At 39.8% G+C, this 288,358-nt stretch overlaps 1 protein-coding gene and 1 long non-coding RNA gene across 8 annotated transcripts; one reads left to right on the top strand and one right to left on the bottom strand.

Annotated features, from left to right (window-relative positions):
* Nucleotides 1-77,059: 77,059 nt before the first annotated feature.
* On the bottom strand, nt 77,060-96,148 carry LOC138197264 (uncharacterized). The gene is made up of 3 exons (XR_011178193.1): nt 96,066-96,148; nt 95,750-95,909; nt 77,060-77,155 (listed from the first exon to the last, which is right to left on the bottom strand). It is a non-coding gene; the product is annotated as an uncharacterized lncRNA (long non-coding RNA).
* LOC138197262 (leucine-rich repeat and fibronectin type III domain-containing protein 1-like protein) lies at nt 95,986-270,991 on the top strand. Of its 7 annotated transcripts, none has more exons than XM_069147962.1 (12): nt 95,986-96,888; nt 169,948-170,054; nt 193,792-194,008; nt 195,455-195,606; nt 195,921-196,174; nt 196,345-196,588; nt 196,736-196,893; nt 198,090-198,470; nt 247,827-248,470; nt 253,366-253,463; nt 256,706-257,839; nt 270,099-270,991. In XM_069147962.1, the coding sequence occupies exons 3-10, from the start codon at nt 193,816-193,818 to the stop codon at nt 253,413-253,415; spliced, it is 2,076 nt and encodes a 691-aa protein (XP_069004063.1). In that variant the 5' UTR covers nt 95,986-96,888; nt 169,948-170,054; nt 193,792-193,815; the 3' UTR covers nt 253,416-253,463; nt 256,706-257,839; nt 270,099-270,991. The 7 variants fall into 7 exon arrangements, with proteins under 7 accessions (XP_069004063.1, XP_069004058.1, XP_069004059.1 ...); XM_069147957.1 differs by having other exon boundaries at nt 253,363-253,463; XM_069147958.1 differs by having other exon boundaries at nt 169,948-170,058; nt 253,363-253,463.
* The last annotated feature ends 17,367 nt before the right edge of the window (nt 270,992-288,358 follow it).

Here is a 288,358-nt window from a genome sequence, read left to right as displayed (position 1 = left end):
TGATCTTTGGGCTTCTGATATGAAATGTCATCATTTTATTTCATCTTATTTGTGTGAAATCATAATTAGTGTTATGGCCACACACATGTTTTGTGAGGTCACAGTGACCTTTGACCTTTGTGTGACATTGTGACTTGATGTAAGATTCAGAAGAATGGGACAGACAGAGGTGTAAAAATGGACATGAGCTCAGCTTTATCTTTTTATTTGTACTGTCATGATTTTAAGATAGATTTACCTGTAGCTGAGGTCCTTTTTTTAGTGACAAACTCAGTTATAAGTCTGACAAGTTACATACAGGTTTAGGCGTAATATTTTTACTAATTAAAAACATTTCAGGAAATGAAATATATTTAATTTGCTAATATGAAGAGAAAAAATTGTGAAAAACAGCGGACACCACGGACACACACACACACACACACACACACACACACACACACACACACACACACACACACACACACACACCATTTTCTCTTAAGCCTGAAACTTTCCGTTAACTAACCAAAAAGAAAAAAACACATAAAATTAGACCCAAGTTTCAAGGTCCTCCAGCTAATTATGTTTACGGATGGTTATTAGCACAAGTACAGGTCATCCTATTAATTTTTAGGAACTTGAATCACTTCTGCAGGTATTTTCTGTCACCAGCACAACTTTCTCAGTTAGCCATTACTGCAGATTCAGCACGGCTGTATCCATCTTTGCCCTCACTGACAGGAAACTGCCCTGCTGTCAGTATCTTGTAAAGTATTTCTTACATGCACACACAGGTGCACATCTAAACAGCCAGAGATAGAGGAAGACACAAACACATCCGTGCCATTTCAATACAGGCACTCTGATGAAGGTTGAAAGTCCAAAGGTATGGTTAGTTGGGCTCCTTTATGCTTGGAGGTCAGGTTTGCGTTCTGATTTTTTGACATGTCTTTCTGTGTACAAATTATGTATACATCTGGCCCATTGTCACAAAACTTTCCAGCGTACAACCTGAGTGCCAACAAATCATGTAAATGTGACAACTTTCTCACTGTGTCCAGGTTGTTTTGACATGGATAAGACGTACAGTCACTTAGCTGTTTTCCAAAGCTGGCTCATACAACTGACATCTGTGCAATGTTACTCTGAGAAACATTCACTCTTTTCTTATCAGTGACAGTTTCTGTGTCAGCTCTTGTAAGAGGCGTCTCAGCTTTTATGCTGCCTGGCAAAATTTGTAATTAACTAGCAGACAAACCAATAAGGCGTTAGTCTGACAATATACAGTAACAAGAAGTGATGACAGTGTGTTGCATTTAAAATGACTTGTTCCACTAAAACTACATGTTTCAAGTGGGTTGCAGCGTACAGTAACAAAACAGGGCAGACTATCGACATCCAGTTAGTATGACAAGGATGATGTGTTTTAATGGAATTAAAGATTCAAACAAATGTTTAAAATAATGAGCATTAACAGTAGTTGTTCTAAAATGTACAGCTGGTATAGTCTATGGTGTTTATCCAGCACCACCGCTGTTTACTTTGTTTTTTTTTACATGAGGAGAGGGCTCCATTTTTATCTCTTTAAAACCTAACGTTATTGTACTAAGAACTAGGGATGGGCATTTCAAGAAAAAAATACATAATTCATAAGCTAAACATTATTCAAATACAAAAAAAAAAAACATGTCATTCCTATGGCAGGAAGGTAGAGAACGAGCTAAAACTTCATCAAAACAAGTTGTCTTGTTCAGTGTCACTTCACGCATCAATGATCTCGGATGATTTTATCCCCAATAAAAATTCCTTTAATTATGCAATAGCACTTTTTTTTTTTTTTAAACTATGTTGAAATAAAACCAACAAGAGACCATTGAGATATGATGTGATTTTGGTGACACTACACTGTAAACTAAAGTTATTGAATATTTTTCCCAGACCCTTGACTTTTCTCCCAGCACCGCCCTCAGGTTAAAGTTTTCCCTCATCAAGTGAAATATCATGATGTGTACTCTGTGGATGAACACAGATTTGTACCATCATGGTCATTGGGGATGTATTCAAATTTACTAACAGGATTTGTTTGCCTCATAATTGCTAAACTTCACCCTGTTATCATTGTCATTGAGAGCATATTAGTATACTGACATTACTGTTTTGCTCTAAAATGGATCAAAGCACAAACTTCACAGAACTTCACCAAGAGTGCCAACTGGATACAGAGTTAAAAGGTGAGTGAATAGGAGATTTAAATTTGTCAGGTTACCTAAAATAGATCTCCAACCTAATGTTAACGTGGGAACATGCCCGCTGGATGTACAAATTGACATTTAATTGCTAAGAAACACCTAACAACTTAATAAAGGGGTGTCTGTGGCTCGGAGATAGAGCAGGTTGTGCACTAATCACTGCATGGGTGGTTTCCTCCTCTTGTCCACATGTCAGTTATAACATAAAAGTAATTTTCTGAACATGACAGCAAGATAGCATCTTGCATGGTAGCTCACTCACTTCAGTGTGTGAACATGTGTTTGGGAGACACAAATGTCAAAGCACTTAGGGATAAAAGCTCTATATACACTCACCGGCCACTTTATTAGGTACACCTGTTAACTGCTCATTAACGCAAATATCTAATCAGCCAATCACATGGCAGCAACTCAATGCACACAACATGAAAGCATGGATCCATCTTGCCTTGTATCAACGGTTCAGGCTGGTGGTGATGGTGTGGGGGATATTTTCTTGGCCCACTTTGAGCCCCTTAGTACCAATTGAGCATCGTTTTGCTGACCATGTCCATCCCTTTATGACCACAGTGTACCATCTTCTGGTGGCTACTTCCAGCAGGATAAAGCGCCATGTCACAAAGCTCAAATCATCTCAAACTGGTTTCTTGAACATGACAATGACTTCACTGGACTCCAATGGCCTCCACAGTCACCACATCTCAATCCAATAGAGCACCTTTGGGATGTGGTGGAACGGGAGATTCGCATCACGGATGCGCAGCCGACAAATCTGCAGCAACTGCTATCATGTCAATATGGACCAAAATCTCTGAGGAAAGTTTCCAGCACCTTGTTGAATCTACGCCACGAAGAATTAAGGCAGTTCTGAAGGCAAAAGGGGGTCCAACCCGGTCCTAGCAAGGTGTACCTAATAAAGAGGCAGGTGAGTGTATATGCAGTCCTTTTATGCCTTATATGACAATTGTGTCTGGTTAGTCAACTTGTTGTGGAATTGTTGTGTCCTTGCGTGTTCAAAATTCAAAACAGCTTTAAAAAACAGAGATAACAGGAAAAAATGAAAGTACAAATTAATAAAATGAAATATAACCGCTATCAGAAGACTCTGATAAAGGCTACAAGGTTGACATTTTCTGAAAAAAACAACAACCCTAAAAAAAATAATTGTAAAGCGATTCTCAAATATCATTAATTATCACTGTGCTTGTGTAAAAAAATAAAAGGTACAAATTTCCATAAAATATAGCATTTATATATTTAATACACTGGTATGCTAACTCAACTGCTTGTTTCATTTCATCATAGAACTGCTGTTCAGTAACGTTCTCGGTTCTGTGCAGGTGATGTCTTCAGAGATATCTTTGTAATGGAGGGATTTTGAAAAATAATTAACTGGACTGCAATAAGCATGAAGGAGACGATGAGGAAAAAAGGCGATCAAGAAAGATGTTGTTTTACATGATACCCACTTCTGTTCTCTCTGAGGTAAAGCAGAATGAATTAAGGAGGAGAAGGGGAGGAAGGGAGTGAAGGCAGCGAGGTAAGATTGACTGATAAAATGAGCAGGTTGGTGTGCAAGTGAGGAAAGTGAGAGGGAGAGGAGGAGGAGGAGGAGGAAGAGGAGGAGGATGCAGAAGGGTTCTTTGGGAGACGGTGAATGTATGGCAGAGCGAGAACAGTTGGGATGTTGGGGGCAATGATAGCTATTTGGATGATGAGGTGCTGGGAGGCGAGGTGCAGGACTACGTTTAACAACCACAGGTGCAAAGCAAGCCGAAGGAACGGTGACAGCGGGATGGAGGAGTGAAAGACAAGAAGCAGGAACCGCTGGAGACGAAGCAGAAATCAGAGTCAGCGCAGAGGAGAAACCAACTGACAGTTTACACCTGCTTTCTCCATCTCCATCTCCACTCCTCCGACACCTTTCATTTAAACTCTCTCTTGCGACTGCCGTTTGCTTTACCCTACCCTCAACCCCACCCTGCCGGACTCTCCCATGGTCTCCCCCTCACTCCAAGTTCTCCCCGTCTTCCCTCTTTCTCCCTCATCTCCGCCTTGTTCTTTCTTTCTGAGCTTGTTTGTTTGATAGACGAGGTAATTACTAGGAAGTGTATTAGGATCCCACCTGAGAGGCCAGTGCATGTGTGTGCGTGTGTGTCTGTGTGTGTGTGTGTCTCTGAGTGTGTGATCCAATGTAATTATAAGAGATTAGGATGTTTATCACACTGCTGTTGTAAATCTTGCACACAAGAGCACACACACACACACACATTCCCATAGTGATACACAGACTCTTCGGCAGATGCACGGCAGAGCTGGTTCTTGGATGGTATGGAAATTATGGAGAAGGATTTTGTTTATTTGCTTTAATTATGCGTCTAAAAAGAGAAATAGAGAACATACAACAGTTCTAATCCATAATACAAAACAAAACAAAGTGTTTCAAAAACAAGCTCAGATTTTTAAAAGAAAGCTACGTCTGCTATTCACCATAAATTATTTCAAATGTGTCTTTTGTTGATATCAAAACATTTTTCAAGTGCATGTAATTGTTTTCCCCAAAGCCCAGCTACAATTTAGTAAAGCTGCATTTAAGAGACAATCCAATGATTTTCTACACTTGTTTCAGCTAATGAGAAGTGCTCCTCAGCCTTTAAAGAAAGGTGTAAAACATCTTCGGTGGACATAAAATAAGAGGACATAAATCCTCTGCTTTAAAGCTTCTGCTTGAACTTTGGTGATTATAAGCTTCCTTGCTTCACATCCCTTACTTTATGGAAAAACAATGCGAACTTGCATGTTAAAATATTTTGGCACTTATGAGTTAAAAGAACTCCAAAAGCAAACCAAGCTATTATCACGTTATAAAGTCATCACTAATGTGCTAAACTATTGTCTTTACAGATTTACATTTCATATAAAATGATTAGGTGTTAAACTAAATGTCAAACATTTATCCTATATTAGCTCCAGTTTGGAACTGGATCTTTATCTGTGTCTGTCTTGTCAGACAATCATTTTTATTCATGAGCTACTAAAGTTACTAACTCCTCCGCTGGCAAAGTTGGTTCATGAGAATTTGTTAACTGCTGCTCCCGATACTGAACGATTCAGTAGATGTGGCATCAACCAAAACAATTAAGACCTACCTAAGTAGAACAGCAGAGTTGGATGATAAATCTCTTTGGGCTTCATAACAGCCCCTTTCACATTACACATAGTGGTTTGATTCAATGTAAATGTCAAGTAATATTGATTAATTCCAAATGTTATTTGTTGTCTCTTTGTGGGTTGGTCCACAGTGCTGCAAGATTCATTTGCCATTGTCATTAATATGCATTTACTCCTATCGTAAATTCTAACATGACCTATTTAAGAGTATCTTGGCTACAACATACAGTGAAGAAGCATCTAGTTGGTGGGACTGGATCTGGGGCAACAGCTTCCTCCTTATACAGAGTGAAAATTGTAGGCACTCAAGACCTTCCTGTTCCTGCCAATAGCAAAAAGGATGCTCAAGGGAGCTGCTTATATGCTTTTCATTAACACAGATTTTTATATTTAAAATTACATTAACTATACATTGTTTATAGACCCTTAAGCATTTATTCATGAAATAATTCATTTGTGCATACACATTTCCAACTGTGACATCAATAATCCCCGTCGTTATAACTGGAGTCAGTCTCTCCTACCCGTTGGATCTACTTCTCTCTTACATTGATCACAATCACTGTGGTTTGAAATGGTGGGGGTGAATCACACACTGAAATGTTGGAATGCACAGGCATGTGTGAGGACAGAAAAATGTTAAAAGAATACAAGCAAAAGAATGATAGAAAGCTGCATAGAACGAGCATTAGAAGAAAAGCCACAAATCCTTGGGAGGCACACTAAAGACATAACTGCTTTTTACACTGCAGCATTTGAAGGGTAAGAAAATCAAATAAAAAGTCTGAATGCCACAAAGTCCTTGCGGTATGAAAAGGTACTTTTTCATATTCATGTTTTTCATGTTACTTTCTCTCATTCACATTTTATTTTCCCTATAATAAAATACTTAATTTAGAGAACAAAAGGTTAGTGTGAGACACGACACACACAAAATGATATCAGTCATATGCAGTCAAACTGTTAAATAAATATTTTAGAAAAAGGACCCTGAGAAAATAGATAGATTACACAACTGTAAGCAATAATAACGCAATGTTGCAGTTTTTTTCATTAGCTAAACGACTGCAAGATACAAGAAACTGCAGCAATGTAGAAATTAAATCTAAATTTGCAATAGTAGAGTCTGCCCTTGTGCATTCACAGAAAAATACAGGCCAATATCATAAAAGAAGGTAGTTTCTAATATAATTGTATTGTAATTTTTGGCAAATTTTCCCACCATATCAGTAAAAATCTAATATCAAATTTACAGGAAACAAATATTAGTCTGCGTTGTTTCAGAATTGAACATTGGTCACTGTTTTGGTGTTGCAGGAGTATGGCAGTCAGCTCTGGTCAAATCCTGAACAGAAGAACAAAAGGGAGTCTTGTTAGACACGTGTGTCAGTGATGTTAACAAAACTACTACATGTAGGTATTGTTATATCGTCTGATGTGCTGCCAAGCATAAGTGATTTCATAACTACAGGGTTAACTGTGATTGATGAACTGCTGTCCTCACATAATGAAAACACCAAACACGCCGCTGTAATCACATCTATGAATACAAGCGAAAATCAATAATATTTTGGTCTCACCACCAGAACAATCAATGTCTACCTGACAGCTTTGCTATTTGTGCTATGAACGCAGCTCTGTTGCTGCAAGTGGGCAGGACAATAGGTGTGGGCCAATAAAATGACAAAACAATATTTGGCAGTGAAGCAGGTCAAATTGGACAGAAGATAAACTAGGAAAATAACAGGAGAGGACACACATAATAGAGGGACTAAAGCAGAAAGAAAGTACTGAGAGGGTGTTAATGCTGAGAACAGCGGTGGGACATCAACATCAAACCATAAAAGAGAAATTCAGTGGAGAGAGTTTGTAGAAAAGGCAAGCAGATGACAAAGACAACAAGCAGAGAAGTCGTACAGAATAAAGATCACACGTGCAAAGAGTGGAAGGATGTCACAATTAAAAAGAAACTGGCACAAAGCACTGTAGAAAGGTGTGAGGGCGATGTAATAACAGAGGTCAGGGTTTTTACTTTTGTGTTTTTTAAAGTATAGTACAACTTAAACAGGGACAGACCCACAACACAGTGATATCACTGTAAGTGTCATGGCTGATGTCCAGGAGTTAACATGCTCGGACTAAAACATAATAAATCAAACACTTCTTGAGGGAAACTATACTTTCTCAGGGAATGAGTTTCCCCAACACAAAGTGGGTCCCGATGTTTTTGGAAAAAAAGATGGGAATTGGTCACACAGTGAGCTAAACGCTCTTACACCACATCACCGTCTGGCAAGTTGGACATGATCACCAAATGTTGTCAGGCTATCACTGGCATGATGTCGTTGGTGTTTAATTAGTGGCTGCAACAAAACTCGAAATTTATACCCAGGCAGGGTTGACGAATTCAGTAATGAGACACCAGAGAGGATGTTGACATAAATCATTTCTCTGCAATGATTTTGTCATCACCACAAGCCGCAGGCAAAAAGAACAATAAACCCATACGTAGCTTCCGTAAATCTCTGAGGTCATGTCTGCATGTGTATGTGAACACGTGTCTTGTGACTGTGTTTTTGTGTGGGTGCCTGAACATTGTGTGTCAGTACATTCTTCGTTCACGGATAAACTGATCCTTGGGCTGTTACGCGACTTTCATAGAAGCACTATTCAGGAGATTATACCAAGTGTTCAAGGTCTTTAACAAGAAGTAATAAACACACCCGGACAATGACAAAAAAAATACTGGGAGTTACACACACACACACACACACACACACACACACACACACACACACACACACACACACACACACACACACACACACACACACGCACACTCCCGAAATTAGATTATCTCAGCCATAAAATACAAAAGGCATAAATTAATGGCAAAGAAATTACGCATAGAAACGTAACAATTTAAAAGTCTTTTCACCAACTCATCTGGTTTATTAATCTAGCCAGATGTGCAAGGCCACGGAGTGTGACACTGTCACGCACGGGTCCGTGCGCACGGCGATTTCACCATGCATCTTTTAAATCACTTTTTAAAGAAGTAGAGATTTATTTTTTAAGTATTTTATCAGATTTTTTTTTTTTTATCAGGTTTCACTTGCTTCGGTCCTGAAAGCCCAATAGGCTCCCATAATGCGATTTGTACAAAATAAATATGAAAGCTCACGTGGGGGAAATCTAGTTGCGGATGGTGGTGAACCAGCTGCACAAACAGAAAACAAAAATAATGTTGCTGTCTGTTTTTTAAAGCGATTATTAGTGAAATGTGTGTATTTTATAATGTATCTCTCCAACAGTGATGAATTCATGGCGAATTCTCTGCAGTTTCCCTCAACCCCGGACCAATAATACATATTGTGGCTCATTGTTTTCCATTTTTAGCCCACAACAGATTGATTTACTGTAACTCGTATGACGGTTCATGACTGTACCAGCGACAAGCCGACTGCACGACCTGCCGAGCACCAAACAGCACGCAGAGGTAATTATTGAGTAACGGACGTACATACACCAGGTGACATTACTCCAAATGGATGCCAATGTTGCTCTGTATCCGCTGGATGTGCAAATAGGTAGCTGTCGCCATATTAACTTGGTGATATACTTTGCACACCAAATGTATTCGTTGAAGTGATTGCTCTTGTTGGCAGAAAAATTGATAAAGAGATGACTATATAATTCTGTATGAGCTACAAAAGCAGAACTTCGCTTTTAAGTACAACTTTGGAAATAGCGATTTTGATATCTTTAACCACACACTTTTTATTCAAGCCATTTTGAGGTGTCACGTCAAGAAAACAGAGGATGAAAACAATGAAATGTGTGAACTTTGTGTAGCTGCTTCAGCTTCACGGTTCATGTGTTGTGCATGCTGGCTCCATGTCACACTTTCATGGCTAAATGGGAAACTTGAATAGAACTCAGCGATAATGTATGTAATGTATTTTAATTAGACAGAAATATTTAAGATAAGACACTTCAATTCAAATGAAATTTTTGTTTAACTCTTTTGTTACTCTAATTACTCAATACCCTTCCCGCGCTATTCCCCTCTGTGTGTGATTGGTTTTAGCGGCCATGTCAGAGTGATTTTCTTTCATGTTGTTGTTGATTTTTTTTTTTTTTTTTTTTTTGACAGCGACTGTGTGTCAGACTGTACCAAGGGACCTTGCTGTTTTGTAAATGGAGCCTGGCCCACTGCATGCGTTGGCATTGGCTACAGAGACAGAAAGAGATACACACTCTTTGGTGGGTGCAAGGACAAAATGACTGAGAAATGTAACTGGCATTAAGTGTGACACAGAAAGTGATACTGCAGTTGTGCCTTGATTTGAGTCAGGTAGTTTAACGTGTTTTTTCGGGGGGCCTTGGCAGGCTGGCACTGAGTAAAAGACTGGGAACAGATGGAGAAGGAAATGGAGCAGCGGGAACAAACTGAGGAAATAAAAAACAATGAGAATGAAAGGGAAATGGAGAGAATGGCTGGCATTGAGAAGTGGCATGCTATCACTGAAGCTGCAGGGAACAGTTTGTCCACTTGTCTTTTGACTGTCCAGTCTAAACAAACAAGCAGAAAGCCTCCAGGACCATTAGCACCCCCAGCCTTGCAACAGAGAGCCTTTGCTTCTCAAGCAGTGCATTTATTTGATGGCACAGAGGTTGTTTCAAGTGTCTGACCAACGCTGCCGTTGTTGTGGTTGGGATGTGGCAGCTGAGAGACTGACTGCTCTAAACTGCGAGCTTAAAATGAGCTCAAGCAGTGCAGAGTGACAGAATGAAGAATATTGAGTGTTAGAAGAAATTTCCCCTCGGGGATTAATAAAGTGAAATAAAAAAATAAATAAATGAGGACTGATGTAAAGTTAGTTTGTCTAACACTGATCATACAGTGATCAGCACTGTTAACTACTGGCTTATTACCAGTAGCCAGGTATCTACTGCTCGAGGGAAGTAGGAAGGAGGAGAGTGGCTGTAAATGGCACCTTGGATCAGGTGCAATGTCACAGATTTTGGACAAAATTGTTGGATTTTTACAGGAAAGAGGAGACAAACTTATCATGTATTAACCACTGTGGACCGGAGCAATTCTTAATTTGTAGAGTAATAAGTGACAAGAATAATGTAACTAAAACAAATGGATTTACTGTTGTGTTAAGTCACTCTTTAAAAAGATGAAGATGAAGTATCTAGTAAACAACAGATCTGTCCGTCCAGTGTTTTTTCCAGGCTGTCAAGAAACAGCATCAAAGGCCTCGTCCAGATGTTGCCCTGTCAAAAGCTACGTGGGTAGAGCCACAAAACTGAGGTGACGGCCACTGTTTACTGACTTCAACGTGGAGCATTGTGAGGGGGGTTGAGGGGCGGGGGGTAATAGGGCAACAGCTGAGATCTTAGCTATGCCGAGAGTTGGCAGGACTGTGACATCCAGTGCTCACCTTGCTGGCCGTGGGGCATTCTGGTCCGCTGCGGGCGCCACAGTCCGCAGCCACATTAGGATTCTCCCTCGGGCAGAACAATGGAAGAGATGCCACGAGGGCCTTCTGTGCTCCTGCTGGGTTCGATGCCAGAGGTGCATTTTGGGGATTTTACATTACCAGTGTAATATTCCTGACAAGCTTGTTTTCTGCAAGTTCCCTTCTGAAAAAAACAAAACGGGCCTGTATTCACTAGATGGCTTCTTCCTTTAAGGGTCCAGAGGAAATCCATTCATCCAGCATCTTGTGTCAGTCAAAACACAACACATAGTCTCAGGGGAGGTTGTAAATTGTACATTGGTCCCTTTTATAACGCAAAATAAATTATTCAATGCCATTATAGCAGGCGGAGCTGAACACGTGTTGCAACAAAACACCGTGCCAGGATGAGAAGCATCGATAAATACATCTTTGGCATTTCTGCTGGCAATCATCCCTCTGAGGGTGGTGCAGATTCAGACTCTGGTTGCCCCTAAGGTGAGAGGAGGGTGGTGCATCCTCCACAATGTCTGTGCAGCAGAAGGTAAAATCCTCGAGGTGGAGGAAGGCTCCAGCCAGGACGACAGAGACGACAATCCAGATGAAGATGATGCGGGTATGAGGTGGCTGCCAGGTGATGGTGACTGCACATATGTCCACTCCTGCAGAAGTGCTTGCATGTCTGAGTGAGCATGACTCTATCTAGGGGCAAATTCTCTCCAGATGTCCATCATCATTCTTCCACTAGCTCATGGTTACTGTCGACTAACTTTCAAGACTTAAATCTCTTGTACACAAAATACTGTAAATGACTATGAGAATGATAATGTAAACACATAACTAGAAAAGTGCTTAAAGAATTCTGCCTAGAGCTTCTCAGAGTTTGGGGTTGGCCCTGTTACATATGTTAATTCCCAACCTACACCCATAAGCATGGGATTACCAAGGTAATGGCAGCATTAATTACATAATAGGGAGCAAGGCCACACACTGGCTTCAGTTCAGCTTCACTTATGCGTGGATTGCTGTCATACAAGGCCTCATCTGTGTAGTGGAATAATCAATGTCCCTTGAAGAAGAAAAGCCTCCACTTCTTTGAAGAGGAAAAGGGAAGAAATCAGCTTTCCACTATGCTGTCCAGAACATCCCATTAAAATGTAACAGTGTTTCGCTGTGGTGATTTGAGAGGTCATGAACAAGTCGAACAAATAAAGTCGGTCCATTACAGCCTGCTCATTCAGATGCCATTTTAAGTTTTGTCAAGTGTGTTATTTTTCTTCTGCCTCAGCACGGTTGATCAACTCTTGAGAATAATAGTGAAATGCAGCTTTTTTACATCTTTCTTATTGTGTTTGATTGTGACTGAAGAATATATTTTTCAGGTTTTCTGTAATATTTTGAGGATTCAGCAACTTCTTTTATGTCTAAAATTGAACCAGGGAGGAAATCCCTTTGCATAATCATAATTACCAGCATATGCTGAGTGAAAGATTCTCTGTTAAGTGGATGCTCAGTCTTTACAGAGTCTATGATTAACTGACCGACTGAATGAAGATCTTTGAGGTAAATGTACACCATAAAAACCAGAACTATTCTGTCCTAAGCTTTGAGATGGTTTGAAGAAGGTGACACTCTCCATATTATGCTGTACAACATAATATAACCATTTGTCAGTTCGTGTTTTTCTTTTAAGTTTTAAGTGTAACATTTTTACTTTTTTCTCACAATACTAGAATTATACTGATATTGTGAAGTTTAAATTCAAAATTTGGTCCAGAACCTTTTTAACTTTATAAAGTCAACACACGCTCACATAAACTGCTCCTGAAATTTAACATCCAACTTTCTTTTTCAATTATATAGTTTGTTTTTAATGTTATTAAATAGTATCTATAGTTTTGCATCACCTTGTAAATTACATTCACTTTTAAATCTGCGAAACCATGTGTCACTATTTTGTTCCACAAGCCAAGGGAAATCTCCACGGCGTGTTCTACTGTAACCACAGTGTACTGTATCTTATGAAGTGTGCACATGTGTGTGTGCGTCTGTGATTCTATATGTGTGCGCTCCATCCAACAAAGGCAGTCATGTAAACACAATGTTTGGCTGGGCTTCACAGGCAAGAGGATTTTTGGCTGAAGAATAGAAACCCCTCTCTATCTTTGCTGTGCGTGCCTGTCTGTCTCTTTCTTTGTTTGTCCGTCATTTCCTTCATCACCACTCCTCTTTTTTTCCTGATTGACTAATCTCTTCTACTCAGTAACATCTGCTTTCTCTGAACTATGTTATCTTTCACTTACTGTCATCTGTCATCAATAATTAAGCTCTGTTCATTTAACACATGAATAATAAAAGAAAACACTGTTCTAGTGTATAACTTATGTTAACACTTTTTTTTCTTGACTTAAGTGAAAAGTTGCTGTTTTTCTCACAGCACTGACTGCTGCATTTTATTACAAAGTGCTCTTTGTTTTTCCTAAAAACAGTATCAAGAAGTGACTGCTTTTCTGAGATTTGTTTTCACTTCCATTCCCGTTGCAGTACGCAGGTACACACTAATTTCTCACACTCATGTATGATTACATGTCAGCGTGAGCATGTCTGCACTCTGAAAGGCAATCACATGTGTTATTAGTGAGGCAGTTTCATTAGGAGATCACCACACTGCGACAGCTCTGGTTGTCTATTTTTGTATCTTAGTATTTTCTTTTCCTTCAATCTCTCTTCCTTTCTTCTACTCAGACACTTGCTCCCTTGCTTCCTCCTGTCACTGTCAATCTCGCGTTTAGCTCTAAAAGGTTTCTCAAGTTTTGACCTGTATCATTTGCCATTTACTCGTTTCAAACCCACCTAACACTTTATAAAATAACACACTCTCTGAAAATGTGTTTTACTACATGTGCTATAAAGTAGTGCTTGTATGAATTTAAACAAATGATGTTACACTTTAGATCAGCATGTCTAAACTTAATTGTTTTGTAACCAGCATTTCTAGTGTGCAGTAAAAATCCAAAACAAGCAAGCAGACACAGCATATTATCGTACTTTCCTGCTTGTTCAGTCAGGGAGCAACATTATCATACAACTGTTTTTGATTCATGTTTATGACAAATACAAGTCAAATTTTCATCCTGTTTTTAGCTCTATGATACTATCTAGGTTGATTGTCAGGTTGCTTAATGTGTGACTCCTCGTTTAGGAGATGCCCTAATCCATCTACCATTTTGTACTGAGCAGGTGGTGTTGTCAGAGCTTGTTAAAGCAAATTGATTACTCCTGTTAGGAATAGGGCTCATTGAATCAAAACCAGTATCCTGAAAGAGGGGGCCAAACTTGTTGATATTTCTATCTGGGTTTATAAAAATACCAATAAAATATAAACAATGTAAAAAAAAAAAGTACAAAAGTATAAAGTATTTCCCTGTATCTTAAATATTAACTCAACCAGCAGCAACATGTAGGATGACTGAATATAACGCAAAACACATTGGTAAGGACTACAGATGCATGCTCTGATAGACAGTTTCCACTTGAGAGGAAGTTCAAACCAACAATGTAATTAAGCCCTGGTTGGTTCACAGCAACACATTTCAGTGATTGAAAAACGATAAAAGGAAAAATCGCATCATTCTCCAGCGTGTTACTGTACTAGCAGGAATGGAGTGGTTTGTATTTGACAATGGGTCTCAGTGATGCTGTGATTTAAACAAGTTTTACCTGTGCAATAGTCGTGTGAGTAACACATTTGTGTCTCAGAGATCTATGCAAACAGAACAGCCAAAAATGTGCAGCTGCTGTGTTCACTGCTGCTAGGTGCGATGAACACCGAGGGGTTCGGGGAGCATCAGCTTTGTTCCCAGGGGAATAGAAAAGCGACTTCATCCCAGATACAGAATTGCTAAATAAAGACCTGCTGATTCCAATCAGCGAAAAAAAAAAATACTGTCATATGAAAGGCTGTCTAGTAGCGGCCTTGGAGAACGAGCTGACCACTGTAACTCGATTGCCTTTCATAAGAAGGCTGTGAGAAGTGTTTTAAGTACAGACCTGTCTTTATCACAATTTGTGCTGTTTTAATTTTGACTGGAGAAAGGACCAACGGATTCCTCAGATATACATCATGTACAAAATGACACATAACTCCTACATCATGTAACTTTTATCATATGGGAACAGAAAATAATTTCTGGGTCATTTTACCCTCAGTGCAACTGCGCAAACAACTTTTCTAAACACCTGATATGGAGATTTAACTCTCGGACAACAACATCTAAATTCATTATTTGAAGTGAAAATAATAAGGATGAAAAATAAGAAATGAATTACAACAGCAGTGAAAAAGCATAATGTTTCCAAGTGAGTGATGAACCACAACCTCCAATAATCTTCAATCGCATTTCTCTAATGATTAGTCATGCTGCGTAGGAAATATTCCGTAAACGTATCACCCAATTCTAATTTACATTAAAAAGCACAACATCCACTGCGTGTTGTTGTAAATAAATGTAAATCCCAATCGAAGGGGAAAACATGATATCAACTGAGACGAATCTTATACTGAGTTATTTTTGTTAAAGTATATACTAGTAGGCATTTTTTGGGGAACACCTGTGTAATTGAAGATACAGAAAATTACCTGAGTCTCACACACACACACACACACTCACACACGCGCACACACGCGCACGCACGCGCACGCACGCGCACGCACACGCACACGCACGCACACACGCACACACTGCTAAACTGCATGAGTCCCTATAGACACATTGGTCACGCCGTTTCACCAACCATCACAACTGAATTCTCAACCTATGGGAAACATTGATTGCTTGGGCCTTTCTGTCCTGCCCTCCCCCCCATCCCCCCTGACCTGCACATGACCTGTGCAGCTTGAGATTCTTCGGCACGTCAGGTTCTCATGCTTTCATTCTCTGTAGCAAAATAACTGTCGAATTAGGAAGGATTTCTAATCTCATGATAGGGGAATCAAACTAATTACACTCCCTCTTTTCCTCTGGCCATATCTCTACGTGTTTTTGATTTTGTCTTTTGTCATGAGTGAAGATTTCTCTTACTGCAGCCATCTTTCTCTCTCCCTCTCACTGTGACAGCATGCCACAGACTGTGAAGTAAGACATTAAGCTATCTCATAGTTGTCAAGAAGTTTTCTTGTTTCTCTTTTCTTTTCTTTTTTAATCTCTTTTTACCCTTTATCTTCCCTGTTGTATTTATGGACTCTTCCCTGTCTTGGCAGGGGTCAACTATCAGGGGAGGATTGATGTTCAGCTTTCTGTGGCGATGTCTTTTCTGCTGTGTTTTTTCATCACAGCATGATCAACACGATATCTCGAATGTCTTTTTTGTGTTGGTTTTGGTTGGGGAGATTTTTCTTTTACATTTTGCCTTTATTAGATAGACGCTGTTGAGCCAGACAGATAATGTGGGGATGCATGACATGCAGTAAAGGTCCAGCCCTCATATGCACCCTAACCACTGCGCTATCTTGTTTAAAGTTTATTCACAAAGCTATCATAAAGCTTTGTGATGAAACTGCAATGTGAGGAACATCTACGAAAGCAACATCTAGAACATTCTGAGATTTCTCATCTCTTTAAGTATCAGCTTCACGGTAATTGAGGAGAAGCTGGTAAGCCTTTTTTTTTTTTTTTTTTTAAAGGATTTTAAATTGGTGTCATAGCTGGCAGGATCATTACACATGGTATGCTCACATTTTTCTGATGTTTCAAAGGTGTCACTGCCTTTTCTGTCACCCTATAATGTGAAGAGTGGCTGTCAGGCTGACAAATAAACAGCTGCTGCAGGAAAAGGTTGGGTTCTGTCTGTCACTATGAGACATCAGTTGAAGGCAGGAAATTAGAAAGTGGGTGCATGCACTGGATATGAACCTGCATATGTTCTATTGCTTAGTACACTGACACATGCACATTTGGAAACCAGCTAAAAAAATATATATTATTTTGCCAGTAGAGACCTGTGTTAATGGTATTTTCTTGCAATCTTTTCTTCAGGGCTGAGGAAACCAGAATTATTGTTTACAAACCTCATGTCTGAAAAAGTTAAAACATTTTGTAAAATGCAAAAAACAACAACAAAAAAACAACAACTAATTTGTGATTTGACATTTCTCTTGAACCTTTAATTAACTAACAAAATTATGACAGATTATTTTCATGGCCTCCACTTCATGAATATATAAAAAAATATGGAATTTGATAACTGCAACACACTAACACAAAGTTAGTACAGAGTCATGTTTACCGCTATGTTACATCATCTTTACATTTCCTTAATTGTTTGGGAAATGAGGAGACTTGCAGTTTTGCAAGTGGACTCTTTGCAGATTTTTGCGTGATACAAGGCTTCATCTGTTCAGTTTACGGTTACTGTTGTTGGATTCTCCTTTTTATAATTGTTGTATCTCAAATTGTTGTCCCCAATTGTTTTCCCCGAGTCCGTTGATAGAAGCAGTCTTTAGGCATTTACCGGTCTTAGTTGATTTTTATTAAGCGTAGTTTACAAGATATCTTGGAGAGCCCAACATCAACCTGAGGTCTCTTTGTTGGATTCTGACTTCCCCCTTTCCGGCACATACACTTATACTATAGGAAGAGGTGTTACCTACAGTGAGGCGGGAACATTTGCATAGTATGTTTGTCTCAGTACTTTTCCACTGTCCTCCGTTTGAACCACATCCCCCTTTTGATCTGATAGTGAGTTGCACCCCACTGTGACCCCAACGTGATAAGTTCCTGCATAAGCAATGTGTTCTACAATGCTTACAGTCAGTATGTATTTTGTGCTTCTGTGCTAGGATATGTTTACAACAATACAACACATATATATATATATATATCATATTACTTACATATAGGTCGTACCATCACTACCAATCTTAAGGTGTAGACAAAAGGCTGTATATGTAAATGTGAGTGATACTGCTTGGCCAAACCAAAAGGTCACAGTAGGAGGTCTGCAACCTATGGGGTCACATACAGTTGTTCTTTGAGGCATTATCAGATGGCTGTCTGGAGGATTCCAGGGGGTGAAGGAAGACAACCCCCACCTCCACCAACCAACAAAGAATACATCACTATACATGACTTTTAGGTGGAAGACAACCCAAATTATATTGTATTATCGTACAACACATGAGCCCTCATATGCACTAAGCAGATCTATATTCCACATAATGCACCAGACATATTCAACAGGAAACAGGTCTGAACTGCAAGCAGGCCAGTCAAACATAGATGTCTATGAAGCTACGCTGTTGTAGCACGTGCAGAACGAGGCCACACTGAAATAACCATGGACATCGCCTTGATGGCAGCATATGCATCTTTAAAATTGACGGAGCTGTACACCTACATTTCAATGCTATCTTCACACATACACATGTCACCCATGCCGTGGGCACTGAGGGGCACACACATTCAACAGTGCTTACCAGCCTTGCCGTGCTTGGACTGAGATTTCTCCAGATTCCCATAATCTTATGAAAATATTATCTAAGGTAGATGGTTAAAGATGTACATTTTGTACGTTGAGAAATGGTCTTTTTCAATCGTTTGACAATTCTCTCATGAAGTTGGACACAAAATGGTGAGCCACGACCAATCTTTGCTTACAAAGACTGAACCTTGCATGCTACTTTTATACCTGATCATGATAGCCTCATCTGGTACCAGCTCACCTGCCTTTTGGAGAAAGACGTATATATTCTCGTTAATATTCTTTAAACTTTTCACTCTTATTCAGCCCAAGTCCCAAATTTATTTTGAGTGTATTGTAGGCACAATTACAATTAAGCTCGTCATTGAAAACACTAGGAATATTTTTGTTAAATAAAAGTTCAAGAAAAATAACAAATCCAAACTTCTCCAGAAATGGAGGTTTCTACATGAGATTGAACCGTTTAACATTTCAGTAAAATTTGCCTAAAATACCAATTCAAGGTTTCCCCAAAGTAAATGAAAAGCTGTTTTTGAATCATTTTAGTACATGCAAGAGGTTTGTCTCTCTCATGGTCAAACAATTTGACATTGACTTCATTATTTTCAAATGCATGTAAGTCTGCTGACCATATATTCTTACTGAGGTTTGTTTTACCTGTGTTTAAATAAGAACCCTCGGTTTGCTCCCTGCTGCTGCACTATAGTTGTGAGTATCCATCACTGTCAACCCATCCTGTCTTCCACATGCTGGGGAAGGCCACTATGAGCCTGACAAAAAAATTAAGCCGGTAGAAACAGAATGAACTCAACCTTGAGGTCCTCCTTTGTTTGTATAACACACCTTTTAACAATGTACCCAAAAGCCCACGAGTCATTACAAGCTGAACACAGCATCTATCATTGTGGAAACAAAGTGTTGCATGTTGTGCACCCTGAGTATGATTTATATGGTTTTAATAGCTGCTTTTTCTGTGCAGCTCATGGTTGTGACTGTTTTCAAATGGTCTTGAAACAGATGTGGTTTGTCATATTTATATGGAAACAGCTTCATTTTAGTCTATTTTCTTTAAACCAAAATAACACCAAACAAAATCAAATGACAGTTCACTTAAAGGGTGACATGAAGCTGTGTGTTGTTTTTTTTTTCAATTTTGGTCTTAGGGTTTTATGGGAAGGCAAAAAACAGAAAATGAACTGGACAACATGAGAAACAAATGGATGCAGGTTGTCTGATTTTGTGTGTGTGTGTGTGTGTGTGTGGGTACATGTGTGAAAATACCATCCAAATGGAGGGGATGGAGAAAAACAGAGGTAATGAAATACTTAACACTACACACAACCGCTACAATTACAAGTACTCCTACAGCTAATAATAATAACAATATGAATATTAGTAAAACAATAACACAGCCAGGGAGAGTGGAGATTGAGGCACCATCAGGAAGATCCGGAGCTTGTCAGCTGTGTCTGACTTCCTGGGTCAACATTAGGATTATGATCTCTACACTGTTAAATTGTTTACTAGGATTTGTGTTTATTTCTGTTCACTGATAATGGTAGGCTAAATAACTGAGCTTTCCCTACACCAGATTCTGATAGGGGATTTTTGCTTACTGTGGATTGGCAGTCAAATTCATGACATGACGTGGTCTTGACTGAGTGGAAAGATGACCTAGTTTTCTCATCATGCCACCCGGTCCAGAGAGATCCGTCAAAGTGCCCCAAATCATTGACAGAAGTACTGCCTTGACACCTCTCCCATGTGCTTTTATAATGAGGGTGTAGCAGAGGAGAATTTCCCCGAAACTCAGAGTTTTGACCAGTAATGCATCCAGCATGTATTAAATATGTTTTTTTGTGTGTGCAATTTTCAAGTAGTTTACCTGCATTAACTTGTCAAATGGTTAACACAGGTTGCATGAAGTGTGAGGCCACCCTCCAACCACAGAGATGGAGGTAGGTCATACAGCAATAAAAGCTCAGATGCTTTCTGAGAGGCAACATTCAGCCAGTGACCTTTCACCCTCACCAGAGGGGAAAAGAGGGAATTTCACCATTTCTTAATCAGAAGTGTTGAAACAACACAAGCTGCTGTAAAAATAAGAGTGCCAGACTGTGACCTCTGGGATTACTCTCCTTATGCTTTAGGTTGTCGTAATGCCATGGTTCTGCCCCGTCTTTTTAGATACAAGCTACAAGCTGAATATACAGTATTTCTTGCAGATATCAGATTAGCTGTTATCACGATCCATGTTACAGAGAAAAATGATGTCTGATCTCTTAAGTACAAAATGATAGTGACATTTTCATGCTAAACTGGCTATTTTGCTTTGATCTAATTTGTGCTTTATACCCAAGTATATCCTTGCTAATGAAATAATTGTGGAATGATGTATACAGTCAAAGCAAACGGTAAATTACTGTGACACTGCTTACATAAAGATAGCGTTGAACCAGATCATCCCCATCTGGTTTAACCCATGGTTACAGCTCTTTAGTCTTTTCAAGGCTCTTGAAGATTAGAGTTGGATTAAAATTCATAGCCTGAGAAACTGAGTGGTTTCTGAATAGCCTGGATTGCTAAGTAACCCATTTCCTGTAAAGTCACTTCAATCACTAGGAATTTCTAAAAAAAATATTCCTTACTTCCCAGACTGTATTATTAGTTTTCTTTCACTGTAAAATAAGACCATTTTGTAAGAAAAGCTTTAGTGTGAAAAAAAGCATAATGTTTAAGTAATTATGCTGTATGTTTTTCTTGGTCAGAACTGAGGAGTTTGCTACTTTGTGCACATGATACAGGGATTATACCACATTATACCACTGCTCACATATTGTGCATTATGCTGGGTTCTCTCTCCCACTGTGTGTGCATGCATGTGTGTGTGGGTGTGTGTGTCCAAATCCAAATGCAGCTTTAAGACATCAAGGACAGAGTAAATAGTTGTGCATGAAAACATACTATACTTAAAGTTGTCTCTAGACAAAAAGCAAATAGAAAAAAAAAAGCTCATATATTCACTTTGAAGACCTGATCATTTCTCATATCTCATTTGCAGCATTGGCGCTGAAATTGTGCCAGACTGATCTTCAGAAACGTAGGGGAGAGATAAGTGTTCACTTGTGCTAAATTGTTGACAAAATCAAATAATTATTCAAAAAAACTTGAAATTTTTTTTTATAGAGTGATCAGCAAAAAAATAATTTATGCACATTTTTAACCTTTAGTATATCTCCAAAGAGACAAATGAGTTGGTAACTGTGTCGCATTTACCCCACAGCAATGAGGAATCAATTTAGTCCTGTTTCTGTTTTTTGTCATTTCTGTTAATTAGACTGAGCCTGTTGGCAAGGCCAAGTCCTCTGATCATTGACTGACAGAAAACATTTACCGTGACAGACCCTGCAGACTTGAGAGACGTACTAGCTGTCTGTGGCCCAGCCTGCCCTCATGTACACACACTGAAACTCACACAATAGAGATGCTCAAACACTGTCTACTTCATTGCGGTCCAATCATGTTTATTTTCATTAATTTCAACTGAGATGTTCAAAACAGACAAATAATGCCTTTGAGTTCTTTATTGAAGAGCATACACACACACACACACACACACACACACACACACACACACACACACACAACACCACCACCACCGCCACCAACAACAACAACAACAACACACACACACTTCCATTCACACACACCTCTCACAATACATGTCGCCACAGTGAGTGAAGGCTTATGGGTTTGAAATTGCAACCTCATCTACTCTGTAGTTCAAAGTTGTTGCTTTTCATGCAGACTCATCTAATTTGTATTTGACATCATAAGATAAATATGAGGCTAAAAAGCTATGGGATAGAGAGATGAACAGAGACATAGAGAGAGAGAGAGATAGAGATAGAGATAGAGCGATAGAGACAGAGACAGGTAGAGAGAGAGAGAGAGAGAGAGAGAGAAGGAGAGAGAGTGGGAGAGAGTGCGATGCATATTCACCCAAGCTCACCCATACTTCAGTCATATCCCCATAGTGCCTAATGCTTCCCTCTTCTCTGTTGCTCCACTTCCTTTTCTGCTGCATCATTTCTGTCAACCGGTCTTTCCTTTTTTTTTCATACCTCTTGGCCTCACCCCTCTTCTCCGGACAGGCCACCGAGAAAGCACTTTCTTTAGTAAATCTTTCAGCACAAAAGGTCATCTGAACGCTGTCTGCAGCCGGAAAAATACAGGCACACTTACAGCAGGATTAGACCACTTTACACATACAGTACAGTACACAGGCACATTTGGAAATAAAATAACCCGAAAAAGCATGAGGAGACTCCAAACTGTCAAACTCTACGTCCTTACTGGGTATGTGGGGTCAAACTCAAACTTGTTTATCAGAAAAGTCTCAAGCGTTACTAGTCGGATTCTGTAGGCAGCATAAAAACCTGAAAAACTTTCAGGACGTGCACATTTAACATCACCACAGAATATGCAAACTGTTGGTAACATGTTTTAGTTATTTTCCAGGCAGACATATTGTCATCTCACTATTTGCATTTTGAAAAGAAACACGTAGCGCATACTTTTCCAATAATTCTGTAAATTTAACTGCATTACTGAATAACCATAAGAGCACACATGTTCACTGTAATGGGTTATCATTCTCCAGGCATGCTACCCAACTTTTGTTACACTACGACTACTCTGCAAGTTAACTTTTATGTTGCACTGTAATGAACTGAAAGCTGTAGAAATAATGGGGAAAATGTATTTACTTCCATGTCTTGGAAAGACAAGAAACTGAAGCATCACCATGCATTATTTCTGGTAAAGGGGAATAATGTACTGTTACTGTACGTTCCAGCCATTCGATTAATGGATTGGTAAACAATGTTGTGCTCCAAGAGTAATTACTGGTGCTCATCTTTCTCTATCAGGGTGAGACATGCAGCTAAACAAGCTTGATCAATATCATGAACTCTTAAGTGATGCAATAATTAGAACAGAGCCCGGCCCTGCCTTCGAGCTGACAACTCCATCAAAGCAACATTTTCGACACTTTTTCCAAGCTCAACTACAGACAAGATGATCCTATTAAACTGAGTTCTCAAATAGACTTAAAAGGGATCTGGATACTCACTAACCACATATTGGCAGGGAAGAAGGGGGGATTTAATTTATTCATGCATGGGTTCCCTGTCAGCCTATTGACGAAGGAGTTTTCAAACTTTGTCTGCTTGTCAGAGAAACGGTGGCTGTGCTTTGTTTGTGGTTTTACCACTGTTGACAGTTTTGAGACACCAATAAAGTTACATTACGGATCCTCATGCATATAGTACATACGTCGTTTTAGAATGCATTTGAAATCCACTTACTGTGTCATTTCGGTGTGAGGTTTTGTTGCAAAGTTAAAAAAATATGTCAATAAATCGGCACGAAACTAATGCACACAAGAAATAAAAACAATTTAAAAAGAAAGTGAAAAAAAAGAATGAATAAATAGATAAAATGCATGAATGACAATAACAAATAATGAGAGGGAGCTCAAAACATCAACACAGTTAAATGATAAAATATATACAGGCCATACAACATTCAATAAAAATCCAAGCTAAAACCATTATTCTTAGGTTATCAGAGGTTCACAGGTCAATAGGGTAACTGGGGTATTGCAGCAGCTAAAGTATGAACACAACCTAAAGGCTCAACCAAATATGTATCAACTCCCGGCCGCAGTGGCCTACAGCTGGCATAATGCTTACGTAGTCTTGAAATTGATGGGACCCCATGTGGGGGATTTGCACCAGACACAATAACAAAGCTGCCAGAACCCTTCTCTCTATATCCTTTATATTTCCCCAGGTGTTCACACTAAGACTCATTACAAATAAGAATAAGTCTGAGGGAAAATGATCAAGGCAAAGCTGCCTGCATTGTGAGAAACATTGATTAATGGAGTGAAAAGCATAAACAACAGCACTGAAGGTGACCTCTTTGGAACAAATATATATATAAAAAAAGAAAGAAACAACGTGAAACAAAGGCATGCATGCCATTTGTGAAAGTGAGTGGTCCCTTTCATCAGAAATGTCATGGATGCATTTTGAACGATCAATCGTGATCATTTGATGTTAGGATGATAACCTTAAATATATCTCCAAAATGTCAGTGTCAAGGTAAAAATTCCTGCAGTAATGTTTTTCATAATTATGTAGGTATTACTGGTAAAGTTTGACAATGTTTTGTGTGTTTCTTGGCCTTTTCTAAACATGCAGACTAAGGTACACAAGAAATAAAGTCATCTTTTTGCAGACATATATGGACTCCTTACCGCTAATAGGGATCTACACTAATTCATCTTAATCTCAAAATCCTTTCCCAGAATGACATTTTTGCGTCAGTAAAATGGATTGATGTCATAATTTAGCCAAAACTCTCTCTAGTTTGTCAGTATTAAACACTGAACCTCTGCCTGAATATTGGCTGTAAAAAGCTTGTATTAAGATTTTAGAATGCCAGAAGAAACTTATCAACCCACTCTTGCAGAATTAATTACTATCACAGCAAATCAAACAGGTGCTCATACTGGGTTGTGCTAATTGATGGTTCTTTCCACCGTTTGGAGAAATAATTCACCTATTAGAGCAATGTAGGAGGGATTATAAATGTAGCTGCCATCTTCTTGCACCATGTATGCACAAAAGGCAACATGGCAACATGGATATAGATTTCCTGAAATGACAAGCCTTAAACTTAAGATATTCTTGTGAAAAATGATAAATTATCTGTCAACAAAAAAAAAGACTAATACCACAACTTTGCATTGTGTTGTAGACCACCACTGTGCCAGGAAGCCATCCAAGTATTGGGAGACATGAGGAGCTCTATCCTGATATTTAAATAAACATAAATTGTTTTCACTAAATCATAATATTTTTATTCATTCTTTAACTGACCATTCACTAAAAGCCTGGGGAAAACAGTGTTTGTCAAAATGTTATTACGGTGATACTATGCATTTTAAACGTTAAGGAAAAAAGGAGTTTGTCATTTTTTTCTAGCCTTTGTGAATCTAAAACTGCAAAATAAAGCAAAACTGCAAGGAATGGATTTAAGTGTTATATGTATCTGCCCTAATGTCAGCATGCCAAGCCAGCAGTTCCCCCCTCTTCATTTTTGATTTGAGAAATCACATGCTCACCAAATAGTCCTCAATTTTAAAAGCCTATTCTCTTGAAATATTTCAAATGAAAAGATAGTGGTTGAAAATACAATGAGCTAGCAATAAAACATGGTTATTTTGGGTTAAAAACAGTTTAATCTTATTTTTTTTGTTGTTTTTTTGCCTTAAGGCTTGTAAAATATTGAAGGATCAAATCTTAACGAATCCTAAATACGTGAAAGACCACAGACACAGATTTAAAGCAGAGAGAAGCAGCATCACACTCTTGGCATTTATACTAACAGACTTCAGAAGAGCAATTCCTGGCACTTGAGATCATACAGAAACTGTTTTAATCAAATATGGCTTCAAAAGCAATAAAAACATAGATGTGGGCAGTGGTTGTCAGCTGGTTGCCCTTGTGTGTGCTATGTTCTGCACCAAAAATAAAACGTTGTGGATGAAGTCGTGGCTGAGAAGACATATTTAGGATGGCTTATACATAGTGCAGCACAAGCTGACGATGAGATGTAAAGAAACGTTTTATTAATATTGTCAAACGAGGATAATGCAATCTACGACTACAAGCTAACATTATTTGTATTTGTACACAGGCATAGGGGTGAGTCATTCTCTGACCTTCCACTACCATTGAGATGCCACTCCATATTAATATTACTGTGCTCTAAGCGAGAATGGAGTTTGGAGATGCTGCCCAGTCGGCTCGCTCTCAGTGTTTCTGCTCAATATTTTGTCACTGCTTTCACACCACAGGATTTATACGGTTTCAAAATCAGGGAGACTCAGATCCAGTCGTTAACCAGCCTTGAATCCAAAATGTGCCTGCAATTTTTGCTTTATAACATGTTTTTTTTTTTTAACAAACTCAAAGTTAAATTGCTTCCGCCAGAAAACAGAATTCAAAATCTACTTGTGACAGTAATTTTAGTTGGAAAAAAAATATTGTTCACCCATCTACAAATGCAAAAGCTGCTTTGTCTGTTTAAAAACTTCAAATTATCTTTGTATGTGCCATGCCAGAGGGAAAAAAAAACAACCCTGACAGGTGTAGCAACCAGCTGTTGTGGTATGTCTCAGAACATGTCCAATTCAATTGGATAGCAACAATTACTTCGGTATTTCTGGACACACTGCTCCAAATAGTGAGTCTACATTCAGACACTGGGGCAAAATCCAACGTTACCAACTTGTTGGAGAAAGCTAAGACGAACACGACAAAGGCAAGACACAATGCATTAAATCTGACCGGGGAATGAATTATCATCACAAACCAGAAACCTATTTTATGAGATAAGGTGTTAATCCCTTATTGTACATACCTAAAGACATTATTACCACTTGAATGATTCATCTTGTTATATGTTTATCTATTTATTATCTAATTAGGATTACAGATGAAAAAAGCGGTGTTGCAGCTAGCTCAGTTGTCGTGTTTTGAGTTTGTGTGTGTGTTTTGGAAACCCCTCGGGTCATCATTAGGAGCAGTTTGTGTGAGCACATTGTCCACATCACTGTAAGTGTAACTTTGTGTCAGTTATGGCAGTGGGTATAATAATTACCCGTTCACCGCTATGTGCATCAGTGTGTGTGCTGAACGTTGCTATTGTGAGCATGTCTGTCCGTTTGTGTGTGCACTGCCCTTTGAGTGCGCATTTCTATGTGTATTCACATATGTGGGATTGTGGATGTGCAATTCAAATGACTAATTTGCCAGCTGGCTTCTTGGGTGTCTTAGCCAATTTCCCAGTGATGATTGACATTTATACCAGTGTGACTGCATGATTGGTCACTTCACAGCTTGGTGATTGGCCATTGTCCACATAAGACCAATGATAATAGGCATCGGTGCACATTCTCCAACACACACACACACGCACACACGCACACACACACACACACACACACACACACACACACACACACACACACACACACAGTGTATGGGTGTGATGGGTAACTTTTAACCACTGAGCGATGTATTCAAATTTATCTAGAGTGTGGAAAAATTGTATTCTTGTTATAACTAACCTGTAATCAGCATAAATAGATCAAGTGTTTGTGAGGTAGAAAAATAATTGTGGAGCACATTGCAAAGATTACAACCTACTGTGAACTTTTGTTACAAACACAATACATCGGCTGAACTTGATTATTCATAGTGAGCGGGATGTAAAATGGTGATGTAATCTCAAGCCTACAGCCACTTACTGGTGGTTCCAGACACACTGACCACCGGCCCACAAACAAAATAGCCCAAAAATATCTGGTCAAATGGACTTGTATGCACACATGTAGCATAACTGATTGAATTAAAAGTTATTATTACAAATTAAAAGCCCTTTACTGTTTCATACATGTACTCCCTGAGAAAAAGGGTTAGCGTAGAGAGTATTACACATTCCAAAACTTATGAGGAGTAACCCTTTTTTGCTGTTCTTAAGTTTGACTGGCTATATTTTTTCCACACCCTGCATCCTTTTCAATTCAAATCTCACTCCCTGGTGACGGCACCATTCCCGTATTTTATTGCCTGTAAGGTTATCCATTTATTATTTCTTCTCACCACAAAGGCATTCAACCTATTCAATCAGCATCCTTCAGGCAAATGTTGCTGCATTGTCACAATTTCTACATGCCCTGGCCACTTTTTGAAGCTTACAGCTGCTCATTTACTTTTCAATTTTCCAATATTGTTTGTCATTAATCTAGGACAGAAGGTTTGTTGGAAAGATAATATTAAAATGCCGTGGCACAAATCAACAAGTTCTGAGACAAATTTCTATGGGCTCCATTACTTCTGCAACATTTCATGTAAGCAAGCAATATACTGCAAAAATATTAAACATATTACAGTTAAACTTGGCTTCAAAATATGGATTAGGTTTTATGAATACATTCTTTCTCAATACTGTTTAGAAATAGATGAAGTTGAAACTGATAAATAACCTGAACGACTAAGAATGTCATTGATATTCAGGATATGAATAGCTTCTCAATATATTTTCATACTTCAGCCTCAGTATCAAATCAGTAGTACATTCGGAACAATATCATCGGGACTGGCTGTAAGTTACAACCAAATTTGACAAGTGTTTGAATGTTGTGATAAATTTAGCACTTATAATACATTTCATGCTGTTGCAAGGCAAAACAGGTCTCTGCCATGTTCAGTGCAATATATCTGTATCTGTGTGTGTGTGTGTGTGTGTGTGTAGGTTAGATTAATACAACAACATTTCAATTTAATTAAAAGGCACAGTCCACTCGTCTTTGTTTTAAACTGAGGCAATTGGAATGCAACAGAGTCGACAGCAGAGGCTGCCCTGAAGCGAATGTTGTGTTGGGATTCAATCTTAAAACAATTAGGGCAAGCAGGCAGTAAGCTTGACCACTTACACTGTTATGTCACATCTGAGAGTAGCATATTTTATCAGCAGTTTTCGCACCTTAACTGAGTTACTGTCAAACTCCAGGTATTGATTAGTAGAACGGTGCCGTGTCAGCTTCTCATAACCTCCTGTCCTGGCCGTCACAGTATTGGATGGCATGCAGCTTATTAATGCAGCTTGGTGAACGTTTCCCTTCCACTCCATCATGAAACCATCTGTGGAAGCCACTCCTCTGTAACTACCCACTAAAACCTTCTCATACTTTCACAATTATAATTGCATTCCCGCACCATTCCTGTCACAGCCATCATCAACTTAAAAATGCTGATTCTTATGAAATCAATATCAGCCGTGTCTTCTGAAAATTACAGTTTGACACTACTACAGACACACTACCCTATCTCCATATTTTGTTATCAAAATAATGAGGAAACACTGTCAAATAACGTACGTTTAACATATTTACATCTTTATCTGCTCTTACAGTACAGTGTCCTCTGGTGTACTAAGCCCAGCCAAAAAATAGTCCATCACATAACCCGCCTGTAAAACCACAATGTTTCATTTGTACACTTTGATTTTTAATTTGATAACACAAACAAAAAGTAATGACTGAATCTGTGAGCTTTAGAGGTGCTGGTAGGTGTAGATTTTGTTTCCTTTACACAAAGCATGGCTAGTCGTCTCCAGTTAACCATTTCCCCAGAATGCCAAACTATTATTAGATAAAGCTTGTTGTCTTGGTTTCATATTGAGAAGGTTAAAAATGCCATGAAGCATCAGACAGGCTGTCTTTAAGTTGCTAATATTTATACCCAAACCATTATCTTTCCTGAATTGTTGTGACTTTGTGTCGAAACAATTCAGCATGTGAAGCTCACATTCACCTTCTTCCAACTTCTATGTTACAGTTACAGTTACCTAAAAACAAATGTGGCAATAACAGAATATGAACATCATTTCAAGAAGGCAAATCTACAAATGTATGGTGCTATCCAAATGTTTTATTTAAAGTCCTGATGCTCTGAAAAACTCCATGACTAGTTTTTATTTTTCATTTAACTTAACAATAAAGTCAAATCAATCACTGGTGTGACTGCCCTTTGCTTTTAAAATGTATACTTCCACACACTAAAGAGAGCAGCTGCAGTTACTATAGAGTCTGCAGTGTGAGATAAGTAAGACTGTAGTGATCAGAGGAGGGGAATCTCACATGTTCCAGCTGTAGAAGGAACAGCTCCAAAACGTAGGAACAAATAAAGAGCCATTTTGAATAATATATCAATCTTAGAAAGTACTATGGAAATGTTTTCAGCACGGAAATAAAAGTTGCCATGCTTTAAAAAATAATTCCGAGTGGTTTTTCCACATAAATTGACTTAATTTGCATTTAAAATAGCACCAATTCTACCACCCATTTTTTTTCCAAGACACCGTACGTTTTTTCCAAATCGTGTTGTGAAAGTTCTTCTGTAGACTTAGGTTAGTTTCTGTCTCTTCCTGTAAACTCAGACTGAATCAATGATGCTGAGATCAGGGATTTGTTGGTGGGATTTGCTAAATGTCCAACATCTTTTACCCACCAAATAGCAACTCAAGGGTAGATTGCTATTTGTTCAGTGTAAACCACTCCTGTTTTATCACTGGGAACTGCATTTTAAGTTATTCAATTGCATACCTTCTGGCAAGATGAAAATGAGAATTTATCGCATCACTTCCTTAATATAACAAAACATAAATATCTGAAGTATCCTCCTAAAGATTCACAAGGGAGCTTCCTCGGTCACGTCATCCCACCATGTGGGACAAAACCATCACTACTCTCTAAACCACGGAGGATGTAATCCTCAATCAGGTGATGCCAACATCTGGGCACCACCTTCCACAGCATACCCAGAACTCCTTCAGTTTTTACAGCTGACAGATGAGGATAAAACACATAGGAAAATGACATTCATATTTAGCAAATAGAACTTTAAATGTGCTAACGATGAATGGCTCATGATTTTTGAATGTTCAAATAGTCGTTAAAATATATTTAAAAAAAAATCTATTTGTACATGCCACTATCGTTCTTCCTTATTTCCCCTGTACAACCGGCGCCTGGTTGTAATGCACTTCTCCCATCAGAAGGTGTCTGTAATGCACCTGCAAAGTGTATGCCGGCCGCCATTTAACAACTTAAGGAGAAGAAGAACACGTTGCTACCAGGCTCCACAGCTTTGCAGGCAAAATGTTTGTGTCGCTGTGAGAATAGATGCCGCGGTGCAAACAGGAGAAACATGCAAAGACAACTACAACCATCAGGAATTTCTGTGTTTAACTCCTTCAAAACATAAATGAAGATGAGGGGCAGTGGGAACTCTTCAGGTAGTGCTAGCATATAAATTGACCACAGCTAAGCACTGACATGAGAGTGAAGGACCCAGCAGACGGCCCATCCACCGATCGATAATCAATGGCCACACGAAGTGAATTTGATGTTGGACTTGCAGCACAAACAACAACCCTCATTTCTAAGGTGAGATTTAATCAGATTTGTCCAAGGTCACAGTTTGAGAAGTTGGATGGCATCTGTTGAGCCAGAGCTAACGGCGCAACTGAGTCTCGCTTTCTCTTTACGTGTGTGTACGTGTCTGTGCGCAGCCGGGTGAATTGTCGATTCATAGTCGAATAGTTCCGAGTGAAATTTGAATAGTATTTTTGCTTGAAAGGCCCGTCCCTGGTGGTTACTAGTCTCTGTTGTAATATTTTAAAATAAACTGTGATTATATTCCATCGACTCATCTCTTTCACCAGAGTTTTATTCCTCAGTCATTCCCTCTGGTTTGGTTGTCGAGGTATATCAAAAAAGACGTTGAGGAATACAGAAAATCTTTTGATTGATTTTCTCCCCCTTCCGTGCAGACAATCTGGTAATATTCATCCACCTATATTTATGTAATATATTCCCTCGTTCTCGGTCCCTCTCCCATCTGTGCATGAAGATACAAATCTGTTTACAGCCACTGTTTTTTTTCCCAGCCTTTCCTCTCCCTCTGCCTTCATCTCTCTTCCCATCATCCAATCTGTCCTGGCCTCTGAATTTGTTTACATTCTTCTGTCTGTTCATCTTTACTTTGATGGAAACATATCCAATGTTTTTTTCGTCCTTTTTATGTCTTTCTATCTGCTCCTAAAATAAAGAGAAAAGGCCGTGCCATGGTCATACCTGGTTTATGTCGAGGGGACACAGACACTCTCTCCCACCTTTTCTTTGTCACTCACGCACACGCGCACACACACACACACACACACACACACTCACACGCGCACGCACACACGCACACACACACACACACACACGCACACACACGCGCACGCGCACACACACGCGCACACACACACACACACACACACACACACACACACACACACACACACACAAATGTGAACTCAACATAGCGTGCAGGACATGCACACATACACATGCAGACAGAACAACATCAGACTGCTTGTGGACAAGTGGCTGAATCTTTCTGACAGGCCTGTCTCAGAGGGAAATAAAAGAGAGGGTGGGAGCAGAGATGTGATGGAGGCAATGAGAGAGAATAAGAGGGAAGTAGACATGATAGAGTGAAAGATGGCAGAAAAGAGAGGGGCCATGAGAGTGACAAGCAGAGGCAGAGGGGAAGAGAGTAAGAAAGGCAGCGACACTTGAGGGAAAGAGAGTTGCTGTTGGCAGACAGCAGCTGGAGGGATGATCAACTCAGCTGACACATCAGTTCATTTCACCACAGAGCGGCAGGACAGATGGAGGAAGGGTGGGACAGAGAGGGGAGGAAAAGGACATGTGGTAAAAACAAGTGTGAGAGGAACATAAGGGGACAGCAAGGTGGGAAGACAAGGACGAAGACAGGGAAAGACTTTTGGATCGAGGCAAAGGATGGAGGATCGTGTGGTGGAAGGACAGAGGCGGAAGAAGGGAGTTTAGTGTGAGTTGGTGAGAAGATAAGGGAGGAGAGGAGGAGACAGCAACATGCATGGAAAAAGAAGGTGATGAGAAAGGTGAAAATAGGGAAAACACAGATAGAGGAAAGAGAATTGTATATGTATGAGACAGCATGCGGTATATCGTTTCTTCACATGTCCTTTCCTTTGTATTCCTGCTTCTATATTCATGGGCCTCGTCCCTTTTATCCAAGACCATGCAATACCTGATCCTTTTACCAAAAATATGACATTATTAAATGGGTAAAACTCAGTATTATAAAGACAAAAGGCAGGGGAAGTTTCTGTGTTTTGTTTTCACAGTTTTATAGAAGGCTTCATATATCAAAACCATCTCACAACAATGGGGCAGAAAAGAGAAGGAACACTTAAATCATATAAGGTAGAACAAAAATATGTGTTGTTTGAGTGCAATAATAAACAGCAAATGGGTGTTTTAAAATATCAGACTGTACCATGGAGAAAATGTATTACAGAAAATAGTTTTTAAATTAGCTTCAAACTGACTATCGGGTCACATTAAGGATCACAGGGAAGCAAAAAATACTTTATGTAAGAAGTAGAGTTAAATTTAATGTTTAGGTTTTACTGCATTTTAATTACTCAAGATTTATGTTGTTTTATTTGTCACACCTGCATACAATATGTGCAGTGAAATGCACACAGTAGTCTTGCGGGTATATGCTAAATAGTAAAACTAAAAATTAGAAGAATAAAGTCATATAAACATAAAATGCCAAAGTACATGTGATTTATTCAAAATAAGAGCTTCTTTACATTACATTAAAGATTTTCTGCTGATTCATAATTTTTATAAATTACATTTTAGTTAGTCGCGTGACATAATCAATCTGATAATGAAAATGTGTAAAGTCATTTTACTGTTTTATGATTTATTTGTAATGTAGCCAAGGCATAATTAGTAAACACCCATCTAGTTTTGCTGATGCTAACTGCTGCAAAGGGAAAAAAAAAAAAAAAAAAAAAAAAAAAAAAAATCAAGATTTCTGCTTTTGTCTAAGCTTTTGGGAATTCTATGGCGAACTCTGAATTTGTTTTTGCTGCAGGCTACAGATATGAATCCCACCTATGCAGGTGTTCAAGCTGAGAAGCAAACATTACAAAGATAAAAGAGCTGTCTCCAAAGCTTAGGGAAGAAATTATTTGATTACACCAAAAAAAGGCAATGGTGTAAAAAGGGACTTTCAAGACATTTCAAGTCCCAAGAAGAGACAGTTGGCAGCACTATAAGCAACTTTAAAACTCATGGAACAGCAGCAAATCTTCCTGGACATGGAAGAAAGAGCAAGATTTCTCCAGGCGAATCGAATGTTTGAAAACTACAGCTAACACAAAGCCTGCATTACTGGCAAAGACATATGAGACCTGATGAAGGCAGGAATACAAGTTTCAGAAAAACTAAAATAATAAACAAGCAAGGTCTTAATGCCCATAAACTTTCTTTTTTTTCTTTTCTTTTTTTTTTTTTTTACCAAAGAGCACGTAAAAAACATTTTCTTGAATATGCAACAAAATGATGGCGAACAGAATTCTGTGAATCTGCTTTATGGAGTGATGAGACTGAACTTCAACTGTCTGGATGTAGTGATCAGCTGTGTGTCTCGGGGGTCAGCAGTCGAGGCGGCTCCGTCCTGTCGTGGCAGCATTTTAATGCTGCAGCAAATGGGACAATTGTGACAAGCCATATCTGAATTTTGATGGGGCATGTGAATCTTTGGTGGCATTTTTAGAAAGCAGCGGTAGCAGAGAAGCCAAAGAATGGATGTTTGCACCCGTGGAACCAAAGAAAAAAAAATTACACAAAAGAGGCATCAGAAGTTTGAAAGAAACTACAAAAATATTTTTGCTTGAGGTCATAAAGGTCAATATGTTATTATCAAATACTGACTTTGGGGGTAAATCAATCTGCTTATGGGCTTCTTGGGGCACTACTAGTAAGCTCAACGTTAGTTTTTCGGTAATCATTTAAATATGGATTTATAAACTTCCTCTGTTTACAAAGCTTCAGTCGATATATATATATATATATATATTTTATTCCTATCAATAGAATGCCTTGCAGGTTAAGGGTGTGGAAATTTTATATATATATATCTGCCGGATGTGTGGGCAGGTTGTGTAAGTGTTGAGTGCATAAAGACGAAAAATGTAAATAATCCATACAAAAATGCGTACGTACTACAATGCAAAAAATGCAAATGTGCGGCCGCTGCAAATTATTGGCAATATGGACAATGTGCTGCACATAGACCGCAGTCAGAGGTCACAGTTCACCATCCTAATGACCTAAAAGGAAAAAGTAGAAATGTAGTGTTTGTAGTTTCGGGCCATTTCTTGCCCCGTCTGACTTTTCTTCTTTCCAGAAGTCAGAAGTAGATTTTAGTACAGTGCTATCATAATTGACAAAAAAAAAAAAAAAAAAAAAAAAAAAAAAAAAAGACATACGCTGCAATGAATAAAATGTATCTTTAAAAAACTGTAGTTCTCACAAAATTCACAAAAAAAAAAAAAACTACACAGGACGAGTCTTACGTTTGCTGCACTTGGCTAAACAACTATAAATAGATATTTTTTAAAACGGATGTCGAAACAGCAGATGGTTTAAGGCGATTCACAGCAGAACATGCTACACCTTGTGCTGTAGATAACTACTCAGGTTCCTTATAAATTAATGAAATGCCACACAACAACAGTGAGTCAGAGCGCACACATTTCATCCCGAGGTCCGACCGGGCCCAGCACTCAGAACAAACACAGTGTTTTCAATTGAAGCCAATATTGTATTTTCATACTTTCTCTCTCTCTTCTTCATCATATACACATTACATGTAACACCAAAATTGCCTCGAGGGATAACAACACATTTGTTAATGCATTGCTGTGAACCTTTGCCCATTTTCAGGATATTAATGATGATGATGGTACAGCCAAACAGAATTTCAGATTGGCTGCATCAGATGTAACGACGTGAACAATCCTGAGTCAGTGTAAGAAAAATGTATATACTTGTTATAATTGTTTTAAGATGTTTAATACCATTGTGGCTTTTTTTTTATTTTCTGTGTGGGTTGTGACTGTCGGCGAACAATGCTGAGAGATTCTAAAATATTGGATTTGTGTTTTGGCTTGGTTCCAATTTATAACATTATAGCTATGTTCAGACTGCAGGCAAATCAGATTTGTTCCTCAAATCAGACCTTTAGGACAGACCGTCCGCACAGTGATTTGCAAGTGAGCTGATTGGATTTGGCGTGTCCGGCCATCACCCAGCTAACTGCATGGGTTGCTGTGGTAACAACGCACGCGCAGCTACGCTTGAGACACGGCTTTCCAACATGGAGGCTGCTGCCGCCAGAATCTCTGACAGCGCTCCTGTAGTGGTAGTATAGATTTTGCTCACTCCGTCACTCCGAAAATGATGTCATCATTGTGCGTCGCGTTGCCACAAATCCGATCTGAGCCAGCAGAGCATCCAGACTGAGACATAAGTGGAAATCAGATGGGAACTATTTTGCAAAAATGACCATTTCATGTGTTTTTTTGCTGTCCAGACATTCAAAATACAATCTGGATACAATCTGGATATGACAAAAAGCAGATTTGGGCTGGCAGTCTGAACAAGGCTTGTGTTAGTTGTCAGGCTCTGGCCTGACTAGACTAGGCCAAGTTGAGCTTGGGACTGATTTGTAGGTACATTTTACAAATCTATTTTTTTCATTCATGCTATTTATTCTAGTACCAGCCTCCAGCCTCATCTCTCCCCAGACTAATTTTATTCAACCAATCACTGTCTGGCTACAAACTGGCCCTTTTCCTTAGCATCTTCCCAGCTTCCACGGATGAATCAAACCTCTTCACTGAGGAAGGTTCAGACTCTCACCTGCAGATTGTTCAGTGAGGATCTGATTCGACTGTTGAGTCTGACTCTGTGCCAAAACCTCTCTCGATAAAATCATTTTACAAACTCATGGGTGGTAAAATGTCTTTGTGTCTGATCCTTGGCCTTGCAGTGAATCTCTCATGAAGCAACCCCACTCCTCGCCCAGATTGATCTTGCTCGTTTGGGGATTGCGTTGGGATAGCTTGTTATTTCACAGTTTGCTCTTTCATATAATCCGAGTCGCTGTGCCACAGAATGGGGAAGGGGGCATCTAACTAGCCCTACTTGTAAGAAGTTAGCTTTCAAAAAAGAATAACTCTGCAGTGCCAGGCAACAAGAGTGTAAAACATATATTCCCTTTGGTAATTTGCCCATGTAGTTTTAAGTAGAGATACACAGTCGAGATATTATCCAGAATACGTAATTCATATGTCTTGAGGTCAGCAGGGCGAGTCAACTGAGTGCCACGGGTTTGAGCCTGGATTCTTTCGACTGACGATTTGACTCAACAACTCTGACATAGCAGCTTTATTATTTTCACTGAACATTTTACTGATATGTCAACATCTCTGTATGTTTTTTTTTATGATTTGTTTTTTGATTTTGTAGCTCTGTTGATGTACAGTGTCTCTCTTAATGATGGTTGATGTGCCATAATGACCACACAACCAAGTGAACATCTGTTTAATACAATGAGTGAGACAGTGGTATGTGGTGTGACAAGTTTGAAGGAATTTGTCGATGCCTGTAAACACAATCACACACACACACACACACACACACACACACACACACACACACACACACACACACACACACACGCATTGTCTCTCCCTTTCTTCTCTGACCCCTTTTTTTCTTCTCCTCTCTCTCACACTCATAAAAACTGCTACTGCTGTATGCATGTTTTTTTTTTTTTGTTTGTTTGTTTTTTTGCACCCAGCATGTATATTTGTATTATTGTGAACATGTTTTCACTAAAAATGTTCCTCTAAATTGCAAGGTATTTTCTTAAAATGGCAAAGTTTCTTATTTTTGGGTTTGGACTGATTAAATATACTATATATTAAGGGCAGTGTGATGGAGCTTGACACTCTGAGACTTGGATTAAAACAAAATCATTTGAAGAAAACATGGTCACCACTCAGGAGCACATCTATCACATACAGTATATAAGGAGGAAAAAAAAAAATCTAAAGCTTGCTGAGGTGGTTAGCCAATATCTCTAAATAGAATCATGCAATTTTCCAACACCACTGACAATTGTGTTCTCATTTCTCTTGTGTACAGCTTGCATGAACAAATCCAGTTTTTTAGCATTGTGGGTTCTGTATGCTTTATAAGTATAGTTAAATGGAGGAATGTGGTTTTCAATTTGCATTTCATTTGTTTACAGCACTTTTTCTTGAGTGAGGAAATTTTCCGATGCAACAAAAAAAATAACCATCAGTATCTTTTAGTGAGTTTGACTTCATTTAATGTCAAAGGCTGAAATTAGCCTTTTTGAAAAAGCACAACGTAAGCAGGCAAGTTGAAAAGATGAGGCCATGAGTTAATGCTCTGAAATTGTTGCATCAGAGTTAGTTTGAGTCATAAGCACCAAAATAATAATAATAAAAAAAGATCAGAATAAAGTTGAAGAGGAAACTTATTCTTTATACTATAGAAACACTGTCCCATTGCTGCAGGATTGTAGCGAACGGAGATGTATGACAGAGCACGACATTAGAGGGATTTTGTATCCTGGATGTGTGATCTATTAGGATGAGTCCAGGTATCAAAACTTAAGGACATTCTGTTTCATCATAAAAAAAGAGAATAATGTCCTTTGTTTTACAGTTGGTTAAACTCTAACTATCAGAGTGCCCGGCCACCCTGAGGATAATAATACCACTCAAAACCAAATCCACTGCACTGTGACGACCTGTAACTTTCTATTAAAATCACCATATTTCAAAGGCATATTTAATTTGATCTATTATTAATTCGTGAGCAAATTAAATTACATCACTTTATTGGTACAGGGCTGCCATGAGTAGAATAATAAGTTGTGATTAAACATTGATGTTGAAGGCGAATCCTTACAAAAAAGTTCACATGGTCTGCATGTGTTAAATTCAAATGAAATTCCTAAGTCTGGTTCCTGATCCTTAAATAAAGCAGCAAATCTTTCACAGAAAAACAAAACAAATACATGAACAGGAAACACTGCAAAACAATCACTCTGAAGTCAAAACTTCCATGTAGATCATAAACATGTAATTTAAATTTAAACCTGCAAATGTCTGTGTGAGGAGGAATTATTCATTGATAATAAATCATCTTTCTTTCCTGCTGGACACCCACTTATTATTTAGCCAACTCTAAATGACTTATACTATGGCATATTTGTTGATCATGACTGAGGGCATGGGAGCTTATCATACAAATACTTATAAAATTATTACAACATCGATACACAGCATCAGCAAAATAGGGACAAAGGTCAGCTGAAAGACATGTAACACATTATTCGCTCCAAGATAAACACCTCAGTTACATCATGATAGCCCCGCTGAAAACCCACGTTTTCCTCAGTTAAAGACAACTGCACAGGGAGATAACCTGACTGTATTGAGAGGAGTGAAGAGGGTCATGATTCTGGGGTCTTGTCCTAAAAGGTGTCTGATACAGTGATAATGAACAACTAATTGAATAGGCTGGTTAAGGTACCTGTGGTCCACATGTAACCCAATTTACAAAGTTGTAGTCTACATTGTTAGGTCCTTGTTATTGTGTCTTGAGTGCCTTGGGATATGCTGCACACAGTTGAGGGTATTGGAGAATACAAGGGAAGTAACAGTGTTAACAGCTATTTAGAGTCACTGTGCGACTGCAGGAGGGGCCTCACAGCTGAGGGATAGAGACAACCTCTTTTGAACACAAAAAAATAAGTGCTCCCTTAATCAACCAATTCACAAATATACTATAAGATTCTGCCAATTGTTAGCTCCAGAAGGACTGAAAGTAGATTTTTATTTTATGCTTGCAGCTCTAGTGTAAAATGCAACATCATGCTAATGATTTGAATCCATCTTCACAGGCAACAATGCGCCATCCCTGACCTTTCTGTCTTGGGTGAAAAAGTGCCCTTTTCAAATGGAAATCAAAGCATTTTTTTCCCCCTCTCATGATACCTCTTTTTATCTTTTGCCTAAAGACAAACTTGTCTAAATGGTAGTCTTTAGCCTAAAAGACAGAAATACACACACAAAAAAAAAACACAAGTTTGTACAGTTTATGCCCTTTCCTTCAGTTCCCCATTAACCCTGACCCGTGGCCTGCTCTCTCTGCACCTTATCTATTATAAGACACGGACCTCATGGCCCAGGTTGTTTAGAGGGTTTCACCCTTGTCTCTGAGAATTCCTGTTTTACTGCAGCTTACCAACCAATTATGTGTAATATTGAATAATTAATAAGTTATTCGCTTTTGGTGTGTCGCTTGCAAAATGAAGCACCTGCAGTAAATGTTTATTGCTGCAACACACAATATTAAAATGTTGAAACATAGTCAGAAATCTTCTGGCTTATCAAATAGGAAATTAGGCCTAATACTTATGTTACTATAGAATCGTGGTTAAGGAAGTTTAGGAAAGTACATGCGATTCCCTCATCAATCATGCACTGAGGACCACTAAGTGAATGTATGTTGATCAGGAAATTCAAGAATATATTCATTTGTGGGGCTGTTGGTATCAAAAAAGATCCAATATCAAAGAAAATACTGCTTTGAATTAAACCTAAAACCCAGCTGATCGAAGACACCAATATGGTTCTGTGACATGCCAAACATACACACAAAAAAAGAGACAGAACATATTACAGCAGAGCACTGCACAGCAACAGTGCATATTACAGAAGTGCTTTGCATATAATAATAATGAATACATCTGACTAACTTTGCCGTGGTTATCAGCTCTGCAGGAGCTGTAGCTTTTCACCACAACCATGTCAATCACGTCGTCAGGCTCCAAACTCATCAGCATCTCTTTCTCCGCCGCCATCGGCCTGAGAACTTCCAAATCATTCTGACGTTCTGCTTCTGAAGCAGTGTTTGGTAAATTGAAGTGAGGAGAAACTTCTCCCACATGCCAGTCCTGTGCAAAAGAAGATTAAACATCCTGCTGCGCGATGCGCATAAGTGAGTTCAACTGCTGCTGCAGCAAGTAGCAGCACAGTTCTTTCACACGTGTTGCTGAATAGATGAGTTTCTTCTTGATCCATCTCTATCTGACTTCCGTCTCTCCCCAGATCCGGTCATCAGGCTTCTTGTTGTTATCTTGTTTGTCTCTGACTAACCTTAGCGCTGCTAGCTAGCTCCACTGACAGCCTGTTATTTCTGCACAATGTTCACTCGCAGCCAACAGACTTTACTTTGTGTTCTTTCGGTTTTTCCCATTTTGTCATTTACTGCCTCCCCAGTGACGTAATGTTGTGTTTTATATCCGCCCTCACCTGATCCTTACCACTATGCCCAGGAAACATGGGAGGGGAAAAAAAAAAAAAAGCGGTTTTATGTCATAATTATTATTAAAAAGTTTACACAATTGAGCTAGTGATTATGCTGCGACCACAACTTAACGGGGGGAATATTATAGAAATATATTAGGCGATAATTAGGAAATAGTGGTGTCATTGTGCTAAACGTGATTTGATATTAATGAATGCAGCTGAAGCCAGATGCTCAGGCTCTTGTATTCTGTTGACATACAGCAATACAAAATGTCTACAGGGTATTTTGCTCCTTTAACTTCTGACCTTGTTGTTCTTCCCCTTTGTTAAAATGTTGAACTTAAGATCCGCATGTCAACAATGCGTTTGTCTTTTTGACTTCTGTGTGACCAATTTGCCTCAAACCTCCTAATGATCAAAATCTGTGAGTTGCATAAGAAAAAAACAACCCTAAAAGAAAATGGAAATTTATCTTACTCTTACTTTCAATACATTTATTTCATTGCTTGGAATCTTTGGACATTTTATTAATCACAAAACCACAGAGAGCAGTTTTACTGAAAGTAAATTACAAAAATGTCTGACTCTTTGCCTTCATTATGTTTGAGCTTTCATTGTGTGTTGACAATGACTAATCTGCACTTTAGCAGCTCTGGCAAAGCAAATGGAGTGAATTGGTGCTTATTCCTCTCCTTGCATTAAATATTTGTTAAATGAGGCTTCAAATGATTATCTCTCTTCAATATCAATGTTTAGCTGTTTATCTATTGTTAATGGCATTATTATGCTGCTCTCATAATATGTTGTCAGCCAGACAAATAATTTATATTTTAATGTTACTAAAATTCCATTGACAGTGGGAATGTAATTTAATTAGTGTCTGAATGATGTTATTTGTAATGAAAGTTAGCATCACATCACAAAGCCTTAGTCATCTTGCCACACTGATTGGCCTGCTAATTATTTGGCCAACAGATTCATGAATTGACTGTAACTACTGATGACTATAAAGTTCATTCATTTACATAACTAGAGGGACACTCAGAGAGGGCAGACCTCTGCCATGTCCAATACTCCACTCTTCTGTGATATGCGAATCCGCAACCACAACCACTAAATATATTTGGATATATTTCTAAAACTATCAGAATGATGTCAAAATATGCTTAAGCCTAACTGAAGCCTCACATCTCAGCTATGCACTTATTTATCATTACAAACGTGGAGATGTTGCTATAGTAATGTTTCAAGGTAATGAGTGCTTGCTGTATTAAGTTTGATCAAGTCCATGTGTATCGCAGAGGATTGCTGCTTTCTATTTAAGTAGATTGTGAGTCATCATATTTCTAGAAATGCCTATGTTTTGTCACGACTGAACTTATAACCTCCTTGGTGGAGGTAACAATTAACCTCCAAGTTGAATGACTCACTGGAAAACTAAAATGTGAAAGCATTTTTTAATAATTATAGCAAATTTATTCCCAAAAAAAGAACTGAAATCTTTCTTGTACAAAAGTATTCAGGCCCTTAATTCAACATTTAGAAGCCCCTTTGGCAGGAGACCAAAACTTGAAGTCTTCTTAGGTGAATCACTTTTTTTTTTTTTTTTTACCCCCATTTTTCTTCTCAGGCTCCATCAGATACGATGGAGGCATGCAAGCAAACTGTGAACTGCCATCTTTAGGTTTTTCCGCAGATGTTCTGGATTTAAGTTTGGGCTTTGGCTGAGGCACTGGAGGCCAGTCAGTCAGTTAACTTGGCTGTATGCATTGTTCACTGTGGTGCTGATAGGTAAACCATCACCTCAGTCTAGGGTGGTGTGTACCCTGGAGCAGATTTAGTTAAGTGGAGTTTACTCCCAAGATTCTGGATGGGACAAAACTGTTTTAGACTGCAGCAGTGTGAACCGGCCCATCTCGGCGTGCCTCAAGCCAGCTGCTGGTGCCACTATGCCTCTGGGAATGCTAAAATCTATAGAAATGGTTGTACACCTATGCCCTGATCTGTGACTGAGTGACTCATGGAGTGATGATCTGACTAAATCAGTGATTTTTTTTTTAGAGTGGAGTCTATTCTTTATTCCTGTTGCTTCTCCTGCGCCCTTGTGTTGCAGTGAACCATATTCATTTATATTATCTTGTACAATCCCCTCGCTGTTGCTAGGAGATATCTGAGACATTTTCTGCTGGGTTGTTGTGGTCCTCAAGGTCTCTAGTGGGCAGGCAGGTCTCTCCTGCATGTGTGTGTGTGTGTAAGTGATTACAGTACAGTGTACAGTGGCAGTCGTGACTGTTATGGCAAAGAAAGGCAGAATTCAACATGAGCTGATCATTACTCCCAGAGCACATTTTAACATTTCCTTTTTATTTTCTCTGTTTATCTTCTTTCAACAACTCACAAATCCCTCTCTCCCCACCTCTTTCCAATATCTTTTCTCGAGAATCTTTTTTTATCTGACCTCTCACATCTGTTTTCTATTCCTCGCCCCTTGGTCCAGCCCATCGGTTTACTCACATTTAAAACTGCCTCTGCTTCAATCTCACCACAACCCCTTCCCTCTTCCTGTTCGTGTCACTTGGCAGATACTTCCTAGTTCCAAGTTAACACATTTAATTTTATAACCACAATATCTACTGATATTTCACAATGCAGTGCCCACATTCTTGTTTTGCATTGGCGGTATCACCTCTTCTGAAAACGTCCTTCCCTCTGTTTCCTTCATCATCTTGTCTCCATTACTCTGCACATCGCCCTTCTCTACTTTCTGTCCCTCCCTTTCAAAACACTTTTCAATGTTTTTACCTCTCTGTTCCCTCTTTCTGCTCCTTTTGTGTACCCTTGTCTTTATATTGAGTGTACTTAGTCATTAAGATAATGACAGGCTTAGTGGATAAACATGCTTATTATGTGTGCTCATAATTAAGATGTTTTGTGAGTGCTGTCAGTGAATATTAATAAAACGGCATGGTTTGAGTTTTTAATGGTCATCTGACATCATACGTGTGTTTTATATGATTTTGTATTTTGTTACAATCCAGTATTTTGGTGCAAAAATTATCCTCAAAGTAATTTTGAAAGGAAATGTTTTCTCCTGGATGCAGATTTAGATTGTAAAATGAAAACCGCATGTTAAAGATTGTCTCAATCTGTGCCGAGTACCAAACATGACTAAATGGACTTAATGACAAGAAACAATTTACCAAGATGGTCTGTTTCGCCCTCTATCTTCTTTGTCTTTGTGCATGAAATATACATAAATAGCATATCGTGAGGGAACAAGTTAAATTTCCCATTTAGATTGCAGATCTACTGATGTAGTAGTCATGTGTTTTGGCAGAAATGCTGAAATAGAATAAAGCAAAGAGAGAATACAAAGAAAAACAGGCATCAGCCTTCTAAAGAATTCTGCTTTTCCCCATAGGCTGACTTTTAGAGTAATAAAAAAGAAAATGCAGGACTATACAGGATGTGGCGGTAAGAAAAATGGGTTCCTTGAAACACTAAAAAGATCCACAAGCAGTCTGAAAACCTTCCCTTAATAAGTCTGGATGGAAATGGGAAAGATGATACGTCACATTTTTTCATGCGCTGCATAATCAAAATCTAGACATCCAAACCTCACATATAATGAAAAAGTAAAAAGAAAATGGAATATTTGAATTCTTTTTGAAAAGCAGGCCATGATCAATAATCGCACAAACATCATCAGGATTTCAGACAGGTTCTCTTTACTCAGACATTTGTCCGTTTGGTTCTGCTTCCTTTTCTGCTTCAGTATTTCGTACTCTGTTTCTCTGCGCTCTCATTTTGTCTCCCCTACTCTCACTGTCTCTTTCCATCTGTCCCTCCTGTGGAGACATAGCCTGCCTGCTTGATTGTGCTCTTCTGATTTCGTCTGCTTGGGTGGTGTTTGTCAGAGGTGGGGGTGGGCAATGTGGGAGTCAATACAAGCAAGCCTGTCTTTCAGTGAGTCTGACATATCACGGGTTCCCTGATTGTGTTTGTATGTGTGCCCGCTCGAAGATTCACACATGCTGTTTGTAGAAGTTTCTGAGTGTGAATTTTGGTACTTGTTGGTGCACTTAATCATCAGTGTGGTTTTCCAAACAACAAGTGGTTCCACTAAGCTATCCAAACAGGCCTATCTAAGGTTTAGTATGGTGTAAGGAACGAAGGAACATACACTTCCCAAAGACAGAGGCAGTATTTTCCGGCAACTAATAGAGTTAGTGTCAGCGTAATGTTAGTTAATATTGACTGAGAAAACCTGCCACTGAGAGTTGTTATTTCAGAGGGCTACATCAACAGTTGTCTAATTAAGAACTCCTTACCTCTGTCAGAAATCAAAAAGCCACATATGTTACAGAATACCAAGTGTGAAAGTAACCTTGCCTGGACCTGCCACTGGCGACTGTGACCAGCGTTTGTAGTCTCACACATATTTTGCTTTGGACAAAAGTGTTTGCCGTGTGAATAAATATGATACTAAAAGTACATTTAAGATGCCTAAAAAGCAGCCAATGCGAGCTATGTTCTAGAGAAAAAAAAAAAATCCCTATAAATTCATATTTTTGAAGTAGGAGGTTCATCACCAGGACATCCATCAGTTTGCCAGTTTAATTTAAATAAGCTTTCAAGTAATGTTCCTGTTCTTAATCTGTTTTTAGTCTTGGATCTGTTTATTGCTCATTTTAGCAGCCTTGGTTGTAAAGCTCCACTTTCCATGTTAGACATGGTATGTATAATGCATTACAACTAAACCTAAGCTTCTTATGTGACATGTTTGGATAGTACTTCCTGGCCAAGGAAGACACAAGGCTTCATCATCTCAGTAGGATTCTCCTCATTTGAATAATAATGTTATTGGGAGATGGCTGCCATGTTTATCATAATCAAACCAAATATTGAGTAGGATAGTTGGACAACCTGTTTTGTGCATGCGCACGCACGCAACAGCAACGGAAAATAATTGCATGTTAATTTAATATGACAATCTCGTTTAATGTATGTGCACATCACTGGCACACTACACAGTGATATATAGTTTCCAAGTCTGTTACCATAGATTCAGAGTTATGCCTCCAGTGATTGTGTCCTTCATTATTTTCAGTATTTAAGAAGTGAATGTTACCTCTGACAGTCTGAAAATAAGTGTCAGTTTAATATTTCAGACAGGCTTTGCCTGTTCTGTAGACTTCAAGAATTCACTTTTCAATCAAGTTACACATTTTTATTTCAGTAAGTGTGAGCATTATACCTTGAAACTTGAGGGACGTTGATTGTGTTAATGTTTTCCGCTCTCATAAGAGGAACACATAATGATGGCAATAGTACATCAACTGAAAAGAAAACGATCCTGTAGGACATGCAGAACTATTGTCAATCATCTGTTGCTTTTTAAAATTTCCCCAAGTAAGGAGATGACAGATACATTTTGCTGGATCACCCAACTTAAGTACACTGTGAGCCTGATTTACTAAGATCTCAAATAAAGGGTACTAAATTGCGTGCTTTTTCCAAAAGTTTGCACATTCATTCTGCACCTGTTTTGCGGGTGATTTACTAAGAGTAATTGCGTCACTGATATCAGCTGCAAATCGCTGTATTTAAATGAGGGGTTTGCCTGTGTTAAAGTGATTCCAGCTGTTCTAACAGAACAACTGCAAAAGGAAAAGGAAATCTGATCGCATTGAAATTAAGAAATATAAATATAACAAGAACAAAACGCTTTGTAGGAGATTATCAGCAAAGAAGTCAATACTGTGGGAAAAACAACTAGTCGCAAAAAAAGGCTTAATAATAAAACGCTGACAAATAAAACAGGAGGGACAGTAAGATCCTTCTACCAAACACCGAGCAGCAGGTCCAGATCTTTCTGTGATGAGCAGGTGAATTAGTCTTATTGAGTGGCTTGCGAGTGCTCGGGAGCCTCATGGAGCTCCCTGTGAATTCTGCGGGACTCATTCGGTACCTGTTACAGCACACCTGAATAACGGGACTGGGTGGGACGTCCAAGCAGCGATACGCTGGAACGACTCAGAGGCAGGAAAATGCTGAGTCGTAAGAACTTTTTTTAAGTGCTTGTATTACGTGGCTCCTCCTTGTTGTTGGCTGGAAATCACCATTCAGTTCAGAAATGTCATCGCTGGACAAAAGATATGTCTAATAATTTGTTTTGCCTCTGACATCCCATTCATGTTTAAACGGGTGTAAAACCACATTCTCTACATATTCTTTGCTTTCCTGCGTCTCCTTCTCACAACAATAAGAGCAGCCGTCTCTCCAGATTTGTGCAACTGATTAATACCTTCAGTCGTACTAAAATACACAACAATCACTTCTCCTGTTTCTACTTTCAGGTTTAGCAAATATGATTGCGGGTGCTAAATTGTTCTATGTGCATGTTCCCTCCCAGTATTTTGCACCTTCAAACAGAAACGCCCAATATTACATATGCATGCAGGCAAACACGCAAAATGGACAACGTGTGTTAAATCGCATATTTGAAAAATGCAATCCTCACTGGACGTCGTTAGTAGATCAGCTTGGACATTTTTTTTTTGCGGGTGGTGTGACGTTTGCACGTGATTTTACACACGCAAACCTTTAGTAAATCAGGCGCTGTATGTATTTTATTCAGCAGTGTTCTATTGATTTACGACTCTCTTTTCAATCCTCTACTTTGTGCCACTCTCCACTGTGAACTCCCTTATGAAAGGTAATCTGGAAAAACAGAAATGACACATGTACAGTGATGAGAGAGGATGAGATAGGTGGCAGGCAGTGAGGAGAGAGAGATGGAGGGAGTTGTGGTCTCATTATAAAGTAATCACCTAGAAGAAAGGTCAGGTGGCTGTTACAACAGCTATAAAAAACTGAGGAGACCGAGAAAGACAGGAAGTCAGAGAGAGAGAGACACACAGAGAGGGAGAGAGAAAAGAGACATATCCACTGTGAAATACTGCTGGAAAAGGAGACAGAGAGAGACAGACATTAAACCAGACAGGTGTAGGTGAGACCAACTTTCTTATACAACCATAAAACACTGCCAGAAGGTTACTGTCAGAGAGCAAGGGTTCTGTGGCACAGAGGGAGACGAGGGGCGGGAAGGAAATCACCCTGATGCGGTGGCATTATATCATGGTTCTTTGAAGCTGTTCAGGTAAAGCACCCATGTCTGGCATTTAATGCTAATAAATGTCTAATCTGCAGAATGTGTTGAAATTCCAAAACACCGGAGGAAAGATGAGTTTCTCAGTAATCTGTCAGGAATACTCACAATAATGTTAGGTATGTGTAATATAACAAAAAAAAATAAAACAAGCTAATTCTGTCAGATCCATGTGCACTCCTTTAAAGGCAGTCCAACCCAAAACCCCAATTTTTTACTTTGCTCACAGATTAGAGTGCTGCTCAACAGCACTGTATTGCAACACTCCCCTGCATCAGTATGCATCAGTATACGTCAGTGTGCAGCCTCTGATTTGAGGGTTGTGTTGTGCATCTCCAAAACATGGTGCAATTATGCATGCTTCAGTGTGGCTGCCTTAATTAAATCTTTCTGCATGGCATGGGTCTCCAGCAAAATAAGTACACAACCCTATTTTTCTGCACACCAGACTGGTAAATGATTTCCAACAGACCTCAGTGGAAATGATTTGAGAACAGGACGTGACCTCTGTGTGTGTCCTGGGCACCGTGTTAACACTCTGGTGACTGGTTTGCTCATTCCTACACACCCTCAACAGTTACACCCATTTTTTTGTATGTACTACCCTTTTTACTACATTTAGGTTTAAAATGCTGTACCAAGATTGACTCCATGTATATCCATTTACATTGTAGACCGAGCGACCCCGACCGACTGACAGACAGACAGACAGACCGACAGACAGACAGATAGACAGATAGAGGCACCAGGAATTTAACACAACCCTAATTTCTGCAGCAAACTAATTAATATATATATATAACAGAATAATCTAGGTACCTGAACATTATGTAGAAAGTAGAAATACTGTACACACCACACCTATGTTACATCTCTACAGTAGTTGGAGGCTCTTTCGGCTGAGTAACCTTTTCCTCAGTACTGTGTGGCCGGTACCTCGCATAATTCACAACCCAACTTCAACCTAAGCAGAAGTCTAATCAGTCAAAAGAACTGAAACCATCTGTAGCACTGTGCGGGGTCTGTACGGAAAAAATAATTCAACAAATGAATGTCATCAAAGTTTCAGCAAAATCTCTCTTAAAAATCAAACCGTTTCAATAATAGAAAATACTGTATTACAAAGAGAGTATTTTAATGAGCCTACAATGCCGTTTAGGTTTGGTGCTTGCAACTGCATTTGCTTCATCTGTCACCAAAGATTAGGCTTGCTTGCATTAGAGAGCCACAAATGTAAACAGCTCTCAGCAGCTTTCAACAGCCACCTTAAAAGATGAGATGGATTTGATGTTGCGCATCACCTTAATGATGGTGAAAATACTGTTTCACCAACACAGCTGGGAACACTTGACACTAATCACCACACTTACTGCACAGGTGGGAAGGGGGACTAAACCAAACAGGGTAACCGGAGAAGCAAAAATACAATAAAGCACTGTAACATTTACATTTCATGGCTATAAGGCATAAAGGCTGTTCAGTTATTTCAAATTGCCCAGCGATGAGCAGAAAATGCACAATGAGGGTCTCTTTCAACATGAGCTCAAACACCTGAAACACCACCAGGGTGCCCTCATTGCAATGGTTTTATGAGGATATGTCTAAATTATTCAGCTCAGGGAAATACAACTACAATCACATTAAAGGTGCAGATATTATTTGTATCATTCTGTGGGTGGCACTCTAAAGTCAGCACCTTTTCACAGCATTTAAATAGGTAAAGACAAAACTCCCAAACTGGGACATGCAAACCCTGCATTTACTCAGTCAAATCTTCTGTTCATACTCACATTTCCTCAGCGGCTTTTGTTGCGGGAGCATGTGTGTCTGACACTGAAATCACTAATTATGTGCACAATGATGAATGTGTCGGAAAAATAGGAGGACAGGAGCAGAATACAGACCACTGTGGACTGCTTTGTGCTGTACTGTTTGTGCTATGTCTGGATGTCATGTGTTGGTCTGTATCACCCTATAGCATCATTAGTTCGTTTTCTTATTGATGTACTGGAACTACGAATTGTTCAGGTATAATGCCAGATAAGTGCTATTATGATTATGCTCAACCGTATGTGCTACATAAATGTTCTAAGTTGTCACATCAGCTATCTGCAAGGACTACTTTCTAACCTTAAAGTGTGGCCTGTATCAAATACTTCACTGGGCAGAGCCTGTCTGTGAACCATGTAATTTATAGATTTGATCAACTGTGACTGAAACTGCAACAACAAAAGGTTCACAAAAGACAAATTAACCAAACAGAAAACATCATTTTAGTAATTGAAAAACGCAACACTTCAGTCCAACGCCATGCCATTTTTATCAACCAGACAGTGAACACATTTCTGGAAATGAACTGAGAAAGTTTCACTCCATAAATCAAAAACTTATGTAAACAGAACTAACAGAATATAACCGAGAAAAACAATAATAGTGCAGGTAAACAACATTTTTAGCTTCTTTTGTCCCACAATCTAAAATGGGTGGATTACACTTTTTGCTCTGACTTTAAATGTAATTTTATGTTTTTCTATCAGACATGCTTTTTGAGTGACAGAATGTATAAATGGTACCTCACAATTAGTTGGTAATCTGCTCTGCAGTCTAAGCCCCAGCTACCCCCTAGGTTACACTTAAAATATGTTCTTACTTCTAAAATGTACTATTGATTGTCTAGAACATCGCACTTTAGTAATCTGCCGACATAGAGGAGCACCACTTTCTTTGTCACCGCATTTCCTTCAATGTGAGTGCAAAGGGACAAAAAAAAGGGGTGATTCAGATTCAGGAAAATATATTTGATGAACAGTTATTTCTTTCTTTCTTTTTTTGTATAGGACAAATCTTTGTTAAGCTGTGTTCTCAATGTGAATTTTCATAATTTTGTCATCTGCTATTAGGCCTTTACCACAGCAGACCTTCAGGACTTATCAAGCAGGATATACACAGTTGTACAGTGGGTACGGAAAGTATTCAGACCCCTTTACATTTTTCACTCTTTGTTTCATTGCAGCCATTTTCTAAAATCAAAAAAGTTCATTTTATTTCTCATTAATGTACACTAAGCACCCCATGTTGACAGAAAAAAACAGAAATGTAGAAATTTGTGCAAATTTATTAAAAAAGAAAAACTGAAATATCACATGGTCATAAGTATTCAGACCCTTTGCTGTGACACTCATATTTAACTCACATGCTGTCCATTTCCTCTGATCCTCCTTGAGATGGTTCTCCTTCATTGGAGTCCAGCTGTGTTTAATTAAACTGATTGGACTTGATTAGGAAAGGCACACACCTGTCTATATAAGACCTTACAGCTCACAGTGCATGTCAGAGCAAATGAGAATCATGAGGTCGAAGGAACTGTCCAAGGAGCTCAGAGACAGAATTGTGGCAAGGCACAGATCTGGTCAAGCTTACAAAATCATTTCTGCAGCACTCAAGGTTCCTAAGAGCACAGTGGCCTCCATAATCCTTAAATGGAAGAAGTTTGGGACGACCAGAACTCTTCCTAGACCTGGCCGTCCAGCCAAACTGAGCAATCGTGGGAGAAGAGCCTTGGTGAGAGAGGTAAAGAAGAACCCAAAGATCACTGTGGCTGAGCTCCAGAGATGCAGTAGGGAGATGGGAGAAAGTTCCACAAAGTCAACTATCACTGCAGCCCTCCACCAGTCGGGGCTTTATGGCAGAGTGGCCCGACGGAAGCCTCTCCTCAGTGCAAGACATATGAAAGCCCGCATAGAGTTTGCCAAAAAAACACATGAAGGACTCCCAGACTATGAGAAATAAGATTCTCTGGTCTGATGAGACCAATATTGAACCTTTTGGCGTTAATTCTAAGCGGTATGTGTGGAGAAAACCAGGCACTGCTCATCACCTGCCCAATACAATCCCAACAGTGAAACATGGTAGTGGCAGCATCATGCTATGGGGGTGTTTTTCAGCTGCAGGGACAGGATGACTGGTTGCAATTGAAGGAAAGATGAATGCGGCCAAGTACAGAGATATCCTGGAAGAAAACCTCTTCCAGAGTGCTCTGGACCTCAGACTGGGCTGAAGGTTCACCTTCCAACAAGACAATGACCCTAAGCACACAGCTAAAATAACAAAGGAGTGGCTTCGGAACAACTCTGTGACCATTCTTGACTGGCCCAGCCAGAGCCCTGACCTAAACCCAATTGAGCATCTCTGGAGAGACCTGAAAATGGCTGTCCACCAACGTTCACCATCCAACCTGACGGAACTGGAGAGGATCTGCAAGGAAGAATGGCAGAGGATCCCCAAATCCAGGTGTGAAAAGCTTGTTGCATTATTCCCAAGAAGACTCATGGCTGTACTAGCTCAAAAGGGCGCTTCTACTCAATACTGAGCAAAGGGTCTGAATACTTATGACCATGTGATATTTCAGTTTTTCTTTTTTAATGAATTTGCACAAATTTCTACATTTCTGTATTTTTCTGTCAAGATGGGGTGCTGAGTGTACATTAATGAGAAATAAAATGAACTTTTTTGATTTTAGCAAATGGCTGCAATGAAACAAAGAGTGAAAAATGTAAAGGGGTCTGAATACTTTCCGTACCCACTGTATATATAGCACACTCCATAGGCCCTGGAACTGACACACAAAATGTATTTATGGCCATTGCTTATTTCACTACACTTTTTTTTAAAGGAAAAATAAATGCTATGAGATGGGGCTATTACCAAAGAACAGTAAATGCACGCATTGATTCTATTATTAGAATTCATTCATTTGGGAAAAGCTTGTCCAAAGTGACTCACAATAACTGCTTCGACCTCTGTGCAAGTGAGAGCTAGAAGTTAGCATATGTCTAAAAATGTCTTCATCGTTTTTTTTTCTATTTCTCTTATTTTCTCTTTCGTCTCTACTGTGCCCCTTCTGTGTCCTTTTTTTTTTTATCCTCTCCCATCTGTGTCACACTCCCCCTGCTTATTTTTATTTTTATTTTTATTTTTATTTTTATTTTTCTCTTTCTCTTTCTCTTTCTCTTTTTCCTTTTCCTTCTCTTTCTCTTTCTCCTTCTCTTTCTCTGTCTCTCTCAGGGTAATGAGATATAAATGTTTCAGGACTGTGATTGCCTTTGGCACTAAACCTGTCTGTCTCTTTCACACACAAACACGTGTACCCATGCGCACTCACACATGACCACACACCAAATGCAAAGAACGATACACTCTAAATAGAAAAATATAGGCACTGATGTACACGCAGAGCATTTCAGCAGTAGTGTTCCTTCTAAATCTCGTGGAACTAATTAGCAATTAAAGGACGGTGGGCTGTGGGCAGAATGACTGAGGAGTGTGTCGTTGTGTGAGCTATTGTTGAATAAGGGTACATTTGTGTGTTAGTGTGTGTAGGTGGTTGCAGGGCAAGTTGGAGGTTACACTGGGGTTGCTTCACCAAATATAAAATTGGTGTTTCTCGGCTAAGGTCGGCAGTCTCAGTTGATTCCTACTGCAACATTAACGCACGCACGCACACACACACATCTAATAAGAGAAGGTGTGGGACCATTGGATCATAAATAATATAGTACTCCTAACAATAGAATAGAAAATAAATAGTGAAAGAACGATAAAAAAAACTAAAATATGAGCAAATAAATAAAGACTACTCAAGTAGTAGTCAGAGTAAAACAGATTCATAAATTGGCAATGGTTTAGCCAAATTTATTTCCCCAAGCGGGTCATTCCAGGGCCTCGGGGGCCCTGCAGGCTCAAATTTAAACCCGAACTCTGGAAGGGAGTAAAACGACTCCTGCCTGAGGACCTTAACCTATGTATATGCAAAAGCTCATGTTGAGCAAAAAGGTAAAATGCAGTCAAGTCCCAGGCCGTGAAGGGCCTTCAAGGCAATCAGAACCATTTGAGATTTACTTAAAAGCCACACTGTACAGTCTTTTTCAGACAAGCGAAAGGGCTGTGGCAATAATTAAAACAAAAAGATTTGTGCCTTGCAATATTTCTGAGGGATTAAAAACATTACATTTGTCTCAAACTTGCTTTTTAGCTCGTCTTGGAGAAAACTAAAAAAAAAAAAAAAAAAAAAAAAAAAAAAAAAAGGGGGGGGGTGGGAAACATCAGCATAAAAGAAGAGAATGGGAGGAGAGGAGAGGAAGCACCGTACTTAAGACACAACAGTGGTTGCTAATGGAGACACTGAACCCCCCATTTAACAGAGAGGAGGGGAACACACTGGTTAATGCAGTGCCTCTAAGAACTCAGCTGTGTGAAAGGCTGCAGCACTCCCAGAATTGAGTCTGCATCAGCATCAAAAGATTGTTAGTAACGTAAGTGCAGTCTCAGTCAGCCGTGCTGAAACTTTTTCCAAGCCGCTGTTATTTTTCACAGCAGCCAGAAGCTTTCCCATGTTTTCTCAACTATTTTAAAAATAAAAGACAATTTAGAAGGTGCTTTGAATGTAGAGGCAGTCAGCTCATTAATGACAGACAGTGCACACAGAGCAGGGTAAACAGTACCAGTAGCTTCTAATTAGCAGTTAAAATGATGCATCGATATCACTGGGTGTTCCCACAGTATCGATTTTGGCAGCGCATATCTTGTTCAAAAGGTATAGACAGATTTCTGACAGTTGTTTTATGGGACAATAAATGACCACACAGAGCACCAATCAGCACCACTGACCTCTAATATGAGTGTTTCAAAAGACGGCAAAGGTCCTTCACTCCCTGCAGGTAGCATTACAGATGACAAAAAGAGGACTGTTATCTGTGTGCTATGCTTCCAAGTAGAGAAATCCCATGATCACCATGATTCCTTTCATGTGAGTCAATATAAAAAATGCTCCAAGACGATCATGTCATTGAAATTATTGAATGTTTTTTTCTAAACAGCAACAACAAAGCTGATCTTTTTCCCAGAGGTATAACCAGAATAAAGTTTGACGCTCCACAATAAATCTAAGTAGACTGTCCTTGTGTGAGTGACATGAGAGACATGTGCTTGCTCGTTAAAAGCAAGACAACAACATACCTGAGTGAAGCTTTGAAAAACTGACACAAGAGCAACCGCACTGCAACATATCAATAATTCATAGAATTATACATTGTTTCAAATTGTAGATCAGTGTAATTATCAGTGAGAGCAAATGAGAGTTTTCATGGGAATTAATGATTTAAATCAAGTTATTAAAATATGCTAATATACCAGTGGGTATTTTTAACAGATTCTATCTGGGGAAACACCGCTGCTCAGAACAGATCATGTCTTCACTTCTGTTGTCAGGGTTGAAATCCTACTAGGTGCAACTTGTTTAACAATGTCTTCAAGATTAATTCATTTCGACAGAATACGAATCATCTTAATCATGTTATTATAAACAGCTTGATTTCAGGGGAAGAGGGGCGCACAGTGCTGGAAAAAACAAAAACAAAGACATGCAGCATGAAATCATATGAATTTACATAGTCTACATGCAAACGGTCTGTTTCTGTGTCTCTCCTCTTTTTCTCCCCGATCTGCTCGGCTCACTCGAATTCAATATACCATTGTGTTGAGGCCAACGGTGACTAACAGCTATCTGATAACGTTTCAGGTAGGTGCAATCATTACAACATGGATTAAGATGTTAAGCAGACAAACAATACCTCGGAAACAATTCCAGTCCAGTCCTCTGCTTCCCCCCTCCTCATGTAGTCTTTCCATGTGCTCCTTTTGGCCTCTATCTTTCTCTCCATTCCCTGCTTCTCTACAATCTCTTCTCGCCTCCCCTTACCTTCCTCCGAGTCCACTTTCCTGTCTTCCACTTTGATGGCCATTGCAGCAGAATACAGACAAAGAGACGATACTTCAGTGTGGCTGAGTACATCCATTTCGATTTTATGTAACTCCGTCTCTTATCCTGCTCCTTTCAGAAAAAATATTTACCTCTTTCATGTGACTGTTGATACACTTTGTCTTAATGGTGTTCTGCGTTGTCTATGGCATCACATCAGTGAGGTCGTTGACAGTTGCATACTCCCATGAGGAGACTTTGACCAAACACACTTGACATGGACGCCGTCTAGTTGTTCTGATACCCTGAAATTAGCGCTACACGCTTCGACTTGGCTTCTCTCACTGTCTAATGTTCTGTTCTCTGAGGAATGAGCCAACATGCTGCAGAAATGGTTGCCAGGGTGGGAAAATTGTCTCTGACATGATGATGCATTGTATTTCAGCTGTAGCTTAGCATAATGTTTGACGTTCTCGTAGCATTTGGCTCTTCTGTTGTTATGTGCATCGTCCTGTTATAATGGGTGATGAAGGGGAGCATGAAGGAAGTCCAGCTTCTTGTTTTGGCTCTTTCCCACTTAAAATGCACCTTACTGTATCGAGGTTTTATAATGGGTTGTTCCCTGAGGCTCTCTTATGCTGTGCCCATGCTGGGCTGTTCTAACATGGTATAATAAGTAATCCTCCTGAGATAGACACAAGTAGTGATACATATGTATCCTATGTTTTTTAAAGTTATCTTCTAGTATATTCATGTGTGATGTATCAGCATTAGTTAGACGTTTCCATTTGAATTCTCCCTCTAAAGCTCATTCTGTGATGTTTTAGCATTCCACCTGTTGTGCCTCATATGTGATCCCATATGTTCCCATTAACTCTTTTGAATTATGTGATGTTGCATTAGTGTGTGACTCTATTTTGAATGCAAGTGCTCAATTTCTGTTTGTCCCTTTCTTTCTAATCTCTTGAGAACTGCTCATATCAGCCCTGTTCTGTGTGGATGTTCTGTGAGTCCTTGGCACTATTCTTCCTGAGTAATGTGACATTTACATTTGGCCAGTAATTTCTAATGCGCAATGTTTTGTTGGTATTTGGCAGGTTCTATATACGTAATATCTTCTTGACATTTGGCTTAGTAGTTTTATAATGAGTGGCAGTCACTTAGCAGTAGCCCATATTCCTCCTAATGGGCAGTGCTGTGCTGTGAGTATGGTATTAAACTATGTATTTACTATGAGCTGTTTGTGTGGGTTGATGTGTGACATGTCCCGTTGCCTTACCAATCTGATAATGGCAGTCATAATATTCTGAACTCCAGCAATGAGCAATTGTCAGGGAGGCTACACATGTCTTTAGAATCCCTTTAAAGGGGCTGAACAATGTAATTTTGTTTTCTCTCAGTGTCTCTCTCTCTCTCTCTCTCTCTCTCTCTCACACACACACACACACACACACACACACACACACACATACACACAAATATCTCAGTTACTGATTATAAAAGCTGCAACACACAATCAAAAGACGTGCAGGTGTTGGAGAGACAAACCAACACAGTCGGGGAATGTAGGGGAACACACTGGTCTCATATCTACTAAAAACATATGCGGGCAACATTTTGTTTTACATGCTTTTCATCAGATGAGAGCCATTATGAAAGGACACAAAATGTGTGAAAAAGCTGGGCTTTTTGCAATTGAGTTGTGATTGTTAAAAATGTCCTATTTTTGGGTTTAAAGAAAATAACAAAATTATTCATGAAGTTCAAGCAGAATAGCGTGCAACAAATCTGTACAGAAGTGGCTGGAGTGCTGAAACTGAATTGGGTTTAATCTGGGTTTGTCTGGGAAGATCTTACAAAGCGAGTATTTAAACAGCAGCAGGAGAGCAAAATAATGGCCCATTAATGACAAATTATCCAGGAAACCATCCGACTCACAGTAGTTCAAACTGTAAAATCCGTAACTGGGGGGACATTTTTCATTCTGGACTTGGGTTGCAGTAAGTACCATGACTGTAACTACCTAAATTGATATGATTTAAATGTTCGCTGTTTTAAATTACAGCCTGCTTTGGGGAAATGGCAATTGCAAAAAAATCTGCTTCTAAAGTAGTGTGGCTGAGATGTTAATTTTCTTAATAATTTGCATTCCACATTTGAGCGTAATCAGAAAAAGTGTTAAAGCCAGTCTTTCCTCCCTTGACTTGTGCCGCAGACTGTGCTTTATTCTGTGTTGGAGACAGAGCAGACACAGCCTTGACTGGCTGACAACATCCACTCATCTATTTCAAATGAAGTTAACTTGCTGAAAGATTCAGATATTGCAAATCTAATATTATGATATTAATGACTGAAAATGTGATATTGCTTATCATAATATAAATGCATTCATAGAGGATGACTCAAAAGCGTGCATCAAGCTAGATGTAGATGCGTGCTATAAGCTCTACGTGTGTGTGTGTGTGTGTGTGTGTGTGTGTGTGTGTGTGTGTGTGTGTGTGTGTGTGTGTGTGTGTGTGTGTGTGTGTGTGAATTAGTATGGACGAGACTGCAACACAACTCTGATGCTTATCTAAAATACAAAAAGACAGGAAAGTGAAAACCACTGCAACTGGAAAAACCCTCATGTAAGTAGGTAATCACAGAAGCCTAATGTCAGTGATGTGAAGCCAAAACAAGATAACTGACTCATGTAATCCATCTTGACCGACCCACGCTGAGGATTTTTATTCCACCTTTTATCCATGTAAAAGCTTCCTTGCCTCCACGTGATGTTAGGAAAAGTGAACTCAGAACATTTTAAACCAGTGTTTCATGTTCCATTTAAATGGGCACAGATACAGTAAGTGCACTGAACCGAAAGTGTTCACCCAAAAGGTCATAAATCCCCTTTTACGAACTGTAAAAAAAATACAGTCATGAAGAAGAGAAACCCTGTTATCACACCATCAGGGTTAGTACAATGAAATGTGAGTCTATCATCTTTGTGCATGTTGCTCCACCTACATTATATCCTTACTGATGCATAATGCATTTTTACTTCTTCTGTCAACTATATAAAGGAGTCAATATTTTAGGTAGTGTTTTCTAAACCAGGTTTTCTAAACCAGTCGTTGACTTCTTCTGTCAACTATATAAAGGAGTGAATATTTTAGGTAGTGTTTTCTAAACCAGCTGTATGCCATGCTTCAAGAAAATTGCAACATTTGTAGTAATAAATGGCTAAAAAAATGTCTGTACGTATGATCGGGCAAAAATAGCAGGCAGAATGCCTGAGCTGACAGTCATGAGGGAGGACTTTCCAAACTGGAGATTACACATATTGCCTTTATTTATAAATGTTGTTCCCATCTGAAAAACATTGCCCTCTCAAACAGCTAAAAGAATAGATCGAGATTCACTGATGCAGGACCTGAGGTCCCGCAGGATCTGGTGCTATCCAACGTGACACTAATCAAAACAACAGTGGAGGCGGATAGCCATACAGACCTGAGAGTATCGAGTGGCTGTTACCTGTATCTGTTTTGAATCTGAAGCCCACTGACACCACTTCCATATCCATCAATATTTCAAGTCATTACGGCAGTACAGATCAGTCTGATTTATGCAGGGCACTTGGCATTTGAACTGAAAACCCCTTAAAGGATAGTTCTTGCATACCCCTTGGACATCTCTTTTGATCAAACACTTTATTGGATTTGTTTTTGATGAAGGCACCTTTTTTCCTCTCATGGCTTTGGTCCAGCAAAGTTTAACACAAACCCAAAGCCCTTCACTGTTCTTGCCCTTTAGACTGACATGCCACTGTTTGAGGGTTTTCATGAATTTTGTAGATGTTCAGATTTCCATTTGACTATAGTGACTTTTGTCCACATTGGTGGAGCAGTTAAGGTTCAAAGTTGTGAAAAAAAAAATTCTATTGATGCAGATCATGTAATGTGATTTTTTTTTTTAAATGGTTACTATGAATTTATTTTGTTTATTTTTTTCCCTCAATTGTACTTACATCTAAGCATTAATTAATGAAATAAGCTGGGTTTTTTTTTTTAAATTGTTTTTTTTTAATACTTATTTATGGGTAATGTATAAAAGTAATACAAAAAAATTCCATTCCATGGCAAGTACTGCAATCAAACCTTTGCTGATGCTTTTTGTATTTCATTGTAATGAAATACCAATAAGAGTAACACAATCTCTGTTAATTGATTGGTGTCCATAGCAACAGGCATCACCAGGTACTCGGATGAAATAGGTGGCTGTGAACGGAGCCCAAGAATGCACATGTATGTATGAAATATCTATACTAATTTTGTTCTGCTTTGTGATTAGATTTATGTCCTAGCCACTCTTTTACTTTTATATCCAGTCACTCCTACAAATCAATGGGTTTTTACACGACGGCGCAAAACATCAGACAAAATGCATCCTTGCCATCAAGGATGTCTTTTCTGTCAGTGGGCTGGAAATGGTGGGACAGAGATGGATGGCAAGCGGCATTCAGCTCAGCTCCGTGTAAACACTCACTCTCGCCACCCTCTCTTTTTCTCTTCCAGTCCTTCCACCTCCTTCAAGTTTCTGTCTCTCTTTCTGTCTCTCACAAACTTTGTATTGTGGGTGCATGATCGGAGTGTGTGACTTAATGCCTGGTGGGACCTGCTCAGTAAATGAATGTGGGTTGACTGACGGGAAGTTGAAGGTAGAAATTCTAATAATGCTGCCTCTAAAATAAACAGCACAATTGTGTGTGTGTGTGTGTGTGTGTGCGTGTGCGTGTGCGTGTGTGTGTGTGTGTGTGTGTGTGTGTGTGTGTGTGTGTGTACATGTGTGTGTGTGGTTATTTGGAGTAACAAACAGCAGCTGCATATTTATATTATTTCATATTAGAATATTTGAATTATTTGGCATTTAATTTGAACACTGAATAAACAATGTGATAATTCCTAAATATTTTTAATGAAAATGGACGTTGCAACACTTTTTTTTTTCATTTTACAACTGTCTCTTGCTTCTTAAAATGGGGAGTACTACGCATGTCATTACAGTTAATGGAGCACAGCATTTATGCAGTTAGTTTAAGGCAGAGCACTGAAGTCATGTTTAAAGGATATTATTGCCATCGCCTGCTGCATTCATTTACTTGCTATTACTCCACTGATACTTGCACGTTAGTTGCTGCAGCAGCTCCATCACACAACTTCCTCTGAAGTAATGAATTATTCTTTTTGTCTATTTAACTAAATTATTATTAGAAGGGATTGATTCTTCAACCAGAGTCCTTGTGGCTGCCTGGATTTTTTTGTTAAGACCTATACACCATTAAAACAACACTGTGTTCAGGTGATCAGTTATTTTTTTGTAATTTTCCTGTCTTCGAGCAGGATTGTGTAACTACTATCTAATGGCTGGACAGATCTTTCAAAGTCTACCTTAGAATCAGTTTTTGAAGCCCACCAAGTGTAATTAGTGTGTAAATGTAAATATTAAGGCCTCCTCGAAGCTGAAAGCTCAAAAACAAAACAGAGACAGTGATCTTAGTCTTCAAGGTTCACTAAAGGGCAGTAAATGTACATTTTACTCACCAACGGTTCACCGGAAGTTGACCGTGTGGGATTACTTATTTGCATGATGAGTGTAATATTTGGTATTTCACCCCCACCTCAAATCTCAACTGCTTATTTCAGTTCTCATAATGAAAACACACGCACGCGCACAGACACACGCACAATCACCAAGGCCCATCAGTCATCTTTTTGACGGGAATGATCCCAGCTTGAAATAGGAGACGGGGACAAATAGTTTGATTGGCTGATTAGCACCAAATGAGAACCTGATTGATTTATTAGCATGTTGATCAGAGCTGAGGAGCCTCTCCTGCTGGGGAACAGAGCTCCAGATGAGCATTTTGGCTTGGCTTCGTCACAACATCCAAGACTGAATAAATGTGGTAAGTCTTTCTTGTCTTAATGGCGTTCTGATTGTGATTAAACACAGAATTCAAAGATATTCTATTAAATCTACATTATACAACAAACAAGAGAAATAAATGAGGAAACACTTGAAACATAAAAGAAATAAAGATTGTTAATGACCTTAACAAATCTGATGCTAAACTGAACAAACCATCAGTCATTTTGTGCTTATGTAGACCTCATTTGACAAATTAAGCAACTGAAAAATATTGCCACCAGTTTGTCAACAGAAACATCCTCTCACCTCAACAATCTTCCTTCACCTCGGAGACAACAACACATACTACCTACTGGCCACAGTCACTGATCCATATCAGTTTATCGTCAGCCATGAGCACAGTTCCCTTGGGACTGGAGACCCGCTGGAGTGTGCTGGCTGCCAGGCTTCGTCAGAGGCGAGACAACATTGATGGAAGTTCATCCAGACCTCCCTGGAGATTGAATGTGGTAGCAACTCTTGTACACAGGGCCTTGCTTGTTACAGCACTGTGCATCAATTTTAGGTACATAAGACTATGCAATTCTCTCGGGGAGGCACCTGATCGGTATAACCACACACATACAGCACAGCCAGATCTGTGAAGAACAAGCAGTTAGTCAGCAGCAGTTGGTATGGCCCCTGAAGCACACTTTCATTGATAAACAAAAGTACTAATCAATACATAATTTTTTCAAAGCATCCTCACTATAGGTTACTTTTAGTGTGTAAAATCGTTGCATTATACAAAACGCTTATTCTCTAAGGGGTAGAGAGAGTTTCTTCACCGTTTCTTGCTTGGAAGGAAGCCTTGGTCTGCTGCAGACCAGTCTAAAGAGAGCAGTTTATGAACACCTCATGGTGTCTTGTAATATAAAACAGGCCAATAGAGCTTTACAAACTACAGCCTTAGAAATTACCATAGAGCTGAGCAAACATCTCTCAGCCACAGTGTCAACAACAATTTTACATAATAAGCCTCACAAGGTATTTGTTTCAGGGTTGTTGTACTGGATGGCATTACATGAGATTAAACTGGTGTTCATGACACTGTGTCCACCCTTGTAGAAAAAATGATGTACTCCTTAAATAATCAATAATGGTTGTGTAGATTACCGTGTTCGAAATGAGAGGGATGAAAGTATGAATATTGTGAGGATTGACATTTCACCATCAGAGAAAAAGGATAGGAGAACTATAAAAAACAAAAAAACAAATCCCTTCCACCCTCGCCCTGTGCATCTGCCAGGAACATCAGAAAAGAAGGCAGGAAAGGGTATGAGGGCTGGGGTCACATCACACACTGAAAAACCAAAAACAGAAACATTGGCAAACCCATATCAAGTGGCAGAAACATGGACAAAATGGGCACGGACAAAATCAAGTCACAGTAGCATACAGGCAAAGCAAGGCAGGAGCTGGCAACCATTATCTGGCTCCACAGTCAAAGCTATCTCAAGCAACTGCAGTGCAATCAAGGCAGCTCAGTCCCAGTGCCTCCTCTGTGGTGGAAAAAAAACCTATACCTATCAAAAACATATATAGGATTTGTGTGGCAAGCATGTTTTTTTCAGATGAGTAGAAAACACATATTTTGCTTAAAGATGATGTCAATTTATGTTCTCTAAATGCCCTAGCATAATTTACCATGACACATCACTCATTTATGTCTCTTTATATCAGTGACGGTTTGTTAATATGGGGCGCTGAGCCGCCGCCCCCTCCAACATCGAGAGAAAAAAGATACGACTTTAACATGTGAAACATAAATTAATTATATAGTACTATTTTGTTTTGCGTTTCCTTCTCTGATGTGATTGGACAACTCTCGGCGGCGTCTTTCAGGTTCACCTCACATCCGCCCCATTATGTAATTACACAGTTACTCCTGCTTGTCTCTATCTGACCGGCAGTGGAACGACAACTTCGAGTGGAACTGCGAAAAATGTGATTATTTCCAGGCATGAGACGAGTGTCCGGTACGGATAATGTACTTGATGAGCACGAGTATCATCCAAGTAGATGTGTCAATATCTGTGTTGATGAAGGCTTCTAACGGACACTAACTGTGTGCACACATCGGGACCAGCTCCACACAGAGCCTCCTCGTTTACACAGACTGCTGCAGCTTCAGACTGCAGCCTATGCTTCAGACACATGCTCTGTCAGCGTCCAGCAGGAATTAACAACAATTTACGACTCTTCTGGTTAATTTTCATCCCTGAAAAGAATTTAAACTGTTCTCAGAAACACCATGACTGACACACACACACACACACACACACACACACACACACACACACACACACACACACACAGAAAAGTAGAAAACAGGTACCTCACCCCTTTCTGTATGCGCTGATGTGGCTACTATCTAGCTAATGAGAGTACAATGGCATCTGCGGGGCAGCCTGTACTCTAATCTACCCTATTAGAACTAACAGCACCCATCTCACTCACATAATTATTCCCGCCTGCACCACTGAACTTAGTCATCTTGGCTTCGAGCTCTTCACTGCATTCAGTTTGGGTTTGGCTTGTACTCTACTCTACCGCAAATATTTCAAATGAGAAATACAAGAGGTTTTTGGGTAAATCAGAGACACACTACTGTGCACGTCTGCAGTGAGTATATGCGACCCTGCAGAATGGTAAATCTAAAAAATGCAATGCTCCTCTGAGAGACCTTTGTCCTGTGGCAAAACACTGAGGACTAAAAACAGCGTATTGTCAAACCTCATGCACAGACCACTTTTGTTCCGGCAACATCATGCAGTCCTGCTCGCATTTACATTTTCTCAGTTTGTGCTTAAATGTGACTCTGCCAATGTGCTCTTTTTTCTAATTTTACATTGATGTGCCTGGGAGTTGTCTATAGATTGTATAGAACCAACTGAGACCTGATTCTTCTTCATCCTTCCATAGACTGATAAGTGCAGAGTAATTCTTGAATTCAAAACCACACTCCTCCGCAGCCCGAAGCAAAGCGGTCTATTTGAAACTCTATTCCATATCCCACTGACTGCTATCCTCACACATTAAAAACCATAATCCATCATTAGTGATTGAAGCTGTTCATTTTAAAGAGGTTCCTTATTCTTTCCGGGGAACAGCTTCGGCAACTGACGGCAAGCCCTCGGAAAATGATCATTTGAGCTGGAATTACCTGAGAGAAAGCTGGATTTGATAGCTGTGATGTGTTTCACATCAGGCAATGCATACTCTTCAGCAAATTAGCACATGCTGTCTTCTTTCCTCTGTAAAACACAAGGCCTGCTATTAAGAACTATTTAGTGCCTCGATCAAGTGTTTTTTACAGTGCCAAAAAAGGTTTTGGTAACCCTTAGACTTTTTAAAGTTATACACAGAGTACAGTTGGGGCTGATGGGTATGACATCAGTTTACCAGGTATTGGCTCATAAGCAAAAGTAGGGGACAAATTAAAAATCTGACTCGACGATGGCTGTCCATTATAGGTTTACGGATTGCCAAAGCTGTTGTGTTGTGCTGGTGTTGACTCATTTAATATCACAAGGCTAATATAACGCATATCGTTAGGTCCACTGACATAACCAAAAATGGATATGACAAATTTTAAAAAAGCGAATTAATTTAGCATAAAATTGAACAAATCATACAAACAAATGAGTCAGACACGTTGGTGTTGTCAGTAGTCAGTGGTTTAGTACATGCTGCAAGGGCTTTTTCAAAGACTTAACAGAAGCCACTGTCACAGGAAGAGGAGCCAACCCATTCTCATCCCAGGGCATCAGACACCGCCATTCAAAGCCTACTTGTCAAAGCCTGCAGGCGTCTCAAATATATGAACAAAGTGCCTTAGATTTGGCACCGAAACAATGTGGTTATAGTTTGGGTTCGGGTTAGGGTTAGAATTTCCACAAAGGCCTTGAAATATTTCTGTGGCAGCTATTTTCAGTGTGCCTGCCAAAGGACCATTGAAGCAGGAGGATTTTAATGGGAAGGCCCCTTCTACCTGTTCACATCCTTTGCCTTTAACTCTGTAGTAACGGCTGGCATGCAGCAGGCTGGTGAAGATGGATATAGATGGATCTTAAAGAAAGATGGATGGCTGCTGAGCATTCAGATTGTTCCTGAGATGTTTATGAGGATAATATCTTTCAGATGGAGGAAGATTTATTAGCTCTGTCTAATGAGCACAAACATGTCTAGCAACTTCTCCTTTAATTGCAGCTGCATTTTGCTTTGCTGTCTTCCTTCTTTGTCCTCTAATTTCCTGTCACTTCTCCCTCTGTCATGTTAATTTCATATTGAGGCGATGAATGCCATTCACGCAATTTAGGAACATATTCCTAATGTCTAACATAAAGGAAGGCCGACAGCTATGTATTACAGGCTTAGATCATGCCTCTTTCGCTGGAAGAAGGATGAGTATGTAAGTATGCTTGTCTTCAATACACATATACTGTAAGTACATTGGCCATTTTTGCCTTTATTAGATAGACAGTGGAGATAGAAATGTGGGGAAAAGAGCAGCGGAATGACATGCAGTAAGGGTCCAGAAATTTAACCATGGACTCAATCGTCGCCTACGTGGTATGTGCCTAACAGCTCAGTATCGGGGCTCATCCAACAGTCCACTAAAGGGCAGCGTGTCTGTGGGATGTTTGATGTCTCTGTGGCCTGGGAAGAAAACGCACTTCACCTGAGACAGGTCATACGACAGAGGTTATGACACGCAGAATTCCATGCAGAAGGCCAGGGTTGGATTCTCATAGTAGGCGCCCTCAATTCATTAAAGCAATGCAACTTTTTTTTATCTTCAAACTTTAACCCCACAATTGTTTTATCTAACCAAAACCCATGTGGTTTCACAAATATTTTTGTTGTCCTAAAACACGTTTTTTTTTTATGCCTCAGGAGGCAAAGCTGTGACACTGACACACTGCCCTCTAGTGGACAGGTGTATTACATGTATTGGCGCGAACCACTTTGCTATCAGGGCTCATGTACATAATCTTTGATTCATTTGTCAGTCAGTGGACACAAGCAGAGAGGCTTTTACATATTTTAAATTCAGCAAGGAATACCACTGCATCTATTAATAACATTTGCCAATGTAAATGCAAATAAGTAATATTTTTACATTCTTCTCCCTCCAGCAGGTCTCAGTGGGAGACTCAGAGTGAGTTTTGGACCACCTACACTGCACCCAGGCTGCCAAAAGTGGTGCATAAAGGTGTAATGATTTCACTTCTTAGTCATCACAGACAACATTTAGTTGTTAATTTTTGAATATTCCGAATACTGACCACTTCTGCAGATATTGGTCGTTTACTCAAAATCATTTCTGTGTATGTCTGTTTGTGTGCATGAGCTTTGTTTATCCTGATTAATTTAAGCTAACTAAATTGTGTGCTCTTTTTGAACGTATCTAAGGTATGAATTAACAAAATATTGAGCTGCCTTCAGGTTGATGTACTCCATTGTAATGAATAACTCGTTTTGAAAGGAGAAAAGCTTGTGATACTGTCATGGCATTATAACTTACTGTGACATACAGTAAGACATACAGTGTCAGAAGTATGTCATGGTTTCCAGCGTAAAATTACATTACAATTTATAAGAAAAGAAAAAAACAGCATACTATTCACTATATCTACTTCCAACACTATTTCTAATCAGGAAAAAAAAAATCTCCATATTTCCCTCCCAACATCACTGAAATTTACTTTATATGCATTCAAAATACATGTGTGCACACATAATCAAAATATAACTGTTGTTTATAGAATCGGCATAAATTCACAGATTTATTTTAAAATATCAGTTAATGCACACATAACCGTCTGGTCAGTTGCTTGACTGTGGCTGGTAAATTAACTCCATTCACAGAACAGTATTCCTTGTCAAAGATTCAGTCCAGTGTCTGGTGAAATTATTGTCTCATGAGAAAACCCAAGCTATGAGCTCTACTTGTAGCTTGGTCTGAAACGGTTCCTACTTTAGAATGCAGCTTTGGTGATGTCCAGAAACTGATGATGGAAGGAAGTGGCTGCGCTTCGTTGTTGGAGTTAATGAAGACTTGTCAGAACTATCAGACTCTGCTTTCCTGCAGTGCTGTCAAAGAGAACTGTAACAGAATGACAACATTGCATGTTGCTATTCACAGTCAAACGACAGTGTTACAGTGAAATCTGTCGTTGGGTTTAATGTCCTGCTCTTTGTCTAACATACTTTGTGGGGGTCAATCACTGTAAATCAGTTCTATACATTGTATTTCATTACACTTCTGTATGATATACATAACACAAACAAATGCCCTTTTTGTTGTCTCTCTCTTGTTGACTGTGCATGTTTACTCCTTTCACACTCCTTGCATGTTTACTCCTTTTACAAGTGATTCAAAGATCTTAAATATTTTGTCCTTAGTGAAGCGATCACACTCAGTGACCTTGGGCTGGTAAAAAAAAAGCGAAAAAATGTTTCCTGCTTTTGTCTGATTTGTTATTTGTGTGACATCCCTCGCTGTTGTCAACAGCTGATAGAGTCCAGCACTTGTGTCAACAGGTAAGCTACAGTCTCATAGTTTCTCTCAATGCTCTGGTAATATTTTTAGCATGGTTTGAAATTACAGGGGAGTTAAGGCGAGCTCAGCTTCCTAGAAACGGACATGAGACTCCTTTGAGACTTTTAGGTGGAGCTCTAAAAAATGCACCTTCGGGTTTTAGATTTGGATGTTCTGTAAAATAAGGTTCTTGCAAATATTAATTGGAAAAACATGCACTCAAATCACTAAGATTTTACAGTGCCACTTGAACTTCTATTCACCCGGCCAGCCAGCCAGCCAGACGGACAGACGGATAGATAGACAGCCAGCCAGACAGCCAGCCAGATGTCACTTAGCTCGGTTGCCTGCTTGCTTTTAGTGGTTGTAAAAAGAACCTTTGACACTAACTCCCTTTTCCCCCTGATGACGAAATCAGCGAGGGAGGGTGTTTTTCAGTCAATATTCAACTGACTGTGCTGCCACACATTAACATGCAAGTGCATGTGACATTTTTGGTTGCAGTGCGCACTGAAAAGCAAGGTCCCCCAATAGCCATTGTGTAATTCGAACCTTGATTATAAGTATATCTCTGTTCATGATATAGTTTTTCTTTAAAAAACATTATTGCTAAAACAGATACTACAGGTTTCAATGTCTGTTGGTTCTTTAGTTTTAGTGTAAAACATGCAGACGTAGCACTTATGACAGCACTCTATTACTAATCTTTGTATTCTCTGAAGTTCTGGCTGGATCACCCAATAATTCCTATGAATAAAGACAAATTCTTCCTCAGTAGATGTCAATATTTGACAATTTTTTCTTAGCAAGCCATCTTTCGATAGAGTCCTATAAGGCAACGTTTAGCAGTTGGGGACAATTTCTTTTAGCGCAGGTTTGCATTAAAGAAATGTATCCCCCCCCCTTTTTTTTTCATTATTAATAACTTATACTGCAAGTCCTGTGTCCTGTGGTGATTGCAATCTTCCCCTGCCACTCAACCTTTTCCTCTGGTGTGTCTTTTATGTGTGTGTGTGTGTGTGTGTGTGTGTGTGTGTGTGTGTGTGTGTGTGTGTGTGTGTGTGTGTGTGTGTGTGTGTGTGTGTGTGTGTGTGTGTGTGTGCTTGTGCAGTGAGTCAGACATTTTTCTTTAAACCTCCTGGGGGTCTGCTTAATCTGTCTGAAAAACCCACACAGAGCCCCTCGAAGCACCCTCTCCACCCAACACCCCCCTCACCCCTCCCCCTCAAGGGGGCTCAGGGGTTGGGGAGAAGCATGTCTTGGAGAGAAGGTTGAGAAGCCCGGACAGAGTCGAGAGTTGTAGAGTTTTGACCTCTGTTCCACTTTAGTGTGCTTGCTCAAAGTTATTGCTCATTACATTTTACAGTTTGTTGGGAAGAAAGCAAACCTCTTCTTTCCTCTTCTCCTCGCTCTGTATCATCCATGATTCCTCCCGACTTACTTCACTGGATGTGTGTTCTCTCATTACTCATGTTCTTCTCCACCATTTTTCTGACCTCCTATCTTCCCAATGACACCCCAAATACCTTGTGCTGCTGCAGGACGTATCTGATAAACAAATCACTCAGGGATAACGTTGTCGTGCACAGAGCTGGTTTAAACAGTCCCATTTAGTATGTCCCATCTCCTATATACATTTTAAAATTCAACCGAAGTTGGGTGGTGACAATTGGGTGAGGCTCTGTGCAAAATTTACTTCGTAGCACAAAATATCTGACTTCATCTGAAACTAACAGAGATAAACTGCAAGAGTGAATTTATACATTATTTGTTTTGCACAGGTTAACATTTCAGAAATTTTGAAAGCATAGTTGCTCAAGACCAAGAAAGCCATTCTTTATGGGTCAGGAGCTGAAGGGAAATGTGACCACAATGTATACACACATTTAATATAAAAAACACACACAAAAAAAAATGTTATTACACCGTTTGTATTCTCTGCATAATTTGTTCCCCCGAATAACCTGGTTAACATGTACACAAACTAATCAAGAGCTGCCTGGTATCAGACCAAAGCATGTAATACACACAGTATTCCACTAGAGGATATTGTGTCGGGGTCACGTTTTGCCCCACCCAGGTGTGAAAAGTACACACATGTACTGTATAACCAGGGTCTAAAAAAGGAGTTCAGGTGACAGAGGTCATGGGACGAAGTACAAAGAACTACAAAGAGTACAGTGTGAATGGGAAGGACGTCGGGGGTGGGTGGACGGGATACAGGACTTTTACAAAGATGACCCAGACTGTGAGAAAGCAAAAGTCAACATGGATTTATTTTAAGTAACGGAAGTTATGTGTATAACACAATTTATTTAAAGTGCGTATTCGTACATCAAGTCACTAATGAGTGTTTTACATGCTTTGGCATGATACTGGGTTGGTGTTCTCTGCATATTCTGGTTTCTCTGAATAGCCTGCTTTCTAAAATCCATATAAACATACTGACCGAGAGCCTCCTTCCAATAGTTGGTATCACAACACTCTGATGTCCACCCCAAAGTGATGCAATGTCTACTTTGTTTCTTTAATGACAAAAAAAAAAAAAAAACAGCTCAAAACAAATGAAATAGAAGCCTAAGAAACTCAAATGCCTGATAGACCTCTGTGGAAGCCCTGTCTGCAAAATCCCAAAGAATAAATCACATCATTGTTGTTGTTGTTGACTATTTTGTCAGATGATATCTCAGAGTATTCTTCCTCTATTCTGTGAATGTGCTGTTGTTTTGGACTTCATATCTCACGGCTGAGACCCTCTTTAACATGAAAAATGAGCAATATGAGAAGCCAGTGTGTGATTAGTCAATGTTTTTGAAACTGGGACAGAGCAGGCTTTGTATGCCACAGCTATATGCCATGATGATAAATTTACTGTAGGGCTCGCCATACATTTGTTTTTGTTGTGTGTAGTGGTGTGTGCATGTGTGTGTGTCAGCATGCTATGTTTACCTGTTCAGATAAGTGCATGTACATACTGTTTGTCCTTTTTTTCTACGTGTACAGGTTATTTATCAAACTGTACAAATTTTAAATGATGTAGAATGCGTGTGAAAAAAATAGCTGCAATAGCATATTGGTAGAGATCAATCCATTTTGTGTGTGAATGGTAAGAAGGAAGAGGTAGTAATTTAGCACCAGGTTTCCCTTGGAGAGAAAATTGTAACAGATTAAATTGCTGTGGAAGTGATAAGACATCTGTGTATCCTTTCTTGCTCTCTTTCAGTATTCACTGTCTCTCACGGCTTCTCTCTTGCTTTCTGAGACACATATACAGAGTTTAATGCTCATGGCATAAACCTCTGTCTGTCATTCAGTGTCATGTGTCACATCAATTTATGATGTATGAAACAAGACTACACACATCTAGTCTTGAAGGGTTTCCTTGTCATAAAAAAAACACATGTAACAATTTTAGTCAAACCCCAAAGCTCTCTGAGCACAAGGACACAGTATGCCATTCATTCGTAGTACTGTTTGCATAAATATTCATATTTCCACATGCAAATATCAACACATCCTCTGTACAAGCAAAATTGTTGATTTTCGTTTAAGATTTCTCCCTCAACAGAAACACATTCAAGACATCGTTTGCCTTTGAGCCTGGTGCCCGCATTCCTAGTTTGTTTGCGTGATGTGTTCATGCATAGTGGGAGACCACAGCTCCTTGAGTTCCTAATTTATGAATACAACAGAGATGGTTTCACTAAATGGCACCATGTCTAACACAGGTTGAGAACAATAGCAGAACATTCCCAGAGATGGTGAGAAAACAGTGTGATCGATACGCAGCAGCAGAACTGAGATTAAATTAACACTGTCAAAAGAAATCAGAAGAGAAATACAAAATTTAACGACAAAATATTGTTTTGACACTAAATAGTAAAATATTTGATATGTTCAACATAATCCAAGACCAGCATTACTTCAGACAAATAAGCGCATAGCGAGGAGTATATCAAACACAGTAAATTAAATTAGATCCCAAGTGTTTTATTCAAACTAGCAATTTAGCACAAACTCTGCAGCACAAAGTGTTTGCTTCCCTGTTGTATCGCACACATTCAATGTGACATGTGCGAGCAATCAATATTTGCACTTGGCAGTTTTATGTTTTTACCTAAATGTGGTGTGAAATTAATCGTGGTGTTTTCAGGATGGAATGGCCTTTGGAAACTGATTCAATAACTGTGGTCTGAGTGTTTGTATGTCTGGCTGGCTGTCCATCTTTCTGTCTGTCATCACTGCTGCCCAGATTCATCAACTGTAATTATCAGTTGACTTGTCTGTTAGCCTAATTATCTATTAATTTATTGACATGAAAAGTTGGAAGGATTATTTTTTAGAGTCAGCTATTATGAGCAGCCATGAAATGTGCTCTTACTTCCGGGGGGAACACATTTAGAACTGCAGGGTTACAAGACTTATGATTGCATCTGTAATATTAATGTGACTCCCAAATTCTGGTCATGATGTGGATATAAATAAATCATTCAGATTAAATTTTGTGAGTGTTTGTTTCTCACCGTTCAGCAGCCTTACTGTGGCTGATCTGTTGAATGTCATTAAAACAAAAGATGTGCTACAAATTCTAATCAGTCTGCCTGCCTGATTGTCTATCTCAAACAATTAGAACTATGATATGCAAAAAAAAGAAGAAGCTAGAATTAAATGTTTGCATCGGTAAAAACTATAAAATAGATCACATGACATCTAGTTTATGAAAGTGATCGCTCATAATCACAAACTCTTACAAACTCTTACTCTCACAAACTCTGCAGAGCTTCATAACGACAGTTAACTCATTGCTTTGGTTTTCTGACCTGTACTTATACTTTTTTGGTTGATTCTTACTGCCTGTCAGCCGGCCTGATATCACGCCAAAGCGTAATGCACCTGTCAGTCCATTAGAAGTTATTGTCTAAGTGGTATAATTTGTCTTATACGAGAAGTACATACACGTATGACCAGGGTCGGCAAAGTTGAATGGATCAAACTTACACCCGGGAAGGTTTGAGTTTGAGAGAAATTTCTGTGAAGAAATCTTTTCCTAACCCTATCCTATTATTTTATTTTTCTTAAACCTAACCCAATTATATTTTACATTACATTACATTTCATTTAGATGACGCTTTTATCCAAAGCGACTTACAATAAGTGCATTTCAACCATAAGGGTACAAAACCCAGAACAACAGGAATCAATATTTGGTGGTTAAACCTACGGCACCTTACTTTTCACACTGACACTGTGCTGGACTGACGGGTGTATTACAAGCTTGTGGCGTTATACCCAGTTATACCAGCATCAAAATCCCTTGTTGACCATTTGCCCTGCAGCAAATGATAACCACAGCGAAAGTTAGTGAAAATATTGGAGTATTTAGCAGCTCCAGAGAGAGATTTCTCACAGGAGTTGGCGGGTGTAAAAATAGACTTAACAAATGAGCAAGGCAGAATTTTCGTCATTGACTCATTTAATGTAGAAAAAAATCTGAGTCAGAATTTGATTGAATGCCCGGTTTCCCTTCTCTATCCATTTATATTCAGGGTATAACTGGGCCACAACCCATTCACATCAGACCCTGCCAGGCCTCAGCTCTGTCTTCTTCGGCACAACTTCGCCACTCTTGAAATCCACTTTAACGCTGTCTCACGCTGACAAAACAAATACAGAACCTCCTCTCCTTTCCTTTGACTTTATTTAACAGCTCTGGTCACTCGCAGCAGCGGGATCGATACATGTGTCTCCAACCCTAGAAGGGGGCTGTACAAAATTTACGCACCTTCATGAATTATTCAAATCGTATGGCGTGTTTTGATCTTACAGTTGTCTTATTAACATAAATGCTCCTCTGCACAGCAAACAGGGGGAATCACTCCCATTGAGAAATGATATCTGGCAAAGGTAAATGCCAATATCAACCATAAATGCAGACTCTACTGCCTGTAAGTGAGATAATATCAACATCAACTCAAGTTTGACAACGAATCCCTGTACTGTTTTTAAAACCCGGTTTAGTTGTGGGTCTCACAGACAATAAAGATACATTTATATGGGAAATCCACCTAAATTTAAGCTGTTTGACAACATGGCTACCTGTCCTCTAATTGTTGTCGCTATTTGTTGGCTGACAGATATTTAACACACTATTTAGATGTGACAAATGCACACTTTGTTCAGTGTTCTGAGCTCAGATGCAAGGAAATGCCTCTTTTCCTTTTTTATATTCTAACTAGTCCTTTGAACTCCCTTTATCTATATAGTTTTGGGGGCTTATTCTCCTCTGGATGAAAAAGAAAGTCATTTTTGTCCCCTCTCCCCTCCCTTATGGCCCTTCCTTCCCTCTTCTCTTTCCAGTCCTCCACTAATCCTATCTTCTCTCCCTCTCCTCTGAATTTTTCTCTTTTCCCTTTTTTTTTCTTTCTCTTCTCCATTACTGCCCCATCTCATCCTCTATTTTCTTCAGTCCACACCTCCCCCTTATCCCCTTTTCTCCTTGACTCCCTCCCCCCGCCCAATATCCTCCCTCTTCATCTCTTCCTCGCTGCTACCCTCTTCCATTTTTGCTTTGATCCCTCTGACAGTCTCTGCTATTATTTCCTCTCCAGCCTCCGCTCTTCCTTTCCTCCTCTCCCTAAACTCATCTTTCACTCCTCTTACAGCTCCTGTCCTGCTCTGCTGTACTCTGCTCTCTCCACTACTCCCGTTTGCCCTCCATTACTGTCGATAGTTTGCTTTTCACTCTCTTGTCTCTTTTCGCACCTCCTCTCCCTTCCCCCCCTTCCCCCCCTTCTTCCTCCCCTCATGACCTTTTACTTCTCAACTTCTCTCATCTGACTCACTTTCCCGTCCCAAAGCGACATGTCTTTAAACAGAGCAGTGGAGAAACAAAATCTTGACAACGCCTGGGGATCTGCCCTGCCAGTCCCTTCCGTGTGCTCATCTATTCATTTGTTTGTGTGCGCTTCCCCCTCCCTCCCTCTCTCTAACTTTAGTGTGTGTCTAACTGTCCCCCCCAGCATGCTCGCCAACACACGCACACACACACAAACACACATGCATACAGGCTCTGATTGCGACCTGACGGAGCGTTAAATTACAGCCTCACCAACACTGCTGTGAGGGAATCGCTGTGTGCTCTGCTTGCTGTCTCTTATCCTCTCGCCCACCCTCCTTTTTCCTCCTCCTCCCTTTCTCTATCTTCATGGATCTTCCTCTCCACTTGGAGTCCTTTCATCCTCTCAGCTGTTGTATTCCGCTTTACAAATGCTTTTTTTTTTTTTTTTTTTTTTTTTTTATCATCGCATGTTTTCTACTCTCTTCATCCAACCTGTTTGGTTCTCTTGGGTCACTTGGTCAATCTCACTTTTGATCTGTTTGTCTCTGCTCATCTTCCATCTTTTTGTTTTGTTTTTGTTTTTTATCTTTCCCTCTTCTGGTCTCCTTTGCTGACATCTTCTTTGTTAAGTTTGCAGCCAGTGCTGCTATAGGCGTTCCCAGCAGCTCGACAACTACATGCTCTGCAGCTCCTGTCTTCTTTTCTTTTTTAAAGTCCGTCTCCTCCATTTCTCCAATTCCCATATCGGTCTCTCTCTTACATTTCCCATCACCATTCTCTCCTCCCCCCCTCCCTCCCACCTCCCCATCTCTTTCCCTTCTCCCTCCCAGCCCTCATTACCATGTGTCTGTGTGTGTGTGTGTGTGTGTGTGTGTGTGTGTGTGTGTGTGTGTGTGTGTGTGTGTGTGTGTGTGTGTGTGTGTGTGTGTGTGTGTCAGGTTTCATCCTGTCAGTGAAAGGTCAGCAGCAGGGATTTCCCTGGGCATCACAGCTAGTAGCTTTAGCACTCTGCATCACCAGCCTTATGCTGCATATTAAAAGTAGTGCCAGCAGCTGTACCCCTTAATGCCACTAGCCTGCATATTAAACAGCTAACACGTGTAGCCCCGAGCTCAAGGAACTGTGTAGGTTATTTAGAAGACCAGCGGCTTTTGCACTTATTGTCACCAGCTAAGGGCTAAAGCCTAGCTTAACAGCAACAGCCTTTTGCTGCATAATTTAAAAGGCCAGCAGCTGTGGCAAGGGGGTTAAGCACCGAGCCACCATTGAGGTGGCGCTCAGAGGTCACAACGCATTTGGCTTAGCAACCATCGTGCAATGGATTTTCTGGATGTGAGATCTAACATATCACCATATGCTTAATATAGATTGTTTGAAATGTATCGTGGAGTCCATAACATTTGATGCCACGCAAACCACACTTTTCCACGACTGAAAGTCTTCCTATGTAATGCTCTTTAAGAACAAATAGAAAAATTCAGTGTAATCATGTTGTTTTTAATAGATGGCAATACATGTTTATTCAATAAGCAAATACTAACTAACTAGATGTGTCCACCTCCTGGTCTGCAGGCTCCTCGTACTCTTCGGAGTTTCTGTATGCAAGGAAAAGGAAGACGAGAAACATTACTCACAAAGACTGGGATTGAGAGAGAGTTAAAAACAGACCCAGTGAGCCGGAAGTCTTTAAAAGTGAGTGTACCACAGTAAAAGTGTAAGTGTTGGTGTTCAGTTAATGTCAGTGTGCAATGGTGGCACTATTCTAATAGAGGAGTAGCAAACTTACAAACCGGAGTTTGCTGGCTCAGCTCCCTGAAATAATTGGAAATATCCAGGTGTGACAGAGAAGAAGAAATTCTCTCCCCTGCTCAGAGCAACAATTGTCAAACTACCTTTGACAAACAGGTTGAATGCTCAGTGTCCCCAGTAAATAAAAACGATTAGAAACAAAATAGAAATTAGTTGCAGAATGCTGTTCTACGAATACGAATAAAATGGTGTAATATTTTTGTTATGATTATATTCTGATAATAATTTGTATCATCTCTTGCATAGTATCAGTTAATCCAATTCAAGACCCGTACTGTTATATGGTTCAGGCTAACATTACATTAAGCTCACATATTATTGGAACGACCCCAATGACAGATCTCTTGAGATGAAGTGTCTCAGGAGAGCAGACGAGTTAAGGGTTATATGGAAGAACTCTGCGCACCAAGGGAACACTCATTACTTTGATCTTCTCTTTCACTACATCGGTCTGGGATAAGAAGCTAATGTGTCCCCAACTGCCCTCTGTCTTGTGAGCTGAGATTTCATTTAGTGCTCCACACCCCGAGAGCCTCACATGGGCCAGGCGCAGCAGTAATATGTTACTGAGCAAATCAAAACAGGATTATGGCATGCACAGCAAAAGCTATCTTTGGAAATTGTAAAACAAAGTTTTTGTCATGTACAGTGGTGCATTGCATCATGGTATGTAGAAATGTGGGGATATAGCTTGTAAAATAGAGAATCAAAATGACATCTCACTTAAGAGCCGATATGTTGTCCTTTTGATGATATTGTAATGCACGTTTTAACTTTTTTTACCAGCATGACTAAATTCGACTAATTCCTGACATCTGCATGACCTGTACAAGTTTGGAAGGTAAAGCCTTTCATCCCCTGAAGGTACAGTTTTATTAATTCAGTGGGATGAGATCTTACAAATATTATATTTCAAGATTTATTGAGAGGTACTTCAAACTTCAATGTAGTGGTCTATTTATTCAAATGTTCCACCATATTTAATTTATGTCTGAGGTCAAGGTAAGCTGAAGTGGTGTGAGTGCTGCATATTCCGCTGCTAAAAGGGGCTGTCAGCCTCATCTCTTTGCTAGTCATCAGATTCTATCAGACAACGTTGTGTCGAAGGCTCCACATTTGCATGGTTTACCCCAGCGACACGCTTATTGTATTAAAAGGTGATGTGCTGTGTGGATACACTGTTATTCCAAAGAGAGAGGAGACAAATACAGCTACTCGTGCAAGAAAAATGTAAGCACACATTAGCATCACTCAAAAGATACTTAAATCCCCATTAGCAATTCAAAAATGGATACATAAGCATGAAGGCTACAGAACAGGAATGTGCTGTATACCTTGATTATTTTACTCGTCAACATTGGGGATGAAGAATAAAGCAGAGCGAGCAACTAACAAGAAATGCAAAGAGGCTATGTGCTGACAAAATGCCTTTCCTAACCTTTATAATTAGTTGGGAAATTATAAATTTGATCTGAGATCAGCCTCCTGGCATGTTGACATCATTGAAACAAAGACAGAACTATTCATCATAAAGTTAAAATTTAAGTTAAGGATAAAGGTAAAGGTGGCAGGGCTAAATACTAATAAGGGGTGGGAAGAAAAGTTATATCCATTTTATTAGGTCAGTAAGAAACTATTTGTGCCCCATTATTGAGGCTGAATAAATCAACCCAGTGTCATAAGGAGCATTGTTGTGCTACTTGAATGTTATCCTGGAATTGTCAAAGGGATGCAAACTGTAGTCAATTTTATGTTGTTGATTCTTCGTTTTGATTAAGATCTTGTTTATGAATGATTGATACATCTTTTGTGAAAAGACAAGAAAATATTATCCACCTACCTCTTTGTTGAAAGTTATATGCTGCCCCTAAGCAAATCTATCTTTTGATTTTTCATGCATGCTGCTGTGTTTTATTGATGAACTACAATGCACTTTTTGATAGACAGTGGTGAACTCAAATGAGTATCAATATCCTTAGAAATAACCCTGGTTCATGTTTGACAATTGACTAAATCAAATGTTAATGTGGTATCCAGTGACATCAGGCCAACATTGTAGCTCCAGGAAGCACTTGTTTACATATACACTGAGACTAAAGTGATATAAAACAGAAGAATAACCAGCCCAGTATCTCGGCAGAGCGCACGATATACTCGCCAGTCCACTAGAGCGCACGCTTGGTGTTGCCTTGGTGTGAGAAGAAAATGCGAGATAAGTCATGACTAAGCAGCAACCAATCAATGGTTTGGGAACTGCTGCTCTGAATTCGGCATTTCGGCCATTGCCATTTGTTATTTTGGAATCAGAAGTGACCTTATTTGGACAAGCTGAGGAAGAGCGAGCGGTGGATCTGACATGATTGGAATTAGAACCCAAAGACACTTTGCCGCGCCCACCTATAGCAAAAACCTGACTGCACCACAAGCCTGACGATCAAAAGGACACGCCCCCGAACACACCGCTCTTTGAGTCCCAATACCTATCTAATGATAGGATTTTTTTTTTCGGATGGACAGCCCGAAAACTAAGAAGAAGTGACTTCAGCGAATGACACCATTATGACTTCTGGAAATGTTTTTATTGACTTTGTGTTTAATGAGAAATACAAAGTCAACCCCGAGCGGCCCTTGGGGGTATTGCACTTTATTGCACTTTATGGCACTTCCGCACAGGCCTCATTTCTCAGATCTGGAAAGCTAAACCTACTTTTATATACAGTCTATGTTCATAACAAACATCATACAGTAGGGGTCATTACATGTTTGTTTTTTTTCGCTAACCCTAACCAAATAATTTTGTTTTCCTAAACAACATGTTTTTAGACATCTCGGAAGGTAAATCCATGATACTGATGCATAGCCATCTAGTGGACTGGTGTGTGTGTGCAACCCACATTGCTTTGAACATATATAACAACTTTCAAAAGAGTGGATTTAGCCTTTATATAATATATTATTGTCCACTTAGTTGAGATACTTTGATTAACCCAGATAATTGTTTATTTTGCCAACAGCTGGTTCTCTGAAGCTACTGGCGATTACCATATTTCCTGTTGGTTTTCAGCTTATTGTTCACCTCTTTCATTTAATTGTTCTAACAAGGATAACAGTCTCTTATTATGGGAATCCACATCCATAAACAAAGACACTCACAAAAGGCACACAAATACACACAGCAGAACTCACACAGACACACACAGTGTATGGATGCACACAAACGGCACATAAACGATCTTACAGAAAAGTATGCATGCACGAACACCCACCCCTGAAGAAGTCCCTGTTCTTTTATCATTTCTTATTCGATCTAAAAGCTAGCAAGCCTAGTGTAAAAATAATTAATTAATCACTTTACTAAATATAACTTGATTAACATGACTATTCCTTAACATTCATCATATTAAGTTTGTGCTCGCGTGGGCATACTAGTCTAAGAGTGTGTAGGAAGTGCGGAGGTGTGCATGAGAGGGTGGATATCTGAGAAAGCATAAAGGTCTGTGAATGCTTGCGTGCACTTGTGTGTGTATTAGCTCGGTGTCAGTGCTAAGCTGGGGAACTGATATTCACTGTTCATGAGGTAGACAGTAAAAGCAATCATTTATTGGTGGAGACGAACAAAGTAGAATGTCTCTTTTCTAAGTGTGCAAACCTGGACCTAAAAAACTTACATATTTGTGTAATTAGAAATCTGAAGTAAACCAAATATATATTCACATATTCGTTTGGGCCATGAGCATGTGAAGGTTCACCTTTCACCTCTTCCCTGTGGAAATGTGTTGCAGTTGGGGAGATACCAGCTGTATTTGTTATGGATGGGTGAGGATGCACATGGTATTTATGTAAATGTGGAAGGAAAGTAAAGTAAAGCATCTGATATATAAATGCTCATTTTAAAGGTGAACAGTTTCATGATTTGATTTCTAAACTAGTGGCACATCTTTAAGCTGAAAGCAGAGTTGAGGACGCACAGGAACTTTCATTTTCATTTGATGTGATATTAGATTCAGTATGCTTTATTCAGTATGCTTTATTCATCAGCTTTATTTGGCTCAGCGTTAAAACACAGCCATTACCGATGGTTCAGCTTCACTGCAAAATGTGGCAGTGTGATGGAATTAAACCTGTGATTTTGGACACAGACAGTTTCACCATAAGGAACTAAAAAACTATTTTCAGGATAAGACTTGAAACTGCACATGCAACTGCACACTGCTACCATCTCCACGTGACAGTTTCAATCTGATGTGGGAGACCTTTTGCATGTCATCCCTATCTCTATCCCATATTAAAAAAAATTCCCTTTGGGGATTAATAAAGTAACTATCTATTAATGTATCTATTTCCAATTAATTCAAATTTCCATTATTCTCCATTAACTATCCCATAAAAGCAGTTCAGTGTGCTAATGAATAAATGAGGCAGGAAGCTGACACCAAAAAGCACGGTTAGAGAGAGGAAACCAAAGTAGTAAGTTGCAGAAGAGATACCCTCACTCTTGCTTATGTCATATTTCATGGCCTGCCAACTTTTTGTAAATTCACCTAAAGCCTCAGCAACGGTGGATGAAAACATGACTAGGTTTGCCTGTGTAAATATGAACCTCTAACGGACCATCGCCCTATTTGGGATGTAAGTGTGTTGGATTGTCTCCCTTGATGCAATGAAGCAGTGAAGACAGATGGACAGAGGGATGAACATAGTAAAAAGAAGGCAGTGTAATGAGACAGAAAGTGTGTGTGTGTGTGTGTGTGTGTACATTTATGCCATAAGGATGTGCACAAATTAGAAAATCTAACTGAAGAGAGTTCAAGTGCCTGTTGACTTAACATGTTTGATGGTTCAGTTAGAAAGACATATTGTTTTTCACCTGAATGAGCAGATGTTCTAACAGCAGATTACACGTCTGCTATACAAAATTGATCTAATTGGTTATAGTTCCACAACTTATGTTGTGCTTATCAATCAATTATTTTCAATGGGTTTCTTCATGGTTCAAAGTTATTGTGCAAAAATGACAGACCTCCAAATGGAAATTAGCAAACTAATTAATAAACTAGACTATCGCCGTCCTTGCTCTTTTGCTTGCTGCTCAAAAATGTAACCGAATAGCTCCTACCACTGACTGTGAGCAGAGAATTTGACCAGATCTGATCGGTAACCCGAGGATACTGAGCCCCGCGCGCCTATAGCAGAAACCTGACTGCACCACCTAATATCTAATTAACAATGGAAATATTTTCAGATGAACAGCCAGAAAAATAATGAATGACTTTAGTAAATGATACCATTATGACTTGTGAAAAAATGTATGGACTTTGTATTTCATGAGAGAAGTTGAATGGGAGTCTATGAAGCCAGAAGCTTTTTGGAGTTTACCCCTAGTGACTCTCGGTGGTATTGCAGTTTGAGGCCCTTCAACATTGGCCTCACTTTTCAGATCCGTAGGCTACATCCACTTTTACATCCTATGGTAAAGTTGTTTCACAGTACCATTAGTTAATGTTGATTTTCAGTAACGTAGCTAACACTAGGTGCAGAAATAATGTTGCCAATGTTGGTGATGCAGCAGAAGTTAGATAACAGCAATTGTAGAAAAAGCATTAACGTACATTAGCTAACGGTATGGAAATGTAATGCTGCATGTAGTCATAGTGGCAGCAGTCCAAAAGTCATAATTGCTAACTCAACAATCCCACCAACCAAAACTTAATAAACAATGTTTCCAATGGCATTCATGTGTTTCAGACAGGATTATAGTCAAAGGTTTGGTACATAGGCCGGTCATGCTTGGCTACAGCACTGCGGATGTGTAATTTGTATAAATAAACAATTTACCCACCATACTTTAAGTTGCCTAAACCTAACTATTCCATGTGTATTTGCCGCAACCAAATTGTTTCCCTAACCCGAAAGCAGGTTTCATTGATTTTTTTTTTTTTGGGCCACTTGGGGCAGCATAAAAAGCTCTTAACACAACATTGCCTATTTACAGATGCAGCCGAGACAGACCCACATTAGCATTAATTAACATTAGGTCCAATTTACTCTCAGATATCACCTCCACCAATTCCTCCGAGAAATACCTGACATTTTAGCCGCTAAATGGTCCTCAATTTTCACTGTAGCTCACTATCGAACCTGCCCTGTTGTAAGAAAACCAAAACACTGAGCTGAGAAATATTAAAGTACTAAAGTATCAGACTGCAGAGGCAGATAAGTTACTGTGGGTTTATTGCTCCTTCCAAATTATACATTGTCATTAGACACATTGTTAATATAAAATTATCGATTGGTATAGCTTCAATTGAGTTGTTTTTGCCACCGTATTATTGACTCTCTTTTTGTCCCACTCTGTCTTTCCCTCTCCATCCTTTTTTCTTTCTCAGTTGCTGTGCTGCTCGAAAATATTGTCCTAAGGAAACCTGCAAAGGTCGCGATAAATATCCTGCCAGAAGGGTTCGGATAGCTATTTGGAGAGCCCATAAAAACAAACCCAGGGGCAGCAGTCAAGACACCCTTGTGTGACAGTGACTACACTGCTGCTCACCTTACTTAGGGCAAAGCATTAATAATAGATAAGATACAAAGCACTGATGTTCTCATGAAGAGTATTTTTTAATCTATACAACCATCTGCTCCTATCAATCTCCTTCTCTCGATAGTGATCATTTTAAGACAAAAAATACTTGCCATCGTCAGCAAGGGATCGTGTTTGTTTTTCTCTCCAGTGCATGACTGAGATTTCCACAATTATTACCCATAAGACTCTTACTTAATGTTTCTATCTTTTCGGTTTCTTACAATGTGGTGGTCTTAAGATGAGGAAAAACCCCTCAGGAGCAGCTGCAGCCTGTCATGGAGCTCATGTGAGAGAAAGGAGACACGAGAGCATCAGTGGATCAGAAGACAGTGTGTGAGAGCATATGGAGCCAGAGGGAAAGAAAGGAACTCAATTTAGGCACAAAAAAAAAAAAATCCCTGGAAAATCTATGTGCTTTTCAGCAACAGATGGTTGACAGTTAAACCCAGAGATGTGAACCAAATTAGTGATGTAGACATAGTTCCAAAAATCTGGGAAGTTTCCCTAATCTCATCTCGCCAAAACACATTGTTACTGTCTTATCCAGCAAAAATACACAGCAGATTGGAGTGAATGGTTGTGTAGTGAGCTGCTCTCTTCATTTTGCTTAATTTCTCATTTTCTCACTGTACCATCCAAGCCTCTCCACTCTCCTTTTTTTATACTTTTTTTTTTTTTTTTTTTTTTTTTTTTACTTCTCTTTCTCACCTCTCAGCTTGCTTTCATACTCTGTCCCTCTCCGTTGCTTATTTTATCCTCATACTTATTCATCCTCTCCCTCTCTCACACACTAGCAGACAGGGCAGTGTAGCAGATGCAGTTGACGTTCTGCACCAGCGAAGCATAACAGTATAGTTAGCCTGCTTGGCATGAAACAGAACGCCTCGGCACGGAACAGAACAGAGCACAGCGGGGCTGAGGGCTTCGCGGACCAGCCGGGGCATCTCACCACTTGTCATGTTGCGAGTTCAAGTCCAGAGTATCACATATTGCTGTGCGAGTACATTGTAACCTCTCTCGCTCTCTTGCTCGCTCTCACACACACACACACACACACACACTTGTTTTGGTTTCAGCCCTTACAGAAAACTATCCCACACCGCTGCAGCATACGAAAGAGGAAAAGGGAAGTAACAAGAAGAACCCACAAATATCTCAGCAACCGTTGGATGGCTTGCCTTGACATTCTGTACTGGCGTTCACCTTCCCGGCAGGAAGCCTGGGAACCTTGACGGTCCTCTGACTTTTTTCTCTTTGTGGTTTGAAATGTGTTGTTTTAACTGAAACATCTCAACAATTATTGGATGGATAATTTTTTTTTTAAATCTTGGTAAATTGTGGATGAGTTGAAGTCATTTTGGGGATTCCCTTATTTTCTAAATTCTGCTTTACTTCAGGCTAGTGTTAATTAGCAAATGTTAGCATGCTTACATCTGAGGTGAAGATAGTGAACATAATCAATATTACAGTAAACTTGCTATACATCAGCATGGGTTGGTGTTAGATTGGATGAGCTGGCCGGATGCACACCCTAAAACCTATGCTGCTGTGATAGGTTGTCTCCACCGGACCTTAATCTTAACTCTAACCCATAGACCTAAAAGGGGACGTAGCTTCCGGCTCTGAAAAATGAGGCCGATGCAGAAGTGCCTTAAACTGGCTCCAAAAACCCTCCGTCTCCATAGACTCCCATTCAATGTCTTTCATGAAATTCAAAGTCCATAGACTTTTTCTACAAGTTATTGTGGTTTTGCTAAAGTCACTTATTAGTTTTCTGGATGTCCATCTGAAAACAATCCCTCCTTCATTAGAAAATAAGGCTAAATAAAGCTGTGCTTTTGGGGGAGGGTCTGTTTGATTGACAGGTCTGTGGTGCAGTCACGTTATAGCCATCGGTGGGCGGGACATAGTATTGTTGGGTGTCCAATCACATTGAGTTAGATCCACCGCTCACTCCCTACCAGCTCATCCAAATATAGTCCATTCTGTCTCTAAACCGTTCCGAACTAGCAAAATGGCTCCGGCCAATATCCAAACGGCCGCTCACAAACCAATGGATGACGTCACTGATGGTTGCCGCTTGCTCTAACCTTAACAATGTGACAACCAATCACAGGCAGAAGTCCCTGATGCTGATCCAACCCAGCTCCAGCCCACCAGCATGTTAGTAAGCTGATGTTAGCTCTTGGCTCAAAGTGTCCCTGAGCCTAAGAAAAGCCTCGCAGAGCTGTAGACTCTACTTTTACTGCAAACCGGCTTTAACAGTGACTATTCAAATTGGTGTTAATAATTCATAGTTTCTGCTCATTTGTTCAGGGTCAATGGGGCAGCTGAGCTGGGGCAGAATGCACTGGGTGAGAAGTAAGGCATATCTTAAACAGTCTGGTTATGCCAGTCCGTCATAGGTCTGATTCGAATGCTTGACACCATCACAGTGAGTGACAGTTTCTGTTTTGCTTCACCTGCTTGGCTTTTGTACAAGAAACAGAAGATATGTGTGATGAAGTGCCTTGAAATGAGTGCGCCGTGCCAAGTTGTTACGTGCTACATGAGCCAGCGATCAACAGCAGATCGCCGCATTTTGTGCTGCCTTCATCTCGAGTCAAGCACACCGACATCCTCTGCTATGTCCTCCTGTTCTTTACCGAGCTGTGGTTTGTCATCCTGTGCTGTACAGTATTACATAACGCTGAGCTGAAAGGTGATTTTTTTTTTTTTTTTTTTTTAAGGAGTGCTACGCCATATTTTCGCTCTGTTGTGCCGTCCCATAGCCACACATATACAGAGGACCGTGGTGTTGCTGCAGTGCTCAGCTCTGCACGCTTCGCTGATTGTAACTATAATAGTCTTTCATGAGCAGTTTGGGGCAATGCCGTAACCATTTCAGAGTCCTGGAAACTGTTTACCAGCAGCTCTGATTCGGTGAACCTTCGACAGCATTGGGAACATACAGTCAGTGGCAAGGTAAAGGTAAGACTTATGTCATTTTCCCTGTTGAAAATATGCTACATTGGCAGTAATTACAGTTTTTGCTTTCCATTTCTGGTTTGAGTGCCGTATGTCAAGTAGTTCTAAATACATGTTGTTAAATTACCAGAGATTTCAGTTGTATTTGTATTTGATGGCTCGACCTCCATTACTGAAAAACCTAATGCAACTTTAGTTTGCCTCAACAACATTTCTCTGCTACATTTTGAACTTCCATATATTGATATTGTGTCCACCTCTATTAGCATCATACAATACACACAAAAAAATACATACCTCATCATACTTATATATCCTTTTTTATAGTAAACAATGTAAAAATAATAAAAAAAAGTTACATTTCTCTACGTCATTCAGTCTGGATATATTTCAAAAAATGAAAGGATTTTGTTTTACTCTTGTGTCCTCGTAATCTGAGATCTGAGGAGGACAGCAGAGTTCTGGTACACTTTCACAGAGTCATCACTTTCTAATTTGGGAAGCAACACATCTGCTACTAATTAACGGGACTGATTGAATCTGAGTTTTCACAGGCACACACGCACATGCACGGACAGACGCACAAACACATACACATTCACAAATGATGGTTTCCGACAGCAAATAGAAACTGTGGTTGGTGACGCGGAAGGTTTTCAGCGTCTATGTTTTTGATGGTGATTTATATCAATTACATGGCTGTTGCCTGTCTTTACTTCCTGGTGGTTTCATGTTTAAAATGAGAAGATATGTGCGACATGAAAAGACAATAATTTACCGAGCTGTAATGATAAATGGGATTAGGGATGAGATTTTCTTTTCAAATTAGCAGTGCTCGTCTTCATCACCTCAAAATCAGCTAAAAGCCAAATTGCTTTGAAGAAATTTGGAAATCTGCGTGGCATAACAGATTGAAGTCATTGAATTAATCACCAATTACAGTTGACCTTCAAGTATTTAACTCAGGCAGACATATTTCATTGTTACATCCTGAATGACTTGAAACTGTCTGATGAAGTGCTGCCACGGATCTTTCTCTGAGACACTGTGGATTTTACTGTTTGCCCTTTCACTCCCTTTAACTCACTATTCACTTAATAAAGTGAAACTTTCAGATTCAAGCAAATAGAGTCAGTTTACTGTCATCTTCATCTCTGGTGACTGGTGTTTGCTCATGTCCATGTTGGGCTGAATATGTTATTATCTGACAAACACACTGTCGCACAGTTTGTTTTCTAGCAGATAACTTAATCTTGACACAAGCACTGTGGAAATAACATCTTTATGCACACCTTGTTATCTGGCTTTAACAGCTTCGATAGACACTTGGTCTTCCACATTGTTAACATATACCTATTTCCTATATAAACATCGGCACACGGGTTACTGAGCTGCAGAGTTCTCACTAACAAACAAGGTGAAATCATACACACTCTTATACACTTACAAACACCAGGAAAATACCATAATACAACAGTGTGATAATATCCTTTTTATTTCTGCTCTTTCCTAGTTTGTCTTTAGTTTTTAGTTCTTTCTTCTTATTTTATCGACAGTGGCTCTGTACAGTACGCGAGACATATGCTGTGTGTTTTGCTGTGCTATTTAAACACCAGATTTACCTGAAATCAGAATGGCCATTGAGGTAAAATGTCAATCTGTAATTAAAGCAGACCGAAGGTGATTACACTTGGGGACACTGCAACCTGACACGTACACTTTTCTGGATTTAATTGGAGTATGCCATATTCTTCGATATTATGGTTTGTATTAAAGGCTATGATGCAGATTTGGAGCGTGCTACTGTTTACTCTATCAAGTGATCTATGCAAGATTTCTTGTAGGCAGATTTATTTTTTCTGCTATCTGTTTCTTTCTTCCTGTTATATTTTTCCTAACAATTTTTACTTTTAGAGGCTGATTAATTTATTTGTTATGTAAAAACAAACAAAAAAACAGCGCAGTTAACGTTTTCACACGTTCAGGACTTTGTCTTTTCAAAAGCATGTACACAGTAACCTGCATTAATTGAGAGATCATTGACCTGTGCTCAACAACCTCCACTGTTCAGAAAAAAAGTATCTTTGTGCCCCTCGTTGATAGCCTTTCTCCACCTGTCTCTCACTCATGCTGTCTTTATTGACCTTTCCTCTCTGCCTTATCTTCCTCCCATCACCTGCTCCCAGCCAAAGTCCTGGGAGAGACATTCACCAACTCTCCATCTTCTTTCCCCGCCTCCCTCGTCCTCCATTCTCCAATCTTCTTCAGTCGATCGCTACATCCAACTCCTACCCTACAGCATCTCTTCAACTTCCTGTTTCTTTTCACATTTAAATTCAACGTTGCCTCAGAACAATACTGGCGAAGCATGTTGTTCTTCACCCAATTATAATATATCAGTGTTCAAAATGATACATTTCTATTTCTTTATAATGTTAGATACACTTCACTGTCTTTCTGTCTGTCTCTGCTCCATCCTTCTCTCTACTTTCAGGAATAATGGATGACTATGTTGCGGTAGTGTCGGGGGCTCTACCTCTCACTCCCCCCTCTATTTCCCTGTCTGCATCAGTGTGGTGAGGGAAGGCCACGTATTGCAGATGTCTCTGTGTCTCTCAATCTGTCTCTCTGTCAGTCTATGATTCTCTGTCTGGTTCTGTCCTCATCCCTCTCGCTCTCTCTCTCTCTCTTTCAGTCACGGTGGGTTGGATGTGTCAGGAGAGGCATTCCTGTCGGCTCCATTAAACTGTAACCTTGCCACTCAGAAGGACAACGCCATAACGTCTCTGTCGCCGTTTCCTTCACTGTGATTCTCTCGTGGAAATAAACAGGCACCCTGAGAGCTTGTTTTATTTTCCTGCTGTCACATCATAGCATTTCTCAAATCTTCTCCGGTGACTTAAATCTTTTTATGAGTATAACTTAACTAAGGACCCAATGAAGGTTTACCAGGGGCTGACCAGTCAACCAAATAGATACAGATGAATAATACAACTTCTGACTTCGTAGTGTCACTACCTCCAGTTCATTCACCATGCGAAGACACTAAACAAGCAAACACCAAGGTTTGGTTGTACTTACGTAATTTACAAAAAACATTGCAGTTCCAATCCAAATTAATTTCTTTTCAGGTTTTAAGCAAAACATTTTCTACTGACTAAGATACCACTGAGTTGAGTTCAAACCTTTCCAAAACCCTTTGAGACCATATGTCTTTTTTAGTTTGCAGGTTTGAGGTATAGAGGCTCTCCTTTGGGTGGCTAGTATTCTCTTTTGACCAGAGACTCTTCCCGGATTTCATCTTGCTTTAGGTTAGCACAGTGATACTGTTAAACAGAGGGCTGAGTGAAAAGGTAAGTCGATCCAATGTATTTCTGTTTCTTCAGAGATCAAATTGGTGCTTCAAACGTGTGAGCTGATGGATGTTGTGTCACTCATCGGTTAGCTTTCCTTTGTTCTATGTTGTAGTGATATTGGACAAAGAGAATTACGTTCTATATTGGGCTCGATGGAGAAGGTAAGACTTGGCGAAAAACAATCATACACCATCCACAAGCTCCATTTCAAAACAGAAGATGTCAAAGAAAACTCCTCTCAATCAAAATGAATGTGAAATGGTATTTGTTTGTTGTTTTCTTTGTTGAAAATATAGTGTTCTGAGGAAAACGCATAGAAAAACTGAGAGCTGCACTAAGACTTGAGGTATTACAAGGGCCATTGATCTTCTCTAAATTGTTAGATTTGTCTGTATTCACATGAGTAACCTCAGTTTCAACACCACTCTACATTTATAAATGGGCTATGTTGTAATATGAATTTGTTAACACATATCCATACAAAATAGTAAAGATAGGTGCGTGCTTCACTAGAAAAGTCAATGAACTGGCTTCAGGTGCAATATTCACCCTTAATCGTCTATGTGAAACAGATATTTAGGTCCCTTAATCAAACCCTCACCTACAGTATTAAGTAATCAATAATAATCAATTACTTGATTGCACGATTGATCATCTCTCAGCCTGAGGCTCTGATCCAGTGAAAAGTTGATTGATTGTGTTATTTATTGATTAGTCCATCAATACTGAACTGAAGTAGACAGGGTGTGGATGTCTGATCCCTGTACAATAAGCTCCTTGTCTGTATAACTGTGATTATCAGAAAGTGACATGAGTCTTCCCTCTGATCAGCTTGTTCTAAAAGCTGGATATGGCAATAACAGAGACATGGGACCTGTCTGACAAAACAATAACAGCGCGGTCAAAAGGGTCAAATACTTTGTCATCATGTTCTTTGTCAAATCTATGTCTGTTTTCCTCACTCCAAATTCCCGTGTGAATTCTTCTCTGTACGCCTCTCTCACATCTGTCCTGCTTATAAGTCACTCCCCTGGTTCAGTGCGCAACGTCTTTATGAAACCTTTCTCTAATCATGCCTCTTCTTTAAATTTGGTGACGGGGGGGGGGGGATGTTATTAAACAAACAAACAAACAAAAAAAACACATCAACACCAAAAGGCTGACCAGATAGAGTAACATAAACACACACACACACACACACGCACACAAATGCTTTCCCTCAATGTCAACTATTTTCTACTTTCAAAGAGTGCACTCACGCCAAGAAACTATAAGAAACAAACTGGAGGGTTCAGGAGGGTGGCAGGGAGGGGAGAGACACTTATGAGATAAGTAATGGCGAGTGTATGTAAGTGTCAGTGTAGGAGAAAAAAAGGACAGAGCAAAAGCAATACATGGATGAGAGATAAGAGTGTGTGTGTGTGTGTGTGTGTGTGTGTGTGTGTGTGTGTGTGTGTGTGTGTGTGTGTGTGTGTGTGTGTGTGAGAGAGCTAGAGAGTTAGAGAGAGGGAGATCAGAGCATGTTAAGAAGAGCTTTTGGCTTTTCTCTCGGAGGATAAAGCTTGTTCCGGCCTTGTGCAGCTGAATCTCGCTGCAGCACTGTCCATGGTGCTGAATCGGCTGGAGGCTCTTCCGTCTCTCTTTATCTCCCTCACTCTCTCCCTTACTCTGTCTCCCTCTCACTGTGCTCTCCTCTTAACTTCACAGGCTTCATTGTTATGAAACACAGCATGTTGCCACAGCGATGTTAACACAGTAAACTTCACCACGAGGCAGCAACACATTGACATGGATTCAAAGTTAGACTGACCTCAGCAAAAAGCATCCCATTTGACAGGGATTTTTGATAACTAAACCAAAATCTGTTTTTTCAAACACAAATGAAGTAGTTTTTGTACCTCAAGCTCTTCCACCTCAGTGGTCCCAGTAGCTCAACCAGACCGTATCATGTCACAAAAACATAACCGGCACCATCTATCAAAGGTTGCCAAGCATGGCACATTCACGGAAGAGGCTGCCTTGTACTACGGTGACTAAAATGAATGCAGCATTTGTCTTGCTTTATTTCTGTTCTATTACTATTTGGTAGAGCTGCGTTTGAACATTTTCAGAACGGGTTAAATATGATCAGTTTTTACTGGCAATAATGCTGTTTTTTACTTTAACTTATTAAAAGATTTCACTAGGCTAAAGTAAAAAAAAAAAAAAGTGACGTTTGCTGGTGTTTTTTAAATCTCATTCTGGCCTGGTGAAAAGGATAAGGAGATGATTTGTTAAAATTCTCCTAAAATAAAATTTTTCATTTAGGCCTTACTGTATCGCAGATAAATTTGGGTATGCTATTTCAGAAATAGCCATGGGCTCAATGCATTTAACAAATTAATGATGAGTACATTATTTTGAGCAAAATAGATAATAAACTTTATTTCATCACTGTCATGAATCTGTTTCAGATAATATAATAATTTTGTCATTTAGTCTATAAAATATCAGATAATCATAAAGCATGCCCCCTACCATTTCCTAAACAAAAACCTTGGTGACATGTTTAAATTATAGGTTTCATACAATCATTTTAATAACCAAAAACAGGCAATTGAAAATAATACATTTTTGCATGATCATGATGTCTTAGATTCACCAATTATCAAAATGGTGTACTCAACTAGTGGCATGGGAGTCTTTTGAGTCCTTGAATGCATTTAAGTGCATAATCAATTAAAATAGAGAACGTAGTCTGCAGCTTTTGTACACCAAATGCCTCACAGGGAAAGTTCATCTTTACCTTCCCTTGGGAACAGTCTAATCTTAGCCTGTCCTCCTCTTGTGGATCATTGAGTCTGTACTTTTCCAACATTTTCCTTCCTCTGGGTTTATTAGTCACACTGGTAGTCTGGCGTCAAGTAGGCTAAGTCTCTATTTAAGGAGGAACATATTTCCACTTTGCATCAGGATTGTCTGACTTTGTTTTAACAGATGCTATTGAAAAGTTTGCCTTGAAAAAATGAAGCTATATAGGACCAGCTGGCTGATAAAGACTCTGCTTTGGCATCTCAGAGCACGGTGTCCACTAAAAGGTGTGCTTCCTGTATTTTTCAAAAATTAGATGAATCATTTTTATTAAAGGACTGTGACCAATTTATGCCCAGCACACAGAGTCCTGAGGGCTGTAAAGATTCACATGCTTATCTCTTACTACACTCTGTTTTGTCGTCTCTCTTACTCAGTGTCATGACTTAATTTGTAATTGAAAAAGTTGTTTGGTTAATTAGAGTTTATGCTAATATTCAAAAAGCTCAATCATACAACTTAAAGGGAACCTTCAGGTCAGTGAGAATTTTTAATTTGACTATCCCAAAATGAGCTAAGGTTATTTAGGCCCGTGGACACGCAGCCTTAATAAAATATTACCACTGTGGTTAGAAACCATCAGAAACATGACTCCATTAGTTAAAGAAATGCTGCTGCAGGCCTATTAAATTCTCATCGCATTACGCCTCCAAATGCCACCCGGAGTTACTTCTATACTTATTGTTACTTAAAAAGGGCCTCCAAAACCAGCCAACATCCCATTTATCTCTCACTCCCTCCCCATCCAATTCTGTTACACATATTTATTTTTTCATTAGACTGACCTTTAGCCTATATAGCCCAGAGCTGTTTCTATTTCAACTGAGGTTACAGAAGATGCAGCAAACCGTCAGTTTTCATTTTCCTGTCTGATCTCTGCCCATTCTCTGAATCTGTTTGTCTGTTAGCTTGCCTTCCTCTGTTATTCTCCATATCTCTTCATTATTCCCTACCCTACCGACGACTACCAACCTCAACCTTTAACTATTTGGTCTTCCGCCAGCAGTGCACCATATCATTTATCTGAATTCTTGCTAATCAGATAATTGTACAACATTCACACTTTATAATCCATGAAATCCTGCAGAAGGTATAAAGTGAGCACACTAATCTGACGCCTGTGTTGGCTATTTTACCCGTTTCTAATGGTAGAATTCATCACCGCAGCTACACTCTTCAGATTCTGTGCTTATCAGTGTCAAAGAAGAAGTTCGCAGATGTACCTCCGCATCTGCAGTGTCAATGACTCCTGAACAGAATAGCTCATGTTAAATGTGATTTCATCTTATTACGCAATACTGTGCAAATCACTTTCTGCTCCTCTTCACCCCTGAGTGTTAATTACAAGTATTATATTAACTGTTTTTCAGGGATGAATCTTATAGGATTACACATTATTAGAGTGACTCAAATGAGGGCATATGCTTTTAATTTGGTGACATGCTGCCAGGCCACAATACTAAAATGAAAATAGCTAGCTAGATAAAACTCACTCGAGCCAACAACGCTGCCTTTCAAGATATTTTGGGACATATGATTATTTGCTTTCTTCATGCCACTGTCATCTGTGTCTGTGACTGAAGGTTGCAGTACCTTTAGTACAGCTGGTCATTTAAGACTGGAAGTGTGAGACAAAGTTCTGCTCCTTCCAAAGGTAACAGAATCCACCAACACCTCCACAAATCTATCAAATGAATTTAGCTAATCTTAGCTTAATCTCAGCGAACAGAGTGTAGGAAAAACATGGTGCTTTTCAGAGGGGTTACGTGCTGTCTCTCTTGGACAGCTGGGGTCGGTCCCAGTGAGGTTGCCAGCTGCTAGCAGTGGCTTGTACAACACAGGAGAGAGGCATCTTCTCCGGTAACTCTAAACTATTGCTTTTAAAAGTAAGATGGGAACGAGCTGCCAATTTCGCCTCCGCTGGCAACCAAAAGTCCACCTGAGGAAAGCTTGACTATTTTCAAGATTTAGGAAAAAAAAAATGACACAGTTCAATAAAATTTATGAGCATATTTACACAGGACTAAAGTGGTATTATTATTATTTTGTTTAATCAAAATGGTTATGTTTTGAAATAACTAGAATCTCTGATTAACTTCAATAACAACAACCCCTCCTCAGACTAAGTAGTCATACATTGCATTTCAGCCCTGACAATAACTATTTGAATATCAGTTGATCACCTTTGTGTGTATCATTATCATCAAAACCAAAACAAAAATAAGGTAAATACTTTCTAAATCATAACAGTGAATGCGAGTATTTTTACGAATTGAGTACGTAACTGCATTCACACGGCCGTCTTGAGGTCCCCGCCCCGCACTTTGAAAACCTCTGATCGGTGTCAGTGTCTATTGTGTTTCTTTACAGACCCTAAACTATATCGGCTACTTCTCCCAGGCAACCGCCCCGGAGATGGCATCACCCACCGTCGTCATAACGCATCCATCTGCTATTAGCAGCTTGTAATCCCAGAGCAGTGACTTTTCAAACAGACAGAGCAGGACACCGGTACGGAGGGACGGAGACAGACAGGGTAGGGGCTGGTGGGCGTATCGCCTCCCGGGACAAACCGCCGCACACAGAGAGAGAGAGAGAGAAAGTAACTGCAGGAGGGAGACGCTCACCGTGGCGGAACAGAGCGCGTGTAACGACAGGATGAGGACACCGATGTTTCCCCGGTGAGATTCGTCCTTCTCTTTTCTGTCTGAAAGCCGGGCATCCCCCTCCGAGCTATAACGCCTCTATCTTGTTGGATGCCGTCCGTCCTTCAACGTTGTCCGGCGTCTTTCCTCGGAGAGAAGGGAGAGGTCAAGACAAAGTCACTACTGTAGCTGAAACAGGGGTGGGGGTGGGGGGTGGGTGGTGGGGGACGGCTGTTTACCAAGCTCCTGTGATTGTACACTTTCTTTAAAATTGCAAGCTTATTGTTCGATTTCTTACCTGTGGAAGACCCCGGGACGGATAAACACCTACCGACCATCAGTCAGCGAGGATTTTTTTTTTTATTTATTTTTTTTTTATTTTATTTTTTTATTCTAACAACCAAGTGCAAATGAAATGCGAAGAGCCGTGAACGAGAGAAACGTGGTGTTTGGGGCAGCAGTGACAGCTGCTTGAATGGGGAGGCAAAGAGCATCTATAGGGGAGCTTCCGCGGAGACCGGCTCAGTACTAGTCTCAAACCAACACGACCGGAGTCAGGAGTTGTTTCCTCACTCTCCCGTTACAGCCGCCTTCCCTCTGGTCTTTAGACTCTGGATCCCAGCAGTGTAAAAACCTCGGCACGTGTGTATTTCCCTTCAACCGACCGATGAACGGAGTCTCAACAGAAACGATGTCAGCTCAGACCAAATGAGCGCGCAACGCGGCCGTGCGCCGGTTTTGACGGCGTCTTTTCCACTCTCCCGGTCCTGTCCCAGCGGACTACCTGCGGACAGCGGGTTGCTGTAGGTTTTAGGTTTCCACCGGTCGTCTGCCCGCACCGCGGCTTTTTGGTGCAAACTCAACGGGAACTAAATCGAAACGCCCGGCTTGCCCCACTGCCTCCTCCAGGAGCCCCGCGGCGAGACCAGCCTTGCTCGGTGGAAAACAGAAAAAAAAAAAAAAAAGTGGATATGATCTCGTATTTGGTATGAAAATTTGTCTGACCAGGAAGGGGATTTTAAACATTTCTTTGCTGAGCGGAGTTATTCACCTGGCTTGACAAGGGAGGAGATAACCGGGGGAGAAACAGCCTCTACCTAACAGGAGAGGAGAACGCGCAGGTATGACAGTGTCTTTATCTACTTTTCTCCTCTATCCGATTATCCCCAATCCCCCCCCCCTCCCCCCCCCCCCCCCCCCCCCCCCCGTCACCTCCTGCTCTTTGTATGTTCTGGCTTTTTCGTGCCGCATCGGTTTGTTTGTTTTTCTTGAGGTTTGTAATTTTAGAAGAGCAGGGTTGAGTACACGGACAGGGAGGCAGAAGAGATGGCAGATGGGGAGATAATGGCGCTGGTGTTTTCTCTCCCGTACGATTTAGAGATGGTGATATCCTCTCTAGATTAAAGACAGGAGGAAAGGAGAGGAGAGGGGGGGGGGGGGGTGTGTGTGATGCTGCTGAGAGTGGGTGTAAAGCATGGGACGTGTGAAGACGAAGGTCTAAAACAGATGAGGAGATGGGATTGGGTAAGAGATGGACAGAGATGGGATGAAACAGGAGGCAGCTTAATGAAACAGCATGGCAGGAGAAGGAGTCTGAGAGTTTAGGGAGAGAATGGCCGGCACGGAAGAAAGGTATAGGTGAAGAAGCAGACCTCTGAGGGGGATATGACGTGGGGGGGAGGGGGGGGGGGCAAAGAAGTGAGACAGGAGGGGCTTAAAAGGAGTTGTCAGGGGAAGACGGCAGAGGGGAATGGTGCTGAGATGGAATACAGAGAAGCAGCAAGGGAATGGAGAGGGGCTGGATGAAAGGGGAAGGGGAGACGGGAGGGCATAACGGCAGGACAGAGGGCGGCTGGCTGGAAAGGTGTGGAGAAAATGTATGAGGATGTAATGGAATAAAATAGATTAGGAGGGCATGGTAGTGCAGGTGTGAAGTGAATGGGGGGCAGGGGGGGGGCAAGAAGATAGCACAGGAATGAGAAAAGATAGAGAGAGCACATGTTGAAGCTTGCATTGAAATGATTCCCTTAAAAAAGCCCATGATGCTGGAGGCCAAGTGGAGAATACGCTGTCAATCTGTCGATGCTATAGTATCCGATGGACTGCTGTGTAATGGTTGCTGCTGCACCATAGAGACGGAAAGAGAGACCGGGAGATGAGGGGAAATCACATAAAGCTCAAGCGAGAGCTGCACACTGCCAGCAATTTCGTTTGCTGTGTCAGCTCATCAGCTCCTCTTTACCTGCATGGTAAAATTTCTCGGCCCTTTAACGGTCTCATTTGCATTTTGATTGGGTTTTGTGATGGCTCTAAGCCCCCTTAAAACACATGTAAACACACATGCAGGATTAAATGAGCTTTGGAGGAAGTTGTCCACTGGTTTTCCTGTTTCTATCTCCAAATGTGTATATCTGTGGCTTAGCTCAAGCCTGGTTTCAATATTTCAATCGCTATTGCCTGTGTTGTGTCACTCTTTTTCTTTCTTGTGTTAACATATCATGTTTGAATGTGGCTTCAAACGGTGTCCAGGCTGAAGTTTAAAAGCATCTGTGAGCTTTTCATGCATTTAAAACTGCAATCCAAATGCATGCAATCACTGTATTAAGGCTGGAATGAAGGGGGAAACGTAGGAAGTCAATAACTGATCGTGACCATGAGTATACTGCTTAAAGCCGAAAGTATTCCGAAAGAAGATTGCAGGCTGATTTTGTCTCCAAACCAACGCAGAAATACATTTCAGTAATGCTTTTGTATAATTAAGAGGCCAGTAGATGTAGCCCAAAGTGTGCTGTAATTATCTCTGCCTTGATTCTCTAAATTCTTGGTAACCGTAACCTCTGTGACAGTGAGCACAACACGGGAGGGGTTATAGCTCCTATTTTGGTAAAGCTCTTATTTGAGATGCAGTGTCATAATGCATCTCCATATCCCCCACATGAATAAGCAAAATACTCTCACAATGCCATGGAAACAGTGGAGTTCACGCAGGCAGTTAAAACATAAGAATCAGATATAGGAAGTTATTTCCAGCTTTTGTATTTGAGTATACTTGAGTATCCTAAATAAATAACTGGGTATAACTGTGCTTGCAAATACACTAATTCAATATTTTTTAAAAGCAATGGCTTTGAGCATTTTGGGGATGTTGCTGTGGTGAGACAAATAAATTAGACTGTTTAATGATCATAAACAGACCAATTTGCACTGCTGAGTGAGAAACAATGACTCAGAATATTAATGCTATTCGTGTGAGAAAAGCTGTTTGTGTTCCTGAGTAAAAAAAAAAAATCACATGGAATGTTTTTAAAAATCAAAAAAGAAAAAAAAAAAAAAAATCAATCTTCTCGCATGTCTGAGAGTGATTGTCAAACATTTTTAATGCAGTTAAAAACCCTTGTTCTTCCAGAGTGTACTTCACTTAAGGCACAAACAATACAGCAATACAAAGGTGAATTGGATTTCATTTTGGTAAAGTTAATGTAATAATGTTTGTTTGCCATTATTGCACAGCATTGGAGCTGTGCTAAAACCTGACAACCCTCAGCATAAGCAAGCATAAAATCGTGCACGAGTCAAGAGCGGCCACAGTTTAAAAAGACACGCAAAGTACAATAACACCGCAAAGGTCAGCTGACTCAGTATTACCGTCCGTCTTTCCCGACCCAACGTCTCACTGATTCAGGGATGCTATGCTAACACTATCCGTGCTGGGCTCACACACCTGAGACACTACAAAAGCCTCAGCACCAAGGTGAGAGCGTGCATTACATCTCACCGGGGTTATCAAGTGGGCACCACCCCTTCACAGGTGTTTCGCCGAGTTCGGCGCGCGAGTCCTCGGGACGGCTCAACGGCAGTCCTGGCGTCCCAGAAGCACTCTCGTCAGTCCTCACACCCACCGACCCTGCCTTAACCTTTTTCACATCCTAACTAGAATGACTTCTGCCTCCGCACTTTGGCAACATTATCTTTGCTCAAAGCCGCAAGTTCATACCTGCTGCACATGACCACCAACACCATTTCTTTTCTGCCAAATCTAGAGATTATCCTGTTCAGCTGCTTCTTCCGTCTCCCTCACTCTGACTTCACATCGTACAAGTCTTAAAGAAACAATTCCAACATTCTGGGGAAAAACGCTTACTGATCAAAACTATTCTCATGTTTTTTTTAAAATATAAATCTACACAGCAGGGGGATAGCTGAACTTAAAGATTGGAATCAGGGGAAATCAGCTAGCATGGCTCTTGAGCAAAGGGTAACAAAACCTCCCTTCTAGCACCTGCACATATATATATATATATATATATATAAATTCAGTGTTGCGCTGTAGGCTTTCTGCAGGACAATTTCTCAACGAGGTATTTTAACTCCAGATATCTCGGCTGGTTGTCCGGCACCCTTATGGTGACAGCAGGACACCTCAATACAGCGTATCCGAAGTCAGGACTAAAGCTTGAGACACACCCTTGTGGTGCAGCACTCGCGGAACATCTTGATTTCAATTTCAGCGCCAATTTAATAACTCAGGGCAGCCATCCAGCCTCATGTCTGCGGTGTCTGATCCAGAGAATAGATGAAACACCTGTTTTTCATGTGTCATGCAAGCGGCTCCAAAACTAGACAGATGTGTGAAATCTGTGATGTCATCTGCCATGTGCAATATATATTCACAGCAGAAACCCAGTGTAGGCTCTAATTATGTTATGTCAGTAATTTGTGTGAAGGGCAATTATTTTCCAGTGCTCTGTCCGTCTTTCTATCTCTCTCTCTCGGTCTCGTCTCTGTGTGTCTTGCTCTGATCTAGCGATTTTGGCCTAGAGGCCAAACTGTGGTACTGCAACTTCCGCCTTTATCAACAGTCACACTGGCAGTCATTGGAGAAGAAGCGGCTGCAAAATAACTCTTAAATAACTCTTTTCAGTATCAGGTAATGTAACCCATTTTTTTTTTCTTTTTGAAAGTCTGGAAGAAGCACATATACCTTTGATTTTATCTCATTACGGTGTGCAGAGAGCCTTCAAGAAGTCTTGGCCTCACATGCTGTCTAAAGTCTTGACTGATTAGGACGCTGATGTGCATCCTTTATGGGCCCGAACTCGGCGAGTGAACTCTCAAGTCTAGACTGTCGGAAAAAAAACCATTTAAATTAAAAAAAAACTAAAATAAAACTTTCAGTTGAAAGGTAAAGCCAGTTTTTGTAATATATTTGTATAAAAAAAAGGGACAAAATTACATATAGGCCTCACTACCTCTCTTTATTTGTATATAGTATACTTAATGATATTCATTGAAAAGTGGTTCCACATAAGTCACCCAAAGGCCACAGAGGCATTGTTGTGCTGACAAATTATATTTTAAAGCTAACTTTAGCTGCAGATAAACTGGCTGCAATAAATATCATATTTCAAATTTGATCTTCCAACAGAAATGATAAGATATTACAATGGAACGGTTCCTTTCAGAGTACACTATTGGTTGTTTGGTAAAAGTGGTTATGTGTTACGATGTCTTAATAGCTCACAGAATCAATGATGCTATTATGTTATATATTATGTTGTCAGCCTAACCTATCATGTTCTGTAATGCATTTGCAAATGTTTGCTGTCTGTACTCAGTGTTGTATGGTTGTCTGTGCAGTCTAACACTGAGGCTTAAATAGCATTGAGCTTACTGAAGCATGTGCATGCATATATCATTGAACAGACTAATTGGAATTAAAATAAAAACACACTCTTGTTTAATGCTATTATATTTAGTTATTGTTTTTTTTCCGGACAGTATGCTTCGCTAATTAAGCTCCAACTCCGCTCCCAGTGTTGCAATTTTCTGCTGCTGCTGCTGCCTGGAAGTTAATCAGAGTTAGAATAGCATGGATCATAAACACCTGAAAAAACACATTTCCCTGTTTTTGTACGGTAACTAAACAAAACCAACAAACCAGATATAATGTGCTCATTTTAGAGGTGCTTGCAGGTGGACTTTTGTTGTATTTTGATACAGCAGACTGTTTGGCTATGTTTGAAATCAATGAGCTAAACTAAGAACACCAGCACTTGCTGTAGCTCCATATGTATGTATGTCATCTCATCTGTACCTCTGCAAGAAAACCAATAAGCATTTTGCTTAAACTGTGGGAGTGTGTCTTTAAACAGTAAACTTTAGAATGGATTAAGTTAGGATAGACAGGCATGGAAAGGCAGAAAGTTCCTGCAGAGAGGAAGGGCAGAGACTCTTTTGACCCTGTTTTCCCAATATGAAAATAGGCCATGAAAATGGCGCTTCATGATCCCTCTTGGCTTAATGAGCTTTATACAGAAGGTTTCAGAAAAAACAACAACACCAGAGGAGTAAGTGTGAGAAAAACTGCTGTCAAGCCTTGTTTTGAACACAGCAGTCATATGTGTACTGCTGTTCTGTAGTTCAGGTAGCTATGATTCAGTGGGTGCTCAGGGTGGGCTTCTTTTCTCCTTCCAAACTGAGACAGTCAATGGTGGGAGATTAATAAGAGATGGCACAATCAGGGACCAACCTTATTAATATAGTCATATAATGCATTACAACTATAATAAATGCTGACAGGCCTGGGTCCATGCTATTAGCCAATGCAATACGCAAGGTAGCAATCCAAACCCTTTTTGAACTAACTTTGAACTATGAATCCATCTAGTATTGGCATCATATTAAAATACCTCTCATTCTGTCAATGTCAGAGTGAATAATGAAGCTGAAGAGAAGTGTAGATTCTGAAGGAGTATAAGTCTAAATGATTGATGTGTCTGTCTGAGAAAGGCAGCAGACAAAAAAAAATGGAACACACAAAGAGAAACTTAATGAGTTTTAGAGAGAGAAGGAAAATAGTTTCATCACTGTGGGGGAGTAATGTATACATCTGTAAGTACAAGTGAGGCTCATGCAGTGTTTGTGACACTGTATAGACTGAATGTATGTTTACATTGGTGAATGGCAGTATTTACTTTATCTCCAAAAAGGAAGGATGCACAGCGATAGGATGATGTGGCTGCAGGAAGGGTCTACATGGCAAAAGTAAAAGCCAAGAAAGAGATGCAAAGAAAGACAGGCTAAAGAAAAGACAAATAAATGGAAGGGAAGATATACGGCTGAAAGTGTGGAGATAGTAAGAAGAAATCCAAACAGGAACATGGGTGGCTGTTGGGGGGGAAGTGACCTCTATTCAACAAGGCATGTTAATTAAGAGCGAATACTGTGTTTTGGGTGAAGTTAGTCTGACTCACTAAATGTAAAATGCTGATATAACCCTGCCATCGGCCGACTATTTCAGGCGACATTTTCTTCCTCTTCTGCTATCTGTGTGTTACAGTTTTTAAAATCCTTTGCAACAGTAAACAACAAACAACCTCTGAGCTAGCTACACGTTGACAACAGCAAATTCTGACAAAGATCTGAATCAGGCCGGTCTGTTTGCTTCTCTTTTCTGGGGGGAATTTAGCCATTCAGCTTGGTATCACACGTAATACACTCATCAGTCCAGCAGAGAATACTGTGTCAGTGTCCCGTTTGGCCTCACAAATACATGCATGTGTTTAATCTACAAAGCAAAAGTAAATCATGTGATATACGTAATGTTACTTACATAAAATATATTTACTTTGACCTAAACCATGACCTTTTCTTCACCCTAACCAAGTATTTATTTGTTTCCTAAACCTGGTTCTTGCTGGCTAAACCTTCGGCACCATACTTTTGACGCCTGGACAAAATGTGACACTGACACAGTGTCCTGCAGTGGACTGACGGGTACATTACACGCTTTTGCATTTGCAAAGGCACCATCGCTGCATCCTGAGGTCGTTGCCGCCCAAGACAATTATCACTGGTTTAAAGAAATACAAACAAGCCAGAGCGTCTTTTCCCCGCCTACACCGGAATGATTTATGGGTGCAGCCAGACCATTCACCGGCACTGGCGCAGTGCAGTGGTCATTGAAATGGCTAAGCAAGACAAGGGTGAAGATGACAAAGTGTGGAGGTTGAAGGTGTTGGTTGAGAGAAGATGGCTGGGAAGAGAAGAAGCAGAAAAAAAAAAAAAAAAAAAAAAAAGGGAAACTGAAGAGAAAAAGAGCTAGAGGAAATGACAAATGAGAGAAACAAGACGAGCATAAGGTGAGAATATTTTGTAATGAAGCGGGAGGTGTTAAGGCTGTGATATGGCAACACGCTGTTTTATAGTTTTAATGTCCAAAATTTGTCTTTGGGAGGCTTTGAACACAGAGACCTGCTGTCCACTACGGTAGGGGTTTAAATGTCTACAGTTTGTGTACGTGTGCATGTGCATGGCAACAGATGCTGGTTCAGTGGCGCAATCCCACCTCACCGGGGTAGAACGGCTGAGAGGCTCTGCTGAAAAAGAGAGAGAGAGGTGAAGGGAAGGAGGAGGAACAAGAGAGAGCAGGAGGGAGCAGTGTGCTGAATGCCAAGCAGCGTGGTGTTAGAGCGGTGCTGCGTTGAACAGGCAGGCAGGCAGAGGGATACAACATTGCTCAACTAAACCACAGCATCCCAAACTTTATCTGATTTTTTTTTTTTTTTTTTTTTTTTTTTTTAACTAATTATGTTGATCTTGGAATGATTTTTTAATACATTATTTTTTGTTTGTTTTTATCACAATCGAAAACCTATTTTGCAAATTTGTTGTGACTATGAAGTTCAATTAAAATGCTGCAGACTATAAAATGTTAACCCTCAGTAGGATCTTCAATGCGGTTTACTATATGGTACAGGGGCTTAAATAGGTTGTAGCAGTAGCGATGGATACCTCAATTTTGTCAAGAGTACTATGGGGATCTATTTTTAACATCCTTTGACCCACCTTTGGGATCTGACTTTGTCTCTGCAATATACAGTCGGCGGCAGCATATCTCAGGGTATGATTAGAATCGGGGGGCACGTTGACCTCTGCAAAGTTACACAAGACCTATCATGTGTATTTCTGCCTATTTTTCCTTTCAGAAGCTAAAGTGACATACAAAAGAAGCACAATCTCAGCCAAAGAAGATCAAATAAATAATTTGTCACAGCCGCAAACATATTTACACCTTTCACCTTAAATTATATTTTATTTCATCTTTATTAATACACATCAAATGTGATATCTCCCTTTTTTCTTTTTCTTTTTAAATGAGGTTCAGTCGTGTGTGTCAAGCTAAACTATGTTTTATTTGGATGAGTTTAATTTTCTTTTCACCTGACAACGAGATTACACAAGGGATTTCTGGTGTTTTGCGTTTCCAATCAGGGACGTGGGACAGATACATGTGCAGCTGCAGATGCCTCATCCAGTCAGGGTTTCTCACTCATGGACAGCTACAAATGAAAACTGGTTCAAAAGTGGGACGGTAAGAGTTGATTGGCCACAACTGGTGGAAACATTAGCCTGAAACCGGCCCCCATTTACAACTCTGCTGAAGCCACAGCAACATGTCTGGTCATATTTAGACACATGAATAAAGCAATGCATTATAATCATGATTAAAGTATTACATTACCATATCTTAGAGTGGGCCACTGGTAATTACCATTAATTATGTGCGTGTTTCAGGGTGTGTGCAGAAATGTCATTGGACAACGCATGGTTACGGTTACTTTATGGTGGATATTTATGGTTGCACTGAATTGAATTAAGCACCAAACTCTTCTAATTGGGAGGTTAGAATTAATCTACTGAAAAACAGAAAAAGCCGAAATGTAAAAAATTGTGGTTAACACCAGTTAAACACAAATACCATTCACTGAAGACTGCTGCTGCTTTATAATACAAACCTTAATCAATCAATTATTTTTACTGAAGGCTTTTACAGTGAGTGCAGCTTGGACACAAAAAGTTTTTACAATGTTAACTTATTAACAATTTATTTGAAAAAAAATGGCCTTTTGTTGAAATTCCTTTCAATATATGTATTTATAATTTGAGTCTGTATCATGTTGCTTACTGCATTATGTAGTAGTTTAAGTTTATGATCTCCTGTCATCAATGTGACAGCATTTGAGGTCACAACAGTGCTTTCTTTGCCTCACTGTTTTCCTCTCTGAAACTGCTGTACTGTGTTGAAGTGCATGCCAGTCTCTCTGTCTGGGTCCATGTGTTCGTATGTAACTGTGCCACTCTCGCCCCTCTCGCCCGTAATTGTCTTGGTCCGAGGTGACAGAGGAGACCTGACAAGCTAACCCAGATAGTGAGTGGAGATAGATTGAGGCAGTGTCAGCTCTCTCCTCTATCTCGCCACATCTATTACTCGTGCCTGACAGAAGCAGCATTGCATGATGGATGGATGCCCCACTCTAACTCTATCCACTCCTCACTTCGTTCACTCCGTTCCCATCTGACTCACTCATTTGTCACCACTTGCTCTCTCTTCATCGTCCCGTCACATGCTTCCTCCATTTGTTTGTAATTTGTCTCTCTCTGTGACAATATTTTTCTGTTTTTCTTTCTCTGTGATCTACTCTTTCTACTTTTGTTGACAGCATGTGAATGGTAGTTTGTGTGTGCGTATATGCAAGTGTTTAAATGATGGAGGAGAGATCTTCTCAAATCTAGAGTTTCAAAGGACCAGGACAAAGTGATATATCACCGTGTTTGTTATCTGTGTATCCGTGTATCTTTCTGCTGTGCCTTACAGCTATGAACGTCTGCTATCTGTGCTTAAATTCAGTTCTGTACTCTTCATGCTGCAGTCATAGTTGCTCGACTTTTCAATTAACAACAGAAACAAAATAAGCCAAAGTTAACCACAGGGATCATTTTCATATGGTGTCCCTGGCCAGAAGTTAATATGTATAATAGCCAATGACCGCAGAATATGCATCTGTATTTGATATGGCAGGAGCCGATAGGACTTGGATGGGATGATGAGTAACCTCTCTCAATTTCCCCAATACTAAAGTTCATATGCTGTTTCTACAAAATAGCAACAGTTTATACCAGCAAAATCTGTTAGAAATTAAATATCCTTAACCCAGTCGGACCGTAGTCACTTCAATCACCAATGCTGCCAGTGTGGATGCTTTTCATTAAAACTTCTGTGAGCTATTTATTTGTTGATCACATTCTGTGATTTATACATTTGCGACATTAAAGGGATAGTTCAGATTGTTTTTGGTGAAATTGTATGAGGAACAATTCAGCACTGGACAAGGGACACTTTGCATCATTATTAACACTTTGCATCGCGACCCTACAATGCAATCGGTAACAGAACGAAAATGACTTAGAAATGAATCAGGTTGTAAAACTGGTTCATACTGATTCATCAAGAAATTCCTTAATCAGTACCAATTCTGCAAACTGGCTCAGGACTTCCCATGTTGTTGCACACATTTGAACATGAACACTTGCAATCACAATGCAGAGACCTAGATGAGGCCAACAGAAACACTGATATTAATGTGGTAGGTGGAACAAATTCTGCAAAAAAGACAGACAAGGGGAAATTGCCCTTGGTCAAAACTTAATTATTCAAATTTGTGTGGTTTGCTGATGTTTTCTGATGAGCTTCTTTGTCTCTTTGTTCTTTGTTTGTTTATTTCAAGTTCTTAATTTCAGATGTACGTGAAGACACACTTGACTACAGCCTCATCTTTATTGAGGATACCGGCTGAACTATACTCGATAATAGTTTACTATCTGTGATCACATGTGCACTATAAAATCATAGCAGAAACCCAGCATAGGCATGGCAATAATTTAACAGGTGAAGGATAGCATTTTTCCAGCGCGTTCTCCTTCAATTTATCTCTTCTCTGGGTGTGTGTGTGTGTCTGTGTCTCTCGCTCTGCAGAGGTAAACAGAAATTATGTTCCTGCTTTTTGGTTACAACTCTTGACTTGTCAGACCTCAAATATTTAAATATTGATGGCCATTATCAAAGGGAAACTCAACGATTCAATGATAGGACAACCTGCAGCAGCGCTGCTGGAGACGTGCTGCCGGTGTGGACAAACACAAAATAATGTCATGGCATGAAACCATTGTGGCGTCACTGTAAAAATCACCTAAAAACAAATCACTGTTTACTTGGAACCCCGATGGGAGTCATTTCTAAAATACTGGCAGGTAGCAGGTACCAGATACCATCCACCGACAATGGAAAACCAATAAAAAGCAAGTTGAGCCCAGCTGAACCAGTACTGTCAGTGGAGATGGGGATTATGTCCACTGCGAGGCTTTCTGGAAGCACTACTGCGGGGCACAACCCTACCTCCGCTGCTACACAAAACGCTGGTTGACTGTCTATTAAACTAAAAAACGTACCGCATGTCCAAATTGCACTGAATTTGAAAATGCACATCCTCGGGGCCCCAGCAATACACTCAACACGTTTAAACCAGATGGAACAAACAGTTGTCGAGATATGTGAGGGACAAACATTCGTACATACAGTATGCACATTCAGACAGATTCCTTGCATTACATTATAGATCAGACAACCAATGAGAAGTAAATTGAATGATAATCTACTGTGGCATAGTTACCACACAATGGCCTAATGTGAATGTACAGGTTGACTGATGCTTGTCTGACTCCTATCATTATGATATATATGGCTTTGAGTTTCTTGAACAGTGTAAACTTGCTTCCTCTCATCAGAGCATACTGCAAGTATGCAAGTAGGGTTACAAGTGAAATCAAAATGAATCAACAAACACAGCCCAACTCTTAGTAAACACTTCCAGAGCACTTAAAAACCTTCAAATGCCTGTGTAACATCATGAGGATGTGATGGGTGTTTTTTAGAACAACATTCTATACTGAGGACAATAGGTAAGAGTGTGTTATTGTGAACTCAATTTTCAGAGAATTACAGGAAATAAATCCTTACCTTGTCATTTTGAAAACAGCAGCTATTAGAAAGTAGACCTCTCAGCTTTGATTCAGCCCTCTTAGCAGTTTACAAAATGTGTGTTGATGAGTGTTTATTAACACAGGTTAAAAGGACAGACCCCACTGGCTTGAAATGGTCTCTACTTGACACACCATGAGCCTGGTAGTCTGCAAGATAGTTGGAAAAATAATTAGACTTGAGAGGGCAATCTACTGTAGATAATGTCAGTCTTAAGGATCTAGCAGGTAGTTTATAAAGCTCAGCAATAGTAGCTTGTGCCGAGGCCAGTGGTGAACAAAGAAAAAAAAAAAAATCCTTGTTTATTAGTGTCTAGTTTAAATTTAATTATAATTTGGACCACCATATCACATGGCTTTAATCTATTTATCTATTGATCACAATGGCTTTGCCTTGTATTTGAAATGGTCTGTGCAACACTGAAGTTCGACATTGTGGTATTGACTGTGCAGTCATTGTATCGTTTGCGAAGCTCGTTGCAATTCCCTCAAGAGACATTGAGGAAATTATCTCTGTTGCTTTCTGGAAAGCTTAGCAGTGGTAATCAGAAATTGTATTTCTAGCGCTCTCTTAAAGGCAGGGCACTTTTTAAGTGCTCAGAGAATTTAAACAGCAACAATTCTTCTGACCAATTAAGGATTAATTAATTGTCTCAAGAAATTTGAGTGTGCATATAAAAGCTTTATTAGCACCATTTACTGTTTAAAATCAATATTTGGACCATATTTACTTCCAAACGTAGGCATCCCACAGCTGTGTTCAAAATATACGCGGACATCGTTTTCTCTTCTATTGCATTTCTTTTCTTTCTGAAGCAACTTTTTCTAATTTAACTTTAATTAACAAAAACACTGAGGCACAGCAATTGGAGCTTTTACAAAAGCAGAATGTGGGTTAGATTTCTTGTGAATATGTCTGAGGTTGGCAGGGACACAGTCTGGAAACGCTGTTGAGCACAGAGGTCATAGAACCTGTACATGAAGGTACAGTATGTATCACATAAAGGTATATATTCTGTGATATTCTCACAAACAGTTCAAGCACACATGCAATTTTCCACTGATACTCAAATCTGCAAGATCTTTTTAACACGGACATGCACCCCACCCCACACAAAAAAAAAAGGGAATTTATTTTTCGGATTCCAGAAACAATATCATATTTTCAAATCAGTGAATGTTATTGTACCAAAAATAAGATTTTGAAAAATACAGTGTTTCCTGGTGCAACTTACTCACTGCTGGGCTGCAATAGCTATTCACTGCTCTACTAGATATGTTAAGTTTTGGGGTTCCCAGGTAGCTTCTTCTATTGTTTGTTTTTTGAATTGCTAAAACATATTCAATGGCATATATTCCTAAATTTATAAATATACAAATACAAATAGTCAAATGGCAATGTGAAAACTACGTGGCAAACGGGTCCTCATCAGGATGAAGATAATTATCACCTTAATTCACATTTTCTCTGCTTTATGGGGTCCTCGAGGTGTTGACATTTGCTGCAGTAGGCAGTTTTCTTTATTTAAAAAACACTATTAAAAACAACTACCTGCTTTGCACCAAACAGCAAATAGACACAGTTTGCAACGAGCTGCTAAACATAATGGAGCTTTTAGCCATTTAAGACTCATATTGCCTTCTCGGGTTGGTAGAAAGAAACCAACAAAGCTAAAAAGAGGAAATACAGGACTTATATTCACCACGTGGCTTTAAATATGACTCCAAAAAAAAAAAAATCATAAATTGTGTAATACATTTGTAAAAATACAACCCTCACTGCCAAATGTTCCTAACCAGAGCCCAAATAACAATGCATGGAAACATTTTGTTTAGTCTCAGAACATGCAAAAAATCCAGGCAGTATAAAAGTAAATTTTATCATCGTGTCTAACTTGATGCACTCCTTAATATGTGTGAACAGTCAAACTAAATATTTATTATTACAAACTATGTTCTAATCTTCCTGGTTTTAGCCCTAACAGGCCATTACAGAGTTGCTCAAAGTGTCTTTGAAATAGACACTGGCTCTGATAAATAATGCCCTGGATCGTCTACTGGCTCAGTGGCCAGTCGAAGCTGCATGAGGTCAGACATCTGTCTGAGGCCTCCCACTCAGCCTGCCCTGTTTCAGACGAAGCAATGAAGATGCCCCTCTCTTGAAATAGGAGCTTTTTTTGTGGCTGATGTGCCAAGCACTCCATTAATCAGGTTGTAGTGAAACACAAGTTACTCAGCAACAGCCATAGGGAAGTGTTGTGGAGGCTAGATAGTGGTCATTAAGAACTTCATTTTCTAAACAAATCCAGATTGGTCTGATTTATGTGGATTTCGGCATGTTAATTAGAGTATTCTCAGTATTATCGGTGCTCACAGGACATTTATAGCCTCATTTTAATAGTGCCCGGCATTTGTAGGTTTTACGCTCTGACTGAATCCGTATGAGTGGGTGACAGCTGTAGAAGACCTTGTCCCAGCTGTTTTACATTGCAGCCAACTCGCTGAGCTGGCAGCTGTTACAATAAAGTTGTAGTGTGCAGTCTCCATTCCATTCAATAACAACCCTGTGAAAATTTGGAGCCGTTTGGATCAGGGGTACTCCAAATTCATCAGGCATATTTATTATTGCTGTTGGGTGTACACCTTGCCAGTTTCCCTTTAGTGGTTGTCATAAGGACTGAGGTAATGATGAGACTTTTATTGGTAATTGTTGTCTCACAAATAATGATTTAACTGCCCCCTCTACGGAGAATGAGTAATAAACTCACAATTGCATTATGTAACAAATAAATAGGTCACAATGTGAGAAAACAAAGTGCTGTTTGAAGAAGTCCTATCAGGTTAACCTTGGAGCAACAGGGAAAAAAAAGCATTGCAAGGCACCAAGAAGCAGACACAACACCTTAAATGTGAAAAATAAATACAACAAAAGATGAGCTTGTATCTACACAATAATGTCCCATTTTCCTTTTACAATTTTGACAGCTGTCTTCCTCCAGTTACATTTTTTCAGGTACACAAACTTGCATGCTCATTCAACTAACTGACAGTCCTCTGAACTCCATAGAGGAGGTGGTTTAAAAGGAGGATGTTAGCCAAGCTGACATCGATCATGGACAACACCTCTCGCCCCCTCCATGAGACTGTAGGAGCTTTAAGCAGCTCTTTCAGTGGCAGACTGCTGCACCCTCAGAGCGCTACCGCTGGCTGTTTGTCCCGACGGCTCTCAGACTGTTGAACACCAGCCTAAAATAATGTAGCACTGCATGTTATAGCACCTGACACTTTTTTTCATCCCAAGTTGTATTTATTTATTTTTGTGTATATCATTTGTATGTGTGTGTATTTATTCATTGGTCTTACTTTTTCCCCCCCAAAAAATATAGTTTTATCTATTTTATTTTTATTGTATACGTATTTGTATTTTTTTCTTATTGTGTGCACCTTTTTTCCTAACTGTGTTTCTATGCTGCTGTGACGACTAAATGTCCCCACTGTGGGATTAATGAAGTCTTATCTATCTATCTAACTAAGAAACTTCAATTGACAAAGATGATAATAAAGCACACAGTAATATTAGGACCTTTTGATAAGGTGCAGCAAATTACATTTTGACATAAAGCATGTTGACATCACATTAAAATGAGATTTATTATGCCTGTGGTCAGCTAATAGCTGTCCCTCATGTCCCCTTTTTGACCAGTTACTGTTAATATCTACATTTCTGGCATATATGTTGAATAGATCTGTTCACGAACAATGCTTACTGCACATATCACACTAAGAACTTATCAACTCAGTAATATAAAAATATTTATATTTATAGTTATTTTTATCGGAACTTTTTTACATTCCTTGCGCACCATTGTAAATCAATAAGTAATTCCCTAGTCTGCAAGAGGATTCAAACTCTAATCAATCATCAACAGTCATATTTGCATGTATTTTAAAGTACTGTTATCCTATAGTTATTTTAAAAATATTTGCATCGCAACAACAATAGTTGTGTCAAACTCCCCAAAATCCTGCATTACTTATCTATAACGTACAGTATATTGTGCATTTGCAGAATGTGTACGATGTAAGCAGTGGACAACACAACTCAACTCACATGATAATAATCACATCAACTCACTGAGGCACATTCAGCCTCAGTGTCTGAACTTAACTTCAGGCAAAAACAAGCTGTCAAACAAATTGTTAACTGCTGCTATCCTTTTGGGGTGACAACTCAGAGAAGTCCAGGTAGATATTTTAGCATGTGTGGGCATGATTCAAGCTTGTTTTCTAGAGTTGAGCAGTATTAATTGTTAATTAATAATGAATTCATGAAGCCAGTCATATACGGTCCTCAGGTTTTGGACTGTGATCAAATGTTTGCTTTTGTGGTTCTGGCCTCATGAAGACTTCAAAGGCTTGATGAGGTAATGAAACTGCACTGACCTATTGATAAACAATTTTTATACATCTGAAAAAAAATGTTTGTTCCTGTGCTAGAAACCTTTCATTTTTATCACATCTTCTGTCATTGCACCAGATAAGAACAACATTTAACGATGCAGTAGCATACATACAGTATGTTCAACTTTCCTCTGTGTTTGCTAAAATGTGGTGTTTAGTTTCTGAGGTTCTACTTTTTGATTTTGTTTTACACAACAATATATCAGATTGACATTGGATTGGGACTTCTCCTAGAAATAAAAATCAAATAAGATTCTCTACATGTGTGACAAAAAGGCTATTGTTGTGTAAATACACCCTCCGTTTGGCTTTCCAGCTGTACTTCCTCAGATTTTATTCCTGGTTGATTTTGGAAGATTAATTCTAGGCTGTATTGAGTGGCTATTATGTCAGTGTAAGTTTGTGTAAATGAACTACAACGTTGTAGAAAAAAAAAATCAATTTGTGTACGTATTTCAACTGCATTTATGCTTGACAAAAGAGGCCCAGACATCCTGTTTATAAAGGTCAGGTCTTTTACATATATCCATGAGAATATATTTTTGTGGTTTTACTAACTCAATATAGTTTTACATCTCCTCGCCGAAGTTTTTCTCTGGAGTTCCACCAAGAACAGGTTGTTTTGTGTCCGTGTCTTTAAGGCGCAATTATATCAATGATCCTCTCTTCTGTCTGGGTGATTCTGGTCTGAGTGGCCATGCCCAAGCCAACCACAGTTTGTTGGGGTCTTGTAGCTTATTAGCACCGCAATTGAATGGCCACTCGTATGTTTTCATTCATTTGGTTGGACAGTGGCTTGTGCTAAGGGCAGACATATGACATGACCAGGAGTTTGTGACATCACAAACTTACAGAAGCCTGAACTGTTCATCCAAAAAGCACAGTTGCTGAATTCAGTTTGTGTGCATTTTTCTGTGGACTGAGCGATTTTACACTTAGCAGTGTGTATGTATCTTGTGGACTTGGTTAAAAAAAAAAAAGATTAGGAAATCTGAATGTATACAAAATGGGAGCTTTAAGGAGGTGCATGTCAAATACAGCATATCTATGGTGGTTCTACAGGGCAGCCAAACGAAGTGTGGCATGAGCGGAGGAATAGTGTTGCATTTCTTGTAAAAAGAAGACAACCAAGACTTTTGTAAGATGTGGTAATAAAAGTCATAAGCAAATGTTATCTTCCGTTTTACAGGAAATGGACAGATGCACTGGCATTTGTCTTCCACATCATGTCCAGTATGTATATTTGTGTCCCCTTTGAGTATGTCGTTTGAATTAAAACCACAGCTTAGCGAGGTAATTGGAATGCAAATCCAGTGAATGCCACTGCTGACAAAATGTCAGCCAATAGTATCAAAAATTGCATTTGTTATAAAGAAAATCTTAAGGATTATAAGAAACTGGCTTAACTTTGAATTGTCCATAGTGAACAATTAATAATTAAATAAGCGCTCTGAAGTGTAGTGAGGGGACGAATGATCGTTATGCAGTTTTGTCAAATGGTTAGAGCAGAAAATGTGACTTCAGGATTGCAGTGATTTGTTTCCAAATACTGTCATGTTTTAATTGAGGATTTACACGTATAGGAGCTTTGAGGAACAATGTTCATGCACATAAAATGCAGTGCTCAAGATTACAGAAACTGTGTATGCAATCTCCTTTATTGTGGCTTCTCTCTGATGGCGGTCCCCAGGGTTTTAAATTATCACAGGAACTTATTGTCACTTTGATCCAGAGATATTATCTATAATTCCTTTTCTCTTTAACTGTTTTTTTTTTTTTAAACACAATGAAATTGGGTAACTTGGGTCTACATTTAAATGAAGCATCAATACACATCAAAATCCCTTTTCCCTCACTGTATGTCCTTTTAACATTTTAATTCAGCTTGGGATACATAATGGATTGTGTTATAGACAGTGGTTCCTCAGTTGAACTTTAATGTCAGAGTTTTTTTTGTTGCTTTTTTCTCCGTTAACTGTGATTGTTTTTTTTTTTATTAAGGACGGAAAATCAATTTTGGATTTGCCATCTGGCCCTTAAATCAGGACTTCCTGGGGCATTTTTTTCTTCACAGTTTAATTGTATTTGTTTAATATGTGTGCTGCAAAGGGTGCTAGCATAATACATACATGTATAAGGATAAAAAAAAAAATCAGAAGTTGAATTAATTGTCAGCATCTGTAAACTTGAAATCTTGGGACCCAGAATTTCATTGTGATTGAAGAAATGATTTTACAGACTGTTCTCTATGCTAATCTCTGTAATTGTACTGTGGTTTCTCATTCCCCAGAGTGCGTCATTATGCCTAGACTGCATAATAAACACCTAATTTATATTACAGAGATTTGGGATCGTGGATATTAAGTGTTTAAGACAAAATTATCATGGGCCCCATCTTATTTTTTACATCACTCACTTGAATTTTCCTCATGGTTCACTTGCGATGCCTGTACAATCATCTGAAATATAACTTTGCACCTCCCTCTGTTCTTTTCTCTTCTCCATTTGTTTTTGTTTCTCTAAAGCTTTGCTTCAGGTGAGACAGAAGATGATCTGATGTGTGGTTGAGGGAAGGGAAGCGGTTTATCTTGATGTTTATTTAATAGCCTTAGACGGATAAAGTGATGTTCTGTTCACTGTCAGTGAGGTGCCAACGGTACAGTATGTGAGTGTTTTTGTGCACAGACACAAAAAAAAAAAAAAAATCAATGGTGGACGTGTCTACAGCTGTAGCTGCTGGCAAAGAACAAATAAACTTTTAATCCTTATAATGTTATCACCGAATATATAATTCAATAGAAAAACACCCATGTATTATGTTGACAGTTGTTGATAGTGATTAATTATTGACCTGGAGTCCAGGCTTGTAAAATAATGCTTTGTTTAATTCCCCATCATTTATGAAAGGAGCAATAATCTTCCATGCTTAGCGAATTACTTATGTTTATCTTTTCACTTTCAAAATACAATTAAATGTTAACCTTCTAAAGTGTAAATACATATGGTCAGCTATAGAAAAGTCCAAAGCTATTATTTTACAAATGTGATGTATTTTTGTTGATCAAACGTTTCAGCTGCCAACTTCAGCTACTGATTAGCCCTTGGGTGTTGTCCTTGCTCTGAAAGTTATCAACAATCGATAGAAGATGCCGCAATTAATACCAGTGGTGCTGGCAGGATCCTATTTAGTACAGACAGGGGCAGTTGTCAATAAACCGCCAGAAATATATTCTACCCTAGAAAAAAAATGTATGCACTATGTTTGGCGGCACCACTGATATATACTCCCTTTCTGCCCCTCTCTCATGATGTATTCTTTTGTTACTCATCCAAAAATGTATAAAGGGAGTACTTTTTTTTCCTGTTTATCATCTCTACAAAAAACTGTGTATGCAAATACCCTTTCAAGACACATAGCTCATAGGTTTCATCAGATTGTGTATATTTTTTATCTGCAGAAACACACCTTGGTGACTTTACAGAGAAAGATTCACCTGCTCTTGTCAAGCGTGGAGTGGTTTAGAAAAAAAAAACCTTTTTTCCATTTAGTCTCCTCTTGCGTCACACATTAGTTGCCATCTTAAGATGAACTAAATTAGGAGAAGTACAAAAAAAAATATTTTAATAAACCCAGAAATGGATGAGCTGTGCCTCAGGAAGCCTTCTATAAATTAAATCACATCCAGACTAAATGAGTGTGTTGATGAGTAACAAAGAAAATGTAGAAAACCTATTTTCAATTCAGATATTTTATTTTGCTTGTCTTCAAAAAAAATTGTGTTGTTGACTGTGCAATACGCAGAGACTAATTTGTCAATGCCCTTTGTTTTGGTGCACATGAATGCAAGCTGCTGTAAATGATTGTTCTTCTAGCCTCACATACACACGTCTCCGTGTGTGTGTGTGTGTGTGTGTGTGTGGTCTATGTCAGATCTCTTGCTGACACAGATAGAGATGGGGTGGCCCTCTTCTTTTAAGCTGTGTGAAAGCAACCACTTTATAGATGTGCAATCAGTGCAGCATGTCATTTTCCAATTGATCCTCATCAACTCCCATTATTCTACTGGAAAAGCCTCAACTGCCCACTTGTCTACGATATATATTTGTCAGTCTCTTTCATTCTCAAACGCTTGTTTTTACCCAGTTTCTAAGTCTGTCATTCTCTCTATTTGTTTCTTGAACACATGCACATCCACACACTTGCTCTTCTTGTTGGATAGAGGTTACATCAATACTGGGGTTTGAAACCTTTTTTACACCTTAAAAGAAAATCAATTATAGCCGGTGACTGGCATGTCAATGTGTGCAGCGGTGTAATGTTTTTCACTTGTCCAGAGCTGTGTGAGAGTGTCTGTCTCCTTGTCTACCGGAGTGTCTTAAGTGTCTGTCAGATATGAGGAGAAAGACAATCCCTTTCAAGTTCGGGGCAGAAGCTCTCTTTGATATGATACCAGACAAATACCTGTGACTGTGTGATCACAGCAGCATTAATGACTAAACTCTTTGATATGGGCTCTTTATTCTGCTCACTGTATATTACATTTGTACTTAATACTGTCTAATGGGATATTTGTCTTTTCCTGTAGACCATGTACTTGGAGGCGTCACAGTGTGCAGTCTATCCTTAAATATCCCTCCGAAGAGTCTTTCAGTTAGATAAATAATGATAAATAACTACAGTCTACAGCCATGCAAGCTACTCTATGAGGCTATAATTTGGCACAATGGTGCTTTCAGCTGAATGACAATATCAATATGTTAATATATACACAACAGCAACACTGACAAGCAGAAAGCAGATACAATGTTTACAGTTCTCTCGATCTTAATGTTTTACTGTGCCAATATTTCCTTAATAGCACTTAACAGCTGTACAGCTGGGGTTGATGGGAATATCATTAGATTTGAATGTACTTAGTCATAAACCAAAGTACTGGGAAAATTAAATTTTAGACCCTATAATGGCCCCAGAAGAAAAGTCAGAAGATCACCCAAGTGGAAACCCACTATGACCTCACCCAGGGATTTGTGAAATGCTGTTTTAAAGACTTGAGTCTGGCATTTTGGAGCTGGATGTGATCATATTTGGATGGGTTGGGGGGAAAGAAGGAAAGCTGACAGCAATGTAGGCATGGCAACTAAACCGGGCACGCCCCCAAACATATCTTTTTTGAAAGCCAAATATCGAATTAATCATGTAATTATTTTCAGACGGACCACAACAATACGGACCTGAATAAATGCATTTATGGAATGACATCACAATAGCCAGTGGAAACAATGTATTGACTTTGTATTTAGTGAGAGAAGTTAACACTTTTTGAATGGAAGTCTATTGGAGCCAGCCCCTAATGGCCCTCAGTGGTATTGCATGTTAAGGCACTTCAGCACAGCCCTCACTTTTGTGTATGAGGCTATTTAAATGACAAGCCGTTACAACAACAACACCAACAAAAAAGTCACGGGATTACTATGTCTTTGTCAGGAATGTCTGAACACAACTTCATCGCAATCTACGCAGTTCCCATATATTCCAGTCTGCACTAAAGTAGTGGAAGGACTGACAAACCATCCCACATACACACATACACACACTGCTTGAGTGGCAAACAAATATGAATAAGTACAATTTAACTAAACAAACAAATACAAGCCAGTTGGATGTAATGTAAAGCTCAGCGAAGGCAACAATTCCTGTTTAAAATTAAAAAAAAGTCTCTTTATGTTTTTGTTTTGCTGGTATCAGAGTGGCTTTGGGCCGTTGAGAGGCTGACATCCTGCTGAATCCCAGGGGATCTGCAGGATTCCACTGGGAGGAGAGTGATATTACACTGTTTTAACAACCAGGTTGACATAAGAAATCTAAACCTCAGAGCGAAAAGTATGCTGAAGGAATTTAAAGGTTATAGCCATGTCATCATCTGACTTTTTTTTTATTGTCTATGTTATTTCAACACAGGACCTGGATGTATTCTCCTAAAGCACAATTCAGGGAGTCAGCTTATAGTGCTCCTGTTTTCTGCAGTGAAATGATAATGGCTATTGTTTTTAATTTTGGCATCATGATACAAGAGTGGTTCTTTATCCCCAACTGTTTCCACTAAGCACAAGGTTCTTAGTTCACTTCTGGGGCCTCTTCTGTTCAACATCTACATGCTTCCACTGGCTCAGATTATGGAAAGAAACAAAGTGTATTATCATAATGATGCAGACGACACACAAATCTACATAACTATATCACCAGGGGACTATAACCCCATACAAGGGTTGGGTAAATGCACTGAACAAATCAACAACTGGATGTGCCAAAATTGTCTTCAATTAAACACATATAAAACAGAAGTAATTGCTTTTGGGGCCAAGGAAGAATGATTGAAAGTCAGCGCTCAGCTTCAATCACTAATGTTAAAAACCACAAACCAAGACAGAAATCTAGGTGTAGCTATGGATTCAGACCTCAATCTGAACAGCCATATCAAGACAATTACAAAATCAGCTTACTATCACCTAAAGAATACATCAAGGATTAGAGGACTTACGTCTCAACAGGATTTGGAAAAACATGTCCATGCATTCATCTTCAGTAGACTCCACTATTGTAACAGTGTGTTCACAGGTCTCTCTAAAAAGTCAATCAGAACACTGCAGCTGATTCAGAACGCTGCAGCTCGAGTTCTCACTAAGACCAGGAAAGTGGATCACATCACTCCAGTTCTGAAGTCTTTACACCGGCTTCCTGTCCAACAAAGAATTGACTTTAAAAGCCTGCTGTTGGTTTATAAAGCACTGAATGGTTTAGGGCCAAAATACATTTGTGATCTGCTGGAACCTTATGAACCATCCCGACCCCTCAGGTCGTCTGGGACGAGTCTCCTTTCTGTCCCCAGAGTCAGAACTAAACATGGAGAAGCAGCGTTCAGTTTTTCCGCTCCACATATCTGGAACAAACTCCCAGAAAGCTGCAGGTCTGCTGAGACTCTCAGCTGCTTCAAATCAAGATTGAAGACTTTTCTGTTTGCTGCTGCCTTCAATTGAACCAGACTCAAGGATGTTGTTCAATTTCCTGCATTTCTGCATTTTATTACTGTATTTTATTTCTTAAACTGCACTGCAACTTTTAATCTATTTTGTAGCTTGTTTAATGTTTTAATGACTGTTTTTAATGATTCGATCAATGTTCTTAAATTTGCTTTTCCTTTGCCTGATGTTTTGATGCTTCTAATGGTTTTATGTGAAGCACTTTGAATTGCCTTGTTGTTGAAATGTGCGATACAAATAAACTTGCCTTGCCTTGCCTTGCCTTGCCTAAGATTCACATCCTGCATTATTATATTTGGTGCTGCTCAAAATCATTTTGATTGTTCTCACTGAATAGAAGCCTGTGTTTGCCCCAAACCCCAAAGCTAATTTTCTTAAAAGGAGCACATTTCGTGTCAGTTTTCAAGTTAATTTTGAATTGTTGCAGGTTAACCAAAACATGTCTGAAAAGAGTAGAAAAAAACCTATGCAAAATATAATATATCCAATGTGTTCATATTAATAGTCACTTTTCATTGTCACAGACTGCATTGCATTAAAATGTGTTTAGAAGCATATCAAATTCGCTTTTTTGATGGCAGCTAATCATTTGACTGAGGAACTGATAACTATCACCCCCGAACAATAAGCACGTAACGGACGGTAGTTGAAACCCAACTTTGCACGCAGTGAAAAAAGTTGATGTAAGTGCACAGCTCATATGCGCAGTCTGGCACACGTTTTGCTGATGAAAAATGTGTTGAATATTCATGATAGATTTGGTGCAAGCATTAATAAGAATCTCTGTGCTGCCCCTCAGACATAGCTGACACTGCAAAAGTGAGCTGTGTAACATCACTTGTGACAAGACATCGTGATGAGTGCAGAAATCAGAAATAATTGATGAAAATAATAATTTTGCAATAAGTCAGGACAAACGCAAAGTATGTTTATGCAGTTGAAAATATGTTCATAAGGGAAATGTTACCCTTATGCATATCTGATTAATTTAAGACTATTTTGCTGCTGCAATAAATAATATACATCTTAATGAACCCATTTGAGCGAAAGTTGAAAGGAAAGCAATAAGAGAAAATATCTATTGTTTCTTGTCCGAGAGATGAGGGATGGATGAAGGCAAAAACAAGGAAGTGAGAAAGCCCTACTTGTCCTCATTATGAGGCGTCCTTTCTTTTTTTAACACGACAATATGCCTTTTGTACAACTTGCTCACAGAGCAGCCGAGCAGAACACAATAGCCTAAACACAAGGGAGATACTATGTCATTATTCTGCACACTCTCCTCATGTCCTTTTTTTTTTTTTATTGGGGCTCTACCCTCCTCCTTCCTTCTCCTTATCCCACCATCTCTTCTCCTTTTCTTCCTAAGTTCCCTCTCTCCCATCCACTCTCCTCCAGGTCGCCATGGTGACTCAGCTTTTCTCCAGCCAGCGAGCAGAATCCCAATCAGACTCACAGCCCATATAAACACACACATGCACGCGCAGCAGCAGTGTGGCGATGCCAGAGGCCTGATGAGAGTAATGACAGATTAACGAGTCTCTACCGGCCACAACTGACCTCTCCTTGGGCAGCTCATAAACAACTCATCTCTCTCCTGCTTCTGTTGTCTTATTCTTTTTCTTTATTGTCCTTTACTTTCGCCATGTTCTTTGGCTTTTGCCATCTCTCTTTTTCCTCCCGTGTCTTCATTTCTTTGGTCTCCCCAAGTCAGAAGTAATAGGTTTATTTGGTGATATTTTATTGGTGTGAGCCGAGCTCACCTTAGGTTACCCATCAACACTGTTACGATGCTATGAGGCACTTGGCTGGCAGATGCTTTACCTCAGCAGTTGGATCGTGACCCGTTACACTACGTTACAAATCAGTGAGGTGACCTTACACCGATATGCCACTGGCATGCACTATAATTTTGCTGGTTGTGCTGATACATCGGCACCTTCCCTACAGGATACCTAAACAAGAAAGATGGGCACTATTTATTTACAGGTGCGTTAATTACACATTTAGCATCTTTGTCATCAAGTTCAGTTATGCAAATCAAGTCTGTAACAATTGTTTTTTCAATTGGAGGAGCAGAAGCACAGCCATAGTCTCATATGGTGAAGCACTGCTAACGATGCAGCAGAGCAGAGAGCAGCCTGCGATCGCACTGTAACCCAGTAAGAGGTGAATAACCTCTTGGTTCAAGGTTTACTAAGTAAAGGATGCTTGCAATATCTAGCAAAACTATCAAAAAGTATTTTAAAATAGTTTCAATCAATCGGCTATTGCTATTATCTGTTACCAGAGTTACACGCTGGTGTATCTTTGAATGGATGAAACACTAACCACCAAACGGAGGCTATGTTTGGACTGCAGCCAAATCAGATTTGTTTCTCAAACCAGATCTTTAGGACAGACTGTCCGCATTGTTATTTGCAAGTGAACAGATTGGATTTGGAGTGTCCATCACCGACCTATCTGCATGGGTTGCTGTGGTAACGACGTACGCGCAGCCACGCTGGTGACGCGGCTTTCCAGCACGGAACCTGCCGGCACAGAACTGCCATATTTTGGCTTCTGTCCGTGGAGTGTTAATAATGTTTAAATGTTCAAATGACCTGATTATATTCAAGACACAATGTACATTTGTCGCTATTTTATGATTTTTTTTTTTTTTGGTATAATCACCCATAGATTTGATTTAGTTCTCACATCTTTCCCAACTTGCCAGATCTCTTAGCAAAAATGTGGAACTAATAATGAATGAGAAACAAATAAAACCTGCATTTAAACACTGTAAACAACTTAATCATAGAGATATGTCTGTACCAACCCTACCAGTCCATTTCAATCATCTTGATAGGTAAGAAGCACCTAAAAATTCCACATAAAGGTACCTGAATTTTTTTTTTGAAAGGGCAGTAAAGCAGCCATTTGGCTATAAAAGGACTCGGGTGCCTCATTAAACTTAATGAATTAGCAATTCATTGTCAACCTGGTGATCAGCGCTTTCTATGCCAAACATATGATGTGCAGCTTAATTTTCAAGAGTTTTCTGGAGAGACTGAAGAGTAACAAGTACCACCACAGGCTGATCGGTTGCGAATTCTGATATGGACGTAGGCTCAGCGTGTCATGCCTGTAGTCTGTTTGGCAGCACTTATCATGGCCCTTGATGAAGATTACATTATCAATAAACACACAGTAGCACAACCCCAAGAAGCATTGGGTATTGCACGAAAAGCTTCCATTAAAAAGCTGAATATACCTGCTCTGAAATTCATGTGATGGACATTTCTAAAAGCTTGGATACGCTGGATCCTCGAGCCACTATTAAAAAAACCTCAATAATCCTGCTCTCAAAGCTGAAGAATATATTGCATATTTTTTAAAGCTTTTAGTCAGGGAAAGGGGTGCATTTGGTGTCTTGTCAACGAACTTCAGTAAAAGCTTAATCTATCGACTGGCTGCTATCATGCTTGAAGTATGCATGGACAAAGAAAAATCTCCGAACCCTGAAGAATGCCGTCTTCGTAGCACTGCAGCATATATTATATTTTAGGTGTACGGCAAATTCTGTTGCTGTAAATTAATTCATCTTTGCCCAGAAATAATAATGCAGTTTTAATGCAATGAGACTATAACTACTAACCAGCTCTTATCTAGGGCATGCTACAATTTTAACCCAGTTCTTTGTTTTATCAACATAAATCTGGGGTTTATTTGCATAGACTGTAAACTAATTCAAATTATGAAAGGAAAATGTATTTTCTCTGTCTATTTTTATTGCTGTTGTTGTTGTGTGTTCTCATGAATCCAAAATATAGACCTTTCTCACTGCAAATGTTGCTAATTAAAATGCATTAATTTATGTGTTGCAAGCAGCTTTGAATATGCATATTCACATAGCAACACCATACATACACAGTATACAGAATATAGAGAACTACTTGCAAAATGTAAAATATATTGATTACTACAACTGCTCTTTAAAATAGGGCTTCAAGATTGAAGTATGAGTTCACATTATGTTGTTCTCTTGTTGTTTGTAACCCAGTTACTGCTCACGTCTGCTTCCAAACTGACATGAGTGATAGTGATTAGATATGATGCATTTCTGTAGCACTTCGAGATGACAAAAAAAAAGAAGAAAAAAAAGAAAATCCCTTTTTTGGGAACAAGATGAAACGGATGCTGGTGTGTCATGCTGTTCATACCACATAGCCACACCCATTCTTGGGTTTACAGAACAAACACTGAATCATCTTCCTTTGTATTGAACAACACTATTTACACATTTGGACATGTTTGGATCCTAAAATTCAAGTGTTGATAAAAAAAAATGCATATATTGTCGGAAAGCTATAATAAGAATAAGAGAAGGAGTCTGGATTTAGTGCAGTTTAATATAAGACATGTTCATCTTGAAATGTCTGCCTAATGTAATGTCTTATGTAAAATGTCTTTCACATGAAAAACACTCATCACATGGTCTGTACGAGACAAGTGTGATGAGATCAGATAGTTAAGATAAGGATTATGAACACAGCTGGAGTCGAGCTTTCCAGCTTTTCACCGTGGAGAATGATCATGTCTGTTCTCTGTGTCAAGTTAATGTCCTAACACTTAACTCACCTACTATTCAGGTTTAGTATACGATGTCTTAATTTGAACAAAATAGTGGTCGACAGTCATCCAGACAGTCCATAAGAGAGAAGGCACTGGTGATGTTGACATTTGTTCCTGAACAGGGCTTGTCAGTCACACATCACATCACGCCTCGCTGTTCTTTCACTTGGCACCACTTTCCACTATTGTTTTGGTCCCTGTGACTCAGTCACGGCTCACCACAGGCTGCAACTGTAGCAGCATATGTGGTCCCGAAATATCCTGAACATCACGGAAAAGCCATTTTCAGGTACAAATGGGAGTGCAGACATCCACTCAAAGGGTCAGATGACGTGGGCGGGCTGCATTTATTCACCGTTATGTTGATGTAAAAGGTGGATATTGTAGCTTAAAATGTTTGAATAATAAAATCTAACTTTGAAAAATTGAAAGCTGGCATGCATGAACAAAGTCTGTCCATTGACTGTTGCAAGGTGTATTATTGTCTCAAAGAGCTTTTGTTAGGAAAATATATATTATTTGCACAGGGTATCCTTTGCCATTTGCAGTCTCTGGGAAAGGGAATCTTTTCCCTGACAAACGTTGTTCCCCAGCATGGCAGTAACTTGGTGTTATGGCTCATCTATAAAATGGATAAATCCTACAAAATGATTACTGGGAAAATGCATTTTGTTTTTTCATTTTTGTCGCCTAGGTGTCGCATAAATTGCTGTTGGATTGGGCAGCACACACATGGTTAGTTTCACCATTTAAGTGCAATTTAAAAAACATTCTTACCTCGTTTCATTAATTATAAAACCTAATCTTCTATAATACATGGAGATGCCAATAGAAGAGAGTAAAACATGCATGAAAACAAAGTATGATGGGCCTTAATGTGTTCTGTTAATGAGTTCCAGATGAGTCTGTTCATCACTAGAAAGTGTAACCACTAAATAAATAAAAAATGAATGCATTATTAAATATTATCTTAATCCTTCCAAGTAATTTTGGCACACTGAAATGGGTTACTATGAATAAAGTGACCTGTTGAATTTAAGTCATCATTTATCACTGCGTAGGTCAAATTCAGAGTCATATTTAGGTGAACCAAAAATACATTTTCAATATCGGCTTAATTTAAGGAACATCCGCATTCATTCCGACATATGATATTAGAGTTAAGCCTTGCCACAGTACAGCTGATAAATGTAACAATCTCAACAATCTCAACTGAATGCGACTCAAGTTCATCCGTTCTGTCCATTAACTGTAATCCAGCGTTTTCAGACTGGGAATTTTGTGAATCGATCCAGAAGATAGACACACGTCATAGACGAAGATGGCGATGCCACTGAGTGTGTGTGACGCTGCTCTCATTGCCTTTTTCTTATTCTTTCTTTCACTGACTTTTCTTTTCTACTTTTTTTTTTTTTCTTCACCGCAGCTATAAATATCAGCACTGTGTCACCATCTGGCTACACAAAGGCTGCTCACCTCTGTGTGCGTTAGTCAGTGGGAATGCTGTGGAGTGTGTCAGCCTGTTGACTCAGACGCAGTATTACTGTGGCCTCTGTAAAGTGGCAATAGAGTTAAGCCAGCTGGTAGGTGGCACTCAGTGTAGATTCAGGATAACCTGCCTCTGCTGCACTGCACAGCCTTGTCTTGCATCTCATTGGTGCCCCGCAGGAACCTTGAAATGTTCATTGCCCATAACCAGTTGAGGTAGGCTGCTGTGGAACCAAGTCGTTTTTGCTCCAGTTACAGAAAAGGTCAAGATGTGTGGTCCCAAGGAGGGAGCCAGTTATGGTTGAGCCTGGAGAAAGATCTCATTTTGCCAGTTCTGCTCTATTTGTTAGTATCGCTGTATCCTGAGAGCCCTACAGGAGAGTAGGAACACTAGCAGTCCGCATTTCCAGATCACACAGGCAGGGCATTTTTACCACTTTAAATCAAGACTCAAAATAGGTCATGGACCTTTCCCTCGTGGTTCTCCACATGACAAGAGAAGCAATGTGCTTTAATGAACCTTGTTTTCACAGCAAACGACTAAACTTCCTAATTGGATTCTTTGCTGAAAATCCTCTTGAATTCCTTGGTGAGAAAGATGTTGTTCAAACACAATAATTCAGTTCTGGAAAAATACAGGAAATGTACTATTGTCATATTTATAGGCAAAAAAACCCGAAACTTTATTTATCCACAGCAGCAGGATGAAGGTTGGTAATAAAGCAGAGTGTATGTATTTACTGTTTGTAGTAGCCTACTCATTTCTGTAGCTTTAAATACACACAGTCGTCCCAACTAGCCACACTCCTTACACCTAACAACCGAACAACAAATCACCAACTGACAGAAAGGAAAGGAGCATGGTAAATGAGCTGTGATATCAATATGCATGACATTCAATAAATGCCACAATAACCTCCATTATCCTCTCATGCAAACTGACGCTTGCCACAGTAAGATGTAATAAATTCTGCCCTTCACTGAGTTAAAAACGAACAAAAGAAAGATAAAAATGAATAAATCTGTATCGTGTATTTCATATGCAATAGTGACATGATCTGTCGCAGGATCGTAGAGGCTTCATCTGGATTAATCCTGTCTACACTAGGACTAAGGTTAGTGTGTCAAAGAATGTGATGAACACGGGATTAATGCATCATGCGCACACACGCGCAAAAACCACACATATAGAGAAATAGCTGTAACAGGTGGAGTGGGTTGTCGGGATGAACTGGGAGGGGTAGAGGAAAAAGGAAGGAAGGTGGCGGGATTGTGCTTTGGGATTAAAGCAGGCACACACTGGACCTTTCGCTCTGCATTGATCCATCTATTCAACCATCCGTCCATTAATTCAGCAGCTTATCCCACCACGCTGCCTGCTCTCCTTACAATTCTCTTAAAACACATAATTTATCAGGTGTGCCGGGCAATTTCCATGACAGTAGAGTCAATGAAACTCCCTCAGAATTAATGAATAGTCATTTTTCAAACTCAATTCTTGTTCCTTTTCCTTTTTATTGCGGCAGTATAGAAATGATATGCATCATAACTACACATTTAAAGTAGCGAATACAAAATGAAAGACAAAAAAAAAGGTCGATAGATTTCTCTCGCTGGGCCTGCTTTACTCCACCGACTGTTTCAAATAAAGTGATGCTGGAAGACTGTTCAGGAGGACATGAAGACAGGCAGACAGTAAGACAGACTGAGAGGAGAAGGAAAATAGGGAAGGAGACCGACGGAGACGTCAGCAGGGAGAGAGAGGAGACGAGGTAGAAGGTGGTACAGCCCGTGTTTACACTATGCTGATCTCATCTCACCATCCATTACCCGCATTATTTATTACAGCTGGATAACATGTTGCAATATCTGGAAAGTTGCACCGGAATCATTCAGCTGACCAGGAAATTATAGTCGAGTTGACATTCTCACAATGTAAAACAGAAACAAACTTTCTTGTTATGGGATGCAATGGTCTGTGAGAGCGTTCACTGCTTCTCTCTCTCACTGTCCCTGCATGTGTTCTGTCTCTGTCTGTTTTTCTGCCTGCCATCCTTTGATTTGCTCTGTATTACTGTCTGTGCTCTCAAGGAGGGAGCTGGTTATGGTTGAGCCTGGAGAAACATCTAATTTGGCCAGTTCTGCTCTATTTCTCAGCATCTCTGCGGTGCGTTATGTTGTCGTGAGTGCCTTACGGGAAAGAAGGAACAGTGAGAGTCATATTTTCCACCACATACAGGCAGGGCTGTTTTACCACTGCAGTTGAAGGCCCAAAATAGGTCATAGACCTATCTCTCGTGGTTCTCCAACACAAGAGTGGCAATATGCTTTTATTAACCTTTTCTTTCACATCAGGAGACAAAACTTCCTAATTTGATTCTGAAAAACTGAAAAACATTTTAAATGCCTTTATAAAAAAAAAACCTATGAATTATGTTCTGAAAAAGAGAAAATGTGGGATAAACATGGGCAACTATTTCAGTTACCATATTCCTCCCCTTCCGCTATTACCATTTTCAAAATCTACAGGAAACATTAACATCAGGCTCTGAGCTAGCAACCTACACCATGCAAGATTTGGATCATGCTCTGAGCAGGCCGGCTTGGTTACCCAACACTAACTTTCAAGGCCACTATATATGATATATGGGTACAGCTAGACACTTTCTTCAGCACTGGCACTAGGCAGTAGTGATAGTTCTGGCTATGTAAGACTAGTTTTCTCTCAGTATTCACTGAAGTTTCCAAAATAAATACAATTAAATAAATAAAAAGCCAAATCATCCATTGCAGCAAGATTATGATGTTGTTGTTTAGTAAGTAGCGTGTGTGTGTGTGTTGCACGAATTTTCGTAACCTCAAGCACAATGCACCAAGTACAACCCTTTTTATACCGACAAAAAAAATCTGAGCCATAGATCCGACAAAGTGCCAGAGATATTTGGCAGAATCTTTTTCACCTTCAGGCACAGTGATGTCAGCCTGTTCTTGACAACACAATGATTCTGTGAATTTGCCATTTCACTTTGTCCCAATGTTGTTCTGTTGCCCGGAAATCTACTGAATAGAGGTGTCACAATACATCGCTGGAAACCCTTTCCTCCTAAAGAAGGCTGTAAATGTGTACATATGGATTTCAACCCATTTTAACACATGGGAGATTTTGAACTGACAGCGCTCTCCACCACCATCATCAAAACACCAAATGAGGAATATCTTTGACAACATGATAATACACCGTTTGAGTGGCTCTGGCAAGAGACATGTTGATGCTTCCTCTAATTTGTCAGCCTTGTAATAACAGAATTGTATGAATGTATTAAGCAAGATTTTATTTGTTATTTTGAATTCTTCAATTTTCAGCTTTTGTCAATTTTACTACCATAAATTTAAAAAATAAAACAGAGGCAACATCACTTGTTTTTTGTTGTATTTATATTGTAGCTAATTTACCGACAAAATGCTCTAATTCAAATGATGAATATTGTTAATTGTTTATCATGTATCAGTCGATCCTACTCTGGAACCACACTAAGACAGGATAGGGATATATCTGTATTCACAATATGTAGAAAGATAGTTACTTTATTGATCCCACAAGGGGACAATTTTCCGCTGTCAAGACACTTCTCAGATCTGGGAAAACATTTTGTTTTCCCAGCATGATTATGGATATGAGACGAAGTGGATCTATTGATTACACTAAGATTCCTCAAAGTACCATGTCCACTGTTGTTCAGCTTTAAGGCTTGCCAAGTTGTGTTGTTTGAAATGGGCACTTTGTACTGTACTTACTCGTGCTGCTTAGCCTGCTTTCTTGAACTGCTGTTGAAATCTGCTACTTAAATATGAGTACACCATTTTCAGGAAAATCCCAAAAGGTTTGGTTGTTGGTACCAGACCAACAACCACTAAGAGGGGTTTAGATGGCCACTGTATTATCCAGTTGAACAGCTTCTAACCTTGTGACCCTGTCTGCCTTCCTTATACTTATATTTTATTTATCTATATGCAAGTTATTGTCTGGAGAAGCTGGGCTCTTGCATAAATGGAGAGTTGTACTTGATAAAGTGCATATGGTGCTGAGTGATGGGTGTGAGTGTGTGTGTGATTTTGTGTGTGAGTAGGTGTAGATAGAGAAGCCTTTGAAAAGGAAATCATCACCTTACACCTCAACCTAAAAAAAGATTGTGACGGTGTGAACCGTCAGGATAAACTCCTTCAGGCGAGGAATCTTTTAAACACTGTAGATTCAACTCTGAGTGCGGGGCAGGAACTTAACCTCTGGTGCTGCATTATTCATGTTTACTTTAGTTTATGTTTGGTTCTGAATGAACTACTTCGAGGTAAATCCCTAATGTCCTTCCAAGCTAAATACTTGGTAGTTGTCTACGGTATTTTACACAAGTGGGCATTCAACTAAAGGCCCTATTTTACTGAAACTTGATGCACAGTAAATGCAAACACAAATTTAAACTGGCACACATGCATGTGCCATATTTAAGTCATTTTGGTAACACACAGTAGTAGCATCATCTCTACACAGTCTGGTGCAATGTGGTAGAAAAGTTCAATACTACATTATTATTACAACAGTATCACACATTCAGAGACACATTAACACACATCGATCTGTTACAAAGCCATACTATTCAGTCGATGCTGCTAAAATTCGTCTTGGCATAATTATAGCCGATCAAAATTGTTTGGCACTGCACATGGACACACACACACACACACACACACACACACACACACACACACACACACACACACACACACACACACACACACACACACATTTCTGTCAGAAAGACATTCACAGGCTTGTGCCTCGCCCATTGTATTGGTTGGGACATGTATTTGAATGGAAGGAAAGTGTCAAATTTGGCAAAGGAAAATAGAAAATACAATGTCATATTGCCATAGCCTTACAAGCGACCATGTGGTTGCTAGGCAGCAATGGCATGTCCTGCTTCTCTGAGCAGTCTGTCTTAGAGAGAAAGATAGAGAGGACAGAGAGAGAGACAGAGCGCAAGATGCCACTTGTGTCTTTGCTCAGTGTGAAAGCTGGCAGTGCATATTCAAATATTACACCACGTGCACACGCACATGCAAAAAAACGAAATCCCCTGGTGTGCGTTGACAGGCTGCAACTGTCAGCATGTTGCTGCAACTCTGTTTCTCACCATCCCTCTCTCTCTTCAAACACAGTCTACCTTGGACTCTCTCTCTTGTTTTACCTCCACCTCCCATCTCTCATCTTCTCGCTCTCAATAGCTTTCTTTTTTTTTTTTTTTCCCTGCAGTGGCCTTCAATAGATAGAGGGAATGAGTTCTCTCATCTTATCCATCCTTTTTCTTCCTTTCTTCCTGAAAGCCTCTCTACAGTATTATTATCACGAATGTGAAAGGTTCTGGAACGGCAGTTGTTGCAATGAGACTGTTATGAATATGTCTTTATGTCTGCAGGGAAACAGGTCACTTTACTACCAGCCCGAGCTGTGTTCACAGCTGTAGTGTAGAAGCCCTCGTAGAGGCTTCTCATTTCTATCACAGACCTAAGTAGGCAGAGAAAGAGCGAGACAGCCAGCTTGCCTAGACTTGTAGTCATTATGAATGAGCCTGAAGCTGCTTGTTGCATGCTGTTATGAGAATCAAGAGATGACTGCACCAGAGAAATGTGTGGTTTGGCAGTCACTGTCACTGTTCAGTGCTAAGTTAAAGCATAACTGTACCCCATGGGAAGCCTGCCAAATTCTCCTCAGATTCTCCTCTCAGAAACATCAAGTCTCATTAATATGATAACGGCCATGGTGTGTAAATGCTAATGGTTAGCCTAGCTGTTTTGCAGCTGAAATGCTCGCAGCGGCAATATTTCAACCCAAAATCCAATTAAATATTCAACAAATAACAATTTATGCACACTTATGAAAGCAAATAGTAATGTACTGCAGACTTTTAAGGCACACATCAAGCTACTTGAAATGCAGCTAAAGGCAAAAAACACAGAGTAGTAATGATGCAAAAAAGGAGTACGTCAAGTTGATAACATTTTGTCATGTTTGCCCTGATTCAAAATGAATAAAGAAAAGGCTTAATTCTGCAGTCTGTGTGGGTGGACAGGCTAGCATCTTATTGGGGCCATTCTGCTCCTGTAATCACAATTATGCCTGAAGACTCTATGGGAAGTCGGAGTTGTTTAGCGTGTTGGATCCAGGGGGACAGCTTGAACCCTGACATGTGTTACGTCTTCCTGGTGAAGCTTCTTACTGACAGGTGAAAAGAAGCAGCTGGTGATGGGTACCAGAGTTGACAGAAGCCTGTCAATAAATTCCCGAGGCCAACACAGGGAGTAAGAAGGGACACGGACTGAAACAGATGGGGAACTGGTCAATACAGCAGAGGAGAAAGTAATGATAAGGAGACAATGTTCACCTGCTGTAGCATGCTGCTGCGTCACGACTGCCCAGCTTTCTCATAGTTTAGTCGCTGAAAGGGATATTCTGACCCACTGACACTGGTTTTAAACTATACAACCATTAAATAAATGAACCGGTAACAAAACGAGTAAGACTGCAGCAGGAATAGACAAAAGAAATACTCTATAGAAAGTGTACAAAGTGAAAACTGCATATCTGTTTAGCAGTTTCTTCTTTGTTTGTTAAATGTTGCATCATTGAAGGTGCAAATGTGAACTTTAAAATGCAATGACCGCGTGAACGATTAAAACTCAATTAATTCTAAAGCGGTTCAATACAGTTTTTTTTTCTTTTAGCATATTGATGCATATATAATGCAGTCAGTCATAATCAATGCATCAGTGTGATTAATGAATCATGAAATCCCCGTTTTATACACTGAATGTCAATAGATAAAGATTTTCCTCTTTAAAAGGTTCCAGCACTTGACCGAATGTCTGGAGCTCCAACAGCCTTACAGAGATGAAGTTACATATTTATCCAGACTGTCCGCAAATTGAACTGATTTGATCTGACACCTAACGCTCAAAGAAATTACCCGTAAGTATGAAGTTAAAACCATCCAATACCAAAATACAACAACGTAAAGGCTCCCCACAAGCCAAAATATAAAGACACATCTTGCCAGAGGCGTAAATCAATTAGTGCATCATTGTCAGGAGATAATTAATGACTACAAAGAGGAGCGTCTTTAATCATCGGCACAGTTTCCTCAATATATGCACGGTCGACATCACGGCCCTGGAAAGGGAGCCGGGTTGTGAATATGACTAAATTATTTGATCCCGTTCACGTGTGAGGGGACCCAACAGGAGTCAGACACTTCAGCTTTAACGCAGATGCTCTCTACTGGTACCACTGGAGAGGTGCTTAAGTGCACGTGCTCTAGCGGCCCAAATACATGGAAATAAAAAAAAAAAAACCTGCTTTTGGCTGTCAATGTACTGTATGCATGCCGTAAGCAACGTTCAAGGACCAAAAGGGGTGCCATCTTTGAACGCAGCGTCCAGTTCTGCTCGATACACATGGTCAACACGTTCACGTGAAGAATGGTTCATCTGGCACACACTGCGTTACAAATAGGAATGTAGGCATGCATTTAGAACAATAAGAAAAACAATTATTAAGACTAATTGGCAGAAAAATGTGTCTAGCTATTGCCTAAACCGGGGGTAGCGAGAATGTACAAGAGTATGTACAAGAGTATGTACAAGAGCTGTAATCAGCAGCAGCCAAGCTGAGTCACATCCACAGCAGATGCGTGCAGCTACGCTAATCCTTGAGGGTAAGATGTGATCAGTCAGTGACAATGCAACCGGCTATTTTCTAGAAGTAGTATGTACCAACACAGATCCCGTACGACTTGAACTTGAAACAGAATAGACAGGTTGTTTCTTCATTTTTTTTTGCCAACATTGGAGTGGTCATATGTCAGGTCCATTACTTACTGTATATCCACACTGTTCTAAAATTAATGAGGGGGCATGCTAGCGCGAGGGCTTGCCAAGATTTGCCACTTCAGCTTAGTTCTCCAACATCTGAGAAACATCATCGAGTCTCGATTCTATTAATACACATTTTACATGTTGCAAATCAGACCTCGCATATGATTTGTTAAAACACGATGTGCCCACGGATGAGAGGGACAAATTCGTCCTAAGACTGTCTGAGCTTTAAAGGGTTTATAGCAGTGGCGTCATCATAACCTGCAGGAGTTTATACAACTTAAAGCTTTGGGCTGTGTGCTGATTACTTTATGTATGGTAATAATACATGTTTTTCCATGAAGGCCTAAATACTGGGACAACCAGCATGCGCTCTCCTAATCTACTGGTCTGTGTCTTTCTCTCAAAACATTTATTGTGCGACGTACAACATTCATCCAAAAGAGTCTGCTCTCAATACACTTAGGCATCGCAATAACTTGGTGAAGAGCCTTTTACACACGCGCATACAGTATGTACACAACCCATTTTCAACAACCAGTGCAATGTCGCTGTGTAAATGTAAGTGGTTTCATAAGTGATCAAGACAGTTGCAGACATGCAAAAAACATGGGCACTGATAAGTGATGTATTAAAGTGGGCTTTTAAGCTATCGTCTTTCTCTCTGTCTTTGGTTTCCCTTCACACACTCCATTATTATAATGCGGCTTAATGTTTTATAACAAAATAATCAAAGCTGAAACAACTACGCACTTTTGTCAGAATGTTGTAGCAATGGTTGTATGGAGCGTCAATACAGTTCACAACAAAACACTGAGCAACTTCTCCAATTCATTCCATTTGATAAATGAAACACACCGCTATAGTAGTTGTTACATTGCAGTGAACTTTCACTCCTGTCTTCTGCGCCTCCATCTCCATCTATACATCCATCCAATCATCCATTAATCCTTCAGGTAATCATTTTTGTTGTTATTACTAAAATTAATAATCTCAACAAATATTATAATATAAAGCAGGTGGTATTGTCGGGCTTCTCGATTGGGATATAAACAGACCAGATAAACAAACGTCGTTGTAAAACCACGATGCATAGTTTTCAGGGGGTTGTGTGGAGCAGTATTTCTTGGCCGGTAGCACTTTTTGGACAGGGCTTCCTGGTGTCTCTGCTGGCTGCCTGGCAACCTCGCAGACTCCTGAAAGCTACTGCCACCGGCCAAGTAATGAGCTGTTTTTGAATTGTAACTAGTCCACTGACTCACTCACTCAATATATAGTTTTTGCTACACCCACTACAGGGATAACAGCAGCCACGTGTTCGTACATTTCAGACACTATATTGACGTTCTGCCGTGACATAGTTATGTGCCTTATACAAGGCAGTTATTATTTCTGTCCAATAAACAAACACCAGAACATCCGCACATGTAGGGTTGGGTATCTTTACAAATTTGTCAGTAACAGTACCTTGACTTTTATACCAGTGATTTGTTTTTTGTTTTTTTATGCCAATTTTGAAAAGATACAATTGAAAATAAAAAATAAAAAAATTACATTACGATACAAATTGTGAGTTTATATGAACTTCAGAGTGGGAGAGTGTAACCCAGGAGGTTTTCTATAACGAGAGCTTATCGATGTCCCCCTAACGCCTCACTTGCTCCCAGTAGACTCCAGCTTACCAGCTGCACACAGCCAAGCCTCCCGTTCCATCTGCAAAAGCAATTTAGACAGGTGTATGGCCTAAAAATAGTTTGAGAGTAGTTAAATAAGGACTTAAGTTGAAACCGAGTAATGGTATCTATGTGGGCTGGTCTCCTGAGTAGAGGCCACATGCTGCTGTTGCTCACTGACGCGATGACATTTTCTCTTGCACGAACATAGAAAAAAGCCATGTGTTTTAAAACAAATGTGTCGGTGTGGATGTTGGGTAAGTATGGAAATTTGGTACAGAATAAAAAGGTCTTTTTTTTTTTCCGATGCTAGACACTACTAAACCAATTCAGTCAGTGCCATGAAAGTATCGAAGTTTGGTACCCAGCCCAAACGGCATGAGGCCACGGACACCAATATTGCTATTCATGGATAAGTACACGTTGTAATTGACATACCTCTTCACAGTCGTTAAATACATCTTGACACCACAAAATCTGCGAACACATGACTTTTTTTTTTTTTTTTTATAACATCCTGTACTGTATCCACCAATGCAGGCATGATGGGGACTAATCTTCAATGTTGTCTATTAATTGTGAAGTGACATTACTCGTGCAAAGAAGTCAGAGACGGTAAAAATAGCCTTTTGTTTTTAAAGCAGAAAAAGCTTTGCCACTTTTGTTATAGCGAGTGCATGTATTTAAGTGTGTTTAGTTTAGATGGTTCAATAAAAGAAGAATAGCCTATTTGTGCTCGCCATCGTCCGATGGATCCTCCTCAGCAACAACATTCGTGAGACTGGCCGCAATGGATGATTTTCTATATCAGTGTCGGGTACACACTCTGTACACTACATTGTGGTGTATCTCGCGATCATTTTGTAATGCCCTATATAATTAATTAAATTTACAGCTGAGATTTTGAACAGCACTACCAAGTGGATGATGCAATCTATAGTGGTCTACATGCACTCATAAATTGTCTGACACAGAACCCCCCCCCCCCCCCCGTGAAACCCCAAATTGTTGATTTTACATTTGAGTTTTTCTACAAATTAAACAAATAACATAAAGTAAGCGTATGAGGTGCTGCAAGGGGGATTTTATTTCATTTGTGCAGAGCCAGACTTGCAGCTTCTCCCTGTTTAAAGTCTTCATGTTAAGAAAAAAAAAACAGCAGCTGCCTTCATATTTACCTGACAGCTTTGAGAGTGGCAGCGATTCTCTCATCTAACTCACTGCAGGGAAGCAAATAGCAGTCTGAAATGCTCTAACATAGACTGTATAGCAAGTTCAAAGTTAAGGAGAACACGTTGCCTTTCAAAACCATGTTCAAGTAGCTTACTGGTAAACACACAGTTTGGAGCTCAAAAGCAGCATCCTGGCAATTTCAGCCTCCTTCTGCTGGAGAAAATTTTGCCTACTCCATGTACAGTTAGGATTAAGTATGTACTTAACAGATTTTGGACAAATGATGGGTAAAACGGGCCGCTTGATTGAGCGGCCCATCAGTTCCAGTGTGACCTTGTGCAGTGGGAGCTTAGTCGAGCTGAGAGAGGGATGGAGCTCTCAGCTTATGTAAGTGGTGTCACATTCAGAATTTTCTCCAAAGCTAACTGGCCTAGCTTTGTCTGGCCCCCTCTGATCGACATGACTGGAACCCCTTGTGTGTGCTCGCCTGCATTTACATGTGTTTCTGTGTGTGGCAGACAGGGATGGGTTCTGATAGCTGGTGCCATTTGGGATCCAGATTCCAGTCTGCAAAATACCCAGATTTATTAAGCACTGATGATGAAAAATCTCTTTTTTTATCCAGTTTATCTCGCCTCATTACTTTTTAGTAGCAGTGATCAATACTGAAAACAAACAGGTAACACTAGCAGGCTTGTCATTTATAGCTGCTGTTGACATTTACTGGCAACGTCACTGACGGTATAATGCTAATGAATTAGCATGAATCACAACAAAACTAGTAGAGTCACAGTTAAATGTTTTCATGCATCAAATCAATACTTTGAGCTCATTCACCTTTTAGTCCTTAATCAGGGCATCATTATTTGGATTGAAAAATGTAAAGGGAAAATCGGGTGTACCAAGTCCAAACGTGTCAGTGTGTAAAAACCATCGATTTCAATCAGCATTTCATATCTTCTGGTGCTCATCACATTTTCAAATGGTAGCTGCTACACGTTATAAAAATCAATTAGGCTTTGTCGATTTTAGGATTGATTAATTTAGTAGCAACCACTAAAAACTGTAGTATCTCTGGCTGAAAATCACAGAAAGAATAAGACTGGAATCTAGGGGTTTCAAGGGCCTCTGATTTGATACTAGATACTGGCTCACTGAAATGCCATCAAAACCCCAAAGACCAAGTGACAGAAAAAAAAAAGGTAAGAAACGGTGTTTTTGCATGTGAGACAGGGAGTTGGACAGCAGTGTGTGTGTGTGTGTGTGTGTGTGTGTGTGTGTGTGTGTGAGAGAGAGAGTGTGTGTGTGTGTGTGTGAGAGTGTGTGTGGTTCATTAATAGCTTTGCCGGAGATACATATCTTTTAGAGCTGCCCACAGACATCAGGGGGCAGGAAAATATGTTAAGGAAGAGGGGAGGAAGAGGAGGAGGAGGAGGCGGAGGAGAGGGAAAAACAGACAGATTCAGTGGGTGGAGAAAGATCTGACATCCAATGTGATTTATTTGTGTTTGGGAAATCTCTTCCACATACCAACATTTTTCATCTGCATGTCCCCTTGAGAATGTATTTTTGACAGCAGCTGAGTGATGTCTGCAAAGCTTTCACAGTTCAGACAGCCATTCAGTATGTGTGTGTGTGTCTTTGTATGCCGGTTACAGTTGACGGTACAGGAAGGTGAGTGGAAGTTATCAGCATTTTTCCAACAGTTAACATCTTGTTTTTTGGATGTGTTATTAAGGACTGCAGGGTATTATCATCACAAAGTTCTACTTCAGCTTCAGGGGCAATGATGATCTGCTGGAAAACTTTAAGAGTATAACATCGGAAAGTAGTCATGTCATTCTGTGTATGCTGGGACTTGCTTGGCTTTAAAACCTTAAACTTTAAACAATAAAACAAAAACTGGAGCAAGTTATTGTAATTTTTGGTATCTTAGCTGTCTGTTTTAATCACTCATAGACTTTTGTAAATACTGGGCTTTCTGATAGTGATAGTACTGTACGAGGGTAGATCAATAAGCTTCAAGACCCCTGCTCGTTTAAGGGTCAAATTTGTACCAGTTACTCATTAGGGTTATACCTTTCTCCTCCGCCGTGCACGTCACAGTGCTGTGCACGTGTTCGTACTGTGTATGTTTTCCAAATAAATATGGTTTTCGCATGCAAACCGTGTGCAATTTGCCTACGACGTGGGTACCCACCCTTTGCCACAATGGCCTTTTAAGGTCTTGTCTTTGTTCCATTCTTGTTTCCCTGAATCCCTAAAACAAAGGTGACAAGTGCAACATTAAGCTGACCCATAGAGCCACGATGATCCTGCTCATGGGAAATATGTGAGGTTGAAATAAACTGGAATTAAAGTGAAGAAAAACAGGGATCTGTACTCATATGATCTTCATCTGTCAAGTTACCCTCATTTAAAATAAATAGTATCCTACTGTTGCAGACACACGACTAAAGCTGGAGACCAAATTGCAGATCAGAAACAATGGGATGTTTTTTTGTGCACAATAAAGGGCATTCTTCGTTAAATCATGACGCAGCAAAGTGCAAAAAGCATTCATGTGTTGTGAACTCTCTAGGCCACTGTGTAGAAAGGCGGGCTGAGTCAGAGGACTTAATATGCGCTGAATTCCTCTGTTGACTGCAGCATTACTGCTTACCTACTGCATACATTTGTGTACACACTCTTGTGCAATGTGTGTATGACTGTGTGTGATTCTGATCTGTGCTCTCTATGTAAGGGACCAAGGAATGCGTCTGTTGCTGAACAGGGTTTTATTTAACGAGAAAGCAGCGATGCCAAGGGTTGCCATTAGGAGAAAGTGTACAGGGGGTGGGCATGTGGGAGAAGTCCACGCTGAGGCATTAATCATTACTTCCCATATTCCTCACAGAAAATGTGTTTATAGCGAGTTCAGATGTTCATTCTTTTTATGTACAGAACAAAATAATACATTATTTTAATAATTCATTTATTTTTTTATTTTTTTATTTTCTCATTACAGTTGTTTTCCTGATTTTAACTGGTGTGGTTCACTCCTGCATAAGAAACCCTGACCTCTAGCTGGTAACTATGTTGCTGTTATTTACTTAATCAAAATGCATTAATTAGAATTCCTCAGCTACAGAGATTATAATTCCCATTTTAGCTCCTACTTTCACAAACATGGACGTAGTAATGTGCATTTAAGTGATTTAATGGATTGTACTGTGTAATAGAAAGTCGCCCGTGCCTCCAACGGTATTTTCAAATGTGTTTTAAAAATGCATGTGGCACAGACTGTTATTTCCAATTACCTCTCTTCCACTGAGTGTGTTTTAGGAACACATTCACGCACACACACGACACTCCATAGAGTATATTTGAATGTGGCAATGAGAATACTGCTATTACGACAGGGGTCATGAGTAATATTAATTCTAATTAAGCCTATGGTTCATATTCAGGAACAAATGTGGCAAATGGATGAGAGCAGTTTTTGTTGACACTGATACCAGAAACGAGAGCGACCAGACTAATGACATCCACAGATCGCAGCCACAGAATATTCATACAGTGCTTAAGACATGAGGTGGACTGCTTGTTCAATCACAGAAAGCCGGCACTTCATCCACACTTTCTCTCACGCTCTTTAATCCACAAAGGGCATGGCAATTCTCTATTATGAGGACAGTCAATTTTACATGTGAGATGTTCTGGAAATCAGCCATCCCAAAACTTATTTGAAAGTTTTGCATTATGTCACCAGTTGTGCTTTTGATTTATGAGTCCAGTTGGTGCGCAGCAGTTTTCAGATAAGAACTAAAGAATGCCTGGTTTCCTCTCTGACACACTTCACCGCTGTTGTTTTCATCAGACTCCTGCAATTGGTTGGTTTTAAAAACAAGCGTGGTGCCGATGGAAGAAGGGTTGGAATCTAATTTGTGATCTTTTGGAGTAGAAAAGTGTCCTCTTGGTGTGCTTGAAGTTGCTCCTTGTCGTTAAAGTCCTCATATTCTACTTCAAAACTCAGGGTGAGATGGATTGTGTGATAAGAGGTGGTTCAGTGCAGCAACTGTTTTTATGTAGGAGCTGAGGTTAGGTTGAAACTCTCAAGCTATCATGAGCATTGAGTGGTGACTGAAAGGATAACGAAAGTAAAGTAAAGTGGTTGCTTTATGGGGTGACTGGTATCTTGGAGACAAGATGAGTGTCTCTGATATCAAGGATGAGCTCAGAGCAGAGCATACTGTTCTCAAATTTTTAGGTTGGCATGACCAAGCTGAGGTGGTCTGATGAGAATACTACCTGGACTCACTTCAAGTGGTATTCTGGGATCACTTGGGTAGAAAAATAACCTGGTGCTGTCTGTAAAAATGTGCTGACAGGACTAAATATCTTTGATTGAAGGCTCTGTTTCTCAGTTAACTGCCCCCTCAATAAGGCAGCAAAAAGAGACAAATTGATGGTTAGATATAGGCTATGGGTGATTATATATTATCCTAACTGTATTTACAGCATCTTATGCATCACAGAAACACTTTAAAATTAAAGATATGATGATTTATATGCACTAACTGAATTTCCCCCTGTAATTATCAGCACTAATAGACAAGACTATCCACTGTGAAACAAAACAAGTGTCACCAGTCAGGGAGGTGAGCTGAAGATTGCATCCTCTCTATCTTGTATAAGGGTAATTTATAGAGCTACTTGACTGGTAGCAAAATGTCTGATCTGGGATCAGTGTCTCGCTCTTAGTCAAGCTTATCTTGTTCATCATTCGGAATACAAACTGATCCTTTTTCAGCAGTCTGCGAGGCTCTGTGCCAGCCATAGCTCGGCAGCAGTGGACCCAGGTGCAAGGACATTTTGTGAGCCCCCCCCCGCCCGCATGCACGCACATACACACACACACGCATGCATGCACGCACGCACGCACGCACACACACACACACACACACACACACACACACACACACACACACACACACACACACACACACACACACACAAACCAGCTCGCTTCACATAGGGGGGCAGACTGAATTTTCTTTCGGATGAGGTTCCCTGTCGGGCACCACGACACCATGTGCACAGGGACAGCTGAACTGCCTAGCAGCGTTTCCTTGATATCTCAATCGCTGGTGCAAGCCAAGGGGGGAAATAAGGCCCAAATCACACACTGATAGTGAGGCAAGAGTAATTCAGAGATTACAGGGACAGACTTGTGGACTTGTGGCCACTTCAAATCCACAGAGTGGTGGGAAAAATGATGAAGAAGTTGCAGTAATCAGCCAGTCGTGGCACTATGTAGTGTAGTTTTTTTTTTCCTGTAGTAAGACCTGTTATATAATGCTTTAAATTAATGAGATTGTACAACAGCACCTGCCCTGTACTTGTATCCTCTGCTCTGCACTTTGGTGTTGGCAGGTAATAGACCTCAGAAGTGACTTACACCTGAGAGCTGTACTCCACAGTCTCTCTTTGTTCCCTCGTACATCAGTATCGCCTCCTCCATCACACACTGAGCTTGAAAACACTTCCCTCCCACCATCTCCTCTCTCACCCAAAAAGTGTTTTCCTTTTTTTTTAAGTATATGTAGCGAGATAATATGCCAACGGTAAACTTCTCCAAAACCGACAACAACAACAACAACACTTCATTATATGACGGTACATCTGTATCGGGTGTACATTTAAAGGGGGTTGATCTGTGTGTGTGTGTGTGTGTGTGTGTGTGTGTACGCTCGCCTACAGAAGTAGCGACAGCTTGTCTTAAAGTAAAATTAAAGGTTTCTTTCTTACACACCCACCAGCTCACAAAACCGGGTTTCATCCAGTTGATACTGAGAGGTGTGCATCCTCACATCCACAGAACTACACACCTTGGAGAACACACGGGTTTCAACCACCTAGCAGCGGCTGATCCTGTTGGACCAGCTGGGGCCCTTGTACACTTTGTACAAGTTCCTACTTCTTGTCATGTTTAAATAGCATTAAAGTACCTGAATTAGTCAACTTTCATGGCAAAATGGGATGTTTTATTTATGTGCATGTATTTTGTGAATTGGTTCAACACAGTTTGAAACAATGACATATATTTAAATTGGGAACCGGTGCAGGCAGAAATAAATATTGTCCAGTGTACTGTGACACAGAGAGACCTATATGACGGCAAAGGGAAAAACAGGAGTAGCGAGAGAGAACAGACGGATAAAAGCAACACTCTTGGGATGAAGCACTCTGATGGACGAGAACGTCAACGCACTCAGCTGAGAGACAGGAAACACAGAGAGACTGGGAGAAAAATGGAAAACAGAGCGACAGCAGGGAGCATCCCTTCTGAGAGAGAAGAACAGGAAACATGACACGAGGGACATGCAGATACAGATAAAAAAAAAGAAGTAAAATGGATCAAGAGCTGCTACTGCAGAACCACAGAGAATATACAGGAAAACATGCATTGTAAATGAGGATGCATTTGCGGTGTTTCTTGAATGTGTGACCATTGCTTTAAGGAGTTGCAACTAATAACCAATCATTAATATTTAAATATATAGTTTTCATTTTAAAATTTAAAAATAACATAAAAAAATGCAGCCACAGTATTTATCCAGCCTGACTCACCAGAAAACGACAACACGAGTTGATTTTTAAGGGGTTTAAACAACCAACATTTGCGTCGGTGAGGTAGCAACATCGCTGTCCATGCCCCATGTGAAAACAGACTTATTTTAACTTGTAAGTAGTTAACACTTCAACCCAAGCCATGATCGTTTCCTAAACCTAACCAAACGGCAACCATTTTACAACATTAACTGTGTATGTTTTTGTAACGATGACAGCTAAGGTCCGATACGCCGGTCGCTGGTTGTCTCGCACGGTCATACATAGTGGGTTGTTTTGGCAAATGAGCTATTTGGTCATTTAGGTATCAGGATGCATTGAATGCTAAAACCAGTCACATATGTCGTTTTGGGAGTGTTTGGAAATGGACCATTTTTTTTTTTCTTCTCATCATGAGGATGTGTTGTATTTGTCTTCTATTACAAGGGCATTTTAAAGCTATAATATTTTTTATTGATTTGTTATTTTATGCAACAAAAATACTTTACCCGAAGTGATAATCTTTTAATCAGTATTTAGTTTAAGCAATAACTGTGTTGAGAAGTTTTATTGTACATACTGTATACTGTCAGTGAATTCAAGGCCTTGCCAACTGAGTTCACACAATGTTGATTACCCTGTCACCGTCAGATAAATCTCCCTGTATTTCACAGTAGAGTTCCTGCACTGGCCAGATGAATGTATACAGGTCATACAGCTCTATGGGCAGAGCAAGTGCACCAGAGATCAGCCGGGCCAACTCACTACCGGTTTAGACCCGTACTAACTTAAATAATGTAATGGTGCAGTTTTCCAAATATTATCCGACTAAATGGATCAAATAATGACAGTGTAACAAGTCATTGCACGAGGGTTGGGAGGCTCAGAATAATTAATCCGCCGTTTTACAGTCGCAACAGTACCAAGAGAGTAGCATGCGTCAACCGTGTTTTTGTAATTACTCTCATTGGCAGAAGAGGGAGACAAAAGTTCCACACCGCAAGTTTAACGGATGTGTTGGCACTCCTTTGGCTGCCGTTCATTCCTGCAGTGTACGGTGCTTCTGGTCGCTTATGTGACGTCTAAAAGAGTGCTGCATTACCATTACACCGGGCTCCTGAACACAACTTAGTTTCAACAGTGCCTACCATAAATCTCGAAACAGTCACAGTGAAAAAAGCATTAAATATGACCGCATAAACAAATGAGTAAACAGATTGTCTCTTAGTGCTCCTCCAGAGCACCTAATTATTATGCTGATTAGTTGGTAATAAAATACAGGCTATACCGCACCATGCCATTGGTGTGTCCCCTAAGGATCACGCGTGAAAAATAAATTGGAGACCACTTTCTACCTGACATAAACTATGGAGGGATTATCGAGCCTGGTCGGTTATTTCTTCATGAGATTTAAAAAAAATAAATAAATAAAAAATGCTGAGAAATCTAAACCAGCTGAGAAGGAAATAAACCGAGAAAAGGATGGTGAATGAGAGAGGGTAGAAACAGAGAGAGCGAAGGTGATTTCAAAGGGCATGTGATGAGCATTGCGCAGTTATAGCAGTAATCGATATCCAGCAGAAACTGATCAGCAAGATCTGGAGTTGAGGAATGCAAATGAGGAGGTGGAATAATGGAGGGCAGGAGGAGGGGAGTGATGTCAAGGTGGATGCTTTAACAGCAGATTTCTCTCCTCTCTTATTGCTATTGCATTCAATTCAGTTCGAGTGCACTTCTTTTTATCCCCATCCTCCTTTTCGTATTTTGTTTTGTAGGATTCTTTACTCACTCTAATCAGAAGTGTGATGGCAGTCATTTTGCTAACACTGAGATGCTATATTGCATTGGTGGGTAAATGGGTGCCCTCCAGCTCTGAGTTGTAAAACAGTGATTGCAAATGGTAGACACTGAAACGCAGCATGTTTTTTTATCCCGAGGCTGCTTTCAAGTACTGCTCTAACGACACCAGCTAAAGCTGGGAAACATATAGAAACTACAAATTATAGCAGACAAGCAGATATAAAACTGCACGAAATGTTGCTGCACGAATGCTTATGTTGAAACAAAATGTTTTCATGTATTCAAAAGATGCAAAATACCTGTCATAATAATATTGCCATTTTGCACCAAAGATTTCCATGCAAAGATATACTCATGTCTTTGATACATGCTTTTAAACTGCTTATTTGTATGTGTAGTGTTTGCCATTACGTCTCTAATCTACCTATTTTAGCTATCCTACTAGTACTGCACAAGGGAAGCAGTGTCCTCTTTTTCAAACAATGTGATCAGGACTCAAAAGGCAAAATTTAAAACACACTTTTTTCTTTCAAAGACTACTGTATATGATGAGACAATACATCTACACTGTTTGTATGAGAAAATAGGTCTTTGAAAAAGAGCACTTTGAATATTGAACAGCATGTTAAAATTCTAGTATCTCCCCCCTCTGATGCTCTTCCAAACTCCAAACTACTGAGTTAACCTGTTCGCATATGATGTGTGTAGAGTGTTAGGATGGGCTCTGGAAAACACTTACAAATGACCACTTCCTTAGACTGGAGCATTACAGCATTTAAGTAATGAATATATAAATCCCACTGAAGTACAGAAGGAGTAGGGCAAATTAGCTATATATAGCCAGCATGGCTTAATTAATACATTGTCTTGCTCAAATGCTCACGTCATCCAGAAATTACACACCAACATCCACCCTCGTCCAAACACATGCAGGCAGGATTTAAAATTAAAGCAGTGTCTCCTTCAGCGGAGGAAGTTACTCATGTTGCATGCTGATTAGGGTCATGAAAGGGTGTGTAAGTGCAAATGTAAGAAATGTGAGAGGTGAAGGTTATGTAATCTGTAACAGTGTGTGTGCGTGTGCGTGTGCGTGTGCGTGTGTGTGTGTGTTGGCTGCTGAGAGTTATTTCCGGGTTTGACGACCAATTGATTACTTTGCTTTTTACAGTTTCTGGATGAAACAACAGTACTGTCGAACATCGGAACATTAAAAAAAAAAACTCAGCAGATCATCCTGAAGCCCTTTCCATGTGTGACGATGTCTCTTTTCTCTCTGTTCATCCAATTTACATGGTGAAAATTAAGATTATAATAGGGCTTCAAATAACCTATCCAGCTCACGTGTATCCCGATGTCAAAGCCTTTGAGTTAAAGTGCTAATCAGCTGCTATGGACTTCATTTCCAAACCAAACCAACAGAAAGAAGCTGTTTTACAAATGCCCAAATAACTATTTACTAACACAGTGTGGTTTGCAAATGTAAAACACCATTAACAAACTAATGCATTTTGTTTTGCAAATACAAAATGCACCTATCGCACATATGTTTAATACATTATGTTTCATAAACAATCAAAGCATATTTACATGTTAAAATGTTATTGTTTCTGATGTGATTATGCGGAAGATTTTTTTTTTCCCACCAAGGTCATATTCATTTGGCTTTTTAGACCGTGTTAGTATTTATAGCAATTCCAGCCATGTCACCATGTCTTTACTTTTGTATTTGGTCTTTGTTGATTTCTCTTTCTGAATTTTGCTTTATTCTTTTCAGCCTAATCTTTCTTTCTGTGAGCATTCATCCTTGCCTGGCTGTCATTAGAGACCCTGCCTCTATGTTTAGTCTATCATTCACTGGAGTTGTATACACTAGTAATGCCAGAAGTGTTAAATGACAAGAGTTATATGTTGACCACCCATGAAATAGGGAGAAAAAAAAAATCCTTCATCTTTGCCCCATACATCACCAAAAGCTTTGCAGTGTCCCTGGAGAGGCTCTTGGAAGGATGCCAGTTCTTTTCATTTTTCATGTAAAGAGATTTCTGAAACCACTGAGACTATTTTATTTCAAATTGAATCCACACAGCCCAAAAAAAACAACAAACAAAAGTTCTGATAAAACCCCAGGGAGAAGCTTGAGAAAGGAAATTCAAAACTATACAGAGATAGTTTAAAACCCCAAAACATATTTTATGAATAGTAGCACTGCAAATAAAACAGGAACATTTTAAAATATGGGACCTTTAGTACCTCTAAATATGTTTGACGTGTAGACGATGTTGCAAATTCCTAAGCGGTGCTTCTTTACGGTGATATTGGATTTTTATAGATTTTTGCATCAATATGTTCATGTAGTCTTGATTTTTTTGTAACTTGATTTGGTAAGTTTGAAATTTGCCAGACATAAACTGACATTCTAGTTATTCTATCCATTAACAATTTCACGTTTGATTTTCAAAAAGATCCCTGTGTAATCAGATTACTAATGTGAAAAGAGGATTCCTTGCTTTTGATTATTAGCATCAGACACATCAATCGTTTGCTTCACCAGAATTTGTTGAGCTGGGGGGAAAGAGGCAATATTCCTTGCAGAAAATACTTTCAGCAGCAGATTCTTTGATGAAAAACGTCATCAAAACATGTTTACTGCCCTCCCTTTTTACAGCGTGTGTTGTCAGTGCTCAGAAAGCTTTGCTTGCATATTTTTACTTTTCTCACAGTAGGTGTAGTGGCAAGGAAAAGGAGCTTAGACTCAGGTGGCAGATTGGTAAGATTGCAGTGGAAGTCAAGAGGGAAAACTCACTGTTGCCTGACAGGGAAGAGGGTGTGAAATAATTTCATTGTAATGAGAGAAGTGTTTGTCAATTAGCAATTTTCTTTTCCATTGTTGAAGATTTAATTCATATTGTCTCTGAAAAGATGGGATTGTCTGTATGTGTAGGAGATGAAGATGAGGAAAGAAAGGAAGAAGGAAGTGGAAAGAAAATAAAGAATAACCACGACAGGAAGGAGAAATACAGGAGAGTATTCGTCTTGGTATTTACACTTTTTTTTTTTTTTTGGCAATAAACTAATTACCTAGTTAATTACAGTTGAGTAGAGCAATTCCTGAAAGAGTATGCTGTAGCGTTTGGTTGCTGGCACTCACTGAATGGAGGCAAAGATGGAATCGAGGAAAAAAATATTTTCATCTATGAATTAGATGAATATCATATGGAAGAAATATTGACATTGTTCTCTTTTTTCTGCAAGTACTGAGTACACAAAGGGTGTATCGGTTCTGTTGTCATGTCAATGGAAACAAGCTCAGCACCTGAATGATTTCTGCGAACATACAAGAGGCCGTGCATGGACGTATTACTACATGCATTGCACGCCTGGCAGCCACTGCGTGCACCACCGTACCAGTGTGTGCGGGATGTATCGAGAATCATGTACTTTAAAGCCAATCTATTATTTAAGCCTTGTGGTGATGGTGTGTGTCTTCTGAGCAGAGTGGAAGATGAAGCTACTCCAGCAAGCCTGCTTCATCTCACACATGCAGCTGGGTTCACTCTCTAAAACACACACACACACACACACACACACACACACACACACACACACACACACACACACACACACGTACACACATCGAGGAGAAGCTGTGGAGGCTCAGCAGGGGTACTGACAGCTTGACTGTCTGATGAATGATTTTTCTCCTGCTTCCTCCAATCCTCTCTCTCAGCCAGGTATGGGCAACAGCAACAGTGGTGCTAAGAGTCCATCAGCTGTCCGCCATTCTCAGGTTAAAGCTGATCCCGTTAAGCTGTTTGCCTGCACCTTTAAAACCCAGCCATCGAGTATCTAAGTGACTAAACCAATCTTGGTGTCTGTGCCCCCGTGTTGACCCATCAACAGACTCAACAATCCACTAACATGACAGAACAACTGTTTAACTGAGCTGTACTGATGGTATGATTATATTATAATATTATAGTAACAGTACTACAGAAAAACATCCCTGATTCAATACTCTTGTAGCCGAGGTGAAATAAGGCCGCATATAAGTAGAAGGAAGATGGACTATGAACGTGTTTAACTTTTTTATAAAGATTTTTTTTTTTTTTTTTACAATATTATGTTAAATATAGATAGTGGGGCTGTTGGCAGCAAAAGTACAACTAATGCAAAATGGTTGTCATATGCAGCACACTCATTGGAAGCATCTTAAGCCTGAGACATTAGTTTTCCTAATCGCAGGTTTCTTTGAAGTGTCAGCTGATTATGCAGCTGCAGACTTTGTTGCTGTTAAATATCTACTTTAAGCTGAGTTCCTCAAATATGCCTGACATGTTTTAATGTTAAATGTGCCTGATATGATAATTCACAGCAAAAGCAAAAAAAGACATGTAAGTCCATCATCACCAAATACTGTACTAAATGACTTAGTCCTGATAAGACATTAGATGAAATTATGTTATTAATGCGAGCCATGATTCATAATATTGTGATACTCGCTCATCACAGAAATGTAACCAGTGCGATTTGAGACCTAAAGTAAAATCAAGACTGAATGGATATCAACAGACTTTAGTGGCGATATGAAAGTGTTAATCAAGAGTTTCATCACTGGCGAATATCCCAAAACATAAACAAACGTTTAAGTTTCTGAAGTTTGTTGTACCTGTATATTCCGCTGCTCTTTGAGATGGTCCCAGTGGATCAATTTCACCATCATATATGTATATATATTTTTTTTTAGAACAGCCTCAAATTCTTTAAGGATCAACTTTCAAAAGTCCTAATGAGGAGATAAAAATGTTCCCCAAAATTCTCGAGAGAAATCGGTTTCTTCAACTGCAATGTTTTAAAAGCCTCTCTCACAATGTATCGATTGATTTCAAGTGTTTAACAAATATAGAAACAAGCTTGTGTTTTATAAATGGACCTCAAAGGAACTCAGTCCCATTTTTTTTTTCTTCTGTTTTCTTGTTTTGATGGTAAGGATCATACAAAGCTGATTTAAAAAAAAAAAAAAAAAAAAAAAAAAAAAAAATTGGTATGGGGCGCATCATTTTTCCTATTGTAAGATAAAACAATTACTGTGGGTCCCTGTTTGCTTGCTGTTTTAAAACACATTTCAGATTGGTTGGAGGGGAGCATAGGATCACTTTATTACAACAGCTTGCTGCACCACAGGCCTATTGGCATCAAGTCAACACACACACACACACACACACACACAATCTCTCACACACATACTATTTTTCTCTGCGTGTTTCTGTCTCTCTCATACATACTTTTGAGGCTGCCAACACTGAGCAGCCACTGGTTGCAGGATTAAATTGTCACAATGTACCAATGATAGAGTGGAACGGGGAGGAAGTTAAAAAAAAACAAGATGAATAGAGAGGATGGATGAAGTAGGAATTGGAAGCTGTTAGGGGACAGAGAATACAGTGACATGAAAAAAGCTGGAGAGGTTACAGCAAAATGAGAAAAAAGGGGAAAAGGAAAAAAAATAGGAACATAGTGGGCCTGAGTGTGTATTCCCTTCAGGGAAGCCACTGCCTCCTGTGGAGAAACACTGTATTTCTTTCTTATTTTATATCTGTTTCTCCCAAACTTCTATTCTAATTGTGCCTTAACAGAGAGAGCCTTATTTCCATAACCAGCGCAGCACAAATGCAGGTGCGTTGGCATTGTGATGGAGGGCAAGGAGCTTTTTTTCTCCGCTTGCGCTGATTTGCAATTTCCGTGGCTCAACGTGAACTTGCGCCACAGCGGTTTTGAGAAAAGCTGACGTGATTGGCCGAGATTGAAGTCGGCTGTGATACACATTCTAATTGTCTAATCCTCCTACTTTACCACTGTGCCACGCTGCTTTCACACCGTGTTCACCAAAACACCAAACAAGTTGGCCACACCTACTTGTACTCCCGGCGCACCTGCACTGTGCCTGCGCTGCGCCTTGGCAGACAAAAATAGGCCCAGACTCTCTTTGCTCCCTCACCTTTTTCAGTTTACATAGTAAACTTGTGTTTTGCTTTTCACCTGGGAAAGCTGTCAGTAAATGCTGCTTTGTGATTTTACGTTGCCGGGTGAGACCTGGCCCCACTTAGCCCTGAAGGTGAAAGGTGATGAATAGCCCATTAGTTGGCCTGTCACCTGGTGGTGCAACCTAACCGACTAGCAATCCACCAACTACTCCACTCTCAATAACTCGTACTTGAACTGTTACAGCTGAAAGTGGTCACTCAACTGTCTGTGGCTGGATGCTTGTGGAGCTGAATCAGTGCACACTTGTATTTCCAACTTTTATTAGGCAAAAACAGGAGCATACGAGAGCTACAATGGACACTTGGTCCAAAACTGTAGCTTGCTAAATATAGCTATGAAAAGCAATGCCGTGTGATTTGGATTGATAATTTGTCTTTGGTGTTAAAACAGGAGGCAGAGCTGTGTTAGATTAATTGTGGTTTAACTTTGCAATAATACAGTGGAAGAGAAAGGGCTACATGTGCAGGTAAATTCTCCTTTAACTGTGGCACCCTGGCTCCAAGCTACATGCGTGTTTTCATTTATTTTCTCATCAGTTCCGACTTAAAATACATCCAAAATGTTGTCACTTAACCCTAAATCTTAATTTTAGTCTTACCTGAAGCTTTGAAACCAAACAATCAACATCGTCAGGCCATCATCTAATTTGGGAGAATGTGTAAATCATCTGGAAATGCGTAGAATGGTATTAAAGACCCAAATTCACTGCCTTAATATATTTCTCTGGCCAGGCACTATAGTTTTTTTTTTGTTTTTTTTTTCCAGTCATACACCCCAGTTTAAGTTTAAAGCTATTGGAGTAAATAATCAGCATTGACCACCATTTGATGATGTCGTGCACCGAAACTCTACTGCTGCTGTCATTGTTGGAACTACGTCAAAAAAGAGTTTGAGCTCCAAGGTAACAGCTGTGCTTCACACATTAAAGTGATTTTTCATAACTCCATTATACTTGGAATCAACATGTTTCTTTGAGACACAGAAGCTCAGAAAGCAGCACATTAAAAGCAGAATAAACAACCAAAACAAACAGGTACAGAGGATAATGACAGAGACAGAGAAACTTTGAAGAATGGGCAGATAGAAACAGAGACACAGACCGGCAGAGACACACACCGAGAGACAGAATGAGACACAATTAGTTTAGTGTGCTGCGGTAAGGCAGAAATCTGAGGAGGAATGCATAAATAAGTTATGGATCATGTTACTGTGAGGTATACTGCTGGATTCTCTGCACATCAATAACATTATGGCTGGACTGAATCACGTCCACTGGAACTTGGCCGAAGGTCAGAAAAAGAACAATGCCCCAAACCAATGCAATGCAATGAAGCTGTTATGATTTAGACACAATACAAATTATGAACAACTGCTATATCAAATGCATCCAATCTGTCCCTGTCCATCAAAGTGATCATCAAACAATATAGACGTTAAATAATGAAACTCTTCAATAGCATCAGTTTTAAGCCTGACCTAAATTAAACTAAAATTGAAATACAGAAAGAAAGAAAAAAACAGTAAATGAACAACTTGGCAGATAAAGATAAAATGAACCTCCTGCTGATAGCACTGACTGGAAAGCTGCACAAAATGAGGACAAGAATGAGTATTTCCCAGAGAGCACAAAGCAATTCATCTTTTTTTTAAACTTGATGAACTCTTCACTTGTGGCCTTACACGGTCAAAAGATTAAAATAGGTGGGCAAGGGTGCCCTCAATCAACAGGTTTCAATCACCCTTACTTTCTAATAAGAGAAATTGTTTTCACTCACAAAACCAAATTAAATTTGTGGTCTAAATTTGAATATTGAAACCAATCTTCACACACACAGCAGTGGCTCGCAGAAAATCCAGTTTGAGCTTATTTCCTTAAATAGTTCAGTGAGTACAAACTGCCGTAAGTGAGAGGGATACACGACTACATGGATCCATGAAATAATAATAGCTTTAGACTGTCACACATTAAAGAAACACTTTTCATACTTTTTTTCCACCCTTGTTTCCACAAATCATTTCTCACTTATTCTCTCTACAGGAGGATTTCTGGCTGCTCTGTCTGTGTCTCAGAAGCAGGCTGGGGATAGATTTTAAAGTAATTTAAACTTCTCTTCCTGGATTCTTGGCTGAGCCTCCGGGGGACACGAACAGAGCACAGTAGGTGGTGGTCCGACATCGACCGACTCATGCAGTCACTTCAGACTCTTGTATTTAACTTGTGGAAAATGTAAAAAGTCAAAATAAGGGCCGAGGCTCAAAAATAATGTATTGTATACCGTGGAATATACAGTAACAGCCAAGGCAAACTTAAAAAAAATATTTAAAAAAATAAAATTAAGAAATTGAGTAGCCTATGACTGACTTTTTAATTAGTTAATTAATTATTAACTATTAGTTAATTAGTGGATTTTCAAGAGACTCATACAACTTTTGCAGGATTGTCTAAAGTTAGGAGAGACTCAAAAGACAAAGTGCAGCATCATTTCACATGTAAAATGGTGTAAAACTCAACAGATGGTTATGAACAGACAGGTCACATATCCCTCGGCAACATTAAAAAACACAATAAAGGTTCATAACCTGTTTTTCTTTATGAGCAGGATTTCTGATAGAAAATTTAGTAAACGAGATCTCTGCTTTAGCAACGTGATATGCTGTGTTGAATTTGGCTCACTGATTGACAGGCAATGCTCTATGCTAAAGGCTCGTGCAAAGAGGAGCTGCTTATTGAGCAAAACTAGAGTCCTTACAAATCTTGCCACATCGTTGAGGTGAGGCTGTTGCAAACATTGTGGTGCCAGCACCGGCAACACGACATTATGCTCAGTTTGCACAGTGGATCTCATTCTTTTCTTTGTTGCATCTCAACGAGAGATACTGACGTCACCCGTTGGTTTGTTAATTGGCATTTTGGGGCAGCGAGTTCGGCATTTCGGCCGTCGTCACCTTAGTATTTTGGAGCCAGAAGTGACCATATTTGGACAAGCTGGGGTGGATCAAGCTGTAGATCTGATTTACCCTGACTGGAAACTAGGCTTTTAGGAGACTACCCCTCGTGGCCCTCAGTGGTATTGCAATTTAAGGGACTTGCGCATTGGCCTCATTTTTCAGAACCAAATCTACATCCACTTATCTATACAACATATAGTTTTACCAGTACTCTGGATCGTCCCTGCCTTTTCCACTTTATCTTGTGGTTTATACTCAGGGTACAGCACTATATTTGTTATTGGGGCAAAGTAATATTTTCTAGGTTTCATCAATGCCCACTTTTACAAATTTTACCAGTAGTCATCCAATACCAGCTGCCACTATTAATGTGCCCGTGCAAATGTTTCTATGGCAATGTTGCAGAGACATATGTTGCCCATAGTTGCCTGCTTGCAGATATCTCTGACTCCTAATATCCACGCAAAAAAAAGTGTAGTGCTTGTTTCCATGGTAATAATATTACTGAATGAAGAATATAATTGTTTGGCTCTAATTCGGAGAGTCTGTATATGAGTCGTGAGCTTTCTGTGTCTGAAAACCAAGTTAAAGATTCGAAGAGAGAAGGTACTCCCCGTCTGATTTGTGGAGCTGGGGAGACACTTGATTTAAATAAAATCTTCTCTTTTAACACCTGTCTAGTTGCCAAGCTTCTGATATTAATAACTTTATGTTTGCTGGTAGTCTCAAAAGGGCCGTCACAGTATCTTTATAGATACCTTTTTTTTTTATTAAACTGAAAGCTATAGGGCCAAGGCTCTGTACTGGAGGTAAAAATATGCCTCAATTAGGTCTAAACAAAGGCTGTGCAGCAGGCCCTTGCATATTCATGAACCCTACAATATACTGTTGTGTCTTTTTTTCTCTTGAGTGGATGACATTATCCTCTTATTTAAAAAAAAATAGACTTAAAAGGTTGCTTGTGTTAAATGCTGTATGAGGTTAGGATGAATTAAACAAAATAATCGCCTTAAACTGGGTGTAAATTAGGAGTTTAATCAAAAAATATTCAGTGGTGACTGTCCATAGGCCATTTTTGTCTGCAAAGCAGACATTATGGCATAAATACTGGAGATTTTTTAGTAAATGGCAGTCTTTTGGGAAACTCCACCCTGCACATGTAGCAGCCTCAGAGGTGTCTCACAAGCGCTTATGTATGAATGCCAACGCCCACAATTTTGCAGATGAATCCCCATTATGTGGGCTTATCGCAGCCCTGAATGTAAGCCTTGGTGAATGCACTTGGCAAAATAGAGGATCGACATGTCATGCTGGAAAGCATTCAGTGAATTAATTAAAAGTTGAAAGGGCCACAGAGAAAGAAAGTGGCAGAGAAAAACATAGAGGAAGAGACAGGCTGCTATAAGTAGAGACATCGAAGAGCGTTTGACAGAGGATTAGATTCGTGGGGAGAGAATAGGACAACAGCAAGCAAGTAGATAGCATTTGCCAGACGCATCCTATTTGGATCTGAGGAACAATGAATCATTGTGGGTTTACACTCCTCAAATTTGATCACAAATCACGGTTGCAATTCATTTGTCAATTGATGCATGTCAAAACTAAACTGGCAACCATTTTTCTGAAAGATCCCAATGTTATTGTCATCTGTTGTGATATTTTTGGAAACCAGTTAAAGTGAGTGTCTTTGAATGGAACACATGTAGAGTTGAGGCAGACATGGGAGGGAAACAAACAAGCTCGGCTGACAAGGATAAACAGGAAAGGTGGCGATGATGATGATGATGATGATGATGATGATGATGGGGAGGAGGAGGAGGAGGCCGAAAAATGAACTGGAGACTTTAGATGAAACAGTGAAAGACCAAATTTGCCCATTAAATTGCACAGTAATGAGGTCCGGGGAAGTCAAGTGTTGAGGAATGGACCACAGGATATATGACGCGTCTCAGTGACAATAGCTCACTGCTGCAGTGTGTATGTATGTGTGTGTGCAAATGGAAGCTTTTTTTATTAGTGAGGGTTGATTGGGTCATATTGCAAGTTTAGATCAGCCAGCCCCCTCATTATCGCTGCACAGACACACACTCACACACACGCGCGCGCGCACACACACACATGCATAGGGATGGATAAGCAGATAAATGACTGAGCAGTGACCACTGCACAGTGGGGGAAGGCAATGAGAAGCATTGCGGGAGGAGGGATAGAGTGAGGAAACAGACACAGGGGATGGGGGAGGGAGAAATTACAGCCGTGACATGGAGGAAGGGAAGAAGGAAAATCGACAAAGTACGAGAAAAGGCAACGAAGCAGCAGGGACATGAGGAGAGGGTGAATGAAGCATATTAAAATTACGTTTAAATTTAGGCTGTAATTGTAGGATAAATTCAGATAGATAAGGAAGTGTGGAATGCACAAATGAGGGGTTAATGGATAGAGAGGGGAGCACGGGAAGGGAACGCACACAATTTGAGGAGGCAGCGATCAAATGAGGGAAATAGAGTGCCAGGGTGAAAAATGTAGAGGAGGGGAAACAGATGGAATGAGAGATGAACAAATGAAGAGAGGACATGGCAGTCAAGGCGAGTGTGGAGAGAGCAGACTTTACATTTCAAGGTCAAACTGCTGTTTATTGAAATTGAGGAGTAAAGGCCTTCTACACTATGCAAGTACAGGCTGGACAGCTCTGATAATCACACTGTGATACGTGTTCAGTAATGGTCAAGTTTGAGCTCTGGCAATAAAAATCGCTTGTTAAAATGTTGACAGTGTTTAGAAATGTGTGGCCTAAGTGTGACTGCTGCGATGATGTGTCTATAATCCAACCAATCGAAATACAAAATAAAGCAATGTATTATGCACTGATGACATTTTAACCACAATTACTAAGATTATGTTGGCCTGTTTGTTATTATGTCAGTCTGGTCTGACACTTTGGTATCTTTAAAGTATCTCAACAACTGGATGGATTGCCATGAAATTTGATGCAGACATTGATTGAAGTCCCCAGGCCACCAGTCTTCTCCTTACCCTACAAAGCAGATTGTAGATTTCCCTTCATGGATGAATATTTCATTTTTTTTCTGTTCACACCACAATGTCACAACTCAGCAGGTGTTCATGGCAGTCGGACATGTCTCAAAACTGATATTAGACAGTCACAGTGATCGCAGCCAAGATTTTATCAGACTCAAGACACGAAACATGACTTTCCCTGAACCAGCAACATCGCTGGTATCGCACAGTGTGTAGGGGCCTTAAGGCTGTGATGAAAAACACAAGATGGAGGGATTAAATTAAAGGGACATTGGAGAAGGAACAAAAGCAGGTGATAGAATCAGAATCTAATTTATTGACACGCACCTTTTCACAGACGAGGAATTTGTCTTGGTGTTTGGATGCATACAATCAAAAAGTAAAGTATGGGTAAAAATGAGAATAAAATGTGAGAAAAATATAACTGAAACAAAAAACAGATGGCACAGTATGTAGTTAAAATGAGGCCGGCTGCAGTCTGGAAGAAGCTGACGTGAGATTTTGGTCAAGATGGACCTCAGCATCTTACTGGAGAAGAGTGATTGATAAAGTTTGTATCCAGGGTGGGGCAGGTCGGCCATGATCTTTCCTGCTCGCCTCATTGTCCTGGAGGCATGCAGGTCCTGGAGGGACGACAAGTCGCAGCCAATCCCCCTCTCAGCAGAGCAAATTATGCTCTGCAGTTTGCCCTTGTCCTTGACAGTGGCAGCAGCGTACCAGCTGGTGATGGATGAGATAAGGATGGACTCAATGGTGGCAGTGTAGAAGTGCACCATCGCTGCTTTAAATAGGTTGAACTTCTTTAGCTGGTTCAGGTTGTACATCCCCTGTTGTACCTTCTTGCTGAACGAGCCGACGTTCGGTTCGCATTTGAGGTTCTGGATGATAACTGCAGCGGTAGGACTCCACAATGTTGACTCTGGTGTTACACAGGGTAATGCGGGCGACCACCCGCAACCATCTCCACTGTCTTTAAAATTGCACCAACAAACCAAGTCTCAAGATAGGAGAGAGGAAAGAACTGTAGATACACGACAAACTTGCTGATCACTGGTGAGCTTTCTGAAAGCAATTGGGAAAGTGAAAGGAGCAGAAATAAAGGTAGAGAGGGTGAATGAGAACCGAATGAGACGACGAGAGGGAGAAAGAGTGAAACACTGATCGAGAGACAGGTGGTGGTATTGTGTAGGAGGTGGAGAGAAAGCGCTGGAGAGGTCAGTGTTAACTGCTGTGGTCTGGCTACCTCCCTGAGACCCATCACAGCCTATCAACTCACTCAGATGAAACACAAACACACACACACACACGCACGCACACACACACACACACGCACACACACACACACACACACACACACACACACACACACACACACACACACACACACACACACACAAACACACACACACACACACAGTGCCTCTGGTGATGTGGACAGGCTAAATAGAGAGAAATAGTGGTGCTGTAAGTGGTTGGGAGATGGAAAGAGGAAGGGAATGAAGAAATGATTTCAGATGAAGGAGATCCTTCTCTGGACTGCGCGTGTATAATTTTGGCCACGTGTTTGTGTGCGTCAGAAGACAGATGGAATCCGTATGATCAATGAGAGGAAGTCTAACAGACCACTTTTTGTATATTCTACAACCGTCCTGTGATTAGGTCAAAGTTGTGGAACAGCTACCACAACGCAATTCTGACACAAACTTCAAAAGCTGACAGTGTCAAAGCAGATTCACGCACTTCAAAAGATGCATGGTCTGTATTTTTGGTATCATGAAATTGCATGTGGGCAGGGCACTTAAAAGCGCTTGTGCATGACGCTACAAAACCGAGGAACTTCATTCGCATGGGCCAAAAGGTATACCAGCAATGTGGTATTGCGTTTTCATAAAGCTGGGGGAAAGAAAAATCCACATTGATGCAACAGAGACTGACATATCCTAACTTGTAATTCTTAAGATGGATCCCCCTCAAAAAAAATGAAAAGCTATTTAAAAGCAATCTACAGCAATTATTTAGAGTAGATGCTCTCTCTGAAATCTTTTATACTCCACATCTCCAGTTCGTGAAAAAAAAAAAAAAAAAAGTGCCTGCAACGCAAGATATCAATCATGACATCATCAGGGGTAATTTTTTCATATCAAAGACAACAATATAAAATTGTCAGGTTGAATTGTTCGCTCCATACTTATTTCACGATTCTTGGGATATACAATTCGGGGAGGCAATAATTGTCTTTAACCGAGCTATAATATACTGGTATGCCCTTTTTTTATATCATAGATAATCGCAAACATACAAGGCCCTGACTTCAGAGATAAGGGGGGTTAAGCGAGAATAAGAGGAAATCATAGGAGGTAGAGGAAGGGCAGCAAAGGGAGGCCACCAAAAGCAGCTGTCAGTCACCATCAGCCACGTGACAAAGTTGGCCCGGAGGCCAGACAGAGTGATTATACTCTTGACATCATCTGCCACCTGGCCGCCCACACACACACACACACACACACACACACACGCACACACACACACACACACAGTGTCAATGTGTTTACATGCAGAACATGGTTGCCTTTGTTAGATAGTTGCTTTCAAATTGAAATCATCATTAATGACGCTTAGAGGTGTTTGAAATTTGCATTAAGAATCTTATTTCTGTCTCGTACTGTATATTTGCTGAATAATTACATTGAGACTGTTTACTTCGAGTCAGTTTCTTCAGGCAAGTTTGGTTTGTCTGTATCTGACTGACTCACAGCCTGTCATCTTGATTGACACCGAACCCCCCGGAGACACTCGGCAGACAGACATGTGGGCCATTTATGTGCAGTTAAGTATTTTTTTCTAGTGTTCTCAAAGTCTACTTATCAGCTTCCTCCATCCTCCTCTTCACACTCTATTTATCACTCCTATATTTTTCTTTACTCCTCTCTTGCAGTCATCTCTCAGAAGCCAATAAAATGTTGATGCACTATTTTCAACAGTTCTACCTGTTTTTGCTGCATGGTGGCTGGTGGCCAGGTTTTGTTACATTAAATAGTCATTCCCCTTTATTTATTATTAAGATTAACTTACTTATTATGAAAAAAAAGAAAAATCCCACTGCTGTCAAAATATTTATCAGCTTAGTAATTATTCAGTCATATCCATACATTATCGATGTCAGCTTATCGTGTACGGGGTGACAGGGGGGCTGGAGCCTTTCCCTGCTGACTTATGGATGCGACCTCAACAGGTTGTTAGGGGTCTTCTTTGGACCTGCAAAATCAGAGCTTACTGTATAGCAAAAATATTTTGGGTTTTCTTTCTTTTTTTTGTTCCACATTAATTTCTTTCAATTGACTTGACACAGTAATCATGCCGCTGCCTCAACATTCAGAAACAGCAGAGTAAATTAAAACATCAAACAGATCACCTAATCCTACGGTTTTACAGAGGGGCTCCACTTAAACAATAGCACAAAAGGATAGCGGGAAAACAAATAAATAATAGGAGTAGGCAAGATCTGATTGGAGGGACTGTATCAGCAGAACAGCGGTGGCATTATCAGCATGCTCATGCAGCGTTCGAGGTTGCAATTGTTTGCTCGAGATGCAGGAGGCTTTCAGTATCTGGTGGTGTACAGTGTGAGGGAGATTCCTCAAGCGGACACGAATGTGAACAGACCTAATGTACACTGTCAACTTATCTCTCCTGTTATGCAGGATAAATGTTTGGAGATCTATCTTTGTGGTTATATTATAGACTGCTGTGTTTAGATAGATTCATCCATTCCTCTCTTCTAATCTCTAATCCCTCGCACAGCTGGGGCACCCCGTGTGTGTGTGTGTGTGTGTGTGTGTGTGTGTGTGTGTGTGTGTGTGTGTGTGTGTGTGTGTGTGTGTGTGCGCGTGTGTGTGTGTGTGTGTGTGTGTGTGTGTGTGTGTGTGTGTGTGTGTGTGTGTGTGTGTCAGAGAGATAGTTTAGCAGCATCTGTGTCTGCAGGTTTGCATTTCCATGAAGATGTGTCTCTATGCCTGTATGACCCTGATCACTGTGAATGTGTTGGCACAGAACAGCATCCAGTAAATATAAGTTTCATTTGGAGTTTGCGATGCAGCAATGGGAAGTGTGTGATGGGGGAAAATAAATGTATGGGGTGAGCTGTATCTCCTCAACAGAGAGAGATTGTAGAGATTAAATCATTTCTATCCCTTGGCATTACAGAGGGGTGGCTGTTGTTTTTAAATAATACTACGAAAGCATCATAATCATACTCCAAACTGATATGATGTGTTCCAGTATGGTTTTCATATTAAAAACTAGAGCTGCAATGATATGTAGATACATGTATTAGTTAATCGACCAACTATTTTCAGTAAACACTGATCATTTTGAGTCAGTTTTTAAATGAAAAAAATGCCAAAATTCTCTGATTCCAGCCACTTAAACGTGACTATTATTTTATTCCATGAGTCCTCTGTGATAATAACCTCAATATCGTTTTGTTTGTCGACTGTTGGACAAAACAATACTTTTTAGGCTGAAACTTGGGCTTTGGAAAACTGTTTCTGACATTTGAAAGACCAAACAGCTGATCTATTAATTGAGAAAATAAGTAACAGAATAATTTGATAGTGAAAACAATCACTAGTTGCAGCCCTATTACAAATGGATAAGAGACACAGCAGAAATCCTCTTCTGAAGCCTTCCATTGTGGATTTTGTATTAATGATTTTGTAAAGGTGGATAAGTAATGGTTAAGATGTGTGCGGTCAAACCCTGATGATGATACATCATTTTACACATCTATTATGGTATCTGGGTATTCACTGTTCTAAGTTGTACATAATTTATATAATTCTAACTAAAGACTATTTGTTCACATATTTTCATTAAAAAAAGAAAAGAAAAAAATACAGAATCTTTTTTTTCTTTGTTAATTAAAGCACATTTGAATACTTATTAAAAGAGATTCATTGAAGTTCAGCAATCTTCAACACAATAGAATAGGCTGGGGAACATCAGTTTACTGCAGCTGCACATATCGTCCTTCTGCTAAGTGCATTTATATGTGCAACAGTGCCAGACACAGCTTCTGTATGCATCATGCTGTGTTTTATGCGCATGTGTGCGCTAGAAAGTACACGTGTTAGTGTTCTTAAGTGCAGTGGGCACATACTGTATGTGTGAGCCTGGCCAAAGACACAACACCAGAGTTGCAGATTAAATGTTACTGTTTCCAGACACACTTACACTCTTACGCACTTACACACACATACATACCCCCCGCCCCTTCCTTAACACCTTTTTCTGCCCCTGATGTCTGTGGGCAGCTCTAAAAGACATGTATCTCTGGCGAAGCTATTAACGAACCACACGCACACACACACGCACACTGCAAGGTTGTATGTGTAGTGCTAAAACACTTGCTGTCAGAACAGAGCTTCGATCGGTCATCACAGCAACATGTAACCGTATGAAATGCTTTTTGAAAGACATTTTTGCACTTCACTAATCTACCACTAATTTTCAGTTTCTGTATATATTCATGTTTTTGCATTTGACGGATGCCTGCATCGCACTCAGCATGTGTTTGACAAATTGACTCCACTGAAATACTTTTCCTGATATTCCTACAGTAATTTTGTTGCCCTCATGCACCAGGAATCTGTGCTGTGACTGTTATTCCTTTTCAGTATGACATTATGATTTTTCTTGCCTCTATTTAACCATAATTTGACTCAATTTTGCAGTTGAGGTTACGTGAAGGGGCTACAGCAAGGTTTCACTAAAGGAATCTGTCATTCCACTTTCTGATTATTTAAATTGGCTATTTTGTATGTTATGTATCTAAATGCATCTGATGCTGCCTAAAGTCCTACAATTTCCATTCTCTAACGCTTTCTTACTTATAAATATTACTAATGTTTTTATGTAAAACAATTATCAGCTTACATACTTTATAAAAACTCAAATCTCTTGCATGATTTAAATTTCCAATCAAGTGTAGTCTTGATGAACACTGAAGTAGGTATAATGAGCCCCCTTTGAATATTGACATTCATGATCTTGAGAGAACAGTCTCAGCACTTTCTTCAGTGTTTTAATGAGGTAAACATCTGTACAGTTTTAAAACTGAATCCAGATAGACCAAACAAAAGCATACCTGCAAGTGCAAACACATTTTCATTGAAAAAAATAGGCTTATAGCTAAGTTACATCACGAACCACAAAGGGAGAGGGTGCTCAACAGGTTTTTTTTCAGTCCTCAATGGATCTCAGCATATTGGCCCAACATCTTTTCCTCACTCTCAACATAATTACCTCAGACCTGTTACACCGACGTGCTCAGTCACTAAAGTGGTTCAAGTGATGAGACTGTAATGGGACAGACAAAGACGACAAAAAAAGAGACAAGAGCGTGTCTGTGCTTTGGTATCTGCATGGCTGTGTGTTTATGTTGTGTTGGTTCGATTGGAAAGCTGAGAAGATGGGTTTTTAATGAGGAAACAGAATGATTCTGATAATGATGACCAGATAATTACACCACATCTGAAAGAGGAAGGAAGGCGTGGGGAGAGTAGAAGTGGTGGATTTAAAACAGAGTGAAAAGGATGAGAGAAAGAGGAGCACATTTACAAAAAGAGGGGTTAAGAATTGATGGAATCAGTGTCTCATGAGAAGTGAAAACAGGAAGTCCAAAGATGAGATAGGAGCAGCACACTGACTCCACTGTAAAACATGAAATATCTTTTGATGAATAATCTATACTGGAGGTTAAAGGCCTCGCTGACCCATTCCTTACAAGACGAAAACCTTGAAGTAACCACTGGAAAAATGTTGGTTCATGTTTTGAACTCATAACTCTTTAATAGTGGATGTAGTTTCATTGATTAATACCCGTCACACTGACTCATGCTCGAGCTACTTCCTAAAAACACCAGTCGGACATGTTCTATGCTTCTGATAAAGTCTAGAGAAGCAGTGACGAGTTGACAAAGACTGCTGACTACTGAGTGCAAGGACAATTCAGTTCAATAACACGTTATCCTTTTGCTGAAGGGATTCATGTTCAAGCACAAATAAAATGCAAATATGGTAATACAAGAAAGGTTTGAAATACACAAGGATTAATGGCATGGCAAGAACAAAAAAATGCCACAATGGCAAATTACGGAATGCTGAAGTTGAATAAAAATGTGACGTTAGTCATGATGAACCCTCATAGCAGGAAAGTCAAACTAATGTGTAGTAACACTCCCAGAGTCCCACAGATCTAAGTTAGTCCCTAAAATGTAATTTTGTTTCTTTAACTTTTTTCTATAAATTCCCTCTAGTTGGAACTGATGCTTCTAACTCGAGAGTTAAACAATAATAACTTAATTTCTGTCAATAATTCATGTTTTTTTTGTTGTTGTTGTTTTGTTTTGTTTCTGCTTTTCATTAATAGTTACATCTACCATAGTAAAGTAATGGAGTAATTGCGTCATTGAAATGAAGTGCAAATCGCTGTATTTAAAAAGGGGTTTGCGTGTGTTAAAGTGATTCCAACATTGGAAAACAGAGCAACCGCAAAAGGAAAAGGAAATCTGATCCCACTGAAATTAAGAAATATAAATATAACAAGAACAAATCGCTATATAGGAGAATATTAGCAAAGAAGTCAATACTGTGGGAAAAACAAAAAGGTGAAAAAAAGGCTTAATAATAAAACGTCAGCAAATAAAACAGGAGGGACGGTAAGATCCTTCTAACAAACACCGAGCAGCAGGTCCAGATCTTTCTGTGATGAGCAGGTGAATTAGTCTCATTCAGTGCCTTGCGAGTGCTCGTGAACCTGATGAAGCTCCCTGTGAATTCTGCGGGCCTCATTCGGTACCTGTTACAGCACACCTGAATAACGGGACTGGGTGGGACGTCCAAGCAGCGATACGCTGGAACGACTCAGAGGCAGGAAAATGCTGAGTCGTAAGAAGCTTTGACATTGCTGGTATTTCGTGGCTCCTCCTTGTCGTTGGATGTCAATCATCATTCAGTTCATTCAATAACTCAGAAATGTCATCGCTGGACAAACGATACGTCTGAATCATTTTTCCGTCTGACATCTCAAAGATGTTTCCGCGGGTGTAAAACCACATTCTCTACATATTCTTTGCTTTCCCGCGTCTCCTTCTCACAACAATAAGAGCAGCCGTCTCTCCAGATTTGTGCAACTGATTAATACCTTCAGTCGTACTAAAATACACAACAATCACTTCTCCTGTTTCTACTTTCAGGTTTAGTAAATATGATTGCGGGTGCTAAATTGTTCTATTTCCATTTCCCCTCCCAGTATTTTGCACCTTCAAGCAGAAACGCCCAATATTACATATGCATGCAGGCAAACACGCAAAATGGACAACGTGTGTTAAATTGCACATTTGAAAGACGCAATCCTCACTGGACATCGTTAGTAGATCAGCTTGGACATTTTTTTGCAGGTGGTGTGAACGTGATTTTACACACGCAAACCTTTAGTAAATTAGGCCCTTAGTGTGCTATTTGAACACATGCCAACTATCAGTCGTTGCTTCTTGTCAATGTTCATAATGTTGTCCTGGTAAAAATGAGACTGGTTGGTCTTTAATATGGTGTTGTTTTTAAGCACAGCACAACAATAATATGTGGTGGTACTTCCTTTGAAAATGGTTTAAATAACTTTAAATGAAAGTTCAACTGTTTTTTTTTTTTCTTATTTCCCACTGCTCACATTTTGGGGATATTACACACTTGGTGTAACCTGTGGGTTAGATTGTATACAGTCAATGAAAAGCCTGCTATTTACCAAACCGGGACCTGCAGACACAATGGAAAGTTACCTAGTAAATGCAAAGTATGTATAAGATTCACAAAACTGGTAGCTGTCACAAAAGAGAGGGATTATATCAGGACAAAGTAGAGACAGACTTATATTGTAAAATCGAACCCCGCACTTAAAATAAGGTAAGTTTAGGCGTAGAAAATCGACATTTAAGATCCTTGCCTTCTTGCAAACTCAATGACAGGTGTGAATGTGCTTTGGTTGGAGTGTGTGCTTTACTGTGGGTGTTTCTGTTCGGTTGATTTTAATCATTTAGATCTCTGAGGTAACTTTTTCACATTGTTTCTTCTTTTACTTTTATGTTCAAAGCTTGGATTTCAGAAGATTGTAAGACATCAGACATGCACACATACACACCGCACGGATGGCCAATTTTCTGCTTTATTCCCTCACATGCTCTTTATCTTTTTCCCTCTTTCATACGTATTCATGCACAGGCAAAAGCACATGCATACACACATGCACACCTAGCTCACTGACAGGTCACTTTACCACCGTCTAACATGGTAAGCGCAGAGAGCAGATCCTAAATATAGAGGCAAACTGAGCAGAATATCAATGGCTTTAAGCTCATACAATACAGAAGAGCGGTGTGGTGGTTCAGATGAGGCAATAAAGGTACTGTTCTTCAAAGAAAGGTTCAAGGCCTAAAGTTGGATAAGAGGAGGCTTGAAAGAAGTTTACTGTAAAAGAATGGCTTTCTTAAACTTGAAATGCGCAACTTTCGTCTCCCCCTTCTGCCGGTGGGACTAATTATAAAAACACCATCAACACATGCTAACATCATAGACTAGGCAGTAGCCTTCTCTGTCGCAGCTGTTCTTGCTGTAAATGGTGAAAAAATGGTTACGAGTGTCACATCCCGCAAAATGTTTTACTGTCAAAATTTGATCCGTTCAGTCCAATTAAAATGTGGAAAGTTTTGAGTCATACTATTGTACTTGGCTTGGCTCTGGTGTGCGTGCTTTGCCCATAGAGCATGCTCAGAGGGCACCCATCCAGCCAGCGCGGGAATGTCTCACCAAACACCAGATTTAAAAGCTTCATAAACTGTAAAATACAGAGAGATTTATCTGCCAGTCAGCTTTGTGTCAGATCATTTGGCAAGAGTATGAATATAACGAGCCTTCATTTATATGTCAAAATCCAGTCGTTTGAAAATAACGTTTAATTTCATTGGCAAATTAGCCTAACCTCCCCAAAATATTACAAGATTGTTTGGTTGTGTAAGTGGGATAGAAAAAAACAAAGTTTACTTGAGACATCATAGAATCTAAATGAGTGAATATACTTGAACCGATATATGTGCCTAATAAACACAACATGTGAACAATTCTTAAAATTATTTGAAGGGAAAACAGATTGTTTCACATTAGAACCCTTTAAGACATCGCGGATGTCATCCAGTAACTAAAATAGCACCTTCAAGATTCTGGAGCACTTGATTAGTGGTTGATGAAAAGTCACTACAGTGAACATGTGCTGTGTTCAACGGGGAAGGATGTGCTCCTGATCAAAGGAAAAAGACGGAAGGCAAATTAAACAACTACCGAGGAACATTTTTTAATTCAATTGACACAAAATTGCTCTTCCATTAAATTGAAAAGATGAATTAAGGAATTCCAGGTTAGAAATTATGAATACAAGTGAGCAAATTATTTCTTTGAAATTTCAAATTATTTTTCTCTCCCCAAAGACCAACTAGGGTTAATTTACTGTTCATTTGCCTTTTTTTTTTTTGCCTATTAAAAATTAGCATATAGCATTTAAATATGAAACCCTGGTGGTTATTAAAAGCCACTCTGCAAAAGTTAACTATACTTTTTAGAAACACACCACAGGGGACTTCGCTGCTGCATCATATCATAGTGAGGAGTATCCTCTAGTGTATTATTATTATTATTGATAGAGTGCTGCATAATAAAGTGTTGAGCTAAAAAGCCCAGAGATGGAAAGAGACTTAAAGAAAATACATAATTAACAGGAAGCCATAGGTGTGCGTATGTGTGTTTGTGTGCTTCTCATGATGACAATTAACACCTGTGTTGTGTCTGTTTCTGTGCAATCAGGCAAACTACAACTGATACATGTGCTTATTGCAACTGCCAACCAGCAAAATAATTTGCCATGCTAGTGCCACTGTCACTGCTCGTTGAGATGAGTTTTTAAGGATGTGCAAGGAAAAAACATTTTGCATCATCTTTATTACTGCCATTAGTAGCTTTTGGTAATCCGTGTGCATTCACCTATATGCAGAATGCAATGTTGAGTGTCTACAAAAAGATCAGCTGTCCCATTATTGTGTCACATTTCTGTTTCATGTCTTAGTGATGGGCCGCCTTTGGGCCTCTGATGTGAGTAATGATTTTCTAATAACCCAAAGCTTGTTAGCTCAGCTGGCTTAGTGACTGACTGAAAGTGTCTACATCCTGTTTGATGTGTGTGTCTTTGTGTACTCTACTAAAACACAAAAGTACAAACTGCCAGTTTCAATTTGATAGTACTTTGATCAATACTGGATGAATTGTTAAAAAAAAACTGACATGATTCTTGCATCACTGCCCACATTTTGAGATGCCAGAAGTATTTTCAGTCTAGGCATTGAAAATTCATTTTATATTCTGACTTTTAGGTTTCTGCTTGCCTCAAACATAACAAGAGTCTTGATATCTTATTTAAGAAAGTTTTTAGTATGCCTTTTCTTTTTCATAACTAAAAATGACAGAGAAAAGAGACGGTAGTAATGGCAGAATTCCTCAATTGTAGGAAACAACAGTATTTACTTTACTGTTACTTTTAACGACTGATACACCACATTACAGCACTGGTCTTTAAAGTTTTATAGGGTGTTTAGATAGTGTGCACAGGAGAGCCGTGAGAGGGTTGACAGTTGTACACATGAGATAAGAGTTAGCCAGTAGAGCATTTTTAATATGTGCAGACAACTGATACGATGTACAGGTGATCTATTTTTTTTTTTAACTGTCTAAAGTGGAGAGTGGAGGCTAAGTCTTCAACTGCTGTGACAACACACTTTGGACACAATTTGAACTGTTTCTCCTCATAGCATGAGCAAAATACTGATATTCAAGTGTGGTATTGTGATGCATTAGAGGTTCCTGAATTTTTTTTCGTAAAAAGTAACTTTTCTACTTATTAACTTTGTGGATACCGATGTCAGTATGCTGTCCGGCTCGTCCACTCTACAGCTACTGCGAAGACTGACACAAAATTAGGACATTCACGGTCCATCAATGAATAACGGTGCAATCTTTGATAAACCACTAATTTAAAAAGAAATGTGTATCCACGAGGCGTACATTTGTGGTTTTAAATTAAATAAACTAGTTAATGGATTGGCATTGAATGTCATACACGTGATAATATTCCCCTGGACATGCTACATTGTCAGCTAGCAGCTATTTATTCGGACACATTTTTCAGCAGCTCACTCAGTCAGAAGGCTACATGCTACATATAAGGGGAAGGTTCATGTGCTTTAATGGATTTCTGTGCGTTGACTTTGATGACACAATGTTCGTCAGTGAGTTACAATATGTAAAGGACTGGACATGCAGGCTTCGTATTGGCAATACCACTCAGATGAACGGATACCCCCACAAATAACCAAGCTCTAACTCTTGTCTTTTTTCCTCTATTCTCTCCGACAGGTCTTTGGATCTATCTCCCTGGGCCATCTCTGTTTTCTGTCAATCTACCTGTCACAGCAATTAATCTTCATGTTGAGTCTTCATAAATCACAGCAGACCAGATAGAGGTAGGTAGGTAAGCATTCACAGCTGTATTCTTGCCCTATATGGATTTCAACGTGCACTAACTGAGGCTGCAAAATGGTCTCTGCTGAGAACAGTGACACTGCTGTTTTGTTTTAATTACATCTCAAACATACATAAACAGTTATTTCCAATTAAGTTTAATAAAACTTTAATGATCTCCTTAGGGAAATTAGATAAGCATAGGATATTACATTATGATTTGATTGATATTATTAAAATGCACTCACATGATGGACTTTTGTTACATTACATAACTGATAATAAGTGTTTGATTCTCGGCCAGCAGTTTTTGAATTTTATTTTCCCCGACCTATCAAATAAAGACATGCATGTGTGTTACGTAAATGGTAACAAACTAAGCAATTAAGTTTTTGCCAGAAAAAAACCCTGCATATACATCCACCTGTGTATGTATGTGTGTGTGTGTGTGTGTGTGTGTGTGTGTGTGTGTGTGTGTGTGTGTGTGTGTGTGTGTGTTTGAGAGAGTGAGTGGGTAATAAGTCGGTAATGATATGAGGTTGAGTGCACTTACTCGCTGGAATGTAAATGTGTTCCTCAATGTGTATGCTGTCTCTCTGTGGCTGTGATGAGAGCAGTGCAGTGTTTCAATGTTCCCTGACTGTGCTGCAGCAATATTAGGTGGGCTGTGAGAGCACGAAGGCCAAACAAGTTTGCAGTCGGGCAGCTGAGCCGAGCAGAGACACCGCTATTGATACCGGTTAGAAGGAGGACAAATTGATGGATGTTTATCAAAGCAAGAGAAGCTGTTATTGTTGAACTCTAACAAATCACTGATTGTCACAAGCCTGCATTTATCTAAACTGCTGTTACATTTTACAATATTATAACAGTTAGGGAGTTTGTATTTTACTTTACAAGTTTGATGTCAGTCCAGTCAATAGTAATATTAATCTATTCATTTTTTTTTTTTTTTTTTTTTTTTTTGTAGCTCTACAGATAAGAGGAAACATATAATCTGAAAACACCACAGTTGTCCTTTGTAAGGTTGTATATAAAGTGTTGGGTGCATTGCTTTTTCATTCTCCTGTGTGCTAGATGGGATATTTAATTTCTACTACAAAACATGGAAAACCTCAAACCTCGATGCTTTGTTACCTGTTCAGTCTCTACTGCCCTTGGCTTTTCCCAGGGGTACGGGAAGTTAGGAGCTCTATTATCTGGCTTTCTTTCTGTTGCAAGTGTCAACAATATGTGGCTACTGGCTGCTACCCAAAGAGTGGTCATGAAGACAAGTTGGGCAATCAGTTAAAGCCATAACATTCCTCCAAATGTTTTCTGGCAGTGTAGGTAAGCAATTTTCCTTAACGACATTGACCAACAGTAGTTATTTTGTTATTGCTCTGTATGCCGGTCTTTACTTTTTATCCATTTGATTTCCTTGCATTTAGACCTGAGTCACTACATACCGTATAGTTAAGTAGTTCATTTTTCTCTGCAGATTGGTCACCAAAAACACATATCTGTACATTTGTGGTACATGCTGTATGTTTCTGATTGAAGCTACAAACTTACAATACATACAATTGCCACAAGTAGAAAGGTAATTATAGCCTGAAAGAAACCAAATAATTAAGCTGTTCCAAGGAGCCTTTGCATTCACCTTTGTTCCGTAACAAAGAGCAAGTACCCTACATTATTCTCAGTTTTACATGATCAGCTAAGTGGGATCTTCTAGAATGAATAAGAAATGTTAATTTACTCAATAAGAGTCAGCAGTTTTCTGTGAATTTAACAATCCTATATTTCTGTTTTTGAACGTAACAATTACATTGTTACATTGTTTTTGATTGTAACAATTACATTGTTGCATTGTTTTTGATTGTAGGAACACGCAGGATTCAGATTAAAGTCTGCTTTATGGCCTATTTATACTGTAAATCTATATTACATTGCACAAAATTGACCTGTAAACAACAACAAAAAGTGAGTGCATGTGAATGATTGTAGCTGCACTGAGGAATATCTGCATGCATACTGGATTATGGCACAGTCAGCAGAGGCCATAGTGTAATTCTGCTACACAGGCTCACTCCAGCCAACATATTACAGCGTATTAACTCTGGCTTACACCCCATTTTAGACGTGGTTTGAAAAAGTATTTCATTTCAAAGGTTGCAGAACAATTTACACCGCCACCCGGTTTTCTTTTTGCTATCAGTCTTTCTTTCCATATCTCACAGTGCTTTTAGTTCCTGCCAGCACCCAGGAGAATGTCTGCCACAAGCAGTTTATTAGAGTGAATTTAATGGGCACAACATCCAAGATATTTTACATTTTAGTATATTTCTTTTAAACCAACAGAGAGGCAAAACAGCCACTGAAAGGGCTAAAAAATTAAAAACATTTTGTAAGTAAGGACTTGCTCTCGGTCGTAATTTCCCTTGTAATGACACAAAAATGCAACACATTGAATTTATGACATTTTAAATAACTTTTTCAGGACTTTACAATGAGAAATTGAATCAGACAGCCAACGTCGTATCTGCCTAATAATTTCCAAGATTGTTCCTTTGAACCAAGTGATATCTTTTAAAATACAGTCTATTTATATTTCTTTATCCTCATGTGGAATCTTTACAGATTACACATCTGAATTGAATGAAGTGTTTGGTATTTGTCAAATAAGAAGTTTCTGCTTATCTAAGATTAGTTATCTTGGAAATTGAAGGGTATTGATGTCAGATTAGATTGGATGTTAATTGGTTATTTAAAGTCTACATCTTGAGAGTTATAGATGCACAATTTCACAAAACCTAGAAAGATTGGAGTAGGTCACAGTGATTTCTTTGTGTGTGATTGTGTGCGACTGTGTGAGAGTGTAGTTGCGTAAAGCTGCCCTTTGGGAAGTTCCCTATTCCAGATATTTAAGGCACAGTCGTCAACCAGCTCAGTTCTGGTACATTTGTATGCATTGCACCGACATGTGTCGTTGCATTAATGGCAATGTTTGCACTATAGGTTTTTTGGTTTTTTTTTTGTGCTTCTGAGCTGTCAAGTTGCAATGGTTCGATTTTATCGGCTCAATCTTTGCACGAGCATATGATGTATTCCCATCACATGAAAACCTGACAACTTGAGTTTCTGTGCCATGCTCACCATCACAGTTAGGAGAGTATCAAGTTAATATCAATTGCCAAGTATATGCATGCACAGAAAAAATGAAATATACTTTTACCCTGAATTTGTTACCACTTGGTGTAATTCAGGTATGATGTTCACAAATTATTTAATGTTATGAGTTGACATTTTGCCTGTGAAAAACTGTTGAACTGCTTGTTCTGATTCATTACCATTTATGCTGGGGCCTGCAGCCTCCAATTAAATATGTGGCCTAAGTGTCTGTATAGAAGTTTACTTATTTATTTATTTATTTTTTTTCACAGAGAACCCCAAATGCAAACACACCATATTTCCTTTTTTTTTCTTTCATTTAAAAAAAAAAAAAAAAAAAGAAAAAAAAAAAATCCTTTTTTGGGCCTTTTTTGCCTGTCAAATAGCATCATTAGAGACACACAGGAAAAAGAGCGGGGCGTGACATAAAGTAAAGGTTCAGCTGGCCTAGATGGAAACCAGGGAGTTACTGCTGATAACATTTGCACCCATGTGGTATGCACCATAACCACTTGGCTGTCGGGTTGTCCATACACACCATACTTACGTGAAAATTCTCAATCATCCATAAAACTGATGTCGTAGTATGATCCAACAGGCATGCAAAATTAACTGGCATTACAAGGTCATTTTATTTGTCTGACATGTACTAAAAGTTGAACAACACACTCTACATACTTTAATACATCAAAAGTGCAATGAACACTATTTCCTGCAGCTCATTTTGGATCTCCCACTTCAGTTTTGGATTCTTCAAAAGCTTAAACCTAAAGCTCTGCTATTCTGTGTATACTGGAAAATACAGTATCTGCAGATATTAAACGTTGTTTATCAAACATATGTGAGAGCCTGGGGGAGCAGTTTGCCTTTCAGGGGAAATCCCACACTTGAACAGCTCTCCTTTACTTGCATATTGTGATTATGAGGAGCCCCAGTGTAAACTGTCTCATTAAAGCCGACACAAATTTAATGCAGACTGCATTGGAAAAATTGCTGAAAATTGCACATTTTCATGCAGTATGAATGCAATGGTACACAAAAACGATACGTACCCTGATTGTGGGGCTATGGTTGACTATGTTTTCTTTAAAGTGAAGACAATAAAATATTAAACGGCAATAAAGAGTTATGTTTTCTTCAGACATGACCTGTATTGGGCAACAAAAAGTTTCTGTTTCATACACTCCTTGTCATCTGTTAACCATAAATCATCTCTTAAAATAAAAGGCATTTGGGATAGTCATGTAGCTCTGGCTTTAACGCACTACGGTCACAATGTTAAAACTCTGGTTTGAACTTGAAATTTGAATGGTGGTTTGAAGATATTATAATTAGATGGTATTATGCCCATAAGATGACAATCATGTGGTTTATGCTGTGTCTACCAAACCAATCAAATAATAAACTAAAAGGCTCATACTGGAAGTTTGGGGACACATCCTGTACATGTGGCTTAACACTACCACATAGTGTGGTGCTTGGAAATTTTGATAAGCATTTAGAATGTTGACATTTCTGCATAAATATGACCTAAAACATCCCCAGATTTTCCCTCAAGTCCAAACATTGGATAAAGTGAACCAAATTAAACCAATCAGACAAACAATGTTGATGATTATCAGGTGTAAGTGAACGCCCTGTTTTATTTAAAGAGCAGGAAAATCCATCCATCCATACATCGACCAACAAAGATCACTGCATGAAGAAGGTATGTAATAGTCTGCAAACTTCTAGGTAACTAAAAGGCCTGGGAGTCCACCATCAGCAGAACACTAAACAACAATGATGTGTGAGAAGTGGAGAAGGCCATAGCGCTCCTTACATTCCTGCCTCTGTGTACTTTGCTAAAGATCAGGTGGACAAGCCAGAAGGCCATTGAAAAAATATTTTGTGGGAAGATGAGATCAATAGACCCGTTTGGTTTAAATGAGATGGCTTATGTTTGGAGGAAGGGAAACACTGCATTCCAGTGTAAGGACCTTATCCCATCTGTAAAATGTGGTAGTGGTAATGATATGGTTTGGGTCCGTTTTCGGCCAGGACAGCTTACCGTCATTAATGGAACAATGAATCCCGAAAAACAGCAGTGAACTTGAGAGGGGGATTTAAGGACATCTTCCAGGGAAGCGAATCTACAGTGGAAGCAGGTCATGCAAGAAAATACCAACCCCAGAGCACACAAGTCATTCCACCAAAGACGGGTTAAAAAAATAACAAAGTTCATGTTTTCGAAGTCAAAGTCCTAACCTTAGTCCAAGTGAAATGTTGTGGAAGGACCTGAAGCAAGCAGTTCATGTATGTAACCCACCCGCATCCTAGAGTTGAAGCTCCTCTGAACAGAGGAATGGGCTAAAATACCTCCAAGCACACAAATGCATAACTGATCAACAGTAACTGGAAACATTTAGTTGCATTTATTGCTGTACAAGGGGATCACACCAGAAACTGAAAGCAAAGGTTCACATACTTATGCCACTTGCAGAAAAGTAATATGGATCATTTCCCTTAACATATATATGACCAAGTATAGCATATTTTGTCATTTGTTTGATAGGGTTCTCTTTATCTACTTTTTGGATATGTGTGAAATATATATAAATGTTCAACACTGTTAAAAGAAGTCCTAAAATAAGTCTATGAAATTTACTTTTGGGCACCGGGGTTGGAGGATTCTGGTAAGGAAAAAATAAAAATAATAGAAAGGAAATGAAGGGAAGGAAGTAGTAGATGCTATATTTCTAATATGACAAGAACATTATGACTAAGTGGAGGAGCTGCAAGTTAAAATAAAAATAGTCTCTGAAAAAAGTGGGACATGGTTGGATAACAGTGACGAAAAGTGAAACATTAAGTCGCTTACTTTGCTCAACTGATCAACCGATGTTTTGCTGTGACAAAAGAGAGCTATCAAGTGAATGTAAAAGTTTTTTTTCTTTTTACTTTTGCATCCAACTGCACTGTTGTCAGTATGTTTGAGAATGAATATCAGGCTATTAATTACCCCAAAGCAGAATGCACCTACAGCTGGATGCACTTGATCTCGGCTAAACAACAAAGAGTGATTAAGACCTCCTCTTTAATGAGGTGGAGGCAAAGGGGTAATCAGATTGGTGTAATATCACATATCTAAACCCAATTAGGGAACACACAACACATGTCATTTTTTACTTCAAAATATCAAAAAGAAGAGAATCTACTCCCCAGGTAGGTAGATAAACATTAACTGGAGTGATGAGTAAAAATTCAGCTGCCAGGAGCTGGAACAACAAGGTTATGATGGTGAGCTTGGACGGTTTGGAAAAAACACTATAGTCTAATCAGCCAAAACAAAGTATTAACCATTAGTCTTTATAGGTGGGATCACTGCATATGAATATGGATGTCAAAGAATGCTTTGGGCAGCTCCAACTTTAGCACCTTGGACAGTGGTTATGACAACTGAGGATTTAGAATTGGACCAAGGCTTGGTAAAGCCACTAGATAAAGGGTGTGAGACCAACCTAAATAGGGGTGGGCAGGAAACTGAATAAGCATGACATTTGGTTATTATACATTATTTCACAAGGTTCTACAATGCTGTTGTGTAGTACTGATCTGGTGTTACTAGACTATTTCTCCAAGCTTCAGTTATCTTTCCTGTGATTACAGTGTGGAAACTCTGTTTGCATTAATGTTTTGACTTTAACCATACAGGGCGGACCAATCAGTGACCAGTGTCGGGTTTTTTTTGTAAATATTGTTGCAGCGGTGGTAGACTTTTGGAGAATATATGGTGCTGAATGTGGATTGGTTGCTCCAATTGTTTGGAGATTAACCCAAGGTATACGCTCATTAGCATGCATGAAAGCTAAAGTGTCTAGGTTGATTTTGCTGCATCATGACACAGTCTTTTCTATCCAGGTGTGTTTAACCTGCTCAGTCCTGACCTTCACTCAGTGGCAAAGCTTGTCTTCTGTTTTGCCTTTGTACAAACCCATAGGTACGAAGACACAACATGCCAGCAGATATCATGGTAAAGATAAATAACTTAATAGATTTCCCACCCAGAGACCCTAGATAAATAGAGAATCTAAATATTCTATTGAAGCTGAGAACCATGACAGCCATGTAATTCCCTAAGCTGCCTCTGAAAGCCATAATATTCATATTTCTTCATAGCAATAAAGCCATATTACCATATGAAGGCCATAGGATAATATTATTATCAGCCACCTCTCTGTGTGTGTCTCTCTGGTGGCAGGGATCAGTTCAAAGCACAGCCCAAAGCATGAGTGCATGTGTGTGTGAGGGAAAGATAGTATGAGTGTGTTTGTGTGAGTGTGTGTGTGTGTTTGTGTCTGTGACTGAGGGTGTGTGTGATCAGCTCCCTGAAGCGACAGCTGCACACTGAGTTCCTGAATGGAGAAAGCTTCTCTCTGATGACTACCAAGTGGCACACACGTCTCTCCAACCTCTCTCTCTTCCTCTCGACGTTCCATATATCTTTTGTCTTCCCTCTCATCAGTGATTTTATGCCGATGTTGTCCTCTCCTGTTTTACTCTTTCTCTTTTTTTATTTCCACTCTGCCAGTTCTACTTCTCCGATGGCTTATTCTTTTTTCTATAATAATATTACTACACAATCACCATAATCACAGAATCAGAAATGCTTGCTACTGCTCTCTGCAAAATGAGACACATCCGTCACAGCTAAACCTGTAGAAAACCTTGAATGAGGGCAGGAGAAAGAAGGGGAGTAAGGCAGGAAAGAAGGAGGAAAGGATGGAAGAAAGCCCAACAAGAATCCAGGAAGGGGAACTGAAGTGAAATGAGATCTGATAGATGAAGAAACCATAAAGAAGAGACAAAGAGCATTACAACACAGGGAAACCGGATGAAAACAGAGGGTCTAATTTTAGAAGTGTTTCAGATTGGAAAGTGTTTGATGTCAGAACCCCATTAGCTACACTAGTGAGTATTTGGCGAGACCTTGCTGCATAGACTAAGTGTGTGAGTACATGTAACTGAGGTGGCGATAGATGGCGAGAAACAAATATGTATAAAAACATGTATCAGTGCGTTGCATGGTCTCTTTATTTGTGAAACTCAAGGCTGATGGCAGGTTTAAACATAAAACAATGACAGATATACAGTGCAAAAGCAGATTATATTTGTTTTCTTTCCTCACTTCCCTGGCCTCTGTAAAATGTTGATGCTAACATCTTGCTGTCGGGTGTTTTAAGTTTTCCAGGGTCAACTTGGCTGTGTTTGTTCCAGAATATCAAACAGCTTCTTGATCTTCATATTCCCCCGACAGCCCAGGTGGCTCTTCATGCACTGATGCTGATTTTGCTACTATCTGTCTTACTATTTTGGTATGCTATGATTTCCCTTCTTGTTGTACATGCCCTAACATTGAAATTAGTGGCGCATGAGTAGGAATGACTGCAACCTTTTTGACAGTGGACTTTTACAGGGAGAGACACCAGAGAGGACGCTGTGAAATAAGGATGTTTTACAGTCAGCTTGTGCATAAATGTCAGAATGGAGATAAAAAAAAAATGCCTACAATTGTGGTCTCTACTTTGTGCTTCTTTTACTGCAAACAAAGCAGTCATGTCTTGCCTCCACTCTATCAGAAAAAACAAGAAATACAGAAGTAGAATTACAGCCTCGCCAACCAGTCAAATTACAGTTTACATCCATGTTTTGTGACATAAGGATCTATAAATATAACTGATGTCACTTGACCTTGTTAAGATTTGATATACTTGTTCTGCAATATGTCTACTGTATTGTGGGTTTAAATTCATTGAGACTCACAAAAAAGAAAAAGATTCAAAATCCTTGTATGTCTTCACATGCTTGGCCAATAAAGCAGATTCTAGACAAGACAATGTTGTAGCCATGACAGTGGACAATACTTCAAACATAAACGCCGCTGCAAAAAAGCTACAATTTCTAGGATGCTTCTCACACATCTTCAACTTGTAAGCACAGAATATCTAAACAACCACCACAGTTTCAAGGTGGACACTCAAGATAAGTGTCATTGATTTAGTGTGAGACCAATTGTGAAATTTGACATGTGAAAGATGTAACAGTCAAGTCCACCTGTGACCTTTTGGATATAATATGTTCATTATTTTTGTTATTTGTCTTTGCATAATCAGCTTATGAATTATTTAGTTACAGTCATAAACGTGTTTTTAAGGTCACAGTGACCTTTGACCCCCAAAATCGAATCACTGGTGCCATTAGTGCAAAAATTCCTGCACTTGAAATGTTACTAAGATATTGCATTCATGACAATGGGTTGTATCATAAAAAAATACAAATTCTATGGTGCAGTAGATGAACTGAAAATCAACATATTCAGGTTTTACTCTGAGAATTACATTTTTTGGAAGCATATCTGGTGACATTACAAAAGTAGAATTACTCAAAACAAGTGAGACAGCACCATTATGTAAGAAAGTGAACGGGAAACAAGTAGAAATTACAACTTGGCACAACAGTAAGGAGAGCTTTATGTGATAGAGGTCTAAAAATAGAACTAGTGATGTTTAGAGCTGACAATATCATACAGTGCTGGTGAGAGTGAGATGGAGACTTTTAGTTTTGTCAAAGGGACAGAGGAAGGGTGGCGGGAAGGTTTGGTATCGCTGTAACAGAGACGGGTCCAATTAGATAAGGTGACGATAAAAAAGGTGTGCCATTTCATATATATTGAGGCATAATAAGAAAATGATAGATTCATGTGTGAGATGTGTGTGTGTGTGTGTGTGTGTGTGTGTGTGTGTGTGTGTGTGTGTGTGTGTGTGTGTGTGTGTGTGTGCGTGTGTGTCTCTGTGTGTGGTTAGTAACACTGTAAACAAGATAGCTATGGTTAGTATTACAACAAAGTACAACACGACAAGCCTTGATGCACTGTCCTAGCAGCCGCAATCACCTCATTATCTACTGTACTGACAGGAAGAGGACAGAGCGTTGGGAAGAGGATACAGAGAGGGACAGAGAGAAAGAACACAGGCAGAGAAAAACAGTGAATGACATAGACACAAAAGGACAAGATTATTAGACTGAGAAAAAAAAAACAACAGTCTGAAAAAGCACCAAAAAAAAAGAAGTAAATAGACAGTGGAGGGGGGGAGCAAAAAGAGTCATGTAACAAACGAGCCATTAGCAAATGTCTGTCTGTCTGTCCGTGTCCCCCCGCTCAGATCTCAGAGATAGCATCCGTGTGTGTCGGTGCGTGTGACCTGTGTGGCTCAGATCGCAGCGGCATTACAGCCTCACATTGGCTGTAGGGGTTGGCACCTGTGAATCTATGTGGATGTGTTTATTGGTTTCTGCCATTTCTTTTTAGCATTTGAAGGAGAGCCAACTTTGGTCCGCTTAGCTGGAGTGAGATTTCATGGGGGATGCACAGAGACAGACTGCAACGCTGATCTCCTAATCAACAACATACTGGCACTGACTTGGATATAACTGTAGTACAATTACAGGAAAATTCACGTCGACAATAAAGAAAAAGAAAACTATGACAGTAAACTAAAAGATGTAAAGTACAATTCAAAGGAGCTCCCCTTTTAACAACACCAAATCCCAACGCAAGGCCCAACACCACAAATGTAACTACAGTAATACATTTTATGAGAAAATAAAACAGCTTTCTAATTTTGTTTTTCTGATCTTACAGTTGTCCCCAGATTTGACTTGAATATTTCTTCTTTAGATGTAGTCCCTGGAGTCAAGTTTTAATTGACTATTTTGGGAGTCTTTGTCATTGAACTTTAGAAGATATGTCCCTCACTCCTCATGTTTCTGGCTGATCGTATAACACAGCAGAACGTCTTCCCTCAAATTTAGCTGGAAAAGACTGACAATAAAGGTTGCATTTGGCTGTGAAATTATGAATGTTTCAAAGCCTGTTTTGTTATATATGCATTACTTCTCCTAATATATAAAGTATTTTTTTTAGTGGGGGCTTTTTTTTTTTAGCCCCTTCGTCATGTTCTCCTGAGGCTCATATTAATTGGCCTGTTCTGGCTTGCACCGTGTGCCTAGAAATGTTTTTCTTCATGACAGGTCTTTATTATGAAAACCTAACGCAATATCTTAAATTCTGCAGTCATATTCATGTTTTTTCTTCTGAGATTGAGAAGAGCAGAAAGCACAGTTTAGTAGGTAATAGGTCTCTGCCAATTCAAATCCTATGCAAAGTCAATGTATTATCGAAATCTATATTCAACCATTTAATAGCAAAGCCGAGCAGTGCTAAAATTGGATAAAATCCAACATGGTTACAGTTCCAATTTGAATAATGCCTGTGACTCATTTACACCTATCTTAACCTGGGTTTAGTCATGAGTCACTGCACTGACCTACATAGGAAATGTGTATATTCACAAGTGCATATAATGAAACAAGTCAGTGGGGTTGTTGCTGAAGTAAGTGTGATGGTTTGAAGGCAGCAGGGTGAGAAAAGGTTAAATAGTTATTAGGTATAAAGGGTTAGGATTAAATTGCAAACTGAGTGTGTAAATAGGTTCAGTTTCCTCTTATATCAATCAAAACATTGAGGATAAAATCTTAAAATGTCAAAGAACCTTTTAGAAAATCTAAACAATTTAAAGGGAAGGACCTCTGCGTGCTCTTTGAATGATATAACACAGCACTGATTGTAAGGTTATTGCTGAGGCAGCTGCTGCCCTGGCAAGGAGAAGAACCAGCACACATTTTTCCCACTGATTTCAGAGGGTGAACAGCACAGCTCATTGGCTATAATAATAGTTATCCCTAAAGAGAGAGTGTCTCATCTCTCATTCTCCTCTATAGCAAGGTCAGGGTCAGCTACAGAACAGCACCACTGCAGCCAACAGGGATTCAGTTTCTGTCTTTGGTAAGGCAGATCCTTGTGTGAAGAGGGGTTGTACCCCTGTCCTCCAGCTGAAGACTGGTCTAATTGTGTGACATCTGACAGTGTTTATCGTAAAGATCAAACGAGGCTTATCAAAGATTTACTATGGTGGGTTTCTCAGGAGCACAGAATAGTTTAGTTCAACCTGTTCCGAGAGTTTCACACAAAAAATACTTAAGGCAACACAAATAGTTACTTCACATCTTGCGGGGAAAAAAATATAAAAAAAATATTTTATTAAGATCTAAAATACCCATTATTACTTCAAATTTAGCAAGCTCTTAGTTGTGGGGTAACCTACATTTTAAACATACGAGTAACCTACATTTTAAACCCACCTGGTCGCGCTCTTGACCTGATTCCCTTTTCTTGGTCTTGGACAGTGACGTTCTGCCCTTACGAAACACAAGTGTCACTTGAAACACCCGCCAAGCTCATCACTTCAGTGCCGTCGATTTTCTGAAGCATTTCAATCGTCATAACTTGTAATGTAACTAGGAATTCTTACTTACAAAGGTTATAACTTCCCCACAATCAATGCGAATCACAGGAAGGCATTACGTTTATGTGCAACAGGAGCAGTCTCAGGACTATTTGATTCCCCTTTCGTATAGTCAGTTATTACACTGATTTACTGCAGTTTTTCCTGCAGTGGTCTAGAAGTTGCTGACCTCACATACTCACTTCATGTTTAAAACATATAGTTTATTTTAATCCCGTTGAGTATTTGAAGTACTTTTTATTAAGGCTTTGAAAAGACTCCGACACAATTCCCATAGACGTGAGCTTTGGCATGATGAAAAAGCAACCACGCTTTCAAGCATGTGATGAGGGACACTGGGAAGAGTTTATATGCAGTTTGGGGGGTTTTGCCAACTGATGAGAAAAAAAGTTAAAAGCTGAGTAATGGTGGAATGGAACATTAGTTTAATTTATGCACTTATTAAAAGCATCACAATATAACCGGAAATATTAAAGCAATGTGTATCTTGGAGAAAGATAAACTGTGGACTAGTACACTGTTACTGCACTCTTAATGGAACACCGGAGCTGTCTCTCTCGCTCTCTCCCCCACATTCACCCTCTCTGACGGCAACACTACAGATTCATTACTTGCGAGATCTCCAGACCAATCTTGCACTTTCTCGCAGCCCCCATACACGCACTCACACTACACCCCCACAACCATAACTAACACACACACACACACACACACACACACACACACACACTCTTCCCACCTCCTCGCTGTTACCATCTATGTGTCATTGGCTGTTGCTAAGTTACAGGCCCCCACCAAGTATTTTTGCAGCCAATAAAAGCTTTGCTTTCACCACTGGTTTTGACAAGATACCTCATTTTGTAGAAGCACTTTGTTTTTGCTTTATCTTTGTGTCTTTCTATCACTGTGCAGTGCCACGGTTTTAGCCTGAACTTCATTCACTCGTTTCCACGTCTTTCCATGTTTTAATTTCAGCTTTCCGCTATCAATCTTTCTCACTTTTCACATTGGCTCAATAATAATGGGGTACCATTACTGATGAAGGGAGACAAGGTAATACAAAGAGGCTTGGACGATGATGAGGTGTAGTTTTGGTTCAGTGACAGTTGACTTATAGTTGATGTGAAAGTGGAAACTGTATTTGTTTCACCATTAATCACTTCTGCATTATACACATATCAAGCTGCAACACAGCACAGTACACTTATAGCTCCATGTATGGCTGCATACTTTATGCTCACAAACACACAGGCATGCACTTACTTAAACTAACACGCAGACATGCCCTGTCTAATTCGAGTGAACTTTTGAGTGTGTGTGTGTGTGTGTGTGTGTGTGTGTGTGTGTGTGTGTGTGCGCGCATGTGTGTCCCATGTATTTCTGCAGAGTCTGCCCTAGCGAGAACACAGGGTTATTAACGACCTCGAAAGCAGCAGTATCCATCTGCTGCCTTCACACACAAACATACTGTACACACAGTCACATGCAGACACACACACACACACACACACACACACACACACACACACACACACACACACACACAATTTATTATCGTGCACACAAAAACAAAGACACATAAGCAAGCACGTGTGGAGAGCAGCATGTGAGCACCTATAGCCACATTCTTCTAAAAGACCGTAGCACACACACAAGATTTATGTCTCCATACACAAACATGCATTTACGTGCATATTCAAGAAGATACATGTAAAAAGTATTCAGTGAGCACATGATGTGGGTACGTGTTCATGCGTGAGCACACATACGGTGCGTTATACACACAAGATGCTCTTCAGTGGTTCAGCGAGAAAAGCTGACAGGGTAATCCATCTCCATTGCAAGGTGCACGGTACTCTGGGAAAGCAGGCTGGACACAGGGTCCAGAAATATACATGCACACACTAACACACACAAGCAACACACATACACACATACTGTGTGCACACCCACACCCACACACACTCGTACAGACATGGATAAATTGGAGTCAGTGAGAGCAATGGATTACTTCCAAATATGATCTAATGAATGATTATTTTTATGGCTACAGCGTCTGATATATTGTGTATTTCATGCAAATTTGAAAAGCAGGTCATTTGTGTTACTGTTGAAGGGTTATTGTTTTATGATTTTAAAAGCTTTAACATTTCTGTTGTATTCTAAGTGTTTCTTTATCATTCTTTTTTGATTGTGGGGATTGTATCCAGTGTCAGGGAGGCTACTGTTGAAATGTAATAGATTACAGTCAAACAAAAAAACACATTTAAAACAACTTTTTTAAGTTGGGGCAATTAAGTGGAAAATTGCAAAATAACTAAATGTAAACTGAGCAGTGTAAACCTCACAACAGTAGTCAACACTGATCACTGTCAAACTGGTATTTCAAGTTCTTAACTTGAATTAAAATTGTAATGTTTGGATTTTAAAGCACAAACACCAAAATAAATCACAAGTATGCAGATGACAACAGTCCCAGCTGACAGCAAGTGCTGTTCTCTACTTGTTCACACTGGTTCCTTAATACATGTTTTAAAATATCTCTTAGTCTAATCTGACAACATGGCCAACTGCCTTGGTGTGGTTGGTCTAAGCAATATCCATTGATTTGATTGGCAGACAAGAGGCGGTGCAAATTCAAAGACAACCAATCAAAAGCAAGGCTCATAATTTGAGCATGTACACTTCCAAATGAATAAAGCCTGTCCAGGCATAGACAAATAAAACATACCTGCATAGCAAAAGATGCAAAGCAACAGAATAAATGTTACATTCAATGTTTAAGCTTTTTACTGGAAATAATATATTCAGATGTAACTGCTTTGTAATTACAAACATTTTGAATAGTAACTGTAATTTAATGACAACGTTTTCTCAATAACTGTAACAGATTAGCATTACATGTATTTTGCAATTTCATTAAATACTTGTGTTACATATAACTAGTGACTCCCCCACACTGATCGTCTCACAGCATACATTACAGGTTGTATTGGTGTCTTCACATCCTGCGTATATGTCTACTTCATCTAGTAAATAATTTGTATGTAACTGAGGAGCTACTTCAGTGTGAGTGAGACTTGCTGATAGTAGGATCAAAGGTTGCCAGTTCAAGTCAAAATTCATCACCACAGGTTGAATTTGATTCTTCATAAAGACAAAACGTTGCATAGCCAGGACTTAGGTGGAGGCGGGGCCGACATCATAAAGGGCCCCTTCAATGGGCAATGAAGAGAAGATTGAGATGAGATTTGCTTGCTCAGAGGTTACTATCATGACGGACTTTGTTTAGCTGGAGATAGCAACCTCGGTGGCAGGGTCTGTAATCATTTCTGGGACTTCAGAAATAATTTTGAAAAATAATCCTGTCAGACTGGGACATCAGCAGAGCATGTGAGTCAAGTCAGCAGCCAACTGAAAGGAGTAGGACATTTCTGGAAATGCATCCGCCTGCTTGGAGTTAGTGAGGTGAACTTGGTGGAGCAATTCCAGTCTGACAGTGTTAAAACTACATGTTTTAGACCAGTACACATTCTAGTCAGCTGTCCTCCTCTCTCTCACCTCATTATCTACTTACTCCTGCCATCAGTCCTCTCCCCTCACTGCTACACTTCCTTACTTCATACTGATACTTTCCATGTTCTAATGTGTGGGGTTTTCTGTGATGCTTTCTCTCCTGCTGACTTTTGCTCTACCTGATTTAATATCCCTCTAATAAGCATATTTATGTGTGTGTGTGTGTGTGTGTGTGTGTGTGTGTGTGTGTGTGTGTGTGTGTGTGTGTGTAGTGATTTGTGTTGTTAATTGATTCAAAAGGGACTTTAATAAAACTGCTTTTTGAAGTTCTCTTAGTTTAGTTCTTGCGGCTGCTAATCCATTTCAGTGTGTCCGTCACATTCTTGAGATGCTCGATATGTGGACGCTGTAAACATCATTGTTGTCTTTTGTTTCCCATTACTGCATTATGTATGGCTTGAAATAAAGGAGCTTTAGCTGGCTTAAGGGTACTTTGATCGCATCCTGTTCTCTCTGACTAGCATGGGCTTTATCAGAAGAAAAACAGTGAAGAAAAATAGACTGAGAACGGAGCACATGGGGCTGTTGTGACGGGGTCGATATGACCTGTGAAGAAGATTTGTGACCTTAGAAAATGAAATTATTATTTTGTTTTTTTCAGTATGTGTTACTAATTACCGCTTCCTTCAGAACTTTCCAGTAACACTGAACTCAAAACTCACAAAAGCAAGGCCACTTGTCAGAGTGTTTGAAGTGCTTTGGGAATCTCTTGCAATTATTATTTTTTTTTTACAAAGCTAATGACCATTCTCTAGTGAAGACCACAAATCCAATTTTTTTTTCAACACTTATAGCAATGTGGCATTCCAGTCTGCTGCAATATCTGGCCTAAACACATTGGAAAATACTCTGCCTGGGAGACGCTGATTGATTCACAAATGCAAAGTGGAGATCATACTGTCAAGCAAAACAAAGGGACTGTCAGTGTGTGTTTGTGCCTTACTTTGCAAAAAACATAAAAACATAAACATTTGTCACTGCTGGAGACATCGCCAGTGTTGTCCTGGCAGCTTTTACATGTAGAAAATGAATAGCAATCCAGAGCTCTTCATTGTAATTACCACAAATCGATGATGGATATATTTTGTCTGACTCACATATAAAAAAAACATTATACGTAATTGTAATGATATGACATTCAGAACAATGAAATGCTGTCTGTCGAGGGAAAAAATAAATCCAGAAATGCATTCAAAAAATATTTCAATGACACTTCTGCCAGTCATAGATGGTGGCGGTCTGGCATTTGGTGGGCGAATGCAATGTGTGGCCTGGTTTACCAGTGAAATTTGGCGGTTCTGCTCTGTTTTCCTCTCAATCCGGCAAACTAAGGAGCTTTGTCTAGACTAAGTCCCAATTCATTTCTTATGATTAAATTAAAATCAAGAAGATGCATAAATGCAGCATACCAAAGAGACTTTTTTTTTTCCATATTCTAATGCTTGGAGTTCTTTCGCTTATGATTGGAATGACATGGTCTGTCAGGCATCAGCGTGGTTTAAAATAATTTTGTAAACTGCGTCTTTGCACCGATGAAGCTGAAATTAAGAAAGAGGCACTGCCAGCTTACTCTCAACTTTGAGTTTTAAAAAAATCCGGTCACTCTTTTTTTTCACAACTCTATTTTTACTGGTGAGGTTCTATCCGAGTAGTTTTTTTCAACATTGCTTCCAGTGGAATTATAAGCATCTAGTGTGTGTCCAAGTTTGTTGAATTGCAGACCGCTTACATATTTAACAGATGAACCTTGTATAGAATGCCTGTTCTCTGCACGTTCCTACAAGTACGATTTAACTCATTTTAGTTCCACATGATCATCAATGAGTTTACCAATGAACCATAGTCGAGAGCGTTCATGTCACTTCTAAAGGCTATTTTTCACTGAAACCAGCTGCATCGCGTCCTGACAGGGTCACCGGAGCTGATCACTGCCATTCCAGACTATGTTTCACATTCCACCAGATGCACTGCTGCGCGTCAGCAGAAGAAGGTCGGTGCACCGCTTTGCTAAAAATACGTCTATTTTTTACAGAAGTCGAACGGACATTGCGTCAAGCTGCATAGAGCAGATCAGTCTTAACTTTGTAGGCTACAGCAAAGCGGCAGCCAACAGTGATGTCACCCATTGGTTTGTGAACGGCTATTATGAAGCCTCGAGTTTGGATCTTTGCCATCTTGCTAGTCCCGAGCGGTTTGGAGCAGGAAGTGACCATATTTGGACAAGCTGGGGGGAAGTTAGCGGTGGATCTGACTCAATCTGATTAGAAACCCGGCGATACTACATCCCGCCCACTATTAGTTGTAACCTGACTGCTCCACAGGCATGTCAATCAAACAGACACACCACCAAAAACTGATTTTTGAAGGTTATTTTCAAATTAGTAACGGGATCATTTTCAGATGGACTGCCAGAAAACTAATAAGAAGAAATGACTTTAGCTATCAAAACCGAAATAACTAGTACAGAATTGGTTTTTACTTCATGAATTTCATGAGACTAGCTGAATGGGAGTCTAAGTAGCCGGAGGCTTTTTGCAGCCAACCTGGTATTGCAGTTTAATGCACTTCTGCATCGGCCTCATTTTTAGACCTGGAAGCTACGTTTACTTTTATATACAGTCAATGGCTACAGCACAAAGTAGGAAACAACATCATTAAACACAAAACAGATAAATAAGAAACCGTTTAACAACATTTACCTGCTACGACCACAACAATCAAGGAAAAATAACCAAATCAGGATGTCTGAAAAGCCCCTGGTAGAAGCCGTGTAGAGGACAGACCTGTACCCTGTGGCAAACTGGAGTGAAATCATGCAGAGCACAAAGCATAAAAGATTCCAAAAACGAATGGGCAAATTGTAACCTTTTAATTTATGCTGGACAATGTTGGAAATCTGACTCTAACGGAATTCTCTGAACTTGTGGTGAAACTTTTGGGACCGGACTGTCCAGCTCAACCTGCATCGAAGTTTTTACAGAGCCGTTTTAGTGCATTAAATTGTAATTCAAATTACTGCCAACAACTATAATAGCCCAGTCTAACTGTTAACAAGGGCAGACTGTTATTAGCGCTCCATATAGTTAAACAAGCATGGCAGTGAGTAATTGTGGGTGAGTAACACTATCATCCTCAGTGAATTACACAGAAAAACCCAAACGTTCATAATTCAATGGCTTAAAAAAAACACCCACAGCCAAGATGAGTGGAAAAACCAAGTGAGGTGTGTCTAAATGTTTAAAATAGAACAGTTATTACTCTGCAGTCATACTGTACACATGCAAGCCAGATCAGTGGGTTAACTAAGTGAAGGATGTATTCATTTAAAATCATAGTTGCTACCAATCTGTGCAAAATAAACGCATTAAAGACACATTACAGCAAGGCCATCGTAAAACTGAGTGTGACAAGGTGAGGGATGAATGATGGAGGCAGCAAGGAGCATGGGGAGCCAAAAAAAAAAGGAATGGAGAAAGGGTGGGGGCTGCGAGATAGATGATCATGATAGAAGCAAGGGAGTGAAAATGAAAGCAACATTAGGCCGGGTGTTATTTCCTACCGGAAACATGCTTTATAAATAAAGAGGAGAAGAGCTAAGAAGCAAACAGGAGGGCAGAAGCAACAACAAAAACATGGCGTTTTTGATAGAGATAGATAGAGAAGAAAAATACTTTGTTATGTGAAATTATGGCCTGTAGAGTGACAACATAAGAATCGAAATATCGCAAGGGCCGAACATTTTTCTAAGTACTAAAGCGCTAGCAAATTACATTACATAGTTTATGTGGCATGTGATGTATTCACATGGGCTTAAAATAAGGATAATGGATGAAGTTAAGGGGGGAAAAGAGAGGGAAAACTATGAGTAGGAGGGTGAATGAAAAATGTGAATTGCGTGTTGCATGAGGGGAAAGACATAGGGAGGTGGGGCAGAGGGAATAATCAAAAGTAATGGAAAGAAATATTTTGAATGGCATAAAAAACACAGAGGGAGTAAAATGGGAAAGGCTGACAGGAGAACTGATGTGTCTGTGAAAATATAATTTACTGTTATTTCTGTTCTGTGTTTTACATTGTAGGAGGATGGAGTACATGAGCTATCAAATTACAGCATATCTATTTTTACCAGGCTCATGAGACTGCATGCACTTTCATTTTTTTGTTTTGTATATACTTGGCAGATTTGCTTTACTGGATAACACACAGGGAAATCTAACAACGAGAGAAAAGCATGTAGCACCACTGGGTATTTTTAATCTTGTAATGTTGTAGCACATTGTCAGCTCTTGATGAGAATGTTCTGTCAAGGTGTTCAGGAGTATCAAGAAGGGGAGCAGGATAGAGAGGTAGTACACAGGCCCCCTGCTGAATAAAAGTCCAATGCTATTGATTCGCCTGTTTGTCAAAGTGGTAAGACTAATGCCCTGCTGCCCACCGATACACTCACATATCACGTTAGTTTTGAGTCATCTGTTGTGTTCGAAGGAGGAACTTGTTCGATATTTAGCTGGCTGCTTAAGGTGCACTTTAATCTTTGATGACTTCTGTGACACTTTGAGTCCCATACTGTTTCACAGCAGATGGCAGAAATACAACTCAAAATGCAAAAAGAGGGTGACTCGTCCTCTCTGTGTAATGAGATTGAAATAAATTCATGTAATCCAGGCAAATTAATTTGCCCTAATGTACAATGTGTTTATCAGAAGCTAGGTTCAGTTAATGTAAGCAGGCACTAAAGCACAGTTTTTTAAAGCTTTGCCGGCATTTTGATGATGCTCTCATGTTAAAACTATTAGTTATTTAACATGACACGTTATAATTATTTTGTAAACTGACAAACAAATGTAAACTGTTCATGATCCCCAAAAATAAATCTACAATAATAGGACTTACGACTATGAAATGTCAGCTATGAGCAGTCATGATTTTGTTCTACCATAAAAAGAAGTAGGCCGGTGTTGTTGGGAACAGATACTGAGTGAGGAAGAGATGCTCTTCTTGGGGTTTAAGTGGGGTAAACTGGGAAGACAAATGTCCTCAATTTCTGATGAAACAGTGACACCTCCTGTGTCCTGAGCTTGTCACCACCTCAGCCGTATATTTGCACTGCCAATCCTAAAAATGTAGCCTGGAAAAACACAGAATTAACAGAACAGTTTTAAGTGGATAAGAGGAGAGAAGTATATTTATTGCTACTGCTTAAGATTTAATTACGGTAAGCACAGTGAATCACAAAGTGTATAACTGTGTTTGACAAGGTGTGTCACTGAAAGTTTGCAGAGAACACGTACCTGCAGTTTTAAAATGGCAGAATTGGGAGTTAGAGAGCTTCGAATAGTCTTCATTCAGCATTGCTATTGTGGATGACAGATGGGAACAACCATAGTACGGAAACAAACCTTTACTTTGCCTTGGTGATAATAATGCCCATAACTACGGTGCACTGTTCCCAACTGGTGAAGGCTGTCGACGTGGACATTATACATCAAGTAGTTCCGACTCAGCAATCTGATTGGTCAACTGAACATTTGGAACGTGCTCAAATCATCATGACATCCCACCCTGCTCATCACTAGAAAATATCCCTCCGCCTCCTCAATGGGAATATATTTTTGGAATTGAATTTCATACAACACTTACTATAATGTTGTCGATTAAATGTGACCCGTTAGGTGAAATCGGGTCTCTTCTGATCATTTTTTTTGTCACTCCGAGCACCCGTACCATAATACTGCAGATAGTCAGGCACAGAAAATCCTCGTGGCGGCTAGCTTGACCGGTTTGGTTTTAACACATAACGCGATGCCAAACTCTTAAAAATACGAGTCCATTCATATCTTTTTTTTCAGCGGATTTCTTACTTACAACAACATTGAGCGACCTGAGCAGTTTAGTGTTTCTATGTGCCGTATTTATTCAGTTTGAGACTAGAAATCCTCTCCGTTGCTCGGTCGTTGCTGGGGGGGTTGGACTACCTCCTCGGGTGGTAAACATTGCGTACATTACATCCCCTTCTAATGATGGGACTGATTGTTTCCCCAGTTGTTAATCACACCCCATATGTTGCCATGGAAACGGAGATCACACTAACAAAAACGTTTCTATTTTGAGAGCGAACTGCCCCATGATATGAATCCATTTTGATTACATATTTTAATTATATGGTTACTTGCTGTATACTCGCAATATCGCACTTAATGGTGCAAGCACCTCGGTCCTGACCAAATCACTGTTGTGCCAATGATCACGTTAAAGTACACCCTCATGTGTAATATTGCTTAAATAACACTTCGCCCCTACGTTACAGAAATACCCAAAGCTAAATATCAGGAACAGGCATGCTCAGTGTGTGTGCTAAAACCTCCCAACTCAACATTGCACCTGCACAAGGATAGAGCCCTTAATGAGCCCACAGCATTGTGTGACTTAGTCAGCTTCGACAAGTGCAATGATCTACATCTCACTTTTTTTCTCAGCTTTAATCTTTTTTTTTGTTGTTTTTTATGAGCTTTTTTTTTTTTCGTTCAAGAACATTTTGTTCATTAGCAGTTTGGCTCTACAATAACACATTTAAGCCTAACGTGAAAACCAGCATTATATCATATACCCATACAAATATTCCATATTATTATTATTATTATATTCCATATTTTTGTGTCTCGAACGGATGTCACTTTATTTAATGGGACACATACCTAACCTTATAGACCAGAGGTCTTCGACAGGGGGTCTGCGGCGGTACCGCAGGGGGTCCGTGAAATTTTTGGTTGATTAGACAATTTTTCTTGTTTTCCACCAATTTGTTTTCCACAAATTTAAATGTCTTTAAATACACATTAACATGAATCTGACACATTGTCGCGAATGGATAAATGGAGGAAGAAGATGTTATCTTTCAGTCAGAAATGCACACATTCAGCGACACACAGGAGCTCTCTCAAGCTGGGCACCGGTTCACTCACAGGGCGAGACCAGCCTGGACCTGTTCCTCCAAGCCTGCTGCACTCATATGATATAGTAATTTAGTTTAATGTAAAACACAATTTTATACAATACATATAGTAAGGGGTCCCTGCTCCATCTGTTTATCAGTTTGGAGGTCCTTGGCCTGAAAAACGTTGAAGACCCCTGTTATAGACATTGCTTTTAGCTTGCGCTTGTGAAATGAAAAAGTTACCCCTTTATTCTGCCAGGCATGGCAGATGTGGCTCAGCATGAACAATGCGTAACTACAAGACCACACAGGTTCTGTCATTACAAATCCCTTTTCTGCTTAGTAAATTTGGCTTATCAAGTACAATATATTAGTTTTAGATTGGGTGACATTCATCCAATTTTATACTAAGACTGAGGTCATGCGGTTTAATAAGTACTACTACCTATTGGCGGTATTTTAACAAGCTACGCATCCCGCAGTTTAACAGCTTGTCAATAGCCCTTCATAATTATTTTCCTGAACAAAGACATTGAGCCCCTGTTCAAACAGCATGTCGTCTGTTTGAGGTCAGAGCTTCACCCTGGTTTGCCACTTCCTGACAGCCTTTTCTCCAGTGACACCGTTTTTGTATCCACTGTAGCTCACGGTTCCTTTCTGTCTGTCTTCCAGTTGCCCTGTTCCCAGTGGAGGATAATGGAACGGCTGTGGTTCTCTTTGCTGTTGCTGGCAGCAGCATGCAGGGGACAGCCGTGTCCAAAACGCTGTATGTGCCAGAGCCTTTCCCCGTCGCTCGCTATCCTCTGCTCCAAGACGGGCCTGCTGTTTGTTCCCGCCGCCATTGATCGACGCACCGTGGAGCTACGGCTTCAAGAGAACTTCATCACAGGTAACCAACCGATCACCCAGGCTGCCCTGTGTTGCATTTAATGTAATATCCGTCTGAAATTCAAAATGACGCATCTGACTAGCCATCTTTTGCAAAGGGTATGCTTGGATTGGTTGTTTACATGGGAACAAACTCAATTGCGAGTTACTAATTGGCAGCATATTTACTCTTTCTCAGATCACTTGATTGTAACTGAACAGTTTGTTACCAGTGAATACAAATGTTGGCTTAAGTCACAATCGTTTTTTGTTTTTTTGTTCTCTGACTGACAAAGAGTAATATTTCTCATAAGCCTGCATATTTATTTTTTACTTTAATACGTTTTTTGTTTTGTGATTCAGGCTGGCAAATCTCATTCATGATTCATCGCCTTCTTATATCAAAGAGTTCTGTTTGTTACTTTGAAACCCTTACCTTTAAGAACTGTTGTGAAATGTTGCTTTATCCTTTTATTTTAATCTGGATTCCCATTAGCTCTCTATTTCATAGTTCACCAAAACAAAAGAAGCACATAGAAGCTAAAAAGAAAAAAAAAAAAATGCACTGCTCCCACAGGGTCCAGAGAGACACTTTGATGCAAAAGAGAAATTAATTTCAGTTAAGCACTACCCTGTGCAAAACTAAAGATGTTATAATGCACTTTGGGGGATACCAGTTCACTCTGCTGTCAAACTAAAGTTCTTAGCGTTCTAAGTTTATACATTAAACAAAACAGTCTTGGTGAAAACCATAAATCAGATGACAGACTGTTCCATACTTAGGAAGTAGAAACACTAAAAGCACCATCACCTGATTAAACTCGGAGAATTTAAAGAGTGCGTAGAAGGAACGAAAAGAAGCACAAAAAGAGGAAAACATATGTACGAGGAAGGAAGTAATGGAGCCCTGAGGGATCGCCTAGTTGACAAAAGTAAAGCATGTCAGATAGACCGTATTTTCAGGGGCGAGGACATTTAATACTTTATAAATGCAAAGTTTTAAAATCAATTTTCTAACGTACAAGTGAAGCATTTTAAGAATAGGAGTGATGTGGCCAGACATCCAACCACCTCGCTATGTGGACATGTCATTCTTTCGAATTCGTCACATACAATACTTCTTCGACTCGGGTGCTCATGGTGCTGACGCCTTTTGCATATCTCTGATGCCAACGGCTTTCAGTAAAGTGATTTTAACGCCTTTTTGCTGTTATATGTCGTAGACCTTCTCTCCCTTCTATCTCAGAAAAAAAAAAGACATTGTAAAAAGCTAAAGAACATTGTAAGCCAGAGTCATCCACTTTTGTAAAAGCATGTCACTCGGCGGTCAGGAAAACATTCATGTTTTAAAACCTCTTTAGTGAACAAGCTCTCTATCTTCTATTTTTCTCTATTGCTGTACTAATGCATATCTATATTCCCGGTACTTAGGTAATGGAGTCTTTGTGTTTATTCTGCTTTCTCCCAGCTGTCCGAAGAAGAGACTTTGCCAACATGACCAGCTTGTTACATCTGACCCTGTCTAGGAATACCATCAGTCAGATCCTTCCCTCTGCTTTCAGTGATCTGCGGCGGCTGAGAGCACTTCATCTAGACTCTAATAGATTAACTGTGATCAAGGTAGGAAGGATGGATGGATGGAAGGAATAATGGATGGATGGATGGATGCATGGCATAATGGATGGATGAATGGATGGAAGGAATAACGGACGGATGGATGGATGGATGGATGGAACTTAATAGATGAATGGGTCACAACAGGGTCACACTAAAGTTTTAAGGCCGGATGGATGGTTTATGAAATACATAATTGAACAATGAAGCCACAGTGACAAATGGTCTACAAAACAGTAGATTTGTTTGTACCAGAGATACTGACTTTACCATAATATACTCATAGCCTCTCTTTGCCTTTTCACCTTTTCATCAAACAGGATGACCATTTCAAAGGCCTGAACAACCTTCGCCATTTGATCCTGGCCAATAACCAGCTCCACTCTATATCTCCCCATGCCTTTGATGACTTTCTATCCACACTAGAGGATCTGGACCTCAGTTACAACAACCTTGCCCAGGCGCCCTGGGACACGATCGGGCGCTTGACTAATGTCAACACCCTGAATATGGATCACAACCTCATAGAAAATGTTCCCCAAGGGGTATTCACCAACCTACATAAACTAGCCAGGTAAGGACATAGAAATATGATAATCAGATTTATAGCGATAGAGTATGTATAAATGCAACAGCAGGTTCACTACTCAACTGAAAAAAATATTATTGCCTTTTACTGTTAATAATATATGCATCTCTTGTCGTCTACCTGTTTCCTTCTGCCTACGCCATGTCCTATAAAAGGCTAGACATGACATCTAACAAGCTGAAGAAAATTCCCCCGGACCCGTTGTTCCTGAGAATTCCTGTTTATGCCAAGTCCAAAGGCTCCCCTCTCTCCTCTCTTGTGTTGAGTTTTGGTGGTAATCCCCTCCACTGCAACTGTGAACTTCTGTGGTTGAGGAGACTAACCAGAGAAGACGACCTCGAGACATGCGCCTCTCCCTCTGACCTCAGTGCCAAGTACTTCTGGACAATACCTGAAGAGGTGACGTTTTTGTATTTTTCATTTGTGCTACGCAAGAAACTAATAATACAGATGTGACATAAGTTTGGATCCAAGACAAATAGTTCATACTAGAAATAATACATCACAGACAAGCAAAGTATAACTTTATCTAATTTTTCCCATTAGGAGTTTATTTGTGACCCACCAGTTCTGACCCGGAAGTCACCTCACACTGTGGCAATGGAAGGGCAGCCTGCCAGTCTGAAGTGCAAAGCAAATGGTGATCCAGAGCCTGAGGTCCACTGGATCAGCCCCGAGGGGCGACTTATATCTAACAGCTCCAGGTATTTAGATGATCCTATGGTCTAGTTTCATCTACGGTTAACTGCTTTTCTCTCTGTTCGCCTATAGATTGTACAATCTTTCAAAATTAAAGGCAAGGTGCTAATTTAGGGAATATGACACTGAAAGGACCACTCTTACATTCAGTGATGTAAGAAACCTGGCAACCAAGTTGGCAGGTGCAAGACAGGAGTTGTTTTAATATTCTCTGCTGCGCCGCTCCACTTCAGTGCTATGTGTCAGTGTGTAGCCAAGTCAGAAAGACAGTGCAGCTCAGATAATTTTTGTCTTGGCTGTAGCAGTAGGGATGTGGGCACTTGACTTGTGTGGGCCAACTCTGACTAAGGATTAGAGGAGAGTTGTTAAGGTCAGAATCTCCTCACCTATAACACATTTCTCATATTCTCATTTGGTAACCTAGTTTGCACTCTTGTAAGATACGTGTGTTTTTAGTTGAGTTGAGTAAGTTAGTTAGTTCGTTAGTTTAAGTTGCATATACAAAATCTGTTATAAAATATGTGATAATATTTTATGATGCAAAGTCATAGCTCTTTAAAGCTTTATATAGGCCCTTTTTATTATTATTATTATTTTGCATCCTAAATATTTACACACAAAAAAGTGAATGGATAAGAAGCATTTTTGGAATTTTTTGGCAAGTGGCATTTGTCTTAATTCTGAAAGCTATGGGGATGAAACACACAACCAGGCAGCAACATAACCCCTCATCCTGGAAGCGACAGCATTGATTCCAAACAGAATCTGGGTGGATGCTGGTGCAAGTTGGCATCGGCATCAGTTGCTGGAGGCAGCGAAGTACACATGTGAGTAAATGGATTATTAAGCTGATTAGCAAGTGGATGGAACTGGATGCATTTTGCCACATTCTTCACTTGAATGAATAGGGAGCAAATTCTGGCCCGGCACATATTTATATGAAGTTCTGACACTGCCAATCCAAGTTGTGGTCTACACCGGTGAGAATTATATTAGTATCCTATCTGAATGATGAGGAGCCAGCGGATGGATGACAGGGAAAGGATTTGAGGGAAAGGAATTAAGAATAAAAAATATTACCACGTGAACTTTTATAAAGCCTTCTCTATGTGTTACTTTTTTTCCAACATTTACATTTCAGTAATTATGTTGATTGATTATCTAATTATTAGACTTCCCATTTATTTTCCATTTGTTTCAGAACCTTGGTTTTCTCTAATGGAAGCCTGGAGATCAATGTAACATCTCTGAAAGATTCAGGAAACTTTACCTGCATTGCCTCCAACGCAGCAGGTGAATCCACAGGAAGGGTGGAGTTAGTTATCACAGCCATGCCTCATCTGGCAAACAGCACAAGCCGCAGCCGAGATCCTGCGTCCGAACCTGCCCCTTCTGACATCCTGACCTCCTCCAAGGTCGCGCTGCCAAACAACGAAACAAGAGGGACAGACAGGAGGGTGTCATTGGTGGAGCTGACAGGAAACTCTGCCCTCATTAGATGGAGCAGTCAAACCCCTCCATCTGGAGTCAGGATGTTCCAGGTCCAGTACAACAGCTCTGGGGATGACACACTGGTTTACAGGTTTGTCTATCAGCACCGTCAATTTATGCTTCGTCCGTCTGTGTGTTTTGATTTTATGTCCGTAGCATCTATGGTGACTTTTATGAATCTTTTAAAGCATACTAGTGGAAGGCATTTGCATGTTAAAGTGTGAGCGTTTGTGTGTGCAGCTGTGACTAAATTAATCAACAGACCTCAGCCACTGCTGTGAGAATGAGAGCAGATGATAGATGATATAAGTGGAGATTATCACCGTCCAGTCGTAAAAGTCAAATCAACTGAAATGATAAAGACATCTGTGAGCCATTGTCGGGTTCGCTGGACACAAGGGAGCCAGGGAAACACGCGAGGAGTAGCAGTGGACAAGTTTTAATGCTTGTCTGTCAGTTTGCTTCATTGCTGTACTAATATTTTTGCTGTGTGGTTTCAGAGCTGGTATTTTAATTAGGGCTTTATGAGTGATATACTTTTTCATGTCTTGTGAAGTTTGACTTCATGAGGGATTTTTTTCAGATTTCCCCATGACTGGAACTTCTTAGACTAATGACTGTCAAATCCCTACAACCTTAAATGTAGTTCATATTATAATGTAGAAAAAAGGGAGCATATATAGTACTTTAACAGATTTGGGGAAAAAAATGTTTTTTGATTTGGGTGCCCAACATGTTTCTGCACATAGCAGAGCAAACTGTCATCTCACGCCTAATGAAAATGGGAATGAACACCCGGGGAGTTATATCATTGTTATCATTGAATTGAGCCTCTTTTAATGCATAGAATTGACATTATTAGAAAGGTCATTTTGTGGTTAAACATAGAATTCCAGTCCGATGATGTTAGAATTTTTTTTTTTTTTTTTCATTTGCTGTCATGTAGTGATACACAAAGATACTAAACGCTGAACTTGAAACACGTTTTAGCACCCCGACTGCTTGTGTGACAGAAGAGGCGTTGCTTATGCTTGTATGACAAGAGTGTTTCAGGGAAGGTGATAATGCATTTGGATCAGTGTAATAACAAGCTGTCTGATCCTGTACTGTATATACTATATATTGTTTTACTATGGCTTGACATAGAAACAGAAGATACTATTGGGAACATTTTACAATAAAACCTTGATAATTAATAATTTGATAATGAGTAGTTGGTGAATAACGTTGAATATAGGGCTGTATAGAAGATAATAGACAGCAGTCCCTCACTATTTTAGTTAATCCGGGGCATGTTGTGACGACAGTAGTTGCTCTGATTCATAGAAATTAACAGTTAATTGACAAAGAAAAAAAAAAAGGTTGTTTTGGATTTGCTCCTCACTAATTTGTGGTCCACGTTGTAAAGTGCTATCTACGCACTTGATTGGGGTTACAGTGTGCTCTCAGGCCTAGACCATTAAAAATTGGTGTGCAAACTGCACCTTTATTGATCATATTATCTCAAGTCATATGTTTGTATGGCTCTAAACACATATAGATAAGGAAGGTGTTTTCTGTTGCTGTTGGTGGTTTGTCTCCCGCTTGCAGGGAGTATTAATGGCTCGGTTTCTCATCGATAAAGAATGGTCATGTGTACATACACTGGGGGAGATTTCTCTCTGCAGCACTTCACACCTACTCTACTGTTTCCTCTAATAACTGTTAACAGCCTAAGTGTGCCTCGCTGGAGCTGTGTGAGAAAAAGCATGGTTAACAACCATAAAGCACTTGCAGGTGTTTCAGTTAAGTTCTCTTCTAAACGTTGGTGCTCTTGGGGAATCTTCTACATTCTCTCTCTCTCTCTCTGTGTGTGCAACAACCAACAGCCCTGGAAGCATTATTGCCTAAATCTCTCTCCAGAAGCTTGGGAAAGCCCTGTTTATTTTCAGTTCTGAGGAGTTTTCACACGTTAAGAGTGTTGTCATGGCAACAAGATGGGAAAATCTCCCAGATCTTGTTATGAGTGACAGTTGCCTTTAGTACTATCACACATGAGTACTGTGGACTATTTATGTATTTCGTGTATTTTTTTTCAGAGGTGCGAATAAAATATATCATTCTGTCTTCTGCGAGTACAGAAGCAAATCAGAAATATATTTCCTGCCAAACAAAATTGTCTGAAAACCAATTTAGCCTTTTTTTATTTTTGACCAGCAGTGAAATAATCTCTCAAGAGAAAATCATTATTGAAAGAATAACCTCTGATAGAATCAAATCCACTCATGTTGGACAGGAAAAACAGACAGTTGCTCTAAATTTTTGAAAATTCAACACTTGTTAAATGTCAAATTGGGGGTCTCTGCAGAAATGTGATTGTGGTGTTATTTCTTAGCAAGAGAGCACACTTGTATATTCGAATAGTTGACTTGCAGGTACATTATAAACGTCTTACTAATCAGATGTTGATGTGTGTGTGTGTGTGTGTGTGTGTGTGTGTGTGTGTGTGTGTGTGTGTGTGTGTGTGTGTGTGTGTGTGTGTGTGTGTGTGTGTGTGTGTGTGTAATACTAAATTAACTGTAGTTCCCAGATCTTAGATCTTAAATAAACTTTATACAACTAGTAGTTCCGACCCAGAGATCTGATTGGTCAACAGAACTTTGTAATGTGCTCAAATCAAAATATACAAAATAGTACTTGGTCCCAAAATTGGGTCAGGGAGAGAAATAGTAGAGCCTGTACCGGCAGTGGAAAAGGCTTTATATAACAAATATAAAGATTTATAGTTAAAATCCATACAGTTAGTACATTTTTCATGAACCAAATTGTAATAGTCAGCACCTCACATTCACCCATAAGTCATATTAACAATATGTTTTTGAATAATTCATAACTTTTAAAAATGCATTAATCCCTTAAGACCTGGACTATTATGTGAAATGTCTTCCTAAAAAAAACATCCTCCCCACACTCCACAACTGTAAGGCCAAAATGAGCAACTGTAGGCTCCATGGATATGAAACACGTCAAAGAATTCGGTTTCTATTACCAGCCCCAAGTGAGATCTAAAATTCACCAGCAAAACGTTACCTTTCTACTTCTGTCTTATCCAAGTTGTCTACCAGAAAGTAAACAACAGCCTGACAACAATTTGATGCAACAGAAATGAAGCACAATACTACACTCATGATTAAAATAGTTGTACTCGGCAGCCTGTTTTTTTTTTTTAATGTCCATACTTGACAATATTTTAAAAATAGGAGCAGTTTGCATCTTTATAACTAATGCAGCCTGGTCCCAGTGCAGGGACCTCCATGGTAGCCACAGTTACCATTTATAATCGTTCAGCATCAAATCAAATCTGCTCTCCACTATAACCGTACCATCATGACACTGTGATATTAAGCTAACAAACAAGCTTCTGTATCACTCTGACTCTATTTATTATCAGTAACAGTGAAGCAGCGACGCCATTATGAGGTCAAGCTGAAAAAACATGTTACCCGCTGTCACTTGTATCCTGCACACTTTGCTCTCTTTAGGCAAAACGTCTGAGCTGCATTGTGTTACGGCTGATGCAGAGATGAATGCCCACTGCCACTGGTTCACATTTGAAGTAACCAACATGCGAGAAACAGGGCGGCTTTTACTGTGCAGCAGTCAAAGGAAATATTATAAAAAAAATTGCATCTACCAAACAATGATAATTCCTCACATTTTCTTCAATAGCAATCAGCTTTCAATATTTGCACTGGAGTAACGGGGAAAAACAGCAACAATATATATATATATATATATATATACGCCGTAGGCTGTTAGATGAAAAGCAGACTGCACACCTCCAAATCTTAAGGCAACATAACTAACTTCATGGTGCCCTGTGTGAAAAACTACTTGCACCATGTAGAGCATGAAGTCAGTGGTTACAATTATTTCTGGCTGTCTATGTTTATGAAAACAATGCGTTTGTTTGGCTGTGCTGTAAATAAACACACTGGCTTATCTGCAGTCGTATTGAAACCGCAGTTGCTGATACCACAATAACAGTAACATGATAACAGGATTCCAAACATGAAGGTTGGAAGCCAGTGAAAAAATGACAGGGTCTTAAGAAGGACTGTTTCAGTGCAGGTAAACCCAGACACTGTCAAACAGAGGAGGAGAGGATGTTCGTGGGATGTAGTGCAGCACAACGTAAAAACATAGCAGAAAATCACATGCATGCTGGAGTCACGCAGCTTAATGTTAAATGGGTTGCCGATGTCAAGATATGACTATCCAATCCATCATGCCACCAAATCATGGGCTCTTGTCAGTTTACATGTTGTGACCAATGAGTTGTTTCATAAATGGGCAGAAGTGTTGGTAGATTTATGTTTTGTAATCAATAATGTTCATTTATTAATCATTCATGAACTGTATTACTATCTGCATTATGAAAAAAAAAAAAACTCGTATATCATTATTGTGAAACAATTATCTGTTTTTAATGTTTACAGTTTCAAGGAAAGCAACATATTTCTAAAATATACAGTGTCTACATGCAGAAATATACTTTGTTATAATTCTACCTGATCACATAAGATCATGGCTGAATCATGAGCCTGATGCCATGTATGTGGTCACATGGTATTATGAGATTAACATCCATTAAAAGCAATCAAGATTGTGCAAGCTCAGCTCTGAGTGAAAGAGAAAAAAAAAAAATGAAACAACCCCGAGTGTGTGCATACGTGTTCAATTCCACTCTTCTATCTTTCGTAGGTCAATAGCCATTAGGAGGAGTGATGCACAGTACCATGAGACGAGAAGAGTTGGAGGGAGGGTATAAAGTGCTGAGGACCAGAGAAGACAGGAAATAGGCACAAAAAAAAAAAACAACAACAGTGAAGCTTCGCATATATTTTACTATCCATTGGTTATTTCTGCCACATCCTTTACGTCAAAGAGCATATCATTAAAACGGAGTCACGCCACGCTTGTTGAAGCTTAATCAAAACTAGTACTTAGATCTGATAGAAAAAAGATCAAAGTGTGTGTTTCCTCTTTGTAATGAGAAAGTGAAATGGCTGCTTTGTGACAAATGTGGCACAGAAGAATACCTCTACGCGTACAGTAAATCAGAGTAGGTACACATGGAGGATAGCTCAAAGACAGACATGATGCTGATGTAAAGGATTTGGCTGTCAGGATTGTGCTGGATTTGAATATGAATTTTGAACACACAGAGAGATAAAATTCCTGATCAAATTAGTCCAACACGAGCACCCAGATGACAGCATCTTTTCATCTATACATGGCCGTCTGTGCCCTTTATTATTTAACTTTTACGAAACTGGCAGCTCAAATTAGAACAACTGCCACTTTAGAGACTACCAATTGTCTGAAAACCATAAAGAGGGCTCTCTGAGGCGGCCTTAAAACCCCGCGACTACTTACGATCAGTGCTATTATAGCACCTAGTACATGCGAGTTTCCGTGTGCATGTACTTGGAAAACATTTCCGTCAGTTATCACTGTGTTTAAGACAGGCTCTTCAAAACTCTTTGGCTAATGTAATGAAAGCCTTTTGAAGTGTGGATGAGTGAATGGAAGAATGAATGAACTGAGGAGCTTGATCCAAGTGCCGTGCCATTTTGTAGCCCATCTCTCATGGGATTATAAGACACCTTTCATCAGGCATTAACAAACGAAGGCCTGAAAAATACAGTAGATACTGGGGATGAGCATGTTTTTCAAGTACTCATTAAGTATACATGTAAACAAAAAAAAAATGTATACATGCGACTACCATATTATCTTATTTCCCTTGTTTTTACCTGTGCCTGATAGTAATATGTTATTACCGCCAGACGGTGTCAGTAATGCACCCAATAGCTGTTTGCAAACTGCCACTAATCAACGAAATTAGGAGAAGACAACTACCAGGGTTTTGTTTGACAAAGCATGTGTGCCTCCGTGAGATTTTACGATACAAAAAGGACAAACATGCAAAGATGACTACAATTGTGAGAAGCTCCTTTGAAAAATAAACAATCATGAGGTCCTGTGGAAATGCGACCAAGTAAAGCTCGTGAATATCGAATAGCAGTTTTGCTTGGAATACCTATTCTTAGTAGTCACATAAATAAATCATCATCATCTCGACGTGGCATTAAGTTTTAATTAAGTGTGTTTGTGTGAGAATAAAGTGAGAATGCCTCCGCATCTTGAACATAATCTCATAAATAACCATCCTTTAACTCTGTCAACATGCAGAGAGGAACGCCACTGTACCAAAAGGCCTTGTTAAAGTTATTAATCAACTGTAGCAACTGCAAGTACAATTTCTTATCAACACTTTTCATTATGTACTTTAATTCATTTTATACAAGTGTCATGAAGGAACTGTCTTATATGCGGGATGTAAATCCCGCTAACTGGTGTCAATGATCTGTGTTTTTTACACCTAGCATTCACTTCAACTCCACACAAATTGCGTGCTAGAAATAAATATATAATTTCCTGCACCAATATATAAAACCAGGGGATCTTGTAGAGACAGCAATTCTGCTTCTTTACAAAACACAGTTGGGAAGGTAGTATTTGAACATAGTTTTGAGGAAACAGGGTTGTTTATCTTTTTATCAAGTAGGTTTATCTGTTGATAGAAATAAAAAGCATTGGGCAATGTTCCGGGAGGACAATATTCAAGTACAAATTGAAGGAAATTAATTCATGAAAGTGATATGTTGTTTCTTTTTTTTTAGTTTTTTCACTGCCAAATGGAAACTAAAATTGACTCAACTATTAGTTCTAATAGTTATGCTTGTTTTAAAATCATTTTCCCCCTCTGCCTAAGAAAGGCTCGAATTATGGGTTTCCTTTGGACATCGTATCTCCCCGAGTGTGCTGACGAAATCCCCCTCAGCCCCCCCCTCCACTTTTCACAGAGGGTTTATTTACTGTAGTTTGACATACAGGGTCTTTCTACCGTCTGGGTCGAACTCAGCCATCGGATAGAGGAACTGATAAAGCCGCGTGGATAAGAAGTAAATCTTCTTGGATTGGTAAAAACACTGCGATTGATAGATTCATTTTGACTCAACATTTCACTACCTGGATGAATTGGATAAATCCAAACAGACATGTTAATAGATACCTTTGTTTTTATCCGTTTCCATCTCATGTCACTTCTTCTGCCTTGATCCTCTCCTTTACACCGTCTCCATTATCTTATGTTAATAGCCAATCATTCGTTGCATTTCCCTCCGGGTGGTTTGTTTAATGAGGTGTCATCGTTCCAACATTGTTGCTGGTCTTTCACTTTACGTTTTACTTTTAACTGTGCTGACCGCTTCATAGAATGAATGCGATGCAAACTAATGTTTTTTTCCCTTAATGTTACACCTCTGTACTCGAGATTTTGTTGAGGAGAAGGTGTCAAAATGGGAGCCAGATGTGACACAGTATGCAGAGTTACCATTGAAATGCAGACCTGACCACTTCATGGACACGTTCTGCCTCAGCATGCTGTAATATGAGCAGAATCTGATTCAACAGTGTGGAGATCTGACAATCACAGCATCCTCTTTGACTGTACTGCAAGTACACGATAGAATGTAACCACGTAGATGATGTACAGAGTCGGGGCACAGAGTAAATCTTTAAAAAAACGGGTACGATTAATTCTCAAATGTAATCTGCCAAAGGTGTGACTGGTTTCTTAGTTCAGCCAAGTTCAACAACATCACTGAAATGCCCATCTGACAAGAAGGCAGATTAGTTTTTAATAACAAAGACACTTAAATCTATATCATTTTTTGAGGGGAAATGTGGGAAACAATTACAGCTGGTTTTTTTTAGATGTTTTGGTTACATTGAACAAAATAAATCCAAGTTGAACTATTTTTTCCGCTTAGAGCTTTCAGCGAGTGTTGTGTCAGCCTACAGATGTAGTGCCTACTCCATAAAGCACACACTTTAATTCAGATATGAGGGCATGACTGCCTTTGAAGGTGCATTAGCAGTACAATCAATTTCTGTCATGAATGCAAAGCACCATCATACACAGAGAAGGACATGCTCACATACACACCACCACTTCCTGAAAATAGACATCGCTTGAAACTCTACTTTTAAACTGACACCTCTGATTACTCTCTAAATGCACACCGCTTCTTATGTCTGGATGGTTATGAGTGACTACATCATTGAGAGTATGTGGGATACAAACTTTGGAGTATGTGCTTGTGTGTTTATTTGTGTCTGTGTGTGTCCACGCTGGTTCAGAGAATTGTATTCGCCTCACATTTTCCTGCCTGGGCAAGGGCGGAAAGAGGTCAAAGTGTATATTTTTCACACAGAAACACACATACAGCCACGAGAACACACAGACATGCGCACACACACACACACACACACACACACACACACACACACACACACACACACACACACACACACACACACACACACACACACACACACACACACACCGCAGACAATCCAGACATCTGTGTGCCTGTGACCCAACTGTCTCTCTGTCTGGCTACCCTCACTGCCCCCTCCATGGTTTGTGATTCTGTGGACCATGTAATGACCCTGGGTCATATTTGTTTTGATGTGGTGGATCTGTGTCCCCTCCCCTCAGAGTGAATGTGGATGTGTGTGTGCGTGTGCGTGTGTTGTGTTGATGGAACAGGTTGGGCCCTGTGATTGGTCCATTCAAAGGGATTGCTTAATCCGTGGTGGACCAATTGGTTACAGCAGGCTTTATTTTTGCAGAATGAGCGAGCATCTAGTTTTTGTGTATTGACATGAGACCATTCTGTAAATTGAGTAACTAGAAAATCCCTTTGGAGAGTTTGTGTAGCGTTTTAAATTTAGTGACTTTGATAGACCAGTGTAGCTTGAAACTCAGATAGTTTGTACATTTTTGTTTGCAAGTAGCACCCTGTAAATATGAAGCATCTTTTAGGAGTTCAGTCAGAACTTTTTTCTCTCGTTTTAGTTTAGACAATAGAGACTTGTCATTTGTTAACATTCGGTTTCCTTGGCTAGAGATGTTCAGAGCAAGCTGTTGAACTTTTGTTTGATGTTTTGGGCATCGCTCAGCTTTGAAGTCTTAATAAACTCCTACTGTAAACTTTGATTCCACTGTGCAGCTGGCCTTTGTTGGGAGTGAGAGTAATGGTTGAGTCACACGTCATGTTATGTATAGTCTTCTCCTAGACTTGGGACATAACAACTGACAGACACATACAAAGGTCAGCAAACTGAAGATGTTTGAAGCATGTATTAATACTAGAAGTAGAAAGCTGCTTTCGTGCCTTATCATCTCTGTCTGGCACATATTAAAGTTTGACACTGATGTCCTGTTATTTGTCCGACCTGCTGCAGCTCCAAAAGGCAGGGCTATTTGTCTTTACTGGCAAAATGAGCTGAAGGATAAGCATTGTCTATTTTTAATCTACTAGAATACTTTCTAATCCCTTCCGAATGAACAAAACAGACATTGCATTTGCAGTAGACACAGACAGCTGAGTGATTAGGGTGAATGCCGTCACACTGGTGCTGCGTGTCATTACCCTGCTTCTTTCCCCACGTTTCCTGTCTATCACTGCATCTGAATAAAGGTAAATATGACAACTAAATAGAAAAATAAATACAATGCTGAAACCCATTAGAGTACTTAGTATGATAAAAAAAAAATAAAAAAAAATAGAAACCGTAAGCCTTATTCAACCGAAATATAAATGAATTGAAGTCGGTGTTCAAGTAGTAAATCTGTTATTGTGTGAATTGATGTGTTTATCTGTGGGGAGAGTCATTCCTTGGAAGGGAAGACATTTTTAGAAAGTGAGGACTTGGCTGCTCCTCACTTTTGGACAGACCATCAAATGGGACATGAAAGAGTCCAGAGTTGGTTTTAAGGTTAAGGTTAGGAGCAAGCAGCATTCAACAGTGACATCACCGGTTGGTTTGTGAACGGCCGTTATGAAGCACTGAGTTTGGATTTTGGCCGTCGCCATCTTGCCAGTTTTGAGCGGTTTGGAGCAGGAAGTGACCATATTTGGACAAGCTGGGCGCGACCGAGCAGTGGATCTGACTCGATCTGATTGGCCGCCCGGCGATACTACGCCCCGCCCACCGTTAGCTGTAACCTGACTGCACCACAGGCCTGTCAATCAAACAGATGCCCCCCCCAAAACCACAGATTTTTGAAGTTTAGCCTTTAATTAGTGACAGGATTACTTTCAGCTGGTGCGCCAGGAAACTAATAAGAAGGAGAGACTTTAGCTAACAACACCAAGATAAATCATAGAAGAAAATGTACGAGACAAGTTAAATGGGAATCTTTGGAGCTAACCTCCAGTGACACTGTGATATTGCAGCTTAAAGAAAATCCGCAACCGCCTCCCTTTTTCCGACCCAGAAGCTACGTCTATGTATATATATATATATATATATATATATATATATATATATACAGTCTATGGTTAGGAGTTAGGTTGAGAATGAGGTTAAGGTTTGGGTTAGGGTAAAGGTTGAGTTAAAAATGTAGTTAAGATGGTTAATGTTAGTGCAAGATGCAAAGGAATGCACTATGTCCTCACAAAGACAGAAGCACAAATGTGTGTGTGTGTGTGTGTGTGTGTGTGTGTGTGTTTGATGGGGAGTTAAAGGGTTTTGGGGGTCACAGCAGTTGAGCAGGTGGTGGAAGCATCTGGAGCAAAGCCAGGTGGGCTGAGGTGTTGCTGCATGTAGGCAGCTGCATGTCGGGCACGGTGGGGAAAAGAACCAGAAAGAAAGAGAGAGAGAGAGAGACCCTATGTGTTGTATTTTTTTTTTTTTTTCTTGCAGGTGGGTGAATGTAGCTTGCATGTATATATTTTTTTTGACATGTACAGTATGTGAAGCACAGAAAGGCTTATTCCTGTGTGATCCACATTTATCCATTTTTGGCAGTCACGTCAGTAAATTCTGCAAATTCACGATCTACTCAACCACAACTGCAACATTGCAATTCTATACGGAAATCACAAATCTGGCACCGCCATGTAAAAAGAAAAGTGACACTTAATATCTGAAAGAGCAACTGTAACATTTAAGAATCAGCTGAGAAAACCACACTTATAAGCTCATAAATCAGACGTGTGTTATAAACGGCAGTGAAGTGAGCAGTTTTGATCACTGAAAAATGCAAATGAGTTCATTTCGCAAAAAGCGCTTCTACTAACTACCGGCAACGGACACGCCAGACCTTCTTTGCCATGGTGACGGGAATAAACATTGTGACGCAGTTTGGTTAGATTTAGGGGTAAGATCATGGCTTGGGCAAGCACAATACGTTTGCTAATGTAAGTTAAATACGTTGCATAAGTTAGGCCTAACTTAAAATACAAAAAGTTGACATTTGTTATGAGACGGACACAAACAGTGGTCTCCTCGGTAAAAAAAAAATCGGATACACCTCTTCCCTCCTCCTTGCACGTACTTTTGTCATCTTTTATACATCACCAGACGTTCACCTTAGCTCCCGTCATAGTTACTACGACAACCAGAGGTCATAGTAAATCTTAATATTATAGGCTGCTTTGCACAGATGACCTACACGGCAGAGTTTTAGGGGAGGACATTCTCCCTTTTGTGTCAGCTAAAACACATAGTGCGCATCTTTGGTGTCAGTGAAGCAGGCTCGTTACTCGGTAACATGCTTGGACTTCAATTTAAAGTGTATTTTTGAGATAATGTTATAAAAGGTCAAATTTTACACCACCTGAAATTGTATGCCCATGTAATGTTTATGCAAACATTTGCTTTGTGAGTACTGAAGAGTTTGAAAATACCACTTACGCCACGTAATGAGCCGATAAAGAACGAATAGATGGCAATTTACCAGATTTTGATTGTTTCATTTCAGGTGAATGTGTTTCTGAAACACAGGAAACGATAAAGAGAAACACAATGGCTGCTAACATACTGTATAACAGTAGGTAGGTTGTGACTTTATTCACTGCTAATTATGGTCATGTGTATGAGTGTGTGAGTGTGCAAGCGAGCAAACAACAGAAAGATGTAAAGAGATCAGTTAGAATGTATTTTTGATCAAATGAAACTCCACTCCGTTGGTGCTTGCAAAGGGGCTACACATTTACATACCGCTGCAGTTTAACCTGTGTATCAGCTCTGTTGACAAGAGGAGAGAAGAGAAAAAGAAAAGAAAAATCACACAAATCTTCTGTGGTAAATTGCGTGACATGGGTAATGACATTGTCATGACTGGCCCCATTTCACAGTAAATTGCTATTTAATGAATGGGACCAGGCCAAATGCACATGACCTTGGAATAGCATGTATCACATTATAGAGTTCATGATAATAGAGGGGTAGATAAACCATTGCATGTTGCCTCCCTGTGGAGCAGCATTCAATAATTCCAGACACAATAAAAAAAAATAAAAAAATTGGAGGAATTTTGTGATCACTTAGATTTAAAATCTCTCTACACTAAAATGTACTTCTTTTTAGAAGCTGTTGTGCTGGCCGCTGACACTCGCGCTCACACATGCAGAGGGGAGTTGACGTATGGCATCTTAAAGGCCACTGCTGACACCAGCACTTTCAGACTGAAGCTGGTAATACAACTGCATTTATGACTATAGCAGTGCACTTATTATTACTGCCCCTACCGCTGTCAGGAGACTTACACTGATGTGCTGCAGTTGCTGTCCCTCGATGTCAATATTCAGCCTCATACTGACTAACACCAAAACAAAATATCTGCCCAATCATATCGCACACTCAAATTCATGCATGCTCATGTGCTCTTCACGCACACCCACAATGAGCAGTCAGTTTCCTGTGGGTCATCGTCTTTTAATTGAATGATTCACGAGAAATATACTAATGAGCTTTAGGGCCTAATGACAAATGAATGAATGCTCACATACATGTATGTATGAACGCACAAGTACACACACACACACACACACACACACACACACACACACACACACACACACACACTACTGGTGGTACTGGTGTATGTGTGCCCATTAAATGCAGAACTAATGAGTCAGATCAGAGAGGTTAAGTTCAAAGACACTAAAGGCATGGTCTATTTAGTCATCTATCTTTGCTTTTCACCTGCAGGCTCATTCCCTGACTTATTTTTCAAAAAAGTGTTTTCCACGACTGCTTCTGTTACCCCATTTTTTTCTTTTCTACTCCATTCCCCCTTTTTGTTCCATGCCCCCCTTCAGTCTGTATCACTTTCATTACCATTTTTTTTTTATCTTGTTTTGCATGATCGTATTTTCTTTTTTTCTCTTTTTAGCTGCCTCAGTCCAGCTCTCTTTATTTTTTCATGTCGTTTTGATTATTTTTCCATATCTTTCTTTGTCCTTATCTTTTCTTCTATTTGTATTCTACCTGGCAGTCTTATTCGAGTTATTTCTCTCTTCCTTCAGCTCATCCTTGCCCCACTTCCCCTTCCTCTCCTCTCCTGGATATTTGCGGCGCTCAGCAGAACGCCATTGGCTGTCTGACCCATAATCCCCTTGTTTGGCATCTTGTTGCCGTTTTCATCATCGTCCCAAATCGATGCTTAATTATACCGCGACACCCCCACCCCCTGCAGTTTCTCATCCCCTCATCATCTGTCCACAACCTCCTTTGCTCTCTCCTGCAACCACCCAGCCTTCAGATCTTCATGGATGGAGGGGAGAGTAATTAAAAAGAAGCATGACACAGTGAGCAAAGGAAAGTGCATGTGTGTGTGTGTGGAGGGGGGATGTGTGGAGAGGGTGGGGGGGGGGGGGGGGGGGGGCGCGAGAATAAGTGGAGAAGAAGGAGGAAAGGAAAAGGGGTGAGGATAAAAGGAAAGAGGCAGTGGGTTAGAGGAGGAGATGTGGGGCAGTAGGGGGAGGAGCAGAAAGCAGGAGAAACTAGAGGGAAATAGAGGAAAGGAGAAGAGGGGATTTGGATTTTGAGAGGGGATGAAAGACGAGAGCTCCTCGATGGATTGCATCCCATAATGCTCAATGGAGTATAAATAAACAAACTCATTATTAATGATTGAGTTTCCATCATGTGCTTACACGAGCTTGATATTTAAACATAGTTTATCTATGTTTTAAGCTCCCTGGTGGTAATGAACTCAGACTTCCTTATTTGATAGTAGCTGTGAGACGCCATGACATCTTAACAAACTTCATGATGGAGAGTAACAATCATTGCTTTGCCTATTTTACCGTTAGGAGCTCTATTTCCGTCAGGCGCAGCACAAACGCAGGTTTAATTTCTGTGCACTGGGTCATTTAGTGAACGTAAGCGCATCTGTTGGGCATCGATGACCGATATATTTACTCCGGCAGATGGTATGGCGGTCTTAACGGTCTCAGCTGTGAATGTCGAGGGTGTTGGAGGCCTCTAGGTGGGTATATCACATGATGCATTAGGAATGTGGATAATTTCACTCAAAACTCGATTTGCTTTTTTTGCCAAAATGAACAAAGAACACTCATCCAATGGAATGAAATCAATTGCGGTAACGTTGTTAAGTGGGAGCTTAAGTAAATTACACCCAGTCAAAGCTCCCGATGCGATTAATTTACTCACATTGACGAAGCAATGATCAAACCCTGTTGGGTTGGGCCGGCCATCTTGCCGCAGCTAGGTTCGTGTTGAGCCACGTGTTGAGCAACTCGACGGAACGCAGTGAAAAGCCCCTCGCGCTTACTAAATGAAAATATGCTTTGATCTGTGCTGAGACCAGCTTTGCGCCAGTACAGAAATAGTGCCCTACTACTCCTTTGCATCATTCCATTAATCCAAGAACATTTTTTTTTTTAGCTGATCTAAAATTACTATTCAGATAAAATTTAGATTGTAATTATAGGTTTAGGCCCAGTGGCAGCTGGCTAGAGGGCACAAGGACAACCCCCTCACCGGTCAAAGATGATGGTTACAATTAGATGAAACATATTCAACAGTGTTTCTATAATATGAAATATAAATTGTTATTTTTGGGGAAGAGCAATGCTGCAGTAGCTTCCTCTTTATTCCCGGTCTCTAAACAGCTCTTTTGAGGGTCTAAAGTAATTGTATTGTCCCAGATAGAACCAACAAACAACAGGATAGTGGCACTTATTGTCATCGTCAGCAATGAGTGTGGGGACCCAAAACTCAAACCTAATTCAATAAAAATCTGCATTACTTCCAGTAACTACGAGTAAAAGCGCTTGGTACAAATCAACCAACACTAGAATTTGACAGCGGGCCAGCATTAAAGGCAAAACATACATGTAAAGCTTATAATTGATATGACATCAATTCGCTAGCTGGATGCAGCGATCCAAAGTTTGCTTTAGACTCTTACCTTTGAAAACAATGAGGACAGACAAAACGTAGACTGAGTAACTATCAGAGCACATTGTAGCTGCAGAGGACCACCAAGTAATAGACATTATTCTCCTTTTCATTGAGGTGGCACATCATTTGTTTAAGAACAACAAAAAAAAAAAGATAATGTCTAAAAGCAAATGGTGATTTTGTTAATTCCTATAGGTTAAAACATCGTGTCAAGCAAGTTCATTCAAATATTTAACTTGCTGACATTTTTCGTGTCCTACCAGTATTGAGTTTGTGCTCTGTGTTTAGCACGTGTTGGTGGACAACTGCCTCAACTTTTTTTTAAATTGTTAGAATCAAATCATTAACAAAATTAGTGAAGCATTTCCATAAATGGACGGTGTTTATTTGCATCGGTTCATATATCATTAAATCATAAAGGGGTAGGTGCTGAGAGTGGTTAGATATGACACACTGACACCAACAAAAATGTTACCATATGCCACTACTTGGGTTTTTAACTCATCCATAAAAAGTCAACAGTCTGTTTTCAGTGCTCTGATAAAGATTTGACAATAGGGTTGTGCATGACTAAAGTGGGCAGAACTATGTTGACATTTAAAAAAATGTAGCTGTTAAACAAAGTGCACATTGTTGTTGTGACCAAGAAAACAACTTGTTAAAATATGTAATTTATCCATTACATCTGCGTGGAGCTTTTCACTTGAGTTTCCTCCCACACTCCAGACATACACTTACAGTTCAGGTAAATTTGAAATGCTGAATTTGTCATTTCCTCTACATGCGGGAATTCTTTTGTATAACAGCAGCAGGATTTGTCCTCTCTGTTTTGTCCCATGCATTAGTGTTGAGGCTACAGCCACCCTTTGATGGAATGAATGAATAATATGGGTAGAAAACGCAGCTGCAGAGTAAAATAGTTCTGTCTTAAAGCACTTGTCAAGTTGCTGTCACGGAAGAATCAATACTAAACAAGACGAGGCAAACCAATTCCAATCAGGGAAACCCAACCCAAAATATTGAATGTATTACACTCAAATTTAGCTTCGCGATAAACCACGATGAGATTAAAAGCATTCGGCTTTTCTGCCCTTGTCTTTTTTGCCACTGATGTGGGGTAATGCTTGTGCATATGAAATGTCCAAATACAGTGGGGAAATCAGCAGTTTTATTATTATAAATCATTTTATGTTTTGTTCTCACTGGGGATGTTGTGTTTGACTTGGATTACTTCTCACTTCCCAATCCTGCTGTAAGTTGTGTCCCGTTACCGTTCATCTACTGGAGATGAGAGCAGAGGATTTGTTTACAACTCAGTGAAGAAACCAGAGAATTCGTGACAAATCAACCTACTGTCATTGAAAACATAATAAGCAAAGAAAAAAAAAAAGAGATGCAGCGATTTTCACAGTGCTGCACTGTATTGGTGTGAACTCCATATACACAATGTAAAATCTAAAATTAAAGCGAGTGTCTTTGCATTGCTCCATCTTTAATAACCACCAACACATTTTTAAATCCTACAAAGCAATAACGGCAGATTGTTTTAAAATCGGCATAAATTTATAGATTAAAAAGGCTCAAATGTTACAAGGAATGATTATCATATATATTTGGCTATTCTGCCAAACCCGGCTTCACCGACCTATTGCGCACAGCTTCAATCTTCACAGTGAATAAAGTCTGGAAACCCTGTTAGCATAAACGTTTGCTCAATCCTACCAATCAGCGACCAGTCGGGGTGGCGAAGTGCAACTGTGTTGTTTTGAAATGGCGGCGGTGGTCGAGCTACAGGAAGCGATACAAATAGTTGTAGCAACACTGGCTAATATTGAGGAACTGCAAATGCAACAACAATGACAACAATCTCAATTTAAAATAAGTCTGCAATGTTTATTTACCACCATGGGGTTGCACTGTAGTCACGCTCGGGGTGGGTCTGTTTTGTTTCCAGCGAAGTGAGTTTCAGCAGACAATACGGGTCATGTGGTGGTCAAAGCCGATTTGTTTAAAGCTCATTTAATAGTTACAAAATTAACCAGAGTGAATTTGGGTCTCGTAATACCAGACTATATTCTGCCAAAAATTGACAGAAAAAAACCCCACAATGACATGAAAGTCCTTTGAAACTTTGTTTACCAGCTCTGCATGCCTTAATATCTTATTAATACATTCAGAGACAAAAATTCCATTTCATTTTCTTTTCTTAAAATCTAAGCATTTATAGTCACGACTTCAGCCTCACTGTAATTATTCCAACCTTGAACAAGTCTACCTTTCTCATGCTAAATCAATGAATAAGAATATGTTAAAAAAGCATTTCAGTTTTCTAAATGCATTAGCTGGTTTAGAGTAGAAACAGCTCTCCTATAAGTGAGATGGGGATTGTATTTGTGCGTGCACATGTGCATGATTGCTTGTGTTTCAAACGGAACAAGGACAAGACACATAAATCCATAATGAGGAACATGCATTTTCCCAGGCCGTGTGAAACGTGATGACAGCAGGGCTATTGATGTTATGCTGTGTGGACTGTGTTGGATATCATGGAAAGAAATATTTTCCTGTTAAAATAGACTTGAAACACAACACGCTCTCTGCTCCTGTCATTCTCAAGCTTGACCACTTCATTATTCATGCCACTGCCTTGAAAGTCAGAAAGTGTCTCCATATATTCCTTTTTGTATCCTCTATAAATAAAATACACATGCCTCCGCACATACATAAAACAATCCAGTATCATGTTGTGTTTTGTCCTCCTTTTCTATTTTTTTTATTTTTTAAACTTGCTGGCTGGTTTATTGATCTGCAGTATTGGCTGTTAGCAGCTATTGTTGTGTGGAGACCATTTCCCCCTCACAATTTTACTCTTTCTCTACGTCTCTTTTTCTCTCATTAAGTCTCCATATATCTCTATCGCTTTTTTAATCCATTTGACCCCATTAAAGCTCCATTGTTGACTGACTGAACCCTTTAGAGGTTAATCTGCATCATATACGCACTAAAAAGTCAGATTTGTATAATTGTAGTTTATATTACTTCACAGTATTAGCACAATATAATTCATTATGGACATTTAATAGTCTGACCCGAGGAGGCTTACTTCTCTCAGTTTATTTCAGAATTACATAACCTGCTTTATTTGATATAAATGATATATTCTAAAGTGCTAAATCTATGAAATTGAATTATATTGCATCTCTAAAAATGTCCACATCAACCCCAGTTTCTTATATCAGCATTCAAATTAGCCAGAAAAAGCATTAAAACAAATCAAAATCGAATGTCCTTTCAATTCATACACAATTTTGGTCGAGGCTAAAACTGGATAGATTGCCATTACATTTTGTTGAGAAATCATGACCCCAACGGATGAATCCTACTGTCCTGACTTGCAGCCTGAGGTAGCATCAGCAAATGCACCAAAACGACATACTGCACGTTCAAGTTCAAATGGCAAGGCTCCTCTCGTGGCCTGAGTAAGTAGAGGAGGAGGAAAGCATGTGACGTAATCCAGACACAAAGTCTGCATAGAGAGGAAAGAGTTTAACCAAGTAGGCTGCTGTTTGTTAGCCTGTTTCAAACGAATCAACTTTCTTTTAAGCATGCCAACAACTCCTGTATATCGTTGTTACCAAAGTGCTCATTGTAAACCAAACCACTGTCTTTCCCAAAACCAAACTTGTTGTTTTCGTGTCAAACGCAATACAAACTCTTACATCACTTCACGAATGGGGTTAGTTATTCATTTTTCTCAGTGATTTCCAGCAGTTTATCACGGGGCTAGCTCACGTCACTGGTACGTGGGGCCCAACATGGGTGGGAACCAACAAACCAACACAGAAACAACTTTGTTATGAAACTAAAAAGCGGTCTAACTACGTGGTAAGTTCTTTTGTTTTTTACTTCCTTGTAATGTTTTGTATTGAGGAAAATCAGGGAAGAAAAGAAAAGAATGTAGAAGATAAGGAAAGACTGGTATCACTGAATAAGTGATCATGTTATAGATTTATCTTTCATAATGAATGCTGTATCTCAGATGAGGGTCATTATATTTACATTTATCAATTTGGCAGATGCTTTTTGTCCAAAGCACCATATAATTGACACAAATCCAGGCCAAGGGGGAGTCAGAGGAAGTCATCAAGAAAAAAGTGTTGCAACACGCGGTGCTATATTCTACCTGATCGAAGTGCTCCGAGGTTGCAGGTGCATCAATTAACACAAACGTGCCTCGCAAATTTGAATTTGCAGTGTGTGTATGTGTGTTTGACACAGTGTACAGAGTAGTAGTATGCTGTAACATTAAACTCAGTGTCTTCTATCTACGAGACAGTTGCTTTAACCAAATAAGCAACAGCACGTTGTTTTGTTTTCTCACAAGGGATTAAGTGTTTTATAGAGAAAACGTCTTTCAAACATTTGAATCCAAATACAGTTTGCAGTAGCTGATTCCCATACATGGTTAATGACAATGAAGTATGTCGACTGTTTTAGCGGTTAATTGACAAGGGAACACCTTGATATTAATATTGTATCAGTGCTTCTGAATAACTACTGTGCAGTATTACAGAGCATTTATCAGTTATTTATAACATCTGCCTAAGCCATGAGAACATGGAGATTAAGGTTGCCATAGGCAATGAATTGTTTCTACCAACAGGAGCCTGTAAACTGAATAAATACATTCACGTGAACCATTGTCTTGCTCAGGAGATTTTTCGTTGTGACCTCAATACAAAGCTATATACTCTAGTTAGTAATATGATATTAGCTCACTATGTAAAGCTAACATTCAGTCCCGAAAAATGTCACATAAATAACAACTATATTGTGTCCATGAGAAGTGACACTGTTCAGATGGCGTCTAAATAACATTAAAAAGTGAACAAAACGTTTTCCTTGTTAGGAGGAGGTCATTCTTCGCTCCCCTTTCCAACCACCAGTCCGGACGTTTTTTTTTTTTTTTTTTTCCAAATCACTTTTACTGTTACCTTGACAACAGGAAGTATGAACATTCAGGAAGTGACAACTTTAACACACAACATATTTTAGTCATCACTTCAACCCAAACCATTACCTTTCCACAACCGTAAAAACATGATTTTTGTGCCCAAACTTAACCAGACTTATTTAAACTTATTTAAAAAACACTCCGGTGGGTCGTATTTGAGGATAGGAATGAATGACATATATTGTAGTATGGCTAGGAGAATGTCTTGGTTAGGCAACGGCACTAAATCATTTTGTCATTGCATTTTATGTTTCATTAACAATGCTTTCTGATCATAAAATATGCCCTTTCTTGGATATCCCGCCCCATAAATCTGAATCATAACCTTGTTAATGTGAAATGTGCTGTGATAACCAGAAGATTTATTCTGTCCTTCACAGATATCAGTCACTATTACTAATGCAATTCATTATTCTTCTCATAAAACACAGTCAGTATAACAACTTCGCAACGCCACACTCCACAAAAAAACATCTCTCTTTGGTCCAAATGATATCCTGCCGATAAATATAGCTTTCAGTGTCGTGTTTCTTTGATCCTCGTTTACATAAATATTTTTAAAGCATTTGGCTGAAGCTCTTATTCAGAGTGACTTACAATAACTTCAAAGAGGTGCACACATTCATTTTCATTTCACTTTTAGTCATTCATTTTCATATTGTTGAGAAGCAAGGGAGAGGGGGAGTAACAGGGCAGAGGAAAGAGAGAGGAGTAAGCAGGAAAGGGTGGGGAGCCTGATGCAAGAACCATGGGAGGAGTTACAGGTTAGAGTTGAGGATAAGATGAAAGAGAAGAGGTGTGGTAGAAAGAGGCGACGAAAGACAGAGAGACTGGAGGAAACAAAAAGAAAACTGTGAAGGAGTGTGGAAGGGCAAGGAGCAAGATGAAAAGCTGGAGGGGGGAGGAAGGAAAGGGGGGTATAAAAGGTGGAAGGAGAGGGAAAGATGAAAGAAATATATATATATATATATATATTTTTTTAAAGGTAGGAAGGTGGAAGGAAGGATGGATGACTCATTAGCGAGGACCCAGGCTCAGTTGCACACAGAGGACCTGCTGTCAGGGGTCCAGGCTTTAAGGCATAACTGAGTCACCAAGATCCTGAAGACACAACCACCGTGTCTTATTCATTCAGACAGAGAGGAAGGTGGAACAAGCCCATAGATGCACTTAGATGCACGACTGACAAGAAAACAAAGCCCTGCTCGAAGAAAGTTGGATCATCAACAGTTATATTGAACTTGTGAAGACGCATACCTCAACAGACTGCCGACAGGAAGTAATAATCACAAGTGAAGAAACAGGTTGCTGCGTATTCACTTTCTCCAGCATAATGATTTATTGAGTGTATCTCAGTGGCATCCCCGTCTTGTGTTTTTGCTCTCTGAAAACCCCAATGAGTTATCTCGGAATGAGTATCAGTAAAGTAAACGATGCATTTAATTTGATGCTTTCGCTAGCTGAATGACAAATGAATGAAGAAAAAGTCTGAATGTTTGTAACTGAAGGAGCTGCGTTGCACTTCTGGCTGACCAACACTCACAGAACTGGCTTTGTGAGTTTGGAAAGATGCCCAGACGATGGGCTGTCTGGGGCTCTAACAACTCCTTTATGCCTGAAGATACAGTATGGTAGGTTTGTTCTGTGCTCCTTTGGAGAAGAGTGCAACCATATGAAAACAGTTTGGGGAGGAATCACAGTAGATAACTCAACAGAGTGGGATGCCAAGTCGGGGTCAGAGCGTGCCTTCGTAGATGGAGAAGAAACTAAACATAAAGTACACCTTTTATATTTTCACATTATTCAGTCAGACTTAAAACACATTGTTAAGGATAGAAAGGAAAACAGCATCACCAGACACTATAATTAACAATAAATGAAATTGAAAGCAGCTGTAATTAATACATCAAGTAAAAATGTGCAGCCTCATGTGCGACTGTAGTGTCACTGAGGATATTTATAAGTGGTCTAAAGTTTTTTTTTTCCAACACGTTTTTCCCTTGGATGCACTTTTCAGACGCTTCATCCACCACTTTGGTCCAATCTGAAATATTTCAACCTCAGCTGGATGGATTGTAATTAAAATGTGTGCAAATTTTGCGTGTGACATCCATGATCCTAAAATATGAATCCTAAATACTTTAATGATCCTCCGAGTGCCCCTGTAGCGCCAATGTAAGAAGGACATTTCTGTTTTTTAATGTAATGTTTCGACAAAAAAGATCGGCATGAAAATTGGTGCAGAACTCATGTTTCCCTCAGGATGAGTTGTGATCACTTTAATGATCCTTCAATATTTAATCTACAAACATCACCTGGTCAAAAAGACAATAATGACATGTATTCATCACCAAAGACTTGGAGAAGGGACAGTGTGGCTGGAAGGTCGCTGGTTCAACCGCTAGAATGGGAGAATTAAAATTTGGGTGGGAAAGTAAAAAAGTAGCGCTTGCTCCTCTCTGAGCAACAACACCGAGGTGCCTTTGAGCAAGGCTCTTAAGCAATATTGCTTCTTTAAAGTTACTCAGATGCAGTAGGTCACAATGCTGTTTTAAATCTGTGTAACTGTGATATATGTGATTGGGACATCCATGTAAAAGGAAGGTTACCTCTCGGTGAAACTACCCTGAAGAAATAGTAAACAGTTACAATTTATGCATTTGGCTTGAGATGGATCATTTTTTTAATCTATTTTGTTTAAAGGCAAAGTGCTTTCTCTACATCAATGTGTTTACCAGCTTTTCACAACAGAGTCCCTGATTATTTGTAACCGATGTCGCTAAGACGAGTGCCGGTGTGCAGGCAACATCTGCGGGGAAAGCTCAGGTCATTTTCACATAAGAATCACGTTGATTTTGAGAATATCGTTTCAAAGTTAAGCATTTAATGTCTGGTTTGTGTTCTGAGCTAGTAGCATCACATGGACCTGAGCAATCGCTGCTAATCATTAAACCAGCATCACCTCGCTGCTAATAGGCCAATATCTCAGTAGTGGCCTCTTTTAATTGGTCCATTTAAATTTGTTACACCCTACCAACCGTGAAATGTATACTGTGTGTGTACACGTGAGTGGGATCTGCCGTTTGTTACCGAGGCTGGTAATAAGTGTTCTTCTGCAGCTCTCCGTCATGCCCGGACCCCATCTTTCCCTGTCGGTGTCCATTTGTTCTTCATCTTTCTTCCTGTGTGACACACTCTCTCTCTCTCTCTCTTATGCTTAACTCTCTCTCATCCCCGTCTGATGTGCGCCTCCTTCTTTCACACAGCAGGAAGCTACAGCGATGACCAGCTCTCAAATAATCACCATACACACTGTTATATGACCACACACACACACAGCGCATCGACAGCTGTGAGTGGTTATCAGGTTCATAAACTAGGAGATGGAGTGAGCAAAGACGGAGAGGTGAGAGCACGATAGATGGAGAGAAGCATTAAAGTCTAAAAGGACAATAATCACAACCTACTGACTCCTTTCTGCAATGCCAGCGCTCATAATTGACATGTGCAAATGTGTGTGTGTGTGTGTGTGTGTGTGTGTGTGTGTGTGTGTGTGTGTGTGTGTGTGTGTGTGTGTGTGTGTGTGTGCGCAATTGTCTCCTTGTATATTTCTGTATCAATGTGTGCTGTACATACAGAATAGCATACAGGCAGAAAAGCATGTATGAGTGTGCAAATGATGATGGATGAAATATGCATTAATTATGTAAAGGTTGGTTGCTTGCATTCGTGCTCTTCTAAGTGTGTGTGTGTGTGGGGGGGGGGGGTCCTTTGGTGTACATTTTTTTTATTTAATAGAGTTGGTGCATTTGCTGACATTGCATTTGCATAAGCCAAGCAGATCATTTGCAAAGACTGTATGTGTGAGGATGTAAACATGTAACTAAGCCAGCTCCCGTTAGTGCAGAACATCAGTGTTAATGTTTTGTTTTTTCCTGTTTGAGATATTCAGTCAGCTGTGAAACTGAGTCTCCCTCTCTCCTTTACTTTTTACTGTACACGTTGTTTCTGCAGTGATTTGCTTATTCGTTATCCTTTCAGTTCAACTCCGCTACATTTCACAGTATTTTCTGTCGTTTCTGTTCTACTTTCTGTTTTATTTATCTTACTTAAAGGAAGTTAATGCCTTTGAATTTATCACATTTAAATCCATGCATCACCAATCTGGGAAGGAGTGAATAATCCATGAAAATTTAAATGAGAATTTAATATATTCTGAATATTATGGGGCTCTATAGGAACATTTTTAAATACAGTAGGAGAAAAGCCGATAACACAAGTCACTGTCAGGCCATTGACAAAGAAGGCCTCAGATACAGACTGCAGGATCATTCTGGGTTTAGCTTTTGTAGACTCTATTCTTGAGTGAGCGAATTCAGGGAAAGTGGTTATCTTGACAGATTGTGTATCGTGAGGGAGCTTTTCAAGGCATCAGGTTATGTGCTTTATTCAAAACAGAGTGCATTCAATTAAAGTGTAAAAAATGAAACATAGAAACTTTTTCTAATTTTCTAAAGATTTTCAGTTTTCATTAGCACAAGCACGACATTAAAACTGAAGGATTCAGCGGGCCTGGATCTTCTGCTTAACAGTATTGAACTGAAAACGTTTTTCCTGAGCCTCTAAAACCTCCATCGTGTATCAAGCACAAGTTGTCATTGAACTCAAAGTCTATCCCAGGCCTTACAAGACTCTTAAGCCATTAACAAGCATCAGCCTCAGCCCCACTCACTCCCCCTATGGCCCACTTAGATGGATGTAAAATTAGGCTTTAATCCGCCAGCTGAACTAAATACATGCTCCCCAGTGTCAACACTGCTCATTCCATAATATACTATATCTCTCTCTCTCACACACACACACACACACACACACTGTCTTCTACATTTATGTTTCCCTCTTCTCTTTCTAATTTCTTCTCTCCCTTTTTGGGGTTCATCTAAGATAGATGTGCTAAATATAGCTCATGGTCCCCACTGTCAAACAGTGCACTTTAAATGAATTGAATCTCCTCTCTCTATCTTGCTCCCTTTGTATGTGTTTCTCTCGTTTGCCTTTCTCTGTCTCCGTGGTTGATGGGCCATGGGCGGTTTGTGGATCGATAGTTTTGATAAATGGGAGGAAATCTGCCCGTGGCTTTGGAAAATCTAACCTCTTACAGCTAGTGTAGGAGCTAACTGGTTAAGAGCCTGTGTCTGTGTTTGTGTGCTGAAATTACTTACAGAAAGGCAGAGACAGACAGAAAGAGAAGCAGATAGGCGGGCAATGTTGCTGGGCTGTTCAGCTGCGAGCTGGCAGAAAGATCCATTACATATTCCCAATGGAGATCATTGCCATGCGGTCACTGTCGAGCATTACCAAGAGCCTATTCTACTTTTTTCTGTTTTCAAATTGCTGTTATTACTGTTGTTTATTCACATTATTTTTGCATTATAGTCTGGTTGCACATTCTTAGCATGCACTCCTTTCTCGCTAGCAGGCAATAACACTAAATTGTAAAAGATGAGAGATGTGGTCCGTGCAATTACTTCACAAAAAAAACCCTGCACCTTGCCGCATGCTATCTTATATGCACGCAACTCCCATTCTGTCGTTCCATCGCATGCATTTCAAGGTCACAAAAATAGAAGCTTGTTGTACCGTTTCTTGTAAACAAACAAACAAAAACAAAAGAGCCCGCAAAGTGAAATGGACATGAAGAGGGATACGGAGAGAAAGACAAAGGTGGTCAGAGAAAACGCATTTCATTACCTAAGTGTCCGTTACCATTATGCCATTTATTGCGGTTGCATTATGCCCGTGTTACATCGCGTGGTATTGTTTCCCTCTTTTCTCAGGATGTACAGTGTTATTTATAGATAGATAGATAGATAGATAGATAGATAGATAGATAGATAGATAGATAGATAGATAGATAGATAGATAGATAGATAGATAGATAGATAGATAGATAGATAGATAGATAGATAGATAGATAGATAGATAGATACTTTATTAATCCCACAAGGGGAATTTTTTTTCGCTACAGCAACATTATAGGTACAGGAAAAGCAATAAAAAAAAATAAGAGTAAAAATATTAAATATAAAAATGCACAATATATACAGTACAATAGAATAATGTTAAATTAAATTAAAACTAACTAAACAATAGTGCAAGGATTTAAACAAACAAACAAACAAACAAACAAGAAAACAAGCAACCAATGGCGTTATTGTTGTGTGATGGATTTTGCCAGACGAGAGTTATTGTACAGTCTTGTTGCAGTGGGCAGGAATGATCTCCTGCATCAGGAATGATCTCCTGTATCAGGAATGATATCCTGTATCTGTCCTTGTGACAGCGGCGCTGGAGGGGTCTTTTGGAATAAGTGCTCTGCTGTCCCTGCAGCAGGTGGTGGAGAGGGTGGTCAGGATTATCCAATATGGATACTAATTTCTTCAGTGTCCAGTGTTATTGTTGTGTTTTAAAGGAAAACTGAGCCTAAACTGACAAAACAGCGTACATCACCTGGTAGTAACGGATGGGGGAGTTGGCTCTTAGAGAGGACCATTCAAATCAAATATAATGAGCCTGTGACCCAGACAGTTTATTACTTGGACCCAAAATAAACAAATGAAATGGCCGGAGTGATACATCCAGGCTTCTGGCCAAAAAAGATAAACATTTTGAATTTGTCCAGCGTAAGCTGTGTGCAAATTAAGTACTGATGCAGTACCTGTTTCACAAGTATTCCATCCAACTCGTCATATTTACACTCAGCATTTAGAGGCTATATTTGTCTCCCTTTTATGGTTTAAATTATGGTTCGTGACAAGTGGTTATCAGATGTAGCACAAACTTGGGGTGTTCATGCAGCTGTAGTGCAAAAAAAGGGGGGGGGGATTAAATACTATGGTATTCCTAAAGTTAACAATAAACTTTTTTTTACGCGACTCAAATTAAGTTGACAGCATTATTTGTAATGCAAAAAAATAATTATTTTAATTTGTACCCTTACTAAAACTAGAATGTAAAAATACCCCTTCCATTAACAATGTACAGATAATCCTTTCCAGGACCTTGGATAGCGCTGCTGAAAAGCTCTTAACTATGGAGCAATAGGAGGTGCAGCTGAAAAGTGCATTGACATGTCTGTGCATATTGGTGATATTGATCCTTTGCTTCACCTATAGCTTCCTGGCATTAAGAAAAAATATGCTGTTGTCTCCATGTCTATGATGGTCGCAAGCAAAAAATAAAATCGAAGTCAGTGTAAAGCCCGCCCAAGTCAAGTTGATGGACAGCTTTTCCCTTCAAGTAAAAGAAAAGCAATATGGGAAAAGCAAAAGGAATAGGGAAATGCAAAGACAATACAGTAAAAGCAAAATCAAAAAGGAAAAGCAAAGACAATACGATAAAAGCAAAGAAAATATGTTTTTAAACTTTGTTATTTGTCTTTATATTTTCAACAAAAAAAAGTATTCCTTTATTCCCCTTTATATTTACACATTCCTTTCCTTATTTATTTTACAAATGTATTCTTTATTCTATACTTGGTGCACTCAGGAGAACATTTGAACAAATGTACAAATACACTCCTGACCTCTGGGTTTGATTGCTATTGGGAAATATAGCTCAGAATGTTTTCCATTACTATCTCAGAGAGGAAACACCACCTTTGTCATTGCTCTGATCTTTTCTCACTATTTCAGCATCAGCAGTGCAACAACAAGCAGGTGTGGTCGATTGTCTCCACTCAGAAAGAAAAAAAACTCTGAACTGCTTTACAGTGAAAGTTAACTGGCTGACTTTGGTATGAGCTGGGCTTGTTCATCTTTAACCTGAGGCCAACAACTGCAGTTTGGAGATCTTCCTCCCCCTTTGTACTGCCTTTTGTTACATCATGTCAGATCTTGTTAAAACCTACATGTGTAAAATATGTGTCTCTGTGTGAAATAATTGGATGGATACACCAAATTTAGTTGCCTCTGTCGGGACATGTTCGTGCAAGAAAAATAATTTCAAAGTCGAAAGAGGCGTTGTGGTGTGAAATCTGTTCCACTGAAAGTACCATTTATATTTTTAGTTCTAGTGTTATGAGGTAGACAACAGAGATGGAAATCAGTGACATTAGAGCCACACGGAGCTGCTTTCGGGAGCGTCTGCAGTCACCCTGCTGCTGGTGACCACCCGACACATGCAGGGCTTTAACCTTCGCTTCATTTTCTTAACGAATGCATATCACATACTTTAATGGGTTTTCTTCTGTTTTACAACAGTCAACATAATACTGAATCATTTCAAACTAAATGACACACGAGTCCAGTCAATCAATGATAGTTACCAAAAGCAAATCTTTTTAGGTCCACCCACCGTCGAGTGTTAATTGTTTGGTCTGTGGAACATCAATTTTATGAATTCGTTCAGGTCTCTTTCTCTTTTATTATCTACGGTTCGAGCTGCATTAACCAACCGACGACACGAGGAACGAGACGAAGACAGCTGAGAGGAGATGTTATGTTCATAACACAGTAGAGGTACAATGGCATCCACAGCAACAGATAAGCCTGACCGTAATCCTCTGCAGGTCTGCACAGACTGTGGGTAGTTCCCTTCAGTGTCCTTTCTAAAAATGTATTGTGTGCTTACGTAGAGCGCCAGACAAAAACACGCATTAACGCCAACCGAGGCACTTTTACATTACAGATAAATGGCTGCAAATAACTAACAGCACTCGCCAGGGCAGCGCGCATTACAGAAGGACTGAACAAAGTGCTCAGCGTACAATAATAACACCAACGAGCAAGTGCAACCTCCACACCCACTCAGTCTCAGCTGCTGTGCTGTTTCAGTTCTACATGCATTATGTATATTCACAGCTACATTCAGCTTATTGATTTGGAAATGTAAAAAACATTTTCTCTGAGGGTGAATCTCCAACTGCGGCTCTGTAACAGCCTCTGGGCTGAGCTTCGGCCAGCGGCTGTAAATCTGGCCATAATCGAGACTGATAAGACTTGTTGGGTCTCCTTTCAAAGCCAGTGTCAGAATGCCATTTTCCTACTCATGCTAATAGTAGGAATCCACTGTATTGATACCAAAAGATGCTCTCTGGAGCTCGGTGGGGACGGCTGAAGGAGGGATTAGATTTTGACTGTGTTTGTTTGGTTCTAAATCCCCAACAGAGCCGGCTGACCTCGGGGCGGATGGAGAGAGAATGAGTTCATCCTCAAGACGAACACACACAGACACTCTGTAACATGCACAAATAGAACCCCCCCCCACACACACACACACACACACACACACACACACACTTCTCAGTCTGTCTGTCTCTTTTACCTCTCTCTCTCTCTTTTTCGCACGCACACACACGCGGACATGGACACACACCACACACACACACACACACACACACACACACACACACACACACACACACACACCGAGTTTGGCTGAATAATGGCCCAGTGAGCGGTGTGCCTATGGGGAAAGCTGTCAGTTTAATTGAATCCAGTATTCTCCATTCTCTCTGCCTGCTAATTGATTCTGTCAGGCTCTTCTGCTTGACAAAGAGACTGACATTTTCCCCTGCGTGGTTATGACTGTCACAGTGTGAGTGACTGTGTGTGTGTGTGTGTCTTTGTCCTTGCACATTATTTACTTACTGCTACAGGAACCTCTGTGTGTGTCAAAAGAAAATAATGAATTTAGAGGGCCAGGACAGTCCAGCTGGTCAGGTGTGTGTATTTGGGATTGTTGTATGGCCCCGTGCTGTGAACTCCTGCTCAGATGTCTCAGATGTGTTAAGGATAATGACTTGTCAACATTTGTAGGATTTCCTGGACAATCTTTGTGCGTATGTTTTTTACTTTTACACATTATAGTTTTAAAAGAAAGAAAGAGAGAAGGCAGATTTAAATGGATTTTTACAGGTGTAGCTAAACATAGTGCGTTGGTATTAAAGAGTATACGCTCAGCAATTGATCACAAAACGTGCCATCAGAGAGAAAAGTCGGCATACGTGACCAAAGCATCACCTTTACCTAGTTACTGTCGCTATGTTGAACAACTGTACATCAATTTCTACATGGTTTCGTCAACTAACAACACCAAAAACAGCGTCATGCAGATCACATGATCACATGTTGCGGTTACACTTTCGCTCTTTACATTTTTAACAACCAGCCTCAAAGGAGCAGTGTGAAGGATTTAGTGGCATCTGGCGGTAAGGTTACACATTGCAACCAACAGAACGCCCTTCTTCTCACGCTTCCCTTACAAGCATGTTCATGAATTGTCCAAATTTTGGCAAAACTTTTCTTAATTTTGAACTAAATGGTTTTGGTGGGAATACTGAAGGTGCAGTAACTTCAAAGTTTGTAGTTTCCATCATATAATGCACAGAAAAAGAAAAGGTCAAAGCAACCAATGACAACATATTTTGAGATCGTTTTTTTCAAAACCTTAATTTGCTAAAAACAAATATGGTTTATTTTGTCCCCCTTTGTCGAACTTTGTCTGGCTGTCTATTCTTATGGCTACGGGAGCATTTTACCAAAGTGTCAACAGCACCTTCATCATCTTTATTTCATTACACGTCAGCAGTTGATGTATTGCATTCACCTCAGTCTAGACACTCCAGGCCCTGTTAGTTGCCCTTTCAAACACTTTAAGATTGGCAGCAGAGAAAACACACATTCACACACACCTGCCAAAATGCACACACTACACAAACACGAGGTTTTGAACATAATGCTGTGTGGAAATGACAGTTTGACAGTTTGTGCAAAAGGAAGGTGGGGTAAAAGAATTACTGAAAATCTCAAAGAAACAAAAGCGTTTTTTTCATATGTCAGAGAAATCGTTTACAACTGTACCTGTAAGAGTTTCCAAACATTTATTTAAAAACAATGACTTTAAAACAACAAAGTAACAGTAAATTAATTCTCAATAATGCAAAAAAAACATATAAACGTACCCGCTGATATCGAGTACAGTTCCACTAAATGCTCTCTTTTTCGAATATATCAATAATGGAAACTCAGCTGTGTGAAACTCATTAGTATCAATTTCAAGCAAGCTAAAATTAAGCAAGAGACTGATGTATGATTACTACATTGGAAGCTTGCCGTGAATGAATGGAAAAGGAAACGGTGAACATACATTAGAATGACAATGAAAAATAAATTGTATGTAATGTGGATCAGATAATAAGCTCAACAGCAGCACTTTTAATGCACTTCTGTACTGTTTTTTTTTCTTTATTGTGATTATTGTATGCTACTTCAGGATAGAGGACACTGCCCCACCAACGTTCACTGATGTGTAATGCAGTAAAACATAAGCTTTATAAATTATGCAAAATATTTATGTATGGTTTGTGCCTCCTATACATACAGGAAATAACGAGATAAAAGGGTCAGCGGGCTTCATGCATTACCACCCGAAGGTTAGTAACCTACTTAAAGCACAGTACAGATCAGCACACATTAAAAATAAGTAGCCACGATGCTTTGCTGTCATCCATTCATGTTTAAATGGTCGTCAGCCAACTTGACAACCTCTCCGCATAATTCAGGCAGGGCCACTTGTCAGTGTCTGTCTCGTGCCCTCCTGTCTGCTTGTTTTGTTCTTTTTTCCCCTCTTTCTGTCGGGCTGTCCGTCACTCTGTAATTGACCGCGGATCTGCCCACCGGTTTTCCTTTTTTTTTATCCTCCTAAAATTTTGCCCTCCCTTCATTCATCATCTGACTATATATAATATGTGTCGCCGATGAATCTAGCTCGTCCAGCACAGTGCATACACACAGCATACAGTAGAAACAACTAATCTCACAATAATCTCTGCTCAGATTATAGCTTCCTGTTTGCTGGAGTGATAGAATGGGAGAGAGGGAGAGATTAGAGTTATGGGGTCACTAACTTCTCCAGTTCATACTGACGTAATAAGACATTCCCCAGATTGGTTAGCTGCGCTGCGTCAACTTTACAATTTTAGATAGAGAAGAAGGTCGTGTTCCTAAGAATTTGCTAAAAATGCTACACTGCATTTTCTGACTAATTGTATTCAACAGCAGTGTGAGTACAGTGTGTAGATTAGAAAAGTGTTGAAAAGTACCGCTAAATATTACATAAAAAGCTGCTCAGAGAATAGATCAAAGCTGATTCCCAGCTGTCATGCAGAGGTGGTTACCAGGTCTGGACCGCAGTGTTTTTAATGGAGATTTTGGCATCCGACTTGTTTATTGTAAGGCAAGGCAAAGCGAGGCGAGGCAAGGCAAGGCAAGTTTATTTGTACAGCACATTTCAACAACAAGGCAATTCAAAGTGCTTTACATAAAACCATTAAAAGCATCAAAACATCAGGCAAATGAAAAGCAAATTTAAAAACAATTAAGAACATTGATCGAAACATTAAAAACAGTCATTAAAACATTAAACAAGCTAAAAATAGAATGCAAGTTGCAGTGCAGTTTAAGAAATAAAATACAGTAATAAAATGCAGAAATGCAGGAAACTGATCAACATCCTTGAGTCTGGTTCAATTGAAGGCAATTGTACATGAAATGTGTTTTGTGATTTTATTTCTGACCTTTATGCGTACAGGACGTTAACAAGACATATATGCAGAACCAGACCAGACTTGCTCTGACCTGAATTTTAAAAATTGATAAAGTAAAATGTCCAAATATAGCGACAGGAAATGCAAGTGGAAACAATTAAGATGAAATGCATTCATTATTATTATTTTTTTTAAATTATATGTTAGGCTGTTCCTCAGGGTATTTATTTTACCTTCAATATCAAAACCACAGGGAGACAATTAAAACACTTACAGATTATTGTTTCAGATCTGTGATTGGCTGAGACAGTTTTTCTATCAATCTATTTCACTTTGTATATTAATAGCAAAACAATTCAAATCTAACCTGAAAAATGCCATTACACATGCTGAAATCATCCTCAAATAAAAACTTGGTGAATGGAAAAATATATTTTGGATTTAAAATGTGTACATATTTCTAGATTAATTTATTACTTTGGACCTTGTTTGTATGAATAGTAAAAATAACAACAATAATCCTTATCATTTTAATTATTATACCAGTGCTTTTAAAAACCATGATATCAACATGTTAAGCCTTAGTCGAGCAAATACCAATAATGTCCCTGCCTTTCTCTCGAGTGTTAGCATTTAAACTGTCTTGGGGTCAACATGTTGAGTGGTGTGATGTTACAACACAGGCCATTACTGAAGTAGAGTATTAGTATAAAAGATGACGCCGTGCCATGAATTTGTCCATATAGGTCATCTATTGTCCTGAAATGTGGGACTAATGTCATGGTATTAAGTCTAAGATCATTGTTGCAAAGCAGCGGCAGCAGAGGAGATTACATCAGGGTTAGGTAATAATCCACTCTTTGTCGTGTACAATAAAAAAATAAAAAAATCTTTAGCTTTTAAGGAAATATAGATGAATCTAAATTGCACTTTTTTTCCCCCCCTCTGGGAGCAGCAGCAGCAGCTAAAGAGAACAGCAGGACTATGGACTATGCCTATAGCTGAACATGAAGTCGGATCTCTGCGTGGTGGGAAGACATGTGGAGAGCCAGTTTCTAAAGAGATCAATAAAATGTCAGCTGTAGAGGACCTAGTGTGCAGTATGGTTTAGATTTGAAGAGCATTGTGGGCAGAGTACATTTAAAACAACCGTATGGAATGTGTGTTATAGTGTAAGTCAGTAAAGTGAGTGAGCAACAAGGCATTTCTCTATATTAGAAAGGAACGACAAAATTCAGTCAGTGCCTTAGAAGTATTGAAGTACTGAGGTGCTCAGCCCTAAGTAGAACGAGGAAATTCAGTTTGTTTTTGATTTCCTCAAACCTTGCAACCTAATCTGTCTTTAGGCTCAATGTAATGTGCCAGAATATTATTTTAAAGCTCGTTCCTGAGCATTAACTCCATAAATTACTTTCTTATTTTCTCACAAAGGACATTATCTCTCCTCAGTCAGGTTTAGATGAATTCTACATGTCTGTATTGTTAAAACAGATTACTTCTATATGTATCTTGTGTAGGAAATCCACTAACAAAGGGCTACAGTTAGCACACTGCATAAAGTGTTTAACCTGAATGTTAAGTCATGGCTTGTTGTTACAGACAACAGACACAGTGGGGATTAACGCTGACTTCATCCCATAGTGGTTATCCTTTGACCTCTGACTCAATGCGGGTGGCCAAACATTACTTCGTATTGAATAATATGTCGACCACAGAGTAACGCTGATAGGTAAAGTTTAGCTTTGTTCAATCCGAAAACACAGTTTTTATATGTTGACATTATATATTAGAACGAGGTGCTGGCAGTTTTTGGAGATTTCATGTCATTTCAGGTGCAGATTTAGATTAAATCAGCCAACCTACTTATAATAGTGGCTAAATGCCATCTCTGAACCTGTGCTTCCACTGGACGTATGACATGTACATCTGCAAGAAGAAAGACAGTTACTCGAGTACTTAACCTTCGTCATTCACTTTGCATTGCGCATCCCCCTAACAAGCTGCCCCCTAAGGTCTGCTCCATACTGAGCAGCAAGATGTCAGGTTCAACCTCTATCTGCCACAGACAGAGGTCCTTTCCTTGCACTCCATATTCAAGACATACCGTCCCTGCAGTCATATATGAAGTGAGGGAGGAATTATACAACTGTATGCCTGCCTTTAATGTCGATGTATGATTAAGATGAGGCTTATTAATCTTTATCTCACTCACTCACTCGTTGTACATCACTCTGGTATGCTAGGGCTCTGGGGGTCATTCTCAGTCCAATTCATTCAGCAGTGAAATAAGGCTGATGTGAGCTTTCAGGTGAAAATAGTGTAGAAAAAGAGGCATTTACAGTTTTGAACAGGATTCAGGTATTGCAGAATGAGTGATTACTGCATCAGTAGGAAGAAAACATCAAGAAAATGGTTCTTTTAGAGACCATACACTATTTAAAAGTGAAATCTGCATGTCAAACGTCCGTGCTCAGTGAACAGAACTCACTGCTGATTGCTGACACTGTTGTTAAAATTTTATAGCAGCCATTTTAGTTGCATCAAAAGAGTTACCTGGAAGCCACAATGTATTCATTATTTGACGACTGAACACAAAGGGGGGGGGGGGGGGGGGGGGGGTAAGAAAATAATCCACTTTTCTTGGCAAAATGTTTTAGACCAAGCATGCTCACTGCTCACTTTAATACCAGATGCTTTTAATGGCTGATGTCTTGATATGAGGGGATGTTTTTTTTTTTTTTCTTCAGTTTTATTGAATTTCAGTCACAGCAGCACATCGTCTCTGAAATAGAAATCACAGATTTATGGTTCAGATAAAAAGTCGCAGTGATCATACGGGTCAGTCGGTATGTTGTTGAAATATACAATGCCGGTTTTGCGGTCACATTCTACTTCGGTGGGTAAATATAGACATGTCTGTGTGTTATGATCTCAATGAATCAGGCAGGAGGCCCACAATGTCATGTTTTTTTTGTATTATTTTTTAACATACCTCACCACATGAGGTGTCAACACAAAAAGTAGCAGTGTACGCCTCTATTTCTGCAGCCGCTGCTCCTTTCAGGACATCACGATGAGCTCCTGCCAGCTAGAAGCCCCAGCAGCATGCCCTCGCCAGCACCCACTGGGCTGGCCACGGGCTGTTCTCTCAGTCAACCGTAGCCGGTATACGTTCAAAGGAAAGCTCATGAGAGGTTGCCTACCAGGTGCCAAACAATGTCATCTGGCTCCTTTGAATGCAGAGGAGGAGGCTTAACTCTGGGGCCCTTTAAGCTGTTGCTCCACACTGTGGCACGTACACAGAGTCCAGTTAGCGTTGGGATAAATCTCATTTTGGCCTCTTGAATCCATAACCGTATTCTGTTAGTGACTACACAAAGCTCTTGACCAAAGGTGCAGGTCAAAATAAAAACCGACTGATACGATTTATGCAGTGTGCCTGCTGCCACGGTCCAACATAGCACATGAATTCATGCAGCCGCTTCATCTGCCCAGGAGATCATCCTGCGATCCTTTTCTGAAAGTGAACTGGAGCTTGACTTCGATAGTGTCTCAAATTCAGCGGCAAAATGCTCCAGTGCACACAGGAAATCACAGTCTGCTCAGCGAGGGGAGGACATCGTTTGCAAACAGAAATACCATCATAATGTCACAGAACTGGACACACTCAGACTGCAGCTTGGCTTTGATTTCCTATCCATGTTTAGGTCACACTGTGACAGAGGGTATAAAGACCAAATGTCTAATCACAGACTCTGCAATGCCACATAGTCCCAACACATCTAGGAAGCCCCTTGCATGCTATAATTGCTTTTGGCAGCCTGCAAGGACAAAAAAAATCATCCAATTATAGTCTCTGAAAAAGAGAATACAAATTGGTATTCTGTGTATTTGTAGTAAGTCCCAAAAGAAAAATGGCCAAACTGTACATTAAAAAAAAAAATCCAAATGCTAATGGGTTTCAAAAATGATGAGGAGAGAACAAATGAACATGTATGGCATGTAATTTGTAGCCCTCTTTAAACAGTAGCCTATGCAATCAACAACACAATGTTTGTTGCTGCTTCTAATGTGACGGGTAGCTCTGTGTGATAAAATGTCACAAAATGTCACGAAAGGACAGAGCTCCATAACAGAATCAGTGAACACAACAGTTTGATCAAGAGCAATAATGGAGATTACCCTGCGGAATTTCACCTAAAAGAGATGAGCCACATCCGCACTAGTAGCCCACATGCGATGTAGGGCTGGTTTCTGTTATTTATAGAAAGAGCGAAGGCCTCAACCTGACTTAAAAGAGGTCAAACATGATAATTTACGCAAAGTTTAAAAAAAGCCTCTAGGGTTCTTTGTTGATAGCCATCACATGACATTTAACGGGATTGTTGGACGACACAAATTTAACGGACTTACGAGGTGCGATCAAAAAGTTGGTCGAGACTCCGCCGATAACAACCAAACTGCATACCCGATTTGCATCTGGACACGCCTTCAAAGCAGCCTGCATATCTGATTTACCTCTGGACACGCCTTCAAAGCAGCCCCTTTGTGCACCTTTCTCTGCGCTCCTGGCATGCTTGATATGCGCCCTGGAAGTACTGTTTTATAAGCAGACCAAGAGCCATCTGCCATTCGCACTAGACCTCTTCCACGGTGTCAAAACAGTGACCCTTCAGCTTGAACTTCATTTTAGGGAGCAGAGAGAATTTGCTGGGAACCAAATCCGGCAAATAAGGTGGATGGGGTTGATGGGGGCGTCGCTGCCGGCGAGAAACTCTGGCATTTCCAAGCACTGCCAGTGGGCGCGTTGTCGTATTAGTGATCCCACATCGCGCAGCAGTTCAGGTTGTTTGCACCAACGCTTCAGAACATCACAGCAGAACTCGGCATTGACAGTAGGACCCAGAGGGACAAATTGACATTGCACAACCCCTCAAATGTCACAAGAAAACTCGCCTCGTTGCACTCCTGACCTGACTCTCCATCTTCAGTCGTGGACATTCACCTTGTGCCTCTCTTGAAATACAAATACCACTTAAAACACGTCTCCCGGCTCATTGCCCTATAGGCTTCCTGAAGGTTTCAAGGGTTTGACAAATGAGTGCACACTGGAAAAAGGTCAGTATTATCCTCATTATAGCTGCTGTGCATGTTCAGAGGTAGGCAAAAAGGGGAAATACCATTTGTTTTTGTTTGTTGTTTTTTTAAGTGATTTGCTGAGTTTCCCTGGGGGGGAAAATCACATGCTTAAAAATGTAAGTTGAATTTAAAAATATCTAAAAATGGTGTCAATATAAAGCAAACTCAAGAGTTATCCAAATTTAACCCAAAACTGACTTGGGCATTACGTTTCTCTGAGATTTTCTTCTTCTTTGAGTGTTTGGAGTTGTAGACTGCATTGAGTAATATTATTATTATTATTTGTATAAATACCAAGTTCAAAGTTTACAGCTAACATACTGTAGAACATTTTGAAGCTAAATAAGGGGATTTCCTTAGAGTCGCGTGTTTAAGGGCAGGAGAAGCATAAAAGGAACGGATACTGAGGGAACGAGGTAAATAAGAAGCAAGGAAATATTCTTCAAAAATCATAATGTTGACATTGAAAAGACATCATCTGTCTCCATCTGACAACACCAGTGCAGTTTTTCTTCCCTCTGTCTCTGTCCTATAACACAGTGATCTGTCTCTTCGCTAGATTGTATGTTTGGGTTTTTTCCACCGTTATTTTGTCACAGCTGTTCTTTTATCTCCATTTGTTAAGTAAGTGTACTCCACAGCTTTTGCTCTGCAACTATCAGCTCTCTGGTTTTTGCCTGAATTTGAAATGGGAACTAAACCAGTAATAGAATTGTTGTTACTGACTTTGAACAAGTGAGTGAGTGATGAGCTCGGTAGTGTGTCATATATGTTTATGTACAAATTTGAAGTGACCTTGTTTACCTTTATTCATACAATACCAACTGTGTAGTAACATAGATTTCCTTGGAACATGACCTGTATACAGATGTATCTTGGGACTCATTCAGGATTTATGCATCAAGTTACTTTTTTAAAACTCCCTTTAATGAAATCCTATAATTTTTAACATACTCTATGATATGACATCGACACTGGACAAAAAGTCATTTGCAAAAGAAGTATTCTATTAATATTGTCAGTTAGTTTCCATCAACCCCGACTTAATCAATAACACTCCTCTTCTAAAACCATAAATAAAACACTGTATTGATCTAAAAAGAGCATATGGAGTTCAAAACAAATAGCAGTGCCCCGTGCACTGTAAGAATCTATCATTTGGATTTAGTTGTCATCATGCTCCCTCTACATGATTGATACAGCTCTTTATTATCTAGCACTCTGTAGGTTGAGGCCTGAGAGCAGCTGGACCCCACAGCCATCAATGCAGCCTCTTTAACTTGTCTTGTACCCCCTGCAGAGCATCATGTAATCTCAATTGCTTCCAATCTAAAAAAAAAAAAAAAAAAAAAAAAAAGTACACTACACTGTGGTTGTGGTTTGTCCCCCTTTTCTTGCCTTACACCTATCTAGATATGTAAATTTACAACTAAGCAGTGACAATAACTATATTGTGTATATTATTTATACGATTTTAACATATAAATGGATAAATGGTATGAAAAATCCAGGTCCATTAATGTAGAAGATTGCTTACCATGTAAAAAAAAAAAAAATTGTAGTAACTGTCCGTTTTGTCTGGAGCTTAAATAGTGCGAGGTAAAGGAGAATAGTACTGGAGTTGGAGACAAATATTATCATGCAGAAAACATGAAAAAGCAACAAAGGTGAAGAGCAAGGACGATAATGCTGTTGCACGACACAGTCAAATTTTCACCCTCATATTATAAATGCACACAGGTGATTGGGCAACAATACATGAGCTTACACTATCTTGCCTCTTAGCGCTGTCACTCATTTTTAATAACCTGGCCACAGACCTAAAGGAAGGTAAATCTACTTTGGCAGAGGCCACTGCTGCAAATATCTTAATTTTTCGATGCACTTGATGACTGCACACATCTGGCCAGCAAAGCAGCCAACAGACTTCAATCACATTTCCTAATGCTGAATGAATGCCAGCACTGCCATTGTCTGATATTCCAATATGGTGAACTAAATATACTCACCAGTGGCACGCAATAAGATTATGACACAATTGTAGTACTGTCCCGAGCTTTCTTCTCATAACATGTTCATTTAGATGTTGCATGACAACAATCATTTAAATTCCAGTCTATCTAAAGTCCAAATATCTCCCCACCCAAGATAACTGCCAGTTTCAAGCTACTGAAACACGTAGGATTCAGACTTAAACAGAGCAGATTTAATTCCATCGGACGTAATTGCATGTGAACTAATTATTCTTAAAGAAGTGGAACAATAACAGTGAGCATCTGGTTTCCTTTTCCAAGCATCCTTTTCCTGACTGTATGGGAGTATAGTCACTCTTTAACAAGAGGGAGGATCCAAACACTGGACACAGATGGCAGGTTGTAAACCGGAAAAAGCCTTGAAACTTTAATGACAAAAAACAGTTAATTAGGACAAAACACAAAAGCTAGCCTGAGACAGAGTCTAGGTAAGAGGCAAAAGAGCAGAAAACTGCAGTCATGATGAATATGAGATTTTCATATTGTATAGTGTCAAGAAATTGGATGATTTTCTGTCATTGCCATGGTGATACTTTCTGCCTAAATAAACAGAGTTGCCGCCACACACTTACTTATATATATTGAATTGCAACCATCTCAAACGGGGGTCAAGCTGCCAACCTAACAGGTTGCTTAATGGTCCCTCGCTGATCACCTACTTATAGGACCATTTGGACTTTTTAACTGGCCATCTGTAAACTGTTGGAGCAGAACAGGACCATTATAAAGCAGGAGCACTGTTTTTAAAACTGTTACCTGCTATAAAGTCACTTACTCAAAAATGATGACAAGAACACAGCTTTTCCCCACCAATGGAAAATGAAGAATGTGATTTAAAAATTTTAAATAAATCTTAAAATAAAATTTAAAAAAAATTAAAATAGTGCATATTCATCACAGCCTACTGACGTCTTAGAGATATGTACAATGTGCCTTTGGTTTACGCATCGAAAACAACACGGTTAAGGTTAGGAAAGGATCATGGTTTGGGTTATATGTGACGCGACTTTCATTTGGTTGGGTTTAGGCACCAAAACGACTCGGTTAGTGCTTGGATAAGATTGCGATTTGGGTTAAAATTATACATTTTAGGAAGTAACGTTACATAAAGCACAGAAGTTACTTTATGTACGTTACATAAATTCAATACATTGCATTAGCTGAAACAAATCTACCTTCACTTTTGCTTTCTCATGGGCTGGAACACAGTCCTCTGGGTCAAAGTCCTGTGTATATCCCATCAACCTAGTCCTGATGCGGATATTGTCACTTTTTCAACTCTCACATGACCTCTTTCTTTGACCTGGGTTGTCAAGGTACGGCTGCCGATGGGCAACGGTTTTGATGAAACGTCAGTACTTGATCCTGCCAGACTATTGCTCACAGCTAAGGTTTTCTTTGCTGATATTACAGTCTGGGAACCCTGTTGACATTACCGTTCACTCAGCCACTCCGAAAGGCGGACCAACCAACAACCAGTGTTGGTGGTTAAATGTGATGAGGTTCAAGTCAAGCTTTTTTTGTCCTAAATGTAGTTGCAGCAGTGGTAAAATGTCCGGCCTGTTTCAGCACATAGTGATTGGTTAAAGGCTGCTCCTACTGGTTTCAAAATGAACTCGAGGTCCTCACCCAGTAGGATGCAACAACTGCAAACGATTCCTTATGGACTGTAACCAGACCCATATATTCACGCAATCAATTTGGGTCTGGCAACACCAGGTTAGTAGTCAATGCCCTAGGAATGAGAACAGGCTGGCATAGTGTAAGAGCGTGTGAGATAGCAAACAGCATAGTAGCACCCAGCACTGCGACTGTTGTTTTGAGCTGTAATGTTAGTGTGGATGCTATGCTCCAAAAAATGGATTTAGTATAAATCTGATTTGTGCAATGTGAGATTTTTCTGTTCCTGATGATTTAACCACAATTTACATCTTCTATAAAAGTGCAAATGATTTAGTCCAAAATATCCTCGCAAGGCTGACTCACAAATCTGATCTCTGAACATGTGAAGCGCGAGAGAGAGAGAGAGAAAATGAATAGAAATTACACAGACACAGGGGCAGAGAATGGAGGTGATTGGAGGGAGGAAAAAAAGAAAAGCAGAAGAGGACAGAGAGATGGAAAGACATCAGGAAAAAGTGGCTTACAGAGGATGAGTAGGACCGATGGAGGGGGGGAAATTACACGCATGATGTTGGGAGAGGCTATGATAAAAAAAAAATATATATATATATATATATATATATATATATATATAAAGGTGATAGCCTGTGTCACTGCGACTATTCCACTGAATATCTAACAGATCCAGCCAATCAGTGGGAACTTAAAAATACTGACTCAGTTGCCCATTGGGAGATGGAGGGGGATGGCTCACCTCGTAAACGTGGGCAACTGAACGAGGCACGCCAGCTCGAGGTTCCACCGGGGAAGTCCACACAGAATGATTAACTATGTGGCACTTATTTTCATAATTAAAGATGAAAAATCTAAATGTGTTCCCTGGGTCTTGTAGATTTTTTTTTCAGTAATGAATCATTTCAATAAATAATGTCCCTTTTGGCAGTTTAAGACATCCTATGTTATGATTTAAAGTTCAGCGTAGGTTCACACAAGCATTCATCAGCCCACCCATCCATGTTCAGCTGAGTGCCACATTCTGTGACATTCCTTGCAGTGTGTCTAGCAGGATGGACAGGGTTTGTGTGCTGCAGGGACTTGGCTGTCAACCCTCTGCCCTCCTCTGTTCTGAACTGCCTGTACTTGAGGTATAATTGGCACAATAAATTATTTAAAAGGGGCCAGGGCACATTATCATAAATATTCACTTGACGTTTCGCTTAGATCAACAGTCACAACCCAAAGCTCCGGGTGTGACTTCATGACATTGTGTGTGTGTGTGTGTGTGTGTGTGTGTGTGTGTGTGTGTGTGTGTGTGTGTGTGTGTGTGTGTGTGTGTGTGTGTGCATGTTGGACGCCCGAGGGCTGATTGATGGACAGTATTTACAAACAAAACCTCTTCCTGTCAGTCAACCTAACGAAATGCAGACAGTATGAAAATGTCAGGCTCATGCACACACACAGATGTGAGTATACATATCCAGGCTGGGCATGGTAATGTCGGCCGCACTCTGAGTGGACACACTCGCTCGGGAACCCACAGGACACAGCAGCGCAGTGCACCTCGTCACTCTGCCGTTGTAACAAGTGCGTCTGACGGACCTGTCACTGTTCTCGCCTGAGACAAGGCAATAATGGCAGGCTAACAAAGTAGCGCTGCTGTGAAAAGGCTCATTATCATCTAGTAATACCATTTGTGACCCGACACCAAGGCCTGCACCTCTGCTGTACAGGCCCAGTGACACATATTTTGCTCTGAAGATTAAATGTAGTGTGCTCTTTTTTGCTACAATTTTATTTTCTCTTTATAATATAAGGCTGATAAAGGATAAGCTAAACTGCATTTTCTTTGCTGAAATGCATTGATTACATAACATTCAACAGGTTTTAATGAAAAGACTGCGACGTCTACAACTGTCTTCTTTTGCGTCTGTCTGTCTGTCTGTCTGTCTGTCTGTTAAAACATTGATGCACAGAATTTGTGGTGTCCTCTTTTACCTTACTTTGGGAAAGACGTGGTTTAAATTGTCTAAATTTGCAGAAACACAGGTGAAGAAAATGATGAAATGACAGCAATCTACAGTAATTACTAGTCTTTGAATGCAGTTGTGTTGAAAGCTGTTACAGACGAAAAGCCAAGAAAAAACAAAACTGATGAAGGGGGAAAAACATGTCAATATAAATTATCCGTTAAAAGACAAGAGCGAGAGAGACGAGAATGGCCCTGATGGTTTTCAAAACACACTATCAGGAGAATAAGGGCTCAGATGAATTTTCTCTAAAGCACAGCACACCTCAAAAAGTAGAGAAGGCAACATTACCATAGCTATTCAGGATGATGCATTTGCTGTGACAGATTGCACTCTGTCACAGCCCAGGGGGAGGATGTCCTGCTCCCCAGTTCCAACTGGTCACTGTGAAATCTTATTAGGCGCTCAGTGGAGATTATAAATAGTCTGTTGAGATTGGGGAGCAATTTGAAATAATAGGCATCATTAACACCACAGGGCAAAGAGTAAACTATACAGAGAGAAAAGACAACTGTAATAGCAGCAATTTAGTGAAAAGTCGGGTTTGAATGAAAATGAGGATAAAGAAAGGCTTGGGAAGATTCGGGAGAAACTATTATGATACAATGAAAACACCTCACCATTATGTCTTTAAACGAGTTCCTTTGCAAGTTTCCCTTTCCGAGCTAAACTGTGCAAATAAATATCAGTGAAAACACCAAAATCTTAAGATAAAAGTATCCTGTAGAGTTGCTGACGTCTTGGAAGCAGTTTGAAAAGTGATTCCCTGTTTTGTTTGCATCTGGGCATGTTTGTGTATGAGTACCAGTAGATTTCACAACCAAGAACGAGTAGTGAAAACCCTGGCTAAAAAAAATTAACACTGATACAAATAATGTGATAAAACTACTCTGCTGCAGTTACATGGACCAAAAGGACAAAATAGGGTCCTGAGAGTTAATGCTCGCTGCACATTGTCATCACGTATCATAGTAGTCATGTTGAAGAAGTATATGAATTGAAAAAAGGGATTCATTTGAGGTGGTGTTAGCTAGCCCTGGTAGTGTGAGGATAAACTGGTGTGAGTGACAAAACATAACTGGCTGCTGGGAGACTAGTGTTTATGACTTGTGTGTGTGTGTGTGTGTGTGTGTGTGTGTGTGTGTGTGTGTGTGTGTGTGTGTGTGTGTGTGTGTGTGTGTGTGTGTGTGTGTGTGTGTGTGTGTGTGTGAATCCATTAACTGAATAAACCATCCAGTATGATTGCGGTGACAAATGGGTTTGCTGAGGCATTTCTGCTTGGCCCAGCAGTCCTTGTCCTTTTTAAAGTCATGACAGACTTACAAAACTCCCACCCACAGTTCATTATTGATTGGTTGGAAATGATGCACCGATTTGCACACATCTGCGTGACAGCAGATGTATAAAACCCAGACAAATGCTGACCAATGAGCAAATTACTGCCACATGCTGATATCATTTGACACAACTGAAGTTGCCGGCACCATTTTTGTACCTGGCAACATTGTTTTTCGGTTTCCTATGTCAGCACTCCTTGCGCAAGGCATCAAATCCTCCACTTGTCGAATATTGCTTTGTAACTTTGTGGCATTTGTGTAGCTGATCCTTTTGGAGTCGTTATTGGGGAAATAAGCAAGAAAAGTGTCTCTACGAGAACAGGACAACTACAAAAACTACACAACAAATCCTACTTTAACAACTTTAACAAAGCAGATCGTGGTTGTATTTTATGTTTTAATAGCATCTTTCTGAATAATATCCCACCCACTCACTCCTGGATTTGCGTGCAGCTGCCTTTTACCGAAGCCTCAGGCCAGTGAAGGCTTCCTAGTTTAATTCCTATTAGGAAAAGAGCACTTATAGGCATGGGGACACACTGGGGGATTTTCGAGCTGATTTGCCCTTCCAGACAATCGTAGGAGTAATTGTATTTGGAGGCAACACTTATTATTGGCAAAGATTATCCGAGCAGTGTGAAGAGGTTCACAGATTCAGTCTCGCCAGATCTGGTTGGATAAGACTGATCAGGGACGCTTCAGTGACGACACTATTGATATTTATGACCCGACATCTGTCCTGGCCCAGTGGTCTGTGAGGTTTACTGACTTTTGCCAAGAGCATGGACTCTTAGCCAATGTGAGCGAGGCCAGGATATGAGGTGCATGCTTCATAGGTTCACAATAGGGTAATATATCAATATACAGTTGATGTTACGATATGAGACTAGATAATGCCTTAGATGTTGAATATCAAAATATTGTGATATGCCACATTAGCTGTGATTCTTTATCAATTTGTAAATATTTGGGGAAAGCACCGATAGTCATCCTCACAATATTGTCGCAACATCTATATTGAGGTATTTGGTCCCACTGGGTTGAAATGAATCATCAGATAACCCTCACTGTGTTCTTTGTGTCTGTAGTCATCATAAACTGCATCTTAAAAGACATGGCTTTAACTCAAATCCTTGTCTTATCGTTAGATAACAGTTTTATTTTGATTTCTCTCCGTTTCTGTTGCAAAATAAAGTCACACACATAGTTCACTTTGTATGAGTTTGTGTTCCGACGGAGGGACGTTAACTGTCATTTTGTTCAATGCAGCCTAGTCATTGTGAAATTGAATAAAACAAATCAAATTGACAGGACAAAGAGCTTACGGAAACTAAACTAAATGACAGCAGATCACAACAAAGCAGAAAAGGTCAAGGATTGGCTGAGAATTTAGTGCATTACATGCTGGAGCGTCTCCATTAGTATCGCTCAGTTGTTATACAGTATATTGACACGGTAATCCCTCATGCAACCCTGTCAGACAGATTCTGAATTTTTGAAGTGACGGCAATAGTATCCCATTATTAATGCTAACAGTAGCTTATTTCTAAAGGAATACTTCCAAAATATTAAACTTTTACTACTAAGTCACTTTTAACTTGTTGTCCTTCATGACTAAAACCAACTTTGTGCTTATTGTGAAAAGTGATGCACAGTTGGTAACAGGCGATATAGTCACAAAGATTGAAACTTGCTCCCTTCGTCTCCATGACGATTAAATTATAATCAGTCACGACTTTTATATAATGCTTTTTGAGTCAGACTGTTCAGCTCCTGAGGGCACTTTTACACTCCTCACTTTACACTGGGAGAAACCTGGCTCGCGTATCCACAACAGTAAAACTAGGGTGTAAGTTTAATCAAAGTATCGCATTAAAATGGAAAGCTGTGTGTCGCACTGCAGATTTTAGGTTAGAAGACCACATGCGCTTTCTGTATTTCACTGAAGAACACCACCAACTCTGGTCTCCTACTGGTTTCCCTGAAATTTCTCCTCCTGAACAGTATGATTTAGTTTGAAACAGAAGATGAGAAGAGAGACAAACAACCATGGCATCATTTTATTCAAACACAACTTTCAATCTGTAGAATTTTGAAGTTTAACAATATGGATGGAGAGGGTATTTTCTATGTTTTCTTTTATATATAAATTGCTTACGGGAACCCCGTACCAGTTCTGCTTTCAAATCATGTGGTTACCCTTCGGCAAGAAATCAGGGCCGTTTACGTTTCCTGCTTCGATTCCTATTAGAAACTCTGTTCAGGGATCCTTTCACACCGCTTCACAACCACACAAGGTCACACACACACACACACACACACACACACACACACACACACACACACACACACACACACACACACACACACACACAGAAACAGACACAGAGCTATCTGCCAAGTTATACTTCCTGGTGGAGGTTCAATGCCATCGATGAGCTTGGCAGTGAGACTGGGCCAGCTGATACCCTGCTGCCCACTGGCTTTCACAAACACAAACACAAACACAAACACAGACACAAAGACACAGAGACACACACACACACACACACACACACACACACACACACACACACACACACACACACAAAAGTCATAAACACTAGTCTCCCATCAGTTCTATTTCAATCCGACTATAATGCAAAGCCTGACTGTGTACAGACTTGGAAATACATTCATGTGGTGGGGTTGGACAAAGGCAGAAAGACTTGTGGTACATTGGGGAATGTGTGAATGGAGCAGAAGGGAAATATAACTTAGATAAAATGTAGTAATGACATATGGGTGTTTGACAATCCCACTCGCTGGCCTGAGGACCCCAGGAGAGAGTACAGATTAAAAAAAAGAGAGTGGAAGCAAAGCCAAGGTAAGCAGAGAAAAAGAATTGGTCCCGTTAATCAGGACGATCAACGGTATTTACCTTCTGAAAAACAGAGGAAGAAGTTCACAGTAGGAAGAATCAGGTTGGTGTATAATCAGAGACTGATGACTTCTGGGGTTGTGAGGGATGGATGTGTGTATGTGTAAGTCAGATCACAGACTCTGTAGGGAAATAAAGCCAATGTGGTGACTGTTGTGCCAGAGGCAGCACCGCATGGAAGTATATACTGATAGTGCAAGTGTCATGTACAAGTACAAAGAAGCCAAAGCAGCAGCAGTCAGAAGTCATTTTGAGAAAGAATATTTTTTGTTACATGGCTCTGCCTTGATGGTTTTGTATGTACTGTGTAGTGGTGTTTGTGTTGGTGGGTATTTAGGTTTTTTTGCTCTGGCTCGGAGGTGCTAACCTGATTGGAGCAGCCCAACAGTACAATGCCATTGAGAATATTGTTGTAAGACACAAAATTTCAGCTTTCTATTGAACAGAATGGAGGGCAACATAATCACTATTTATCTTGATGATATACAATAAACACTTGTTCTTCTTTTTTTGTTTTTTGCAGTTGATTTAGTAAATTGTTTCATTTGTTTAAACTCAGAGTTTGTCTCCGAAAAGTTACACTCAATGCAAATATGTTTTAAGAAAACAAAGAAAGTGTGTCAATTTGTGAATCTGGCGAGTTGCAAATACACTAATACTGAAGGCGTCAGTTGACTGACAACATATACTTTTCTGCATTATTAAACTTGGTAAAATGTTTATTATCTACAGACTGGCACAGGTTGGTTAAGATTGTGGTTTGATTTAATACAGAAAAAGGTCCGTTGTGATCAAATCAAAAGCCCATTATACCCAAACACAGATGGGAGTCTGTGTGTGGAACAAGTTCTCGGTGTTGTGCTTTGTACGCTCGTCATCCACCCCAACCTCCTCCAGCCGACTCTGGTGCTGTCGATAAATGCGTTGCTTCATTCACTCAAAACAAAATATTGTCTCTGAAGGCAATTTAGCCAGAAACGCTGGCAGAAAAGCTGCCGCCTTAATGTAATTGGGAAGGCAGTTTATTTGTATAGCAATGGCATTTCTATGAAACAGGGCTGTTACACTGTGTATGTTATTTTGAAAAAGAAAACTATTGTAGCACCGTAGAAGCAGGTTTGTAACGTTTTAGGTCTAATGAAATAGAATTGTGTTCTTGTGTTCTATGCTACTTTCATATCAGGTTAAAATCAAGTGTGTGTGGCAACTTGTGTTGTGTGCGCATGTGTCTGATCCTTCATATTTGCTGGTCATGCCTTATGTACACTAACTAATACACCCAAAGTCATATCAGCAATGTGAATAATCAAAACGAAGTTTAATAGTGGAACTTCATTGCTATTTTATGTGTATTTTGGGGGAAAACGATTTAAGTGTTATCGTTTATTCTGGTTAATGTATAATCATTTATTTTGCGTTACTACATTGTCCGATACTGATGTTTTCTTTTCTCTCGTCTTTGCTGTGGCAGGATGATCCCGTCCAGCAGCAACGACTTCCTGGTCCGGGACCTGGCCGCTGGACGCAGCTACGATCTTTGTGTCCTGGCTGTGTTTGACGATGTCATCACTTCACTGACTGCAACACGACCTTTGGGCTGTCTGTCATTTACTACGGACACAGAGTTCAGCCAGTGTCAGGCACTGCACAGCCACTTCTTGGGTGGTACTATGATCATCATCATTGGAGGGATTATTGTTGCCTCTGTGCTGGTATTTATTATCATCTTGATGATACGATACAAGGTTTACAGCCAACAAGGGGCGGGACACGGAAAAGCAGCCATTGCGGCAACTGCGCCAAGACCACAAAGCAACGGACAAGGAGGAAGCAGCCAGGTCCAAGTCCTCCCTCGCTCTGCCTCAAAAATGACTGACAGTCAGGAGGCGCTGGCACCTTCCAGGGCCATGTCGCCTAGCAACACTCTGAGAGACACCGTGGCATTGGTTGAGGAGGAGGGCAGTGGACGGAGCATGATGACAAGGACTGACTCTTCAGCCAATGAGGAGTTGCTCTCACCCACCAAGGCCCGCTTTTCCTCCAGGGTCGCAATCGAGATGAAAATCAGATCGCCATCTGTCGCCAAAGAGCCCACCTCTCCCAAGGAACTGGCAGGTACACAGACAGGGTGGAAAAGAAAGACATAGAGCAGGCGAGCAGCAGAGCAAGGAGGAAGCATTTCAGAGAGGTGAAAAGAAAGACAGATAGAAGTTGACAGAGGAAGAGTGGCGGGTAGGGGACCCGGGGGGCGGGGGGGGGGGGGGGGGGGGGGGAGTTGGGGCATACAAAGAATGGACAAGTCAAACAGAAAGAGATGGAGGATGAGAAATAGATAATGTGCAATTGAGGGTGAGAAAGTGAGCGAGATAATGACAGAGAAAGGATCAGTGAGAAAGTGAGTGAGTGTGAACGAGTGAATGAATGAGAGAGATGCCGTCGTCGTGCAGTGGAAACATGTCTTCAACTGTCTGTCCGTGGGGCTGCAGCGGTATCTGAAGTCGTATTTTACTCTCTTCTGTAGAAGAAAGGTTACAAAACAAAAAGTCTTGAATTAACCTCCTTGCAGTGTCTTGAAAACCTTCTCCAAACTCATTTATTTTAGCTTTCTGCTCTTCCCAATTATCAGGCTTCACTTCTCAACAATGAAAAATGGCGCATATTAACTCAAAGGCTTCTAAGTTGTTAAGAAGTTTAAGAAATCAAACATTTTATTTTGTTTGCCCAAGTGAGTTGGGCACGATGCTGTGACCTTGTGTTGCCGGAAACTGCAGTCAGTGCCAAAACAAATCTTGATGGATTGGTGTTAGAGGAGAGCACGATTTGTTAATGAAGGTGGGATCATCCACCGCAAAACAGTTGACTTTATTCAGGTTAGCATTTCTTGTGCATCCTCAATTAGAGTGCTACAAACTATTAGAAGTTAAGCTGCCCAAGAAAGTCTGTTCACCATCAAAAATGACAATTCCCAAGTACTTTAGAGTTAAAAAGGAAAGTTAGTTCAATACAGAGGGAAGGCTATATAGGCTGTCTGAAATTCAAAACCATTAAGAAATGAAGAATCCTCATTTTCCCATTAATTTTTATTTTATTAAAGACTGCACAAAAAAATTTGAAATGTTCCTTTTTAAAACCCATCTTCTTCTTACGTAACAAATAATCCCTACATTGTCAGAAACCCTGTAAATTGTTAGGGGATGCTTATAAAAGCAACAGAATTTGTTTAATTGTTTGGATATCTATTCAATAAACGCTCCATTCTTATATATGTTCCTAAATACAACACAACGCAATATACATCGATACCACTGTACACGGTTAAAGCACTCGCTCCCTTCAGTTAAACCTTTACTGCCGTATATGAATGAATGTATAAATCTGTATATACTCGTTCAGAGCCCTCAGGGACGCTCCTTATGCTAATCAAGCCACTTATTCTACAGTAGATTCAATGGGGTTGACAAATCAGAATCCAACAGCCACATACAACTTACACAGAATATAATGCACAAGGCAACTGATGCATTCACAACTATTATTAACGTGCATACTGATTTATAAAAAGCTGTAAGACGATGATATTATGGTTGTGAAAAGAGGAATCGGCAACACCAACATAAGCAGTTTGTCTGTGGTCCGAGGCCCGCCGGCATGGCAGTAAGCAGCGCGAACAGAAGCTATTTACCTCACACTTTTGTTTTTTTCAACACAAAGTTCTTTGCGATGATTTATGATTTATATTTCAAAATAGAGAGGGAAAAAAATATAAATAAAATCACAACAAAAAAAGTCTGGATGACCTTGGACATAGCAGTCAAGACAAATGATGAACACATGCCTCTCTGACACCTCGAAAACTAGAAAGCCCAAGTCTGTGCCGTCAACGCAAACTAATGCCTGAAGATGTTGCAGTGAGTGTGAATGACAGGCTAAAGTTGAGCAGAGTCACAACCCAATTTACTGCTCGGAAATTGGTTAATGCCCAGCTTCTAAACTATTAGTGCTACCACTTGAGGTTTAGGCTTCCATTCAATGTCTCCTGGCCTCCGGGCTCTCTGGTCTCGGCATGGATCAACCTCTTGTGCAAGCTTGAAAAGAAGCATGTTTAGTCTTTACAACAGTGGCAGACAGAAAATCAATGTGAAAAACCTGGCGGACAGTCGGCACGAAATAGAGACAGACAGAGATTGTCTCGCTGATAAAATTGTTATCATTTATTTAGGAACCTCATTTTGCATTCACAGAAAGGCAAACTACATGATGGTGAAAGCGCAATGCTGCACAATTATGAAAGATTGCTAAAGTTCATCCTTAGCAGGCAAGATAGGGATGGAAAATTGCATTTATGTAACACAGTCTATGCCAGCAAAGGCTATTAGATAAAGCCTACTTTTTATGTAATCAGGCCCACTTCCCTTGATCCAAACTTTTGAAGTGACTTGCACATGCACACAAAGATGGCTTGAAATGCTCAATAGTGATATAATAATATGAATCCACAAGAGCGTGTGAAGCCTCTTTTTGGGTATAGATTTGCCCTGCAGTAAGTCGACTCCAGTGCGCTTCCCTTTTAATACTAATCCACTCAGGAAATGGGAGTTTCATTGGAATGGATAAATGGAGACACCATTTCGCACGAGTGGCTTAAACAGCTGAGTTGGAATTCTTTATCAGCGGTTGATATGTCATTCAATTGCCCTCTGAGAATAGGTTTAAATGAGGTGTCATTGAGCCCCATGTTGATAGCAGGGAGGAAATGAGAGATCCGTGCAGAGTGCAGCAGCTTAGCCAGCAGGTTCGGGGAAAGTATTCACCTTCATGAACTTTGCAGGTTCCATCGTCAGCCTGATAATAATAACACAATAATAAATGTGCGAGACGTTGCTAACGTCACAATTTCTAACGACTGTACGAAAGAAGAACTGCAAACATTTTTGATTGCCAAACTAACAAATGGGCTAACTTGGATTTATATACTTAAACAAGTTGTTTTTCTCACCTCTGAAGCTAAATAAGAGAAGGTTCACGCATATAGTTCAACAAGTGTGCCGAGAGGTTGATGGCCAAATTGAAGTTACAAAGGAGTGGAGTTGGAGCGAGCTCATTAGAGCTGTAACAGGCTTGAAGTTCTCAAACTGCGATGAAGAAGTTGCTTGAATCTTATGTTGTTGTGGTGCTGAGGTGTCACCATAAGCACAACTCAAATATTTCCCCTATGGGCCTAATTAAGAGTCCTGACCTTGTCTCGATCTTAACTGACTGAAGTGTATCAGTCAAAGGAGCTTTCAAAGAGCGTCCCAGGTGACGAAAGAGGAAAACAAACCAATTAGTTGAGTTTTTATTTTGACACTTTACCTGGGAAGAAAAAGTTACCACTGGCCCTTGTGTTCTTTGTTCCTCGGCTTTGATTCCAGGATCGTTGGCACTTTGAGGGCAACCTACAATGAGGGATAACCCTCATGTGTTTGCACAAAGGCGGCTGGGGTTTCTCGGGGTGTAACTGTGTCTGTGATGTGTTTCACTGGTTGCTGCATTGCAGAGAAAGGCAACATTGATCTGATCAGAGAGAAAGCCGCAGTGAGTCAGAAAGCCTGAGGAGCAGAGCAACTGACAGATACACAGAGAGACTCCATTAAAGACCCACGGTTGTCAAAACTGCGAACCAACAGGAAAAAAAATAGGCACATTGTGGGTGATACTTTTCTTTTGTTTGCTTCTCGTCAATTGCTTTTTTTCCGCAAGAATGTGTATGAAGAGGATTGGTGGAGGAGACAGATTAAACACTTACACTCCAACTACAAGGTATGAATACAGCAACCAGTAACTCCTATGTAAATATCTGAGAACTTTCTTAAGGTAGACAAACGGGAACCTCTTCCATAATTTAAAAAAAAAAAAAAAAAAAAATCATTGAACTAATACGCAGGAGAGAACGTTGAGGCATGTTTACACCTTGGAGTTTGAGCTCTACCTCGTGACACGAGGATGCAACACGAGAGGCAGCTCTTTAACCTGAATGCTAAATGGGGAATTTTCTATCTGGATTAGCAGTAATTATATGCTTGACACAAACTATTATGATTATTTCAAGCAAAGTGCTATTAGTTCAACAACAGCAAAGCAAACATTGGATGTGTGTGTGTGGTGTTAATCATGTACTGGGATTAAAAAAAAAAATAAAAAAAAAATATTTACAGTCACATTGAAGCGACAAAAAACATGTACCCCTGCGTGTGTTATGGGGTTAACACTTGCATTTAGGTTAATTTTAGGACAAGCCTGCAGGTAACAAATGTAATTGAATAAAATGGCCTCGCATGAGATGACACTTGTGAAAAAAGGAAAGCCTTGTGTGTGTGTGTGTGTGTGTGTGTGTGTGTGTGTGTGTGTGTGTGTGTGTGTGTGTGTGTGTGTGTGTGTGAGCGAGCCAGCTCAGGGCCAGCTACCAAATCCCTGCAGGTCTGTGCATGCATTTGTGTGTTGTTATGTACAAGGTTTAACCGCCTTGAGCCAGTACAACCATTCCCACAAGGTTAGGCAGGATCGGAAAGTAGTCAAGTGCAACACAAGGATATGTATGTGTGTGTGTGTGTGTGTGTGTGTGTGTGTGTGTGTGTGTGTGTGTGTGTGTGTGTGTGTGTGTGCGTGCGTGTGCGTGTGTTCTCCCCGTGGCCCGTCCATGACCCTGTAGCCTGTCTGTCCTCTGTGTATTTTAATCTATCATCACTCCTTTCAGTGTCATCCCGTATGCCTGGCCTCATTCTTCACCACCGTCTGTCTCTCACAATTCCTCTCATGCTCTCTCTCATCTTTTTTATATTCATTTTCTGACTGTCCGAACATTTTTGCTTCCTCTCACCCCCATTTTTTTTCCTGTGCTGTTTAGCTGCATCTGTGTCAATGTTTTTTTTCTCTGATTCTTATTATTTCTCTCCGTGTCTCTTTCACTCTTTTGCTGTTTCCGTCTCTCTGTCTCTATGTCTCTCTGTCTCTCTCTCGTATGCATCTAGCAGCAGACGACAGGCGGCCTCGTAGTGTCGAATGGAGAGACTTTAAGATCTGAAGGTCTCTTGGCCTCACAAAGAGAGCGCGCCAACACTACACACAAAGAGTAATGTTTGACACTTTAAACTTAAGCACCCCCCCCTCTAGTCTTCCTACAGCTGCCTTCTTTCTCTCACCCCGTGTCACTCCTCCTGACCTGCCTTTCCCTGCTGTAGCCTCACCCCCATGCAGCATGCTGTCAACTGACCCCTTTTTCCAGTCTTGCCTTGTGGTCAGATCAGTTCACACAAATAACAGAAAAACACACATTTTGTTTATTTCATCTAGACATTTTGGGTACTGAAGTTTAAGCTATCAATCCTTGGCATTCTCGCCTCCCTCCCAACACCATAAATATTAAAGCTGCAACAATTCGTCAGTTAGTTATTTAGATCAGTGGTTTTTGAACAGGTGGGCCGTGGAACGAATTTGAGTGGGTCTTGGATAAGTATGTGGAAAAAAAAAAAATGTAAAAGTTGAGGGTGAAATAAAGTCAAAGTTTTCTTTATGAAGTCTACAGAATTTCAGAATTTTGATGGACATGCCTGCGTGCCATTGCCGTTTGCTGCGGGCATTGTCACGACGGTAACGTCCAAAACTAACGCCGTCACATCGACGCGACCGTTGTAATCATGACGCAAACGCGACAGCGTCTGCATTAAATACAGGTTTTCTTTCATTGAGGACAAAACTGAGGGACTAAAAGATTCTGCTTGTAAAGATAAACCTGTTGAGTGATTTCAACAGCGACTCCGGGAGCCAAACACAAAACTATCTAATGCCTTTGTGTTTGAAGCAAGAGTCGGCACTCAGCCTCTTACCAAGTAGCTGTATTGTAAAAATGTAATAAAAATCCCTTTGAAAGATCCAGTTTGATGAGCATCACTAGTTTAACTTGTAAACTTGTAACATGTAATTCAAGACATACGTGTCTTTTTATTTCATTAGGTATTTAACCATTTGTTGTTATGTTTTCACTCATTTCTAAAGTAATCATTAAAAATATTCCCCCGCCTAAAGCTGGTCATTTCTAAGAAGTTGGGGCTTTTTAAAATCGTATATGGTAGTAAAGTGTTTTGGATATTTTTGGTTGTTGGTCAAACAAAAAAAGGCTATCTGATGACATGGGCTTGAGCTTCAGTAAACTCTCACTGACATTTTCCGGGTTTTCTTTTCATTTCTGTGACAGCACTATTGGACTTTGACATTTGGCTCTGAGAAATGTCGAGTTATAACTTATTAGCTGATGATCATCCCCCACAGTGATATTATGTATGGACAAATGAGGAAGGAGTATACGTAAAAACTGATGAGTGGTTTCTCAGGATTAAAAAGAGTAACCGATTATTAAAAAGTAAAAGAGGTTTTCTCATCCTGTGCTCTTCCCTCCCCTCCCTTCATCTCCTTTCTGCTGGCACATTGTTTTTTTTCTCTCTGATGCTCTGTTTATATTGACCATTTCTATCCAACTCTCTCTTCCTGTGTTTTTTTGATTTATAAAACCTTTGTGTCTCTACTGATATTGTATTCCTTATGTCCTTTCTATCCATAACCACTCACGGTCTGTTTACACCATTGCATAGCAGCCGCTCCTTTCTCCTCTAACAATCGCCTCAGCTCCTTCATCCATCTGCATGGCACAGAGGGTGATGAAGGAGGAGAGGGGAGGGGAGGGGAGCATGATGGAGTTGAACACAGTGGAGATGTGCAGTGGTTGTGACAGATAAATACAGAATCAGGCATTGACAAGACTGTGCGTCATTCTTAAACTGACACAATAAGCACTGGCTGCACATAAATGCAGTTAAGAAATATTCCTCCTGACAAACACAGTTAAAAGATGCTTTACCGACAAACACACACATTACAAGTAACAGCTGCAGCAATAAACTGCCACGAGTAAAGCCACGTACATCGCTCTCTAAGCTATCACCCATCTTTGCTCTCTCTCCTGTCAGCAAACTGTGCTTATAAAAGGCTTTAACTACATCTCTTGACTAAACACTCTCAAAGAGCTCTCATAAGAAAACAAACTGGTTTTAAGACGTTAGACAGTTAAGATATATAAATGAATTGTATAAGGGACATTAGAAAACCTTTCAGCTGTATAAAAAAAATGTGGCCTCCTCTAAAGGAATGACCACACGGGTCTTCTGTGCAAACAGCTTATAATGACCCACAGTTAAGTTTAGAAATATATAAGGGCAATCTGGTGTGCAGGAGAAGTGACACATGTTCAGATGACGTCCATATAATGGATATTTTTCCTTGCTATCATGAGCCGGGTTTGATACAGCAGCAGACTTGGGTGCATGAGACTGCTGCTTCGAGGGAGGACAGTTTTTTTTTAAACATTTGTTTACCGTCTTCATGGCGACAAAAGTTACATAAGTTTAAGGAAGAAGGAACTTTAACACATGACATGGATTTAAGTCTTTTTAGTCCAAACCATTACCTTTCCCCAAATTTAGCCAAACGTCTTTTATGCCTAAAAATACCCAGCATTTGCATCTAAATGGTCGTATGGGCTGAAAGTCATGTTGGAAAAACCTATCCTTTATACAACTGGATGCTTTCAGGGCCATTCGGCTATGACGACAGACACGTCACTACATCTTCAACCTTAAAAAAAAAAACACTGCTCAAAACAGTTGTGAACCTTGTCCTTTTCAAATGTCTGGCTCCAAGCTGGGTATGATGTCAGCACCAATGTCAAGGGGAAAAAAAAAAAAGAAGCAAAACATGATACATGCTCCTTCACTTCCTACATTACCCTTCACTCCAGTTTAACATTGTTTCATTTTGTTCAGTAAACCCTGAGGAGGTCACAAATAAAAACATTTTCATTGCTTTTCTCTAACTTTTTTACATCAAGGAAGAGCCTATGAAAACAAATTAAACATTCTCTTTAGAGATAATCCTGCCCCGTGGCCCGGATCAAGTCTAGTCCAACTTGAGATGCTAAACAAAAGACTTCAAATCCCCTTAAATGTTTATTCTGCTTTCCCAAGACATGTTTAGAGGATTTCAAAATCTTAATTTTGTCCCAACTGGTGAATTCTAGATCTCATGAATTTGTGTCCCAGCCCTCTGTTGTATGAAATAGTTTTACCCAGAACCTCGATTTTCTATCCTTCTGTCTTATTTTACCCTCAAATTCCGTTTATTATTTGTTTTCACCCTCATCTTTCTAAATATTGGCTTTTATAACAGATGCTCTTATTCTTGCATAAATTGCCTTTCCTTCCAGTTTTATACAGCATCTTCAATGTTCTCCTTTTAAACCTTGTTGTTCTCCTTCTCTTCTAGAACCCTGATGTTGTTGTTCTGAGCAGATGTGGAGAATGAACGTCAGCGCTGGGGACAAGCTGCTGAAAAGTCTGAAGAAAAAAAATAAAAATAACAAAAAATAACAAAAACAAAAAAGGCCCTATAGCTCATCTCCCTGCATCTCCTATTTAGTGTGCCCATTACTTTGTTTCCATGACAAATCACAGAGTTTTTAGACCTGTACTGTCTGGCTTACTTTCAATCCCCGCTCTCATGTCTGGATTGGACAACCGTGTCGAGGCCTGAGGTCTGGTTTGGCTGTTGACTGGCCAGTTGTTGCAGGGATCCAGCTGTTAGTGTGATTGTCCTCATCACTTTTAACGGAGGGGCCTTTTCTCTTTTAGAACATCTGTATCGTTGCGGAGGTGGAGACACTGGGAGTAAATCATTTATTTGAAAAGCCACATAGAGGGGCACATGGATGCATCTCAACTTAAACATATGAATTAACTTCCCACCATTTGGGGTGGCATCAGCATGTATGGACTGATTTCATGGATGATGAAAAGAGACAGAAAACGAACGGCTGAGCAATCAGCAATTTCGGACGCATTGATAATCACATTCAACCTGGATGTACAATATGATAGACTGCACAAACAGAAAAGGAATACTGTCACACAGAAATGTGTCGGGACGGCTCTGGTTTTGGATATGAACACATGTTAAACAATAATAGCTGTTTCTAAATCTAAACACAAGGCTGGCTCAAAGTGGCTCCACTCTATTTATCCATGTGGATTGAAGCAATTCAGGAAGCTGAGCTGATCCTGGCTGAACTGAACTAGAACAGGATCTTAACCATGACCGGACCCTGTTTTCTCTTGATCAGAATTTTATCTCTATAAAAAAGCACAGAAAGAAAAATCTGAACTGACTGTGATTGACCCGGACAGAACTGAACACACCTGGACCCAGTGGAGCCTTAACTGGAGTTGTACAGTGTTCTGATGCAGACTGAACTGTGCTGAAGCACTCGGGCTTGTTATCAGTGTAGTCTGTGTATTCTACTGCTCTGGCCCTACATCGACTGCTTTCCACTGGAAGGGACTGGTGAGGACCTTGCGGACCTTTACCAGCCTCTCTCACATCTCAACAGGCCCACTTGAACAGGTGAGTAATCTGCTAATTAGCCCATTAACCCAACCAAACAAAGAGCCAAATGAGCAGTTTTTACACCCAAAGACCTGGGCTCATTAATTGGTGCGACATATGGTAACCCACAAAGCAGTCACCTCGGACCGTCCACCAATATCGGGTCCTGCCCCATAGTTGAAGACACACTTAGATAGTGCCGTGTCTCCTCCTGCAACGAGTGGTCTGTAACCTAATGAGGGCTTTAACAAGGGCCATATCTAACTGCTGTCAGCTCCACAATTAGAGAACAAGCCTGGCTGAACGATCTGCTTCGTTTCTACTCTGTGACGATATTACAACAGGCAACAGGAATTGCACCCTTCCTCCTGTTTGTTTCTTGCTCTTTCATTGTCTGAGTCACTGCTTATCTCATACACCTCTGTGTCCATCAGATGTCTCTTTTTTTATTTTTTCCTGCTGGCCTGAGGCAGTGATTAAATAGTGGTGGAGAATATGATATGCTGAGAGAGGATATGGTTATGACTGAACGGCACAGCCCTCAGGGATGGACTCTGCCTGTACAAGAGGGGGGTCAGCAATGTCTAGTTAGTCAGTTGGGATGGAGGCTGATGTGTTAAGCTGCAGAATTGAACTCATTCAGTCCCCAGGCAGGAGAGACATTCACTGTCAAATTAAAATTACCCCTTTTATTAGAGGTAATCAACAGTGCATTCTAGTTTTTTGGGCTAATTTTGGAGATATTGTTCCCCACTGGATGGAGAATTGCTGAAATTCATTTGACGTTTAATTACAAAAGAAGCTTATGTCCCATTACGACATTGAGATTGGTGGAAATGAAAAAGCAGCACAGCAGATTTGAATGATCACGCCCAAAGTCAATCTTTTGCACTTTTCAATTGCCCCTTGCAATGCTGTGTCACTGGCACCCAACTTGTTTCAATAGATATCAATCAAATAATAGTTTTAGTTTGTCTACTGGGAATAAATGGTAATTTTCTTCCACAATTTGCTTATAAAGAATTCACAATCATACAAAGTTAATTTTACCTATTCACACTTAACTGACTGCATTTAGAAAAAAAAACATGTAAAATGCTTTTAGGCCCGTGGTGTTACTGCCGTGAAATACAATTACCATTAATTACACGAATCATCTATAGCTGTTTACCTTACGGGTCAACAAACAATCCTTCACCCTAACAGCAGTTCTGTGTAAAGAAGAACCTGATGAACTGTTTTTGCATGGCTGCTGAATAACTACTGAAAGTCTAGTTGATATATTTGCCTGCACCTAACCTAGTGAGCCGTCGCTCATATACCTCAGCGTCGAGCCCTGGTATCGGCGCGGTGTCTCAACCCCGGCCGAGGCCTCAGGAGCCCACTTCTCTACCCTAGTTTTGAAGGGGAGGTACTGGGGCCACGGGATCCAATCCTGACAGTGCACAGCTTTCCCGTCAGCCCCGAGTCGGTGTCGATTCACATGGTTGATCCCACTTCTGACACCAAGTCTGTCGTGGATTGTTCTGTGAAAAAGCAGCAGACAAAACCGAGATGCCTTTCTGTGAGTTCATTGTACAATCACACAGGCGTTTTTCTAAAGGGCTCAAACTATACAGAGATCAGAGGTCTCCACAAGTGAGAGCAAGCTTACATGTTCAGTCAGGATATTTGTACACTGTAATAACTGTAATAACTGTGGTATGCATGGTTCGAGGTTTTATGTCAGCGGCCTTTGCAATGTCTTCAGCTCAGAACATGAGTTGCTAGTTCTGACAGTAGACAAACAAAGAAGTTATGCCAAAGTGTCCATTAAAACATGTAAAATGCTTTTAAGCCCGTGGTGTTACTGCCATGAAATACAATTAGCATGAATTACTCTAATCATCTATGGCTGTTTACCTTACGGGTCAACAAACAATCCTTCACCCTAGCAGCAGTTCTGTGTAAAGAAGAACCTGATGAACTGTTTATGTAAGGCTGCTGAATAACTACTGAAAGTCTAGTTGATATATCGGAACTTTTTTTGACAACATTTCACAGAAAATGGAAATATTTTCAGTCTGACCACAGACAACTGATTCAGTGTGAGCTTCTGGAACACAAACACACATGAAACAAACTCTGTGGGGTGATCTCTGAATGGGAAAATACTGAAAGGTGGAAAAGTAAAAGCAGAAGAGACGAATGATAATGGATGTTTCAGGGTTACAGGTTTTGTTTTCTGGGTTCAAGTGCTCCCGTTCAAACAAACACTTGCAAACAAATTGGTTTGAAAATTGTTTTTTACAAAATAAAAAAGACTCCATTTTGTACTTTTTTGTCAGTGTTTGGTATTGGTTTCATGGACGACACCCCTATGATGCTGATAGCATCTCTGTAAAATTAAGTGAATGGATCAAGAAAATGAGCCAATAGTGTTTTTTGCTGTGTATTGAGTGGACAGAGTAATTTCCTCCAGTATTAAAAGGCCATGTTATGTTGTAGAGGCAATCAGTGAGGACACTATCCCCACTTTATTTTACATTTCAATAACAAAATGGTGCAAGCACTTTCCCTGCTCATTCAGTAATAGTAACAAATCACTCAAATCTGTGTTCGTGGCCCGACACACAAACAGTAAGACCAGAGTTGCTATCAAGGACACTCCTTTTACAGTTATCACTTTGTATACACCTTTGACTGTCTAACTGAGTGTCCTCTCAGAACAGCGTCACGGGTATGAACGTTGAGTCTTCTTGTCTATTTCTTGCGAGCGAGAGAGAGAGCGAGAGAGCGAGCGAGAGAGAAGGAGGGACAATGTAAGACAAAAACTAAAAGCATGGTATAAAAATGGATCCCATATGAAAAAAAAATAGCTCTCTTACTGAGTGGTTCTCAGTTGAAGTAGTATACTGGTCTATCATCTATCTCAGCCTCTGCAGTTCTTTCTGTTGTTTCCTTTCACATGAAGCAATTAAAAATGCAGTTTAGGACGCATTCGATTTTTTTTTTTTTTTTTTAATATGTGGCAAATTCATTGGCTACAACATTAGTATTGTAATGATGAATACTGCAGACATTTACGAACAATACCTAATCATCAAATAACAATATATAGTTGCTCTACTAGAGTTATGAAGTGGTAATAGGAGAACAGACAGCGAGGACATTCGATGATATCAATTTCCTTTGTTATGATTGTTATGTGGTTGTCATGGCGAGGAAACATGTATTATTTTCATTCCATATTTTTCGGAGTATTAAACTCAACACCCATATGGCTTTGTTAAATCTCAGCTCTGTGTGCTAAAGCCATAATTTGTTTCTATGTTATCAAAAACCCGCTGGTTGGATATGGTGACCTCTCCGGACTGCACATTGTTAGCTCTATCTGTTGTCACAAAACATCACATGATGAATAACAGCAGATGTGCTGTAATACCTGTGATGCCTCACGACAAAAACTGGCACGTCAGATTGATTTGTGGCTTTGCTGGACTCGTGTGACAGGCGTGGATGCGATCGCTAACAAGTTCAGCGACGCTGACGTATCATCAGGGCACGCCTCTCCAATACAACCTGTTTGACACTTGCGTGGCTACATGGGAAAGTAATTCAAATTTACATCGAGATCTTACCGCTGGAGAAAACTACCTGTTCTACTCATAAATCAAGGTTTCATTTCTCTTTCCTTCGCTCAGTCATGAATTGAATGAAGCTTGGTAGATGCTGTGCGCCCGCCTAGATGATGATGAGGATGGACAACTGATACATCGTTGCCTCCTCCCTGACACTGTTTATTGTTCCTTCCTCCTAGTAAGCACGGCACTCTTTCCTTCCTATCTGCAGTGAACCGTAGTGCTCACACGGGCTTGTTATTATGACTGAATTATGTCCATCCCGTCTGGTCACACACACGGGGAGTATTGTACGGTGGAGGAGGATAAATGTGCACCAAATCAAATTGCAGTTCGCTTGCATTGCCGAGCAAATCAGCTGCTGGCTGTAAAATATCATGTCTAACAAATAAAGATGTGAATAGTATACTTTTTCTCAGTTATGACAGATGATAAAGAGTGACTCCACGTTTACTTTATGTCAAGATCAGTAAAGAAAATGTCTTTAACTGCCTCCCGTAGCCACATGCAACGATCGGTAATCACTTAACTGACGCTGCATGTGTTTTCAGTTTCGTCTCCAGGACGGTCTTGATTCACTCGGTGTGACAGCATCCGTCCGAGATCATTTTGCAGCAGTAAGTCCCTCCCAGCTACCACTGAGTTTATCTCACGTAAGGAGGCCATAGCAAGACGAGCATACACTGCAGTTGTCACTCTGATCTTAATGTAGAGGAGATGCCATGAGTTCCAACCATCAGGGCTGATGTGCTGTGCTATGACTTTGATTTAAGCAGCGTGTCACATCTGGTAGTTGATATGGCAGTGATGTAGCTAGATGTGGCCACGCATACATTCCTGCATTCATAAGAAGTGTCCGAGGTCTCTGTCAAACACACTTTCACTCACTGTATGTATCTAAAATCACAGATTTCACACGACTTTGCATGCGAGTGAGTAAAAGAGATTCAAAAGCAGAAAAGGTGAGAACACGTATACATTCATGTTTTGTGAGCAGGGAGCACGCGTGTGCGTGTACTCGTGAGAGAGAGAGAAAGAAAAGTTGAAAGTGCGAATGAGGTGCAAACGCAGGACAGGAAGTGGGGAGAAAAGGAAAAAAAAACAGGATTGATGGTTCAAATGTAGTGGAGGGGAGATAATGTAACAAAAGGGAGGACAAATGTTAATAGAAATGGATTATACGAGGGGGAGATAGAAACAGGAAGAGAAGTACGTTTCACTGAGATAATTCAAAATGAGCATATACGCGCTTGTACAGTATAGGCTGACACGGTTTTCTGGTACGTATGGATGCCCCAGCGATGATGTTATCACGCCAATATGGCTTCTTCAGCTCAACTGTTGGGGGGTGGGGGGGGGGGGGGGAGTGAAATGGGGAAGAGAGGCTGTACACGATAAGCAGCTTAATAAGAAAAAAAAAAAAAGAAAAGAGGAGGAAGAGAAAAAAGGAAGAAAAAAAAAAAAACCACAAGGATTAAAAAATGGAGGAGGAGGAGGAGCGATGTGAAGACGACCGGCGAGGGTAAAGGAGGAGGGGGAGAAGTAGAAGAAAACGGTATAGAGAGGGAAACAGAAGGAGAAGAGTGAGTGGGATGTGTGGAGGATTACTCGGTGTGTATCGAGCCCCAGCTGTACGAGGTGTCTCTGGTCCCTCAGAAAGAAAACATGGTCGTACGAATAAAAGCTGACACAACGCATGCACATAATGCTTCTTTTTGAGGGTGTTTATTGTGTGGCTCATTCTCCTCTTTCAAAAGATGTAGAAAAAAAATTAAAAAATCAAGATCCTGACAGCAAGGGAGATGATGCGCTCAGTTGAATAAAGGTGTCAGCACATGGACATATGCAGCTTTTGTGCAAACCTTCTGTGACCTGCCATGGATCCGTCTTTGTTTGCGAGTTTGTATTTAAGTGAACTTACTGAATATGGGTTTTGTTAAACCAGAGTACATGGTGTGTGTGTATGTGTGTGTGTGTGTGTGTGTGTGTGTGTGTGTGTGTGTGTGTGTGTGTGTGTGACTACATTGCAGTCTGATACAGACACCAGTTACTTGAGCATGTATTCCTGAGACTAATGACTTGAATTGATATGCAGCACTGTGAATAAAGCCCATTGCCATTAAAAGGACAAGGATACCAGACCGGCAGTCATTTCTACGTCCAAAATATTCTTGAGTCAGCTAAGTTTTCTCTTGTAATAACTGCCTTTTTTTTGGTCTTTTCTTTCTTCAACGTCCCCTTTGTATCACTCTTCACGATAGACAAAAAGGCCTAAACAAATGGAAAACGGAATGATTCAGCCTAGTTAAATTAAAGCCTATAAAACAGTGAGTAGCGGACCTAATCATCCAGGGTTGTTTCATTTTTCCCAAGAAGACAAGTGTATTTCCTTTGTCCAGATTTAATTGAGTGCATCGCAGGGCGACTGTGTTCTCTGCTGTCATGAATATTCATTCAAGTGCTGCTCTTGAAGCAGCCATGCAGTGGTATTTTAGGGTCAGACCATAACAGTTTGATGCGTTACCTACTTTGGCCAAAAAAAAAAAAAAAAAAAAAAAAGTAAATAAAACTGTCGCAAGCAATGCACAGTGTTGCCTGCATTGGTAAAATTGACTTTCTAAAGCATATTCATATATTTTAAAATGAGATAGGGAGTATACAATGTGTTTACTTTGATGTAGTTCGATGCTGCGTGACATCACGCGTTTATTGTCTGAAGCCACGTCAGCGTTTGCGTCTCTCCTCCCTCACTGTCGGTGCAGCCCCGCGGTGCCGGTTGGTGGTTTCTGCTTCGGGCAGAGCTTCCTTCAGACAGCCACCCTGCCGCCTTCACTCCCTGGCTGCTCCGTAGCTGCTGGGGGAAGAGTACGAGCTACGCTGGCCCTGTCTGTCTGTGTACTGGGGCCCGGCCAACCATCGCAGCCAACAATCGGGCTTCCATGATGCCGAGTCGCGCTTCCGTTTCACTAAGCCTCGACTCCATCACAGCAAACAAACCAAATGTATTACATGCGCCATGATCGCTAAAGGGAGGCAGAGGGATGACTTAACATGGGACACGCACGCAAACCGCTAAACTAAACTTACTGGCGGATCTGGAGAGTTTGTAAACTGCTGCGGGATTAGCAAGAAAGTTGATCGAAAGGAGAGAGTTGTGAGTTCTTGAGCAGAATTGAGATCGAATGTACGGTAGGTAATTATCAGCTGTAATAAAGAATATAGGAAATAAACTGGGTTAAGTGAGGAGCAACAGGGCTACCTATAACACAGAAATGCTGGCAACCGGGATTGAGGAGCTTACTGGAGCACGTCAGTCTGTTATTGTTGAAAAACAACTGAAGAATTGTCTGGAAAAGGCCTACTTATATCTACAATAGGTTATTTATCACATTTTTATTGACATTTCATTTCCAACGGAGAAGATAACCCTGCCTTTGCATGTTATTTTGACCTCCATTTTAATACAAGCGCTTTGACTGAGAATGGAACATTTAGCACACTTTGTAGAAGACAATACCGAGACAGGCATAGCGTATCGCCATGATGTTTTTTGACCCATATTGCCAAGCGCTTATCTGTATCGCCGCCACCACCAGTCTCCATCTTTCTCTGCTGGGCTACCTGCCGGTTCCACCACTGGTCATTTTCAAAGAAAAAGAAGGACACTTTGTTTTCGGCGGTAATAGAGATCCTACTTTCGGGACTTCTAAACACCGTGGTATAGAATGAGCAAGAGTGAGCCCTCCTTTGAATATGTGAGTGATGGAGAGGTCGGCATTATGTGTCAGTCATGCGGATAAGTTGGCATTTCAGCCCTTTTGTCCACCCGGGAGCTTGATCTGGAACACCGTGAATACTAATAGACCCGAAAATAAAATGGAGCTTTCTGGTCTGTGTTGAGCACTAAACTCATTTTCGGGACTGTGTTGCCAAATGTTTAAAAAAAACAAAACAAAACAAAAAAAAACTGTTTGGTATGCAAACAACTGAGCACCAGCGGGACTTGTTCAGCAAAAGATCTTGTTTTCAGTGATCCAGTGGCAGTTTGTGAAGGTCAGCAGCATATTCAGCTGTTTAAAAGCATTGCTGTCGATTTGTGATACTAAAAGTGTATAGACCACCACCCTTATCAATCACACACAGTCAATTTTAAAGCAAAAAATATAAGTGGATAATTTTAGTTTTGAATGATACCAGCTTTCAAATATTAAGCGTACCAACAGTTATAAAACGGATGTCAGCACATTTCCACCATGAACAGTGGTAATACTACTTAAATGCAGAAGCAGTGCTAAGTTTACCGATTCATTTTGTTGCCGTTAGACATTTCTTTTTGTAATGACAGCACATCTGTCAGATAAATGCACACTGCAACACCGACGGATTTACTTCTGGTTCAGGACAGCTGAATAATCGTTAATTGGCACCGAGCGCGTGCGATTCAGATGCGGGAGCGGCGCTTATATTTATAACCATGTTAAAAATTTAACATGATAGCTACTGAAACCGGCTGACATTTAGTGATACACAGACTTGTAGAAGTCAACTGTGTTGCTACTCAAATGAGCGTGCGAGTGAGCGAGAGAGAGAGAGAGAGAGAGAGAGAGAGAGAGAGTCAGCATAGCTGGAGAAACCAAAGCGAATTGAACGCTGAAAATGTACTGCTCAGCATGAGTTGAAATATAACGTCAATATATAAATATACATACAATTGCCTCTCTCTCTGTCTCTCTCTGTCTCTCTCTCTCTGCTGCCACACACAAGCTCTACCTGCATCTCAGCCGCGGGACAGAACTGGAACTGTTTGATGCATGGTGCACATTCACGGCGCAAGATGCAAAGAAATGAGGAAAAGAAAGACAGAAAACATACAAATGTGGTAGCACGATTCAGCAGGTTACAAAATGATGAAGCAAAACAGAAAATACCTTGAGGAATTTACATATAAATGGCCACATCTGTGTCTTCCCAGTCCTAAATAGAAACACCATTTCAGGCTTGTAACTGCACAGTATAGTGTTCTTTCCAGCTGGAGTAGGGTTGGCACACAGAGTGAAGATGCAGTGCATCATTCTTTTACATTACGCAAGTACTTCAATATTCTGTATAATGTGATTGTATATTCGTCACTTTTAGAAATCTGATAATTGCATCCTGTAGTACTGATGTGATAAATCGGTGGTTATGAAACCTTTTACACATCTGTCAACGAGAGGGACTTCCATTTATCTCCCAGCGGGAAAAAACATGTCCTCATGGTGCAGGCAGGAGAGAAAATGGGATCGCAGTTGGACTAAATGTTGTGCAGGAATAAGGTTGTATCTTCACACATGGTTGTCATATTTTGTTGGCCTAACAACATATCTTCTGATGCCGTTTTATTTGTGTTGGGGGAATGAGGTGATGATAAGACTGGTGCATGCTGATTTTGGAGATTAGAGTTAGAGTGGTGCCCTATTGGTTTATTGGCAGATTTAAAGCTTTACGCAAATAAAAGTGTTGAAGTAACAAGAGTGGAGTTTAATATTGGGAGACCAGGTTTTGTTCTAAAATGTCAAGCTAAACAAAGCCCTATAATTATTCATTATTATTACTTATTTCTGCTGCTGCTAATTGCTTGCTGTACTACAGGGTAATACCACACAGAAAGGTTACGTTTGGTGGATTGTTTTTCTTGTTTGGATTTACACAAAGGTTTGTCGGTTTATCTTGTCAAGACGTGGTCGATGTTTATTTTACATTAAACGTTAGATTTGCTTCTTTATAACAGACATTTATGGGATACGTCTTTGGTAGTCTACTTTGGGATCCGTGCTAAACCCTCACACCAAATAGATTATTACATAACATGTTTTGAATAAATTTGTTATATTTCTTTTCTACTTACTTTGGGGAATACCATCCAAGATGGAGACACTTGAAAAACTTCAGCTTTGCTGAAACTGCAGTCATGTCCATTTATCATTGCTCCGATAGGATTAGACATCTTCTAAATACTCATCAGAGGACGTTCAAGTATGATAAAAAAAAATACATGTCACATGTCAGTTAGGGTACAAGTGAACCAATCGGCAGTAATCAGAGATCTCCCATGTTTCCGCAGTCGTTAGAATTCATGTTGCAATAGATTAGGACGGGTTGGCACTAAAGCAATGTTCAGAGGGCTTTGTAGCCTCGTGGTGGTCGTCAGTCTGTTTGTCCCCATTGGATGTAGCAAGGTATTAGAAGGAGTGCTAACGTCCTGCCATAACTCTACTCTCGCTATGTGTCGAACTGAAATGGGCGGGCAATTATAAGGAACAATGGCTAATTAATTGCTCTGTCATGAAACAATTATGAAATTTGTCCAATTTCCACCACTTAGTAATTAAGTGATTGACCGCAGTGTCAGCGGTGACGTCAGCTGTAAACACTTGAAATGGGCCCTCAACAGGCCAATTTGACTCTCAGAGGGAGTTGAGTCAGAAGAAAGCATTTGTATTATATTTTAAATTGACAATGAAGTATGCCCGCATAATTACACCAATTAAATCACAAGGAACGTGTGCTCGCTGACTTGCCAATGCATCGCACTGCAGCAACAGTTCAGCCCCGTGAATTTAGTGTTTTTTGTCCGAGTTCTTTCGACATGCACTCCCACCGTGCAGTGGTTTCAGTAGAATGGATGAGGGGTTTGTCTTTGTTGTTTTTTTTGTTAATGTGGTGCTAATGTCGGTCTGAACGTGGCCTTGGGGCTGTGTTGTTGTTCTTGTTGTTATTGTGCAGGACTTGCTGGCGTAGCTGCAGTGTGATTTTTATCATGTGCAAGTCCACTGTTTATCTTTTAATATATGCGATTACGGATAGATCAAAGTTCATGCAATATTTTTGTCATATTCCTTGTGTTTATGTAAAGTCGCTCCAACATAACAGAACGCAACCACTTTAACCACCTCTTTTAAAAAAAAAAAAAGGAAACATGTATAACTTTCTTCACTGAAGAGTGCAAATTCAGTGTATTTTAAAATATAAATCTTTCTTAAAAAGGGACATTATCTGCCCTCGTTATTTTTGTAATGTGCTTTTTCTGCCACAGAGAACCAAATGGTTTTCTCTTGGACTCCAGGGCTCATTAGGAAACCGTCTCCTAATTTAAAGCTCTATGTCAAGACTTTTTCCAATGTAAAAGATTCACTTTGTAAACTTTTAAGTTCCAGTCTCCTACAAGAAGCCTAAATAAGAGTCTTCAAGGTTCCCATTTCCAAACTATGGTGTGTTGGTGTTGAGGTTGTGCTCGTTATCACAGAGCTTTAAAGAGACCGAGAAGTGCTAATTTCATTGACCATTCCTGGAGGCTGTCCCTCCTTTTTATATTCTGATCTACTCTTATATTGTAACTTTTCTAGATTTTACCAAATGATGGAAAGGTTTTCTTCTCTTGCTTGTTGAAACTGCCAAAGTTAAAGGCATTTGTTTTGTCCATAAGTAAACACTTTTTGTTTAACCAACGACATTGAAAGTTACCATTTTCTTCCAACCAGCAGTTAGAACAGTAGCAGGTTTCCCTTCGCGAGGACGACTTTGAATGTGGCACATAATCATTTAAGCATGCTCATATTACAGTACTAATGAGGCCAGCAGTGAGGGATTTTTTTTTCGAGTTTAACAGGGAGGATGGTGGGCCGGCAAACTGCCTTCCATCACATTTTCCCCATAAATCTATAGTCACTTAGCAGAATGCAATTATTAATCTGTTCAAACAGGGGGCTGAAGAAGTCTGTTTCTTGTAGTTTTGCAGGTACCTCTGGATTCAGGGGTTTTTATTTGACATTTTTAACAGTTTTGAGGGGCAAGTAGAATGCAGAGACGGTTGAACAAATTTGTGAGTTTTTAGAAACTTGACTTTTTGTATCTTATTAGTTTCAGCATACAGTATTGAAAACAGCACTGAACATGACAAAGGTGGCAATTGGTAGGGTTTGGCGTGACTTTACAGACGCCTACCTGGTTTGTCAGACAGCTAAGAGTGTGATACGTGCAGTCTGGTCTAACACGGCCAGTCTTCAAAATGGGGAGACGGTCAATATAATTGAAGTTCATGGATCGCAGATGTTTTCTCATCAGCAAGAAGCTGTCATGGCCATTCCTTTGCAAATTAAACTGAATGAAGTGCTCTTTACAAATCAAAGAGTAATCAACTGCTGATTTGGCCTGATCTGAGCCACAGAGACGCTACTGACAAAAAATAAGGAAATGAAAAAATATTGGTCTTGTGGCCTTGTTTAGAAACACACACACACACACACACACACACACACACACACACACACACACACACACACACTTACACTTCAGGCCTTTTGCCCTTGACAAACAAAGCGCAAAGTTATTCAGATAAACACCGCATTTCTTTTTTTGCCCGAGGCTGAAAATATGGTGGTAACAGGTGTTGACAAATCACGGCTTACAATTCAGAATCTGCAGATATTCATTTTTGCATCAGAAAAATAAGTCCTTGATTTTGGATGCTGCATCTCTAAGGTTTTTAATCAGTTTTAGATCTATATTCAAAACTCCTCTGGTCATCAGACCAGACCACTAAGGTTTGATTTGTTTCTTTCTCGGCAAAACAAAGTTGTACATGCAAATTAATATATTTCTTCCTCTCTTTGTTTCAGACCCAGTGATCAGGAGGAAAGACACACGTGTGAAGTCGAGAAAGACAAATGTACCATTAAGAGAGACAACTTAAAAGTAGCAGGGTACCAAATCACATCCGTCCTCATCAGAAACATCATCATCTCCACATTCATCACTGAATACGTTTACAAGTACAGAGTTTTACATTGCAAGTCACAAGAGTTTAATGTGAAGAAAAACGCTGTATGACTGTATATTGCGGGACAACCTGCATTGTTAACATCTCTGCTGCCGCCATCCAGGCCCACGCATCTTCGTTACCACTTTCATCATCACCGCGGAGCGCGTTTACGCGCACACAGCTAGACAGAAAACAGGTCACATCTCACTTTACGTTGCGTCCCTACAGAGTCACATCTCCATGTGTGCCAGCCTAGATATATTAGTCATCAGAAACAGATCAGGCGCTGCATACGAGAATCTCCCTCATCATTTTCACGCTTTTTTTCTCGTGAGTGTAAATGAGCTACGTCGTACACATGACGTGTCGGATGTGTGCTTCCTATTCAAGTGTGTGCACGTAACTGCATAACTGCACTCGCTGCCACATTCCCAGTGTCACCTCGTTCATTACCATCATGATTGTTACAGTTCCCTGCAGACATGCCAGGTGGTAGAACAAGAACTTGACGGAGAACCTTGAACCTTTTGACCCATCCCAGAAGAAACACACCCAAAAAAAAAAAAAAAAAAAAAAAAAAAAAAAAAAGTACAAACGCTTTGTCTTTTCCCCTCCTGTGTTCCTCTCACTTTTTCTTTGGGCTTTATCTTTTGTACGTGTACATAAAGCAATTTCAAATCTTATAGTTTTGTACATGTAATTTTTATGGTGTGTGGATATTTTCTAATAAAATAAAACAAAAAAAATGGATGACCTTCTCCTAGACTGGCTGCTTTGCTTTGTTTTATCTCCATCTCCAGTTCCACTGTAGTTGTCTGCCAGACATGAGATACATAGCTATAATTAATCTGTTTTAAATTGCCATGTACGGTATACATTTCTAGATGTAACCAGAGTTTACAATTATCAGTGTAGATAATCATGCACGTTTATGTTTTTCCACCACAGGTTGAATGTGACTGGATTCTCACTATAAAATGGGCTAATTGTGGTCGTGAAGGTTTATGTTGTGAGTGGATGGAAATACATAAACGCGGCAACAGCAGTTTCAGTGTTATTCAGACTCAATAATCAAGAGGTGGCTGTAAGTAAAAACTGTAAGTGGACACAGTGACTAAAAAACCTTCACCTAACACGGCCTACCTTAGGTCATTATACCCGTCTAGCTCAGCCTGATGAACTGCTTGTTATCTGCTGCCAATAATGCCATCTCTTCAAAGAAACGCTGAGTACCGTTCCCACAAGTTGTTTCCCATATGTTGAGAATTTAATTGCGGTGGTGGGTGGCACGGTGTGGGACCGACTGTATACACGGGAGGGTTCTTATACAAGATTTAACCATGAAAATTGTGTGTTGCCCTTCAATTGGGATCCACTGCCCTTGCAATTGCTTCCTAAATAAATAGAAAAAACATAAGAGTTTTTGGGTATTACATTTAATCAAATTTAAAATGATATTACTTGTATCGTTAATAATTCATTCAGTCATGAAACAAATTTAAAGCTTTTCATTTTTTGTCATTTTAAAAAAAAACTGTAAATGAGTACAGTAGTTCCCTTATAATTTTGTATTTGCTGATAAGATTACAGATATGATCTTTAGATAAAGCTTTGCACATAGAGCATAGAGAGTTTAAATAGTCGTATTCCTCTTGTTTCTTCACCCCAGTTGTTGAGGCTTTTCTCCCTCATTTTCTCCTCTGCTGGCTTTTAATCTACTCATCTCTCCATCTCCTGCTCTGTTTCTTTCTATCATCTTTAATACTCAATCTGCCTTACACAACTCCATTCCGCTCTCCCCAGATCTACACCGTACCTCAGTTCTCTGCTCCTCAGTTCTTGGCAGGCAGCCAGTGCAAGATCAGCTCTCCACCACGTCCGTCTCCTTCTTCTTTACTCTCATCAACACCTGTTAACTCGTATTTCCTTTCCCTTCCTATTTTTCTGTCTTCATACATACACATGAAGCCGAATGGATGGGGTATAATAAAAGGGATGGTATAATATGTCTTTCCTAACAGAAGTAGAAAAGGGGAATGACTACTCTAACATTACCGCAGCACCATCAAAGACAAGAAAAAGGAATGGAAACAGGATGAAGGCGGATGAACACAGTCATCCCATGAGCTATCAGCAGCCCCAGAAAATGGGGCACCTGGGGTCTCATTTTGAAAAAAGATCCTAATATTGAAATGTGATTCATGTTTCCCGTTTGAAGCACGAAGTGAATATGATTACAATGGGAAATCAACACAGCAGAGTAAAAAACAAAGACGAGAACATCTTGATGAGTCACCATTATCATTATGAATTAATTATTAAACGGTCACCTTTGCATGAGTACGTGTTTGAAAGTTTTCGTCAAATAAGTATGAATAAAACAAGAGGCTTTTAAGCTGACAACCGCTCATCCTTATTACCATGATAATGTATATCAAAAGTAATCAGTTATGTTATTGAATTCATTCATTAAGCCAAATACTCATGTCAATATATTTGCACAGTAATAATACAAACTATCTTACGACGTTAAAAAGTGATAGGAGTTTTAGGAAAATAATTTTTCTACTCATTAATATGTAAATATATTCACCGAGGTTCTCCAATTTAATCAGATGATCCTCTCTACAGGGGCAACGCTTCGTGAATGTTTGGAATTCCTGTCACGTCCTCAAGTTAATTTTCACAAAAAAACAAACAAAAGTCTGCACAAAGACATATGTCAGCATGATGGCATTGAAAGAGAAAAAAAATACAAAGAACTTTTGGCACTGTGTCCTTGGCACTGTGAATTATTGGCAAGGTCGGAATGAATATTTTTTTTTTTTTCTGGTGCTTGCTAAATCCAAACCTTGAAAGGCTGAAAAAAAATGTAATAATAATAATTTTAATTGGTTAGGAGATTAACACCAAAGCCAACACACGACTGATAGAAAGATTGGAAGGTTAACTTTTAGTTAAGAAACTTAGCCTTCAATGACAGGCCTTTGAAAACTGTTTTACACCTACAACAGCAAATTATCAGAGCAGATAAAGGCGCACAGGTAGGAACAGATATCCTCCCTGAAACATCTACGCACAAAACACACAGAGCCAGAGGAACTTTTTGTACAACACGCTGCAAAATGTAATGTAGTTCAAAATTGCTGGGCAGTATGACCAAATACTTGTATCATCGTAGTTTTTGAGTTTAAGGCGTTTTTTTGTTGTTGTTGTTGCTGTTTTTGCATGACTGGGCTTTTACACAGGTTTAGAATAACTTAGATATGTATACATGTTGCAACACTTGAATAAAGACTCAGGGTGAATTCATTCCTTTTTCCTTTACTCGCTATCCAGCAGAAGCACATTAGCACGACACCTGACAAAAGGGCTTCCTTCAGAATCTTGTGTTTTTCCTTTGTGTGTGTTTTGTTCATAATCTTTATGTTGCATGAACTGGAATGAAAGTCTGCTTCTTCTTTTTTTTTTCCTTCTTTTTTTTTTTACTGTCACTGGACGGGCGAATATTTGAAGAAAAATCGAACAGTGCAGAGCGAATTTCGAATAGGAGTTTGGCTTGAAATTACCATCCATACAAACGATACCATCACTGGTAGCAACAACAGTCTTTTGGGTGGAGAAAAGATTTGTTAAAACCTAAAAAAAAGACACAGCTCCTCTTTCGGGCACAAGTTCTTCTGGTGAATCTCTGATCTCTCTTTTTCACATTCCATTTCATTTGTCTGGTCCTGTAAACAGACTGATATGCTACCTGGCTGGCTTGCTAACAGCATGTTGTTTGTAGGAACGGGATCTCATTTTTAGAATATAGCGGCGCAGCGGTCAGCCACTGTTGCCTCACAGTGAAAACATTCCGGGTTCGGGTTCCTGGGCCTTTTCTGTGTAGAGCGTGCATGTTCTCCCTGGTGCCTGCGTGGGTTCTTTCCGGGTACTCCGGCTTCCTCCCACCACCCATAGACATGCTTGTCGGGTTAATTGGAGATTCTACGAATTGCCCTTGGGCCTGTATGGTCTTTGTTTTGGTCTGTCTATAAGTGTTGGCCCTGTGATGGACTGGCGACCTGTCCAGGGTGAATCCTGCCTTCGCCCAAAGTGAGCCGGGATAGGCTCCAGCTCCTCCGTATAGATGATGGATGGATGGAATAGTTGTTAAAATATATATTCTTTAAATCGATTGGCATACCAGACTACCATTCTTAGCTATTTCCCCTGGTTTTACTGCCACCTGGTTGTAATGCGTACCTCCTGTCAGAAGTTGGCAGGAAGTCGTATTTTTGCTAGAAATGCCCATCCGTGCAGTTACAAATTGTTGCATGTCATGGTGTTTTGCCCTGTTACAGAGAGTTAGTTGTAGGTTATTAATCGTTGTGTTATAAAGTTACATCCAATAGTAAGAAGGGTATGCAATTAATAATGGTCCCCTCATACGCACCTTGTGGGTCTTGCATAATGACTAGCACAGCACAAATATGCCTGGACATGCCTTCAGTTCAGCGACAATGTAAATTAGTCTTCCCCGTGAATAATCTAAGAAATTACAGTAGCTATGCATTAATATGATGATCCAGTATGCCCCCTCCTGCACGAGTGAAAACAACGAATAAAATTTCCAAAAATACACATCAACCTGCGATAACTAGGCACAGAAAGTTCCACAGCCCAGACAGCGAAAATCCTCATCACCTTTGCACATGTGACCTGTTGGTGCACATATCACATGCAGAGACACACTTACATATAAAGATAAAGGATTGTTAAAGACTATTTCTAAGGTTAGTGCAGTTCCTCTTCAGAGAGACTGAAGTGAGTGATTTCCTACACGCTTGAGTGACTTCTTAAGTATTTGCTCTATTTGTCATCACTTCACTACTTGACTGACTGCTTAATGGGTGACTGCGTGATTTATTTCTGAACTTTGACGAAGTAACCCCCCCCCCCCCCAACCCCTCTCCCCCTCCACACACACACCTTTCCTTTCCTGCCTGCACACTCAGAGGCTGGTTGTTTTCTGCATCTGTTTGAAGATGTTTTCTCTCCTCTTGGTACGGTCTCTGTGGACTGACAGGAAAAACTGGAAAGCCCTGGAAGACATGTGGCCAACATCCTAAGATAGATTTAAAGCCAGGACGTCTGGCAGAATCACATTTGCAAGTGCTTACCGTTCCCTCCTTATCCACTCTCGGGGGAGTCCATTACTGCACCCACATGTGTTATGCCTTCTTCTCTGATGCCGTCCACCCGTCAATTGTATTTGGAATTTCATGTAATTTTAAGGTGTGAAACGGCTTAGAGGGAAGGCAAATGCAAATGGAGGTAAAACTATCCAAAAATGTGAGCCATTTATACTTTTATTTTTGCTATACACAAGGCAAGCAGCAGCCACAATGGCATGTTGGGTTGGGATGGGTAGTCTTGAAAACCCCTCCGCCACACCTTTCTGATGTCAAACAGGGGGGCGTCTGCATCGGCCATTATCTGCGACTTTCTGAAACTAACGATCCTGCGTTCACAAGCGTTTCACGCCGCGATTGACCCAGCCGCTTTCCATATGTTACTAAATGTACTAATGAGCCAGAAAACAGTTTTAAGCGACCGTTCTGAGTTCTGACGTGATGTGTGTTCGGGATTATCGCGGCCTGGCACCGGTTGCACATCATCTGATAAGAATAAATACAGTGGTTGGCAGTGGATAATTGCACCGCGCTCTCACACGACACTCCTCGAATCGTAGGCTGCAGATTTATGAACATATGTGTCCTGTTGCCTGCAGATGGCTGCAGGGATTTAATAAAGCAAAGAGGAAGCTTTTCATATAAAACTGCTGATGACAAGAAGGTCTAAAGTGAGGTCTCATTCATATTCATCATAGATAAAAGCAGGTACAGCAGGAAAACCTGTCTGCTTTACCAACGTCCCCCTTTGACCAGTCATTTTTGATGCAGATCTAAACGCCTGCAGTGGCTGGGAAGTGATTCAATTAGAAAAGTCGACTTGCGTTTTAAGATTTTACTTCGTTAGCGCTGCACATTTGCTCAGAGTATTTATCACCCGAGGGACAGCGGATTGATGTTGAGCCAGAAACAGACAAAGGTTTGGGATTCGTGATCTCAGCAGAAAAATGCACATTTTCCTCCGAAATATAAACAACTAGCTTTGCACTGTTAATTCGAAGGAAACACCCACCTATTTCTTTCTTCCTTTTACCTGTGCACTCTGCACCAGATACTGGATATGCATGGCTTTCAGGAAAACACACAGTCAGAGCACTGCCGGAGCTGGAAGTTACTAAATTCAACCACATCGGTCTGAATACATTAAGACAGAACATGGAATGAAAAACAAGTTGAAACTAATTGAAAATAGGCGGTTTTTTTTAGTTGCTTTCATTTTTCACAGTCATTACTAATACAATGGATCTACGGACGCTTTCGTGACAACGAACACAAGTCATAATCAATAAAAAAAAAAAAAGAGGTTTCTCTCTCCTGCTGGCGCTCTCACCAAAAAACAGAAAACTCTGTTCAAATACAAATAACACTCAGCAAGCCAAATACCCCATTTATAACCAAGCTTAAGCATTATATTTTCATGACCATGACCTTCCTTCATCCATAACTGTCCTAGCCTCATTCTAAGAAACTATCACAGGAGGAAAGACTTGAAGCTGATGATATTTTGGAGAATCTTCCAGCCTGTCCTGCCTCAGCTCCATTAGGATCCATCCTTTTGCCCATGTTGGAATGTCCCAAACAACGCCAGAGATTAAATATGAGGGGTAAGTACTTTCATATTTTTAATGGAGTATGCCGACACCTTCTTTGTAGTTGTCCATAGTAAGTAAAAAATTGATGAGGAGCTGACATTTTTTCATTTCTTTTTTTAAACCACCCCTCTCTCCCCCTCTGCCCATAACACATATCTCACAGTGGAGTGAAGCTAACACTCCACCAAAAATGAGATTCATCCAAAGTGAGTCGCAGAGTCACCAGGTGTCTCCGTGTTTCATAACGACTCAGACTCAAAGAGGGAGAGAATGACTCACTGAATGAAATGACATCTTTCCGACCACCCGCCTCCATTACACTTAAGACGGGCTGCTGGTTCAGTAAAGTAATAAATTACCCCTAACCTTGTAGTTTTGTTCTCACTTGGCAACCTAATTCTCTGCCTTTCTGACTGTAAACTATACAAGTAAACCATCAAAAAAGTATGGGTGGACTTTTTAGTGACAACCTACCAGTTGCAGCACGGGTGATGAGGGCAATTGTTGAAAAATCAGCTGAGCTCAGTTTCTATAAAAAGAGCACCTCATGGTGTTTTTCATTTAATCTTCTGCAGACAACCATCAGATGTGTTTTAATGAGGACAGCTCACAGTCAGAGATAACTGAAAATTCAGCTCTCCTCTGGTTTTATCCTAGGTTGGATGCACACCACAAGATCTCATCAAGTTTTGTTCAACTAATTAAACCCAAAGTTGCCATCCTACCCCAGCACAAATTTTCCAGATGAGGAAGCTGCTGTGAGAAAGCCACGAAGGAAAAACATGATGGTTGGATTCTGAAAAAAAGATTTTGTATGCAAAGTTCTGCTTAATTGGGGCTAAATCTTGTCAAACCATGTAGTGTTTGTCCACATTTGTCAGGAAGAAGCAGGGGGCTGCAGTGATCTGAATGTGTATGTGAAGAAACAGCAGGAAAACCTGTCCAACAAAGCAGCATGCTGATTTGTGCCACACGTATTGTGTACACCCCTGTCATAGTAGTGGGACATTACATATTACATCTGGTGGTGTCACAACTGCACAACAGGATGTTCCGTGGTACAACCTACATCATTAATATGGAATGTGCATCTGTTCTGGAGTTCGTGTAGGACTGTGTGAGAACGAGAGAAATAAAAAAAAAAGAATATGCCTTTAGTGTCTGCAGCTGTTCATAATGTCATAATGTGGTGTTAGTGATATGGCGAGTGTGGCATGATGACTCAGTGGTTATAAAAGAGTGTTCTTTTGGATGCTGTAGCTCCCTCTCACTGTCCAGAGACATACAAACAAACTGAAGGATCCAAGTCGGGTATGTGTCAGCCTGAAACAGACGCGTGGCATATTCAGGATGTTCCCTTTGCTGTTTCCCAGCACCCACAACGCCATAAACAAGTAGGGAACATACAAAAGAAAAACACAAATGGATTGTTTCACTTCATCATAAACCTACTTTGTTTCTGTTCAAATATTTTCTTGTCTTTGAAATTTACAAACGCAAGACTGGAAGCCGTCTGACCGCCACTGCAAGGCACATTAGAGCCAATTGTACAGGTTAGTAGATTACACAAACGCAGTCTTGTAGCAAGGTATAGTGTGGAAATAGATTTAACAGCAGCAAACCAGGTTGTGAACAAAATGTCGCCAATTGATGACCCGTCCAATTCTTTACTCTCTGATCCCTCCATCAACTGCTAAATCCTCCACTATATTGAGCATCCAGTCGCTAATGCCGCTTTTCCGCCTCATGGCACAGCTCAAGTTGACTCTACCTGCTTTTCGCCCAAGGTAATTTTAAGAAAGTGGCATGCCACAGCTTTATCTGATAAGATGCATCAAATTTGGAATTCTATGAGGTTTGTTTTTCCAGAGAGATGTGAAGCATTGCACTTCACTGGCCCACAGTTGGTGGAATATGTTGTTGTGAGTCTGCAGCATCAGCAGTACACCATGTAGGCAGGCTTACTTGAATAAGAAATGAAACCTTTCCCTCTCACATCTTAGTAAGGTTTCAACGGTCACAGTCCGACCAAGAAATATCATGAAGTGGTGTGTTGTTAGCTGTTATTTAACGGATGCAGTTTTCTAGAAAGAAGGAAAAAAAAAACATCCTGATAGTCAGAGGCTGCCGCTGCTTCTGTGGTTTCTGTTGAGTGTAAACAATGTTCTTGGACTCCTGTGACGTGTCAGCCGAATGTTTTTCACGTTGGACAGAAGGTTTGGACAAGAAGAAAAGCTAATGGTTGGTTTAGGTCAAAGTGGTTGTTGATAATAAGAGTGCGGTTTCCTTTTTCTTGTTTTTTGTTTGTTATTAAAGCACAGAAAGGCAGAAAGATCCCAGAGCTTTGAAAATAATTTCCAGTCAAATGCAACCCTATGCAAGAGGAAAGAATGAGCAAGAAAGAGCTTCTTTTTTTTTTATATCCATTTAGAAATTGGAAATATGAATGTAATTTCAGTTTTGCTTGAAATGAGCTAGTATTCTTGTATTAGATTAAAACTCTTACTGATTAACTTTGTTTCTGTCCTCTTCAGCGTCTACAGCTGCCTGTGTTTGAAAAATCATGGCGACAAACAGTAGCGAGCAGCGCCTTCAGTCTACTCGTATGGCAGACATTAAAAGATGAAAGCAGAGAAAAGAGAGGACAAGGAAAAGTTTTAGAAATCATCAGAGTCTAGATAGAGGTCAGCTTTTTATCGAAATGATCTAATCAAAGATAAACAATCCAGTCACCCAATCAGAACAGAGATTAAACTCCTGGAGAGGCCTGATTGAGATGTTACAGCCTGTGGCTGAAATAATCCCAAGCAAGTGCACATGAGTGTTTATGAGTGTTTGAGTGTGTGTGTGTGTGTGTGTGTGTGTGTGTGTGTGTGTGTGTGTGTGTGTGTGTGTGTGTGTGTGTGTGTGTGTGTGTGTGCGCGCGTCATGAAAGCCATCATTTCCTATCAGCCATCATCACTCACTCTGATATTTCTATCTTTTTATGAAAGGACTGTATCTGCGATCTGCCATCTGTATATCAATCTCAACACTTCACTGGATCTTCAACCATGAAGAGGCTGTTAAATTTCAAATTAATTGTGGTATGACAAAGATGAGTATTTCTTACGGGAATAAAGTTTATTCAATTTTAAAATTATTTGTTTTACCAAGTTGTTAACTTGTGTTTGAAATGTGTTCTTTGAAGATCTGATTGAAAACTTTATTTAAAAAAAAAAAAAAAAAAAAAAAAAAAAAAGCATTAAGAAACAGGCTTCAAGTGCAAAATGGGCTGCCCTGCAGCTGGACAGGCATTAAGAAAGTTTATAAAGAGGAAAACTTTGTAGACTCTGGACTAAAGATGGTGTATTTTTGTTTATTCTTCCATATAGTATTCAGGTCTAAGGTTTAAAAGCGCCACAATTATTACAGCTCTATTTGAGGCTCTATTTGCTTTACTTGTTCATATATTTATTTACCCCCAGATTTCTTGTTATTTTATTGGATCATCTTACTAATTACACGACAGCAATATTCACTGTGCAAATGCAATGTTATCTCACTTTAGGAAACCTCTAATCATCTGCCCTCCCTAATTTATCGCTGCGCTCATGTTCAAACTGAACATGGCTGGTTCAGTCCGACAGTCGGAGAATCTAGTAATAATTTAGTAAGGCCGGGACAGCTTACCCAAAATGAGCATAATTTCCCAGGACCAATGAACCCTTTCAAGATTTCTGTCCCAACGTGGTTGATAAAGTGGTGTGTGAAACTTAGCAGACTGTACAGTATATATCCACATTGGTGCGCACTGTACATAATGAACTATTTAACTTGAGTGTTGCGTCTTTACTACGCTGCATAAATGATTCCTTTGATAAACAACACCTCCCTCTGATATTTCCATCAGCAATGTCATTTACCCATTGTAGTATTTCACCCATTTGTCTTGGCAATGTTTTTTTTTGGACGGTTGCTTTTTGTTCTCTGCCAGTGTGGAAGCTCTCAATCCCCCACACAAGTCGACCTCCTGTCCTGCAGCTGAGTGGCTTTTAAGGTAAAGTTATGTAACATATCCTCAGTTTGCTGTACCACCGGTTCATACTGATACCCGGTTTAATGAAATTATCTAAACTGTCATATAAGTCTTGGTTTGAAATATATATATATATATATAGCTGTGGTAGTGATGGGAAAGGTTAAAATGAACCTTTTGATCTATTTATAGAGGCACTTCTTTGCCTAGTAGGCAACAGCTTTTATTCATGAAGCTGAAGCTTTACTTTTGAGACCTTTTAAAAATCCATCTATGATCCCCCAGTGTCATATGAGTTTGACTTCTTTAAAGTTCAAGTTCAATCCAAATATAAACGATGTACAAATTATTCCTGTCATAATCTTTTTGACATATCTGCTGAGTTTACTTATTGCTTCCAGTCAAGAATGGGGCCATTTTTTTTTTTGGAAAGATCTTTTTCACAGTAGACATTTTAACTTGTAGATAAAGCACAGACGTATTAAAGGTCCCACGTTGATTGAAATCAGATATTCAGTTCTTTGTTGTTGTTTTTATCATGAAGCAAGTCTGGGATGTAAATACGTTATAAGTGTCAAGATGTTCAGTGCATGGAGAAACGCACACAACCAATTGTTCGGCAGGTGTACAGTTTGTACTTTCATAGGTTTGTGATGTCACAAACTCACACTCAGGTCATACGTCTGTCCTGAGCAGAGCCCACTGTCCAACCTTTTATGAGGAAGAAAACACAGGACGGTCATTTCATCGCAGAACAAGCCAGCTACGAGACCAAAGACAACCTCTGATTGGCCTTGGCGTGCGTTATTCACAATCAGCCAATCAGAGGACAGGGTCACTGATAGCAATGCTCCTTAAAGACACAGTCACTAAACAGCATGCTGTTGGTAGAACTCCAGAGAGATGCTGAAGAGAGAAGATATAAAACTATAACTGAGCTGGTTTTTGGTGCTTAAAACCACAAAAATATATTTTAATAGATATCAAGACCGGCATGATGTGTTAAAGTTTGTTTTTTAAAACTGCTCAGCATATCCTTGAGTTTTGTTATGTTTGTTCCAAAAGCAATTTTAAGGATGATTTAAAAATAAAAAATTTAAAAAATGTCCAAAGGGACACTACAATTTAAAACCAAAATACAATACATTTTTCTGTAAATACGTTTCCTTTTTATTACAATAATAGAGCGTATAAAGATGATGGTAACACTGACAACCCTGACCTACAACTGATGGGATCCGTTGAACGATCTTATCAAGTAATACTTCAGATCATGCTCAGGTCAACTTTGGCTCAATGTAAAAAAAAAAAAAAAACAGCAGACTAGAGTTGGGGTACCAATGCAGGGACAAAACAACTCGGGACTATTTTGCAAAAAGGTCGAGCGTGGCCTAACTCCCGTTATAACGCAGTGAGACATCATCCAGCAAAGCTTCCTTTCTCTGTCATTGTTGATTGTAATTCGTCAGGACAACCGATCTCCCTGCACACATGATGTCATTAACCTGTTTTTTTGTTTCCAGACAATAGGGTGATTAGGGATAGGTATTAAAAGCAAAACTACTATCCGATAATCGCTCGGGACTAATCGACTGAAAACACAATCGTGGGTGTATGTACAGAGCTCTCAGTGGAGATGAGAAGAACTAAATCCCAACAAGTTATTTTCCTTGCCTTCATAAACATCCTCCTCTACTTTTTATTTTTTTCTACTTTTTTTGATTCCATGATCAAAAGAGGACCATTTCATATTAAATTACAACCCCTTCATTGCTTTGCAGAAGCCTCTTTGGCAGCAAGTACAGCTTTGAGTCTTCTTTGGTAAGTATCTACATGGTCTGAACACCTGGATTTGGACAGTTTATCCCATTCTTTCCGGCATATCCCCTAAAGCTCCATCAGATTGGATAGGAAGTGTCTGTGAACTGCCATCTTGAGGTGACTCTCTCAAGAAGTTCTACGGGCTTTAAGTCTGAGCTTTGGCTGAGCCACTAAAGAACAGTTATAGACTTGTCCCAAAGCCACTACAGCATTTCTCGGCTGTTTGCTTCGTGTCATTCTGTTGTTGAAAGTTGAGCCATCACCCCAGACTGTGGAGCATGTTTTCTTCAAGGATTTATTTGTATCTCACTGCATTCTTAACAAAGACCATAAATTAGTTGGTCCGAGGGCACCGTCCTGAGTTGGTACCGAGTCCGAGGGCAGGTAAGTATGTTAGAGACACAAACATACATACTGTATTGTCTCTGAAAAGATACACAGAACTTGAATAAAGTGCCAAGAACAAAGAAACTGAAAGGTAAAAAAATAAATAGAAGATAGAAACTGACTGAAAGAAGTTAGAATTGCAGAGAACAATGTCTTTCATTGAGAAAGGTGGAAACAAGGAGTAAGAGGAGGGTTAAGTGCCTATCGGAGATAGATGTTGAGAGCTTGGAAAAAAAATTGAGAAATAAGGGGAAGAGAAGATTGTCCAGGAAATCACGGAGAAACACAAGTTGTTAACTCTCTCTTGACCTCAAGGACATTTCCACAGATTGAATAGCTGAAAATAGAACATGAAGTTCTTGCTGATGAAGAATAGGTTTACTTGGTGATTAAATAACATTTCTCAGAGAGAACCAAGGCTTCACAAATAAGTGAAATGTGTGTGAAAGTATGTTAGGCAATTCACTGGCTAAGACTTTGTGGAATAGTATAATATGCTCAAATTCCAATCACATTGACCTTTCAAAGGGAGAGAAAGAATGAGAACCACTGCTCCAGAGTAAAAAGGGATCCACCTGTGACTGTAAAGTTGTGTGAAAAATGTGGAGGTGAAGGAAAACATGCAAAATATATATTGCCTTGACAACAAAAAGCATTAAGGAGAGTGAACTGTGATCCAAAGAGAAGGTGTTGACTATTTCTTGAAATAGTGAGGTTCCAGGCAAAGATTCAGACTGGAATGAGAGGGCAAAATATAAAAGCGAATTCAAGAGGAATTAATTATAAATTAAAGAAAAATTGAACGTATAATTATTGCTGTATAATACACCCAGCTGCTACCATGGCCATGAATACAAAATAAAGGCCGACATGAATGCGTGCTGAATAATAAGATATTGTTAGAGATGTGCTGCCACAGGTCAGCCACAGGTTACAGATTGTATGGATCTCCAACTTGTGAGCAGAACCAAAGCACCTTTGGTCGGTGAAAAATGTGAAAATGAAATACATTTCATATGATTTTCACGCCGACATAATTAGCACCGGTTCTGGTCTGAGGGAAGAGCTGCTTCCACTGTTGAGCCATTGTTGGTTTCTTTTAAAGACTTTCCAACTACCAACTTTTTTTTTTTTTTTTTTACATTTGCTAAAAAATAGCCTAGTTTGGTCAACAGTGGGCTCCGATCAGAGGACTGCACAGCACCTAAAATAAAATATACCATATATTAAAAGAGTTATTTTATCACAAGTGGGACTAAAACTCCAAGTGGGACATTTCTAATCATATCATTGCAATCGAGTAAAAGCTCATTTTAGGTTAAAGGAAGTACTGATTCAAAACAAGACATCTCTTCTCTTTCCATAGTATATTATTTAGTATTTTTTTAACCGTTTGGCTTTTAACATCAAGTACTGTTTTATGATGTTGCAGAAGGACAACATGCTCTGTCACCTTGCAATAAAAAAATGTATCTAGATGACATTAATACCTCTTATAATTCAATAGTTTGGTCAACATCTACCTATCTATTCTCCTTGTTGCATAGCAACATATTTTCTTCCATTTGTATATTGAAGCCTTTTTGCAAGGTAAATACACATTTAACAGTGTATTGCTCTAAATAAAGTGAAATCCATATTAAATGATCTACTAAAATATGATCCACACTGATGTCAATCAACCGATAGGTGAAAAGCACCATGGAGCACAAATGTACATTAAAGGTCGTAGCGTTACCATTGTTATTTTTTATTTTGTGTGATTTCTGTGGCTCAAATGTTTGTTCTGGTGGTTGGGGTTAGGGGGGGGTTAAAAGTAAATTTGCTGTCACCTTATCTTTTGACATTTGCAGTCTTTGATGTGAAAATCTATATTTATTGAAACATTATAGCCTATAAGCTCCTCTTCTTCAATTAAAATGAATCACCTTGAGATCTTTGCGAAGTATTAAGCGCCGAGGCGGAACAGCTGTCCAACGCTATTTGAAAGAGAGCCTGGCGGCGTCAGATAAAGGACACCTACACGTGCAGCCTTAAAATGAACAAACAAGTGGAGACAACATAACGTGGATATCTATGGCCCAACTCGGCCACTTCCTTTTTGCCCAATGCAGTTTGTTTTCCCCTTTACAGGTTAATTATTCAAGTTTAATTCTGAATGAGGATGACCAAGAAATCATCAAAATAAAGTGACGAAAACCCTCCCAAAATATAGCAAATTAAAAGCCTCGAATGATGTAAGGAACTTATTTATGTTAACAGAAATCCAGGTCTTTTCCCGCCTCGGCAAAACATGACACTGGCACGGTATCCTCTAGTGGACGGAGCGGGCTATTACACGCTATGACGCCACACTGGGCTGATAACAGGCCGTCACTCGTTGCTGTAAATGAACTCGGTGATCGCTTTGCTCTTCTCCCCGCACTTCAAAACAGGACAGATTGAGCCCAGCTCACAGTCGACCCGTGCTGTGTAACTATTGCCATGTCAGTTCATTATGCATCTCCTGTTGTTTCAAAGAGCAACACCATCTTTTTTACACAACGGATGAAACGCACAGAAGATGAAAGAGCGAATGGAATGATGGAGGAGGGGTGGAGGGTGGAGGATGGTGGGGGTGGGGGCAGAGGGTGAGTGGGGGGTTGATGCTAAGCAGAGAGGATGGTAATCAGATGTCAACGCTGTCTGCATAGCCATGCACGTGTTACTCACTTTCACCACACTAGTGACGGAGCACACGGCTCTCAGGATTTGAACGCTTGAGTTCACCTTTTCTCCCTCATATCCATCCGCTTCCTTGTTCTTTTTGTTTCCGTAAACACGTCTCTGTATACACCCCCTCACTATGTTTGTTCTCCCTGTCTGCATATCTGAAATCTGAAATCTGTCTCTCTGTATTGTACGTCCTTTACCCTCCGTCTCCGAGGCTCTTACTGTCCCGAAGGGCGTGTGCTATTAACCGTTAGTTAAGCAGCTGCAGCGCGAGTGAAATGAATCTCTTCTCCCTGTCTTTCCTCCTTTGGCCGTCAGATCAGCTGCTGTCATATCTCCAACTTCTTCTTTTCTGTCCCGCGTTTTTTTTTTTTTTTGGTTTGTTTTTTTCCTTCCCTCAATCCCTCTGCCTCAAAACTAGTTTCATCATCCCCCGCCTCCCTCCTCCCTCCTCTTACTCCCTTGTCCTCTCATTACTCACTTGCCTCATCTTCTCCTTTTACCAACAAGCCAGTTGTTCGTGTACGTCTGTGTGTGTGTGTGTGTTTGTGTGTGTGTGTGTGTGTGTGTGTGTAGCAGTGGGTTATACTTCAACAGAGCAGTGTGTTTTCTTTCTTCCGGTGTACCAGTTCTTCCCTCCCATTGCCGAACACATTCAAGAAGGAAAAACAAACGTCCTCGCCCTGTGCTCGGGGCTCACTGTCTGTCACCATTATCGCCTCGAGTAAGGATAATGCCTTCGTATCGGCGAGATTGTGTGCATGTGAACACAGTCAGTGATTAGGTACATGCAGCTGATCTCGGGCAAATAGAGATGCAGTTCAGCTGCCAGATAGAAGGATCAAACTGAAGCATGAAAAATCATTCGCAGAGCCACATGTGAGCAGCACTGACATGCGCCGCGTGTCGACGGCGAGAACGCAACAGACGGCAGGCCGGCGCAAACACGTGAACACGCGACACGCGACACGCTCGCAACCCAGACCCGCCCTCCCCCCCATAGTATGCAGAAATACAACACTCAGAACCTGAACCGCCTCTTGCTGATATTTTTAAAAGAAGGGTTTCTGACAATAGCAATTATACTGAGTAAAAATAATATACGTACGCGACAAAAGGTGGAGAATGTGCCGTCCCATGTCGGTTTACTCTAAAGTCCAAGAAATCCGAAAACAGCTAATTTCACACCAAAAAAAATAGCAAAGTAATAAAAGTTGCTGAGTTAGTCTCTAAAATGTCCCCTTTATTTGCCATCTTATTTAAATGTTGAGCTGTGTGTTAATATTTTCTGAAGCTGTTACAAAGCATATTGTATTGCTTTTTTTTTTTCTTTCTTTTTTTAAATGTGCAATATAAGGTAAGGTTTATTGTCCATTTCGGTCGTTTGAGATATTTTTCTATTGTGCCTTTCCCCTGGCAGTTTATATAAAAAAAAAAAAAAAACGAAACATTTAATTGGTTTTAGGTCAAACTATTTCAAAGGATCCAAAAAAAATGAAAAAAGAAGCAGAGGTTGAGGGAGAGCTGAAGACGAGGTGAAAATGGAGAGCAGCTACTAGCTCTATCTACTTGCAGATCTCCAGCTGAGTTGTTTTCTGGCATTCTGCCTGCACTGGATCCTCGCAACCCAGATAGGATCATCCAATCATTGCACTCATTAGCAATTCAAAGACAGCAATAACACACACAAAAAAAAAAAAGAATACAAAAAATTGGCTAAGCCTTAATTTCAGAATGCAGCTGGACAGTTGGCTGGCAGATTGCCACTTCAATAACACTCAGCCTTTGCATATCATCATCACATCATTGAAGTCATAGAATATAACAAAGGCTTACATTAGACAGGCCTCTTAATTTCAGATGCAGTCTCATTTTTGCTGGCAGCCAGCCACCTTGAAAAGGCTCTTAAATCAGGATTTAAACAGGCACAAACGATTTTGTTCTTCCTCATTAGGGCACACGCTTATCTGATCTACTCATGGCTATCGACTAAACGTGACGTTCCTAAATTTGATCATCAGTAAATCCCAATCTAGTGTTTTTTTTGGTCGGGGAGGGGAGGAGGGGAGGCATGATACATATCTGAGTCATTTAATATCGGGCGTCTCTGTTACAGAGATCGAACCTTGTAATTGTATTCATCTAAATGTTGATTACAATTACTTGATCAAAAATCCTGAGTCCCTTATTTAAAACTATTGGGCTGACGATACTAGATGAGGTGTGACCGATGTGGCATTGAACAAAGTTCAACTGGGGAACGTCACTCCTGAAACCATCATCGAAAGAGAAGACGCGTCACTCAGTTAGGAGTTGTTGGGACTTCAGAAAACAGTCTGGTCGCAGTTATTGCAGCAGCGTCAGAGAGTGATGGACGCAAACCTGACAACACGAAGGTTTCATTTTGACCTTT

This window comes from Embiotoca jacksoni, unplaced genomic scaffold (assembly GCF_022577435.1).
Source record: "Embiotoca jacksoni isolate LCO1_2020_lvr unplaced genomic scaffold, fEmbJac1.0.p SCAF_14, whole genome shotgun sequence".
Classification (NCBI taxonomy): Eukaryota; Metazoa; Chordata; class Actinopteri; family Embiotocidae; genus Embiotoca; species Embiotoca jacksoni.
This window is presented reverse-complemented; position numbering and strand designations above follow the sequence as displayed.

Coding starts and splice junctions, on each gene's coding strand:
- LOC138197262 (XM_069147961.1), top strand. CDS start 193,816: ATGGAACGGCTGTGGTTCTCTTTGCTGTTGCTGGCAGCAGCATGCAGG. Junction 196,589..196,735: donor TCTGGACAATACCTGAAGAG/GTGACGTTTTTG, acceptor TTTTCCCATTAG/GAGTTTATTTGTGACCCACC. Junction 248,471..253,362: donor CTCTCCCAAGGAACTGGCAG/GTACACAGACAG, acceptor GTATGCATCTAG/CAGCAGACGACAGGCGGCCT.